The sequence below is a fragment of the Hydra viridissima genome, unplaced genomic scaffold, assembly GCF_058129835.1.
Source record: "Hydra viridissima isolate aposymbiotic clone 2 unplaced genomic scaffold, HvirCarnegie_v1 scaffold_1, whole genome shotgun sequence".
NCBI lineage: Eukaryota > Metazoa > Cnidaria > Hydrozoa > Anthoathecata > Hydridae > Hydra > Hydra viridissima.
Window position 1 is genome coordinate 23,705,164 of NW_028324300.1, and position 272,161 is coordinate 23,977,324.

The window sequence follows — 272,161 nt, forward strand, 5'->3', positions numbered from 1 at the left end:
TTTTTGGTATCAAAGTTTTAATGTTTCAATTGAAAGTTACTTTAAGAAATTCTTTTTTACATTTAATATATGAGGGGTGTAAGGGAAAACAGAATGTGATTTTTTAGAAATTTCAAAAAGTATATTTGGCGACTTTTTTAAAAAATATTTGGTGTATGGCTGTAAAGAGCTGAAATGATCTTTTGATAATTCTAGAACTTTTTGTAGCAGCAGCGAGACAAACCCTGTTTTTAAGTCTTAGAGAATATTTTTAATCACTTATTTCAATTCATCGTTTAGGATTTTACGCTTTGCAGTTAATACATAAGCTTGTGTCCAATGTATACTATATGCGGACAGCAATATTTAAAAATCTACGAAAATTGATGTTAATCTCTATTACCTTTAAAATAAAACAGAAATCTATTTTGTAATAAAGTTGCAAAATATAGTCGATTGCAAAATATAGTCGAAAGAGATATAATGGCTCCCTTGGGATTATAATATGCAATATATAGGAAATGTTTGAAATACCTTATGTTTAATGATACTATTACGATATTAACGATATTATTGTTTAACGATAATATTACGTTTAATGATGAAATGAAACAAATTATGTAGAGAGTTGAACAAATCAGACTTTAGCAAGTTTTTTTTTTTTGTTTTTTTTTGTTGTTGTTGTTTCTGGTTTTGGTTTCTGTACTTATTCAATATGTGGTCTTCTTTAGTCAGACTGACTACTTTTCTTATGATATTGATCTAAATTTAAAAATGAAAAGCCTCATTTTAAAATTTCACTTATAAATAACATTTTTTACCTGCATTCTGTATATTATGACTTTTTTGGTTAACAGAAGCAAACTCTTCTGTTAACCAAAAGTCTCTGATAACTTTAGATAGAAAGATAAGAATTGAGTTATAGATTTTTTTATTATAATGTAAAAATTTCTCTATTTTTACAAAATTGAAAGCAAGTATTTTTTGTTTGTTTAAAATACTAAAAAAAAGTATAAAAGCTTCAATCGCATTCTTACTTTTAAGAATTGTCATAAGATGCTCTAAATATTCTCAGGAAAAATGAGAATAAAAAGAATATAGAGATTTTCAGGAGAACTGAGAATATGTAAAGCGTAACAAGATAAACTGAGCCAAGAGAACGAATGCAAACTGTAGTTCCACATTCCACATTCGAGTTTTCAATTACAACTAAACCCTCACTCTGTTTGATGTTTTCGAACAACTCTGTGAGCGAACGGACGTTTTTCAAATGAAAACATCGCCGCAGGAGTTGAGTTGTTTCATTGATAAAAATCGCAAACTTCTGAACGGTGTGAAAGAAGTGTTTGGGTAAAAAATTTTCAAAAAACACAAAAAAACACAAATCTGCACCATACATCACCAAATTTTCTGAAATTTGGCACAAATGTTTAGAAACATAACTTAGGAAAGACTGTAAATTTTTTTTATAAAATTCTAATCCGTTTAGGATTTACAGCAACTTGAAGTTTGTTTTATTTTGACTGAAAAATGAGGGGGGAAAAGTGCCAAAAATGTTTCTGTTTATTATTACCCTTATATGGTGCTTTTAGTAATGCTGTGATTCTGAAACTTGGTACCAAAAGAGCTTAAAACCTGCTAAGTCCGAAAACTTTAGTTTTGTATCTCTCGAAGCAAGGCAATGTAGTTTATTCTAGGATTCATAAAATGTACCTAATAATGACAATAAAAAAGGGCATTGACAATTATAGCTATAAAAAAAATCTGACTAATAGAAAAAAAAATTTATCTTTATTTTTTTAAAGATAAGATGTATATCAACTTTACGAACCAATTTTTTTTTGGCCTTACGTTTACTTGAGGAGTTATTAAGGTTTGATATGAACACCAAATTTTTTGAAATTTTAGGCAATCTATCCCAACTTTCTGTAAATAAACCAAATTAGAAATTAATAGTTTAGTAACTTAATTGTTTTTATTAATTTTTTAGAACAAAATAATAAGGTATAAAAAACCTTTTGAAAAATGAATACTTAATTTAAGTGATTTAATATATGCTTTTCATTCACATTATTTATAAATTGTACAAAAATAAAAGATTAAAAAAAAGTATGGATAGGACATACCAGACTCAACAAACTTGAAAGTAGTTTAAATATAAAAAATCTCTATTTCCAAAGGAAAACAATTTTTTTCAAGTCGTCCTTGGCTAAATAGTAGCAAAGCCCTGTTTTTGTAGTTGGTACTTCAACTTTGCAAATGATGTGGACATCTGGAACCCAGCATTGGCTATCTACTGGTGGCCATTTAAACAACCGTGCAGGACCATTTGGACACATAAATTTGACAAGCACATCTTTTTCTTCTAGATTAATGTCTTCAATGACTCCTATCCACCACTTTTGCTCATAGGAAACACAGGCATAATCACCTGGTACTAAGTTTACAGTTGTTACAGGGATGTTTCCAAAATCATGAATGAAAGCAAAATCTTCATCAACACTGCATAGCTTTGCCCCTATCTAGAAAAAAAAAGCAACATATATTCGGTTTTACTTATTTTGTTAAACATGTTTTATTAAAAGCATTAAAAAAATTGAAAGTCCAAAATAAAACAAAAATACTTTTGACGATGATTCCACACAAATAAAAAATCTATTCGAGTTTATCAATAAAAATTATGCATGTTTTTTAAAGATTATAAAAGGTATATTAAATACATATATTTTAACCTTTTGATGGCCAAGTGGTACAAACTGATGGAAACTACGTGTTCCAGGTATGGTATTTGCAGTATCCATTCGTTCCTTAAGAGTGTTTCTCACCAAAGTTAAATCTTCTGATGATATATAAATGAAATGTACACCTTCAATGTTTTCATTGCAAAATTTGAACATTGCTTGTGGAGATAGAATATGATTACCCATATCTCTTTGCAAGCTTGTTAGTGTTGCTAAACGTTTGACTGTACCACCTATCCCATCACAAGGTTGCTTACCGTGACTAGTTGCAAAAAAGTTCCATTTAGCAGAAAGACCATAATCTTCAAGATGGAAACAAAGATTCAAAATATTTTTACAATTCTTATATTGACCTGCACACCCATCGGAAAAGTATTCAATATTTTTTATTTCAGGTAGATTGGTTTTAATATCATTGATGACAATATCAATAATTTTGTAAACCATGTTCACATCATGTGTCATATCATCTGAAACAATACAATAAGATTTGTGATTGAGAAAACCTTCTTTTTTGAAATAGATAATCACAGGATGTAGTGTACATTGTAAATTTGTCCAATGAAAGCTTTGTACTTCATCCTGAACTACAAATTTATAGTTTTCTGAAAAATCACCCAGAAATAATGCTGTTAACTCATTCATATCTTCCTTTCTTGATCTCAGGTATGATGCTTGACTCTTAGCTAAATATGAGTGTGGTGCAAGTTTAGTCAGTTTTTTACATACTAATTCAATGTATTCAGACACTGGCTCTTTATTAGGTGTTAAGTTTGACCTATCTGTTGTTGTCCACTGATCAAATTCTACTTCATCATCGTCTTCAAACTCTCCAATTAAATTATAAAGTTTTTCAACCAATGCATTTATAGTTGCTGGGCATCTTTTACATTTACGCATCATACAGTCTTTATTAGTCATGTCACATACAATATAAGGAAACAGATCTTTGTATGTCACACCAAGAGGATGTAAAAGCAGTTTTAAATTCTGATGAATAGCACAGACGCATACTGAATGTGTTCCTGAAGCACCAGCAGTAATACACCATTTTGGTCGCAATGTGCAAAACCTTGAAAACCCTATTTTTATTTCTGGGTTCATGGTTTTGAAAGCAACAAATAATTCCTTTAAATTACTTAACAGCAAACGTTTTTGCATGTGAACATTTTTCTTTATGCTTACATAATCCTTTTTACCAGGCATTATACGACTATATTCATCATCTTCATAAAAAGACTTGACCAGTTGAACTGTTACATTTGGAAGAACTTTCCCTAATTTAGGATTAGGCATGGCTAAAATACCTTTTTCTAATGCTAATTTACGTGCAGTTCGAGCTACATAGTTTGTTACATGTAATGTTTCAGAAACTTTTTTTATTGACCAGTCAGTTGAAGCAAGTGTTGTCAGTTGTATTTTTTTAGATGTTGGTGTGGACTCTGCAATTTTATTAGCTAACAATACCATCATGTTATCAAACAAGTTTGCTTTTTCCATATACTCATTACCGAAACTTGACTGTTCTTCAAAACTTTCTTCTGATATATTAAGGGAGGTGGCTACTTTTTTTTTAATGAAAAAATAAAAACTTCTTCAGAAAAATTGAAAAACCAAAACATCAATAACTCCTCAGCAAAACATAAGGCCAAAACAAAATTGGTTCGTAAAGTAGATATATGTCTAATCTAAAGAAAATTACAACCAAAAGTTTTTTCTATTAGTCAGATTTTTTCTAGAGTTATAGTTGTCAATGCTCTTTTTTATTATCATTAGTTGGTGCGTTTTGTAGATCTTGAAATAAACTATATTTTGTTGTTTTGAGAGATACAAATCTATAATTTTCAGATTAAACAAGATTCAAACTCCTTTGGTACCAAATTTTAGCTTTGCAAAATTACTACAAGCACCTTATAATGGTAATAGTAAACGGACACATTTCCGGTACTTTTCCCCCCTCATTTTTCAGTCAAAATCTAACGAACTTTAAGTTGCTGTAATTCTTCAAGGGATAAAAAATTTTTGAAAAAAATTCACAGTCTTTCCTAACTTACATCTTTACACTTTTGTGCCAAATTTCAGCGAATTTGGTGATGTAGGGTGCAACCCTTTGTTTTTTGAAAAATTTTTACCCGTTTACGATTTTGTTGTTATGTGTCATGTAGTTGTTAAAATTAGTTTTGAGCAGATTATATTTCTATTAGGTTGGATTTTAGAGAAAAAGCGATAAAAAGCTCAGTTAATTCAATTACTTAATGTCTCTTTGCCTTAAGTTATAAATTTGAAATGTTTTAGTTTCTTTTTAAAATCAAATAGCGCGCTTTTTGATTCTTTTAGCCAAGTTTCTGATTGGCTTATATGTTATTCGTATTTCTATTGGTAGAAGCGCAACCAAAGTTTGAAATTTGCGTACAACAAGTTTTAAAAAATATTTTGATTCTGTATTTCGCAAATTTTTTTATTTGTTTAACAAATATTTAATAAATAAAAAATAATTTTAAAAATAATTTGTGATCTTTTGGACTGTTTTAATCTCTTTGATATAAAAGATAATATCCGCTTCATATTTATTAATTACGATATTGTGTTTTCAAATTTTTCAAATTTTATCTTGATTAATTATTGTTGCAAACAAATAATATTAATATGTTATTCTTTTTCATATGAAGGTCTTTCTTCAGTTGATCGAAAGTTGTTCTTGGAATGCTTCTTTGAAGCGCAGGCGTCGATTACAGAGGACTTGAAAAAATCAATTAATGAACGTCGGTGGGGGATTGTTATAAAAGATGGAAAAACTGCTATTGAAGTTTCACATGAGAAATATTTCATGCAGAAATTTTTTGACGCAGGATGCAAGTTGAACCATTTATGGGTTGATAAAAATATTTTATCTGAGGATGAGAAAAAACTTATTATTTTATGTTCGACCAACGTTCGTGATGTCAATTTAAATCATCCAGTGAAGATCGATGGATGGACACCGACACATAAAATTGAATGGTTGCGGATAAGCACCCATTATACTTTCGTATCAAAGAACGAGTTCGAAGGTTTCTTCCTTCCGTGGATTCGACTCGCTGATGAATTAAATCTTTACCTTCACGACGACACGAACTTCATCGACGATATTTGCGAATGGCTTCGTGATACGAGTTTCAGGAGGTTGATGATTTCTACCGACAACTGTGGAGAATGTTTTAATAACATCGAAGAGTTTAAAGAAAGAAACACGAAAAAATTTTTAAAATCTTAAAAAATAAATACAACTGTAAATATGTAAAAAGTATATGTAATACAAGAAAGTTTTTATAACATCGAAGAGTTGAAAAAGTTGAAATGATACGAAATACTTTTTATTGTTTAAATAATTTTAATATGTTAAATAAAAATGTTAAATGTATAAGTAAATACAAGAATTATTTATATAATGAAATGTTAAGTAATTTTAAAAATAAAAAAAAACAATTTTCTTATAAAACATAAAAAGTGGGAAAAAAATGGAACGATTTTCATTTTTATTTGGAGTTTTTGTTGCAAATAATTGTTATTTATTAAAACTTAAAGAAGTTTTTTTAAATTCTTCAGAAAATCACAGAAATATAGTAGAATGATAATAATGTAATAATAAAAATGGAAATATAAAATGATTAGCTTAGTTTTATTGTTGTTGTTAATGGTGATAGTTAAGAAAAAAAATCGAGTTTTTAAGATGAGATTCGAAATTTTTTGAGAACGAATTGTTTTCTAATCAAGTTTTTTTCAACTCTAATCATTTATATTAACTAATTTCATTTTTCATACAACTTACACAACACTTGCCGTTTCCATAGCAATTAAAATAACCTTAAGTGAAAAAAGTCTGAAAAAAATGTTGTTCAAGATAGGTCTCAAAGAGGTATGGGGCATACTCTAATTTCTAGAATGTCGATAATGATCTTGAATGAGGATGATTTGCAAAAAGTTTCTAACAAAAAATCCCGCCCCTGACCCCTAACTGCCCTATTCCTAGAACTACGTCTTCTAAAAGTCTAAAAATTTTTTTGGTTCTTCCAAAAACTAGATCGATATTTGTCGGTCAACTATTTGTTTTTGCTGTCTATCCTTATTTTTTTTTAAATAATTCTAATGTTCATAATTTCATCCTTGACTGATATCCATTAAATGTCTGACGTTTTTAGGAGTTGGGCTAATTAGGTCACTATTTAATGTCATTATTTTGTTTTTATTTACAGATTTTAGAGAGAAACGAGCACGCTGCTCAAAACGTAAGGCAATTAACAGTAATGAGCCAGCTGTTGTTTTTACGAGCAAGAGCAAATTTAGGATGTATTCATTGTTCCTTTTTATTAAAAGAACTTCCATCGAGAGAAATAGAAAAAAAAAAAAAAAAATGACAGTTATTTTTAGCACTACAATATAACGCTAAATTAGTAAAAGCAAAAAAAAAAATAATAGTAAACAACTTTAAGGCAAAGTGTCGTCATTTTATTTATCATTCTATTTCGTTAAATGTTAATTATTATAACACATTTATTACATATTTTCGTCTGTTTAAAAGTTTAATAAATTTTCAATATTACTTTTTTGCATCTTGCAAAAAAACAAAAAAGTATATTTAATTCAAGAATTGCTTCTTGAATTTAATATATTTTATTGTTCTTTGCAGGTTTAACACTTTAAACTGGTGAACCTGGAAAGAACAATAAAATATATTTAATTCAAGAAGCAATTGATTTTAAATTTGTCTCAAAGAACAAGAATTTGGTATTGACATTCCCATTGTTGCTTATACAGAACATGGATTCTTTGATTTAAAAGTTGTATAATAAAAAGTAATAACTCCATTGGTGATTTTTTTTGTGTGTAAAAAGTCTTTTAAGAACGAATAGAGTTCCAACTGCGTTATTGGTACTTTTAAGAATCATTGAGCCCATGATTAGGATGAATTACTGACGCCCCTGCTCTTGAGATTTATAAAACATTTCCAAATCATAAAAAAACTCTTGTAAAACTAAAATCATTAAAAAATGATCACGGTGAAATCTTTTAGGTTGCCGTAAAAGCAACCAGTTAACATTTATATTTAGATTTATCATAGTTAAAGAATTCCAGTTAATTAAAATTTCTTGATTTAACTTGAAATTTAAACATGTTTAGGACGAAACAAACATCGTTGGGTAACTGGCAGTACCTTGTAACCATCCGATCTTTGGTAAAGTTTGTCTTTCTCCTCAAAATAAAATTTCTCCGCGTTTTTTTATCTCGTCAGCCATGCATGCAAAACCAATGATGCGCTGTTTTTTCGATGTCATCAAACTATGTATACCTAGTTCCGTTGTGTAAGTGAAAAGAGAAGTTGTAATAGTCACTAATTTAGCTTAACCCTTGATGAGTATACTTCATCCAGAAACAGAAGATATATGAACATAAATGTTCATATGAAAGGTGATTATTGGAACCTTGGAATGATCAGGGTACATGGGTCTATGCCAGCAGAGAAATTTTGTGTAATTGACAAGAAACTGAAAGAATTTGGGCTAAGTTTTGCCTGTGATATTATTGCAGTAACCACAGACGGAGCTGCTGTAATAAAAAACTTTGGTAGCTCAATTTTACCGGACCATCAGCTCTGCCTCGCACATGGAATCCACTTGGCTGTCTGTGATGTTCTATATAGGCAATCTAGGAAAGAAGATAATGACACACCTGAGCAAGTCACTATTCTAGAAGAGGACTAAGAAGATGATGACAGAGATGAGGAAGGAGGATTAGAAGTTTCAGCAGAAGCAGGTGCATCAGCTCTTCCAATGATCAGGGAGGATGTCACAGAACTCATCAACAAGGTCAGAAAATGTGTCAGATTGTTTTGAAAGTCTCCAGTTAAAAATGACATGATTCTGCAAAAGCATGTCCAGTTTGAGTTTGGAAAGGAGCTGCAGCTAATCTTAGAATCTAAGACACGTCGGAACAGCTAACTAGATATGATTTCAAGATTTATTACCCTTAAGAAATGTATTCAAATTTCATTGATTGAGTTATCAAGCGATATTATGATTTCTGAGTCTAAACTTACCACCTAACAAAATCTAGTAAATGCTTTAGAACCAATCAAGGTTGGTGCTGAAGCACTTTGCAGAAGAGATTCGAACTTGCTCTCATCTGATGGCATTCTAAAGTTCATTTTCAAGCAGCTTAAAAAGCCAGAAAAACACCTTTAGTCAAGAGCTAGTTGACTCGTTTACTAAAAGAGTCACTGAGAGGAGGAATGCTATGTTAGTAAACTTAGTGAAATATCTGAATAATCTTGATGTCATTAATAGAGCAACTCATGACATTTTCAAAAATTCCATGCCAAAGAGAAATGCAGTTGCAACTAATGCATCAAGTTTGTTTAATCGTTTGTTTGAGCAAAAGAGAAGTGAGTCTATAGATGAGGAAAATTTGTCAGATAATGAAACTAGTCAGGAGCAAGTACAACAATTTACTTCCTTGTCACAATAGCTCGAATTCTCCATCAGAGAGACAGTCAAAGGGGTTTCACCAAAGAAATAAAAAATAGAATCAACTTCCAAACTAATGCTCAAAGAAATGGCTGTATTTGAGCTAACAAAAAAACGAACAAGCAACTTAGATTTGTTGCACACGCCTTTGAAGTCAATCCAAGTAACAAGTGTGGAGGCTGAAAGGTCATTTTCTGCAAGTGGTCTATTTGTCACTAAACTAAGGTCAAGGTTGAATAATGAAACACTTAATGCTTTATGTTTTTTACGTGCTTATTGTCTTAAGAAACGTCAAATTAACCATTAAAAAGACTTATTTGTTTGTTGCTCAGTTGTATTCAATGTATGGAATTCCCTAATACAACCGGAATTCCCTAATACAAACTTAAATGACATTTTTACAACTGCACCATAAAGTCGGTGGGAAAAATTATCAGATAAAAAAATAATTGTCAGATTTTTTTTTTTTTTTTTACAAATTTTTAATTTTCTTATAGTTAATGAAATTCTATCATTTATTAAGTCCCTTCATCAATCCAAACCAAATCTGAAACCGGGATGAATAAAACCAGATGAGACGCAGTATTTCATCCTCATTTGGATTTTTTTCCTGGGCTAAAAGAAAAACCAACAGCAAGATTATGTTTTTCATCAACGACCTGAAGTAAACAATGCTTGTGAAAGAAAAGTACCAGAAAGCAAAAGATTAAAAAACAAAAAATAAAGAAGTGACAAGCACCCAAAACGCAAAAAGCTCATAATATTAAGGTAAAATCATTTAGGAGGAATATTTTTGAAAAATTTCTTAAAACCAATGAAAAAGATTTAGAATTCTTCACTAGTTGCTCTTCCGAAATAATTCATCGTGATGATGAATGTTTCGGAACAAACAAGTTTTTTAGAGAACAGAAAAAGTCTTACTATCAGCGACGCAGTCACCAAAAGTCAAACCTGAGACAACTGAAGGAAGGTTGATATAAGGAGACGATGTCGGAATCATTCGGAATAAAGCTCTTTATGAGCATCAAAGTTCACTCAAGGGCTAAATCAGAAGAAACTCTTTTATTTAATGTTTACGAAGAACGAACCGTACGGAAACAATGCACAGCGTATCATTCTAAGCACGAAATAAAATCAAAGACGAAAATTAAAAGACAAACATAAAAAATAAAAAGTTTATTGATTTAATCAAAAATTTCAGGTATCAGAATCATCATTTCATCATTTTCATCAGAATCATCAGAATCATCTTTTCTTGCATTAAAACTTTAATACAACGATTTAAATTAGAAAAACTTGCTAGAAGAGAAAAATTTAGAACAGAAAAATCCAGATACAAAATTACCAAGAAAAGAATAAAAACTTAACTAAAATCTTCCACTGATTTGTTGAAAACGACTCGATGACGTCAGTTTTCTGCTTAAAAATGATGGAAATGAAGTAAAAAAAAAATATTCTTTTTCAAAAAAGTTGGAGAAAAAAACTTCATAAACAATGCTATTAATGCTCGACAAGTCAGTTTCCACATGAGTTCGCTGAATCAAGTCAGCATACTTACGGCATGGGAAGAAGATGATGTTTCATTATATTCACCCCTGTCATCTCCCTTTTTGTGATTTTCTTAATGATTAATTCTTTGAGTTGCAACTCGATTAAACTAAATTTAAAAACATCTAAGCTTTGATTTTTCCGCTTTTAACGTAAACACTTTGCGAAAACTGTTTGTACTGTGAGTTATGGTTAAAGCAAAATACAAAAATGTTAGTGATTTTATGCAACTTTAAAAGTGCTGTTTTTATGAAAAATCCTTTTTCTAATACGAGTAGTAAATCACCCTTTTACGAATGATAAATAATAAATAAATGTATCTTGTTATTTTCTTTCTTTTACATTTTTTAAGTCTATAAATATGTTCAACTTTGCTTGCATTTTAACAGGAATAAAGTAATGTGCGCGAAGTTACAAATGAAAGCAAAGATTTTATTTTATCAAACAAGTAAAAATGAAATTTTTTTATAGGTCAAAATTGAAAATGGTCGCTGCGCAATCGTTTACAGTCCACACGATATAATTAGAATTTTAGTATTTCGAAATCTCGGGTTGAAAAATTAATTTCTTGCTTTTTAAGGCACAACAAGTCATTTATTAAAATTTTAAATAAAACATCTGAAATAAGTTTATTAATTTGCTCTTTATAAATAATCTCATACTTTTCTTGAAATATGAAATCATAAACGAGCAAAAAAGTTTATTTCTTGCTTTTTTTTAAAGGCGAAACAAATCAACTATTAAAATTTTTAATAAAACTTCTTTAGAAAGTTTATTAATTTGTTAATCATAAATAAACTCATACTTTTCTTAAAATATTAAATCATAAAAAAGCAAATAACATCACAAATAACGATAAAATCATAAACTGTCGTTTAAAGATGCTGTTCAAATGATTTATAGTTATATTAGAGTTCTCGATTTCTTAATCTATTGCTACGACAATATTCATAGCTTATTTTATAATATAGAAAAACAGGCCTCTTATTTATCCCTGTAAGCGCCAACAAACCCAGCCGTTCAATTAAAGCAAGTTATACATAAAACTTGTTTGAGAAACAAGTTGTATTTTTATTACCATTTAAAATATCGAGAACTGAGTTTGCAAATGAACGAAAAGAACTCAGTGTGACAGGCTTTGCTTTGAATAAACTTTCATCAAAATTTTGTTAAATTTTTTAAAAATAAGTTTCGATGTTTTCTTTTTATTTCTAAAACATAAAAAACGAAAAAAAAACTCAAACTTCTCCTGAATTTTTTTTCCTTTAAAAACAAATATGACGTATGTTCTTAACTGAAATATGACGTATGTTATTAACTAAAATATAAACCTGTAACAAGAAGTATTTCTAAAAAATAAAAGCCTTTGAAGGCCATCGGTCCGGTTTATTTAAAAGGGCAGGAGAACGGCTGGAATGAAAAAACAAGTCAAACAAATACAAATGAAAATAATAAATCCTCCCAAAATAAGATGATGGTACATTCTAAGGTCATTTTTTCTAATAAAATCTTTTCTTTACACCTCGTGTTAAGAAATCTCGTGTTAAGAAAAAAAAATTATACTCTGAGTTTTGAAGAAAACATAAAAAAATAAAAAATTATTTGCAATATATATAAATAAATATTCAAATTAAAAATCTTATTAAGTCAGTTACTTATTCCGTTTCGGTAATATGAGATGCTCTTTTTTGAAATATTTTCAAAAAAATTATTTGAGTTTACTGTAAATGTTTGAATAAACTTCAAACTTAAAATTTTACAAAAATTTTAGAAAAATTATGCTGCATTATTTTTTGCTGGTTTCACGAAAAAAGCTTTACAAAAGAGAGGTACAAAATTTCAACTTAAGACAAAATTAAGTTTTCCGTAATTCAATAAACAAAAGTCCAAATTAGTGTATTAGAAAGATGAGTTGTTTAGGTCCGTCTTTTTGGTCATGTTATTTTGTGAGTTTTTGTTTTCACCGTCAGCTTTATTAATGTTAATTTATAAGAAACATAATTATCATTGAATGTAAATAAAATGAAACATGACATGTTTCTTTTGAAAATACTTCTTTATTCTTACATAATGTCATAAAATAATTCATAATGATAAATTCTTACATAAGATAAATTCCCTCTAACATTCTATTTCTCTAACACATTTTTTCTTCATTTACGAGCGGAAAAAATAAATTTTGATGGCATTATTATAAAATTTCAAGTCAGTCATGCAACTATTCCTTGGTTGCACTTATCATAATGAATAAAAGTTTCAGGATTTGTTTAAATCAGGAACTAAGAACATTTAGAAGGGAATACTCAAATAAAGAGAACTTTTACAACAGACGACCGAGAGAGACTGTTCTTTTTTCTCTGAAGCACATGAACAATGAATTGAACGCAGATCAAACTCCTAATTTCGTTTGTCTTAATTAGCCTTACAAAAAAATTTTAACGAAATCAAGAAAAGGGATTTAAGATCTCTCACGAAAACTTAAGAATCTTCTTATCGAAAAAGTGAGAGAAACATTGTGTGGACCCTTTTATGATGTTTGTTTTTAGGGACTTTTAAACACCTTGTTAATTTATTTATCATCCATCATACATTTTAAAGAAATTTGAAAAAGTAATCACTTATGTTTAGGGTATCATTTTTGATGTCAATATACAATTTTTTTTATTTCTTTTGGAGTTCAATTAATATGTAAAAGTTGAATATATTTGATAAAAATTGTTGCTTTGAATTTTTGATTTTATGAAGCAAAATCTGTTTAACTTTTATTTATTTTCAATAAAAAATTGTTTTTTTTTATGAGTTAAAAATATCATTTTGTTTCATTTAATTTGTGTTTTTAGATTTATGATCAATATATTTGTTAAGTTGCTTATCGTGCTGATTTAAGTCGTTTGTCAACAAAACTTTGTCAACAACGTATGTTTTATTAGGTTTAAACTTTTACGCTGAGAGTTTTAACTGAAATATAACTGTTCTTAAAATGATTGTAGAAGACTAAAGATGACAAATTCGTTTGATAGCATATTCAAACTGACCGCAAAAACTTCAGAAAATGAAAAATGGGACGTAATAGTGTCGTATAATTGGATTTATATAAAGTATTGGCTAAATGCGAGAATTAAGTTTTGTTTAATGAAAAGAACATCGCTGATGATTTAGAAAATGAAATGGTAAAAGATGTTGCAAACTCTGAAATTATTTTTATCAATAAATTTAGAAGAATATGAGAAATCATTTGACTGTATCAGAGAATATATACATGCTTACTCGTGCCGGAAATTAATCATACTTATACAAGTTAAAAGTTACCTGCCTCTCTCTTCTCCCAAATAAACTACCATCATTTCAAGGAAGAAGAAGGAGACATCAACTCTATGAAAATAAGGAAGAAAATATGATGAGAATATTAAAAGGAAAAGTGAATAATGTCGGAAAAAGATACTCGATTAAAGGTACATAAAAATATTTTAAGAGGTCATTTAAATTTTTTTGTGAGTTTAATTTATAGTTGAATTTGTTACATTATTTTAAGCTCATGCCAATTTTTTTTCTTGTAGTTTGAAGGAAACTTAGTCAATTTCTAGGTGTTATATAAAGCACATCTTTCAATAAGTAGCCGTTAGTAGACGAGTTGTGTAAACGAGTGCGCTCTCCTTCGTGAATGTTTTGTTTTTCGTTTTCTTCTTCACCTCTCACCATCTCGAACAGTTTAGTTTTGAAACTAAAGAATTTTGAGTGGTAGTAAGAGGAGGATAACGTTCTTTTGGTTTTTATATTAATACGTATATTATGAGAAGGTCTTACGCAGATTAGGAGTTTTTTCCAATATTCGAACTACAGCATAGATAGTCAGATGCATCTGCATAAGATGACTTTATTATACGATAAACGAGTTAAATGACTTTATCCTCCTTTCTCTTTCTTTCATTTAACAGTTGTATTTTTCTTTTTAAATATGGCGAGAAACAATTCTTTATTCATGTATAAAAATTTTTGTATAAACAAGAGGCCAAGAAGTTCAAATATAATGCTAAAACGTAAACAGGTCAAAGTCTGAGGTTTTCGGTAAAAATTTTAGTGATTCTAAACCAATTTCCAAAAAAATCAAATACCGCTAAATGCAACAGTATTTGAAGACTCTTAACAAATAATAATGAGCTAGTATCTTTGATGTGCATCACATAACTGCACTGTTCAGAATGTCCTTACAATGGATTTAATGCAAGCTCCAACAGCTTCGAAAATCTCTGCTAGTAATTCATGTCGTTTTCAAAATTATTTATACTTGTGCAGGTCAAAATAATAACCGAAAAAACTAGGAGAGTGGTCATAATCTTTTTAGCAAGAATACAAACACATTGACATACCGGATACTCACACAAGAAGCGTGATTCCATTTAATCAAGAAGAGGTTTACAACTTATGATAAAATCTTTAAGAAACATCGTAATTATGCTTTTAATAGAAATTTTCAGTTTCGATTGAGAATAAACTTTAATTTGAATTCAGTAAGAGTTTTCTATTTAATTCGAATTCAGTAAGAGTTTCCGTAACTTGATGTTTTAGCAAGTGCATTATTACACATGACATAAGAAATAGCTTGAATGAAAAGATAGAAGCGAGAAAAAGTATGACTATAGTTGTTTAAATTAAATCTTGTCCACTGGCAATTCCTAAATGATGTACTTTTTTTTTTAAGCATAAAATTAAAATCGAACAATCCTTTTGAGTTCCAGTTCAGTTTGATTTTAATCAATGAAAATGTCAGAAACTTTTTTAGGTGAATTTACATTATAGAAGTTGTATGATAAATTATTTGAAATTTTAATAAAAACAATTTTTACAAAAATCTTTAAATATTTTAGTTTTGTGTTCACATTTATGTAATTTCAATGTAAAAACTTTAGTTTATCAAAAAAATCAAAAAGTTTATCTTTTTGTAGAGGTTTTGGTTTGGTCTCCTACTTATCTTATTTCCTTTTTTTATTTCAAATATAAAAATTACTATTTTGATTCTAAATAGTAAAGCAAAATTTCCAGGAGTTCAATTCCATTTCTTTCAGCTGTTGAATGAAGATTCTGATGCTAAAATAGGTTTTTTTTAACATTTGGTGGATATGAAAATTTTTTAACATTTGGTGGATATGAAAATTTAACATTTGGTGGCTATGAAAATAACCTTTTTTTTAAGAGTTGCACATCAATTCCAGTTGTTAAGCATGGTTTAGTGATATTTTCTTAATTTCATTTTTTTAGTATGAAGCATTAGTCTTTGACTTTTTAAAATATAATAACAATAATCAAAAAGAGTAAAAAAGTAAAAATGTTTCATTATTATAATAAAGAGTTGAGTTTAATGCATTATTTATTATTGAGTTGATTGATTTTCAAATTCTCATTCAAATTTTTATATATTGAAAAAAAAACTCTATTCACATCAAATACAAATAATTGAGAATGAAAATTAACTTTCTAAACATGTCTCAGCAATCCATTTGTCTTAGCCATCCATTTGTCTCAGCAATCCTTTTGAGAAGCGACACTTGATATTTACTCCGAATCTTCAAGGTACGCTGAGCAGATTTTAGATTTTAAAGATATTTTTAGTTCAAAGAAAATCCTGAGTCAAAATTGAGGCTGATTGACACAAATTCTTTCTCAATAATAAAATTATAGGATTCTTATGTTTCCATTTCTTTGACATTTTGTTAAAAAAAAAAAGAGAGTAGATTTTAAGCTTTCAGCAATAATTGACAAACAGACCGATCGCCCCTATTACAATACAGAAAACAAAGTTGGTAAATTCAAAGATGAATGAAACAATCAACTTATTGCTGAGTTTGTTTGTTTGCGACCGAAAATGTACTCCATTCACGAGGCCAGTGGTACCAATAAATTTATTTATAAGATATTTATAAGTTTTGTGACCTACGTTATAATGTCACCAGCGCTCACTTAGAGTCAACTTGAGAGTCAACCTTTCTTTTCACACATTTATGACGGCGCACAGTGGGCTAATTTTCAAAAAAGCTGGCCAAAAGTCAAAAAAAAAAAAATCTTTATTGTGATTTTATTATTTTGAAACTGCATAAACAAAGCCCTATTTATAACTTAAACATGCTAAAGAAACATGGTGTTATATTGTCAAACATATTTCTTAAAAATTATTGTTTGTTTATTTCACCTAAATCCTCTAAAGAACCTGCATTAAAGGTTTTAAAATTATCTGTAAAACATTAAAAAGTATTGCTATGTACATTTTTCATAACAATTTCTAATATTTGATGATTATTTTAATAGCTTTTTTTGCATTATTTTAAAGGTTGTTTATTTTTCTTTTGTGATTTCGTTTTTAAATAAAACTCATTCATTATTCTGAAAAATGTTGTTTTTCATTACTTCTTGTTTTATTAAAATTTTATGACATTTAATAAAACTGCATTAGACACTTTGTGCATTGGAACAGTTCCTTTTAAATTTAATAAATTAACTGAAAATAATGTAGCTCGCATATTTTTTCAGCCATTTTTTATATTTTCCGTAAGATTGTCCGCCCCCAGTTAAAAATACGGATTCGCGACGGGAAGGCCTGTAATAAGTATCGCCATGGTTTCATGTAATTTTACAGGTATTATCTAGTGGCTTTCCAATAGACGCAGACAAACTCGATAACTATTCTACCGAAACTGCACTACTTTTTGTTGAAAAGTATCCTTGGTACAACATGCCTACAACAGTACACAAAGTACTTATTCATGGAGCCTTAATAACAAAAACAGCAATACTACCCATAGGACAACTATCTGAGGATGCACAGGAATCGAGAAACAAAGACTTAAAAAAATATCGCGAAGATTTCTCCAGGAAAAATTCCAGAAAAAATACAATGCATGACGTTTTTTGCAGACTTCTGGTTTCGTCAGATCCTGCAATATCTTCACTTTTAAAATCTCATGCAAAAGTTAGCAGATCTTTGTCTTCTCAAGCTTTACAAATGTTATTACCTCCGGAGATTAACGAAAACTCTGAAACTCATTCGTCTGTGATTGAGTTTATCAACAATATTTCAACAATAAATGATTCAGATGACAGTGGTGATTTATTTTAAAGTAATATAAATGAAACAATTATGATAAATGATGCAAATAAAAGTTTTCCTTGTTTTCCTTGAACAAATAAATAAGTAGAATAAATAATGAATATTTCAATTTATTTTTTTTAACATTGCGGCATAATAATACAGTCATAATACATTATATATCGGTATTATATATAATGTTTATATATGTAATGTAAATAATACATTAGTCTATTGAACTTAAATGTCGAATTAGAACTAATTGGTTAAATACGAAAGCCCAAAGGCATTTCTAATGATTAATGCTTTTAAAACACCGCCATTTTGGATCTACCATTATTGAATTTTGGTACACTTATGTCAAATTCAAAGTTGGGGATTCAAAAAAATGCTTTACAGAAATTTTCCATTAATTATAATCATTTTTTGACTTTTGGCCAGGTTTTTTGAAATTCCGCCCACTGTGCGGCGCCCACTGCTTATCTGAATGTAAAACTTATGAAAACCACACCACTGAAACTATAGTGATCGATATATATATATACAGGGGCGGATACAGGTTGTAAAGATAGGGGGGGGCACAAATGGGGTGGGGTTTAAGGGGAGGGGGTATCCCCCTCCCCTTCTGGGGTCTATAATCAGCCGCCAATGATTTTTAATGAAATGACAACCCAAAATGGACAGTTTCCAGTACCCTTTTCTAACTAGTTTTGTTAATATAACATTTGCAAAATCATTGTTTTTTTTCCAAGAATGAATAGCAAAAACACTTTCAATTCTCAACATTTATATATTGAATACACTTTTACATGTATTGTTGCAATTTCCAAGTACAAAGCAAGAGTATGTTTTTTGATATTACAGAAAGTCAAGACGCAATATTCTACTTCCAACAACTTCTTAACTTACTGTAATAGACTACATACTGTGATAGACAACGCAAGAGTACATATTACATATTATTACATATTTTTTTTTATTACAGAAAGTCAAAACGCTGGAATATTCGTCTTAATCTACTTTCATCACGTTCTTAAATTTAACTTAAGGGATTGATGAACAGCATTCTTCTTGGATATTGGCCAGCATACATATCTATAACTGCATCTATAGGGAGTGGTATATCTTTGTGTACGTAAAGGAGTATCAGAGCATTAAATCTGTCTTCACCCATGGTACTTCTCATATTATTTTTTATGAATCTTAATGTGGAGTTAGCTCTTTCAACACCAGATGAAGTAACAGATGAGAGGAGTAAAATAAACATTATCTTGGTGATGTTGGGATATAAACATAATAAACATTATCTTGGTGATGTTGATCTTATTATTCATTGTTTCAACCCTCTCACAGTTTGACCTGCAGCGTCTCCAACTGCTACCATTTTTATTTTTTTCCCTACAAACCACGTTATATGAATTTGGCTAATGGCCGTAAGTCATAACGCCAACGTATATATTCTATTATAGAACGATAAGTAGCCTGAACCCTGAATACGCTGTTAGTTTTATAGAGTGAATGTCGTTATCTGACCTGAGAATGGATCGACATAATTATAAATTAAAAAATTGATCAAATTTTAGGGGGGGGGGGGGGCACGAGCCGGCTGTGCCCCCCTCTAAATCCGCGCCTGATATATATATATATATATATATATATATATATATATATATATATATATATATATATATATATATATATATATATATATATATATATATATATATATATATATATATATATATATATAACTGTTGAAAACTACCGTCTTACCAAAATGGTTGATGTTAGTGAGAAGTTTGAATTTTGTATTTATAATTTTTTCCTAGCCTTTATACTTTCACATGTATGGACACTGTGGTCAACATGTACTAACTAAATTAGCAATTGATGTTAATAGATGTAAAATAGAGGCTCAAAGCTATTGGACCTTTTCCGTCACTGGCGCCTAACCCCCATTTAAATCTACTATTTCAAAGTTTTTTTTATGAAATATGAATCTTGCTTATAACAGAAAATATTCCCAACTTACAATTTTTCGGAAGAGGTCTAGTTGTGAAATTATTTGAGAAAATCTAAGGAGGGAAAAGGCTTTCGATTTCACACTTTTAGAGGCAGACATAATTAAATCGCAGTTTAGCTGAAAGTTATTGAGTGTGCGCCATACAGTCTGTCACTTTAATATCACATGACCACATTTAGGGAGTATTCAAAATATGAATAGATGATTTTGTTTGAGCTGTATCAGACTTCACGCTCTTTTCGTTCCTTCACTTGAGAAAGATAAATTGTCGATTAGGTAGGGATCTAGTTTTAACAAATTTCGTTTTTTGCTGACTAGATGTTGACTGAATTGAAAAAGGTTTTTCCAAATCGGCTTCACTTTATTAAACTTGTTTTTTTTTAATTAATTTTTTTCTGATTATCTAACGAATATTATTACTCGCTGCACATTTAACCTTTTTAAAAATTTGAACATTTAGAAGGAAAAAGATTCACCAAACCAATTTGTCATTTAAACTTGAATAACTTAAAACTGATTTACTGATATACAAACCAGAAAACATCACAACTTTAAGTTCATTCAGAAGGCAGTTCCTGACAACAATTTAAAAAAGTATTTATAAAAGTCATCATAAAGTACTTATGAAAGTCATAAAATTTTAAAAAACTCATAAAATATTCATAAAATTTATAAAATATTAAAGGCTCATAAAATATTTATAAAACTCAACATTAAATATTTATATAAGTTTATAATATTTACAGAAAATTTCATAAAGTTGCTTTATGCTTTTAAAACAAAAACTAAGTTCATGCTTAAAAAGCTTTTTCAAATGAAATAAAAACTTTGTTATGTTAAGGATAGAAATAAGCATACTCATTAATTCTTCAGAACAAATTAGTAGAGAAATCTAAAAATGCAATTAAACTGATGCTTTTTTTAAAAAAGATTTGTAATATTTCCTGTTAGAAATTTTTTTCAGTTTAAAGATCAACAAAGTTTTCAAATTCAAACCTTCTTCACTGTCATCCTTTTTCACTCTGTCATTGCTGGATAATGGCTGGCTGAATAGTAATGAATAAAGTGCAAACTTCTGTATCTTTTTTTTTTTTTTTTTGATTGAATAAATATGGATTTCAAAGTTTGTTCAATCAAAATATTATTTTGATTGAAAAAATTGAAACTATTATACATGTTTAGGCATAAAGAATTGCAAGATTCCTGAAATAAATTTGTGATTCTTCACATACTTTATATTATTTTGTTTCAACACACAAGTGCTATTTGATAAAATCCATTAAAAATATTTTTTTGAAAAAAAAAAAGATTTATGAATGTAAACTTGCCACACCACATTATTTTACTGTTTTAAACTATTAATGAGTTCTGCTTTAACAAACTTGAAAAATTTCAATTGTATTAAAAAACTTAAAGAAACTTGTGTTTTATTGTTAATGGAAAAATCAAAAGCATATGCTTAGCAGTTTTTATTTTAGGGATGAGTTATTTTTAGGAATTGAAAAGGGATTTATGTAATAAAGATAGAGTTTGTTAGGGATTTTAATGTAATTGTAATAACACATTTAGAAGCGATCACTTTCACAAGTGATTCACTTGCCTAAATTAAAGTGAATCACTAATTGCTAAAAATCATTAAAGTGTTAGTCTCCTTAGGTATTTTGATTTGCTACTGAATTTCTTCTCTTTAATTTAGAGGAAAGTCTTGATTTGTCTATTCCACATGACAAATTACAAGAAACAAAACTATTGTATATTCAAATTTTTCAAATCATAGATCATAAATGTATGCAGGTAATTTAATGATAAAAATATTTGAGTAGAAACAGCATTTGAATTGAGAGAGTTTTTCATGAAAACCATTTTTTGTGTACATGTCATTTCTAAATTACATGATTGATGATTTTTAATGCTGTGTTAAAAAGAAAATTTGTTTTTTATTCATTGAATTTTCCTCAAAGAAACACTCTCTGCTTGTTTTATTACATTAAGTAGCAAATAGCTGTCAGTATAGTATAGTAGCTATCTAATACAAATACTTGTTTACATAACATTCATTTATAGAAAGTTATAACAAAATTTTTGTTTTAATATCACCAAAAGATATTATCTGTTACATTTAACTTCATTCCCCCTTCTACTTGCCACCTTTTTATTACAAGTTTATTGCAGACTTTGTTGTGTTAGTCAATCTTTCATATAAATATAATTTAAACAACTTAAGTTGAACATTATTTATGTAATTGTTAAGGAGCTTCTGCTTTGAAGACTTGTGACTTAGTAATATCTCTTTTCAGTCAAACCTCTTTTTTATAGCCTGTACAATTTGTTTTTTCAAACAGGAATCTTATAAAATTTGAGTGCCTCAAATAATTATAAAATCATTCATTTTGTTTACTAAAGTAATACCTATTATAGCTGTTTAAAAAAATATATACTAAAGTATAATATTTTGTAAAACATTTTTGATTTTGGCACACTAGATTCCATGGGTAACACATGTTGTCCTAAAGGAAATGGCGAGAACAAAGCAGATGATGAGAAGAAAGCATTGTTGACATCCAAGAAAGCAACAACATGCTACATGTCACCAGCATGTTCTTTGAATCATGAAGGTAAGAGAAATTCTTAAGAATTTTTTTTATTGTTAAAAAAAGTTTTAGTTTTTATGACAAAATAATTCTAACACTTTGTTTAGGTTTTCAGTTTTAACCATCTTTTATTTTTAACAAATATTAATAATTTTTCTTACATTAGTATTTACTTTTTTTACGATACTTACGTATAAAATGAACAGATGTATTTTAATAAGAGAGCACAGTCAATATTCAGAACCATCTATAAATGATAGACCAAGTCACATTGTTGAAAATACAAGCAACATGAGATGTCCAATTTTATTAAATGTTTTTACACTAAATACTTTGTTTGTTTTTATGAGTGTGTTTGTCTCTCTCTCTCCATATATATGTATATATATATATATATATATATATATATATATATATATATATATATATATATATATATATATATATATATATATATATATATACATATATACATATATATATATATGTATATATATATATATATGTATATATATACATGTATTTTGTATATATATATATATATACATATATATATATATATGTATATATATATATATGTATATATATACATGTATTTTTATATATGCATACACATGTGTAATATGTATATATATACTTGTTTATTTTATGCATGTATCTGCATTTATGTGAAAGTTGGACATTGTGTATTCATAAATGTAGTATAGTTTCATTTAATGTAAATAGTAGAGAGGTTGTATTAAATTACAGAATATTCAATAAACTTTCTGATTTTTACAATTTTTATGATTAAACATTATAACGATTCAGTTATAATTTGTTATGCTTTTAAAAAGAAAGAAAAGTGTTAAGGACAAGAAAACCTTCCATTGAAACTTACTCCTCCTAAACTGTCCATGGTCAAATTATTATTATTTACAATAATTTTTTATCACAATTTTCAGTAATTGATTTCTTAAACGTTGTTTTCCTAAGGTTTTTACTTAACTTTAAATGATGAAATGCATTTAATAAAAGTTTATCAAAATTGTTTAATTTATTTACAAGTTTAACTCATGAAGTTTTCTCTGTGTTCTGACTGAAATGTTAGTTATTGGAGTGTAATTTTCTCTAAAAAGTGGATTTGAATGGTTTTTTTTTGACATAACACTACAAACGAAGAGGGTGCATAAATTTTTCTTCAGGTGAAGAGAAACTTAACTTACAGAGCGCTTTCAATGTTTAGCAAATGCAAATATTTCTGAAATTATTTTTCTGTTTTTATGAATGTTGCACTATCTTTATGTAATGGAACACTTAAAGTTTTTTTCATATGTAAAGTGCATTAATTATTAACTGATTACACAAAACAAATATTATAAACTGGTTATTTTAACATATTGACAATTTTTTAAATAAAGCATACAAACTGCTGTGCATTTAATGTGCTAAATTTAGTTAATATACTAAAACTGCTAGTTTCACATCAGCTGTGCCTATTTTTTTTAAAATCTTTTTCTTGTTTGAACTAATACCTATTTGTTATTAATCAAGCAACCAAGACAAAGTGATATAATGAGGATAACAAGTGGGATAGTATTAAAGATTAGTAAAGTAAGAAAGATGTGGGGATGCGAGAGTGGTAGTAAATGGGAAAATAAAAGGGAGCTTTAAAAATGCTAATTTTTTTTCTCCTGCAACCTTTGATTTTTTTTTTCTTCTGCTTTTGTTTTAAATACATATCTTCTGAAGTATAAAAAAATATATAAACATGAAACAATCATGAAAAATTTTTTTTTGAAATTTTATTAGAAAGTTAATTTAAAGAAAGTAAATATTGTAAATAGTTTATCATGCAAAAAAGCAGTGATATTACGGCTGAGAAACCAGGACAAAATGTTTGAGCTAATATATAACCATAGTAAGGTTAGTTCTTTTCAAAAAAAAGTTCTGCATGTTGAATTGAGAAAATTCTGTTTTATATATTAAATTGCTGTTACATTTTAACTTTTGCGGGAATTTTTTAAAATTTTTAAAATTTTTACAAGTTTAAACACTAACTTTGTAAATTAGCATTTTAATTACATGTATATGGTAAATAAACATAAATCAAAGAGTTCACATAAAACACAAATGAAGTTCAGGAACTTTCTTTGCACACATTGTTGAGTATTCTCAAATTTGTATTTAAATCTGAGCTTTTCTTTTCATTAAAGTGTTGTATTTATAATGTGCATTGTTGAACAACAGTATCAGTTACTTTGAATTTAAATTTTCTGTTCATCATGAAATTTCTATTATTGCTAGTATTCTTTTTTTAGGACAGTGGTTCTTAACCATTTTAAAGTCTAGGAGCACTTTTGATCTTGACAAAAATTTGAAGAGCACTGACATCAAGGAGTAAAAAAAAAAAAAACAAGTACACATATATACGACTTTTATTGAAAATAAAAGATTATAACATAACAGTTTAAAATGATAGCATGAAAAACAAGTTGTTAATAAACATAAATTTAATTAGTAAAAAAGAATTATAGAGCAAAATTTAATTCAGAAAATAAAAAGATTTAATGTGAAACCTGAGCTTGACGGTTTTTACAAATTTCAGTAATATTAGACCTAATTTTAGAAATAGCTACCCTCAATTGTAATTATTACAGTGTAATGTAATGGGTGAACATTAAATTTTGAGTTTCATAATTTTGCGGAGCACTTGAAACTACCTTGCAGAGCACCATTGCTCTGCGGAGCACCGGTTAAGAACCACTCTTTTAGGATAAACTGTTAAAACACCAATCTGCAATTGATGACATTTTAAAAGCAACATTTTTAAGTAAAATATTTCTTAAACTGACTGTGAAGAAATTATTCTCAGCTCTTTTATATAATTTACAACTTTTACATTTACAGTACTTGTAAATGGATTGAACTTTATAGAAGTTGATAAACCAATGAAGTAGTTCATCTCATGATACCAACTGAGACACTCTACTTTTAAATTTTTTTTGAAATGGTGATCTTATTTTTTTCTTAAAGAATGGGCGTTGTCAGTCAAAAACCTTACTCTCACTGTTACTGCTGACAAAAAAAATTTGCATGAATTGCAAAACTTTTGTTAATCATCATGAGAATGCTTAAATTTAATCTGAACATTGAAACCATGTAGAATGTGGTTGTAATTAGCAATGTAAACCTTTAGCTGACATGAAGACTTCTGATTATTATGATTGTTATGATAATTAAATTGTAATTTGTTATTCTTTTAAAAAAACAAAAAAAAAACATAAGGCTTAAGGATAAGGAAACTTATGGTAAAGATTAAATCCTTCAAAACTGTTCATGGTATTTTTAAACATTATTTTTACATTATTTTTGATCATAAAGTTATTCACTTCTTAAATATTTCTTTCCTAAAGTTAGTGAACTTAAAATGATGAAATCTATTAAAAGGACTTCTATATTTAGTGAAAATTTATCAAGATTGTTTAATTAATTTACAAGTTTCAGTTTTCAAACAATTTTAACTATTACTTAAGTTTAACACATGAATGAAGTTTTCTCTGTGTTCTGACTAAAATATTAAGACTAGAATTTAATGCTATTGGACTGTAATCTTCCCTTAAAAATTATTTTGAACAAATTTACAATATTAATGTATTTCCTTTTATAACAAAACAAAAAAAAAAAAAAAAAGAGGCTGCATAAGTTAAAGTTTTCTTCACTTTAAGAGAAATTTTACTTATAGAGTGTTTTAATGTTTACCAACTGCAAATTTTTCTTTTTTTTTTCTGTATTTATGAGTGTTTTACTGTCTCTATGTCACCAAGCACTAAAAATTAACTCCATGTGTAAAGAATGCACTTTTAACATTAACAGCTTTTGCACTACCTTTTTTGTTTTAAGCCTGAGTTTTTTTTTTTGGGAAGTTAAAATATAAAATTTAAAATGTAAAATTTTGCTTTTTTTTTGCTACAAAATCTTCTGCTTTAAATACATATCTTTTCAAGTGTTAAGTAATATATAAACATGAAACATTCATGACAAAGTTTTTATTGAACATTGTTAAAAACTTTGAAGAATGTTACTATTGAGTTTGATGAAAAAAAGCAGTGGTTATTAAGATTTCTATGCCAGAACAAAGTCTTTGAGCTGATATATCACCATAATAATGTTAGTGTTTGCCAAAAAGAAGCTCTGCATGTTGAATTGGGAAAATTTGGTTTTGTATATTAAATTGTTGTTATTTTTATTTACGTTTTTCTAGAATTTTTTAAATTTTATAAAATTTTTACAGATTTAAACTCTAACTTCTTTAATTAATGATTTAAATATTTGTATATGGTAAATAAAAGTAAATCAAAGAATTTGATTTCCTTATTTATTACTTATTTGAACTCAAATGAAATTATGCAAAATTTTTTGCATGCAGTTTTAAGTATACTTAACATGCCTTTAAATCTGAACTTTTTACTTTCATTAAGGTGCTACATTTATAAAGTTAGAACAAGTTAATTAATAGCTTTGAGTTTTATGTTTTTGTTCTTAAGGTACTTTCTTTTACTGTTTCTCTTTTAGGAAAAGCCACGTCAAAACACGAACCTGCAAATTATGACATTTTAAATTCAGTATTTATATCATTATGTGAAGAGATTGGAAAAGACTGGATGATGTTGGGACGTATATTATTTATTAAAGATGCTGAGCTGGATGAAATTGACAATAAAAAAGTCTCTTTGATAGAGAAAGCATACAGAATGTTATGCTTGTGGAAAAAACATCATAAGTCTCCAACACTTGATGTTTTATTGAAAGAATTGGAAAAAGCAGGAAGGCATGATTTGATAAACATAGTAAAAGAAAGTAAGACTTCAACTGTTTATTCACCAAAATCTTTTAGCAATTATTTATATATAGAAGCTGCATTAAAAATGTTTCATAAATTATTGGCTTGTTTTCCTTTAGCAGGAAAAATTGCTATTTGTGCATCCAAAAAAGTATTAACTTTTTTGAAATTTAATAAAAGGTTTTTAGTTAAAATTGAAATTGAATTAAAAGGTTGCTATCATAGTAAATTATGTTAAAATATCAATTTAAAAGTGTTTTTTGCTTAAAAAAAGTTTAACTAAGATTTATTAGTGTTTGTAAAATAAATTTTAGATAAAACGTTTGGTTATAAGTAGAAACTATTAGTTACAGTAGTGATCATAGAAATAGCAAACCACGTAATATTTACTTTTAATTGCATTTTATAGCATTTTTCTGTTTTTTATTTTGATGGCATTTCTTATGATAACTTACAAGTTGGAGCTTACATTATTGTAAGGATGTACATACAACAATTTGACAAAAACTTTAAAAATTTTTTGTCAAATTTTGTAATGTGAATGTGCTCGATGAAATAGCAAATGCTAGTAGATAGGATATCTAAAAAAATCTTCTTTTAACTTCTCATAAAATAAAAACTAAAATTGAAGGAGACCTATGAAGCAAAAAAATAACCGATTGTTTGTTCTGGCATGGCATTGGTCTGGTGGTCAAAATTGATGGTACCTCACTTCTAAAAGAAAAGTATGTATTGGTTTTAAATTGTTTTAAAAGTAGAAAAGATGTCTGTCATTTGAGCAACACATCTGTTTGCAATTCAGTGTTCCAAACAAAATTTAAGTTGTGATCAATGTGTTGCAATTGTTACTTTGTCCAATGAAGGATTAACAAATTGTGAACTTGTTAGAAGATTTGGAGTGTCTCATATAACAGTTGGTTGGGTTATAGAAAGGTTTGTAGAAACCAATGATCATGCTAGTTAACTTGGCCAAAGCAGTCCATGAGCTACCAATGCTGTGGAGGACTGATTTTTAATGCTTCGAACACTGAGAGAACCATTCACTACTGCACATAGTCTTCAAATACAACTTACTAATGTTCATGGAACTACTGTTAGTCAAGATACCAAAGAAGAAGACTTTGTGCTTTAAATTTTTAACCCTAAGCAGCAGCTACTGGTCCCAGATTATCTGTAGACCACTGAAGAAACAGACTGACTTTTGCAAGAAGGCATATGAATTGGGAAATCCATGATTGGGCACAGGTCTTATTTACAGTTGAGTCAAGGTTTTGCTTTGTAAGTTCTGATTGCCACCCAAGAGTGTACAGAAGACCAAATGAAAGATATTTTGCTTGTAACATTTGAGAAACCACTGTATGTGGAGGCAGCTAATTGATGGTATGGGGTGGAGTATCTTTAACAGTTCGCACAGGGTTTTTTATTGTTGATGGTGGATGTCTGACTTCTCAACAATACATAGCAGACTTTTTAGAACCTTTTTTGGTACCTTTTGCACGGTACATTTGAGATGGATTCCTTCTTATGCAGGATAATGGTAGACCACATACAGCATATATTGTTACTGAATACTTATTGTTAATATTTAAGTTTTGGAGTGTCCAGCTTGCAGTCCAGATATGAACCATATGGAGCATTTTTGGGACATAATGGGACACTGTGTTAGAAGCCAACATCCACTACCTAACAGCCTAGATGAGCTGCGACAAAGTCTTATCTGCGTGTGGGAAGATATCCCTCAAGAAATGATTAGATCTCTAATTGAAAGTATGCCACAGCGCTGTCAGGTTATAATAACATCAAGAGGTGGTAACACTAGTTATTGATAAGTCAAAAATGTTCAATTTAAGTTGTATTAGTGTGCATAACAATAATAATCATTTTTCTTTATTTTTTTAAACGAACCATATTTTTAGTTTTAGTTTTTTTCTTTCACCCTCAAGTCATTAAAATGAATTGAAATGTATAAGTGGTGCATTAATTTTATGGTTAAGTGTAGTTTGGAGGAAAATTCAAAAAGTCTGAAACACTGCTGTCAAACAATGTCAAAGGCTTTTTGTTAAGTACACTTTATTCTTTATAAATGCAGCATTTCATTTTGAGAAGTGCTGCATTTATAAAGAATAAAGTGTACTTAACAAAATATTTGTTAGTTTTAATATTTCGATATAGACTTTTAAACAGCGCTATTTTTTGTTTGATGTGTTATTTCTATGATCACAACTTTTCATGGTATTTTGTAAACCTTTCAGTAATTGTAGTTATACTTCAGTTAAAAATAATTTTTTTTCTTATGATTTACAGCTAATAAATAGAAATTAACATTTTTTTATTTCTCTAACAAAAGAAGAAGCTATTTTAACTCTTATGAAGAAAATGTTATATACAGTGATTACAGAAATGCTTTTTCTGTGATCACTGTATATAAGATAAATTCTATTTGCCAAATTTAGTAAAATCAGAAGCCAAGTATGCTAGCTAATGTAAATGGACATAAAAGGGAGTAGCAGTGCTTTTTTTGCTGCAAATATTTTATGCACAAATTGGTTTTAAGCTTTTATTGTTAAAATCAAATTCTGTTCATTAAACCTTTTAAAAAAGGTTTTAATTTCATTTTTAACAAAAACAAGTTTTATATCTTTGCAATCTTTTCAGAGACATTCTGTCAAAATTTGATTTGTTAACTTACTGTTGCTGATATTTTTACTATAACTAACAAAACAGTTGAATACAGTCAGCAAAAAAGTTGTTTATATAGTAACAATAAGTGCTTTATTTCTTTATTTTTGCCATGAGATAAGCAATTGAACTTTGCAATTTGTAAGTTAGTGTTTGTCAAACAAAGTTTATTGCTAGGATAAAAAACAAATCATTTGAAATAACACATATTGATTTCACAATTTCAATAGGGTTGAAACAATTAACCACAGAATGGTAATATTATATGCTAATCAAGTTATATCATTTTACAACTGCAAAATTAGCAACCTTTAGTACTTCATTGGGTGCAGGGTATTTGTAAATGTACTGCTATGTCATTGAGGTTTTTGCAAATCATTAAATTGAACTGTTGGTGTTTATCAGGTTACTTTGATCTGTTGTAACTAATTGCTTGAAATGATGTAGTTTTTCTTATTTGAGGATTCGAGGCTCAAAATCATGTTATTGTTACTTAATCAGTTCAATTCTTCTTTTTCTATCAATTTTTTTTTCTGAAAATAAACAAAAAGTCTTCTTAAATTTAGCACCTTTAAATTATTTTGAGAATTTGCATATACAAATATTCATTTACATATACAAATTTTGAAAATAATTTAAAGGTGCTAAATTTGAAAGCCTTCATAATCTGTAAAAAATTTTTTTTTACATAAGTACTTTAGGGTTTTTAAAAATCAGAAAATACCTTCAAATTAGTTTCAACCTCATTAAAAATAATGCAACATCTTTCTCTTTAAATAGACACTTTTATCCTCACTGAGCCATTCTAACCCACCTTTTTTATTAGAGCAACCTATTAAAGTCAAAGTATTACAACATAACTTTCCATTATTACTCATCTTATTTATTGGAATGTAAACCATTAGTCAGCAAGGATTCTAGCACAGTTTGAAAATTATTTCTTGTATTCAAAATAATCTTGTTTTCAATTCCAGAGGTAATCTGCCTTCATTTCACAATCCAATCATCCATAATATCATACTTCCTTAACAAAACTGAAAAACTTCTTCTTGCTCTATACTTGTTATAAGAACAGCTGCTCTTTTTACAAAGACTATATATCCTTACTGACGTTTTATTACAATGACTAGTTAAGTCACATTTATGATTTTTAGGGAGATTTTGTGAAAATCTAAAATGTTACATAGTGTCACAATTTTTAAAATAACAAAGCAAAAACATACAAGTTTAGCTGTCAAAGAAGCAGTATTGCATGCAATTGAACAAAACAGAACTACAGGTGACAGCGGATCATTTTGATATAGGAAAATCAATTGTAGTGGATATATATAAAAGATATAAGGAAAGAAATAACAATAGAATCTCCCTAAAGTTAGGAAGGCCTCGAATTACATCTGAAAGACAAAATTTTAATTTGTGCTGTAAAAAATGATCCACGCAAAAATGGTGTCTTGTTAAATGCTGAAATGAAAGAGTTTTATAATGTAAAATCTAGTGTTGACATAACCAAGTGTCATTTGAGGTCTGCAAATCTATTTAGAAGACATCCGGCAAAGAAACCTTTTATTTCTATAAAGAATCAAAAAGTACACTTGAGATTTGCAAATGAACATTTGAATTGGTCAAGATGGTCGAAAGTACTTTTTAGTGATGAATCTAAGTTTATATTATTTGGATCTGATGGTATTAGATATATTTATTGACCAAAAGGCCATAGAAACAATCCTAAATACCAGCTACCAACAGTAAAGCACGCAGGTGGAAATGTTATGGTCTGGGGTTGCTTCAATAGAGATTGTGTCAGTCCTATCCATTTGATTAATGGCATAATGGACAAAAATCTGTACAAAGATATCATTAAGGATGTTATGCAACCACATGCTAATGACAAAATGTCTCGAGGATGGATATTTCAGAAATACAATGACCCAAAGCACATTTCAACCCTTGTGAAAGACCTTTTCAAAACCAAAAAAAATGTTTAAAAAAAAATCTACTTCAAATATTTTTTCTGCCCGGATACTTTTGGATGTGCATATTTCTATAAAATGAACTTTAAAGATTAGATTGTTTAGATATAGTAAAAATTCATTTGTTTTTAGAATTGTAATCAATTTTTTGACATTCCAGTGAAATTTTGAATGAAGTTTGACTTTTCATTCAAAAGTTTTCTCAAGTTATGTGCTTTTCCAGTTACTTTTTCACTCTTTTGTACATACATACATACATACATACATACATACATACATACATACATACATACATACATACATACATACATACATACATACATACATACATACATACATACATACATACATACATGCATGCATGTATGCATACATACATCCGTGTATGTATATTTATAGAAATATTTATATTTATGTATGTATGAAACTTATAAGAGTTAAATATTTAAGAGTTTTAAAATCAGCTCAACATTTTCTTTCTTTTATCATTTATTGAAAAAATAAGAAGGGTTTCTAATAAAATTGAAATTTCCACACAAAGATATTATAATAAGAATAATATGAGATCCAAAGTAGATTATACATTTTTATGGTATTTTACTATTAAGTATTGGCCACGGGTACTTGATGGGGCTTAGATTTGGCAATAGTAAAAGCTAAGCCATTATTAACTGAATTTGTCTCAAAGTTCTGAGACGTTATAGGTGATATGTTTTGGGTCATTATCTTTGTTGAAAAATATAACTCCAAAATGTTTTAAGTAGCACTGCCATTAAGATTTTCACCAGAAATGTTAATGTAACTAGCAATAGACATCTTAGAATCTATTTTGACTAAATTTTTTATGTTTTAGCACCAGACATATGAGAATCTATTTTGATTAAGTTTCCTACATTGGAGGAACTATCCTGAATAGAAAAAATTTTTCTTGATTTCTTCTAAGGTCCTTTTCATCTTCTCTATTTGTAATAATCAATTTTTGTACTTTGACTTGTTTACGCATATTAATATATTTCTGGCTAATATTTATTTAGAAAAACAACATTTATAGTTTCACATGAATACTAACTACTTTACTTGTATGAACACTATATGATAAAAATACCATTATTTACAACAGAGAAGCCTCCATTGGTAGTTTTCATTTTGCACATGTTGCACAATGACTACACAAAAAGACAATATACTTTTAGCATAGATGTGCAATAACCACAGATAAACAAAAGAAACTAAAAGATACCATTTTCTTGACCATCTTTTAGTTTGTGACCTAAATATCCACTTTTTTGAATGAGAAAATGATTGAGGGCATCCAGTATGCTCAGTGCAAATTTCATAATTGCTGTGAAATGACCACCATACTGTGAAATTCTACCTAGGAAGATAATTAGTAGTTCCAAAAGTTCTTAGTAATTATGGTAGAGCTGATATGTTTTGATATTTCCTCTAGTTTTTAGATATTATGAGGGTTAGTATATAACAGAAGAAAGCTAAAAACTTTTTTTTTAAAAAAAAATCATGTCTCATACTAAATATCTTTCATTCATGTAAATTCTTTCAAAAAATATTTACTAAAATAACACTTATTGAAGCAGCAATTTCTTCTTCCCCTAACATCTAGCCTCTCCCTCCTACTTCTCCTTCTCTTTGTTATCTTTGTGCTGATATTTGGTTTTTAATTCATTCACCTGACAAGAATACTTTAATGATTTTTTATACTAATTTCTTTTATAATATTGAATACTGAAGATTTTAAGCAAAAGTAATTCATTCAAATAAACTTAAAAAAATGTTACATTTTATTTGCCAATTTTCTAAATAAGTTGGCTTAACACCAAAGTCAGTTCAAATGTTTTTTAATGAAATTTTAAAATTTTTAGAATCACCAAAGAGTCCAGACATAAACAGTAATCTGTAAGACATATTTTTTCATCAACTTTTTTGGTGCTGTGAATCCTAACTCTTAGATGCTGTGCCTAATCTACTACATAGCTCTTCCCTTTTCTTTCATTTTTTGAAATAAAAGAGAATTTAAAAAAAACATTACAAATGATTTAAAGTTACTGTTAAAAATTTGTTTCATTAAGAATTGTAGGAATATTTCCAAATGGCTGTGCATTCAAGTTGGATTTACTGACAGAGAATGAGCAACTCACAAAAGTTGAGTATAAACTTAAAGAAACCAAATTCCAATGGGAAGTTAAACTCAAAGAGAAAAATAAACCCAAACCAGATTCTTATTATATTACCAAACAGAAAGAGAAAGGCTTGTTTGTCAAAGTTGAAAACTTTAAAGATTATGGTACAGTTGAATTTCAATTTTCATTTGAAGACTCAAAAGCAAAAAGCCAGCGATCAAATTGTTTTGAGGTTTTGATTAATGGTATATATTTAACTTCAAAATGTGAATCTTAGAACATTTTAATTACCTGTTTACCTTAAAAAATTCTTTCAATCTTATATATATAGTTTTTATATTTATATTCTTTTTAAGAAGTTTTTGAATAATTTGTTTTTTTTTTCTCCAATATTTAAAACTTTTTAATTTTTTTTTAAAAGAATGGTGCAGCTATGAAATTTCATGTAATCAATTGAGCATCATAATACCTGATCCGTGTTTCAGCAATCAGTTCCCTTGGATTGTTCAAACTTCTCCTATGCCAGAGTATTTGGACTGGAGAAAGAAAACAAGTTCTCATTCTAAATTATCAATAGAAAAACCCATTCAAGAGTTTGCAATGGAATATTTTGAAAGGAATTTTATTGATCTTACCCAAGTAATTTCTTTTCCCTTGACAGTTGACGAACGAATGGACACTATGAGCATTTCGCAGTTGTTTACTGAACTGTTTAAAGAAAAGCTTACAGGAGGTATTCGTGCTGTATTATCTGATTATGACCTATATCACCATGCAAACTTATTAAATTTTAAGCCTCAAAAACAAATTGAGCAATCTTCAGCCAATAGAGTTGTAATATTTTACTCAGAAATAAATTTGATTTTTATTGTTCGTGCTGCTTCTTCATCAGATTGCATCAATCAAGAGTCTAAAAACTGCTCTGCTGATGTCAAATACTTTGTAAGTATCAACAAACCTTTAATTGAAGAAAAAGCCTTAACTATATTAGGAGTAGTAGCTTGTTGTTCAGTTGAAAGAAAGGATTTAGAACAAGAACTAACTTTCCAATTTTCTTCCAAGTTTCCTTTGTGCAATGTTTTATTTATATGCCGAGATGAACTTGAAACACATCAGACTTTAGAACGTTGGTGGCGCGGAAAATTTTATGAATACTGTTCAAATGAAAATTCCAATAGAAATAATGAAGTGCATAATGAAGAAATTTTTAAGCAAATTATAGGGTTAACCATGTTAATTATTGCTAAATGTGATGAGAGCTTGCCCACACTCAAATCAAATACCTCAGAGCAGATTAACTCATTGATTCTTAACCCTGGACAAATGAATGCAATAAATGATAAAGAGCTTAAAAAAATCATCTCTGGTGGATTTGGCTTTGGAAAATCTGTGGTAGGGAAACAGATTGTAAAAAGATTTTATGAAAAATCCGTAAAAAAGTCCACTTTGTATTACATTTGCTGTGACCATTTTTCTTTATTTGAATGTGAAATGAAAGAGTTTACTGATAGATTAAAGAATGACTCAAATACCAATGTTGAAATTGTGTGTGATAACTTGTTAGAGTTATGGCAGCGTATGTGTAAAAACGAAGAAATGCCTGAAAACAAAGATATTTTTCTCCCAAAATTACTACAATACTATAGTGAAAATAGCAGTACTGAAGTAAGCTTTGTACTTGATGAACTTCCTGGTGAGTATGTTAGAGAAGAAGATGCAAATCAGTTAAAGGAGCTGTTTTCTTCACTTTTAAAAGAATCTTTAGTGGTCTTTATACCTAAAAGTATTGCGAAGAAACGGTATTTAAATAAAGATAGTGAAAAGCAGATATTAGAAAGTACTTGTTTTAATGGAGAAAAGATAGGGATGAAAAGTATAACTCTTGATAAGTCAATGAGAGTTACAAAATCTATTAAATCATTAATTGATTCTGCTCAAGACACTTTAAAAAAATCAAATACTATTTTGTTTCAGAATTCAAATATAGAATCAAGTCAAGAAAAAAATAATGACTCACATAGTAATATGGAAACTCATCATGATTCAACACAACATATGGAAATTCCTTATAACAAAAGCAGCTCAGCACAACAAAAAACAGAGGATAGTAATCTTAGCACTGCACAAAGCATGACACAGCAAGAATATCCATCTAGAGTTCAACAGGAAGAAGATGCGGTCACTGTTAAAGGTAATCATGATTATGATTTAAATCAAGAAGCAAAGATAGTATCAAACAAGAAAGATAGTATCAAACAGGAAGATGATGCCACAAATGTAAAAGGTTATCATGACTATGATTTAGATCAAGGGGCAAAGATAGTATCAAACCCTCAAAATGTTGCTGGATCAAATAATTTTATTGAAACTCAGTTTCTTTTTTCTAAATCTGGGAGTAGTGGGCATTCAATTGAAGGCGAAAAACCTAAAATAATATTTCTTCCTTCCCTAATCTGGACGGAAGAAAGCTCTGCAAAGGTTTTATCAGTTGTATTGGAGAAGATTTGTTTTTCCCAAGTTAGGGGCACTACTGTTATATGTAACAACATGGATGAAGTTAAATTGATTGCATATGCAATAAAGATTACTAAAAAATATAAAGTAGTAGTTTATACACCACATTTACAAAAATACACCCCAAGAATGGAACGCAAGATCTCTGTGACCAATGAAATTAAAGAAAGTAAACTAAATGTGCTTGTAGCTGACAGCAGGGTAATGTGTGGAGCAGAATCAGAAGTTGTTATTGTCTTAGTGAAACCAGAGGAGTATTATCTTAGACATGTCATTGCAGACGTTTGTTCAAGATGTAATTCGTATCTAATAGTTTTTGTTTTACCTTCAGAAAATGCAGATTTCCAAACGGTTGGGACCATTCAAGAAGTGTTAGATAATTGGTCTGAAGACATTGTTGAAAAGATCCAAGTTAAAATCAGTAATGATGAAAATCAACTATGGAGTTGTAAAGATTGCTTTCGGTACATAAATGATGAATGCAAAGATTTTAAAGATCGTAGGGCCGAAGAAACGAGTTTTAATGAATATATTGAAAATGATTGCTTCAAAATTTATCATGAAAATAACATAATGTAAGTATTTTATTTGGTTTTAAGTATTCTAAATTTTCTGTAAACACAAATATACTGGAAATTTCACTGATAACATGTAATATAAAAAAGTGTAATTTTATTATAATTATCATTATTATCATTACTATTGGTCTTGGTTAAGACATTTAGGTTCTTTTTTTTTTTGCTCTTTGAGCAAAGAACTAGTTATAAAAATTTAAAAGTTAGTAGTTAAAAAAACAACTTTAATAATATTTATGATAGTAATAACAATGATAATAATAATAGTAACAACAACAACAACAAATCATAAGCTTACACAAATCTTCTTTGAGCTATTGATGAATTTCATTTCAAATATAAAATTTTAAAACCATATAATTGTATACTTCCATACTGTGTTATACCAAAGTGATTTTTAATTTTGCACACAGCTTCACTAAAAATAAAAATGCTAACTTTTTTTTGGTTAACATTTTAATGATTTATTAGCTTTGTTATGCCATGCCAACCTCAATGGACTTTGCTGTATACATAGCTATGCATCTTAAGAATTTGTTGTTTGTTTTTTTCCTTTTTTTTTTATTTCTAGTAGTTTTGTCTCATATATTACTTATGTTTATCTTGTTTTATTGTGTGTATATTTTTAGTAATACTTAAAAAATAAGTTAAATATGGAAGTGAATGTGACGAGCCTTCACAGAAAAAGGAATCTGAAATTTAGAAACATGTTTTAATTACAAGGGATTGAAATATTGTTAAGTGAAAATATTGTCCTTCAACTTTTAAGGCAAAACAAGCAACAGCAGCATTACTACATTATTTACAAAAAGTAGAAAAGATAAAAAAAAAAAAAATTGATCTGAGTTTCTCACCATACTTCTTTGACAAGATCAATATTAAGTTTGAATTCAAGCCCTAAACCGAGACTTAATGATGAAATCAACTTTGAACTGTTACCACTTTTTCCAAGAAAAGATCTTCATGAACTTGTTTTTGCTGGAATTGTTGCTGTTGATCTTATTCTCATATAAAAGGTGTTATAAAGTATTGATATTCAAAAGGATGGGCTGTTCAAAATATAGTAATTCAGAGTTCAAGCTAAACTATGACTTCAATCTTTTTGGAATACAAAAAAAAAAAAGAAAAGAAATTGGAATGATTTATGATTTTTCAAAGGTAATGGATTATGATGATAGATTTTGATTGCTCTAGTTGAATGGATTTTTAAAAGAAATCAAAGATATTAGTGCCTAAACTTTCACTTTTCAGACAGTTCAGCTCAATGACTTGAAATGATGAGGATTGTTTGTTCAATTAAGGCTAAAGATGGTCTTAAATTAATTTGAACAGAGCTTGAAGAGTTAAATCCATATCTTTGGAATTGTAAATGATGGAGCCAGTGTAAAGAAAAAAAGCGGAAGATTCTCAAAAAACTCATCAACCATCTTTCTTATAAAACTTTCTTGGCATTAGTTAATAAACCTTATAAAAAAGCAAACAATCTAGTAGAAAATAAAGACTTGCAGCAACAACATAGAAGAGGATGCTAAAGTAGTAGATGATGATCATGAAATGATCAAACCTCTGTCAATTGAGAAAAGTTACCTAATGAAGATACTTTTGAATTATATGAGCTTGATGGAATTAAAAACACCAAAAATTCACATTGTTAAAAAAATTTTTAAAAGGTCACCTGATAATTAATGATTTTTGGTGCTGTTTTCTTGAAGATGGTTTGTTAAACATAATTTCAAGATTTCTTTGTCTAATATTATTAGAGAACCTCCAAACTATCTGCTAGATAAGTTGGAGGCGGTTTAGAAATTATTAAAGCTGATGCTGATGTACTTTGTAAAAGAGTTATTAGTCTTTTTGAAACTAAAAAATATTGTAAGTTTTTTTTTTAACAGAAATAAAAGATTAAGATGAAATTTATCTGATATTTTTTGGATTCAATGATGAAAAGAGTTGAATTCAATTTTTGGATTTAACAATGAAAAAAGAAATATTGGAATTGCAGGCCTTTTAAAATATTTAGAGGTCAAACTCAGCATGATCAATCTCAAAAAGAGTCTATTCTAAAACTATCCAAAGAAAAAAAAACTTACAATAAAATGAATTATAGCAAAAGGTATTTATTTACATCTGAACAAATTTTTTTATAGTTGCTTTCTTATGCGCTTAATTTTTGAGTTTTTTATATTTTAATTCCTCACAACAAATTTCTATTAATCTTAAATTTGAAGGGATGGTAATAAAATAATTTAATTTCTTTAAAAGGTTAAGAGTCTTTTGATATATTTTGATATATGTTGAAAAACAAAGTAATTGTAAGGAATTCTTCATAAACAAATAACATAAAAAGTTTTTTTGGAGCCTATTATAAATCTGAATAAAATTTCAATGAGGTTGATATGATGTTATTTCATTTAACACTTTAATGATATTTTAAACATAAAACAGTTCTACACTCCTCCATTTATTAAGTGCTTAAGGATCTACATAATTATATTATCACACTAAACACACCTGTCCGGAGAGCCTCAAAACATAAAAGTCATGCTCAAAACCAATTGGGTTTGCTAGCCCATACATCCATGTTTCAAAAAATAAAAAAATTGAAATCATCTGCCTATGTCCAAGGAAAAAAAATGACTTTGAATTTTCTCATGTTATTGGCTCTTTTCCTAAAGACATAAGGAAGAAAAGATGATACTTATTTATGAATACTTATAAAATTTGATAGATGATTACAAGAAAAAAAAAAAAATTGATAAAAAAAAAACAAATTAAAATAAACAAAATGAAACTAGATTGCTTTTATTGTAAATCCATTTTTAATTGCATAACCCTAGAGGTATCTTTTCCTACTAATTCGCTTTCTCTTAAAAGTCAAGTGTTTTAAACGTTTTTTAAGCCTATATTTTTTGAATAGCTAGGTCCATTTTATTGCTTAGTACTTAATGTTACAGTGTTACATATTCATGTCATTTAATAGTGAAATAAAGAAGCAGTAAAAACATAAATTTTTTTATTAGTTGCTGACAATAAAATATCAAATGAAAGCAAAAAAAAGTGCTTTTTGCAATTTTAACTTTATTTGGACTCTTTCAAAATGCCCAATAGTACCAAATCTCACAAAGTGTAGAAAAACAGTGTGTGTTTTATGTATGAAAAAGTGCAATTCACCAATTTCTGGTGTAGTTTTTTCAAAAACATTTTTGCAACATACATTGACTTTTTGAACTCTAGAGTTCCAACTGGAATGTGTGGAACGTGTAGAAATCAACCTAGAAGGGTTGAAAGAGGAGTATCTGTCAAGCTGCCTACTCTAGACAATTATCAAACTATCAATGTCAAGACTGTGACAAGAGGTTCCAACTGCAATTCTATAAATTCAAATCCCAAAAATCCCCTGAAAAGATTTTCAGATTGTTTGTCACCACAAGGAAAAGGCTTACCTCACAAATGCAACTCTACTTCTTTGAATTTAAACCTTAGAGAAATTTCAACAGAAAACTTGTTTCCCTCAGTAACTTAAATTTTGTATCTTTCCTGTTTTTAATAGTCCCATTTTGTCTGTTCTAAGATTACATTTGATAATAAGGCTTTTTAAAATTTGTCTTTAGGAGCATCATGTTCAAAATCAACAACTACAGATAAGTATAAGTTAAGTGCCCAAGACCTTGTGCAAATTTAGCAAGCTACAGGCATGTTTAATATTGGAGTCAAAAAACATGCAACAACACTAAATTTGGTTTACAAATCGCCTCTTTTTGAGCCAAACTATCGAGCAAATTTTCATGATGCAGGGTTGCAACTTGCAAATTTTTTTACAAAAACTACATTTGCATCATCAGGCGAAAAAAAGCCACACAGAGTACACAGTTGTTCACTGCAAAAACGCCTCTGACTTTCTAGCAGAAATTTCACTTAAGAGACAACTTCAAGCAGGTCATCTCATGAAACTTGGGATTGAAGGTGTCGAGGCTTCCTAAAGCTTACAGTAAATCTTCAAAGAATGAATGATGAAGATGATTCAAGCAGCCCACCTTCAAAAGAAATTGTCACCTCTCGAGTTCTAAAAGACAGTGAAGTTAAAAAGCATTTTCTAATTGCAGTTGCAAAGGATCTACATGAGAATTACAGCAACATCAAAAACTTTATTGAGCTTGTTCAACCAGGAAATTTATACTTTGTGGTCTCTTGCGACTTGAAAGTTGCTAACATTTTATGTGGTTTGAAATGTCACTCTAGCTCACATTCATGTCTATACTGTGATATTGAAGCAAAAAACTTAGCTGAAAAAGTTGCGCTCAGGACACTGTCTGACCTTCAAAATTGTTACACAGACTTTCTTTCAAAAGGTGGTGACATTAGAAGGGCAAAGTCTTTCAACAATGTTGTCCATAAACCGCTTCTAAAAGTTGATCCAAGCCAATTCATTTTCGAACTAATTCCCCCAATGGAACTTCATCTGCTTGTTGGGATAGTAAATCACTTGTTCAAAGCACTAAAAGAAGCATTGCCAGAAGCAGATGAGTGCCAAAAAAGACTCAACATCAAAATCCAACCATATCATGGCAGACAATTTGCTGGCAATGATTCCCAAAAACTCCTAAAAAATATTGAAGTGATAGATCAGCTATTTGAGAACCTAGATTCATCATGGCCATCATTGATAGATTCAAAAAACTCAGTACTGTTGTTAGAGCCTGCTTTGGAAAAGTCCTTGACAAGGAATATGAAAATAAAATTGAAGAATTTCAGACATCCTTTTTAAGTTAAGGATTTGTAAGTGTGACCCCAAATGTGCACATCGATTTTTTTCACATTGATGATTTTATAAGAATGAAGAAAAAATCCCTTGGTCCTTTCAGTGAACAATCTTGAGAAACTCTTCATCACAATTTTTCTGTTCAGTGGCAAATATAAAAACATTCAAAATTACATCAACAATATGGAAATTGGCTTGAAAGATGTGTGGTTGAATACAATACCAAGCACATTTAGGTGAAATATGTCTGTTGCATCTTTAATGAACATTGAAACCTTACTACTTTAAAATAAGTGTTTGTGACAAAAAAAAATCAACTGAGAAAATACCTATGGATTTATTTAAACTGATTCAAAAATTTATTCATGAGATTAAATCTTTTTAAATATTTATTTGTTTAACCTGTGTGTAATTGTAATTTGTAAAATAACCCACAGTAAATAAAACCTATTATATTTAGAACTTTGAAACAGCTTTTACCAAAGTTTAATTATAGACACTCTTTTAATTTTTTTTCCTTGGACATAGGCAGATGATTTCAATTTTTTTATATTTTGAAACATGGATGTAGGGGCTACCTAACCCAGTTAGTTTTATTTTTTGAGCATGACTTTTATGTTTTGATGTTCTCCGGACAGGTGTGTAAAGTGTATATGTTTCATTGTTTGGAAGTTAGTTAAAATTAATTAAGCTTCTTAATTTGAAACAAATTACTTAAAATCACTTAAATCATTTTTTCCCATTACTTGAACGCAACTAGTTGCGATAATTAAAAGGGTTTACTAAGCAGAAATCTTAAAGGTTTTTTGTATTTTGGGTTTCATTTGAAAATTGATTTATATGCAATAAAATATGAAGCATTTAGTTTGAATCTAACCTAAAAAAGTAAAAACCCCTGTTGTAAGTTCAAAGTTTTTCACCATAAAACAACCTTAGTTTTTCAAAGGAGCAATTTGAAAAGAAAGCAAAGAAATTGTATTTCCTTTTTAATGCTCTTGAATTTTGAGTGTTTCTTAATTCTTCACATCAAATTTTTATTATTCTTATTTTTTATGGATGGTAATAAAATATTTTTATTTCTTTAAAAGGTTAAATAGCAGTTGTAAAGAACTCTTAATAAATAAATAATGGAAAATGTTTTTTTGTAGCCTTTTATCAATCTGAATAAAATTTTAACGAAGTTGAAGGAATGTTAATCCATTTAACAATTTGATGATGCTTGAACAATTTTGTTCTCAATCTTATATTTTAAACATAAAACACTTCTCCACTCCTTATTACTTCATGTTAACTTGATCAGTTTTTGACTGATAAAGTATGTAGATCCTTTAGCACTTGATAACTATATAAATTTTGGTTAAAAGTTTTTGTGTAAATTTTGGTAATAAAATTTTTTTGTAAATTTAAATACTTTTTTTTTTTTAAGTTTCTTTTATGAATTTAGAAAGATCTCTCAGCAGTTAGTTTTCTTTTCCAATCATGTTGTATTACATTCAGATACGAAAGAATGGTTTCTGACACTTTTAACAAGTCAAAATCAATCGAAAAAGGATTTAAAGATGGTGAGTGATCTTTTTCTTTAATAAAAGAAGTTAAAATTTAATGCTTATTCCATCCTAAACTAATTAAAAATAAATTTATATTTGAAACAGGAGGGTAATTTAGACTTCCATTAAAGTTTCAAATGAATTATTGGAGAAATATTAAACCAGATTGAAAACTTTTCCACTTTACAAAATTACAAATAATATTAAAGTTTAAAATACTTTGTAAATTTTAAAGTTATCAAGGTTTTTGGTTTGTACTTATAAAATGAACTTATTTGTTTTAAAAGCTTCGTGTTATTCAAAAATCTTTTGTTTAGTTTGCTTTCTCTTTTTCAAATTTTGAAGGAAATCCTAAATCATAATTTTGTATCTAAACAACTGAACTATTCTTAGTAACTATTTCTTAGTAAGCTATATATCAAAACAATCTTAGGTTAAGAGATGTGAACTAAATATTCCAGGTTGTTTGACTTTTAATAGAAGTTTCATCTGCTGCTCCTACCCTAAAATGATGGAGCACTAAAAACAAAGCATTGTATAAAGTTCAATTAAAGGTGACTTTACAAATTGTTTAACGGTTTGGTTGAATCAATCTTACAGTAAATAAACCAGCAGTGTTTGAAATGATGTATAGAAGTCATTTTTTGTAAATGTGTTATTAAATTTAAGTTGACAATCTCCTAATATTCATGCTGTAACTAGTAATAGATGTCTACAGTGGTGGGATTCAAAAAATTTAAGAACCGGTCAATTTAAGACAGAATCTTAGTTTTATCCAAGTGAAAAAAAGACATTTTCCATCAAGAGAAATTTAATAATAATAATTGTCTATTGAACATTGTACATTAACAAAAATAAACAAGTTATATAAATATTTATGTATATCACTGTATTTAAATAAAGCGGATCATCATAAAGTAACCCATAGATGATGTAAACACTACACAACTGTATCATTTAATTGGTGCAATAAAAATCTAAATTACCCACATTTACGTAACAAATAGCAATAATATCAGATCAGACCTTTTCGTTACATTACTAATAATAGTTCAGTACATTAATTAATTTTAAAAAAATGCATAATTTTTGTTTACAATAAGTGAAGTTTGTTGGTTATATTTAAATCTTAACTTGTTAGTAACTGGAACCAGTGCAAACTGATTGAATCCCACCACTGGATGTCTACTGAAAAATGAGACTTGTGGAAGAAAAATTATTAGTCTTTTTTAAAAATAAACTGAGCATAATCTTTTGCACATCGTTTTATTATTAGTTATAGTATCACAATTATTGTTGTAATCTTTGAGTATATACAATGTTCAACTATATGTAGCATACATGCTATTTACAGGTGACCAATTGTCAGAACCTGCACCATCATTATCTTCTAATACAGAACCACTAATACATGGTGCACTTAATGAATACTCAGCTGCTCAAGACAATGAGGTATTTTTAATATGTTCATACTTACAATTTTCATAATATTCTTTATATTGCATATCATGCTTTAGAATATATATTATGCTTTATGCTTATTGTTACTTTTTTATACATAATGGGTAATAAGGGGAGTTACAGCTTTTATCAAATGTTTGAATGGTTTACATATGTGCAATCGTAGCTAACTTAAAAAACTCTTTTTGGCTGTGTACAAAAGACATTAATGGACCCCCTTGTCTACCTCTAATCTCTAACTTTTTTTTACACAAAACTAAAATTATTATATAAAATTAAAAATTTTAATTTTTTTTTTTTTCAAAATTATTTTTGCTTCATGTTTTGGTGTCTGTTAAAATGGAAAGGTTGTATTCACTTTGAGACTTTCTTATTATACTTTTTGTATTATTTTAGTTATAATTTTTACTTCAAAACTATAAAGTCCAACAATTGGTTTTAGAAAAGTTAAAAGAACATTTTTGAAGTTGTTTCTTGTTTAGGAAAATGTTGTTGTGTTAAAAGATCAAGAAAAAATGAGTGAAATTGTTGATCATTCAGAACTACTGTTACAATTAGAAATGATGGTTGGGAAAGACTGGTTGATTTTAGGACACTTTTTATCAGTCAAAGATCATGAACTTGATTTTATAGATCTTGATTATGATGATTTAAAAGAGAAAGCACACAGAATGTTTTGCGCATGGAAAAATCAACAAAAGTCTCCTACCTTATATGATTTAGCAAATGCAATAAACAAGATAAATAGATCAGATTTGATAAGAGTAATGGAAATGTTTTCAAGTACAAACTTGTTTTTTTTAATACATTTGAAATAAAATAATTTGAAGTAATAATTTTTTTCTTTTTCTTTTTCTTTCTGTAAATCTGAAAATTCTGTGCAGATTCTCCTAAAATAATGTCTTCTTGTTATTGTTTTTTTACATTAGTAGTAGAAGTTATTTTTTACACAACAAAGTTTTGAATGTTTAAGTGTTTTGCTCATTTTTGATAAAATACTTATTAGATAAATCATTTGAGACAGAAAACCTTCTGAAGCCATCCATTGAAGATAAAGCAGGTAAGTTGTTGTAAACTGTGTAGAAGCTAATTGTCAATATGCAACATCTTATTCTTTGAATATTGTTTAAAATACTTTTAAGCATCAGATGATACCAACATAGCATGATTCTTGTTTATGAGATTTTAGCTCATACAAAGGATTATTCCTATTCAATTATTTCTATTAAGTAATTTTTTTGATTGATGATTTCTTTTCAAACCAAAATCAATTTTAAAGAAACCCAAAGGGTAACTTTGACATGTGTAATTAATTCTAATTACTGTAAAATACTATCAAATGATTGATGATTCCCTAGTTCTATTGATCATGACTTTTGAAATCTAAATCTTTAAATCTAATCTTTAAATTACTTTTCATTTCAAAAATTACCAACTGAAAAACTCGAATAATTCAGAACGAAATCATTTTAAATTAATACGTTTTGTGATTGGTTAGTTTTCAACTTGCTGATAAAATATGACTTATTTAAATCTTTTACTTTTAGGTTACTCTTCATTTAAACAAAATGTCATAGAGTTAATGTAATTGTAGTAAATGTCATAATTACTAGTCAATTGTAGTAAATGTCATAGTTACTCCATACTGAAGAGTAATTCTTTTATATAACTAAATTTTAATTTTTCCACTAAACACCAGATATATTTGGTAGATATTAAAAAAAAAACCCAGGGAACTTTTTTCCATCATCTCAACAATATCATCCACTTTGCGATAAGCAGTCATTTATATCTTCTAGAACTTGTGATGACTGAATTTTCAGCACTGAGCAGCTGTACTTGAGGATGTTGTTGAACTTGTAACACGAGATCAGGAGAATTTAAGCATGCCTGAAGGGCTTTGCCACTTTTAGAAGTAATCATAGGCTGCGATTTTCTAGTTGCAAAAGTTTAGACACCCCCTGTCTCTAATGCTACAAGTGACATAACTTGAGTCTCAGTTAATGTGCTAAGCTCATAAGCCTAAATGGAATAGTGTAAAAGATTAAAATGAGCAAACTATTCTAATATTTCTAAAAGTATCATTAGATGCTTACAAAAAATTGGGAAAAAATATTGAAATACTTTTTTCTTATTTGAAAGTTATACTAATGTTTGTACTTTTAAGAGTATAGCGATAATAAAAGAAATACCCAAGTTGATCTCCTCAAATGTCAATGTTACCCCATTACTTGGGGTAACAGTATGACATGCATATAGCTACATATATTATTACATGTATTTATTATTATAAAAAAAAGTTTTCTTTCAATTAGAAAAATGATGCATGTTTAACAAAAATATGCACTTAATGTTGGAATAATATTTAGCTTGATAAAGGAAACATTGGCATAAGTTTACTGACAAATTTTTATCAATCTTCTTATAATATACTTACTTGTTAAATGGAAAAACTAAACGAATAATCATACAGATTTATAATCAAAGAAATTTAGGTGGATACTAAATCCTTTGGAGCCTCAGACATTTTTCTTCTGGGAAATTTGTTAAGACTGGTATAAAATAAAAATTTAATGAATTTATTTGTTATTTTGAGTAAAAAATATGCTAATAAAACATTTTGTACAGTAATAAGAGTTAGTGCCACTAACTCTTATTTTGTGCAGTAATAAGAGTTAGTGCCACTAACTCTTATTTTGTGCAGTAATAAGAGTGAGTGCCACTAACATATATTATAACAAAAATCTATGACTTTACTAAGAATTTGAAATGTTTTGAACACTCTTTTTATCAGGTTACATCTTGCAAAGGAGACCATATACTAACAAGACTGTTTATGGTCACTTTAGCAAGAATGTTTGTACAAAAATAATCGCTTGTATAAATGTTCTTAGCTACATTAGAAGTTCAATGCAACTCACTTAAATTTCAAAATCTTTTACTTTGTGTTTATAATGATATTACGCAGCACTCATTGTCAATAGCAGATAATTAATAAAATTAATGAAATTCGATTTAAGATGATTCACTGGATTTAATGATATTGTATTTTTCTATAATTATTTGCATTTAAAATTTATAAAATAAAATGTTTTAAAAGTGATGAAAGCATTAAAGAGTGTAATAAATAATAGAAAGAAATTATTTTCAAAAGAAATTATTTTCAAAAGAAATTATTTGTAGAAATAAAACTTAAAAAAATAAAAATAAAGTAATAAAATAATGGCAGATTTTCTTGATCTAATGTTGCATTTTCTAAGTGATTCGTAATAAATCAGGAATAATTTTTAGTTGTGCTTTAAGTAAAATCAATTTTTATGACAAAAGAACAAAAGTAAAGAATAAGTTAGTTTATGATTGGAAAAAAATATACAAAAAAATAATTATAAATAAGCTTTGTTTTATAAAATGTTATAAAAACAAATTACATTTATGTTGTTAAGTAAAGCATCAGAATTTTTTTTTCAGTTTTAATTTCAAATTCAATTAACACTTAATATTTTTTAAATCTGAAAAATTTAGAAACTAGAAGCGAAGTACTTTTAAAAAAATATATTTTATTTAAAATTTATATTAATTACAAAAAATAATAATGATAAATTGCAAACATAAGTACTGAAATGCAGTTTAAAAAAATAATAAATAATAAAAGTTAACTATCAAAACTTCAAATTTATATATCAACTTCAAAATTAAAAAAAATTAAAAAATTAAGAATAAAAACTAGGATCTAGTAAAACTTCCTTTTCTACCAATATCCATGCAATTTGGTATAATATCAAGTAAGTTATAACAATAAATTGAGAAACATTGTTGAGATGGTGAGTAACAGTTTTATTAACTGTTGAATAGTTGTTGCTTTAAAAACTGTTGGCTCAAAAAAGATCATAAGTTTCTAATGCAGTTGAGGTCTGAGCTGATGGAAGTCAAGTTGTTATATTTATTTTGTTTTAATCAGTCTTAGCCAACTATTGCTCAATGAAATGGGGCAGTATCTTGCTGAAAAACCAGGTCTTTCATTTGTTTATCAAGAATATGTAAGGATGGCTTCAGATAATCACCAAGAATTTTGATGTATCTTTCAGCATTCAATCTAACATCATGATAGTAAAAAAACCAGACACTTTCATATGACATGCAAGTTCAAATATTAATGGAATCACTACCTTGCTTTATCCATTTTTTGTCTTTGTTATTTTTCATTTTTTACCTAGTTCTTTTTTTTTTTTTAACTTTGTTCTACATTACTTTGTTCAGCACTAAACATTTGTTGCATTTTTCACTGTTTTTTGACAAAGTATAACTTGACCCTTACAATTACATCAAATACAATTTTGGAAAGGAGACCATTTGCTAACAAGACTTTTTATGGTCTCTTTAGTAAGCCAAAAAGAAATAGACTTTGATGTTAAATAAGTTCTATGCAAAATATAAATATATTTGTTGTAATTGTCAGAGCTCCACTAGCATGAATGGTAAAAGCTTCAATAATTATGTAAGCACTGCAAATAATTATATCTTCATAATTATTTGTGGCTATTAAATCTTTAAGTAAATAAATTTTTAAAAGTGTAACAATGGATTGAAATATTTATTATAGTAAGCTATATTGTTATTTTATTTAGTTGCAAATGCTAAGATGTTTCTTTTTAGGTACAGATGCAAAAATAAAGAATATTATAATAGAGAAAGTGACAGATTGGAAAAGATTTGCACATCTTACTAATTGTAGCAAAAAGGTGAATGCTATTGTTGAGCAAATAGATCTTGATGTGACAGGAGGAGAGAAGTCTAAAGTGGAAAGATTTCTAACAAAACTTGTTGAACTCCACCCAAATAACTATACAACTTATATACAGAAATCTCTGAAAGCTATGGGAAGGAATGATTTGCACCAAGATATAGCCTCTATATGTGCGTTTCTAACATTTTTTGCAAGTTTTTTTTTTTTTTCATGTGATCTCCACAAATAAGTATAGTAACGATCTTTATTTTCAGTTGCAAAAGATTGATAAGCTAATTTATTTTAGAATGTTTATTTTTGCTTTAATAGATTTTAAATTTTTGATAATTATAATTAGTGATTCTTCCCAGGAAAAATTTTATTCCAATTTCCTGGAATCCTGGGAAATTTTTTTCCGGGATCCCAGGATTTTGGTTTAAAGATTTATTAAAGTTAAAAAAGCAGTTTTTAAATCACTGGTGGATCTCAGTTTAGAAAACCTAATGTTGTCTGATGATGAACTTACAGTAATTGAAAATTTAGCAAAAAGTCTGGAACCTATTACCTTAGGTTCTGAAATGATTTGCAGAAGGGAAGAACTTTATAAACAGCTGATGACACATTAAAATTCATGGTTAAAGAACTTGATGTTCAAGATTGCTACCTAGCAAAAGATCTTAAAAATATTTTAATTGAAAGAATATGTCAAAGAAGAAAAAAAAGATCTTGTTGGTTTACTAAGATTTTTAGATAATCCACAATCTTTAAAAAGTGATATGGATGATGACTTATTTAGCATACCATCTAAAGCAGTTATGATAAATTTAGCAATTGAAATAGCTGGTCGACTTTTTCCCATAATCGGAAATATAGCAAAAGAAGAAGATAGAAAACTTAACAATAGTATTATTGATATAAATCAGTTATTTGAATCTATGGCTGCCAGATAAGAAAAATTTGTAAAAAAAAAAAGATGTTTTTGAAGTCAAGTTCAACTGGACTTTTTTTTACCAACTATAGAACTAGATTGACAGACAGCCATCTCTATGCACAGGTTTTTCTCAGAAGTCACTTTAAAATTGTAAACAGTTACAAAAAATAGATAGAAAAATAAAAAAGTGTAATTAGCTGTCTATGTTTTCCCTGATGAAGTTTTTCCCGGAATCCCGGGAACAATGTAAATAATTCCTGCTATCCTGGGAATGGAAAAAGTCCGGGAAATTGCAATCCCTAATTATAATACCAATTTTAATAACTCGGATTTTCACAAACATTTATTATAACTATTTTTATTTTATTTTCAGATGCAGAGCAGTATAAGATTGGTAAGCTTATTTATTTTAGAATGTTTTTTTTTACTTTCTAATTTTTGATTTTTGGTAATGGTAATACTGATGTTAATTATACTGCTGCTGCTGCTGCTACTAGTACTACTACTACTACTACTACTACTACTACTACTACTACTACTACTACTACTACTACTACTACTACTACTACTACTACTACTACAATAATGATAAAAATAAAAACAAAATTATTGTTAAAAAGAGTATCAATAGAAATAATATCAATAAAATGATAATAAAACAGTGAATTTATGAAACAGTGAAACAGTGACATTTATTTGCATTTAAAATATTTTATAGAGACAAAATCTTTTAAGAGAGATAAGTGCATAATAATAGAAATAACTTATTTTCAAATGAAATTATTTGCAGAAATGAAATTTAAAGAAATATAAATAAAGTCAAAATGCAATGAAAGATAATAAAGTTGATTTTCTTGATTTCATGTTATATTTTTTAATTAAATTGTTTTTTAAGTAAAATTAACTTTTTGAAAAGTGAAGATAAAGTTATTTTTTTCAAAAAGACTTCAAAAATTTTTATATAATATAAGGAAAAGGTTATTTAAGGACTCAAAGAATATATAAAAGATAATTATGAGTAAGCTTTATAAAATTTTAAAAACTAATTACAACTATGCATTAAAGTTAAGTATCAGATAAAATTTTTTTCTGTTTTTCATTTCAAATTCAAATAATTTAAATAAAGCTTACTATGTTTTAAGTCTGAAAAATAATTTAGAAAATAGAAAAGAAATACTTTAAAAGATTTAATTTATTTTAAAATTATATTAACTACAATAAAAAAGATAAATTCCAAACATAAGGACTGAAATATAATTTAAAAAATAAATAATAAAAGTTCACCATTAATATTTCAATTTTAACATCAACTTCAAAACCAAAAAAGATAAGAAAAATTAAAACTGGTATCTAGTAAAACTTCCTTTTCTTTTAATACATTTGTCCATGCAATTTGGTGTACTATCATTTAAGTTATGAACAGTAATTTGAGGAATATTGTTAAGATAATGATTTACAGTTTTAATTAAGTCATTGCTGCCAATTAATTGCTGCTTTGCAAGCTATTGGTTTAGCCAAGGCCACAAATTTTCAATGCAGTTGAGGTTTTAATTGTTGCAAGAAAAGTAATTGTGTTGACTTTAGTTTGTTTTAACCAATTTTGACAGACTATCGCTTAATAACATGGGGTGTAATCTTACTGAAAAACTAGTCTTTTCTTCGTTTAATAAGAATATTAAGGATGGCTAAAAGATTATCACCAAGAATTTCAACATATCTTTTAACATTCAATATATGCCATACTAGTCCAAATACCAATGGAACCACTACCTTTGTTCATTTTAGTGCACAATCTTTGTTGCCTTTTTCACTTGTTTTATGACAAAGTATAACTCAACCCTTATGATTATCAACTTCAAAATTCATCTCATCACTAAATGATACATTTTGCCATCAACTTAAAGGAATTTGAATTTGGTCTTACGTTTTGGTCTTTAGCCAATTGAAATGGATTTCTAAGTTGCTTTTTTGTATTGTAGCATGCCAGTTTTAACAATTATTGAACAATACTTTGTACAAATTAGAAACAGACCAAAGAGGAATTTCATCAGCTAAAATACTTGCTGCTAGCTTGTCTAATTACCTCTCATAGATCAATATTTGATTCATACAACTTGAAATCTTTATTGGTCTACCAGTTTTCTTTCTGCCTGCAAACTGACTCTGTCTTTTTATAACATTTTAAAAAACTTACCTGATATGTTTAACACTAAATACTTCACAAATATCTCTATCAGTTAGTCCTAGCTCAGATAAAGGTACTGATTTGATTGTTGACTCTTTTCTCAAGTGAACTTTTTTGTGACTCGCAATTGATTTGCTTTAATTATTACTGACCACTTTCCTTAACACTTAACTTGGTTGAATAAACAAATATATTGGGTAAATTGACCATTGTTTTGCAAACATAAAGAAATGTTAACAGACCCATTGAGAAATGGGGGCTGGCAGAGAATTTCCCCTGGGCTTCATGCCGGATGAGGGTCCATCAATTGGAGTGATGAAAAAAACTGTTTTTTTGCAAATACATAAATATGAAAAAAATATATAAATTTTTAACAGGAAAAAAATTTTTATAAATGTTTCATACTATGGCATCATAATGAGGGCTTTTTTTTGTAAACTTTTACAAAGCTAAAGACAAAATAAATTAAGCCCATTAAAAGTTCTGCAGGTGGGATGGTAACTGGAAATTAATATATTTTTAATGAAAAAATGTGTTTGTCTGTATTCTTTAAGTCGTCCCATTATTTAATTTATGTAAAGAATCAAAAACATGTTTTTATTAAGAGGTCTAATTAGCTTTTCAGAAAAACAAAATATCTCTAAATTGAGATGTTGCATTTGAAATTTTAATTTATAAAAATATTTCTCTGATGCTTAACTTAATAACAGCTGTAGTATTTTATTTCCTATCCTTAAATTGTAATAGCTACTTTTCTCATTAATATTATTTTTCCTCCTCCCCCCTCCTCCTCCTCCTTCTCCTCCTCCTCCTCCTCATCATCATCATCATCAATCATCATCAATCATCATCATCATCGTCATCATCATCATCATCGTCATCATCAATCATCAGTAGCAGTAGCAGTAGTAATAGCAGCAGCAGCAGTAGTAGTAGTAGCAGCAGCAGCAGCAGCAGTAGCAAGCAGCAGCAGTAGCGGTAGTAGTAGTATTAGTAGTGGTAGTAGTAGCAGTAGCAGTATAATTAAAATTGGTATTATCATTATCTAATCTAAAATCATTATCACTATCATTCAGGTTTGTTGCACCCTTACTACTGCACAAAATATGCTTTATCAGCATATTTTAGGCTCAAAGTAACAAATAATTTCATAAAACTTAGTTGCTGTTTTAGTAGTAGTAGTAGTAGTAGTAGTAGTAGTAGTAGTAGTAGTAGTAGTAGTAGTAGTAGTAGTAGTAGTAGTAGTAGTAGTAGTAGTAGTAGTTGTAGTAGTAGTAGTAGTTGTAGTAGTATTTAATATTATTATTATTGTTATTGTTATTATTATTAATGTTGTTGTTCTTGTTGTTATTGTTATTGCTGTTATTGTTACACAAAATTATTTTTCAAAAAAATATTTTTAAACTTAACACTGTTTTAAATGTACTTAACTATTTAATGCACAATACAAGAAAAAAATTAGAAATTTATCTGTTAAAAACAAAAACCAAAATTTTAATAAAAGAAGTTTTATATTTAAAATAATTATTGTAAAATTTAAATCTCTCATTGACTGCTATAAATTTGCTTTTATACTTTTCACTTAAAAGAATAACAATAAGATTACCATAAATTAAAGATAAATAATTGAATAAAAATAGGGGTAGTGCAAAATATGAAATGATAGCAGTTTATATAAAAATCACCTCAGGTAAATATTCTTAGTTATTTTCAAATATAGACATGTGTTAGGATTTCATTTGAAACTTTCTATAGATTTTCAACATAAATACAAAATCTTAAATTTATTGCTTTTTTTTTGAATCTTTTGAATTCTGCATTAACATCAAAATGAAAGTGTTTTTTTCTAGAAATGTAAAATAAAATTCTTTTTTTGTTCTTTCAGAAATGCGTGAAGCACTGAAAAAGTTTTATCTTAAAATTTATGGAAAAATGGATGAAATTGTGCACTTAGTAAAAACTCCAGCTAAAGTTGGACTTTTAAATAAGTTCACTGAATTGACTGTAGTTGATGCAGATAGAGTGGAAAAAGATATTGCATATATTGCTGAGCGAGAGTTATTTCTTCAGAGACAAATGACCTATAAGCCAGTTGAGTTTGATGAAGTGTTCTCAAAAGAACTATCTTTACTCTTGATATCTGGTATTGCTGGGATTGGAAAAACTTGTTTGCTCAGAAAGTGCTTACTTGACTGGGCCTGTGATATCTTATGGCAAACTGTGGATTTTGTTGTTTATCTAGAATGTATAAAGTTAAATCAGTTTCAAAACATTGGTAACATAAATGAACTGTTAAAAGTTTTCTACAAAGATATTTTTCAAGAGTGCAATGTTTGTGAGCATTTTTCCATTCTGTTTGTGATAGATGGGTTGGATGAGTTTGCTCACATTGATGAATTAATAATTCATAATCCACTAAATCCAAGCAAACAACCTATTGTTAATGCATTAGCAGAAGCATTGAATATTCAAAAACACAGATGTGTTGTAGCAGGAAGAGTCGGAGCTATATCACAATATAAACATAAAGTTAGAGAATATACAGACAAGTTAACCATTCAAATAATGGGTTTAAATGATGAGGGAATAGATGAGTATATTGAAAAATTTGGCAACAAAAAAGAAACTATTAAAAGTGTTCTGAAAGAGTCTTACAATGCTAAGGCAATGGCATCTGTTCCGTTTTACTTATCAGCAATGTGTGCAGTTATTGCTGCAAGTGGTTCTTATTCTTTCAACACTATGACTGAGTTGTATTGCTCTATTTTCTTATACTTTTTTCAAAATCACATTTGTAAAACCAATGAAACAGTTCATATTATGATGCAAAGTGAGAGTAACAAGCAATATGTTTTAAGAGTTTGTAAAGTTGCATGGGAGTTGTTTAATCAAGGTAAAATTCTTTTCTCCCAAGATGAAATGAAAAGTATTGTGAATGACTTTGATGAAGTTGAAAATGAACTTTTGGGTTTCATTGAAAGAGTTGAATCACAACTTGGTTATCAATATCAGTTCGCTCACCTCACTTTAATTGAGTTATGTGCTTCGGTTCATGCATACGTTTATTTAAGTCCTGAGGAGATTATAAGTAATAAAAAGTTGCGTAGCTGTTGGCCTATGATCTGCGGACTGGCTAATAAGAGCAAAGGATGTTTGGTCAAGCTTCTTGCTAACTTGAACAATTTAAAGGAAGAAAGGAATTCATTGCTTAATGCTGTACTTGGTAAGTTCCAATTAAAATTTCGAAGAAACATTACACTTTGTTTGAGTTGTCATCATAAGTTTATTATGGTTATAATGAGCTCTATATTTGTTTCCCTTAAGTTTTCTTTAACTATATAGAATTTTTGTTTTATTTTGTGCTGTTTTTCCTAATTAAAATTTTTTTTTTTTTGAGTAAGTAGTAGAATGATTAAGGAATCAAATCAAATTAAATTCGTAAGACCAAGATCTCTGATCAAGTAATAAGTATCTTCTTGGTCGGGGCAGTATGGATTTTCTTGCTAAGTTACGTCTCTGGAATCTGAGTCAGTGTCTTCATCTTCTTCTAAGCTACTTTTCCTTTGTAAACAATGCTGTTCTCTCAGGAGGAATCAGTTATTTCTATCAAAATGCACCTTACAGTTGGATATTAAAAAGCCATAAATGTTTTTTCTCAAAAAATGAGCTCGTTACTGGAGCTAATTTTTATAATCCTGTTAATATCCTTTTTAATTTTGATATAACAAGAAATATTACAAGTGTTTTGGAGGTTATCATATCCTTTTTGCTGTTGTTTTTTTTCAGTTGATTGATAGTTTTAACTTAACAAAGACAGTCAACATATTTCAGCCATGTTTAAAAATTTGTTAACTTAATAATACATGTTTCAAATATTTCTATATATGTGAGATTTCTTGTATATATTTCTTGTATTGATATAATAAGAAATCTCACATGTAAAAAAGTTCAGTGATAGATATTACTACAAATGATATTCAAATTAAGTTTATGCACCCTCACGGTCCTTCTCAAAACTTCATTTGGCCACAGAGAGATATCTATTGTGTACCATTGTCAAGTTTAATTGTAGTAATCAAAGTCCCAACTACAAAATCAGGGCGAACATATAACATTGATGTGAATGATTATAACACTATAACTAATAAATTTTAATTTTTTTGAGTTTTTAATTTTTAAATTTTGTAAATTACTTTTGTTTCTTGAGCTTCTTTCCAAGTGCTCTATTTGTTTTGAAGCCTTTTTTTTTTAAGTTTATTTGTCTTTATGCAATGTATAATATTATTCCTTTTTAATCTTTATTTGGAAAAGGTGGCGTTTTAAAGTTTTGTAGTTTCTTTGCAGTTTTATTGTTTTTGATCATAACAAAAACACCGACTTTGACTTTCTAACATGGTTACAAGACAATAACATAATTAAAAAACTGAGAAAAAAAATGATTCCTTATCACTAGGGAATGAGTATTGATTATTTATGCCCAAAAAATTCAATTTACAAGTTTCACTTTTTGAACTTTTGCTGAGCCACAGGATAAACGATTTAAATTTATTTCCCCTTCCTTTTTTTTGTTTTCATTTCTAATTAAATAAGTTTTTTCTAAAATAAAATTTCATACATCGTGCTTTTTTGTTTTTAGATCTGGTACCAAAAAAGGTTTATGGTTTTAGTGGTAAGAATTACTTATTATTTTAACTTTTTTAGGGAAGCTTTTACGTGATCAATTCTTTGAAAATGCGATCGCTTTATTTTCGAGAACATTTCTTCAGCTCGTTCCTGCCCCACAAATTTAAAATAATTGATGAGTTCGACTACGATGACTTTCTAGCTAAAAATGATCTCTTTTTTTTATAAAAACAAGGGAAGAATTTCTTTTAAATAAAGCTTCAAGAGCTGAAAGGAAAATTTTAAGGGCATGAGTCTTTTCGGTCTGTTTTACGAAGAAAACAACTCTCATGACTTTCAGTACCGTGGTGTGACCTAACAAAGTCTTATGCTTTAAGAAAGTCCTAATTTAAGAAATGACAAATTTCGTATATATAAAGAAAACATTTAGAGAAGAAAATTAAGTTATTTTAACTAACTAGATAAATAGTTTAAATAACTAAGTTATTTTTCCCAAATGTTTAATATATACAAAAATTTGTCATTTCTTAAATAAGGACTTTCTTAAAGCATAGGACTTTGTTTGGTCACACCACGGTATATTGTAAATATTCAGTATTTTACTAATTGTAGAGTAAATGATGTTATTATCAGTTGCGTTTGTTATCTAGTTCGATGGATTGTTTTGTCAGTTTTATTTGTTAGCCTCGTTTTTATGATAAACTTAAGTTTTAACATATTTTCTATTTTCTGAGCTTTTGTTTTCAGCGTCACTTTTATTACTGTTTTATGAAAACTCTTTTCTCTAAACAATTCTCTCTCTCACTTAAACACCCCTCCCCTACGGAAATGTCTCTTTTTAGCATTTTAGAAGTGGAGAACAAATTAGGGGCATTCCACGTCAAGTGGAACCACCCATCCGACATCACCGACTCAGATTTTGATGAAAATTGGCTCACATGTTGGGCATATGGACAGAAGAAAAACATGTAAATTTTTTTGACTTTGGTCAATTATTTCATGAGATATAACCTTTCAAATTTTGACCTTTTCATTTGACCTTGGTTATTTAAAACGTCATAACTTTTTTTCTGTTATACTTAGGAAGTTGATTTTGGTGGCAAACAAGCTCTTGCATAGACGAACAACTTTGTGTCTATACAAAAAAGTGATAAGTTCAATAAAAAAAAAGTTACTGGTCATTTGGTCATTTGACCTTTGACCCTGGTCAATGGCAAAGGTCAAAGGTCATAATTTTTTTTTTACACATTGCTTTTTCTATTGTGGATGTCAGCTTTGTGATTAACGTTAAAGTATAAGTATGTTCTAAAAGTTTATTATTTATCGGCCTTACAAATGCGATATTTTGAGGTCGTTTTCTGTAAATTGCCTATTGTAGATATATATTATTAATTATTTCCCTTTTTCCTTTTATTTTCTAGGTTGTAATTTAATTACTAGTACTATATATACATACTAAGTCAGTATTAAATGATATGAGACTTAAAGCTATATATATTTATATTAAAAAAATCAATTCATTTCCATTGAATTAGTCATCAAAAGACAACTCAGGAAGAAGTTTTTAGCAACTTTCAAATTAAATTTAGATTAAAAATGGCATTTCAAGCGCAAGTGAAAGAGTTAAAGAAGAGACAACACTAGTGTTATGATCCTTTGCAACACCATAAGAAAAAACAATATAAAACTTTAAGGGTAGTTACTAGTCAGCAAGTAGCTATGTATCCCTCAAAACTTATGGCTGGAGCAAAATTATGTGATACTTGCCAAAAGAGGATCACTGGCTTACCTTCCGAAATAGGATTATGTGATGATGAAAATTCTGCAAATTGTAATGCAGAGTTAGATTCTCAAGGCAGTTCCAGATCTCAAGATATTTGTAGTGACAAGGGAGATGAAAATTATCAGTGCCAGGAAGTAGAAATTTCAATTTTTAATAAATCCTTGTCGTTTTTGGGTGAGTCACCCTTGGATAAACGCAAAATACAAACTGCTAAAAGTTATATTTCGGAGAATAAGAAAAAGCTTAAACAACTTGTAAAAAAGGAAGTTAGACCTTTTATCTCCTAATTCAGATGCTATTGCCATTGATACTTCAGAGGATGATGAATACGTAGCAACTATAAAAAAGTTTCCAACATGTGCTGATGACATTGTTAAAGTGCTTCAGAATAAGTATAAATCAACAAAAAGTAAGAGTGAAAAGATCATGGTTTTGACAATATTTGTTGCTCAATGGAGTAATAGAAAAGTGATGAGAGAATTCAGTTGTTCGCATCGACTTGTATCTCAACTAAAAGACGTTTTAATAACCAAAGGTCTTTTTTCAACCCCTAACCCAAAAAAAGGGATATCACTACCTGTACATGTGAAAGATATGGTAAAAGAGTTTTATTACTCTGACACTGTTAGCCGTGTAATGCCTGGAAAAAAAGATTTTCTATCTGTTATGGAAAATGGGGAAAGAAAACATATTCAGAAAAGATTAGTTTTAAGTAATTAGAAGGAAGTTTATCAATTATTTTCAGAAAAGTATCCAATTATCAGAATTGGGTTTTCGAAGTTTGCAGAGCTACGTCCAAAAGAATGTGTCTTTGCAGGAGCAAGTGGTACTCACTGTGTATGTGTATGTACCATTCATCAAAATGTTAAGCTCATGATAGTCGGATCACATATGGATGATTTACAACTAGAAGATGAACTAGAAACCTCTATTAAGAACTACAAACATGCTTTGGCTAATATCCAATGCAATCCTTCCTTGCCAGCATGTCCTCTAGGTGAGTGTAAAAATTGTCCTGGAGTTGCTCTGCTAAAGGAATGGCTGTTGCAATGCTTTGAAATTAAAGGAGTTGAAGAAATTGAGTATAAACAGTGGACTACAACAGATAGGTCCCAGCTTCAAACCTTTATACAGTCCACTGATGAATTTATTGAAAGATTTTTAGGGAGCTTGAAAACAATTACTAGACATGATTTTATTGCTCAAGAGCAAGCAAAATACTTAGACTGGAAGAAAAACAATTAATCTGATGGAGAATTTCTGGTTATTGGTGATTTTTCAGAAAATTTCGCATTTATCATACAAGATGCAGCACAGGGACATCATTGGACAAATAGTCAAGCAACTTTACATCCTTTTGTTTTTTGTTATAAGTATGAAGGTAATTTATGTCATGGAAGTTATGTGCTGCTTTTGGAATAAAATACTCATGACACAATTGCAGTTCATCTTTTTCAGCGTAAACTAAATAATTTTTTAAAAGTGAAATTTAAGGTATTAAAAATAACATATTTTAGTGATGGCTGTGCAGCACAATACAAAAACTGCAAGAATTTAATAATTCTGTGCTATCACAAAGAGGACTTTGGTATTCCAGCCGAATGGCATTTCTTTGCCACAAGTCATGGTAAGGGCCCTTGTGATGGAGTTGGAGGAACGTGAAGCGGCAAAAGCAACCTTACAACGTCCATACCATGACCAAATAATGACCACTTATCAATTATATACATTTGCTAAAGAAAATATCCATGGAATTTCCTTTGAATACCTCACTGCAAATGATTGTCAAATCAAATTCACAATATTGAAGGAAAGATTTTCGAATGCTAAAACGATTCCTGGTACCCAAAAACTTCATTGCTTTAAACCATTATCCACGAATGAACTTCAAGTACAAGATTAGAGTTCCAGTTCTGTGTCTAGAATTGAAAAAATTACGTCACAGAAAGTTAGCCAGCTCCACTTCAGTTCAGTTACAGGTTACATGGTTGTAGAGTATGATGAACATCGGTGAATAGGTTGTGTGTTGGAGAGCAATCCAGAAAAAATAGAAGTAACCATGAATTTTCTTCACCCTCATGGTCCAGGTCAACTTTTCTCCTTCAGAGATCCTCCAAATATTTTTACTGTTGATTTGAATGATCTTTTGCTAACAGTCGAACCTAAAACTACAACTGGTCAGTCATACTTCATTACTTCTAAAGAGTTTGAAATAGCAACCAAAGCACTTAACTTGCATCATCGTTAACTATTATAGCTTTTTTAATTTATTATTAGCAAATATATATTGCAATGGTTATGGTGTAAATATACTGCATTCAGTACTCTACTGCCATGTAGTTAAAACTGCTAAATAAGGCATTTTTGTTACTTTTCAACAATATACATATATATATATATATATATATATATATATATATATATATATATATATATATATATATATATATATATATATATATATATATATATATATATATATATATACAGTAGCGTCCAAAAGTAATTGGACAAACACTTTATTGGTTATATTTTTTCATCGAGTTAAAATTTTTAAATGAAATTTTGCATAAGCATGTCAAGTTATACTACAATTATGAAAAAGAAAACAAAAATCCTAATTTGGAAGTAATTACTCAAAATTTTTAATAAAAGAATGGAAATGATTGGCTCAAAAGTAATTGGACAAACTAAATATGTCGTTTAAAAAAAAGCTCTTTCTCAACAAAGGATAAATTTTCAGCATTTTTTATGAAGATTTCTGTTAAATAATACACATAATGTTACATAGTGTTATATTCTGTTACATAATGTATATAATCTTTGCATAATCCTATTATTTCGTTGGAAAACCTTTTGCCACAACGACAGCATTACATCAACGTGGCATTGAATGAACCAAATTAAATAAAACATCAATTTGTATTTCCTCCCAAGTGCGCTTAATCAACTCAAACAAATCATGCTGATTAGATGGTTTCCGAACACTAATTTTTCTCTCAATATGTTCCCAAAGATGTTCGATTGGGTTCAGGTCCGGAGATTGTGACGGCCATTCCAAGATACGAACTCTCTTTTGAGCTAAAAATTCCGTGACTAGCTTGGAGGTGTGTTTTGGATCGTTGTCGTGTTGGAAAGTCCAACCACGCAACATTTTGTCTTTTGCATGTGGCAGCTTTATATCTTTGATTATTCCTTTATACATGTTTTGGTCCATAATGCCTTGAAATCGATAGATTGGACCTACTCCATCACGGCCAAAACATGACCAAACCATTATTGAACCACTACCATGCTTTACTGTAGGAACTTGGTACTTAACATCATTTCGAACACCTATTGGACGTCGAACATATTTAATTCCATCAGGAACAAACATATTAAACTTTGACTCATCACTCGATAGTATTTTCAACCATTGGTTTGCTGTTCAATTTAGATGTTCTTTAGCGAATTTTAACCGTTCTCTACGATTTTTTGCAGAAACAAAAGGTTTTTTAACAGGTTGATGGCCAAAAAGGTTGTTTTGTCTCAAGCGACGCCTTACTGTTGCATAAGAGCAAGAATTTTGATGTGACTGAGTAAATTCTCTATGAATTTCTTTAGCACTCTTGCGCGGATTTGCCTTTGACGATCTTACTACAACATTATCTTGGCGAAAAGTTGTTGATTTCGGGCGTCCAGACTTCATTGAAACTTGGAAGTGACTCCGTTGTTGAAAAACTTTTAATGTATAACCAACTATTGATCGCGGAATGTTCATATCTATTAACATTTGCCGCACAGTCTTAACGTTATTAGATGTATGTACAATCAACTTTTTCAGTGCCTCGCTTAAATATTTATTATGTCCCATTGCAAATTATTGATAATTGAATGTTTTTATAAAAATCTGCCTTCAGAAAAAGAAGTTAAAGTAGTCTAAATTATATCAACATTGTTAGAATTTAGTTTGTCCAAATACTTTTGAGCCAATCATTTACATTCTTTTAGCAAAATTTTGAGTAATTACTTTCAAAAAGGAATTTTTGTTTTGTTTTTCATAATTGTAGTGTAATTTGACAAACTTACGCGAAATTTCATTTAAAAATGTTAACTTAATGAGAAAATATAACAAAAAAGGTGTTTGTCCAATTACTTTTGGACGCTACTGTATATATATATATATATATATATATATATATATATATATATATATATATATATATATATATATATATATATATATATATATATATATATATATATATATATATATATATATATATATATATATATATATATATATATATATAGGCCAAGTATCACCAAATTATAGTATATTTGGTATATGGTAGCTATTATATAACTTAGGGCCTACGTACTTATACTTTAACGTTAATCCCAAAGCTGTTTATGGGAATCCCAAAAAGATTTTTTCATGGGACATCCACAATAGAAAAAGCAATGTGTAAAAAAAAAATTATGACCTTTGACCTTTGCCATCGACCAGGGTCAAAGGTCAAATGACCAGTAACTTTTTTTTTATTGAACTTATCACTTTTTTGTATAGACACAAAGTTGTTCGTCTATGCAAGAGCTTGTTTGCCACCAAAATCAACTTCCTAAGTATAATAGAAAAAAAGTTATGACGTTTTAAATAACCAAGGTCAAATGAAAAGGTCAAAATTTGAAAGGTTATATCTCATGAAATAATTGACCAAAGTCAAAAAAATTTACATGTTTTTCTTCTGTCCACATGCCCAACATGTGAGCCAATTTTCATCAAAATCCGAGTCGGTAATGTTGAATTTGACCAAAAAGTGGTTCCACTTGACGTGGAATGCCCTTTATGTAGTGTTTTGAATAAATTTTGATGAAAAAGCAACTCGATTCCAGAGCTAAGTTTATGTTTTAGTTTGCTATCTATTGATCACCTTTCAAATTGTTGCATCTTACTTTTCAATTTAATCGGAGGTAAAAAAAGATTCTTAACATTTTTAATGCGCATACACTGCGTCCTCTACTTTGTTACCTACAGTAGCGTGCAAAAGGTTATAAACAGCTAAATTTTTCAAGTTTTTTCGTCAAAACCTTTTTGACTTTTCACTGAAAATGTTCAAATTTATTTTCAGATCAAAATGTCCTCAAAGATGTTGTATTGGATTTAAATCTTGGTTTTGAGAAGCAGCCCATAATGGGAATTTTTTTTTAAATCTAAAAAATTTTTCATAGAACTTGAACGGTCTTCCTGGAGAATCCAACCACAAGGCATTTTGTCCTTTCTATGTGGAAACGTGACGTTTTTGATTAGATCTGTTTATTTTCTTGTAAGCAATTTCTTTCGATAAAAAAACTTTACCGCTTAAAGAAAGCTCATCGCTTTCATTCTTATTATTATCGGTTTATAGACGCTGTTTTTTAGAATGTTTGAGAGCATGGTTTTCAATATTTCTGCGAGTTTTTTTAAAACACATCTCATAAAAAGCCAGTAGGAAATAAACCATCAGGTAACAAAGAAATCTGGTAACCTACGAAAAATGACTGCACCCTACGAAAAATGGCTCGCGCAGTAACACCTTATTTGTATATCAAGAAACTCCATTCCATATGTACTTCCTTGATGTGTACTCTATCGTCAACACAATCCACCTCCCAAAACTTTCACAAAAATTTAGGCCTTCAAAACCTGACAGAAAAGCAAAGTATCCAGGGTCGAGAAAAATCGGAGTTTTGATAAAGCTTTGTTATAAATTAAAAAATTAAACTATCTAGTTGATAATTAAACATTGTTCTTATGTTGTTGTTTTTTTATAATTCATAATAAATTTTCAAAAAATTTGTATTTTTACATTTCTTAGTACTTAAATATTTTTCTTATCACAATCTTTTAACGAACAAATTTTATCTAATAAATGGCTTTCTAACCGGCATCGGTTAGGAAGAAGGCGTGAACTTTCAGTGAAATCCCCTTCCGCAGTGCTCTGTAATAAAGACTTCTTGGGGTACCTGTAGTAAAAACTAAAAAAAAATATTAAAAAAGTATTTATTCTGAAGGTCTTTTAAATAATATTTTAAAAAGATGAAAACATTTATCATTTCATCAGAAAGCGTCTGGAAGACGAGGAGAAAGCTCTGCTTCCGAGGAAGTTGTTTGAATTCTGTGGATGGCTAGTTCAAATTTCAAAACTGCTTCTGATTTCACACCAGTTACTTCGTATTCTTTTAACTGATCGGTGAAGGTCTTGACTTTTTTGGGCTTTTTAGCTGTTGGTTAATTTTGATATAAAACTTCTTGAATTTCGACAAAAAAAGATGTCGATTGTGATGGTTCTTCTTGTTTGCTTTTAGCGCGATCATCTGATTTTGTTTGGAGACAATTTTCTTTGTTGCAAATAGTTCATCAAATAATTTTGCAGCATAAACTTGAATATCTTTTTTGGAAGCGTAAAAAAATGTGTGGTTTATATTTTTAAAAAAATCGGGGTTGTGCAAATAACGACTCAATGATACCAACATAATATTTTTACGATTTTCGCATCTGGAGATTACCGCCTCTGCAAAATTAGAACTGATGTCAGTTTCTACAACCTTCAATTTCCTTACTAACGTCTCCATAATGATGTCACACTCCAAAATTGTTATATTTGGTTTTTCCAAGCAAACTGCAGCGTCAGCAATGACTTCCAATAAGTCAGACAGCGATTTTAAGAAATCCAGGTCAATTTCATCTAACATGTTTAAGCAGTTTAGTTCTTCGAGTGTTTTCTTTTTACAGCTTCTAAGAAATCCAAAAATCTTTTGATCATCTGAAAAACACTGTTCCATCTAGTGCGGTTGTCGAGCAACAGTCCTTTGTCATGCGAAGATCCGTAAATTTTGCGTATTTTTCTTTTAAGAACTTCTATCGAAACGATGAATATTTTAAAAACTTAATTTGTATTCGAAGTTTCTGTAGACTTTTTTCGATATTTTCTTGATATTCTCATTCTCCGAATAGTCAATAAGAAATTCTCCTTCAGTCTCTCCATCAGTTTCCATTTCAGTTTCAATATCCGATTCAGTTTCTTTGTTCACAATTTCGCGACAATCTTTTTTAGCGTATATCAAATCACAAACACTCAAATGAATTGAATGATTCTGGCAGATTTGATGCGGAAACTTAAATATGATACCCAATTTCACCATCCAGCTACAGTCATCCGTAGTTTTAACTGCAACTCCTTCATCATCTATACCGAATTCTTTTAATTTTTGCATAATCAAAATGTTTAATGTTTTGGCAGAACTAGGAGATGGCAATTTCACCGTTCCTAAACAATATGTTCGGTCGTGATGAACATTTAAATTGTAGTATCTTCTACCTCTATTGCTACACCATTCGTCACCTGGTAGTCCAAATTTTTCTGCTTTTGCTTTCAATGCAGCCAATTCAGCGATCATTAAACATTTGGCTTCAGCATGAAACATCTTAATTTTTTCTGAAATTGTGGACGCTGACTAGGGCAAACTATGCCCATAATTTTCAAAAAGCATTCTTAGTGTTTCAGATTGAGTTATGAACCTAATCGAATATCCATCAAGAGCTCTCAACTTGGCAAGAGGATAGTTTAACGATATCTTAGTCAAAACTGGTCTGAAACTGGATGGTTTTAAATCTATTTTCTCTCAACTTTTGACGTGATCAATTAGGCCGTTTGAGCTGCTTCCTGGACAAGCGATTCTTCTATGGCATTTTTTGCAATCTCCGTATTTCTTATCATTTACCACAACTTTATCAAAGTATTTCCACGCTTCCGAAACCATTTTTCTCTATAAAAAAAAATTATCAGTTTGACTGACACATATTTGTTTTTAATTTTATTTTAATTGTGATAAGTTATCACATTTTAAGTTACTAATTAAGTTATTTATTCTAATAGGTAAGTATCATTAAACATTAATTATTATTTGTTATCACTAATTTGTTATCATTTTATTACACAATTTCGCCACAATGCACAGTGGGCCGAATATTAGACTATGGTGGACAACGTTTTGATCATACGATGTACGACATTATTGTAAAAAAAAAAAGTGTTATATGTTTAAAACTTACCTCGTTTTTTTAAGACCAGTTTTTGTATATATTATAAATAGTGATCTTGACTAAAAATTTGTTTTTGTAAAGGTAAACTATTAAATAGTTAAAATATGTTAACTAATATCACACACGCATAATATTTTAAAAGTTACTGTTTACAATATGTTTGCTTAAAAATTTTAAAATTCTTGCTTTTTTGACAAAAAAAGATATTTTATTATGCATTACATTTTATTATACCGCAACTGATTTTTGTGGATTTAAAATCTTCTATTATTGAAAAGATACTATTATACTCAAAAGAGTTTTTGAAATAGTACAACGGGAGAGTACTAGTATATTTTATTATATGGTTTTGAATAGAATAAGCTTTTTTTTGAGGTTTTTTCCATCACCACCTGTCCCACTGTGGATTACTAATTACTTTGCGATGTAAATTTGTGTTGATATTGAACAAAGAGAACACTTATATTTTGAAAACAACATGAACTATTGTAAAAGCAGCGTAGAAATAAAATAAGAATTTAATTATTTTACGAGTAAAAATTGATGTTTTCTAAAATCAAGCTAATGTTTCTCGATTTTTACAAAATCGAAAACAAGCTTTTTTGGTTTGTTTGAAAGTTCCTATAAAAAAAAGTGTAAAAACTTCGATCACGTTTTTATTTTTAAAAACTGACATGAGATGCTCTAAATATTCTCAGGAGAACTGAGAATATATAGAATTCCTTGATAAATTGAGAGAAGAGAAGGTTGCAAACTGTCGTTCCACATTCCACGTTCTAGTTTTCAATTACAATTAAACCCTCACTCTGTTTGAGTTTTCAAATAACCCTGTGAGCGAACGGAGGTTTTTCAAATGAGAACATCGCCACAGGAGTTGAGTTATTTCTATGATGAAAATCGCTAACTTTTATTTCCATTTTCTTGTTTACAAAAATTTCTGAACGAACGATGCGAAAGATGTGTTTTTGATTTGTTATTATGCATCATGTAGTTGTTAGAATATATTTTGAGCAGATTATATTTCTATATGCTTGGATTTTAGAGAGAAAGCGACAAAAAGCTCAGCTAATACAATGAGTTTTTTGTTTCTTTGACTAAAGTTATAAATTTGAAAGGTTTTGATGATATAAAAATAATTTTATGACTTTTTCTCTTCAAATCTAGTTTGAAAGTTAAAAAAAAGATGACCACAAAAGAAATGGCTTTTTATACGGTACTTTTGGTGTTACAGTTTTAAATTGACATACTCTTAGTTTACTTTTTTATAATACTTTTTAACATTTTTCGTTCAAGTCAGTTTTGAGCAGTATAAATTTCTGCTAAGTATAATGTTAGGGAAAAAGCGATAACAAGTTCACTTAACACAATGACCTTACATTTCTTTGCCTAAAGTTATATATTTGAAAATTTTCAGTTTTTTTGGTGACATTAAAATGTTTATTTTATATTTTTTCTCTTCAAAACTAGTTATAAAAAAGGTCACCAAAAAGAAGAATGGGTTCTTATACTCTACCTTTCGTTTGAAATTTTTAATATTTGATTTCCAACTGTTTTAGCAATTTTATTCCACTGTTACTGCTTTAAGTTGTCATGCTTTTCGTTTACTTTTTAACATTTTTCGTTGCTACAACAAAGAAAAAGAAAGTGAATATGTTTTTATCTCAGTTTGAAAATAAATTATTTTTGCATCAAAAAATCTCACGCGACTTTTAAATAAAGTTGCGCGCTCTTTTATGGCTTTTGGCAGAGCTTCTGATTGGTTGAATTATTTATCGTATTTCTATTGGTTGGAGCGCAACCACGGCCTACTTAATAACAGGCCTGAAAGACGCGCAAAAAAAAAAAAAAACTGTAGGCGGATATTTTGTAAACAAATATGTCGATTTAAACAATTTTGTAAACAAATAAGTTGAGTTAAAATTTAAAATTCGCTACACTAGCTGCTTAATTGCTTGTTTTCAAATTTTGAGAGCTGTTTATTTTAAAAACCTTTTACAATAAGATAACATTTTTTAATCGATTACTAAAAAAAACAACACTTTTCTTTAATAATATCTTTTCAAATTTCACAAACCCTACAACTTCACAAAACATATTTTACATACATTTACATTTCTGCTCCGCAATGATCATTTTTGTGACAATTTAAGTACTTTTAAAGCTGGTTCTTTTGTCGATCGAGGTGAGTAAAGCTTGCTATAGTTGTTAAATAATATGTTAGATAGTATTTTTCCATGAAACTTATCTATGTTTTCAAATCCATAAAATTCTGCTACCATCATTGTTATATTTATAAAACTTGTCCTACAAACTGATGACATGATGTGATGAAAAAATACATAGCAATAAATCACCCATTGACACATATTGTCTCCAGGTATCTTCAAGCCTCCTCTGTTGATTTCTTTAGTAAATTCTCCAAATTCGTTGTAATAGAACTGCGTATCATATTCATCTACATCATTTCTACTGATGTATCCTGCAATATAAACTAAAGCCATTTTTACAGACTTAGACAAGGCTAACTCCATATTTGAAAGATTATGAAACACATTGAAGGTATTGTCATCATTTAGCAAAAATCCACATTTCAAACAAGCATGTTCACAACATGTTTGAATTCCATCAAAATCTGTGTTTAAATCAAGGAGCTTTGTTTTCTTAATGTTTACTTTTTGTAAAACTTGTTGAACATTAATAAAATATGTTCCACCAGAACCTTGACGTAGCTTACTGAACATTTTTTCAATGGGATCACTAGAAAAATTTCCTAGACATACATATTCGTGTGAAGTGCTGAGGAGATGCTTAGTTAACTCAACCAGTCCTCTACTCGTGTATGCAAGAGCAAGAGCAGTATCTTTGGTAAGTTGTTTTACTCTTTGTCCTTGTTTTTTAGGAACCATTTTTTCAAACATACTTGCTATATCAAGTAAAAAATCTAATCGTTGATCGTTAGGGTTATCAAAGACAGCCCTTTTTAAGTCTTTAGTTTTAACGTCTTCGAACTGACTTTTTACATTTAGGATTTTGAAAAAGTCTACAATTTTTTCTATAAAATCAACAGTTCCACCTGAATCCTGAATTTCTGGATGAATTTTTAATGCAGTTAACGTTTCAACACAAAAAATCTTAAGACATAAAGCAACATTCTGTCGTTCTATAGGTTTTGGACAGATAGAAATTTCATTAAGCTTTGATAGTTTCACAATAGAATTATTTTCTAACTCAACCAGCTTCTTCAAGTCAACCCACTTTGCAGTTTTTTCAAGGCCGCAGTCAGAATACTTTAACTCTTGCATTTTTTCAGTTAACCAATTGTTTCTGATAGATTTGATTAGATGTACATAATCATAGAGCAAAAAAATGTTTTCAGTTGTGCGCCATGGAGAAATCAAATTGAATTTTTTAAAGAATGATTGATTTACTTTATTATTATCACATAAAATTGCAACAGTAATGCCATTACATGAACGAATCAAATTTAACATATTTACAACTTGTTCATATTGAAAATCAGCACTTAAACGATACACTGGCAGTGCTTTGTACAAAAACCTCTTTCCTCCTAATAATGAGCAAATCATAAAACTCAAAACAGTGGTTGCAAAATGTTCTGGATTATTTACTGCTTTTCCAAATAAGTTACCTCCTTGATACGTTAGTTGTGGTTTTACATAAACTTCATCGATTATAATAATTACATTTTTTTGACGAGGATCTTCTAGTTGCATAAAATATTTGTTGAGGAAATCAAAATCCTCTAGCTTACTAACCTTAGATATAAGTTTACCAAGTGTTACAATACTTGGCATTTCATAGTCATCTCTAATACGACTGTAAAGAGATCTTGAAATTGAAAAATACTCAAAAGCCCTACTTAGAATTTCTGGAGAATATTTTTTATTACCAACAAATGTTAATGCATGCATGCTAACAACTTGTTGTAGGATAATGTTTTTTTTATGATCCATTTCAACGGAATGTAAATATCTAATAGCTTCTAAAATTTGTAAGAAAGATGTAATTTTATGTATTCGATTACTGCACAGTGGTATAATAGAGCATCTAGATCCAAAATGAAAACCTTCAAATTGCATATCAATTTTAACTTTTAAAAGAAACTGTGGAATAGCAGAGGTATCAATATAATCCTTACTTTGGATTATTAAACCATCATCCACTGTAAAAGATGTTACTGGAAATGGAATAACTTCTTTGCTTACTTTTAGGCAAAGATCATCAAAACAACTAATTTCATACAAATCCAAGTGAGCTGAAATTTCATCAGGTTTCATGTTACGCGTAGATGGTAGTGATTTTGTTGTTGTTCTTTTTGTTGGTGGAGGTGTAGGAATTTGACTTTGAAATACACAGATGAAAATAGTTGGTGGATTTAAGGGACGAATTTTACCATGAATTTGACAAGTTTCATAATTAACTGGCCAATGATTTTCACAAATGAATGTATTTGGACTATTTGGAATGTTTTCTCTTGGAATAGATCTAATCCATCTTTCTCTTTCTTGAGGATTACGGTTTTTGTTTGGTAATCGAAAAAGTTTAACTTTATGTTCTTTATCATAGTTTCCTCTACAACCAGTCACACAACATTTAAAAGGCATGATATAGTAATTTTTGTTTTGAAAGATTACTAAATACACAAAATACAAATAAAATAATATTGACTATCAAATAATTATAAGCAATTGATTTTAAATATATATTGTGTAGTATATCATATTATGTAAATACATTACTGCATTATATCTATATACATGACTGAATATATATATATATATATATATATATATATATATATATATATATATATATATATATATATATAAACACTAAAAATATAACTAAAAAAACCACAAAACTTTCTCCATTTTTGTTTTGACAAACATCCGCCTACAGTTTTTTTTTTTTTTTGCGCGTCTTTCAGGCCTGTTATTAAGTAGGCCGTGAGCGCAACCAAAGTTTGAAAACGGCGTAAGACAAGTTTCAATAAATACTTTAACTTTGTATTTCGTAAATATTTATTTGTTTAATAAAGATTTAATAAATGAAAAACATTTTTTGAACTGATTTGTGATCTTTTGGACTGTTTGAATCTCTTTGATAAAGAAAATAGTATCCGTTTTATATTTGTTAAACACGATAATGTCTTTTCAAATTTTTGAAAGTTGATTTTCTTGAATAATTGTTGTTGTAAATAAATAAATATTAATAACAATATTAATATGTTATTGTTATTATTATTCTTCAGATGAATACAAGAAATGATTCTTGAATAATTGCTGTTGCAATAATTATTGATAACTGCAAATAATTGTTGTTGAAAATAAATAAATATTAATATTGATATTAATATGTTGTTATTATTCTGCAGTTGAAGATGAATACAAGATGTTCATGGAATGCTTCTTCGAAGCGCAGGCGTCGATTACCGAGGACATGAACAGATCAATCGATGAACGAGAGTGGGTGATTAGAACACGCGATGGAAAAACTGCTCATGATGTTTTATATGAGAGATATTTCATGGAAAAATTTTTAAACGCAGGATGCAAGTTGAATGAGTTATTTGTTGAGAAAAAGATTTTATCTGAAGATGAGAAAAAACTTATCATTTTATGTTCGACCAACGTTCGTTACGTCAACTTATATCATCCAGTGAAGATCGATGAATGGACACCAAAGCATAAGATTGAATGGTTGTTGATAAAAATCAGTGATACTTTCGTATCAAAGAACGAGTTCAAAGGTTTCATCCTCCCGTGGATTCAACTCGCTGAAGCATTATATCTTAACCTTCACGACGACACGAACTTCATCGACAACTTTTGTGAATGGCTTCGTGGTTCGAACTTCAAGTATTTGGAGATCTGGTACCGTGGACTTACTTTTTATAACATCGAAGAGTTTAAAGAAATAAATATGAAAAAATATGTTAAATAAAAAATAAATGCACATGTAAATATTTAAAAAGTAAATGTAATACAAGAAAGTTTTTATAACCTCGAAGAGTTGAAAAAGTTGAAGTGATACGAAATACTTTTGATTGTTTAAATATTTTTAATATGTTAAATAAAAATGTAAAAGGTGTAAATAATGCAAGAACTATTTATGAAATGAAATATTAAGTAATTTAAACTGAAAAAAAACAACGATTTTCTTTTAAAACATAAAAAGTGGAGAAAAATTGAAAGATTTTCATTTTTATTTGCAGTTTTTGTTGCGAATATTTGTTGTTTATTAAAACTTAAAGAAGTATTTTAAATGCTGCAAAAAATCACAGAAATATAATAAAATGATAATAATATAATGTAATAATAATGGAAATATAAATTAATTAGGTTGTTTTTTTGTTGTTCTCAATGGTAACAGTTATGAAAGAAATATTCGAGTTTTTAAGATGAGATTCGATCATTTTTTAGAACGGAATGTTGTTTTTTTTTGATGTTGATAAATAAAAAAAATTGAAACTTGGAAAATCGAAAAACAAAATTCTAGCGGGAAAAAAAAAAAACCTTCGAACTTTGGACATTTTTTTTTCCCGAAGGAAGGCAGTTAAAAAAAAAATTTTTTTTTTTATAAAAAAACAGGTTAATTTTGTTAAAGATAATCAATTTGTTTCGTTTTGGAGAATTTTCGGTTGTTTTCAAATCAAGTTCAAATCCTAATCATTTATGTTGACTGATTTCATTTTTCATGTAACTTGGAACAATTTATCCTTGCCGTTTCCATAGCAATTAAAATGACCTTGTGAAAAAAAACTTTGAAAAAATTTTTTAAGATAGCTGCTGTCAAAGAGGCGTGGGCATAATCTAATTTTTAGAATGTTGAGAATGATATCGAAAATGAGGACGACTTGTAAAAAAATACGGCAGTCAGAACTAACCTAATTCCAACTCTAATTTTGAGGGGGGGTAATTCCGCATCAAATCACCCAAAATTTAGAACATTTTGAACCATGAATCCTCAAATTTTTTAAAAATTTCTTTGGCTGTTGCATCTTAAAAAGAAAAGTTAACACATAAAATTTCAGCTAAAAATGTTGAGCGGTTGACAAGATTCTGCAATTTTAATATTGACCTGGTTTCCCAAAATGACCCGGTTTTCATAACATTCTGAAAAAACATTTTTCTTAAAAAAATAAGAAATAAAAATGGCAAAAATATGAAAATAAACATATATAATGTTTTTTTGATGCTGAATTCAATAAAAGTACTTAAAATGCTCAAATATAAAAGGAACATGCTTAAAAGTTAATAAAACAACTAGTTTCTATAAACCAACTTTGGGGCCCAATATCTCAAAACACCCCTGTCAAATTTTTTTTTTTTTTGCTGTTAATATTTTCAACTGCTTATAATCTTACTAGGCACAAAAAATCTTACTGGAAAAACAACTGAAACTTATGGAACTTTAATTTCAATGATTTATTACTTTTTGAAGAAATTATTTTAAAAAACATGCAAATAGAATTCTGTAAAATATTATATTTAGTTTATAGACTCCTTAAAAAAAAAAAAAAAAGAATTTTGTTATATTTAAGGAAGTCTTAACTATATGATAACTTAGTTATTTGATCTTAACAACTGAAAAAAACATCCTGTTTTGTTTTTATATAAAAACTGAATAAGTGTGATATTGATTTGTTTTTAAAATTTTGACAACTATATTTTGTAAAAGTTTATAATAACTAGTTTATAAAAAGTTCAGTTATAAAACAATATTTATTGGTAAATTTCATTTAAATTTTAACAAATTAACTATTTCATATATATATATTTCATATATATATATGCAGATTGTATATATATATATATATATAAATATATCTATAAAGAAAATAACCAATATCTATCAGTGTAAAAAAATATACAACAGAGGGATTCTGAAAAGGTTTGAATTATTTCTTTATCAAAAAATTTTCCAATCTGTCTAAATTACATATATTCACTGATGGTTGCGCAGGACAGTACAAAAATTGTAAAAGCTTTTACAATCTATGTGAATTTGACCTTAGAAAGTGAATTTGACCTTAAAGTTGAATGGTACTTTTTTGCCACGTCCCATGAAAAGTCACCATGCAATGGGATTGGCGGTACTGTAAAAAGGTTAACAGCACAAAAAAGTTTAAAACGACCATACAGAAACCAAATTCTCACATCAGAAGCTATGTATGAATTTTGTATTGAGAAAATCAAGGTTGTTAACTTCATTTACATAAAGGGATTGGACTTACAATTGCAACATGAAGAGCAAAAAGAAAGGTACACTGGTGTAATAACTCTACCTGGTACTGGTAGCTTTCATCAATTTATGATCTTGGAGATAACAGGGTTGGGGCAAAGAGGTGTAGTATGGACATTAATTATTCAATAATCCACAATCTTAAAAAGAAACAAGATATATTTCAACTTGATACTGTTGCTTTAGGTTGTTATGTAACTGTAGTCTGTGTAGTAATGGATCAGCATTGTAACTAAATCCAACCTAGAAGAAGTTGATGCTAAAGTTAAATTTCTTCACCCAAATGGTCCATCAATCTGTTTTAACTGGCCTGAAAGAGACGACTACTGTTTTATTTCCAACACCAACATATTGAAAAAACTATCTGTTCCACAAGCTTGCTCTAGTTCTGGTAGAAACTATGTGTTTGAAAATGCTAAAATAGAGGAAGTACAAGTAAAATGGGAACAATATTGTAAACTATTACAAACACAGTCAAAATAACTTACATCTTCGATACCTTTAAAAATCTTGTATATTTAAGTGAATGTTTAAATTACGATTAACTTATTTTTATTTTATTTACAAATATTTTTTGGGAATTTCTTGAAAAAGTAATAGATCTTTGAAATTAAAGTTCCATATGTTTCAGTTGTTTTTTCAGTTAGATTTTTTGTGCCTAGTAAGATTATAAGCAGTTGAAAATATTAACAGCAAAAAAAAAAAAAATTTGACAGGGGTGTTTTGAGATATTGGGCCCCAAAGTTGGTTTATAGAAACTAGTTGTTTTATTAACTTTTAAGCATGTTCCTTTTATATTTGAGCATTTTAAGTACTTTTATTGAATTCAGCATCAAAAAAACATTATATATGTTTATTTTCATATTTTTGCCATTTTTATTTCTTATTTTTTTAAGAAAAATGTTTTTTCAGAATGTTATGAAAACCGGGTCATTTTGGGAAACCAGGTCAATATTAAAATTGCAGTATCTTGTCAACCGCTCAACATTTTTAGCTGAAATTTTGCATGTAATATTTTTTTATAATAAGGAATAATGTGTCAAAATATAACACAAAAGGAAGACACATGGTTCAATGGACTGGGTGATTTGATGTGGAATTACCCGGGGCTGAGCTAATTGCGTCATTTAATATCATTCTTTTGTTTTTATTTACAAGTTTTAGAGAGAAACGAGCACGCCGCTCAATACGTAAAGCAATTGACAGTAATGAGCCAGCATTTATTTTGATAAGCAAGGATAACTGTACAATGGATTCGTTAGCCCTTTTTGTTTAAAGAACTTCCATCAAGAGACGCAGAAAAGAAATAAAGATGTTCGACAGATTTATTTTTAGCACAACAGCGTAACGTTACATTAGTAAAAAAAAAAAAAAAAATGATAATAAACAACTTTAAAGCAAAATATTGTCATTCTATTTATCTTTCAATTTCGTTACATACAGTGAAGAAAATAGAATTTCCCTCACCATGTACTGATTCAATATTTTGTAAATCTGTAAGCAAGTTTGTGCGGTGCATCTTTTGTATCCACACATATATAATTATTGTTAAAAACAACAACTTTTTAGATTTCAATATAGCATAATTAAATTGCGGTACATTTGAAAAAACTATAAAATGTATAACACTTGATATTTGCGGTAACAAATAGAATTAGCCTCGTCAATAATTATTTTCAGTTTACTTGTATATTTTGATCTGGTGATACGCATTTGTGACTTAGTTTTTTATTATTTCTTGAAAGTTAAACAAAGACTGTGAAATCAGTGCTCAAAAAGTTTTCAACAATTGGTCTTTCATACCTTAATTTGAATGGGACGTTTAACGAATGAAGAATTAACTTTAACCGTGTGTATAACTTTAAACCAAACAATTCCTGTAAAAAATCATTTAAAAACACATCCAAACTTGATGGTTTACTTTCCCCTGTGTATAATTCCACAATAAAAATCTTTCCACCACTAATTTCACACAGAATTAACCACATTTTAGTATTGGATGATTTAAATAAAGGTAGCCTATCAATACTGAAACTAAGTGATATTTCTCTTTTAGACCCTGTAAAATTTGTTTTTAATACCTAATTCTTAATACCACATTTTTGAACACGCTAATTTCTTATGGTACTTTTAAAAGTGGTTTTGCATCTTTGGTTACCCACCCTACATATGCCTTCAATTATAGACGTGTTTAAGATGACTTTTTAACACGTCATTAAGACTTCTTCCGACAACCAGTTTAAGACAACTTTAAGATGTCTTAAGACAACTTTAAGACTTTTTAGTTAAGATGACTAACAGTGTTTCATTTTCGACCAGTTTAAGACATTTTGAATACCAATCTCAACACGTCTTAAATTCGACTTTAAAACGACTTGTTGTTGGGTGGGTAACGTGTTACCATGTCTTCGATGTATATCGAGTAAACTATTCATGGCTGCTTGGTAGCAGTTAAACTTTAGACACCAGGATGCCAGCTCTCCTGAGAGGTTTTCTTTACAGGTGGATGGATTAAAAGACTCGCTGTCGCTAGAACTGTCGGACCAATACTCATGGGAATCGTTCAACTCTACTTCCATATTTTCTTCCACAGGTAAACGACAACAACTCTGACTGCTAATATGAAAAGAATCTCTAACTGCTTCTTCTTGAGGTTGCGCACAGTTTTGTTTACGTTCATCTGCACTTTCGTCTCGACATTCTTCTTAAACTGATTTATTTAATTTTCTCCACTTCCATAAATAATCTTTTCTTGATGCAGACAAATTTTTACCCACAACATTTTAAAGAAAATTATAACTTTATTAAAAGATAAAAATTTCTTAAAGAAAAGAAAATGGTAAGTATTCATCTTCCGCAATTGGAATTAAAGACGGAATTAAGGAAGGAAAAGCATGGACGTATAAGAGATGGACGTGCAACTTATTATTATAGTTTAAAGTTTTATTATTAGTTTAAACCTTTATAGCATTTGTTAATGCTGTCTTTGTTATAATATTTATTGTATACAAGCTGATGCATCAACTGCGAAGTGTAAAATCCAAAAGTGCCGACACGGGTCGAACAATTGTTTTAATATGTACTGATTAGAGTTAAATAGAGTGTAGAATATCGAAGTATTTTTATTTTCACAGAACGGAAGGAGAAAATATTTCGAGAAGTTTTCAAAATAAAGTTACAAGAATTATTATGAGGAAAAATCAATTTGGGAATGGAACTTCAAAAGATATACAACTTTATAAAAAAGCGCAGATTATCTGTGTTAATAACATTTTGTAATAAAAGATACACTTTTAGAAGAAATACAGGAAAGGAAATCTACGTACTATAATATAGCCTCCAAATTTGGGCTGTTAATTAATTCAGAAAACGGCGAATGTGCGATAATTCGAGAAAATGCAAGAACATTATCTACAAATATAACTTTGGTTTAGATCCAAGTTTAATTAAATAATGTCTCTAATTAAGGCAAACTAATCATGTGGGAATTTACTTTAAAAGATCATTATAGGGACACTATCAAGTTCCTCTTTGAAATGGTTTGTTTAAACCTCTTACATTTTCAAAGAGGATTTCGTGACAGGGCAAAGTTGCTTAGAGTCGAGATATGAGCATGATTTGCACAAATGTAAGTTGAATAAATAGTTTAATGAACAGGGAAGATTCGGAATAAATTGTTGAATGGCTTTAAAAACAAAACGCATTTGTTGAAACGTTTTTTTTTTTTGTTGTTTTGTTTTGTTTTGTTTTAGTTGAAGCATCAAGTGATAAACGTTGTCGTTGTCGTTGTTGACCCATAAGCCGAATTTTTTTTTCTAACTTCAGCAAGCTTATCGAAAAATTGGCGGTTTTTCGGCTGGATAATTTTTTTTTTATTTTAATTTGCAGCTAAAATTTTTCTTGTACAGCTTGTACAGCTAAAATTAAGTCTGTTAGTTCTCATGCTTTTAAGCTTATTTATGGAAAGGTGCAATAATCGAGGCGTTGCAAGGCTAAGTGATTCATCTGCCAAAATTTTTTGAGAAATAAAAAAAAACTATCCCATTTTCATAATAAAAATTACAGTTTTATTCAATAAGTTTCTATCAGAAAAGAAACGTCAGATTAACCATATTCTAAAAAAAAATTTAATATGATATAAAAATATTTAATATAATATAAAAATATTTAATAAAATATAAAAAGTGAACGTTTTAAAAATAAAAAATGACCGAAATGATCTATGTCTATATTTAGTTAACACGAAATGATCTAAGTCCATCAGTTTAGACATCTAAAATATTTTCAAAAAACAACTTATTTTCCTTATCTAAATACTGCATCATTGAAACTATGATATCATCAAAGGCTAAAAGATTTGCGTATGTCCAAAGCAACCCAACACAAGACATAAGACGTCGAAAAAAAAAAAAAAATCAAAAAGATCTACATTTTTGTATTTTGCAACCGAAAACATGTTTTTACACAGTTAAATATATATATATATATATATATATATATATATATATATATATATATATATATATATATATATATATATATATATATATATATATATATATATATATATATATATTTAACTGTGTAAAAACATGTTTTAATTTTTTTTCAGGTTAACTATGGGTGGGCTCTAAAGGGTTAATTCAGTAATTCGCAAATTATTTATTTGTGTAATAAATATTTAAGAAGTAAGAAATAATTTTTGAATTGATTTGTTTTTATTTTTAAGCAAGATATTGTGTTTTAAAAATTTTTTAAGTCGGTTGTCTTTAACATTTGTTATAAGAAATAAATTACTATTAATAATAATATGAAAATATTATCATTCTTCTTCCTCAGATGAACACGATGACTGAAAGATGTTCATGGAATGCTTCTTTGAAGTGCAGGCGTCGATAACCAAGAATTTGAAAAGATTTGTCGATGAACGATGGTGGAAGATTTTAATAGGCGATGGAAAAACTGTTCATGACATTTCACATGAGAAATATTTCATGGAGAAATTTATTGAAGCAGGATGCAAGTTGAATAAACAAACTGTTCATAAAAACATTTTATCTGAGGATGAGAAAAAAACTTCTCATTTTATGCAAAACCAACGTTCATAATGTCGCCTTATTTCATCCAGTGATGATCGATGGATGGTTACCAAAAAATAAGATTGAAGTGGTGTATATTGGATATTGATATAAATGGTGTATACCCATTATACTTTTGTATTAAAAAATGAGTTCGAAGATCTCTTCCTCCTGTGGATTCGAATTGCTGAAGAATTAATTCTTTCCCTTCACAACGGCAAAAGCTTCATCAACAACATTTATGAATGGCTTCGTCGCTTGAACTTTAGGAAATTGAGGATCTTGTATCGTGAAAAATATTTTTATAAAATCGAAGTGTGGTAAAATTACTTTAAAATTAAAAAATTTGTGGTAAAAAACATGATTAATGTTTAATATTTAAAATAAAAAATAAATACAAATGTAAATATGTAAAAGATAAATGTAATACAAGAAAGTTTTTATAACATCGAAGAGTTGAAAAAGTTGAAGTGATACGAAATACTTTTGATTGTTTAAATATTTTTAACATGTCAAACAAATATGTAAAATGTATAAATAATGCAAGAATTAGCTGTGAAATAAAGTATTAAGTAATTATAAAAAGAAAAAACAATTTTATCTTAAAACATGAAACGCGGAAAAAAAATGGAAAGATTTTTATGTTTATTTTGAGTTTTTGTTTCGAATATTTGTTGTTTGTTTTTAGAAAATTATGTAAATGTATAATATGATAATAATTTAATGTTAAAATATAATAACATAATAGTAATAGTAATTTTCATTTTGGTCGATTTTTAATCAACTACATGAAATACATGAAGCTTAAACAAATAATGACGTCAAGCTGTGATGAATTATATTTGTAGAATAAATCTAATCTTTTTTTTTTTTCAAGAAAAGAGAAAATTGAAACCAAAGGACAGGCATCTATGACGTCACTTGTTTATTACTTGAAAGACTTTGAGCAATAATTTAGTTATAGGTTTTAAACTTCAGACACTGAAGCTTGTCTTAAAAAGTTTGAAATAAAAGATGTACTTACTCAATGATTCGTTTGGGTAAGATATAGAAACACTCATAATATTTTCATCGGAAATCAAAGCAGGTGAGTTGTTACAAACAATCTACGATTTTCTTTGATAGTTTGCAACTTCCACAGTTAAGAAATTTAAGCTTTAAGTTATACTCAGATTACCCAAAAAAGTTAATGAAAATAGTAAGAGGGGCGTCCGGACACTTTATTTTCATCTTTATAAAAATCTGGGATCACATTTACAGAAAATTGACATCAAAAATCTGCCGAAAAGTCATTTTTTTATTGAAAGTTATTGACAGAAAGGTGAAGTTTATCAAAAAATAACTGCTCATATTCCAAATTTATATTTTTGTATTTATACGTCAACATCATTTGGCTGCTCCAAGTTGATAAAAAAACTTTAGATACGCTTGAAACTAATACTTTTTTATTGCCTTGTTAAATGGATTTAAAAGTCTTTTTAAACTTAAGATTTCACCAATGTTTGTGTTTTCCACGTGATGTATGTTCAATGGCTTGTAAACTCGTTGGACTGAAGACTTCAGCAATTCTTTTGCTTCATTCCTGATGTTTGTTGCTGTATTGCGAGACTGCAAACCTGTTTATTACACTTTTCATTTTGGAATGGCAAGATTTGGATGTCTGCTCACTAAGCTGTCCAAAGGAGACATTTTGCATTTTCACTGTTAAATTTATTATGATTAAAATTCGCCGAGAAAAACAAACAATTAGATTTGAACTTCTATGAAAAAGCTTTATAAACCCTCGTGTCAAGAAAAAACAAAATATGATGAAGAAATAAACAAAAAAAAAAGTATTTATAATAAAGCTGAAATAGTAAAAAAAAGTTTTTTAAATTTCAAAATCATATTGATGACAACTACAAATTTTTTATTGTGTTTTTTGATAAGAGGCCGATCTGAGAGTTTACTTTTTCGTTACGTTAGTTCAAAGGATGAGAAATATTTAATTATGTTTTCTTTTTCAGTTAAAAGTTAAATAACTGTATTTTTCTTAAAATATTTACAGAAAATTTAGTAAAATATCGTAAATTTATATACAAAAGTCACAAATTTATATTCAAAACTAATAAAGTTTAATTGCTATTTGAACCTTGTAGTCTTGTTCGCAAGACACAAACGCAAAACTCAATCACCCTTGGGAAATACAACATCTACTTCTTCATCTTTTATTTTCAAAGTTCTACGGCGTGACTCGAGGAGACCTTGTGGCACACAGACATCACAAACATCCAAGTTTATTTGATAGATTTGACAAATTCCTGGAGAAAATGAAAAATTTCCTGGAGAAAATGAATTAAAAATAACTAAGATTGAATAGACTTAAGTGCGAGCTTTGGAAAAAAATTTAAAATCTCATCAATAAAATTTTAGTTCAGTTTTTATACATTTAAGTTTAAAGCTTGTTTTTATACTTATTCACTACTATTAAACAAACTAAATTTAAAATTTATACTTAACTTTACCGAGAATTGGTATTTTATTTTATTATATATATTCTAAAAACGAAAAACAGAAAAGTGAACATACAAGTTATTGTAAAAAAAAAATAATCCGTAAAGGAATTCACAAAATTAAATTTTCGAAAAATCCTTAAATAAATCGAATAATCTCAAATATGTAACAAAGGTTGTAAAATTTAGGGTGTAAGTTTATGATGTACATGTGCACAAAAATGTAAACTGTAATTTCAACATTGTTTTAATAGTTATTTTACATGTAATAAACAATAACCCCATTTTTTTAAACAGCCCCATTTTAACCTTTGATTTTCTGTTAAAACGGATCATTTTTCAAAAACTTAATTTTGATTTTAAGCCTAAAATTTTCAATAAAAAAAATATATATGTATATGTTATCGTATGTTATCGTATATACATGTATATGTTATCGTATGTTATTGTATATACATGTATATGTTATCGTATGTTATCGTATATACATGTATATGTTATCGTATGTTATTGTATATACATTTATATGTTATCGTATGTTTTTAAGTTTTCTTCATTAAAAAAAAATTCAAAGTTCTCAACAAGAAAAGTTATTGGTTTTTCTCTGAACTTCATCTCAAATATTTTATTTCAGTAAGAGATCAAGTATTAAACCAATAGAGTTACTTGCTGCGCACGTTACTCTATTGGCATAAAAACAACATTCCGCATGAAGTTTCTGCATTTTAAACCATTTTTACTTCAAAAAAAAAATTGCAAAGTTTTAAATGTAAAAATAAAAAGTAAAAACAATTTGCGGTGTTTTTTTTCTCTTTATAACACTTAAAATCTGTCACGAATGAAGAATGTCTAATGACACATTTTGTTCTGACAAATTCAGAGAGACTTTGACTGAAAAATTCTGACAGACTTTGACTGATATTTCAAAAAAGTGTTACATTAGTATCAGCCTAAGAATCTCATCCTCGAAAAAAACTTAAATTTACTGATAGTCTGCTTGACAATTATAGCAAACAGCTGTTAATTATTTAATTTGAAAGAGTTGAAAGAGACCAGTGCAGAAAATATATATGTTTAATCATGTGGTATTCAAAGTCAATTGGTTATATAACTTACATTAAACTAGGGAGTTTTGTCACGTGACATTTTATCGCGGAAAAAAATGTATCGTACGTTTTTGAAAAACTTCGTCCAAAAAACGCAATAAATGATTTTATGTAGGTGTCGAAGAATAAAAACCCACCCATGAAAATAAATAGTATATACGTATATACAGATGTCATTTTTTTTAGAAAAGGTTGCACTACAATAATTTTTTTGGGGACGTCGTTTTGCTTTAGAATTGATAAAGTTAATTAGTTTTAAATGTTTCAGTTTTGTTTATATACAAGTAAATTAAGCTAATTCTTTCGTCCCCACATAAAAATAGATTCTGCAACTATTTATTTCTTATGTCAAACAGTTTTTTTTTTTTTTTTTTGTTAGTCTAATAGGGTGGGTTTTTTGTTTTCTAAGTGGAGATTTTATAAATTTCCCCCGTCTCACAGTGGAGTATTTGTATGACAAAACCGCTCAAAAGTCAAAAAATCAAGTTCGCATAAAAGTCTTATTAACTTTATTATTTTCAAGCTAGATAATTGCTTCATTAGATTATGCAACAGAAAATTCTTCTCGATTTTTCCTTTTGTCGTATTTTTGTTCAGAACGTGGCGTTGTTATTTGAAATTTCGTGGGAAAAAAAAATTCAAAAATTTGTGACATTTGCTATTGCAGCTATTATTATAATATTGTTCAGTTTTGAAAAAATAAACGGCTAATTATGGCAGAGGAAGGTATGACCTATATTTTAAAATAAAATTACATTAAATTTCTGTAGTTATTGTGCATAATATAAAGCGTTTTTATGATGGACTATTTGAGTTTTAATTTTCATATAAAATTATAATGTAATAATGTTTTTGTTAACAAGTATGGTCTTGTCGAGTTATAATTTTTTTACGAGCAATAACTATAGGCTGTAAACAATCAGATACTTTTGTAAAATTATCCGCCAACGTCCGCCACTTTTTATATTAACGCTTCAAAAATAGTGTGTAGACCATTTCGTAATATACACAATCTCGTAAAACGTCTTGAAATAGCTATAAAATAAATTCTTGTTGTCTAATTTTTGAATATTTTTGTACAAACTTAACCAAACTACGTAAATCTTAAATTGTATCTAATATATTAAACTATCAAACTATAAAATCTCAAAAAATATATATATATCTTATTTGTCTTTCATTAAGGTCACACCACTATGTATTTACTGATTTTATTATTTATCATGTAGATTCGACAGAAGTCAAAAAGTTGTTCACTAGAAGAGAGTTATATGAAATAATGAAAGATTGTAAAGGTAAAAAATTTGATGAAAAGTTTTCGTTGTTAGAAGAACACCTTATAACAGTCATGAAATATCCAATAGATCAAAAAAGTACCATAACAAGAATTTTAAAATTCTTTAAGAGTGATTTCAAGAAAAGATGGATAGCTGCAAGTTATAAACAAGAAAGTTTTATAAAAAACAATAAACAATGGCTCAAATCAAACATCGAGCTACCTTATTGGTCAATAAACATTCGACAGAAACCTGGACGACCATCAAAATCATTTATAGAACTAAGTGATTGCAGCAAGCGTCGAAAAACTATGGATTTGCGCAAACAGGTCTCTGTTGATGAGTTGACGTATGCAGCCAGAATGAGCCAGCACACTTCAGGAAATACTGATGTTTCAAAATTTATTAAAGAAATTACGGCCACGCCTACCAGAGCAAAGAAATACCGAAAAGCATTTAACTCTGCTTTTAAAAAAGTAACTGTCAATAAATTAACACCTCAAGAGGCACTGGCACTGTTTGTAGAAGGCGATTTTACCAGAAAACAGTGGGAACTTATTCAAAGTAGAAACAAAAGTGTCTACCCCTGCTACTCAATAATACAACAAGCCAAAAAAGAATGTTACCCTAATAAGGAATCGATACAAGTAACCGAAACAACAGCTGAAATTCAACTACAAGCATTACTTGACCACACTACATTACGCTTATATAAATATGTCTCAGAGGTTGTAGAAAAGTGTTCAATTGAAGAAAAGAAAAATATGGTTTTAATATCAAAATGGGGCTGTGATGGATCGCAACAAGCAAAATTTAAGCAAAAATTTCAAAACAACACCGACAGTGATGCAAATATTTTTCAAAGTTCTTTAGTACCTCTGAGAATGATTGTTAAAATTGATGGCCAACAGGAAAAAATTATATGGCAAAACTCAGTCACCTCATCTCCAAGGTTCTGCAGGCCCATTCGAATACGTTTCATTAGTGAATCTAAAGACATAACAATGGACGAGATAGAGCACGTAAAAAACCAAATAAGGAATCTCAGGGAAACAAGGTTGCCCAATGAAATTGGAAAAATAAAGCATACCTTGCTTTTTACAATGGTAGATGGTAAAGTGTGCAACGCTGCAACTGATACTACATCAACTATGAGGTGCTACATTTGTGGACAAACATCGAAAGATTTTAATAAATTGATTAAAAAAGAGCCAATCAATACGGAAACCATCTCATTTGGACTCTCGATTCTTCATGCAAGGATCCGCTTTTTTGAATCGCTTCTTCATTTAGCTTATAAAATACCTTTACAAAAGTGGCAAGCTCGATCAGACGAGGAAAAAAAAATTGTCAAAGAAGCAAAGAAGAAAATATAAACATCCTTCAAAGAAGAATTAGGGCTTCAAGTAGATATACCTAAAGCAGGGTTTGGAAATACGAATGACGGCAATACGTCAAGAAGATTTTTTTCAAACCCGGAATTATCTTCACAAATAACTGGTGTTAACTTGGATTTGATAAAAGGTTTACACGTTATTCTTGAAGTCATTTCAAGTGGATATAAAATTGATGCTGTTAAATTCGACGCTTTTGCTCATGAAACTGCTAAACTGTATATCAATCTGTATGGTTGGTATCCCATGTCTCCAACCATGCATAAAGTTTTGATGCATGGTGCCGAAGTAATAACTCATGCAATCCTCCCTATCGGCCAGTTATCCGAGGAGGCAGCTGAAGCCCGAAACAAACACTTTCGGCAGTACAGACAAAATTTTAGTCGAAAGTTTTCTCGTATCGACTGCAATACAGACGTATTAAATAGGCTGCTATTGAGTTCAGACCCATACATAAGTAGTTCTAGATCAAAACGGCATAAAAAAACGTTGCCTTTTTCCAAAGAAGCAGTCAATATGATGATCTCAGCATGAAGCTTTGATAAGCGAATATGTCTTTTTGTTAATAATAAATTACTCTTTAAAAAATTTTATTTTTTTAATTAAACATTTAATTTTAATAAAACTCTGTGTTTTAAACTAATAAAGCGAAAAAAAATTCATAAAATATTTTTGAGCGGTTTTGTCATACAAATACTCCACTGTGCGTCTTTTGATATTTTATTGTTAACGCAACTTTTTACGCAAGAAAAAAAAAAAGACAAAAAAGTTTTTTTTTCGGCGCCAAAAGTTTAACGAGATACTTTAAGGAAATATTTCATAAAATGTATATGAATTGAAAATATTATAACACGAATATCTTTGGAACCAAATAAGCTACAGAAGTGGTTGAAACCATTTTTAAAATAAAATATATTAAGGAATCCAATGCATTTGAAATAAAAAAAAAATTTTCATTGGCTATAAAAATTGCCTAAACTCCCTAATTAAATTATATAACCAACCAAATATTTATTTTGAATCATTTTAATAGATTTATTAAACTGGAATCTTATAGGTATTGCCTGAATAGTTTTATAATATTTTATAAATAAATTTAAATGCTTAAAATAAAAAAAAAATAACTTGTTTAAATATAAGAGAAGTTAAACAAGTTACAACTTTGAAAAAAAACCTGCTGACTTATCATTTCTCCCATATATAATGTATATTGCTCCCAGAAATTTGATATAATGCTTTCAGATATATGATATATTGCTCCCAGATATTGAAACTTTTCATTATTTCAGGTGGGATCCAGGTGGGATCCTAAATTAAAAAATGCTCAATTGTTCAATGATGTTACAACATCACATGTTTCTCAGTGAGTTTAAACTTTTCTACATATTTGAAGTTGAAAATGTTTTCATGACGTCCTTAAGTTATTAATTCCGACTTTTCGATAAACCTCGAAAAGAAGAAAAAAATTTTCTCGTTTCTGAAATTTTCGAAATTTATCGCGAATTTCTTGAAATTAATCGCAAATTTGAATTTTCTTTGACAAAGTCCGGTCAAAATTTCAATTAAGTTTACTGAAGTGCTTGACTAGTTTTTAACATCTCTCAACTTTTTCATGTTTTTCTATGGTTAAATGGCTTAAATTTTTTATGGTTTGCAGAAAAAAAAGAGCATTTTGTTTATTTTTCCTGACTTTGTTTACTTTGATTCCACTCAGTAAAGCTTTTTTTTTATATATTTTTTTTAAGTGACATTTTTGTTGTTACGTTATTATCCGTTGCCCGAGTAATTAAACTTTGAAACTTGCATCTTTGGACTGGGAGTACTATCATCCTCATATAGATCTTAAACTCAATCACTCAACCACATAGATGGTTTTCTTGGATCAGTTAATTAAGCTTTTCGTTATTTTCGACAACAAACAGTTCGCACTAAAAATGATCAAAAATTTATTTTAAGGTTTTAAATTGGAAATCTCCTTTTTGACCAACTGTGGTGTCATTCACACTAGAAAAAAAAAAAGTCAACCAATCAATGCTTTCAAAAAATCGCAGGAACTTTACTGGAATTTTAAGATTTTCAGAGTTCAAATTTTAATTTTGTTTTTTTTACAAATTTCAACGACGTCAAAAGAAAAATTTAAAAGTACACAATTTTGTTCAAACTGTAACCATTGACGACTTGGAGAACTAGCATTATTTTTTATTTTCTAATTAAAATTTTGATATATTTTTAGTAACAACTTTTTAAAGGCTTCATGTTTTAGAAGAAAATTTTTCAAAAATCTTTTCTTTTTAAAATTACTAAATATTTCATGAACATTTTTTGTATTATTTCTATATTTTACATATTTATTTAACATTGTTCAGCGAGTAAAAACATAGAAAGGAAACCTTCGAACACATTCTTTGATACAAAAGTATTCCTGATGTTTATCCACATATCTTCAATCATATGATTAAGACTCCATCTATCGATCTGCAATAGGTTACTTAAGAATATACAACCAACGTAAGTCGAACATTTAACAAGAAAAATTTTTTTTCCTCCGACAAAATATGTTTATGAACAATCAGTTCATCCAACTTGAATCCCTTCGTCTATAAACTTTTCCGTGAAATATTTCTCACGTGAGGCTTCATGAGCAGTTTTTCCATCGCGTATCTCAATCGTCCGTCGATTACTTAGGACATGAAAAGATCAATCGTTCATCAATTGATCTTTTCAAGTCCTAAGTTATTGACGCCTGGATTTCAAAGAACCATTTTATGATCATGTTTTGATCTTCATCTAAAGAAGAAAGATGTTAACATAATATTAACTTTATTACTTTGCATTTAATTTGACGTTTTGTGTCAAAATAATGTATCAAATTTTATTATATTAAATATAAATTTTATTTATTAAATGAAAAGAAATATCTTAAGGAAGATATCAGAGGTCAGTTCATGAGACAAGAAGTCCTTTGGAGAGGAACAAGAAAAGCTGGCTTTACAAACTTATTACTTATTTTCAAACTTTATGTCAGGTGCATGCAACTGAGTCAAAATACTTTTTTTTAGTAATTAAAATTTAATTTATAAGAAAATTAGTTATACAATATAATGATAAGAAATCAAATAATAACTTAATATAAATTCGGTTTTACAACATTTTATAAAATAAAATTTGCCATGGAAATAATAATGGTTTTATTATTTAATCCTTTAACTGATTTTTTACTTTAATTTTTTTTTGGAAGGCAAGAGACCAAAAAAAATATTTATTTCATACAAAATGAATGAAATAAAACGTTTTCAACCTGTTTAGAGCTACTTAATTATGGCAACATACATTGAATTCCAACCAAATATCGAAAAATCAAAATCACAAAAAATCATTATAATCGAAAAACTTTGACACAGAAAGTGCTACCATTTTGTTTGAAAACCAACTCCTTTCAAATAAATAAGAATTTTAAACTCACGCAGACAATAAAACACCAAAAGAGATGTCTAAGAATTTTACTAATACAAGAAAAAAGAATTTAAAAGTTTATTCAAAAATATTACAGAGAAAACATACTTAAAAAAAATACAGATTAGCACATACTACGTCCCTTTCAATCCAAAGATTTTGTACTTAAGTGTAAAACAAAAAGTTTTTTATGTTCCAATTTTAAAACTTTTTGCAACCAAATTTCTTCAAGCTTTGAGTTTTTTCAATAAAATGTCCCCCCACCCTTTTAAAAGTACTATGTATTTTCTTATTAATAATATAATTTATAGGCTTACCAATAAACTATAATACAGCATTCCTAAGACATTTAATTCTACAATAAATTCTACTGCAACCAGCAAATCAATATAATGGAAATATAATTGTTAAAAAAACTTAATACATCATTAATAAAAATCTGCCACAGCATTAAGTGTTAAATATAAAATTCTAAAAGACCAACAAAAAGGTTGAGGACTGGGAAATAAGTAAAATGATAAGCTTTTACATCAATGTAAAATCAATTTTTAATAAAATTATAAGCTTGAATAATTAAATCTCTTATTTGTGTTATACTTTAATATAAACTAAGCACAAAAGAGTAAAATTATAAGCTTAATTAAATCTCTCATTATAATTCTAATTATAATTTGTATTATAATCATAGATACATTAATAAACATAGAAAACAAATTAAATAATGAAAAAGAAAAATATAACAGTTAAATATTCTTTGAAAAAAAAAAATTAATTATTTTTTCAAAAAACATTTTCTGTAGTAATTGTCTATCGTAAAGTTGCTGAAAAAATTCTTGTAGAAATTATCAAGTTGAACTTTAAAAGAATTATAAACTTATCATTACTGAATTTAAGTACGAACCAAGCAAAAGAGAAATACTTTTCTTAACCACTAAAAAAATGATCAGAATAGAAAACAATTAAAACTTTAAAGTAATATACAATAATTTCATTTGTTTATTACTTAATGAATTAAATAAGTTGTTTTGAAATTTTTATTGCTTAAAGAACACAATTATTCAAAAAATAATTATGAAATTTTACAGAGAATAAAACTATTGCAATAAAAAAAAAAGAAAAAAAAGAAAGGAAGACCATAATTAATAGTTAATTTATTATCATAATTTTTACTTTATTCAAAGTAAAGTTTTATGTCATTTGTAAAATGTAATTGATTTTGAGCTAACATTTCATTTTAAATTTGTTTTTCACCTCTTACATTATGTTTACATTAAATAACTGTTGCTTACTTTTTTTGAAAGAGAAAAAAATTACGTAAACTAATTCCATGAAAATCTTTTCCAACACCAAAATTTATTTATTCTTCTTGCTCGCTAATTATTCATCGACCCATCATACAAAAGGTATATAGACATTATTTTTAAATCATTTAACTGTTTTGTTTACATTACTTATTTCACTAGCTAATGATTCCTTTAAGATTCTTTTACATAACATTAGTTAAGTTGTATCCCATATTAACTTGTTTTTTTTTAAATTTTCTAGGGTTTGCAGGAATGCCAAATTTAATCAGATTTTCTAGTCTTTATGTTGTCTTTCACCTCCCTATTTCTTAGATTTACTACTAATGAAAGAAGACAGATCAAGTTAATTTAGGAGAGCAATTATATTGCTACTGACTTGCATACTCACAAACTTAAGCAAGAATACCTGGTTTCTGATTCAATTAAATAAAAATTACGTTCTACAAATAGAATGTTGAACTTTAAAATTTCATTTAAACAAAATTTTTATAAAATTGTCAAGTTGTTTCAAAATAATTTGAAGAAAAACTTTAATGCTTTTAGTTCAAAAATTTTTTTATAGATGGTTCAAAAAAAAATTCTGAGATTAACTTGCTTTTCAGTTTCATATTGTTTTGCATTTGGGAAATGAAACTACCTGTAATAGTCATTCATAAGCATAAAAGATGCATGAACAGAAAACAAAGTAATTAAACGACAAGGAAATTGAAAGAATCTAAAAACAAATACAGCTCTGTATTTGTTTTTACAGCATTTATTTTTAATACAGCACATTAAGCTCTATGCTTAATGTGCTGTATTAAATTTAAATATTTTTTAAACAACTTTACAAATTACAAGCCAAATTTAAATATTTCATTGATACAAGTATCAATGAAATCTTTAAATTCTCTATAAAATTATTTAAATTCTCCATAATAGTATTTACAATGATTAATTATTCTAAGTAAACAGATACCTCAGACATTTTTGACAAAGGATTTAGGAAAGAAGTTGAAAATAAAGTTACAATAAAGATTTATTAGTATTTTCTTTCATTTTTGATATATATTTCATATTAATGTTGCAAAAAATATATAAATTCGACTTAAAAATGGCTTGTAAGCCATTTTTATTTAAGCTTCATTCAACCCTATATGCATTATACAAATTAGAACATACACATCTAAAAAATTATGACAATATAATTTGGTATTAGTGCTATATAAATATTAATATAATATTATATAAATTGTTTAGAATAGCCACATCAATTGCTGGTTACAAATTTATTAATTTCCTAAGCTGTTGGGTTTTTATACATCATGATTAACATTTTAAGATAACGTAATAGTAATGATAATAATAATAATAACAACAACAACAGCAATAATAATAATAATAATAAGAAGAAGAAGAAGAAGAATGATAACAAAACATAATTTCCCTTTTCTTTTTTGGTTTTTAAAAAAAAATGTTGAAAAAAACAAAATTAACAATTAGAAAAATAAGTAATTGAAATTCAATACATTTATTTATTTATTTGCATGGTTTTGTTCTGTTGGTAGCTGAAGTTATCTTCAATGCAATGAGTTTAAGATTTTAGTTTTATCTTCTGTACTTTCTCCAGCCCAGTCTTTACACGAGAACTTTTTTTTAAATATATACTTGATCAGTTCAGACTTAAGCATGAAGAGGATCTAAGTTAATTCAAAAGAACAGTTGCACTGCTACTCACTTGCACCTCAATGACAGGCCCAGAAGTTTAAGCTAGAAAACCTGGCTTCTTATTTGATTAATTTTAACAAAAAGACATTTCAAATATAAGGGAAAAGTGGGACAAAGGTGACGTAAGACAGCATTTTTTTTCTATCAATTTTGTTCCAAATTTATGAGTACAATAAAAAAACATCATATTTCTACCCGAGCATCATTTTTTACTTTATTTTAGTACATGTTAGTCATTAAATTTGCCTGTATTGAAAAGTTATCCGAAAACATCATTTTGCATAAAAAATGGCATGTTTAAAATATTGGAGTCTTAATTCTTCATAGGCAGATTGAAGCGAAAAAATGCAGTTTTTTTTTTTATATGCAAACCTCTTATCACTATCCCTTACAGAAAGTTTTGAAAAGCTATGCCAGCAAATTTTTTTTTAATTTGCTATTTGTAAAATTTCGAATCTTTTATTATATAAGTATCATATAAAAATATTGAGTGATTCAAAAAATAATTTGATGTTAACTAGCTTTTCAAGTTTATACTGTTTTGCGTCGGAACAAAATAACAATAAAAGTTCTACCTGAGCATTACAGATTGTAGCTTACTCGCAGAGAATACTAAGTTGCAATTGTAAGTCTTCTTTTCTCATTAGAATATCGCTTTTAATCAGAACTTTACGAAATTACCTCAAGTACATTTAAAAAAAGAATTCCGCAAACTACCGTATATACTCGCGTATAAGTCGAGAACTTTTGGACAAAATATTTACTCTAAAACAGCAATTCGACTTTTATGCGGGTCAGAAAAAAAACAAATTTATTTCTAGAAATTTTTTTTTTCGTATTTCTTATTTTTTGATTAAAAAATGTTTCATTTAATATTGATTTTGTATTGATTTTGGATCGACTTATACGCGAGTATATACGGTATATTAAAAATATTTCAAAGAAACTTCGTCAATTTCCACTTGACGTGGTTTCTTTCTCGTTGTGCAATTACATAGATGCAGGAATAGAAAAAAAATCAAACTTCTCAGATTTAAAAAGTTAAAGAAACACAACTTTTAAAACAAAAGCATTTTGAAATCTTCACCAATTAAAATGAAATTCAATTTAAAATAAACTTACAAATAGGATTAATAACGTTCATTTATGTGATTTGATATTAAAAAAGACTTCATACATAGCTGATAACATTGATTTCAGAAGAAGGGTTCTTGGCTTTTTTTGTCTCATATACAAATGATTTATCTAACAAATATATTTGTTTAAAATGAGGGGAAGCACTTATAAATCATCACAATAACTTTCTTTAGGTGTAAACCCTATTACCGTAAAGAGTAAATTCTGGCATTTGACATCAATTATAGTTAAACGCAAAGATACTTTATTTTTCTTCAAATAATTTTAAATTACTTTTAATACATAATCAGCAAATTTTTCTGCAAACAAAATGTATAAAGTTAAATTCACTAAACTTTCTGTAGATTTTCTTTTACTCAACGTTCTACAAAACTGACACAAGTGAGGTCCAACTTTTCCGCGCACTATCTTGACATCCTTTCTTTTTGCCTCGTGTATCAATTCACTTGCTAAAGCATGTAAAATCTTGCTGAGTTTGAATTACATAACAAAGTTTTTCTCAATTAAAACAGAAAATTTCAAGTTAAAGCATTATCAAAAACAATTTTTTTTTATTTCACCCAAAGCTTTAGACTTTTTCTTGATTAAAGACAAAAAAATTGCAGAATAAAAGCAAATAAAATTGAACAACTTTTGTAATTTTAGTTTTTATGAAATTATTTTTTAAAAAGGAAAAACATTTTGAATTTTTTATTTTTATCTTTGTATAGAATTTTTTTGCTCTATCATACCGTATAAAACTCTTTGTTTTTTAGTTAAAAATTTTAACACGAGTTAAAAGGAGTTACTCTAAATAAATTATTTTAAATTTTATTCACTCTCCGACTCCCCAGTTTCGTAAATAAGAACTTTTCGCGCTTAACATAAAAATGTGGTTTTGTAGTAAAATTTCTGCTGATGATGATCCTTTTTTCAGAATTGAATTTACAAGTTTCGTAAGAAAGTTATGAAGAAAAACTGAAATAAAAAGATTTTTTGTTTAATTGAAAATTTTAGATGTTTACATATTTGTTTTAAATGTTTACATAATTATTTCACACTTATTAATCAAGTTTACTTAAGCATCTAGTCCTTATTTAAACATGAGTCACCCACGTAAATTATTGATTTAAAAATGACTTACTCTGTCTCAATAAAGAATGATGCACACAACAAATAAAGCAAGAAAATACACTGACGAGCAACTTATTTCGCAATTTCAAAACACATGTTTAATTCCGCTAGAATAAACAAAGCTGACAAATCAGAAATATTTTAACCACTAAAACCCGCTAAATTTGTTTACAACTTCCACCAGCTGTAACTCCACTTCGTAAATCTACCGAGTCGATGATAATAACTTATACACTCCGACTCCGACTCCAGCCAAAATGAGCTCCGACTCCGACTCCACAGCCCTGGTCAACATTGCGAAGCGAAAAAATGCTAGAATTAGCATGACCTGAAAGAGAATGGCTAAATTTACCCCAAATTTCAAAAAAAAGAAGACTTGATTTTAACACTACGCAAAAAACCAGGAATTGGAGAGTCAATCCATGCAACAAACATTGGAGATTCAAACAAAACAAAGAAAATGCAAAAAGTGTCCAAAAAGTTGGAACGAAAGTGCAACAAATGAAAATGACCGATAGTATACATGAGAAAATTTTAGATGTAAAGCTGGGTGTGTTTTGCATGCTTGTCAAAAAAATATTCGCTTGAAGATGAGTTCTTTTGTACCAAAAAATGTAGAGGCTGATATTTTTTACTTTAATTCCTCATCTTTGTAGTTCAATGTAGTAATTAATCTATTTAATTTCAATTAACTGCGTAATTAAATTTATCTTACGTTTATTTGTTAATAACAGCTCCATTAAATTTAAAACTAAATATAAAATATAAATAAGAAAAATTCTCCTTATGTCATGTGACACATTTTATCAACATTCAAAAAAATGTTCAATTACCGTACAACGTATCTACAGTTTATTACGTCTTGAAAAATTGTATCAAATCAATTTTAATTTGATTGGTCAAGAAATGCTCTCATTTCTATTTTATGTTTTATGAAAATTTTATGAAAGCTAAAATTTTCTAAATAAAAAAACATAATCAAGATACTATAAAGGAAATAAATCTCGGATAAAGTAAATTAAAAGCCGTTTATAATTAGAAAATCAAAGACAAAAACATCAAGATGGTGGAATAAGCAGTAGCGAGCAGTTCCCCTGCTAGTGAGCAATCTCATGTAGATCAGTCAACAACAACTTCCAACAGCCGACAGCTTGCCAATTGTAAAAGATTGTGAAAAATGTGGAGTTGCTGTGATGAAGAAGAAAAACGATTAGTAAAAAAACACTGGCGGGTCAAAAACTAATAATAAACTGAAATAAGTTACTAGAATATCAAAAAACATTTAAAAAGTTATTCAAAATACTACAGAACACAGTGGACCTGGGGTGAACAAAAGATTTATTTTGAATGTACCCGGCTGCTAGAGGTAACGTTCTATTGCATCCTTAACACTCTAAAGCGTGATAATGTTATTATGTCCAAATGTTGTCAAAGTTTTTTTATAAAAATTTCATGCAGAAAGCTTCAAAAATGAAGGAATCATTGATTTTTGCATAAAAACTGCGCATCTCGGTTCACTGTACAGAGGCTTCATTTTCTTTTCTAACAAATTCATTCCTATTTAATCTTGATTTTTCATATGCTTATTTAAAAAGCTAAGTTCACTGTATTCACAAAAATGAATCTCAACAAGTTATTGGTTTGCAATTTTATTGTGATTTTATATTGTCGAATTACTGTTCGTTTTTAATTCAAGAGGATTTTAAAATTCAAAAAAGGAAAAAGAAATTTTTCGTTGTTTTCTTCTCTTCGATGCTAAAATCTGTGCAAGTTTTTTGTTGAAGTGTAAAATACAACTATATTTATATTTAAAATGGATTTTTAAAATGTGTAAACAGGGATTTAAAAAATGACTATATACGTATTTTTAGTGTTTTAATCGCAGTATGATATTTATATTCTTTTGAATTGCTAAAATATCATGTTTCATAACTGTTGTTGATAAAGAACTACACTTTTTAAAAATCATAAAAAAGTAGCATATAGATGATTAAACAAAATGCAGATGTTTATTTAGTTTCAGGGCAGTGTATGTGGCACTGGCTCAAATTCTGAGTTTGAATCAGTCTTTTAAATGATGAAGGATGAATACAAATTCAACTTTTATATTGTATGCTGTACCTTTATAATATATTTTATAATATATTTTGTATAAAAGATGATTCATTTTATTTACCCAAAGTACAACATGTTTAAGTATAAAAATTAAATATAAAAATTATCTTTTGTAATACTTTTGTGTTTTTTTTTTTTTTTTAATTGATCAATAAAATCTATGAATTAAGTTCATCGATTCATTGAAAAAATGAGAGGCTTCTTATTGTATTCAGTCGATGACCATTTTTATTTTACGAGAGTTAAATCAATGATGTTAAGAATGGTTTATCTTCCGTATCCCTACAACTACTCCTAGTTGAAGTTGATTTGATACCTTAGATTAATTGTCGTTGTTATGTTTTATATGCGTGCATAAACCATATAGATATTTGAAAATGTTTCTTTTAAGGATTGCAATGTAAAAAGTTAAATTAGGAAAAGAAAAAAAGTATTAATAATAATAAACAACTTTAAAGCAAAAAATTGTCATTTTGTTTATCTTTCAATTTAGCTACATATTAATATATCATTAAACATTTTTTAAAAATGGAAAAAAATCACTAAAAAAAGAATAACCTTAAATAAACAGCATGTAGTTTTCGTAAAAGAACCAGAAACATTTTTTTATGAAGTAAAATTCAGCCAAATATTGAAATTTGTGTTTCGTGTTTGTATTTTCAATGTTTTAATTAAGCGTTAAGCATTAAAAAAATTAGAAAAAAACTTTTTTTGGCTTTTTCAGATTTTGAATGGTCACATCCAACCAAGATTGATAAATACTTATTATTAAGTAGAGAATATTTTCCTATTTTTAGAGAGAATTTTCCTGATATTGATATTGAAATGATAAAAACATTGGTTTGTCATGTTAACGCTAGGCTAGATAAAGTTGAGACAGAAGAGCTACATAAGATATACTGTGGAATGAAAGTAGAGTTTATCGGAGATATCGAGGGTAGATAAAGTTGATAATGAACTAATTTCAAATAAAAGCGTGTTTTCGATAAAAACAGTGGCAATTCCGTTAAATATATATTTACGTTTTTTAAGTTTTAGTTTTGTATATAGTTCTATTTAATGAACGTTTCTGCTGATTTTTGAAGTTGAATTTGAACATATGGACAAAAAGGATACCCAACTAGGATTAAAGCTATTTAAAACAAAAGACGAGCATATTCGGAAGTAAAAGTAATAAGGTTCAACAATTTATAAATGCCCCAAGGCATAATCTTGATAACATAGAATATTATTTATCAGAAGTATTTAATGGGTGTTATTCTATAAGGAAAGTAAAAAAACCTCTATGTAAGAGAGTTATCGGTAAATCAGATCATGTCTAACAAGGCCGGACAGTCAGGACAAGTAGCGGGTTTTGAGGCTAATCTAGTCATGGATAAAAGACATAGCATGGCAATTGAGAACATTGAATACTGGCAAAAGCAACTTACGGTAATCCCCTCATTTATAGTTAAAAACGAGGGTTAATAGTAACTAATTTGCTTTATATTAATCCAATTCATAAAGGGAAGCTTGCATGCAAAGCAAGAGAGGAAATGACAGAAGCTGCTGCAAGTAGCATCCTTATTTCTAACATTGCAAATAGATTAAATCCTGATACTGAGTACGAATTGGAAAAGAATTTGGATTTTAGAAGTCTGGTAAGAATAGAAAATCAGACTCAAGCCTCAGTTATCTATGATACTGATAATAACATCAGAGAACTTAAGAAATTATATGAGGCACATTTTAAAAATTTATTATCTCGCGGCAAAGGTATTGACGGAATTGAAGATAAATTATCACTTTTACCGACTAATATTGCAGATGAACTTGTTGCTCTGGAGCAGATGCATATAAATGCTTATGAAGTGTATGAAAGAGTAAAACATGCTCCTTTTTCTACTATTAATTCTACTGCTATTATCAACATTATGAATGCTGGAACTTGCAAGATTCTATCAGTTTCATAAACATATGAGTATTAAAAAAGCAACCGATACGGCAATAAATAATCCATTTGAAGCAAGTTATATAGCTCCCAATAGGGATTGGAACTGTGACAAATTTCATATTCCAAGAACAATAATAAAAGACAAAGAATTTATAGAAATTGATGAAAGTAGGATTGAGTACGGCTTATGGAAACTACAAACTGATTTAATTAACAATAAAACTGAGTATGATAAATCTGTGACTATTTCCAAGGATTATGAACTTTTTGTAGATGATAACTTAGCAAAAGAATTACGGAATGGTACATTTAGACTTTCCAAAGGTAGGAGCAATATTTATTACATAAATTTTAGTAAAGAAAGAGAAAAGTCGTTAATGAAATCAACTGAAGAAATAATAACTTGAGATTTGCTGGATTTAAATGATGCTATAATACCGGATACATTACCATATCTTTACCCACACGGAGCAATATTTAGTGACGTATCACTACCGCGCCTTAAACCTGAATGACAAGCCGATAAGTGTTTTTAGGATAGTCTTCAGGTTAACAGTCGTAAAAGCAAAGTTGCATAGAGAGCTTTTGTAGGTCCTAATAAAATTGATGAATTACATTATAGCTGAATGGTAGAGACCATGAATTACATTATAACTGAATGGTAGAGACCATTAAAAAGTAAGTAAAAAAAGAAGTAGAAAGTTGAAACATTTTTTAAAAAAATCTGTTTAGTTAATAGTTTTAGTTTTAGACCCAACTCAGTGGAATTTTTATTGGATTTTTATTGGATGGTATGGAGGTAAGAATCAAGAAGATGCAATTAAAACACTTGGTATAGTTCCATCAGAAGTATCATGGTATAAGGGAAAAGTTACAGTATTCACGCAAGTTGATCCTTAAGCAACAGAAGAAGACAATTACTATTGCTTACCCTTTAATAATACACAAGAAGCTAAGGATATTATATAATTTTATATTATTATATTGGAATTAGAAAATAAAAAATAGAGTAATATTTATTTAGTTAATGAGTAGAAACCAGGTGAATTAAATACTTCTTTTAACGCAAGTATAAATTTAAGCAGTGAAAGTATAGATAAATCGGATAGGGGTCAGTTTATTTCCGTCACAGGAAGAGTTAAAAAAGAAACATATTAAAAAAGAAAATATTATTGCCGAACAGCAAATTAAATGTTCTTAATAATTATATAGAAAAAAGCAAGCTGAATTTAAACAAAATTTTGATGATTTAAAAAATCACTCATTAAAAGATAAAGAACAGGTAGTTGCTCACATTCAGCATAAAGTAGATAACGTCGAGAAGAGATTGATGTAGGTCAGGCTGATGTTAACCGATTAAACGTCTGTTTACAAAAGTGAAGTTAATAAACAGAAGCGAATTAAAAGCTGAACGACTAAAAGTTAGTAACTTACAAAATGAAGTCAACCAATACAAAGAATTGTCAACAGAAAGTCAAAGTAAAAATTCTACCTCAAAAAATCAGTTGAATAACAGAGACGATAGAAATTGACATTGAAAGAATTGGCAAAGTTAGTTTATGGGAGAACAAGTAAAAGTCAATAATTTGACTAACGAAAGCAATAATTTACAAAATCAAGTTGATAACCTAATGATTGCAAAGAATGGCTTTGAATATGAACCTAAACCAGTATCATTGTTATGGATCAGTGACCAACACCGATAATAAGAGTAAATTAGAAGCAGGTGTTACATAAACATGGTTAAAAAATTATTCTGGAAAGTTAACTATTAAGGTTCATACACAATCGGTAAGAAAACAGGATGGTTGGGAGTCTATTATATATTATTCTCTAGTTGACAAATCCGAACCAGAAGCTGATTGGTAAAAGACTAAAAAATAAAAAAATTATAGCATTATTCGATAGTTTAGCAGGATTTTTGGGAAGTCTTATCCCTGAAATCTTTGGTTTTATCAAGGATAAAAAGCTCATAAACTTGACTCGTTAAACTTCAAATTGAAGCCGGTAAAAACTCTACTTCTTCACGATTAAAGGAAGTAGTAATCCATTCCGATATTGTAGAAACAAGGCTTTTATATACTCATATAAAGCCTATAGATGTTTATTTGTTCTCTTCCTATTTATTTTTAGCTTTATATATTAAAATTAACAATATACTTCAATAATGAAATAGGTATATGTGTTAAGGCATCCTGTACGTTTCAACTTTCATTAGCAAGGTCGGCCCCAAGGAATTTTTTTTTTTTTTTTTTGGGGGGGGGGGGGGGGCATAGATAAATTTATCAAAATGAACAAAACATTTGCAAAAATTGACCTTAATTTTTGCAAATATTAACTCAAATGGGGAGGGGGGAGCGAAGTTTAAAATGTGTAAAACTAATATCTCTATTATATTTTATAATTAATTCCTCTAGTTTGTTCTGTTATAGGCACTAAAAATGATAAAAATGAATGCGAAAATGGATAGAGGTCCTTCTTGCTATTAAAAGGAGACATTGCTCTATTATCTGCTCTTGCTTGGATAAAACTATTTTTCTTCCAAAACTAAAGACTGTTTCAGAAGCTGCAATTACCTAAAAAAATCTGATTAATTAAAAACTATTTTATAGCAGTAAATATTTCTTAAACTTTTGTTAAAACATATTGTTACGCATAAGGAAAATCAATTTTACCTCCTTAGCTTCCCTCTCAACTCCTTGTGTGTGAACAGGGAAGTTCAGAAATAGCAAAGGACCCTCCAGAAATATTTCTAGATCACTATTATTCATTTGACAGGTTAAGATAGGTTTATAGGCTTCTTTCCATGTTATAAGGTCGCTCAATGTGGTTGCATGTAAGTTTAAGTTAGGAATCTTGTATGCTCTGGTAGTTATTATCTGGGAGGCTTCTCATTTCGATGTTTTAAAGTTTTCAGAATATCATTAACCGCAAATTCCCTTTCAATCGTTGTTTTGGCTGCAAAGTAATCTTTGTAATGAGATTTTGTAATGAGAATCCCAGAATGCCATGCTGAAGTACTGTCTGGTATTGTTGGTAGACATTTCTGATCTAAAGATAAATTATTTACTATTTCTTCAGTAATTATTTTTTATAAGAAAACATTAATATTTATATTATTAAAACATTACTTATAATAATAAAAAAATGCTAAGACATTTATTTTAAAGAATTATATAAATTATCAATTAATTCAAACAGATAGATGTGCTTACCTTTTTTCTTGTTTTCAAATCATTTGTTTTTCAAACTTATTAAATATCTCTTACTTTCACAATATAATATTTGTGGATTAAAATAAATAATTAAAAAAAAACGAAATATGACAAATATATAAATATAAAGATAATTAAAAACCTTATATTAAAAAATTTTTATTTAAGCACTCTTTTATTTAAAATTTCTTTCTAAAACTTTGTTTTGCGTTTGTTAAAAAAGTATTAATTTATCAAGAAGTGTAATGGTTTTTTTGTTGCGTTCACAAGAACTTTATTTTCACCAAAAGTTAAATTTTTAGTCTAGAAAATGAAACTATGAAGTCCCTTTTTGCAAATAAAAATTTTATACAATCAGTTTTATTAAAACAGATTCAACATTTATATACCTTCAGGTAAAAAAATTCTTGGGGCCTTAGGTTTATGGCAAAAAAACGGCGATTTTTGAAAAGTATGGGATGCGCAATTGTTCCGGTTAGCGAAAAAATTTGTGTTTTGTAGGGTGAAAGGTGTTTTATCAAAATCAAAATTGGCGGAAATGGTTTCCTCGCTTTCGTTCTGGTAACCTTTATGAGAAATATGTTTTCACGATCCGGTCGTCCAATCAGTGAAACTGATGGATTTCTTAAAGATTGATGAGCCGTCATAAGAATTCGTGAAGTGAGAATAGACTTTTAACAAGGTGAAGCTGTAGATGTGATGGGACTGGAAGGGTATTGTCCGCTATGAGCTACGGTAGTTGAACAGACAATGGATTCTTTAGTCTTTTATGGAGTAGAAAGAATACGCCAGGTTATTGAAAGAAAATAGTCTGAATCAAATAAAAAGAAAGGTGTTGTCTTTCATCATGAATCGTTAAAAATTACAAAAATTGAAATGGGAAATGTTATTGCATCCACCGTATAGTCCAGACGTAGCACCCTCTGAATATCACTTATTGAGATCTCGACAGAATTTTCTCAATGGAATTACCCTGGTTTCAGTAGAAGCCAGTGAAAATCACTTATGCTTAATGTATATATATTTATTTAGTTTCTCTTATGACCAATATGACATTTATCACATGTTATTTTAAGGTGAAATGAATTTTAAAAATTACAAAAGCAAAATAAATGATCTTCTTTCAAACTTGCATTATTTAAAAGGTGTTTCAAACTTTTTTGTATTAAAGTTTTAGAGTGCATAAGCTCGTAAGAAATTGCAATCTCATCCATTCCATGAAAATGAGAACGAGATCTGATTCATTTAAAAACCTAAAAATGAGAAAAAGAATGTTACACAATTTCAATTGAAAATGAGTTTTACGAAATTTGTTTACTCTTAAGTCGCATGCATCGCAATCGAAAACAATTTTGAAAGGAAGGGAATTTCGTTTTAACTATAGGTCTGTCTTTAGGATCAGGTTATTTTGTGATTTTTGATTTTACTGTCAGTTCTTTTTTATTATATTGATTTTTGAGAAAATTATCTATGAACTTACAGAAAATGAAACATGAAAAGTTTGTTTTGAAAATATTTTTCAACTCTAATAAATTATTTGTTGCGTTATTGATGAAAGATAAATCTTCTTAAAGATTCCATTTTTTTGTCCGACACATTTTTTTTTATTTACGAGTGGAAAAAATATCTTATAACCAGTTTTTTTTTTAAATCATAATGAACAAAAATTTCAGGATTCGATTAAATCTAGAACTAAGAATATTTAGAAGGGTATACTCAAATAAAGAGAACTTTTGAAATGGATGACCGAGACAGACGATTCTTCTTTCTCTGAAGCACATGAATATTAAACTGAATGCAGATCATACTCCGCATTTTGTGTAAATCTTAATAAACCACACAAATATACTAAATCAAGAAAATGAATATCAGACCTCGCACGAAAATTTAAAAATCTCCTTATTTTTGATTTATTCTTGAAAATTTTTATTATTTGTTAAGCAAAAATTTGTATAGGATTATTACTAAATCAATTTGAAAAGTTCGCAGTCCAACGAAATGTTCATGAAGGTCTAATGATAGAAACTGGTGGTCAACTTAATCAAATGCTGTGGAAAGATCGACAAATACTCCCAAAGTAAATTCTCCGTTTATAAAAGAGATTTTTATTTCATTAGTAAATAGCAGTTTCGATTGTTTAAATTTTTTTCTTGTTTTTGTGTTGATTTATATTTTTAGTTAAAAATATTTGAAAGGAGAAAAAAAAACACTTCAATTTTGCCGACTTATTTGTAGCAACAACTATTTGTACATAGTATTTAAATCTTTCGAGTTCGTTTAAATAATTTTTATCTAACCTAAAGATGACTTGTACTTAAATACTTCTTTGAATTTTATGTCACTTTAGTAGAAAGAAACAGAAGTGCTTATTAACCAATCAAATTAAAATTGAAATAACACAATGTTCAAAACAAATCAAAGCAAAATTAAATTTGATTCAATGACAATATTAAAACATTATTTCGTAGGCAAGTAAAATGTCACGTGCCATTAGAGGTTTGTTTTCTGATTTTTGTTTTATATTTAGTTGTAAACCTTCAAAATTGCATGGTGGGTTGTGTTTAACCAATCAAAGTCCACGGATTTTTTTATCAATAAACAAAAAGTTGTATTGTGACATTGCAGTTCTCGTTCAACCAACTTTAATCGTGTTTTTTCTTTTATCACGTTTGTTTTCAGGGACTTTTAAACACATTGTGTTCTTATTTATCACAAATCAAGTATTTTAGAGAAAGTTGATAAAATAATCAAATGTGGTAGGGTATAATTTTTGATGTCACTTTAAATTTTCGTTTTTGGCAAATTAATTTGTGTAATTTTATGCAAAAGTTTAATTTATTTGCTAAGAAAATTTGATTTTATAAAATAAAATCTGTTTAACTTTAACTTTTCAATTAAAACTCTTTTTTTTATGATTTCAAATATTATTTGATTTCATTTACTTTGTGCAAATGAAAGTTTTTAGATTTATGATCGTTATGTTTGTTTTGTTGCTTTTCGTGCTGATTTTAAGACGTTTTGTCAACAAAACTTCGTCATCAACGTGTTAAAACTTTTCGCATGTTTTCATAAGGTTTAATCGTCTGCAGTCAGAGTTTTAACTGAATTATAACTTCGACCACTTAAAATGATAACATAAGATAAGGAATTAACTTGACACCATGTTAAAACTGACAGCAGAAACTGAAGAAAACGAAAATTAGGGCATAATGATATCATATAAATGGAAAACGAGTGAAGAATTCGCAAATGGTTTATGTAAAGTTTTGACTAAAAAAGGCTATATATATGATAGATTACATATATAAACGGTTTGGATTAACCCTTTCACTCCCTGTGACCCGCACAGCGGGTCATTACAATTGTGATAAATAATTTTTTTTTAGTTATTTTGTTCGATCAATGTATTAGTAAAAAAGAGGCCAAGTTTCAGAGAGATTGGTTTATTATTTTAGTCACTACAAGGTCTCAAAGTGTTTGAGTCAGAATCAGGAATTTTGACTCTGGGAATATAGCGGGAAATATCCCGAGAGAGAAAGGGTTAATGACTATATATAAACAATTTGGATTGATGAAAAGAATATGGCTGTTGATTTTAGAAAGTGAAATGGTGTAGTAAACTCTGAAATTAATTTATTACTAATTTCTGAAGAAATGAAAAATTATTACTATTGTGCCTTTTTCTTCAAGAACTCTGTATTTAATATGGTTTCATAAACAAGGCTATTGGTTTCATAAGCAAAACTTATCTTAACTTTCTCGAGAAGATCATTTTTTATGGGGAACGCAAAAAACATTTTTCTAGTGTTTAACTGATAAAATTGTCAAACAGATGAAAGTCGGAGATTTTCGGTAAGAATTTCAATATTTGTTTTTTCTTTGCAAGTAACTCATGTTTTTTGCAAAATTGTAAATGCTGATTCTTGTGCAGGTCAAAACAATAACCGAAAAACTTAGAGAATCGTCATAATCGTCAAAATAAGAATTCAAACACGTGAGCAGATCGGATACTAACAAAAGAAACTTGATTCCATTTACAGTGCAAATGAAAGCAAGGTGATGGTAAGCGAGAGATATTTACTTGATCAACACGAACATTGAATTTATGAAGCAAAATAAAACTTCGATTGTTTTGTCTTTGAATCAAGAAAAATGTTTACAACTTACGATGAAATTTTCGTAAGAAAGAACGTGATAACGCTTTTAATTGAAATTTTTCTGTTTCGATTGGGAAAAATTTTTCGTAATTCGAGTTCAGGAAGAGTTTCCGAGACTAGATGCATTAGCAAGTGGATTATTACACCTGACAAAAGATTAAATGAAAAGATAGAACCACGGAAAAGTATGACTTGGGAAAAATTTTTCGTAATTCGAGTTCAGGAAGAGTTTCCGAGACTAGATGCATTAGCAAGTGGATTATTACACCTGACAAAAGATTAAATGAAAAGATAGAACTACGGAAAAGTATGACTTTAGTTGTTTATTAAATTCTTGCCTTTCGGCAATTACTGAATTAAGCGCTTTTTTTATAAAATTAAAATATAATAAAAAATTATTAAATTAATTGTATTTTTTATAAAATTTATAAGTAATTTCATTCATTTTCGATAAATATAGTTTTTAGATATGTCATTTGGATATAAAATAGAGAACTCCATGAAGCCTCCTTCTGAAGCTAAATCTAGTAAGTTGTAAGCTATGCATGAAGGTTTTTGTTAAAATACATGTTTCTTTGTTAGAATTTTTTAAAAATGATTTTAAGCACAAATCAGTGGATTAGTCCTGTGAGAATTCGATTTTGATAAGTTTAAAAACTTTTTGAGGTGAATTTGTGTTATGAAAGTTGATAATAAAAAGTTTAAAATTTTACTAAATATAAATTTTACAAAAATCTTGTTTAAACAAGATCACAAATACCGCTGATGCTCATCGTTAAACTAATATATTAATTTTGTGTTCACACTTGCGTAATTTCAATGTAAAAACTTATCATTAGCTTGTCTTTTTGGGGGTAAAGGCATTTTTGGGTCTCTTATGTTATTTCCTTTTTTTTTACTTAAAATTTAATTTTAATTTTTTTCCTTTTCCATTCCTTTCAACTACAGGCTATTAAAATAATTGTTTTTTTGAAGATGAGTATCAGCATGATATAATAAGAATAATTTCTAGATTTCGTATTTTCAACATTAACTATTACTCTGTGATTTTTAAAAATATTTAATTACATACCTATAGGGTAAAAAAAAACTCAAACTGAACAGGACAATATATGCTGGCCAAAGTGTTCTCAGCATATAACAACCTAGGCCCTTATTCCCTTTGAAGGCATCTTCCCGATCAGACAAGTTGGCTCATTCTTTGAGCGTACTCTCAATTACAGGCAAATCTCTCATCCACTCATAGCTACGTTGTGTGAGGAGGGAAAATGAGAGAATTATAAACCCGACTCAAGCATATTATAAATTATAAATTATAAACCCGACTCAAGCATATAACATTCAAACGAAGAAAAGAGCGAGTCAACCAAAACACCAGGTCGACACATTTTGAATTACATAAAAAATGAAAAAGTCCCACCATTAATGTTTAAAACTGTTTTCGCAAACATGACTAGAAATACAATGATATGAGTTTAATTAGTAAAGTTCTCGAAAGTTCTGTAGCCATTCTAAGACAAAGACTTATCAAAAGAGAACTAGTAAAACCTGTTTTAGAATACCATGACCCAGAAGTTGAAACAAAAGTACAAAGCCAACTTGAAGAAAAAGAAATGAAGGGTCCATTATTTTCAAAGTTCTACGGCGTGACTTAAGGAGACCTTGTGGCACACAAACATCACAAACATCCAAGTTTGTTTGATAGATTTGACAAATCCTATTTCCTGGAGAAAATGGATTTAAAATAACCAAGTTAGAAAAGACTTAAGTGCGAGCTTAGGAAATAAATGTAAAATTTCATCAATAAAATTTCAGTTCAGTTTTTATACATTTAAGTTTGAAGCTTGTTTTTATACTTATTGACTACTATTAAACAAACTAAATATAAAATTTATACTTAGCTGAAAATTGGTATTTTATTTTATTATGTTTATTCTAAAAACGAAAAACATAAAAGTTATTGTAAAAAAAAAATAATCCTTAAAAGGAATTCACAAAATTAAATTTTCAAAAAATCCTTAAATAAATCGAATAATCTCAAATATACAACAAGGGTTGTAAAATTTAGGGTGAAAATTTATGAGGTACAAAATATGTCATGTGCACAAAAATGTAAACTCTAATTTCAACATTGCTTTAATTGTTATTTTACATATAATAAACAATGAGCCCCCCCCCCCAATTTTTTTAAACACCCCCATTTTAATTTTATATTTTCTGTTAAAGCGGATCATTTTTGACTAATTTTTAATTTCTCAACTTTTTTCATGTAGACTAATTTTTAATATCTCTCAATTTTTTCATGTTTTTCTATGGTTAAATGGCTTAAATTTTTCATGGTTTTACAGAAAAAAAAAGCGCCTTTTGTTTTTTTATTCCTGACTTTGTTTACTTTGATTCCACTCAGTAAAGCTTTTTTTTTTTCTTTTGTATTTTTTAAGTGACATTTTTTGTTGTGACGTTATTTTCCGTTGCCTGTTTAATTAAATTTTAAAACTTGCGTCCTTGGACTGGGGACTACTTTCATCCTCATATAGGTCTTAAACTCAATCATTCAACCACATAGTTGGTTTTATTGGATCGGCTTAATTAAGCTTATCGTTATTTTTGACAACAAACAGTTCGCACTAAAAATTATTGAAAATATATTTTAAGATTTTAATTTGGAAATCTCTTTTTCGATCAACTGCGTTGTCATTCGCACTAGAAAATGACCTAAAGTATGTTTTAAGGTCTTGGGTTGGAAATGTCGTATTTGACCAACTGTATTATTACTTTTTAAATTAAAAACGAATAATTATTAATTAAAAAAGAAAAATTATTTGATGAGTTGTATGTCATAAAATATTTAACTACATATTTATAATTACACATATATTTATCTGGTATATTATTTATTCTACATTTGTAATTAAAATACTTTATTTAATATATATTATAAGTTTCTGTCGCCTTTTTTATATTGTTTCTAAGTCCCTTAGACTTTTCCACTTTTAAATACTTTTTATGCTTTTCTGTAATGTCCTTTGTTAATGAAAAGGAGCGCACTCTACAATATAATTGCATCATATTTTCTAATAAACTTTTTTTTAATTCTTTCTCCACAACTATTCCTGAAGCATTGCAATGACTATTATAATAGCATAATATTTCTTCACTCCTTAATAATTCATTTGTAATTTTTGGAATGTCAATTTTTTTAATGCTATAAAAACCAGTTTTTATTCGAAAACATTCCTTGACTTAAATAAATAAATGCTGCATGTTTTTGTTAACAGCTGATAATCCTCCTCTGTTTTGAACATCAATTAGCTTTTGTTTTATATCATTGGTTAGCATACTTTCTAGTAACAAGATAAGAGATTGATAGTTTTTAAAGTATTTGCTTTTTTTATATTTTTTAAAAAACTTTTTAACCACATAACCAGCTAAAAATTGTAAAGCATCCATTTCAGACTCTGTAATTGGGTTAACTTGAATGGGTTCTTTATTACCAAACTCTTTTACTTTTTTTGAATGTGATATTAGTTTATCCACATATTTGGTTGCAAAAAGAGTGCAATAAGGCTTTTGCAATCCAGAAAAGTAGGATTCTGCACCAAGAACAAAGTCTGCATATATTTTAGAAAAATATCTTTCTACATCACCAGACTTACAAAGTTCAATAAAATACTTTTTAGTTTCAGCATAAAAGTGATCAGTTACAACAAAATTATACTTTTTAATAAGTTCCGTTAAATCATTGGGATAATAGGATGTATTTATTATCTTTTTTTTGGCATGTGTAATTAATGAATCAATATCTTCAATCCTGATACAAGAAATTTCATCTTCATTAGTCATTTGTTTTGATTGTATGTTTCTTTTGAGACCTCCTTTAGTTTTATATGATTTTGAGCATTGAAGACAAAGCTGATTTAATTGGTCAGAAATCTAAAGAAAAGTAACATAATACTCATTACATAAGATAGTAATTTAACATAAGTAATTTTAACACACTTGATTAGTTCAAAACTGTAAAAAAACAACATTTAAATTTATTTTTGATATATGATTTTTACCTCTGAACCTGTGTCTTCAATTTCTACTTCAGTTTCTTCTTCAAAATTGTCGCTGTTAAAGAAATCAACTAAGATTTCTAGTGTATTTTGTTGAGAATAACTTAAGGCGTTGGCCATTTAAATATTTGTTTTGCAACTACATTGATCACGTGACTTTTTTTAAAAACTCGGAAAACAAAAGAATAAAACAATAGCTTCCAGACCAGGGTATATTTCTATAGACTATGCTTAGAAGATAATTGGTCCAATAAGAATACTTCATTATGCGCATTTGTTACAATTCCTTCATGTTGTTCCTCAATCGTTGTTCTTAAGTTTGCGTATGCAGAAGACACTCGCACTGAGTTCGTAAGCACAGAAGCGTAGATAAAAAAATCTTCCTGAACAAGAACTTGCAAACGTTTTAAGTTTACTTATAATTAATATGATCGCTGTTGTGGTCTCATCAGTATCAATATTATGTGCCAGCATGAATCGATCCGTTGGAAAGAGTAAAATCTCTTCTTAAAGTGTTTCAGTTTTTTCTTTTCCTGTTAGGAAATAATCACTTCTATAAACATGGACTTGAGCACATTAAGTAATACCAATAAAAAAAAAAAAACATTTTCTTGCAATTCTACTCTTGACATAGAATCCCCTCATGGCATGGAATCCTCTCAACAAGCTTAGAATCACATCATATGCAATCAAACTTAAAATCTTTTTTTTTTTAAGTTTAGGTTTTTTACAGATTTTTTTTAGGTTTTTTACAGATTTTTTTTACAGGTTTTTTACAGAAATTTGAAGCATTGCTTGATTTTAAATTCAGTCATTTTAGTTAACTTTGTATATTAAATTATCTATATAAATTAACTATGTATAGCTATAAAATGACTATGTCAAAATATGCAATAACTTCTAGAAACTTGCACTTGAGAACATTTAGTTTCGTACTAAAAAAATTGTACATCTTGTTCATCTTTGATACAATAATCTACTTTGATCATTTATAAACGCATCAGTATATAAGTTATATGCTTCAACTCACACATATACCGCACAATTATCGAATTTGTGTCCTTTTGCGTTGTGTACCACCAGTTGCTAACCTATTTTTTCTAATGAAAAATGAATAAGTATTTAATGTAACAAAATATTTACAAGAAACTCATGAAAAGGCACTATCGAGATTATTGAGATTGATGATTTTTTAACTGAAATCTTCAAATGCGAAATTCCAATTTTCTCAAATTTAGAATTTTTTTCTCAATATTAATCTTCTAATTTTTATATATATAATAAACTTTTTTGAATGCCTTATGCCTCTTTTCCTCTTTTTTATCCTGGTTAATGAACTGGTGTTAAAAATCACTTTTTTCCAAAGTGTTATCATTTTACTTTCAAGTCTTGTTTAAAGCAGTAACAAAGTAAACTCGTAAAAATTCGTAAAACAAAGTTTTTGGCAGAAACTTCATAAGTTACTGAATCAAGGGTTTTTTTTTTTAAAAAAAAAACTTTTTTTGCAGAAACTTCATAAGTTACTGAATCAAGGGTTTTTTTTTTTAAAAAAAAAACTTTTAGAAAATAGTTAAGGCAATTGCAAACTATATTTAACTTGTGCATTGTTAAAGCTATGCCTACCCCTTCAGAATCGATATGTACAAAAAAATTAATGGTTATTTATAATAATACAATAAAATGATATTATAATAATATAATAAAATTTTAATTTATAAAAATTGTATTTCAGTTGATAGTGAGAGTTGATTCCCTTTTTCCTTCAAAGTTTCAAAAAATAATCGGAATTACAAGTTGTTTTTAAAATTCTTCTTCAAAATCCTTTTCCTTTAGGAGCGTTAGGCTGCCGAAGTCGTTATTTTGCCGAAGCTATCGCACTAAAACTCATTTTTTAGCTCGACTTTTTTCATAATGTCTGTTAATGGTTTTAACCGCTTCTCAATTATAAATTTTGTTTCTAGATCAATAAATTTTATTTTAAGGGAAAACTTTGTTAAGACTTCAGCAAACACGCTTCAGCAAACGAATAGATTTTTCTATAATAACATCCACGAGGAGAAGAATAGATTTGCTATATGTCTCAAGAGATGCTGCAATTTGTACACCATCTAAAATTAAGGAATATATAAGTATATATATTATTTAATTGATATCCCAACTTAATGGAAAAAAGATAGATTTTAGGATTGACAGGTAAAAAAAATCTGAAGAAAACCTAATTGAAGATTTTACAAAAATACGAAAACTTTTGCAGATTCCATTAGTTCGCTTCTAAGTTAAATTCAAGTATAACCTGAGTTTTTGGAGATTTCGTAAAATATCGAACAAAAATACGTTTGTAATTTAATAGCAAATTTCGGAAATTTTCAGATTCTTTCTTCTTATGTTTGTTGGCGGGGCTTACTGGGTTTATCAAATGTTTACTAAAAAATTTCAAATGAACATATTATAAATATGTAACTTATGATCATTTATGCTGGTTTTAAGATCTTCACTGATATCTTTTCAGAAGATTGAGCCATAGTTAATGTTTCAAATCTCCAATTAAAAAGGAGTATCAGTGTTTTTTGGGAATGCTTGTACGCAATAAGATGAGTAGAGTTATGGAATATCATCTTTTGTTAGTAAACAAGTCTTTAAAGTAGCTATTAAGCTATAATTTTCAAAGAAGCTTTCTCTGAAAATTTTTTTCTGATGTTAAGTTTCTCGTAATGAAGTTCTTTCAGTTACAAAATATGTTCTCACTTATGAAAACTCGATTTACAGTGGCTTATTTATTCAATTTAAAAAAATCATTTTTCCCTCTCTTTTCGCCGGTTTTTCTAACTGTAAAACTAAAATTGTTGAAGAATTAGGTAACAAGTAATACAAGTGGATCAAAAATAGAAGACGTGCAACAAATAACGTACTGATTAATTTCGTGCTCAAGTATCTCTATTTTCTTACAACAAATTTTCTTTTCTGCGATATTTATGTGAACAGCTGGTTAATCGACAAAACCAGTGTTTGTTTTTTAAGTTTTTCTTGAACTCTAATAAACCGGCACATTAAAGAATCTAAAATTATACTTCAACCTCAACGCTAAATAGAAAAAGCAAATAACAACTCATTTATTACTTGACTTTAAATTGGAATCAGTTTTTTTATTTTACATAGCAACGACTGTCAATAAGTTAAAGTCTATATAAAACAATAGGACTTAATCAAATGAGAGGATTGAATTACATTATAAAAGCGTAAAACGTGTAAAACAAGGTATTCTGAACGAAACAGACAACTTGCCACAAAGGAGGTAAGCCAAGAAATCAATTTATAAACTTTATATTTAAACGTTTTTGTTAATTGAAGTTTAAACGTTTTTGCTAATAGAAAAGTGAAGTAGAATAAAGAATGAAGACTTTTACCGTTAAAAAGCATGATTCAAAATGCTTTTTAATAACAGGCATTTTGAATTTTACTTTTTAACGGTTTTCAAAAAAAACTTCGCCAAAAATCTGCGGAGAAACGTTTTTATATATTAAATGGCTTCATAATATTTTAGGTGTTTAAAAATAACTGCGTTGTTGGTTATAAAATATGGTGGCGTGATTGTTCATAGACTAAATGTTGAAATCTTTTGAAGAGAATTGGAGAACGTGTTGCATATATTTTTGCTTTTTCAGTTTTGGTGAATAAAACATAAAAAGAAAAAAACCTTTATGAAAAGAAGTTTAAAAGGAACATTTTCCGAACTTATATTCATATACTCAAACCTCTTCAAAAACCATTCAGAGTAGCTTCAAGTGATGTATTTTAAATCTCATTATACTCGCATTTAAGAGTATGATTTTTATTAAGCTAAGTTTACAGAGAAAATGAAAACAGCCAGAAATTAATGTTTTTGCCAAGATACATTACTTAACGGAACCAAACAAAAAATTTACCTGAGAAAATAAAATAATTGCTCTTGTTACTTACTCAGCTCGTGAACTTATTGTTTATTTACTAATTGCTAATTGGGTTGGTAAATTTTTTGAAATCAGTATTTTTAAATTGTTATTCTGTTTTGTAATAACTCACGATAAAAAAGACTACGCAAATACAAACTTGAAAAAAAGATTTGTAAAATACTTTTTTTAAAACTGTAGTTTTTAGGAATTTAAGTGTGATCTGACGAAGAAAATACGATGAAAATTACCGTTGAGTTTGTAATTTTTACTTGCAAAAAAATTTCGAATTATCGTATCTTCTCGCAACAACGAAGTTTCTAATTCTACGGAGATACCCATTCGTAATGCTAATTGTACAAATAATAATGGTAATAGTACGAGTATTTTTCCGTGCTACGAACATTTGTCCGTGCTACGAAAACTCTTTGTTATAAAGCATTTATAACTACGAAAAAACCATTGTATCTACTGACATTTCTTAGTGAACTGCTGTAATGAAAAAATCAAGGTTTTCATATTCCCGCTAAACTAAACGAAAGACTAAAAGATACTTAGTTTCCAAGTTAAATTATTTCCAATAAGTGGAAATTTGTTTTTTACCCTTAATGGCCTTAATTAACCTAAATTTAGAAAAATTTGAAAGATTACATTTTTTGCCTGGATATGAATAACTTATTATGTGCTGATAAATTTGTAAAAAAAAGATATTGAAAATTACCCTAATGATTGGGGAGTTCGGGTTTTGTTTCATTTAAAGCAATATTACGCAATTGGGGAAAACAAAGTTTTGAAATATAGCTTTTCTTTTTGCAATTGTTTGCAGTTACATGAGAAAATCATTAAAATAAAGAGAATTAGGTGTAATAAATAAATGTTGTTCGCATTTTTGACAATATATCTTAGGAATAACAACCAGGGTTTTTACATGGCCCTTTTCTAAACATACTGTCAGTTTGAGTTCAAAAGTCACAGTGTAACAAGGCCTTTTTTAAATTGCAACAATGAGACTTTAACTGTTTAAATAACCTTTTTTTTTTTTTGTTTTCTTGCCTCTTGCTTTTCACCATATTTCTTCTAGCTTTCATAAATCATCAGCTTTTTTTATTTGAAAGATAACTCTAAAGTTTTTATATTTAATTCATTAATTTTTTTTAATATCATGGTCGTATATGGATCCAAGCTTAGCCATTTGTAATACCTAAAAAATGCCAATTACGTTTATGGTACTATTTCTTTGACAGTATCCGATTTTTAGGTTGAATCCGATTTATTGGATTGTCTAGCTTAGCAGACAATCAATAAATTTCAAAATTGTGTACATAAACATTAACTTCTGATAAAGCATAAATCTTAAACCCCCATTTTATGAGTTTTGTTGTACAGTTTTATAGACAAGATACCTCTTTAAGGAACAATCTGTTCATCGATCCTTAACATTTTTCGTGTTTCAGTTTTAAAAAGGAGCCATATATGATATATGTTACTGCTCATAACAAAAGAATACCATCTTATACTACTGACATTTTTGTTCAATCATGCAATTGCAAACAAACCACTTCATCCTCACTAAATGAAAAATACCTTAGGAAAAACCTTATTTATATTTGCAACGTAAAAACTCATCAGCAAGAAAAGGGGCATTATTATACTGGGCTTACTGAGAAAATTTTCAAAGATAGTGCAAACATAAAAAGTCTTTTCTTTATGAAAGTAAGGCCAACTCTACTGAACTTTCGAAATTTATATGGGAGTGTAAAAGCAAAGATTTACGCGAAATCCTTACGTAGAATATCTTCGATCAAGCAGAGACATTTAAATATAAGTAATTCTAGTTCTATTATGATTGTCACACATCTTTTAAAAACATCTTTTAAAAATATAAGAGGAATAATTGCAATTTCCTTAATCCTATAGTTTTGATAAGTAATTAATCTAAAGTTATTTTATCAACAATGTTAAAGTATAAAGTTAAAAAAACTTTAAATAAAAATAAAATAAACTAATGATAACAAGATTAAATAATAAAAAAAGTCAATAAAAATAAATGATAAAATTAGTAAACAAAAACACATGTAAAAAAAACAAGCAAACTACTACGTTAAAATTTATCGTCAATTACGTGCGTAACTCGGTATATAACACAAGCCCCAAAAAGATTTTCTTTCCAGCGTAGTTGTTCAGATCAGCTTTACAAGGAAAACGAAAGTCCCGAAAACGAGAAAATGAAAGTCTCGAAAACGAGAAAATGAAAGTCTCGAAAACGAGAAAATGAAAGTCTCGAAAACGAGAAAATGAAAGTCCTGTAAGCAAAAATGGAGAGTATTATCAAGACCTAACTCTTGTAAATTTACTCTTTTCAATATCTATTTAGAATAAAAAATATTTATTCAATCTTAGTTTAGTATTAAAGAAAAAAAGAACTTTTATAGTCATGAACTCTTTTAATGAGAAAACGTTGTAACGTAATAAAGATGTTCAAGGTATTAAGTTTTGCTTGTAAAAGAAGAATGGGCATTAATACTTAAACATGAAACCGCCGTAAAGTAACATTGGATTGCTCAATTCTAAAGTGTCACTGGTAGTTTCGTAAAGTCAAGGTAAATGTTAAAATACTGCTTATCCCTTTTTTGATGTAAATCTTACAAAACTTTACGGTGAAATGAATTCCTACAAACAACGCTACAATTTATTAGAGTTCTAAAAATTTAGCTAATATGTTTTTTTCTAATACTTTTTCTCTAAGAGGCTTGACGCCCGGACTCTCTCTAAGATGAAACCTAGAAAATGCTGCGGCGGATAACTTCATTTTTGAGGTGGCAGCCACAGATGTTGTTAGCCCTGCGAATGTTTTTGTCATGCGCAAGTTTCCGTAAAAATTTTCTGAGACAAGTCTTGCATCAATTACAAGCTCCATAAATAACGCCAATCTTGAAGTAATTATTAACCACTTTTGGAGATCTTTTAATTTTCTTTGCAATTTCCCGATTAGATAATCCTGTATCTTTGTATGCTTTGATTAATGCTAATTCTTCATTCGTTAAACGCTTACCACGTCCCATTTTAAATTAAGGTATCAAAAACCAAATTTTAAAAACTTTATGATTTTTCAGTCTTTGTTTAACTTACAAGTAATAATAAAAAACTAACTCACAAAAGCGTATCACCAGATCAAAATATACAAGTAAACTGAAAATAATTATTGATGAGGCTAATTCTATTTGTTACCGCAAATATCAAGTATTATACATTTTATGGTTTTATCAAATGTATCGCAATTTAATTATGCTATATTAAAATCTAAAAAGTTGTTGTTTGTAACAATAATTATATGTGTGTGGATACAAAAGATGTAACGCACAAACTTGTTTACAGATTTACAAAATATTGGATCAGTACATGGTGAGGCTAATTCTATTTTCTCCGCTGTATTAATGCTTATCTATTACATTCAATTTCATTCCCTCTAACATTTTCTTCTTCTTCAAAATACATCTACAGAAAAAAGAAAAGGTGCGATGCAGACCCTGCCCAGATTTATCATTCAAAGGCGCGTAATTTATTGAAATTCTGAAAAAGTGGCAAAAACTATTATCATGGCCTACTTTATACACGGCCGGATATGTTGCATAAATAGGCCGAAAATTATAAGGCTAGTTTTTTAGAGTTTTTTTCGCCAGCGACGTTGTGTTGATCAAGTTTCCAAATTAATTGTGAAAACTATGGTAAATAAATGCTCTGTGGTTAATTGTCGAACTAGCTATAAATTAAAAAAAAGTGAATCTAGTACTCTTTTTGCAAGTAAAGCTGTTTTTAGTTTTCCCAATGATACTAATTTAGAAGAAAAATGGATTAAATTTGTATACAGAAAAGACTGGAAACCAAGCAGACATTCAGTTATTTGGATGGATCATTTTGAAGAAAAGTATTCAAAATATGGAAAACGAGCTACTTTAAAACACGAGTTAAAACCTGTTCCATCTATTTATTCTGAAGAAACTTGTATTCCATCTTCTGTAATGCCTAAAGTTTCTAACTTTCGTAAACCACCAACTAAACGAGATTCTACTATCCCAGATGAAATTCATTCATTTCAAGAAATGGATAAAATAAAAAACATTAATATGCTTCATGAATCTAACTCTCCAAATGGATTTAGTTTTCAAAGATATGAAAGTTTTGTTTTATATTATCGTTTAGTTTTTGTTGACTCCACTTCTTTTATTGAATCAATAAGCGTTAATTACAATTTGCATGTAAAACTGCATCATAAAAGTTGTCCACTTCCACTTCCTCATTGGTTTAGAACTACCAACATTTGTAAACTCACAAGCTTATCTATTTTAAATAATTTGGTGTCTTATATGCACAATCTTGTTGAAAGAAACTCCTATTATATTTAGTTCATGAACTTTCAAAAGTAATCTTCTTTAAATCTAAAGGTCAACCTCCATATTCTTCAACAGTGTTACGTTTTGCACTAATGCAAAGATATTCATCATCTCAGGCTTATTCGCATCTTATGGAAAAACTTCCTTTACCGTCAAAGTCACTATTGAAGAAGTTAGTATCAGGTGGAATTGATTCAATAAAATCATTAAAGTTATTATTAAATGAGGACAAAATAAGCAATGATTGTGTTATTCTTTTTGATGAAATGTATCTGCAGTAATCTTGTGAATACCACAGTGGTAGATTAACTGGACAAGATAAAGAGGTTAATCTCTACAAAGAAGTAATTGTCTTTATGATTGTTGGCCTTAAGAAATCAATACCTTACGAAATTAAAGCCATCCCAGAGACAAATATCACTAGAGATTTCATTAAAGATGAAATAGAGGAAAGTTTAAATACATTAAGATCTGCAGGTTTTAACATTCCAGCATTGATTGCAGACAACCATCCAACAAATGTCTCAGCGTATTCAAAATTGCTTAGCATTTATGGGTCAGACAAACCAGAAGAAAATTTCTTTATCACTTATAATGATCATAAAGTTTATCTAATGTATGATAGTGTTCATTTGCTTAAAAACTTAAGAAATAATTTGATTAGTACTAAAAAGTTCATTTTCCCACCATTTCCCACCAGTTAGCGAAAATATTTTATATAAATATAATTTGAGCCAAAAATTTTTGTGTGACTTTTTTTTCATTTTGAGTGGGGACTTTCTCTTGTTAATCAAACAGTAATAAATATTTTTTATAAAAATGAACAAAAGATTGTAAGTGGGAGTAAACACAAAGATACTTTATTATCTTTCAAAAGGAGACAAAGAGAAAAAAGAAAATAAGAAATGTAGTGAATATATATATATATATATATATATATATATATATATATATATATATATATATATATATATATATATTAGGGATATGACTTTTTAATTTTTTTTCAAATAAAATGTTTCCTGTATCATAAATCGATGAACTTTTACCTAAAATCATGAAAAAAGGCCCAAATAGCTTTCTGCAACAAAAAAAGGTCACCCCCAAAATAAAAATTTGATTTACCATTTTTATACATTCATTTTTGACCGATGTTTTAATCTTAAGCTTAATTCTCAGCTTAATTCTCAGTGTTGCTAATGTGAGCTCAGTGTTGATAATGTGAATAGTTCTATGAAGTACTCTGCGTGTAACTGAGCTAATAAGGAACTACTGTAGCGAACTAAAGACGCTGTAAGTGTACGAAGTATAAGTAGTTGTAGCATTATCGTTAGGATACGGACTGGATTATCGAACTGTTATCAACATTGACTGGATTATCGAACTATAATTGGATTACTATACAGTTAAAGTATTTTATTAATTAAACGACTTTATTAAACGGATATTTACGCTCAGCTATCCGTAAAGTCGTAACAATATTATATGATGTCTCACAAGAAAAGTCATACCACAGTAACAAAGAACAAGAAGACTTGGACTAAAAATTTGGTGAGATTTCAAGAGTCACACAGAAGAAGAGGAAGCGTGGCTGTAGAAGAACATTCACTCGATGAAAAATCCAGAATACCACTTCAATTGCAGATCGTAGGAAGATACCAGTTTCTCGGAGCATATGTTAAAGGAAGAAAAGAACGAATAGACCAAATTTCTAAGGAAATTACAAAATTGTGGGACAATAAACTGAATTTTCCACATGTGTCTGATCAAGTGATAAGAGCAAAGCTTATGAAGGTGCTGAAGGTCTATGATGAATGTGTCAAGCGTGGAAAATATGATGTTCTCAATGCATTATTTGACATCACGAAAGTGAATGGCCAGTGGTTATCCTCGGAAGATAAACGTCTATACCACCTACAAAAAGAAAGTAAAGGACAGGTGGGGTACTCAACAGGACAAGTGGCAAGTAAAGAAACCATTCACCCTTCCAAGAGAAGGAAAGTCCAGTCTGGAACAGCAATACCTTCCACATCACAAGTCCTGTCTACCACAGACAGTGGTACTGAATCTGAAAACTGCAAAAGTAAGAGTGAAGATGATGAAGACGACGACGGTGATAAAGACGATGATGAGGACACTCAGAAAAAAACTAGAAAGCACTACAAAAGTAAATTTGCTGTAAGTATGGTTACATCAAGTGGAGTTTCCACAAAGAAAGCTGCTAAAATATGCAATGTATTATCACAACAAGGTATTGATATTCCAACTCCAAGTCAATCAGCAATTTACAAGTCCACATTCAAAGAGGCAGGTAAATTAAAAAAAGAAATGATACAACAACTTAAAATGGAACAGTGGTCCTTACGCTTTGGCGGCAAACGAATAGATGATAAGGAATATCAGGTAGTTGTACTTCAGAATGAAAGAACTGACGTGAAACTTGATGCACTGCGTTTAAAAGATGGCAAAGCTGAAACTGTTGCTGAAAAAATTGCCAAACTTATTGATGAATACAATTTGTGGAATTCAATTAAGATGATAATTACTGATACAACAAACGTCAATACTGGGAAGAGAAATGGAGTTGTTGTGAAGTTGCAACGTATGTTTAAATTAAAGGGTGTCACAATACCACAATTTATCGGTTGTCAGCATCACGTACTAGACAGGATTCTCCGTCTGGTGATGGACGAAGAACTTGGGGGTGATACCAAATCTCCAAACATTGAATACCCATTTGTGTCTGAACTGTTGAATAAGTATGATGAACTGAAGGATAAGTTTGTGAATGGAACTGTAGAAATTCTTGATAAATCAGGGTGGAGAGACGATATGAAGTTTTTGTACCATTTAACAAGAGTGTTTAGGTTCTATGAAGAACAAAGAAACTTCCCTCTGATTCACTTTCAGAACATTCCTAATATGAGCAATGCCAGATGGAACTCAAGAGCCATTCTCGCCATTCTGGCGTTCATTCTTATGCCTGAAGCGAGAAAGAATTTGGAGAAGGTTTGCAGGTTCATTTCATATGAGTGGGCAGAACATTGGTTTAGTAGTCAAAAGTACAATGACAATGACTTCAAGAATTTATCTGATGTATTGAAGCCTTACAAAAAGGCATTGCAGTCATTCAAAAATCACTGGAAGAAAGAGCCATCCGTCATCGACATACCACGAAGTAATCAGATAGCTGAACGTGCAATCAAGGTGATGCAAGACCTGTATGCTTCCTGCAGAAAGAAAGACAAACTGCAACTTCGATTCATTCTAAGTAATAAGCGCTAGACTCTTTATGAGACGTGAGCATCATGTGACCCCTGTACTAAACACAGTAGGCCTATTGACACAGACAGTTATGTATATTGTTGTACTAGACGCTTTGATACTGTTAATTTTGTAATACATGTATAATTATATATCACATAATGTTTTTTGTTATATCACAGTACATGTTGCATAAATAAATAAAATAACAACAGGAGTATGACTCTTACAACATCTTCAGCCTTTAATATTCATTTACTGTACAAAAGTGTACCTATTGAAAATTCGATTTTTTGGTTTTGGGGTGACCTTTTTTCAAAATATGTCAAAATGAAACATCTATTCGTTCTTTTTACATAAAAGTTCATTGAATTACGATACAGGCCTAGTAGGTTGCAAAAAAGTCATATCCCTAATATATATATATATATATATATATATATATAAATTGTTTATACAAATAAATTGTTTTCACTCTAAGTTTGTTTATAATTTCAATATCGTTAATATCTCAACTCCAAATGCTATTTTATAAATGCATCTGTTATTTTTAAAATGTTAAAAATTATATATTTGAAATGAACTATAAAATATAGTTTTACTTAATATTTGATGTTTTTATTACTAATTTAATATTTAACACAGTTGAATGAACCTAAAAAATATTAAATAAGGAATACTTAATAAACTTAAAACTTCGGAAACATTAAGCATTACTTTTAAAACTATTTTACATTTTAAAACACAAAAACTTAAAGTACTGAAAAACTGGCCTTCTAATTTTTGGTCTATTTATGCAACATATCCGGCCGTGTATAAAGTAGGCCATGCTATTATTCTAAGTTTGGACACTACGGAATGCTTTGATAATAATTGTAATTTAAATATGCATGTAATTTCAATAACACTTACATTTTCATAGGAGTGTGCATTCCGAATACCTTTTCATGTTTATTAAAAAAATGCTGGTTAAAAAAAATCATATTGTTGATTTTAAATCATGCAACTTGAAAACACCCGAAGAAATTAAAATTAAAAAAAACAACAAGACTATATTCGTCAATCATCAAACGAAAAGGAGGAAAACTTCCTAAAGTTCCTCCTTTTTTTTAAGATCAATTAAATCTTGTCAAGCTTGTTTAATCTTTTAACTGTAAAGAAGCTATGTATACTGTTAAGGCGTTGAACAGTGTATATACAGGAAAATATTTTTTATGAATTTCGTCTTTTCTTTGTCATCTTTTAAACAAACAACTGAACACTTTTAAAGTTCAGTACTTTAAGAGTTATAAAATGAATCTACCAGACGACAGCTACAAATAAAAACGTTAAATAAAAGATACTTAGAGGTAACATGGTTTTTCTGTGATAAGAGTAGAAATGATGAGTAAAATAGTTTATTTGATATTTTAATTGTTACCAATTTTTTTTTTTTTCTTCTTAAAAAATTTTGCTTTTTTTTAAAGAGGAAATCACAAACTTAAACGGATGGAAGTTTTTACGTAACATACAAAAACGCTAAAATATTTTTTTTGTTGAATCACAACAGCTGTGTAGTTGTATAATCATTTAATTCAAATTTAAAACTTGCATTTTTCTTTTGTCACTTTTAGACATTATATATTTATGTTTAGATTTATTTGTGATTTATTTAGAAATTATTAAGATTTTAAGATTCGAGAAAAGGGTTTTTTTTCTACTTTTAATGATATTTAAAAAAATGCTCAAAAATATTTTTGGTTTTCCTAATAAATTTTTTCTTCTTGTTTTACTTGTTTAATTTTATCTCATATTTTTTTTATCGCCCTCTGAAATGATTTTTGACGAATATGGCTGATAAAAAACGCTATCAACTCTACACAAGCTGTCAGATAATGGATTTTATATTGTAAATTCTTATGAACTCCATTTAGGTTTATAATTAGAAAATGCTTGAGAGGCGCGGAACAAAAAAGTTTAAATTCCAAAACTAAACCATATATGTAAAATCTCGGAAAAAAGGCTAAGGAATACCAATACCATTATCCTCTGATCTGAGAAGTTCAAATAACTTCATTTATCGTCTTAAACAAAATCAAACCATTGCCATAGATTGTGAAGTGGTGGGCGCACTGAGTGATGATCGAAAAAATTTCTTATTTATATTAACGGTGTTGAGTAAACTTAATTATTGAAAGTTGATTAAAAATCTCAGAAAAATTACATGCAATAGCTATCACTTTAAAATAAAAAATGTCCATTGAATCCAATCCTCAGAAAAATAGTTTTGGTCGTTTTTTAGTGTTCAACTAATTTTGGTGCGCCACATGTGAAAATTTCTATTTTCAAAGGTTATTCCCAAACCCTCTCTCAAATTTGAGCAGTTGGAATTTATATTACTGAAACTCAATTACGTAATAAAGTTTCGGGAGGAGTTTTAGGGCAGACTGAAGCAAATAATTTATAGTTTGACCGTTATCACGGGATTTCAAACTCCAAATGAAGAAGGTCCATTTTTGAGAAACAGCTTATTTTATTCTTTAATATTTTATACTTTAATATTTTAGTTCTTTGACAACCAAAACTTAAACCGTAAATAATAACAAAAATGACAAAAATATGAGTTTAATTTTGTTTATTATTTAATGCTTTAAAATTTGCAGCATTTAACGTTTTGTTTTGCTTACTGATTAAATCTCCAGATTTTATCAATTTTTTCTTTTAAATAGATCTGTCATATATATGATATCTTAATACTTAGCCTTAGATTACAGAGCATCTTCCTTAAAATCTCTTCTTTAAATGTTCTGATCGCATCTAAATTATCCATGAGAGCAATCTTGGCTTGACGAGAAGCTCATTCCGCATCCGTCTATGTTTTTGTATAATCACATTGGCTCGCTTCGATTTTTCAGGAGCATCTTTGGGCGCTTCCCGTAAATTGGTTGCTTCCTTCATGGTTAATATCTAATAGTCTTCTAGCGTCTTCAATTCATTCAGTTGTTTATTAAATTTCTGGGTAGACGTTCTGTGGAAAGAAAATCCGCTTTTTTGAGTTCTCCCCCCCATGTAATCTAAGTGTTGAATTCAGAAAGCTTTTTGTAAGGTCTTCATGATTGACATAGACTTTTTTTAAAGGCGACGTCATTTCTTGAATCAAAAAATCGAGGTTCAAATCCTGAAAAACATGTGATGGACATGTCTTTATAATTCCTTTAACAAAAAAATTATAACTTTTTTTCTAAAAATCAATAATTACTTGCAATATCTTTTTAGATCAATGTTAGAATTTATTTATATTCTAAAAAAATGTAATTTCATTGTTTGACATTTTGAATTTTGTAAGCTAAAATATATTTTAAACTTATAATTAAATAGAGAGGCTAGTCAATAAGCATTTTTTTTTTTAGCATCCTTGTAATCAATGTCTTATTCAGTATTGTCTACTGCATCTTTATCTAATGAGGCGGACGGTGTTGAAGAAATCGCATCTAGTGTAAAAAAAATGGCTGTCTCAAGCAATTCTAATTCTACGAAAGAAAATTGTGAAGAATCTAATCAAACTCCATCTCGAAAAAATGATCAACCGAGATTTTCGATTCCTAAAAGCGCTCCACCTAAATTACCTAGTGAAAAGGAGAAAAGGAGTGATATAACAACTACCCCTCTTCACTCTAAGACAAAACCTCGTGAACCGAACACAGATCTTCCACTCACAAAGAGGTCAAGCGCTTTTAAGAGAGATGTAGATGCAATATATCAAGACCAAGTAAAAGTTTCTAAGAAGTTTTTAAATTCTGAAAAACGTAAACATATTTCAAAAAAGGCTCATCTTCTTCTGATTGATTTTCTAAAGGATTATTCTCTTAAAAAAGAATCTAAACTCGATATTACAGGTCTTTCAGCACGTGCCAGAATTTATCTTTTGAATTCAGTGATTAATTTTAAAATTAAATTCCTTCCTCCACACAGTTGTGTAAATAATGAAGATTTTAAAAAACATGAAGTTTCAACTGAATTTTGGCAGAAAACCTCAAGCTCACCTAACTCTATCGCAGAAGTTATTGATAAACTACCTACAATATTCCAAATTGGAGAGTTTAGTTATAAATTAGAAATGGCTTCCACTCTTCATCAGAAAGGAAGCGGAAGAATATACGGATTAGTTTTAGATAATTCAGCTGAACCGTATTTTAAAATTCACGAGGTCATTAAGGAATATGAATGCCAAAAACTACTATCTGAGTATTCTAAGGCACTTTTGAAGCAAAAAAAAGATGGAGAGCCAATATGTATATATGATAAAATGACGAACAAATTTTTGAAAGAACCAAGCCGTTTTTTAAATGGATTTAATTTGTTATTAGATTATGAAGTTGCGAGGCGTCTAGTTGATGAAGACCCTTATCAAGATCTTCCTGTTGTTACTTACATATATTTTATAATTACTCATTTGAATAGTCATTTTAAAGACTTTGTTGTAGGAAAAACAACTTCCAAATGGGATTTCCCTGTATTCAATTATGACCACAATCACTTTCAGTCTTTATTTAGAGGAGGTAAAAGAGAATTTGTAGCAAAAAGAATGACTGATGCTATATTGGCTGATACCCAGAGCAGTGCTGCAATACGCCATAACCTTAGATACTTACATATGTCAGATGAGGATTCTGGGGATGAATATTCTGGAGATGAAAAAATTCCTCTCACTTCTGAAATAGGAAATCTACGTATAAAGAAAAAAGAAAGAGGAGAAAAGAAATAGAACGCAATTTTTAGAAACGATTTCTGAACGCTTTATACAAGACCTACGGAATGCTGATTCACATATTGGAGAAGTATTGTGGGCTGAAGATATTGATCTTATTGAAATAGCTAAAGAACTTGAGTTAAATGTCACTGTGCATCAATATTCTTTTAATTCTGAAAGAAATTTCATAAAAGATGAGTCAGGAAATCTAGTAATAAAAAGAAATTCACCTATTGGGCCTCTAAGTAGAAAATCAATTAGTTTCTGGTTAAATAATCTACATTATCAAAATTATGATCCAAGTAGTCAGAAAGAGAGAAATGTATCTTGTGATGGGAAATGTGATGGTAATTGCTTATATCATGCTGCATTAAGAGCTAAGAATGAATCACGTGAAGCACCATAGAAGAAGTCTCTGATCTACGTAATGCAGTTGCTGAGAGGTTTACTTCTTTGATAACTAGAACTATTCAAAAAGAGGAAGTAATCCAATCAGAACAGAAGAGAATAATTGGCAAACGATAATTGGTATACTTACTCATACAAACGATAATCCTATTTATTCTAGATTTGCAGCTATTTTTAAAGCAGAGAATGAGGTTCAACTTCAAGATGCTATTTCTTGCCTTCCACCAAGTCATTTACTAGAGGAGGCTAGAGATTAAAGAAATTAGAAAAAACTTTACTTTAAGTTAATTCAACTCTTTATTTGTTTTAAGTTTTTTCCTCTTAACCCCGCATGTGAAAAAGCTTTGAATTATTTTTAACATTTGACTATACATCCTGATCTATTTTAGAGTTCTTTCTCATATGTTTTTTTGATGAGGAATTTTAGCTGAGTATTTCTCTCAAGCAATTCCATCATAACGCTTTTTTCTGCTTGAGCAAGGCTTAAAGGCTTACGGTTTCCGTAACTGAGATGATAAAACTAATAGCGGATTTTAAAAATAGATGATTGAAAAACTTCTTTTTGAGTTGAGTAGTGCTTACCTTTTCTGAAAAAAAAAAAAAAAAAAAAAAAAAAAGTTTCTTATCCAAATAATTAAATGATTTAAGTGACTTAAGTCTCCACAAATATATGCTCTTCTTACTTTCTCATTCTATAATGAAGATCGGAGGACTGGAATACCATGTTTGAACCCTGGTTTTCAAACCAAATGTTTACTAAGAAGGTTTACTAAAGTTGCTTGATGCAAAAAAATTTTCTGAGACAAGTCTTACACCAATGCTACATTAAAACTTATAATTAAAAAATGAATGTGAACACAAGAAAATAATTTAATAAAAAAAGACGGCAAACCAAAATTGCGCATCAACATCAAAACTGGTTTTTAAAACAATCCTCCGTTTCTTTTTTTGAAAGCTGTTCATCTCTTTTGCATTGATTTAGCAAGATTATTGCTCTATATCCAATTATCGTTTTAGACTTTTTGGGCATTGACTAATTCTTTGTCCACACAAGCCCAAATAGAATTGATTGGATTAAAATCTGGTGATCGAGGTGGTAAAGGAATTAAATTTATTTCATCTTCTTTTATCTAAGCTTCGAATGTGCGAAGTGTGAAAGATAAGAAATATTATCTTGTTAAACTATCACCATTTGTTTTGATTAATCAACGTGTTTGCTGATAGAACCATGAAATTCACTTTTGTCTATATATAGGTGTTCTATTTGAATGCACCTGGGGTAGATATTACGCAAATCTACACCATTAAAGTCAATGCAGCCGCAAAATACAAACATTCCAGAGATGGTCACTTTAAATCAAACAATTTTTTAACTCCGATTGTTAAAATTTGACATTGATAAATTAAATAGAGGAGCTGTTGTTTTGTAATGTTTTAAAAAATAACAAAAAACAACAACAAAGTTTGTACACTTAAAAATAGTTTTTGAATTATATACATCTCTTTTTTAAAATACACTTATAAAATCTGATCATTTTGTATGATCGTTTTTCAAATTCATTTTGCACCTTGTAATGGCAATACAAAGGACAGTTGGATTTTTATTGTTTAAAAATATTTAAGAAACCTTTAACGAAAATTAAATAATAAAAAGTTTGAAACATCTTACTGATGAAAAAAAGTTGGTGTTTTCTTACAATAATCAGCTATCACTATTATGTGTTTGAAACTGTAACAGTGATAGCTGATTCTTGATAGGAACATGTTGTTGATTCATTTGACGACGATACAGAAGCCAACTATTGTTTACAGATATGCCAATACAGTAATAGAAAATATGCATATAATACTTTACGGTACGTTGTCTCACACTGTATGGCTTTAGCAGCATTTTGCATAAATCAACTCCTACCATATGAGTATTATAAACTTCAAAAATCTTAGGTCGATTAATAGTCATAAATCTTTTATCTTTTTTACTGTTAGCAGGAGTACCTGATTCACTTCCTACATAATTTGAGATGAGTTGCACAATATTATTATCATACCATCTAACAATACAAATTCCTAAATTAACATCAGCTATATAGTCCGAGAAGCCTTTTCCAGCTTTTTTGAGATCTTCATCATTAAGTAACTTTTACTTCCATCCTTTAAGCAATCTTTACGGATTGTTGCTACAGTCAAAAATCTTTTAGTAGTCGAAGAATATCAATAGATGAAAAAAAGTTATCAAAATAGAGTTTGTAGTTAACACCATTATCGGATAAAAGAATTATAATAATGAGTTGGATTTTATACCGTTGGAGTGCAATGTTGTTCTACAACAATAAATTAATTTTATTTATTTGATCAAAAAGGTATAAATAAACAAAAATATAAATGAGTAGTAAGAACAGTACCATGTTAAACTAACATAAAATATTTTTTTCACAACAAGATCAGAATTATAAATCCTTTAAATTAGTAGTATTTGTTGTCTGTTCCCAGTAACGACTTTACCTAAAAAAAATCATCTACAAAAGGTCAGTGGTACTCTGAAAAATTAAAGTAGACTTTTTCTACAGCCCTAATCAATTTCCCTTTATAAAATATTACTGTTTTCAATTGGTTAGGATGCACAATTTGCATTGGGAAAGCTTGTTTTAATTTGCTGTTATAAAACAATCCAGCGCATGAAAGGGTTAAGTCAGTTTAAACCAATTTTTTAATGAAAGGAAGATTTTTTAATAAAATTAAAAAATTCGGAATGTTGTGCATTCTTTCTCACTTGCATTATTTGATAAAAAGTTCTACAAAATTCTTTAAAGCCATCATTTATAAATACTAAAATAAATTTACCTTTTCCTTTGACCTATCCTTGAAGAAAATTATAAAAGGGTGAAAATAGTGCTTGAGTTTTTAAAATGTAAAAGTTACAGCAAGCTTTATTACAACCCAAGTACACACAAAACTAAGTTGGATCCTTTCTAATGGTTTCAAAAACATTCCTGAAAAATGTTTCTTTTTGAGAACAAATATAGTTATGGTTAATTCTTTTTAAGACTTATCACATATTTGGCCTTACTAAAGCCCCTGATTGTTATGTTTTGTCTAATGTAAAGCATATATCCAAAACCTTTTAATGCAATGTCTATTTCTCCAAACAAAACCTTAACATGAAAAAAAATATCCAAAACTGAATTAATAAAAAAAAAAAATCTTATTAAAAAAAAAATAATAAACAAGTTTTTGGTTGAACATTTTTTTAATTAGGGTCAAGAATGTTTTTTGATCTATAAGTTTTAAAGATTTTAGCTTAAGCTGCAACAACAAGTCATAAGAACTAATCCTGAAAACTTCAACAGTATACCATTTGCAGATGAAGAGATGTCATTTGCTAAAACTGGTTCATCGAGGAAATTGGTTCATAGAGAAAAACACTCATTTTGAGTAAAAGACCAGCAAAGTCCTTAGAGAATTTTTTTGTCATAAAAGTTTGATCAACAAAACTTTCATTTTAAAAGAAAAAAAACTAGAAATAGGATTTTTAACTGTCCATATTCAGAATCAGGTTATTTTTTAAACTAAAAACAGCCTTACTCTTTTTTAAATAAAGTAAATTCAAAAGATTTTTAAAGTTATTAGGGGTCGGAGGGGGTTAATATCGCTCAATGCTATTTGAAGGTTGCTGTGAATCATGATGATGGTCATATTATTTGAAACTTTTTTTTTAATAATTAAAAAAAAATCCTGATAGATTTAAAATCTCTCTTAAACTTAGATCATTCATTTTTACTATGAGTAATATCTATAAATTTTTGAACAATATTGAGTACTTCATGAGCTTTCTTTAAAAGTGTATTGTGTTATGTCCAAAAATATTTTTTGTAACTATGATTTTTTTTAATTTGCGGAAGCTTTTTATTTTAAAGATTTATATGTAAATTTTTATATTTTTAGAAAAAAATATTTTTATTTTTCCAATGTTTTAGTTTCATTACTGTTTATGATTTTTCATTAAACATGTTTCTATGCAATGCATATTATACCTGTTTATTACTGATATTCTTATACATGCATACAATTCTTATTTTTTTTTAAATGACTTGTAATGTTATATTTTTTGCAGTCAATTCGTACAGTTTGTTGTGCATTGTAGTTCTTGGTTTTTCAAAGATTTGTAGGATTTGACAATATTATTGCTGGATTTCATTAATTGATGCCGTTCCACGATAGCACTCTGCTGATTAAGAAAACTCAATGATATTTTGTAATTATTTCCATAATGTTTATACGCGTCATGGGTTCGCATAATATTTATATGCCAAGTTAAATACCAAAGGATTTTAAACCAAAGGGTTCCATGAAGAAATCGTGAAAACAACACACGGTATTTCCATTTGATATTAAGCCGCATGGAAATCCATGAACCTTGGCTTATTTATAGGAAAACATTCCATGGGTTTTCCATCGAAAATGGTTTTCCCATGTTCTAAATACAAATTTAAGTAACATTGCTTTTATCATGGTTTTTCAATGCATATTATCCATAAGGAGAATTAAATATATTGAAAAAGGTGCTTCTTTCCGACCAGAATAAACAGAGTGCAACTTTCATGCAAAAATTTAGCCAATATTTGAAGCAAAATCAATAAATGGAAATGAAACCTTACTTATGGATAAAAAAAATTACTCATATGATTTAATAAAAGGTTAAAAAGGATGGAGCAAGCCAATAGTGAAAAGAAAGCAGATTTATGTTATTCTACATAAATCTGCTTTCTTTTCACTATTGGTTTGCTCCATCCTGGATTTCTTCTGGGAACTTTTAGCCGAATTCTTTTTTTTCTTTTTTTTTTTTTATCATCAACAAAAAAAAAAAAAAAATTTCAATTATTAAAAAAGTTGTTTGTTGTGCGCATCATACCAGGCCAGGGGTAAGGAATGGTAAACTCTAAGTACAAAATGTAGAAAATCATCTGACAAATTGTAAACATAAAATATGATTTTGTAACATATTATGTTTATTTACTTATATTTTACTTGCCCAATGTTTTCAAAAATAAATTTTATGTCCGAGAGTTCGAAAGCATATCTTAAATGGTGAAAAATAATAAGCGCTTTGAAACATGCCGTTAGAAAGCAAATCATTTACTCATGAACTTGACCTCTGAGTATTTTGAACTTTAGGTTTTCATAGCAAAATGTTTTTCCCCTTAAAATATTCTTCTATGTTTCTATAGATCTTCTTCAGTAAAGTTGCTAGCTGCGTGAAGTAAGCTATGATAAATATCAGCCCAGTTTATATCAAGAAGCAGAATGGCATTCTATGATACAACATTTAATGAGTTTTTCTTGATTCGATAGCTGAAAATAATACTTGAATAAATGATATAATTATGATAAAATTAAATTAAATAACAGTAAGAATTTTATTCTTTTCTCGCAGCAATATGCAGGTGATTTCAAATAATCTGAATTAATTTATTTCAATTTCATGCTTGTAAATAATATTAATCATGAATTAAAAGTAGAAACAGCATTTATCTAGGTGCTTGTTAATTTCTGTCATGTCTGTGTACATACCTTCATATAAATTCCTTTTTTTTTTAGTATTTTTTTAACAAACAAAAAAACTTTAAATTTCAGTACTTTAAGGGTTAAAAATGGTCCACCAGACAGCAACTAATAAAACTGCTATTAAAAAAAAGAAACGAGATATGATAAAAGATATCAGAAAATGATATACTTAAAGCTACCATGGATTCTTTAGTATAAGAGTACAATTTATGTATGAAATTTTTTTTGATTTTTTAATTTCTTTCTATAATTGTTTTCTTTTCCACTTTAAAAATTTTTCTTTTTTTTAAAGAGGGAATTACAAAATTGTTGTCACATCCTCTGTGACATCATCACAAATTTGTATGAATGCAAGTTTTTACGTAGCCCTAAAAACATAACAGCTGGGTAGTTATATGGTCTTATATTTTAAATTTAAGGTTTGCATGTTTTTTTTTTTCACTTTTAGTTACATATTTTAGATATTATTAAGATTTCGGAGAATTTTTTTTCCTTCTCTTTTAGTTAATGATATCAAATGTTTTAAAAGATTCAAAATTAAACTACTTTTTAAAATTTTTAGAGAAAATTACAATTAAAGAATATTTTTCTTGTTCTTTTTCTTTTTTATCTAAATTAGAAATTAATTGTTTCAGAGAAAAAAAATATTACTCGAAGCAATCAATTACAAAACTCATCAGTGGAATATCTGTTGTGATTTAAAAGTCATTGGAATGTTAATGAGCATACAATCAGGGCTCACAAAATTCTGTTGTTTCCTGTATCTGTGGGACAGCCGTGCTAATACAGATCATTATGTCAAACGTGATTGGCATAAAAGGGATGAGCATAATCCAGTATCTGGTAAATAAATTTTCAAAAATAAGCGTAGTAAAACTGAGGGGGGGGGGGGGGGAATCTTTGTTGGGTCGCAAATTCGTGAAGTATTGCAGGATGCAAACTTCATAGATTCTTTAAATGTTGAAGAAAAAGAAACTTGGCAGACTTTCACATGGATTTGTCAGAACTTTCTGGGTAATTACAAATCTCCAACCTATAAAACTGGCATTCAGAATTTCCTCGATGCCTTTCAAAAAATGGGATATCGCATGTCTTTGAAATTGTATTTTTTTCATTCACATTTTGATTTTATCCCTGAAAATCTTAGAGCTGTAAGTAATGAGCATGGTTAAGGATTTCACCAAGACAATCAACTAAAGGAAAAAAGCTGCCAAGGTTTTTGGAATGAAAGCATGATGGCTGACTACTGTTGGATGTTATATCACGATGAACCAGATAAATAGTAAAAAAGAAAATTGCATTCACAGCAACTTTAATGAAACATTTTTGTTAATTTTTGTTCAATATACTCGTGCTTATTAAACTGATATTAAATATTCATGGTCTTTGAGCTAAACAACAATGAGATTAACTCATGAACGAGATGAAATCAGTACAATATTACTATCTCATTAACGAGACGTGCTAAGAGGAAACTAATGACATAGTTGGAATCAACTTAAAAAGCTGATTTAGAAAAATGTGTTTTAGTCTATGATGAGATGAAAAAGTTCTCTTTTGTTGACTAGTGTTTTCGGCAAATATGGCTAATAAACAATGCCACTAACTCTACACAAGATATTAAATCATGGAATTCAAATTGTAAATAAACTATGAACACCCAGTAGATGCTTAATAAAAAAAACTGAAGTATCCCAGAAAAAAAAAGTTCAAATCTTAAAACTGATTCATGCACCCAAATTCTCAAAAGAAAATTTAAAAATAAACTAATAGCATTATCCACTGATCTGAACAGATCTAGTAAATTTATAGATCGTCTTAAAAAAAGAATAAATCTTTCGGTGCCGTTACCTTAAATTCTGAAGTGATGAACGTTTTGAGTGATGAGCAGCAAAAAGTATTATTTTACATAATTATCTTAATGTTATTGAGCGAACCAAATTATTGAACTTCGAATAAAAATCTGCATAAATACTTAAAACTTACATATCGTGAAACTATCAGTTTACAGCAAAAAAAAAAAAAAACAAAAAAAAAACACAAAATTCAAACTTCAGAAAAATAGTTTCAGCCGCGTTTCCAGTGTCTCAACTGATTTTAGACCACAAGTATTAATCTCTAATTTAAAAAGGTGATTCCCCAACCCTCTCCCCAGTTGAAATTTTGAAACAAATGGCCATTAATCAAAGTAGAACTTATTCGAGCAGTTAGAATTTATATTATTTATACTCAAACACTTACCTAAGGTTGGGAGAGGAGTTTTAGGGTGCACTAATGTAAACATTTTACGTTTTGTTTATGTGTGCAAGATAAACTACGCTGACGAAGTATTAAAGATGCATCCGGTCTTGACGAAAGCGTTTTATTATCTCTAAGCAATGTATTGCGAGATGGTAAGCCGTTGTCAGAAACGACACTTAAAGTTTTTTTCGATGAAAATGTATTTTGTCTTATAGAAGATAAATTTGATGGTTCATTAGAAGAGTTATAACTTTTGAATTACACCTCAAAATATTTTTTCTGAAAAACCCAACATCGAGTAACAATGTGTTTTACAAAATTATTACAAAAAGTTGTCAAATATTTTTTTTGAAATATTTAAGAAAAGACATTCTATTTTCCCTTACACCCCTCATATATTAAATATAAAAAAGAAATTCTTAAAGTAACTTTTAAAGAAAACTGAAAGATTAAAACTCTTATATCAAAAGCCCATCTTTTTGAAACTCTTATGAAGATTGTTTGGATTGTTTCAAGCAAAATAAGATGGGTATTTTAGCGTCGTTTACAACTGCTGAGAAAACAATAATTGAAACAAAGCATAAAGGTAGTGGCAGTGTATCAAAGAAAACAAACATTGTTCCGTCAGCAGTTCAGGTTATGGCAACAGTTTTACAGAGATTACAAAGGAGTTTTGTTGATAAACTATTCAGAGGTAAAAAACTTATTCTGAATACAAAGCTTTTGGATAAACTTCTGAGTGACGATTTAAATAACATTCAAATACAAATTTTAATTTTCCTGTAAGAAACATTTAAGCATTTCATAGCATGAAAATCACTATCAGTAAACAGATTTGTATTTTGACTTTTACATTTAAATGTTACATTTAAATGTAAAAAACTGTTGCAATTTTTTCTTAAGTTTTTTATTATGATACTTGTAAGATAAACATTGAGCATAAAAATTTCATGATTAAATTCTCACTTGATAAACCTAACAGATAAATTTAACTGATAAATCAATTCATAAATTAAAGACGTTGAAAAAAAGAATTAGTGCCCATTTTGAAGTCATTTTGATTTTTACCATACAAGTTCACTATAACTAAACTGAACTTGCATATCGCAAACTTTATTTTTTATTTCAATTGATTATGTTTATAAATACAAAGAGAATAAAAATCTTGAAACTATAAAGAGCAAACAAAGTTTACGTTTTTGTAAATTTGTTTACTTTTAATGTAACTCATTAATCATATATGTATATTGATACTCATTATACTCATTATAAATATATGTATATTGATAAGTAAGCAGCAAAAACGTTTGGCTAATGTCAAGAAAATGTTTGATATTTTTTAGAAAATAATTAACTAGTAAAAAAGTTGAAAGGAAATTTTGGCACAAATCCTAAATGTATAGCAATTGATTATATACATTATAGATGATAGAATCGGACCAGAATCACACTGAACGGAAACTTATTTCAACTAGAATTGTCAACTTTAAAACGTAGATTGACACTAGGCTAGAACTTTGAGAGTTAGGCTAGAATTACACCGAGCAGGAACCTATTCCAATTAGGAATGACAACTTTAAAATGAATAGAAATACTGGGCAAGAAATTTGAAAACTAGGCTAGAATTAGATTGAGGAATTATCTAATCCACTTTAATACGATCATTAACACAAAGCAAGCTATTGGAATATTAGGCTAGAATTACACCGGGTTTCTGGGAAAAGAAATACACCGAGTTTCCGAGTTTCAGGGGAAAAATGCTGAATAGGGATAAAACAACAAAAATTATCTTACTAAATAACCATTTTTAAAAACAGTTTTTTATTTATTCCTGTCCTTCCTCGTCTATAAAAGATGGTACAACACCAAAGATTGGTAATGGTAAAGAATGACAAACTCTACTCTATTTTTCTGTAATAAACACTTTTTTAGAGTGTTTTTGTTGATATATTGACTAATTCTTCCGGTATATATACTGCTGAGACCTAGACCTTTGTAAGAACTGCATCCCCATATTCCAGCCAAGCTTACACCTCCTTGTTATCTTGATATAACATAGCATAATGAATACTTCTCATACTTGTATCTTTTAATATACACCTTTCCTTTGAGATTGTACTCAAAATTAGCCTCATCACTAAAACTTACACGAGACTATTCTTCAGCAAAAAAGTTGATTCTTTCTCGGCATAACTTCTAACATTTTAGGCGGTCTTTTACGGTTAAAAGTGGTTTTTTTTAATAGCGATATATGACCCATCAGACCTTAGAGAATCATTAACAATCTCAGTTATGTAAACTATTTCAAAAATTAATTGATACTTTATGTATATTTTTTGATGGGGTATTCTATGATTAATAAATAACATATATTATCGTTTTCATAGGAAACGGAAGTTGGATAGATTAAACAAATCGAAAATAACACATTTCGTTAAAACTTAATGCCCATTTATTCCCAGGTAAAAAATCGGTAATGAATTAATTAATTATCAAAAGAAGAGAGGGAAATGTCCCACATGTAAAAAAAGGTGTCAATAAATAGAGTAACTCTTACTTTAGTTAATTTCAAAGAAGATTTTTATAAAATAGATATTTTTTTAATAATTAGAGCTAGAGTTCCTCTATTTATTGATACACTGTATGATACTCAACGGATCAGGTGTTTTAAATCATTTTAAGTAATCTTTATTAAACTATTTTTATTGAATATTAATTATTTCATTGTTGATTTAGGATTTTTGAATCATTTTTCTTTTGTTTACTTATGAATCCAAAACCTTTCTGGTTTTTACAAAAAAAGTATTTATTATTACTTTTTTTAATTTTTAGTTATACGACGAAAATGAGCGATACGAGCAAGAGCAAGGAGAACATACACATAAAGTCTTGGATAGAGGCATTAAAAAGAGGAAATTGGTAGGACCATCAACACCTGAGAAAGCCAAAAACATTGATGCATGCATGAAGTATAAGCCGCAGGACAAAGAGCACCTACGAGGAGACAGAAATTGCCAAGTTCTTGGCCAGATGCAACCTTCCCTTCAATCTGGTAGAAAGAAAAAAGAACTGAAAAAAGAGTCGAATGTTTCACGATGAGGACTGCCAATGGCTGCTTAGGTGGCCATTGAAATAGTGTTTTGTTATTTTAATCAAAATTTAGGTACAAAAATGAACAAAAAACCTTTTGTTCCAATAATTTTCAATATATTTGAAAAATTAGAAAACTTGTCTCGTAATATCTCAAAAAACATCGAAAAAATAATTTAAATCTCCTTAATTTCTTGTTATTCTCGTAGTATTGTTATGTTTCGAGAAGGGAAATTTTGTAGCCAATTCTCAATCAAGAATCTCGTTACTTCTCGTTACCTCTCGAAAAAAACTCTCGAAACTTGTGAAAACCATGATCTTGATCGTGGTTTTCACAAGATTCGAGAATTTGTTTAGAGAAAAAACTATTCTCGAAACTCAGTGTCATTTCGAGATATCGTATCGTAATTTCTCGTAACAAAAATAGTTTCGAGACGCCCGAGCTTAAAAAAAACTCTTCAATTTATAGTGAAGAGTGATACTTTAAAAGGTATGTTTACTAAAAAACTTTTATTTAGTCAAAAACAAAACAAAAAAAGATTTGTGTTGATTTTCTTTTTTCTCAAATATTTTACATAAACTCTGCTTCACTCTCCATTTCTTTTCTTTCTTCTAAAAGCAACTTTTTTTAAAACTTATAGTGTTTTATGCACTAACACAATAAATTGGATATTGGTATATATGTGAGCCGGAACATTTCGGTTTCCAATTTTTTGTACTGGCGAATGTGCAAATGGCGCAAATGCGCCGCGCATTTTAAATGAGATTAAGTTACGTCATAAAATTTCATTCTTCTAAAAAAAAATCAAAATATATAAAACTAATGCATGATTTACACAACGACATTTCCACTGCTCTTAAAAATAATCATGATTTACACAATGACATTTCCATGTCATGATGTTAATCATGACATGGAAATGTCATGGTGTAAATCGAACGCATCTTTTTTTGAAATGAGGTGGTCACTAATTCTACTAGACAATTTGTCTCATGTAAAAAAAACAACACCGAGCCGCCACTTATGTTTTTTTGTATTTCGCTATACTTTTTTAAATCATTTTAAAATTATCCTTACAGGTCTATTTTATAATTGACAAGCTTTTACGGAACGTTCTTAGAACGTGCCCTAACGTTTCTAACGTTCGTCGAACGTGCTCGAGCGTTTTGTGTTAGCTGGGTAGGTTTTTACTACTTTAAATCTGCCTATCCCAGTCCTGGCAGTATATATGTTTTGCAATCACAAGTTTCTTTTAAGTTGCAGGTTAAAATTTGTTTGGAAACTTAAAAGCAAATTAAATGTAGCAAAAAACAAGTATGTTGAGTATTTTTTACTTACAAAAATGCTTTTAATTGGCTGAAGGTTTACTCATGTTTTTTAACCGTCAATTGGTAAAATGCGACACTTAGAAATAACTTTCTGACATATTTTTTACAAATTTTAAACAATAAAGTTTGACAGAATATATTGTTTTTATTTTTCAAGTTCAAACTTAAGGTAGCATTTATTTGAAGAATTTAGACTAAAACTGCAAATCATGTTTGTTGTTTCTTGATCAGGTCAAGTTCTTTTTTTTATGTTGAAATATCTACTTTTTAATATAAAAATAAGTAAATTACTTGATAAAATAGTAGTCAAAATGCTCTAGTAATTAGTTTTACACTCTTATTTAATATATTCTTATTAGTAACATATCACTCTCATAAGAGTAAAGTATTCTTTTAATCAACAAACAACAAATTTTTTTAAATTAACGGATGATGACAAAAAAAATGAGAATGCGTTTAAAAGGGCAAAACTCCTTTACTTTTAAGGATCAAGTAGAGAATTTTTCAAGCTTTAAAAGTATATATTTTTTTATCTTCTATAACTTGGGAGTTTTGTCATGTGACATTTTATTGCTGAAAAAAATATATTGTACGTTTTTGAAAAACTACGTCCAAAAAACGCAACAAATGATTTTATGTTGGTGTCGAAGAATAAAAACCCACCAATTAAAATAAATTGTATATACGTATATATAGATGTTATTTTTTTCAGAAAAGGTTACACTACAATAATTTTTTGGGGACGTCGTTTTGCTTTAGAATTGATAAAGTTATTTAATTTTAAATGTTTCAGTTTTGCTTATATACAAGTAAATTAATCTAATTCTTTCGTCCCCACATAAAAATAGATTCTGCAACTATTTATTTATAATGTCAATCAGTTTTTGTTTTTTTTTGGTAGTCTAATAGGGTGGGTTTTTTGTTTTCTAATTGGAGATTTTTTAAATTTCCCCCGTCTTTAAATATTTTTGAGTGCGATAAGGTAAATTTGCCGTTTCTCTCTAACTTGTCTAAAAATTTTTGCACACGTTGAATTATATTTGAATCTGCTTCTAATGTCCCTGTCACTAACAAAGCATCAGAAAGTGACTTTGCTATTTTGGATTTAATGGTTCGCACAAAACCCAATTCAAATGTTCAAACTATCCAGGCTTTGACAATGTGGTTTTAGAACCAAACATTAGAATGGCTAAATAATAAAACAGATGAAGAAAGAAAACAATTACTTAAATATTCAAGAACTAAAGTAACAATAATGAAAAAATTATAAAATTATACTAAAAATTATACTAAAAATTATACTAAAAATTATACTAAAAATTATACTAAAAATTATACTAAAAATTATACTAAAAATTATACTAAAAATTATACTAAAAATTATACTAAAAATTATACTAAAAATTATACTAAAAATTATACTAAAAATTATACTAAAAATTATACTAAAAATTATACTAAAAATTATACTAAAAATTATACTAAAAATTATACTAAAAATTATACTAAAAATTATACTAAAAATTATACTAAAAATTATACTAAAAACTATACTAAAAATCAAAGCTGCCCGCTATCCTCTATTTTTTTTTTTTAACGTTAAGGTTACTCTTATATTAACTTTAGGCTAAAATTAAAATTAGAAAAATATATAAAAAAATGTTTTTATTATCGAACTGCACTTCAAACATTAGAGTATACTCTGATGTTTGAATTGCAATTCGAAGTTTTGAATGAATTCTGAAAATTGAAATTTTTGAGTTCAAATTTTTCGCAACATATAGATAAATTCAACGAGTTTTTCATTCATGGTTTTCGAAAAGTTTTTATTATTAAGGTGCTGAAAATAATAAATTAGTCGAAACAGTAGACTATAAGCGGTTAAATCTCTTTTTCATCTATAATAATACTGAAATTATTAAAAAATCGTTGACTAAATTTTGTTTTATTTATGTAAATATAAATTTTAGATTTATATTTATATTTTACATGTTTTGAAGTTTTCGTCCTGTTTTATTTCCACGTTTTTCACTTGATAATTTAACAATAAAGGTTAATTTAAATTAATAATTATCCTCAAAGTTTTGTTACGCTTATTATTTTGTTACGCTTTACGTATTATAAATAAAAACATTTAAAAATTTAGTTTACGTTCAACAATTTTAACGCATATTCTATAGTTAGTTGACCATTTAAAAGTACGTGTTCGTTAACCTGAAAAAAGTTATATTTATGAATTGTTCAAATAATTTGGATTTACGATTTAATTTCTAATAAAATTTTATTGTAAACGCAACTTTTTACGCAAGAAAAAAAAAAAGATAAAAAAGTTTTTTTTTCGGTGCCAAAAGTTTAACGAGAAACTTTAAGGAAATATTTCATAAAATGTGTATGAATTGAAAATATTAAAACACGAATATCTTTGGAGCTACAGAAGTGGTTGAAACCATTTTGAAAATAAAATATAGCAAGGAATCCAATGCATCTTAAATAAAAAAGATTTACATTGGCTATAAAAGTTGCCTAAACTCCCTACTATAACTATTTCTACGAATATTATCGATTCCATCTTTTACCGATTCCATGAGACATTGTATAACAGTAAAACCGATCTTATTCAAACAATACTGTATTCTATTGCAAAGTTAATCAATAGTTTCTGCTTGCCAGTTGTTCTTGCATACTTCTCTTTTTAATTCAGATCAAAAGTCTTCAATAGGCCTGCATTTAGGTACGTTGGGAGGGTTGGGGGGGCGTTGTATTTCAAGTTGAAGTTTGAACTTCTAATATTTTTTTTTTAGGTTTTAGGTATTGTGGTTACGTCATAAAATTCTTTGTTCTTAGCAAGTCTTTTTTCACTCTTACGATTCTCCTTTTGAAAAAAATTGATAACTGTTAAACATTCGTCAAAACTATTAACAAAACTTCACGATGCTTTACAATTTAAAGCGTAACACTTCTAGAAAGTTCTCCATTTTTACATCGAAAATATTTTTTAGCTTTTGTTTAAATGTGTTAATCTGCTGATTTTTAAAAGATACATTAAATCAAAATTTTTATTATATTTGAGTTTTATCAAATTTGAAGCATTCTTAATTTGTTTTTGCAAATAACCCATTTTTAAGCAAAATTATAATAGCATTGCAAATACAGCTTGTAAAATTATAACAGTCACTTAACTGACCCCTTCAGATTTTCTTGAAATTTGCATTATTGATTTTAGGCGGTTAAGACTAAAAGTTTAAAACTCACCTAAATCTCCCGCATGTTCTAAAGTCAGGGCTTTTCAAACATCAGACTAAAATGGCCGTATGAATGTGTTGTTAAGACACTGAGATTCTTATATAGCTTGAAATAAATATTTAATGATTAAATCATAAAAAATGAAGATTAGGTCTTAATGAAACAAACTTAAAGAAAGTAGTTTTTGCGATGGTTTAAATTCTTCAATAAAGCTCCTTAATCATAAAAGTAGTCTGACGCTAAATTTTACAACTGCTAGCAAAATCTTTCTTGTCTGGAAATTGTTGAAAATATTTGTCATTCTGTGGGTTCAGAACTAATGTTAAAGTTTGCAATCTTTTTTTCTCTTTGGTATTCTCAGTATTGCCTTTAGTGGACCAGAACACACGTTGGGTTTTTTATTTTTTCCTTCAGTAATTCAAGATACATTATAAAAAAGTTTTTATTTTTAACTCATTTTTTCAGCATCATAATAACTTTATCATAAAAATTATTATTTATTATTTTTTACGGAAAGATTTTCCATGTTTAAGAAGTTTTCATTTGGAAATTTTTGTTTTTTGTTTTTCTGTCATTTGTAAAATACACAAGAAAAAATGCGGATTGTTTTGTCAGTTTGCTTTGTTTGAGTTTTTACCTCATAGTAGAAATTCATGGTAGAAATCTATAAAAATGAAGAACTTCACGAAAAAAAATATTGAAAACGCAGAAACAGTTTGTTTTTTTTTGAAGGCTTTTGGCGAATAAAAATAGGATAAACGTGGTAAATTATATACCCTTTTCTCTTCATTATTGCAATTTAATTTGACAAATATAAATTTCCGCATATCTTGTGTTTAATTTAAAGACCTGCACAAATTCAAATATTGAACTCGAATGCGTATGCTTGGTTACTTCAGGTAAGGTAACTATAATGTTCATGCAAGTCTTTATTTTCACATATCACTAAATATTAAACACAATGCCAAAAGTAACTTTTGAATCACAACATAAGATTTTATTTCTTGTTCATCTAGCTGGTGAATTTAGGTGGAGATTATGTTTAAATAATCAGTTAAAATGGTGGTAATACTTGATAATTTGATTTATAAGTTCAAATGTTTTTAGTCATTAGAACAGATCCTGAAAAGTTTAATACTGTCATTTATAGTTGAAGAGATAAAACTGGTTCATCGAGAAAAACACTCATTTTGAGTAAAAGACCTGCAAAGTTCTTAGAGAATTTTTTATTGTCATAAAAATATGATGAACAAAACTCTCATTTTGAAAAAAAAAAATTTAGAAATGAATTTTGAATTTTCCATATTCGGAACATAGATTTTATTTTGAATAAAAACCGACACACCTTTTTGAAAAAGAATAAGTTCTAAGTATTGTTAAAATTCTTCAGGAGGATACTGCTTAGTCCTATTTCAAACTTTGCTGTGGATGATGGTCATGGTACTTTTCGTTTGCTATTTTTTTAAATGACTCAAAAAAAACCTGAAGGATTGAAAATTTCTTTTGGAAACTTTTAATGTTTCCTGATATCGGCTTTATGTCTCTTTCATGACAAATGTTTGCGAAATGGTGTTCAACAGTCTTTTAGCCAAGCTCATCGGGTATAAAAAAGTTGATCGCCTTACATAATAGAAACAAAAAACGTCTTCATCAATATCATAGTTGATTTGATCAAGAACTAAATGCATTTAATATTCCTAAACTAAATAGCATTTTGTATTGATAAATTTCACAAACTGAAGTTACGTTGATTAAGAATAATGTGATCTCTTTTAGGAAGTTTATTATAATATTGTAAATATACTTATTATAATATTGTAAATATAATATTGTAAATATACTTTTTAAATGAATATTGCAACGTTGCACAGTGGGCCAAAATTGTCCAAAAATGGCAAAACTATTATAGCTTGAAATTACACATATGATACATGTTTTTAGGGGTTTTTGGGGCCAAGAAATTCATTTCTTGGCTCATTTTTAAGTTTGGAGTGGTCATGACCACACAGGTAGTCAATTTAGGAGTGGTCAAGGGTGGTCATGTTATGTCCCGATGGTTTTTCAATAAGATGGGACATGTTTTATGTCTAAGTATTGGTATTTGAAGTCGAGGAATTTAAATCTGCGCATACTTGGTTTCTAGGAGTGGTCATTACCGCACAGGTGGGTATTTCAGTGGGGAGGGGGGTCATGGGATGTCTTGACAGTTTTATAATAAAAAAGGGACACTTTGTATGTTTAAATAAAGGTAAATGAGGTCGGGGAATTAAAATCTGAGCTTATTTTGTTTCTAGGAGTGGTCAAGACCGCACATGTGGTAAGGGGTTGTCGAGACGGAATATTCTTTATTTTTACGTATTTTATAAATTTAGTTTGTTTGATATTGTGAATATAAACATAAAATTGAACTTTATTAACTTAAGAAAAAATACAGATGTATATATAAATAAGACTCTAGCTGATTATATACATAGACTAGTCCATCAAGAGCTTCTTGGCCTCCTTAGGTAGAATGGAGTCTTTGTCTTTTCCTTGACTCCTCTTCATTCTGGAGGCCATAGGATTGGAGCTGCAAATCATCTTCATCATGAGGTCATAGTTTGACTGGGGCCAGGAGAACTTCTGGTGTGATGCTCCCTGTTATGCTTAAACACCTTGCTAGAGGACTCCAGTGGCTCCTTTGATAGGGATTCAACAGGAATGACCTTTATGCTTACAACCTGATGACTGTGTGCCAACATCTTGTGTACAGCCTGGGGCATATGATGCCAGTTGTACAGGCTGGTGTACAGTTGTGCAATCTCCAGGTTATAGTGATACAGCTTGCTATGGTCCACTTCCTTATTGCTGGAGAGGATACAAAGGGTAATGCAACGCTTCTTCATCAGCTCTTCATCAACACCTAGAATCTCTGCTGACTTTTGGTATCCCCTAAAAAATCTCCTGACAGTATTGCTATTATTGGAGTTTCCAGATCCTCCTGACTTTGCAACATCAACATTTATACCAAGACCAACCCTCAGCGCAACCTGAATCTGTTTTTATTTAAGCTTTAGTAGTTCCTTATTTCCTCCCCAAGCTTGCCACTTCTTAAAATCTAGCCTGTTGTAGGGAGAGCCTGGAACTCCTTGAAAAAGTTACTCTCCTCCGGCACGACATCTTTGCTCTCTTTTACGTATTGAAACCTGATTGGCATGCATTAGAGTGTGCGGGAGGGTTTTGGGTTTGTCGAGACAACCAAGTGTTTTTCTGCATGTGTAAAGTTAAGAGTTAAAAAAAAATGTTGGACAAATTAAGGGAGTTTATCGAAAAACACTTTGAAAAATTGCAAGTATAAAAAATAAATTTTCATTTTTCTTCTTCTTATTTCAAAATATGGTGTCTATGGACTAATATATCCTTTTATAGTATTAAAATGTTCTAAAATCGTCTTTCTAGCCTCATTTTTCTTTATTATATGGTTTTTTTGATTTTGACCAATATTTGAAAATTAACATATTGACATTTCCGGTAAAATTCATATAGACTAAATAAATAGATAATAACATAGATATACTGAGCTTCAAAATCATCTTAGGGAAAAAATTAAATCAGTTTTAGAGTGCTGGGGGTCTCTAGATTTCATTTTAAAAAAAGAAATTACCCCAACATAGAAGATGGTTTAGGGGGATTTTGCTTACCCCTGGCCCACTGTGGATTGGTTTAATCAGGAACTAAGAATATTTAGAGGGGAATACTCAAATAAAGAGAACTTTTGCAATAAACAACCGAGAGAGACAATTCTTTTTTCTCTGAAGCACATTAACATTGAATTGAATGCAGATCATACTCCGTATTTTGTGTAAATTTTAATTAGCCACACAAAAAAGTTATGCTTAATCAAGAAAATGGATATTCAACCTCCTAAGAAAATTTTAAAAAGCTACTTATCGAAAAAGTGAAACAAACAATCTGTGTACCTTTTTTTAGTTTAAAAAATCTTCACGCCAACAGAAATCTTTTATGAGATGAAATAGGTTAAAGTGCTGCGCGATTTCAGCTGAATTTAAACGAAGTTGTAGACTGCAACTGTAGTAGAGGCAATCAAAAAAGTGCACAAAATTGTCTCGCATGGTCGGCGATTGAAGATGTCCAATATTATGGTTTTAGATTTTGTAAATGACCGCGTGTTTTAAATCCAAGCTAACAAACCCTAACTTTAATGATAGCTTTCTAAGTGAAAAAATTTTTACTGACCATTTTTTAAAAAGTTGTTTCATTCTGAATTTAGCTTATGGTAAAAAAGCCTATTTTCCGACAAAAGTGTTTTGGGGTCCTGGAAATGAGTATATATTTTAGGAGAAAACTAAGAACAAGTGTTTTGGAAAAAACCTGAAAATAATTATTCAGTAAAATTTTTTCATTCTGTTAATTCACTTTTCATTTTAAACTATTTTGTAATATTTTCGAGATTAAAGTTTTGTTTATTTTTTCAATTGTTCTTATTCATTTTTATTTTTGTTCATTTTTTGTTCATTTTTATTTAAATTTTTTGGTTTTGTTTTTTATTGTTGAAATTGTTTCGCAGCTTAAAATTCTTAAAAATCTTCAACAAAAATTTACATCTTTAGCAACAACATCAAACTTTGGTTGATTTTTTCGTTGAACGTTTTACTTTTTATTTTCATGATTGATTTAATGAATTCACTACTTCTAATATTATGGAGAATTTTCTAATAAAAGACGTCTTAACAGAGATCATAATAAAAAATACCTTAAAATCTTAGTTCATCTCTTTTCAGATTCAATGTTAAATAATTTTTTATCAGCTTAAATTCCAAAAAAAAGGTTTTTCTCAGCGCCCGTAGTTTTTTTTGTATTTGTTTTTTGTATCTTCCTCTTTAGTGAAACAGTTTTATGATTTCATAAAACAAAAAGTTGTGCACATCATCAAAAATGCACACTTTTTTAACAACTGTTAGGTATAAGAATGTAACAAAAATCAATACAATGCTCAACCCTAGCAAAAAAAAAGGATCCAACAAAAATGAGGGAAACTTGCACAAGAGCAATATATAACATATTAATAACACGTTCAAATCAACATCGTTGATATGAACTTCACGCAATCATAACTCAAATAACTTTGGATAAAAAAACTTGCAAATTTCTTTAGTTGTTACAATTTTAAAACTTTTATGTGTACACTTACACTATTGTACTTATTGTATGTGTACACTTACTATATGTTAAGTTAAAACATGTGGTAAAACACTTTTTTATGTTTTTTTAATTTAAGTAGGCAACATAATTAATTCAGTTCAAATTTTCATCTTCAAATAAACCAAGAAATTTGGTCACATGATTACGATGCGCATATACTTCATCGTCAGACTATACATCGTCAAATATTTCAATATTTTTGAATGACTAGTTTTAGTAGAAAATTTGCAATTTTTCTACTAAAATTAGTTGTTCAAAAATACTTCCTAAGTAAATTCTCCTTTTGTGAAAGAGATTTTTTTTTTCGTGAACCAAGTTGCGGTTTTGATTGTTTTGATTGTTTTCTTATTTTTGTGTTGTTTTTTATTTTTAACAAAAAGATTGTAGATTTTTAATTTTGAAAGAGTTCAATTTGCCGACTTATTTGTAGCAACAACTATTTGTACGTAGTATTTAAATCTTTCGAGTTCATTCAAATAATTTTTGTCCAACCTAAAGATTACTTTTGCTTGAATACTTTTCCTTATTTTGTATCACTTCAGGTGATAGAAACTGGGGCCCTTATTGACCTATCAAATTAAAATTGAATTAACACAAAGTTTCGAAGCAAAATTAAATTTGATACAATAATAATAACAAAACATATTTCGCAGACTGGTAAAATATGCCACGTGCCATAAGGGGGTTGTTTCTGATTTATATTTTATATTTAGCTTAGATATTTCACAAATATGCTTAGAAAATCATTTTTGGTATCACTTTAAATTTGTATTTTTTGTATTTCAATTTGAGTGCAAATAATGTGCAAAAGTTGAATATATTTGATGAAAATTCTTATTTTAAATATTTGGTTTTAAGTTAATACTAATATTTGAGTTAAAATATTATTTGATTTCATTTACTTTGTGTAAATGAAAGTTTATGATCGTTATATTTGTTTTATTGCTTATCGTGCTGATTTAAGTCGTTTTGTCAACAAATCGTCGTCAACAACGTGTTAAAATTTGTCGTATGTTTTATTAGGTTTAAACTTTTACGCTGAGAGTTTTAATTGAAATATAACTGTGTTCTAAAAAAATAATTGTAGAAAACTAAAGATTTGAAATTCGCTTGATAGCATATTCAAAATGACATTAGAAACTGCAGAAAATAAAAAAAATGGGACGAAATAGTGTCAAATAATTGGAAAATAAATAAAAAGCGATGATTTATATAAATTATTGACGAATATTAGGTTAGGATTAATGAAAAGAACATGGCTGATAATTTAGAGAATGAAATGGAAAAAAATAGAGGAAAAGATGTTGTAAACTCTGAAATTAATTTATTACTAAATTCAGAAGAAAAAATGAAAAATCAAACTGTGTTAAGAATATAGACATGCTTATTCGTGCCGGGAAATAATCATACTTATGCAAGTTGAAAATTAGCTGCTGTCTTCTTCTTCCAAATTAACTATCACAATTTCAGGAAAGAAGAGGGATGCATCAACTTTAAGAAAATAAAGATGAAAATAAGTGAGAATATTAAAAGTGAGTCATATCGGAGAAAAATGCTCCATCAAAGGAACATAAAAATTTTTTTAAATATTTTATGTACCTTTGATCGAGCATCTTTTTCATCTATTTCAAAAAGAAATTCTTTTGTGTGTTTTATTTATAGTTGAATATGTTCCATGATTTTAAGCTCATTCCTATTGGTTTTATATAGAACTTGTTATCTTTCAATAAGTTGTCGTTAGAAGATGAGTTGTGTAGGCGGTTTTTCGTTTTCACTTCCACTTCTTGTCATCTGGAACAGTTTATTTTGAGCGATAGTAAGAGGAGGATAATGTTCTTTTGGCTTTATATCAATATGTATATTTTGAGAAGGTTTTATACAGATTAGGAGTTTTTTCCAATATTCGAACTAAAGCTTACATAATCAAAAGCTTCTGTATAAGATGACTTTAACATTCGATAAATTAGTTAAATTACTTCATCATCCTTTCTTTTTCTTCCATTTAACAGCTTCATTTTTTTTTTAAACATGGCGAGAAATAACTTATTTTTTTAATATGTAACATATTTTGCTAAAACTAGGCGCTGAGAAGTTCAAATGGATTGCTAAAATGTAAACAGGTGATAGTCTGAGGTTTTCGGTAAAAATTTTTGTGTTTCTCAATCAATTTCCGATGAAATCAAATACCGCTGAATGCAGGAGTATTTGAAAACTCTTAACAATTACAAATGAAGTATCTTCGATGTTTCCCTTCATACAGCGCTGTGCAGTATGTCCTTACAATGGATTTACAGCAAGCTCTAACTGCTCCGAAAATCTTTGCGAGTTGTTCATGTCATTTGCAAAATTATTTATACTGATACTTGTGCAGGTCAAAATAATAAACAAAAAACTGTGGTTTTAGCAAGAATACAAACACGTGAGCAGACCGGATACTCACCAAAGAAACGCGATTCCATTCAATCAAGAAGAGGTTTACAACTTACAGTGAAATCTTTAAGAAACATCGTGATAATGCTTTTAATAGAAATTTTTTATTAAGATTGAGAGAAAACTTTATTTAATTCGAATTCAGCAAGAATTTCTGAAACTAGATGTTTTAGCAAGTGCATTATCACACCTGACATAAGAAGTTGGTTGAATGAAAAGATAGAAGCACGGAAAAGAATGACTTTAGTTGTTTTACTTAAATCTTGTCTTTTGGCAATTCCTAAATGATGTAATTTTTTATAAAATTTATCTTGTTAAGCTTTTCTTTTATTTAATTTATAAATTCTTTCTTTTTTAATAAACTTATTTTTTAGATAAATTATTTGGGTATGAAGCAGAAAGTGCCATGAATCTTCTTTCCGAAGCCAAATCAAGTAAGTTGTTAGTGATGTATATAGGTTTTTGTTGAAATATAAATTCCTATTGTTTGTTTTTTTGTAACACAACTTAAAAAATCTTTAATTTCAAAATCCTTTTTGAAATAATGAAAAAATATTGATTTTAAGCTTAAAATCAAAACTGAACAATCCTTTTGAGTTTGATTTTAATCAGTGAAAATGTCTGAAACTTTTTGAGATGAATTTATATTGTAAAAGTTGTATAATAAATCATTCAAATGTATGATAAATTATTCAAATGTATGATAAATTATTCAAAATTTTACTAAAAAAAATTTTTCAAAAATCTTATTTAAACATGCTTATCGTTGAACTAATATATTAGTTTTGTGTCTACATTTGTGTAATTTCAATGTAAAATCTTATCATTAGTTTATCTTTTTGGGGGGTTTGGTCTATAAAAATATAAAAATAAGTATTTTGATTATAAAAAGAAAAGTAAAGCTTCCAGGAGTTCGATTCAACGTTGGTTGCTTGCTAGGTCTCCATGGTTTAATGATATTTTCTTGATTTCGTTTTTTTAGCATGAACCATTAGTCTTTAACTTTTTAAAATACAATAACAATAATCAAAAAGAGTTAAAAAATAAAGTAAAAAGCCTTCATTATTACAATAAAGAGTAAAGTTTAAAACATAAACTGTTTATTATAGAGTTGATCGATTATCATATTCTCATTCAAATTTTTACAAATTGAAAAAAAAACTGAGTTCACTGTATCAGATACAAATAATTGAGAGAATCAAAATTAACTTTCTAAACATGTCTCAGCAATCCTTTTGTGGAGTGATACTTAATATTTACTGTAAATCTTCAAGGTATTATGAATTGCTGAGCATATTTTAGATTTTAAACACATTTTTAATTCAAACAAAATTCTCAGGCAAATTTGAGGATTTGATTGACACAATTCTTTCTCAAACATAAAAGTTTAGGATTCTTTAGTCTCAATTTCTTTGACAATTTGTTAAAAAAAGAGGGTAGATTTTAAGCTTTCAGCAATATTTACGTTATATACATTTATTAGCTGAATCATTATTTTGTTTTTATATTTCATGCATTTGGTTTTTTTTCATCCAGAAACCTTTTTTTTTATCAAAAACAGTTTGCTATTTTTCCACATTTGTTAAAGTTTTTTATCAACTTAAAAGCCTGGATGGCACAATATACTCAGTCGAATACTGATTTACGAGCGAGGGCCACCGCAAAGTTTGAACAGGAGTCATTCAAACTATTGACCAACTTGGTCTTTGGCAGGGCAATGGGAAATCTCCGCATGCGCATGGGTTGTTTTAGTCCGCAATTATGAAATAGATAGGATGCATCGCCTGGTTACAAGTTTCGCATTCATTCAGAGCTACATTGGAAGAAACCCTTGCGTTCAGCAGAAGCTCAGGTGCACATTGGTGCCAAGTATTCAAATATGCATTGGTCTCGGTGTGTCCCCGCCCTTTCACTACGCACCTGCACAGTGCTTGGCTAGCAACTGACTAAAGATGTCCCCTAACTTGCGACCTGGGTTTATCTGTGGCAGGTTTAGACAAGTAAGAGGTCCCCGTTTACAATTTTGAGTTCAAGTTGCTGCAACTCCAGCAGAGCTTTTGTCTGTCAGGCCTTCGCGGTATAAGGGAGCTCCCTTATATCGCAATGGAAAGTTGGCAATGATCAGCGCGTATTTATAAATTTTGTGGTAGAAGTTGACTTGAAGCGTCAATGTTAAAAAATGCGCATGTTTTTTAAACTGAAAACAATATGTGTGCTTCTATGTATGCAAATGAGCACGCTGTAAAATGTAGAAGCGCTCACCTAGAGTCAACTTGAGAGTCAAACTCTATCTTTACGCATTTATGCCGGAGCCCGCTGCTTGCCCAAATCTAAAACGTTTGAAAACCACACCACCAAAACCATAGTAATTGATATATATAACTGTTGAAAACTGCAGTCTACAGTTTGGGCCCACCCATTTTCTATTTTTATTTTCTTGTGGTCAACATGTGCTATCTAAAATACCAATGGTTGTTAGTAGGTGTAAAATGGAGGCATAGAGCTATTGAACCTTTTCGGTCACTGGCGCCTAAGCCCCCATTTTAAATCAACTACTCTAAGGTTTTTTTTATGACATGTGAAATTTGTTTGTAATAAAAAATATTCCCAACTTACAATATTTTGGAAGATATCTAGTTGTTAAACTATTTTTAAAAATGTTAAAGGAAAAAAGCTTTCGATTTCACACTTGAAACCTGGACATAAAAACATCGTTGTTTCTTAACTCTGTCACATGACCGCAGGAATTTCGGGAGAAGTCAAAATTTTGGGATTAGTCATAATTGAGCCGCTCAGAAGCCAATGCGGTTAAGTCCAAAACACAAAAATTTAGAAAATTAATGTTTTTTGATACATTAGTTTTTAAAAATCTTGGTTTATTAATTTAATTAGAAAAATGTATAAAGTAACCAACGAGTAAATCCTTTATTAACTAAGAAGATTATTATTTATTTCATCAAATTTTCCAAAAATCAGAAAATATCAAAAAATGGGCTTAACCGCATTGGCTTCTGAGCGGCTCAATTGTCAGTTCAGTGCAAAACTTCACACTCTTTTTATTCTTTTACTTGAGAAAGATAAATTGTCGATTAGGTAGGCATCTAATTTTAGTAGATATTGCTTTTTGCTGACTAGAAGGTTACTGATTTGAAAAAGGTTTCCCCAAACAGGGCTTAACTTTTTTTTTTTTTTTCAATTAATTTTTTTCTTACTATTAAATGGATATTTTTACTCGTTGCACATTTAACCTTTTTTAAACTTTGAACGTTTTGAAGGGAAAATGTTTACCAAACCAATTTGTCATTTAAAATTAAATAACCTAAAACTGATTTACTGATATACAAACCAGAAAACATCTCAATTTTAAGTTCATTCAGAAAACAGCTTTTGACAACAATCTAAAAAAGTACTTATTAAAGTCATCATAAAGTACTTACCAAAGTCATAAAATTTTAAAAACTCATAAAGTATTTATAAAAGTTATAAAATATTAAAATACTCATAAAATATTAATAAAAGTTAACATTAAATATTTATGTCTACATGTAATATTCACAGAAGTTTTTATAAAGTTGCTTTACCGTTTTAAAACAAAAAGTGAGTTCACATTTAAAAAATTTTTTCAAATGAAATAAAAACTTCGTTATGTTAAAAGCTAAAAAATAAAGCTAAAGGTTTTAAAACTAGGTTGCAGATTTATAAAATGGTTCAATATATTTTACTTAAGTCATATGTATAATGTTATTTAAAAATATATGTATAAAAATTCAATTATTTTACAAAAAATTACCACTTATAACACACATGGTTCAATGGGTTAACACTCCAGTAAAAATAATTGATAAAGAAAGCATTGTTGACACCCAAGGAAGTAATAATACATTACACAATGTTACTGACACAAACTAACATGTTATCAGCAAGTTCTCACTTAAAACATGGAGATTATTTCCAGAACCATAATTATATAAGATTATCTATTTAAAACTTTTACTTTATCTTTGCCTTTTTTATTTTATTGCATAGCTTTTTTAAAACATTGAAAAAACAAGTGGGCTGTTGAGTGCACATGACATTGTGGTTGTGTGAAATATCATCATGCCAAGGACAGAAATAAGCATTAATTTTTCAGAACGAGTTTGTAGAGAAATCTAATAATGCAATTAAACTGATGCTTTTTGTTTTTAAAACATTTGCAATATTCCCACTAAGAAATTTTTTTCAGTTTCAAGATTAATAGTTTTCAAATGCAAACCTGCACTCAAATAATTAAGTAAAATATTCTTCACTATGTCATCATTTCTCACTCTATCATTGCTGAATAATAATAAAGTGCAAACTTCTGTATTAAACTCTAGCATTAACAACAATATCAGTATCATTTCTATACTGGTCCAAAACAAGACTTGAACATACTAAAATTTCAGATTTTTTTTTATTGATTATTATTATTATTATTATACATTTAATATTTTAAAACTTAGAACTAAGGTTTAATGGGTACCACTTCAGTTAAAACAACTGTTACACAAAGCATACATTGACTCATTTTCAAAGAGACTGAGTTTATTGATTAAAGAGAAGGGTGGTTTGATTGAACACTTGCTACTTATTATGTTGTTCTTGTATTTTCAACAAAGGGTTGTTACTCCTTGTCATTCTCTTGTGGTTAGCATATTAGCTGTTGTTGTTGCCCACTTATTTCATTTTCAAGTAGTTTATGCTGATGAGAGCTGTGACTCAATGATTTATTGTGTCAGTTTAACCTCTGTATTTTGTAGTTTGTACTAAAAGTGATAATGAAACACATTAGAATGTATATGATTGTTGGTTGAAAGTTATTGAATTATATATAATATAGTAAGTGATAAATAATTTTTATTTAGGAATGGATGCAAAAGTAGTGAATATTTTAAAAGATAAGATGGCATCAGAATGGAAAATATTTGCATTTTGCACTAGTTTTAATGATGTGGCTGCTGTTGTTGACCAAATAGATCATGATGTGGATATTGATCAAAAGGGTCACGATGATTTGACAAGAGAAAAGTTTAAAATTGAATATTTTTTAAAGAAACTTTATCAACCAAATGATTACAGAACTTGCATTCAGAATTATTTGAAAGTTATGAGAAGGAATGATGTTTTATATGATATAGATTTCTTGGGTGAGTTACTTGTAGTTTGTTTGTCTTTCTTCAGATAATTACAAGTTGGAAAAAAATTTATAGAAAACCTTTTTTTTTGAAAAGTTGTTTTTCTTAAATTATTGAATTTTTAAAACAATTTTTGTTAATAATTAATTAAAAATCTCTTCTTTAAATTTTGTTAATTATTAACTTTATTTCAATTTAATATTACTGAAGTTGACTGAAAGTTACTGGAATATCACTGAAGTTGACTGAAAGTTACTGGAATATTACTGAAGTTGACTGAAAGTTACTGGAATTTTTATTCATTTATTCAATCTTTTGAAATGTCAGTGTTAGCCTATAACTGTTAGTAACATTGAGATATGCATAGTTGTAATTGTAACTAGTCACAATTAAGTGATAATTTCAAGCATGAAAAAAATATCACAGCAGAGATTGTCATGTTCTTTATAAAGTATCAATAGCACAAAGACTGCAATCATATGCATGGAAAAATTCTGAGCATAAAGTATATCAAAATAAATCAGTCTTTTTCTGTTACATATAGTTATTATTATGAGAAAAGGATTTCTTTTAATTAGTAAAATGATTCAAAATATACAGAAATATTCACTTAATGTTTGAATAATATTAAAGTTGCTACAGGAAACACTGGCATAAGTTAACTGACAAGTTTTTGTCATATTTCTAATAATGGCTTAATTATTAAATGGATAAACTAAATAAATGGATTGTACAGATTTATAATCAAAGAAAATTAAATTGGCACTACATCCTTTATAGCTTCAGATTTCTTTTCTTTTGAGTATTTTGTAAACACTGATATAAAATAAAAAAGTTTATAAAATTATTTGCTATTTTGAGTCTAAAATATGCTGATATAGCATATTTTTTCCAGTAGTTGGAGTGCTTCTAACCTATATCTTAATAAAAATCTATGACTTAATTTTGCTTGGGAATTTGGAATGTCAGTTTTTTAGTTTTAGTTCCGATAGTCAGTCCTTCATTTAAATAAAGATTGTTAACCACTTATTTCATTTTCAGTAGTTCATGCTAATGAGAGCTGTGGCTCAATCATTTATTGTATCAGTTAAATCTCTGTATTTTGTAGTTTGTACTAAAAATGATAATGAAACACATTAGAGTGTATGTTTGTGGATTGAAAATCATTTAAAACAAGGTCATATAATTTATTGAATTATTAATAATATAAAAGACAATAGTTACTTTTTATTTAGGAATGGGTGCAAAAGTAGTGAATATTTTAAAAGCGAAAGTGGCATTAGAATGGAAAATATTTGCACGTGGCACTGGTTTTGATGATGTCGATGCTGTTGTTGAGCAAATAGATCATGATGTCGATATTGATCAAAAAGGTCATGATAGTTTGACAAGAGAAAAGTCTAAAATTGAGTTTTTTTTAAAAAAACTTTATCAACAACATCCAAATGATTACAGAACTTGCATTCAGAATTCTTTGAAAGTTATGAGAAGGAATGATGTTTTACAAGATGTAACATTAATCGGTGAGTTTCATGTAATTTTCATTTGGGTTTCTTCAGATAAATACTTGTTGAATAAGAATTTTTAAAAATAATTGTTCTTCTCAAAGTTATTGAGTTTTTTAAATAAATGTTTTAAACAATTAAATGACTAATTTTTCCTTTCATTAAGTCCAGTTTTAGATCAAAATTATTAATTATAATAAAAAAAAAATCCAAAAAATTCAAAAGCTCAAAAACCCAGGTGGGGTTTTTGCTGACCTTGTCACTCTGCATTGTAAAATTCTTCATCTACTTTATTTTCACACAATACTACCCCAAGTTGAGTGAAATATACAGGATTTTTTTATTCATTTATTCAATCTCCCCCAATGTTAATGTTAACCCCAATGTTAATGTTAATGGTAACAGAATAACATGCATACAACTACATGTATCAGTATTGTGCTGGTGCATGTATTATTATAAAAAGAAGTTTTATTTTAATTAGCATAATGATGCAAGTTAAGCAAAAATATGCACTTAATGTCTGAATAATACTCATCTTGACACATTGATATAAGTTTGCTAACAAATTTTTGTCAGCCTTCTTATAATGGTTTACTTGTTAAATGGGTAAGCTAAATGAATAATTTTACAGGTTTATAATCAAAGAAATTTAAGTTTATACTAAATCCTTTGGAGCATCAGACTTTTTTTCTGGGAATTTTGTTAAGACTGGTATAAAAGAAAAAATTTTATGAAATTATTTGTTATTTTGAGAAGGAAAGGGAAGAATTTGTTATTTTGGAAAGGAATACAAATAATAATAGTAATAAAAATAAAAACAAAAATATTAATAAAAAGCTTTGGGAAGGAATGATTTGCACCAAGATATAGTCTGTATATGTATGTTTCAAACATTTCTTACGAGTTTTATTCTTTTTTATGTGATTTCTACAAATAACTATTATAACTATCTTTATTTTCAGATGCAGAGCAGCAGAAGATTGGTAAGCTAATTTATTTTAGGTTTTTTTTTTTTTTACTTAAATAAATTTTTGATTTTTGATAATGATAATACCAATATTAATTATAATTACTACTATTGCTGCTGCTGCTGCTGCTACTACTACTAGTACTACTACTACTACTACTACTACTACTACTACTACTACTACTACTACTACTACTACTACTACTACTACTGCTACTACTACTACTACTACTACTACTACTACTACTACTACTACTACTACTGCTACTACTACTACTACTACTACTTCTACTACTACTACTACTACTACTACTACCACTACTACTACTACTATATTACTATCACTGTTATCATTATTAATAGTATTACGCAAAATCTTTTATTAAGTAAACTAAAAACTATTTTACTGTTTAAAAAAAAACCAAAAGATGAGTAATTTGCTTAATAGAAATAGGCTTAAATTTCATAACAAAAATGGAGATTAAAATGAGATCATATCAGCGAAGAACAATTCACAAGTAATCTAATATAAACAGAAATACGTTGGTTACAAAAAAAATTCAACAATTTTTAAAACAAACTTTTAAGAAATGAAGAAATAAAAGTTCAAATTCCAAGTAATGATTACTTTTAAAATACATTTTATTTTTTAACTTTTTTTTCTAAATAATTTGTTTAAATATAAGTTATTTAAAACATAAGTTATTATTTCTTTAAAAAGTAAGCTAAAATTTTAAGTAATTTTTACTTTTAGAAAAAAGTTAAAAACTTTCCCCCAACTTTTAAAATGGGACATAAGTCGTCCACAGTTTATAGTATACTTATGATAAGTGTACTTATATTGGGAATCTATTTTAAACTTTCTTTTAAAATTCAAACATTATAACAAAATCATAAGTTTTTGTTCAGGTTGTTTAATTTGCATTATTTTGCATTTAGTTTTTATAAACCTAAGATAGATTTCTTTTTTTTTTTTTTTTTTTTTTTTTTTCTTCAGAAATGTGTGAGGCACTGAAAAATCACTATCTTAAAACTTATGGGGAAATGAATGAAATTGTGCACTAAGTAAAAACTCCAGCTAAAGTTCAACTCTTAGATAAGTTCATTGAATTGACTGTAGTTGATGCATATGAAGTGGAAAAAGACACTGTGAGTATTGCTGAGCGAGAGTTATTTCTTCAGAGACGATTGACCTATCAGTCAATTGAGTTTAAGGAAGTGTTTTCAGAGAAATTTTCTTTACTCTTGATATCTGGTATTGCAGGAATTGGAAAAACCTGTTTGCTCAGAAAGTGCTTACTGGACTGGGCCAATGGTATATTATGGCAAACTGTGGATTTTGTGGTTTATTTTGAATGTAGAAAGTTAAATCAACATCAAAATATCAGTAACATTGATGAGCTGTTAAAGGTTTTCTACAAAGATATTTTTCAAGAGTGCAATATTTGTGAGCATTTTTCCATTCTGTTTGTGATAGATGGGTTGGATGAGTTTGCTCACATTGATGAATTAATAAATTACAATCCCCAATATCCAAGCAAACAACCCATTCTTTATGCATTAGCAGAAGCATTGAATATTCAAAAATACAAATGTGTTGTTGCTGGAAGAGTTGGAGCTATATCACAGTATAAAGATAAAGTTAGAGAATGTACAGACAAGTTAACAATTCAAATAATGGGTTTAAATGACAAAGGAAAAGATGAGTATATTGAAAAATTTGGCAACAAAAAAGAAGTCATTAAAAGTGTTCTGAAAGGGTCTTACAATGCTAATGCAATGACATCTGTTCCCTTTTATTTATCAACAATGTGTACAATTATTGCTGCAAGTGGTTCTTATTCTTTCAACACTATGACTGAGTTGTATTGCTCTATTTTCTTATACTTTTTTCAAAATCACATTTGTAAAACCAATGAAACAGTTCATATTATGATGCAAAGTGAGAGTAACAAGCAACATGTTTTAAGAGTTTGTAAAGTTGCATGGGAGTTGTTCAATCAAGGTAAAATTCTTTTCTCCCAAGATGAAATAAAAGGGATTGTTAATGACTTTGATGAATTTGAAAATGAACTTTTGGGTTTCATTGAAAGAGTTGAATCACAACTTGGTTATCAATATCAGTTTGCTCATCTCACTTTAATGGAGTTTTGTGCTTCAGTTCATGCACACGTTTATTTGAGTACTGAAGAGATTATGCGTATCAAAAAGTTGCTTAGTTGTTTGCCTATGATTGGTGGACTTGCAAATGAAAATAAAAAACCTTTGGTGAGATTTCTTGCTAACTTAAAGAACTCAAATGAAGTAAAGAATTCATTGCTAAATGTTGTACTCAGTAAGTTTATGAAAAAATGTTTAATTAAAATAAATATTACAGTTTAACTTGAGTTTTCATTTTTAGTTTAGTATGGTTATAATGATATTTAGGTTTTCTTTTTCTTAGTTATTTGTGTAAGTTTAAATATAAAATAGATTTTTCATTACTTTTTTGAGAATAAGCTGAAGAACCACTTTTTAACATAATTAAAATATGGAAAAAAAAATTGGATTCCTTATCTCAAGGGAATGAGTATTGCATGTCAAAAAATGTCAAGTTACAAATTTCACTTTTTGAATTTTTTCTGAGCCACAGGATAAATAATCTAATTTTATCTCCCCTTCCTTTTTTTGTTTTCATTTCTAATTAAATAAGTTTTTTCTAAAATAAAATTTCATACATCGTGCTTTTTTGTTTTTAGATTCGGTACCAAAAAGTGCTCATGCGTTAAATGGTAAGAATTATTGTTTTAATTTGTTTAGGGAAATTTTCACGTGATCAAAGCTTTGAAAATGTGATTGCTTTATTTTCAAGAACATTTCTTCGGTTCGTTCCTGCGCCACAAATTTAAATTAATTGATGAATTCGACTACTTTTCTTCTCTCATTTGCAAAATACCATTGAGCATTTCTAGCTAAAAATGATCTTTTTTCTATAAAAACACGGGAAGAAATACTTTTGAAGAAAGTTTCAATAGCTGAAAGAAAATAGTGAAGAATTTTATGACATGAGTTTTTTCGGTCTGTTTTGCTAAGAAAATGGCTCTCATGACTTAAAGTATATTATAAAAATTCAGTATTTTACTGTAAATAATGTTATTATCAAACACATTTGTTATGTAGTTAGATGGATTATTTTGTCAGTTTTATTTGTTAGCCTCGTTTTATGATAAACTTTAGTTTTAACATATTTTCTATTTTGTGAGTTATTTTTTTCAGTGTAAGTTTTATTGCTTTGTTAAATTCCTAGAAAATAGTTAATAGTTATTAATTTGTTAGGTTAGCAATGTGTATAAGACAATTGTAAATTTTTATATTGAAAAATATTCATTTTCCTTTTAATTTTGAAACCGAAAACATCAATTGAAGTATTGCTCGTTTGGTTTGACTTAAAAAGAGTTGATTTTATACTTTCACTGATCCGTTGAAATTCTTTGTGAAAATTAGTTTTCAATGTGACAAAAGACCATCAGCAGGTTTTTGAGAAATAAAATCATTTACACTTGTGTTATACTTTAATAGCCTTTGAAAATCGACTTCTTTCGGCCTCATCAGTAGATCAATTCTAGAGGGCGATAAATCCAAATAACCTCTTATTCAAGATTTATGTAAACTCTTTTGTCTAAACAAATCTCTCTCCAAAAACACCCCTCCCTCACTAAAAACACCCCTCCCTCACCTATCCTCTCCACACCTTTAAATCTTTACGGATGTCTCTTTTTAGCATATTAGAAATAGAGAAAATGTTAGAAAATCAAACTAGATATACAGTTCTGTGAATAAGTTTTAGACCACTTGCACTTTTTCAAAAAATCCTGGAGAATTCTTCTCTAATATTTCAGTTTGTAGTTCTATATTGTAAGTTTATTAAAACACATGAAGGCTCCAGGGGAAAAACGATGAGATTTCAAGTTTGCCTGAAAAAATTGTGCTAGTGCCATCTAATAGTATTTCTTGTCGCCTTTTAGAATATCGTAATGCGAAAGGGGAAAAAACAATTGCAATCCTACGAAAAATGCGTTTTAAAGTTGCCCATCCCTTTACAGCGTGGCGTCATACATTGTCTCTTTTTAATTTGTTCACTGTAAGTTGTTGCTTAAATTAGTATTAATTGAACGTTAATAATCATTTTACTATAGATAATTTCGCAATGGATAGTGATTACCACCCAACCAGCTCTGGTGAAGAAAGTCTTGATGACGTACTTAATATACGCACACGTTTTTATCAGTTGTGAAAGTTTCTTTTGGTCATATCTCAAAATGAGATTTTTGGTTATTTCCCCTGGACCCTTTACATGTGTTTCACACAAAAATATGGAGCAATAACAAACTTTTTAATGTCGAACTTCTTAAAGTACTCTTAATATCTACTATGTCCTCCTTTTGCCTTAATCACAGCTGATATTCGCTGGGGACTAGAATCATACAAATTAGATATAAAATCCTGGGGTATATTGTGCCATTCTCTTTAAAGTACTTCAAAACATCCTTCAGCATTTTGGGGAGCATGTTCGACCTTCTTTCTGTCCAAGTAATCCCAAATATGCTCAATTATATTCAAATCTGGTCTCTGTGGAGGCCAGGTCATCAATTCCAGTACTCCTTCCTATGCCATTTCATTTAATAAATTTTTTGCCACTTAGGAACAATGTTTTGGGTCATTGTCCTGCTGCAGAATAAAGTTATGACCTATTAATCTCATTCCGGATGATACAGCATGATGCCTTAAGATATCCACATAACGTTCTCCGGTGAGTCGCCCCTCTATTTTGATCCAATAACCTACTCCAGATGAAGATAAACAACCCTAAACTTGTATAGAGCCTCCTCTGTGTTTAATAGTAGGGTCTAAACAATCGGGTTGATAGGCTTCTCCAATTTTTCTTCGAACATATTGGCGTCTCTTTGTTCCAAAAGTTTTGACTTTGGACTCATCGGTGTACAGAACCCGATTAAACATTTCCTGGGCCCAATCTTTGTGTTGTTTCGCATATTTAAGTCGTTTTTCTTTTTAATGATTTCTGTAACAGCAGTCTTTGAATATCCTGTTTTGGACGAAATTTGGCGCTGCGAATAACCTTCTTCGTGAAGCACAATAACTTTTTGTCTCTCTATTAAAGATATTTTACTCATTTAATTAATTTAAAAATGAAAACAAGCATTTAATTTATCTAAAAATGCAAACTAATAACTTTGTTTAACCATTTTTAACGATTTGTTTAACTGTGTTCATAAAAAAAAAATTTTTTTTTAAATGTACCAAAACCCATGATTATTGTACTAAATTTATTTCATGACTGCACTTTACAATGTTAAAAACAAAAAATGAAGGAGTATGAACCCGAATCAATTTAAACCAGTTTATTTTTATTATTTAGATGAATGCTTGGTCGGTAGTTATTATGACACATCGTTTTAATGAATAAACAAATCCCTCATGTTCCCTCATTAATTTTGTTTATTTTTCAAAATAATATACTCTTTCAACTTTTCTTATATATTATTAAACTTAAGTACGCTTTAAAAAAATTACATAGGAAAAAAAATTGTAAATACGCCTAATTATACAAGTTGTCTAAAAAATATTCATGGTACTGTATCCACTTTTTTAAAAATAAATCCTATTTATTTTGGGACATACTTTTGGGTAATTGAAAACTCACATAAAATAAGAAAACAAGAAAAACATTGCAGCCCTTTTTAATCAAAAGTTGAACCCTCCTAACCCTGCTCTTGATTAAACTGAAACAAGGCTCTGGACTAGAATTTTCTTACCCATCAGAATTTGTAGTTGCGTGCAAAAATTTAAAAACAGTTAATTTTTTTCGTCATAGCTATTTGAGTTGTCACTGAAAATGAATGAAATTTTTAACAATTGATCCTATATAGTGGTTACATAGTATAATTTACTCAAAAAAATGATAACTTGTAATAGAAGGAAGAAATTAAAATTTTATTGAAAACATAATCGTGCAAAACTTTATTAACAAATAAAAAAATTCAAAAAAGAGATGATTTCTTATTCCTCCACATTTTTTCATCATAGCACATCAGTATTTTGTTAGTCTAAATATTTTAAAATTGCTTGACAACAACAAGATATAGAATCAACTAAGTTGATAAGAATATCTATGGGGATACTTTCCCAACAATCCGAATGCAAATGGAATAAATCATTATTATCGGTCGGTTTTTCGCCTTCCAATTGACGATCAAAATGTTTCCAAAGATGTTCTATTGGATTTAAATCTGGGTTTTGAGAAGACCAGTCCAAAATTGGAATTTTTTTCAAATTGAAAAAAATTTGAAAAAAATTTACTTAGAATTTGCACGGTGCTTTAGACCGCTGTCTTGCTGAAGAATCCAACCACGAAGCATTCTGTCTTTTCCATGAGGCAGCATAACGTTCTTGATTATATCTAAATTATACATTCTGATCCACTATTTCTTCGATGCGATGAAGTGGACCAATAGAATCAGGACCGAAAGATCCCCAAACCATTATGCCACCACCATGTTTAACTGTTGGCATTTGATACTTAGGAGCAAATCTTTCACCTTTCAGTCGTCTCATGTACTTGATATCATTCTACCAAACATGCAAAACTTTCGTTACTGAATAAGACTTTTGATCATCTTTAGAAGTCCAATGCAAATGATCTTTTGCAATTTTCATTTGCGTTAAGCATTTATTCAATAATATTAATGGTTTCTTGGCAGGACAATGACCAAACAAACTATGTTGATGCAGGCGACGTTTTGTTGTATCTATGCTGCACTTAACAAAATAATTCTTGCTCAAAAATGCTATTTGATTCGATAGCACTTTTGCAGGGACCTTGTTTTGATTTTCTTAATAAAGTTCTGTAGTTATCTTTGCCTTGCCTAGACGATGCTTGTTTTCAAGTGTCTTTTTGTCTCTATATCTCTTAACTAGTACGCTAAATGTTGATTTAGCCACATCATAAAGCTCAGAAATGTGCTTTCAAGGAATCTTCTTCACTACAGCACGTATTATGAATCTTTTATTTTCTCTCGACGATTAGTTTGATTTACCCATTATATTTTTAATTCAATTTAAGTTAAATATTATCTCCAGCAAATTGACTTTAATATAAATACATTTTTCTTAATGAAATTTTGATTTTCTTAATTAGCATGGAACTGTTTATAAACTTTTGAATGATTTCGTTTTTAATCAAATTTGAATTTCTTCCTTCCATTACAAGTTATCACTTTTTTGAGTAAATTATAGTTAATATTAATTAATATATATGTAACCACATCATAGAAAAAATACTGTATTTTATATTAGTTCTATTGAGGTAAAGTACACCCAGTAGAGCTAGGTAGCTCAGTAGATACTGACTCGCATGTTTTACTTGTCATTTTACTCACTATTGGTTAGTCTTTTGAGGTCACGAATTTTTGCTAACAAAAAACACAACTCAATTCTGAGTCACCTTGTTTTTCATTTTATATGGAGTTTTGTTTCGACTCTATTAGATCTATTCTGTATTTTTATCGACTTGCTGAACTTAATTGTTCCCTTTAAAAACGACGCTTTGAATCTGAACTTAGACTCGTCTATATTTATCATGCAGTTTCCACCCCCTGAAAATGTAACAAGAGTTCAAAAAAATGGGTTTTTAACATAACAGTTTTAACACTAGAAGCCCCAAGGTGGATCAATTGATCCAAACACGACTTTGATACTTTGCTGCAGCTAAAGTTTTAATGTTGATAAAATGATATTTTATGACTTTTACTATTTAGATATTATTTACTGAAAAGCGGAAAAACACATTCAGAGATGCGGTTATAAATATTTATACCTAATCACCCTAAGCTGGATCAATTGATCTACCATATAGAAAACGTGCATATACATAAAAATTTTAGTCAAGTAGTTAAGGTTATTTGCAATGTTTGCATATATTTATATGACTTATATATGACAAGCACTTTCCACAAACAGGTTTCTTCCAATTTGCTCATACTGTTGATGTCAGATTACGTTTGCAGTTTGTTTTTATCTGACATCTCAAACGAGTTGATAATTGTGTATTACTGTTAGTAGCTATTGTGGTATTACTGTCGGCAGCAACTAGGGATTTTCGATGATTTATATTTGCTTCTGTTAACTGTTCAGATAAAGTGCAAAGAAACTTTAGTGATCCAAGCGTTTACACCAGACAAGTCCAAAATATTGAAGAAAACAGCTAGCGGCCAGCGTTGGCACCCAGATTTTGTTGACATTTGTCGACACATTGAATCTAACATATCAACTCCACATTTATTGGCATTGTAATAAAGTATTCCCTCTGGTTTCTTCTTCCCATCACTTTGCTTAATCGCCCCTCTATGAAGTGTTGATAATAAAATTACATTTTTCTTCTTCTTTGCCTGGTAGACAATCAAGTTCAATGGGCCATTTATATAGAAAGTTGAATCATAAAGTGGAAGTGGATCAAATGCTGGAATTTCTTTTCTACTATGTTTAACTGTTCCAACAATTGACGTTTTCTTTTGCAAAAGTTTTGTTGCAAGATCGACACTTGTAAAAAAGTTATCTGTAGTAACATTATACCCGCGGCCTAAATATGGTTCCATTAGTGACATGACCACATGAGTGCCCAAATTTTCTACACGGCTTTCATCTTTACCTAGATACAGTTTGATACTGAGACAATATTTAGTCTTAAGATCAGCTAAAATCCAGAATTTGACTCCAAACTTGTCTGGTTAATTAGGCATATACTGTGTAAAGCGACACCGAGCTTTAGTTGGGAACAACTGCTCATCAATTGTTAAAGATTCCTCAGGTATCATTTTTGGCTGTTTTCTACAAATCTTGTCAGCACCCATGACATAAGAGCAAATTTATCACTTTGGAGGAGCTCTCTACGTTCTGAACGTATATCAAATCTAATGTTTTTCATGATGTATTCAAATTGAGAACGCAGCATAGTTTCTATAAAAGCTTTGTTGCCATATTTTTCAGACCATAGGAATTTAACTGGAAAATTTCTTGCGTTCATGCATCCGCGAAGATATATTAGGCCATCAAGTTCAATGTTGCTTATATTCTATCCTTAATTTGATAAATTGGCAGATAAAACAGTACATTTTTTGATAAAGCGTGTAAACTCTTCATCCATAATTAGTCTAAATGTATCAATAGGTGTCAAAACATTACGACAATAAGAAGTTGTTCCGCTTTAGGAATTAAACACATTCTGAGTTTGAAATCTTCCAGTGACCTCAACCTTTGACACAATAGTCCATTTTACATCATCTCTACGAGTTTTAACAGTTAAATCATTACTCCCACCGCATGAATTTTCTCCTACGTCATCATCGCTACTACTTTCTGAATTGTAGACAAAAGTATTACTTTCATCGTCATCAGAAAGATTATCTTCAATAACATCTGCCTCGTCATTTTCTTTTGTTGAACCTGATTCATCACCACTTTCAATTTCCGAGAGTTCTTGTAATATGAACAAACACTGTTGCGCCGACACACTCTTTGGATGTTGATATGTAACTGACTGGTCAATTGAAAGAGGATGTGCTGCAGCAAAGGTTTTTGATGATGAAGCACCATCAGCGTTTGCTGAACTTAAGCGTTTCATCATAATATTAATAGCTTTTATGATAATTTTTTACAGGTCTATATAGTAGTAAGTTTCATACTGTAAAGCAGTAATATTAATGTACTTGTGGTGGCAGCATATTTATACCAATAATGCGGAAACAATATTTTATCTTATTCGCTAATATTTGCATTTTTTTAATTTTTTTTTCGGTTTAAATAATCTGCATAAATATGCTGGTAATTCAAATTTAGGCAAATCATGCTACTAAGCTTCCACTTTGAGTAAAACGCGCCATAATTTGGGCATAAAACCTATGTATATATATTTTTTTTTTTTTTTCAGTTTTACATTTAATTAGTCGTAATATAATAAAGTCTGTGATATATGCTCTCGTAATACAACAAAATCCATGACATATGTTCTCGTAATACATCAAAATCCGAGATATATTATTTCGTGATGCAATTAAATCCGTGATATATAGACTAATTTAGGTAAAAACTTGGTATCTGATAGAAGATCTAATGATCTTGTCGCCAGAACCATAAAAAGTTATAATAGAATATAACTTAAGCCATTAATAGATATAGACAAATAAAAATGACAAAAAACAAGAAACAAAAGAGCGTGTTTATACAAATTTCTTAATTTTAAAAGTATTTCAACATATTGTCATTAAAGAGAATGAATTTTTTTAATTTCTTTTTAAAGACTGGGAAGGTAATTGATAAATCAAAATTAGGTAAAACAATTTTGTTCCAGAGATTGGGTGCACAAAAGGGTTCAAGGAGTGAGTTATCATTTCGTAGTGTATACTTATTTTTTGTTTTTAAGGTAATAAAATCTTTAAAAACGTGTAAGGACGGATTGATTTTACATTGAAACATAAAGCATAATATTTTATATACATTCACATATATGTAGGGTGAAAGAAATTTGTATATTTTATAAAACTTACATCAAAATTAACAGTTTTAACAGCTAGTGTTTTACATTTAAACAAGAAAATAAGTCTAAATGCATATAAATATTAAGCTGGATCAATTGATCCTCTTTGGGGTTTCTAGGTATATAAAAAACCTGGGGTTTCTAGAGTTAATGTTTCAGTTTTCTTTGAAAGTTACTTTAAAAAATCTTTTTTTATATTTAACATATGAGGGGTGAAAGGGAAAATAGAATGTCATTTTTTTGAAATTTCAAAAAGAATAATTGGCGACTTTTTGTTATTGCCTTGTTAAACAGATTGTTACTTGATGTCGGGATTTTTAGAAGATATATTAAGGGTGTGGCTGTAAAGAGCTAATAGTATCTTTTGATATTTCTTGATCTTTTGTAGCAGTAGCGTGACGATCCCTGTTTTTTATGTCTCAGAGAATATTTTCTAATCAATTATTTCTACGCATTGTATTGGATTTTACACTTCGCAGTTAATATATAAGCTTGTATCCAATGTGTACCGCACGCTGACAGCAATATCGTAAAAATATTTTAAAATCTACAAAAAGTTCAATGTTAATCTCTATTACCCTTAAAACGAAAGAAAAATCTATTTTTGTAATAAGGTTGCAAAATATTGTCGAAAGAGATGTATATGGTTCTCTTAGGGTTGTAATATGTAATATATAGGAAATGTTTATAGTATCATACATGTGATGATAAAATGAAATAAATTATGTAGAGATTCGCAATTTTTTGTTTGTTTCTGGTTTTAATTCCTTCACTTATTCAATATGTGGTCTCCTCTAGTCAGACTGACTACTTTATGAGATTGATCTAATTTTAAAAATGAAAATCCACACTTTAAAATTTCACTTGAAAATAAAAGGTTTTACCTGCATTCTGTACATTTTGAGTTTATAGTTAACAGAAGCAAACTCTTGTTAACAAAAAAGGTCGCTCTTATAACTTTAGAAAGAGAGGTAAGAATTGAGTTTTGAATTTTATTTTAAAGCAAATGTTTCTCAATTTTAAAGAAATTGAAAATAAGTGTTTTTAATTTGTTTGAAAGTTCCGATTAAAAAAAGTACAAATACTTCAATCACGTTCTTGGTTTAAAAAATTGTCATGAGATGCTCTAAATATTCTCAGGAGAACTGAGAATATATAAAGCGTACCGTGACAAATTGAGCGAAGAGAAAGATTGAAAACTGTCTTTCCACAATCCACGTTTGAGTTTTCAATTCCAAGTAAAGCCCTCACTCTGGTTGAGTTTTCAAACAACTCTGTGAACGAACGTACCTTTTTCAAATGAGAACATCGCCGCAGGAGTTGAGTTGTTTCTTTGATGAAAATCGCTAACTTCTAAGTTTTTTTTCTTGTTTAAAGTAATTTCCGAACGAACGAAGTGACGGAAGTAAGTTTTTATGATTTTGTTGTTATGTAGTTGTGAAAATCGGTTTTGAGCAGAATATATTTCTATTAGTTTGGTTTTTAGTGAAAAAGCGATAACAAGTTCAGTTAATACAATGCAGGAGCGGATCCAGGGTGTAGCAAGTGAAGCAAATGCTACATTCAACTCGGACTACATTTATTATTAATTTCTACACACATTTATAAAATATATATATATATATATATATATATATATATATATATATATATATATATATATATATATATATATATATATATATATATATTTATGTAAAATAACAGAAAAATTTTAGATCAAATTTTGGCCGCTGTCGTAGCTTAACTAATTTTACTAAATCGAAAAATAAAATTTTCGCTAAAAAAAACCCGAGTTTTTATAGGGTTTTGTCTCTCATGCTCATAAATTTTTGTAAGAATGTCAAACATTTCGCAGTGTAGTTACTTAATTTTGACTGGGAGTGAAATAAAATGGCAAATTATGTGTTGCAAAATCCTGTTTGTCAAGTTTTCAAACAACTCTAAGCTTACCCCCGTGCATTTATAATATTGAATACATAGTTAGTATCACCTTTTTATTAGCAAGGAGATCTTATATAAGAACTAAAAGTCATTAACCGAGAACCTGTGGCAAGTGTAGCAAAACACAAAAGTTGTACTTGGTTGAATTAATATTACTTTACATATGGTTTATAAACTTTTTTAATGAAAGAAATGGAGCTGTATCAGGCGTTAAAAGCAAGCAATCATTCTTTAATAGATCAGATTAAATTAACACCGCCAAATTAAACAATTTCTGCTAGCAAAACTTTTTAAATTTTTGAAGGGTATCTATATCTTAGGAAAAAAAAAAAAAAAAGGTCCTCCGTCACCTAGCTACTCCACTGTTGCTGTGGTTCTCTGGTTTTACTTTTGTTACAGTCAATATTTTTCCTGGTACAACTTTTCTAATGTATAACTTTAGGCAAAAAAACATAAACTCATTGCCACTGCAATGAGTTTATGTTTCTTTGCCTAAAGTTATACATTAGAAAAGTTGTTTATTATATCTTTTTTTTGTGACATTAAAATGGTTTTTTGATATTTTTTCTCTTCAAAACCATAAAAGAAATGGCTTCTTTTACGGTGCTTTTCGTGTGGAACTTTTAAAATATAATTTCCAACCGTTTTGACAATTTTATTTGACTGTTACCGCTTTAAATTGACATACATTCGTTTACTTTGTAATATTTTTCGTTGCCACAGCAAAGAAATAGAAAGCGAAAATGTTTTTATTTCAGTTTAAAAATAAATTATTGTATCAAAAATATCACGCGATATTTAAATCATCTGCGAGTATTTAGCCGGGACAGTGCTATACTTTTACAAAATGTCCCGTGTCCTTTATTTTACCACATTTGTCCCGTATTTTGAACTATTTAGTACAAATTTCACTTTTTAATTTTAATAAAACTTTTAACGTTTTTTTAAAAACAAATTTGCAATTTATGATGCCGTCGAATTTCTTTCGAATTTCGTCGTATTATCTTAACCTGTGTTGAAAGTTTTTTAAAGTGACATAAACTTATTTTAATATTTAAATTTATATTTGTGATTCCTAAATAAGATTAATATATTAAACTAGTTATATTAAATAAGATAGTAAATAAAAAATATACATTAAGATTGTTTTAATTAGTAATTTGACTTTCTTATAGCATCATGTTGGAGAAAAACGCAACAAAAACTCCAAATGAAAATCTTTCCATTTTTTTCCGCGTTTCAAGTTTTAAAAGAAAATCGTTTTTTTTTCTTTTTACATTACTTAAAATTTCATTTCATAAATAATTTTTGAATTATTTATACATTTTACATATTTATATAACATATTAATATGTGATATAAATATATAGTGTTACATGTATATTGTGTAGAAATTTGTATATAAAAATTTATAAATAATATAGATAAGAGATACATTTATATATAAATAATATGTAATACATAAATATATATACATATATATGTATATGCTTCATATATATTAAATACATATACAACTTATATAAACTTATCTTCATCATAAAATTTTTGTTTTCATTTATTGCTACGCTGTTATATTAAAAAAGTGTTGATTATTTTAGAAAAAACTCGAAAAGTGCGCAAAATCAACAAAACCCGCAGCTAATTTATGATTTATTTAATAATAATATATAATAATAATATAAAATTTGCTGCACAAACAATTTAAGTTTGGTGAGTCAAAACTACGTAGAGTTTTGACAGTAACAGCCGTTAAATATATTATTTCGTAATTAAAATAAAAGTTCGTAAATAGAGTTTGGTATCAAAAGTTCAAAATTTTGTCTATTTTATTTTAATTTACCTATTTTATTTTAATTTATCTATTTTATTTTAATTTACCCCAAGCAATTTGATGCAACTTACCCCATAGGCATCATAATTACTCTAAACATGGTATATATTTATTTATATTGAAAAAATCAATTTTTTTTAGCTTTTCGTGTTTGAAAAAGGTTTTTTTAACTTACCGTTACATTATTATGGTCATATACCTCTATGTTTAAAGTAAAACCGAAAAAAACTTAAAAAACGAAATTTAGAATTTTATATCGAAAGACAAAAAATATCAATAACTTTTCAAGTTTTTATTTAATAACTGTAAGTTTTTTACAGCTGACGTGTTAAAGTTATAGTTATATTATTTAAGAAAAATTTAGGAAAAATATATAAAACCATTCTTTAAACTGAATTGTTGCAACTTACTTTGTTGCAACTAGCCCCGGTCTTCCTTACTTTACAACGAAAAATTCGTAAAGTTGCTCAAGTAGTTTCACCAGCTCAAACTAGGAAATGTCCGGGTCTTGATAGGAACCGAACGAGACCCAACCCGATCGGGTATCGGACACCGATAATTGCTAAAAAGAATTTTATGGGACTCCGATTACCCGAAAGGGTATTACCCGATAACGCCAATAAATCGGGTATTTGAAATTTTTCATGCCTGACTCAATCTTTCGGGTCATTTAAGTAATCGGTACCCAAAAGTTACTGATATTATTGGTACCCGAACCCGATTACCCATTAAAATGATAATTCTCGAACGGATCTGTTGTGTATTCTGTGAAAAACGTCCATTTTGGTCCAGTGGGGTTGTCATATTATGTGTGAAAAAGGTCCATTTTGTTCAAAAATACTTGATATTTCTAAAAATATTACCGAAAATAGAATTTAACCATAAAATCGTAATAATCACGTTTTCACTCGGCCTTTTGGCAGCTAAACAAAATTTAATATATTTCCTCATGCAATTCACGTCATCCGTTTGGCAAAATTACTCTCACCATTTAGTTGAAATGCTCGATTCTGATTGATTGTTACAAAAAATCCAAGGTAGGCCAAAACCAGCAAAAGCGATCGTAAAGCATCATTGTGTATTTTCAGAATTGTTTCCTTTTCCGTTTCTTGAAATGATGTTTGATAGGTTTTAATTTTAAAATTTTGAAACTAAAATCGGTTAGACACGTCCGATTTTTAGAGAAAAGCATTTCAAAAATGTTAGCAAGCCAGTCAAGTGCTCTGCCATCACAAAGTCTAGGCGATGTTGATATTGAAAACAAAGAAGGATGTGAATGTAAAAAAGAAAATCCAACACCATCTTCAGATCCAGATGACCTGCCTCTCCATGAAAAAACAGGTTATACATTGGTTATACATTGTTTCATATACATAATGGAGCTCATTAGCTGTTCATGATGCGAATGATTAAAGGAGAGGGAAGAGTTGCGAATAATTCTAAAAATGAAAATAGATGTAATTATTAGGACGTAAACTCAGTAAAAATTGGTTTAAGTATGAAAAACTTTCTACCCTTAAAGTGTTTTTTCCCATAAAAGTTTTATTTTTTATATCTTTTATATTTTTCAGACCAAAACACGGAAAACTTTTGAAAGCCAAGTTCAAAGAAGCTATGTTCAGTCTCCAGAAGTTGGCCAAGGATCCTGAAGAAGCTGTCAAAGAGTTCTTGTCAAGTTTGTTCGGCAAAAGTGAGGAAGATGACTCCAAGGTTGAACCATTCCTCGTCGATGACAGGTTTCGGCATTCAAAACTTAGATGCTTCTCTTTGAGCTTCATCCATCCAAAGAAGAAGAAGAAGAGCGCGACTTGATTGAAAGGAGAGCTTTTTGTCTATGAAAATGATGTTAAGGCAGTTTCTGCATGGATGGGAATGCCAATGCAGTTCTGAGTGACAAAACGGAACGTAAATCCAATTCTTTCCAAGGCTGCCTTCACTATCCTAAGAGTTCCCGCAAGTTCTGCCTCCTTAGAGCGCTTATTCAGGGCTTCCGGCCAGACAGTCACGAAGGGAAGAAATTGCATGGATCCTCTAAAGGCTGAAAAACTGCTCTTCATCAAGAGCAACTACTCTCAGTTTGAGAGAAAAATGTTGCTCAAATACTGCTCAGAAAAAAAAAGCTCTTTATCAATTTCAAATGAGGAACCAGATGATGACATCGAGGAAGCCCTGTTGTTTCATTTAACGTTATGGATGACATGTATGGCATTTAAGAATACAAAGAATTGGTCGAAAATGATTTTTTAAAACTAGGTTTAGATTTTTTTCAATTTATTTCTGTTAAAAAACTCATGAAAATAGTCTCCGAATCAGTAAGCTTTAATCCGAACCTCCAAACTTTAAATGTTTGTTTTGTAATCAGTGTTTGGTAAAAATTCTAAGGTGAAAATGCTATACTTATTCTATGATGATAAAGCAACTCATGTGTTTAGAAAGTTAACTTTTCGTATCAAAACTGCATTTAATTTCACATTATTTTACCTCTTTCATTTACTCATGTTGTTTAATTAATTGTGGACTTTAATTAAATACCCATGTTGTTTAATTTACTCTCAGCTTAAATAATTGTTATTTAGTACCGTTTTTAATTTAGTGGCTTTTAGCGATTTTCGCAAATTTTAAAATCTTTAAATAAGTTTCGGGACCTGAACGGTGAGTAAGTCAAAAACGCTAAACAGGAAATTTCAAAAATGTTTTTGAAATTTCCTGTTTAGCGGCCGAACGGGACCCGATGACATTCCCTTGCCTGATTCTAACGCTTGTCTGTAAAAAATTAGGAGTTTGAACATGCACGTGACCGTTTCAAATTCCTAAAAAAACAAAGAATCATTGTTGACTCTTCTAAAAAAAAACGTTATTTTAGCTGCTGCGCTATAAGTTTTTTTAGCATCACGATGCTGCTTTCAACTCCTCATTCAAACCAATAATCCCTCTTATCAAGACTATGCCCTCCTCCTCATCCTCATGCTCCCTCCATGCCAAAAATGTAGTCCGAATATGACGTTTATTTAAATCCTATAGACGCTAGATCCACAATATTCCAATGAGTGAGTTTCCATGACGAGCTCTACTTTCAATCGCCCGAAGGTTTTTTAAGCTACGATTATGATGCACACAAATTGCTATTGATTTTGCTCTTTTTTGATATTCAAAACCAATTTACTGTTGCCTTTTTGGTTTTTGATTAAATATAGCTTTGCTTAACGTGCTTACCTTTGTCATTGGCATTGACACTATTAAAATCACGAACAAAAAAAAATACAACTTTGGTGAGAAAGAAAATAATCGCAAAATAAGACTTAAAAAAAATTTTTTTTTACAACAGTTCGATTAAAAGTCATCATTAAAATAAATTATTAAAGTAACTTGTGTTTTGTATAACAATTTGTTAGTGATCTAAAATTTAAAATGAAAATTCCACTCTTTTTTTTAATATACAATTGTATTTTATTACAAATGTAAGTTCGTTAAAGTTTGAACTGTCCATTTATCTTTAACGTCGCGTACGTCTGGTTTTGCCGTTCAATTCACTTTTTTTTTTTTAAACTCCTGAATGCCCAAATCAGCATAAAATGCTTAAAAAAGTCTATTGGCGTTAGCAAAAATCAGCAACAACAACACCTACAATAGAAACCTGCGGGGGGGCGTTATAGTTTATAAAATTTTAAATTCAAAATTGATGTTGATGCACTTTTAAAATCACAAACAAACAAAGTACAACTTTGATGAGAAAGCCCTAAAACAAAGCTTAGAAAAATTAAGAATAAATAAAAAAACAACAATCGATTAAAATTTACCATTAAAATTATTAATGTAACTTGTGTTTTGTAGAACAATTTGTTAGTGATCTGTTTTATAATGAAAATTCCACTCTTTTTTTGAATATATTAGTGTATTTTATTACAAATGTGAATTCATTAAAACTCAAATTGTCATTTTATTTGAACGTTTTTTGAAACACTTATAAACCCTAACGTATTTTATTTTACGTTTTTTTAAACCCAAATCAGTGTAAAATGCTTAAAAAAAGTCTATTGGCGTTAAAAAAAATTTGTCTAAACACTTTAAAAAAGATAGACAAAATGTTAATGAAATGGTGCACAGATTCTGTAGCAATTCATAGGGCGATTGTAAAGTGTTTATGAAGCGAAGAGTTTTTGATTAGATTTAAAAAAATCACATCCAAACTGCATGTGGATAATCCTCCGTGGTGATGTAAAAAAATTCCTTTTAGATGAAATTTTTTTCTGCAAATAAACTTTGTAAATTGTTTTTTTAAACTTTAATGCATGCATATATAACCGTTTATAACCAAAAATTGATAACCATTAATAAACATGCAGAGTGTTAAATACAGTGTGTCCAGAAAGTTTACACGAGTACAAGTTTTTTATATCGATTTAGTTTTTTAATAATGAAATTGTCAAAGCAAACAGATTTTTTTAAATCTTTTTTTTTATTAATTAGAGTAAGAGTTCCTCTATTTATTGGCGCCTTTTTTTGTGCATTTGAAACACTTCCCTCTCTTCTATTGGTAATTGACCAGTTTTTAGCTGGAAATAAACGTTCGATCAAAATCTAAGATAAGTATTTGTAGTTTAACCAGAGAATTCAATGCGTCTTTAAAGAATGGTACAGTTGACAAAGAAACAGTGAGAAAGATGATACTCAACAAAGACATAGGCTCATATATCGCCATTAAAAAATCTTTTGACTGTAAAAGACCGGTTCAAAGTCACATTAATGTATATTTACCGGAAGAATCACAAAAACCTACAAAGATGCTCTAGGAAAGTGTTTAAAACAGTCGACACCATTGTTTTCTGGAAGAAGCAAAAATTGAAGTTTCAGCAGGGTAGTGCCATACTTCATACTGCGCTTCTTTTTTTTTCAAGACTTTTTATTTTTTGAGTTCTAACTTCAGCAGGGCCATAGTTTTATGTTGTTGAACGAACGTATTCTAAGCGGTTAACAATTTTAACAAATTTTACTTTTTGATGATTTCTTTTTTAAAACTGTTGATGCCGTTCCAAGAGTTCAATGAGAAAGGTACATTATTATTCCTTGGTGAGTTCAATCGCCTGATTTAAATCCTATTGATCATGTATGGAGTTGGATTGATGGAAAATATGAGAAATATAATTTCAGTCGAAAATCTTAAACAACAGTTATTAAAGATTCGGACAGAATCGCCAAAGGATTGTTGCATGAGGTTGTTGAATCCACGCCTTATGGCATTCAATTATGAATGAAAGCAAAAGTGAACTACTTCAAATGTTAATTTATCATTTTTTTATAAAGTTCTTTCGAATAAATTAAATTTGTTTAAATAAAATGGCCAATTTTTGTAAAACCAATTTTATAGTTTGTCTTGTTCTTGTTTTTTTATATATATAAATTTATAAAACTCCATAGCAAAATATTTTTATTAGATTTATTAGATAAATTTATTAGCTTTATTAGATAAATCTTACTAAGGATTACTTGATAAAAATTTTTAAAAAAGCTTTTGTTTTGAAAATTTTATCATCAAAAAGATACATCTGTATCATAAAATATTTTCCCTCGTGTAAACTTTCTGTACACTCTGTGTATGTAGCATTTGACCAGGATTTCATATAAATTTTATGCCATTAGCTTCAAATTTTTCAAAAATATTTTTTAAATTCTACTTTGATATCCCAAACTTTTTCCTAACATAGAAAAACAATTTTGTTTATTGCTAAGATAATTCATGTTCTTGGAAAATGTATAGTTGTACAAAATGAAATTTGACTAAGTATGAACTAGTCACTTTTGTTGTCTGAAATCCAAGCTCTGTTCAATTACTTTCTATGATTTGCAAGCTTGATTGTTTCAAATTTGATGACATCAGTGTTATCAAGGTCCATTTTAATTTTTGAAAATTCTTGAAACTATAGTTATATAATTTCTGCATTTCTCGTGCCAATGTGTGTGTGTGTGTGTATATATATATATATATATATATATATATATATATATATATATATATATATATATATATATATATATATATATATATATATATATATATATATATATATATATATATATATATATATTGTGAGGGCGGTGGATTTTATTTATTTTTTCTTTTTTATTTATTATTTTTATGTTGTGTTCAGTGTATATTGAGTGATGCAAAAGTGTGGGACAGCGATAATGAAAACAGCGATGTGAGTGTGAGGGTAGTGGATTTTTATTTTAAATTTGTATTTTATTAATTATGTTAAATGTGATTATTAAATGTGACTGTGGTGGTTGGTTCTATGTAAGTGTAATGGTAGCGCAAATATAGAGAGTGATAGAATGTGAGGTAGGACTGTCAGTGTGTAACGCAGATGTGGTAAAAGCGCGATAGACTTTTTAATCATCAGACTTTTTAATAACAATTCTTAACTCAAATAAAGCAATAATAAAAATATTAATAATAATAATATTGCCTTACTTAAAATGAAAACAAAAATAAAAATACTTACTACTGATTTTCCTTCTCTTACTTATTTTTCTTAATAATTATTCTCAATTATTTCTCATCAATTTATATATTCTCTTAATATTAACTCATACAAATAACAATACATTAATACTTATAATAACACAAATTGAAAGTTACTCAAATACTTTACAATACAAATTCCTTAGCAAATCCTTCTCATAAGTTCCTCTTTAAATTGTTCATAAATTCTTTTCATTAAATTCTCTTTAAATCTTCAAAAATCCTTTTCTCATAAAATCCTCTTTTAAAATCTCTTGCAATTCTTTTCTCATAAAATCCTCTTTTAAAATCTCTTAAAATTCTTTTAAATTCTTTTCTCATATAATCTCTTAAAATCTCTTAAAACTTTTTCTTTCTCTTAAAATTCTCTTTAAAAATCTTTCATAACTCTTTCTCAATACTTCTTCAAAAACTCTCTTTAAAACACTTCATCAAAATTTTCCCGAAAACATCTCAAAAAGAGACGCCTCAAGAAAATCTACTAAAACCTCCCCAAAAATAATCTCAAAAAAATCACAAAAAAAATCTAAAAGATTTTCTCAACCGTTCCTTTTCTATCTGTCCGAAAGTGTTATTTTGAATTCTTGTCTAGACAATAGATTTCTTTTTCTTCAAGTTCGTTCAGTACTTTAGTTTCAACTGCTTAGTCATGGTATTCTTTAAAACAAGTTTTACTAGTTTTCTTTTTATTAGTCTTTATATCAGAGTGGCTATAGAACTTTCTAGAACTTTACTAATTAAAATCATATCATTGTGTTTCAAGTCGTGTTTGCGAAACAGTTTTAATCATTTATGGTGTGACTTATTCATTTTTCATGTTATAAGATATGTGTGTCCACCTGATGTTTTTTTGGTTGACTCACTCTTTTCCTCGTTCGAATGTAGCGTGTTTGAGTAGGGTAAAACTTAAAGATAATGTTTACAGTTTTCTTCATCTTCCCTCCTCACATATATATATATATATATATATATATATATATATATATATATATATATATATATATATATATATATATATATATATATATGTATATATATATATATATATATATGTATATATATATATATATATATATATATATATATATATATATATATATATATATATATATATATATATGTATATATATATATATATATATATATATGTATATATATATATATATATATATATATGTATATATATATACAGTAGCGTAACTAGGGTAGGGCAGGCAGGACACGTGCCATGGGCGCAAACCTGAAAGGGGCGCAAAAGAGGCTTGGTTGTTGGAAAAAAACAGTATATGTAAAAGAATCTTTCCTTGTCTTTATCCAACTCAGCAATAAGAATGCAGCTAGTTTAGCTCAAACAATATTGGAGCAATTAGAAAAAGACGATATTAAAAGTAGAAAATTGCAGGTCGCAATGCTATGACAATGCTGCTGTTATGGCTGGCCACAAGAGTTGTGTGCATCAAGTAATAAAGGAAAAAAACAACCTTGCGATATTTGTCAATTGTGACAATCAGTCTTAATTTGGTAGGCGTACATGCGGCTAAAGAAGAAGTAATGATGGTTAATTTTTTTGGAACCATCGCTGCGCTTTACGTTTTTTTCTCAAGATAAACTCAACAATGTCAAAAACTTAAAGGTGCTGTACCTATTACTTTGAAGTCCGATTCCGATGCCAGGTGGAGCGCCAAAACAGAATCAGTAAAACCTGTAAACACCTACATTGATGAAATAGTGGAAGTTCTTCAGAACTTAATGGTAGACGAAAGCACGTCAAATGAAACGAAAAGCGATGCAAAGCAGCTTTATAATAGAATTTTAACGTATGACTTTCTCACATTGCTAGGGTTTTTGAACAAGATTCTTGGCCGAATTGACCGTGTTCAAAAGAAGTTGCAGGACCCTAAAATGAATTTTCATAATGCAGCTTTAGATTTGAAATCGCTCCAAGATTATTTCCAAAGTGAGAGAGAAGTCTTAGTTAATGACTCAATAAAAAAAGGAGTTCAAATTTGCAACAAATGGGGTGTTGAATTTAAAAGACGTCAAAGAAGAAAAAAAAGAATGGATGGCGAAATGTATAGAGATGTTGAGTTAACAGCAAAAGAAGAAATGAAAAGGGTAATAAAAGGGACTGTCGACCGTCTTTTCAATGAATTGAAAGCAAGAAGCGTTCGATTAATGGAAATTGATGAAAAATTTGGATTTCTTCTTGATGTGTAAGGGTTGTGTTTCAATACGGAAATCAGTCACTTAAAAGATCGATGTAAAAAATTTGGCGAAGTCTACAGTTCTGATGTGGACGGACGAGAACTGTACGAAGAAATTTCGGACTGTAGAGTGCTGCTTACTAGCCGTAAGGAAAAAATATCAAGTCCCGAGCAACTACTTATGTTTATAGTTGAATATGGAGACGAAAACGTTTTCCCTAATATGCGTATAGCATTGCAATTATTGCTAACAATAGCTTTGTCTGTAGCTAGTTGTGAAAAATCATTCAGTAAACTTAAACTGATTAACTCTTACTTGAGAGCTTCGATGGGCCAAAGCCGTCTCTGTGATCTCGCTTTACTAAGCATAGAGCGAGAAATTACCGAAGAAATTGATTTTGACAATGTCATTAAGAAATTTGCAGCAATTAAAGCTAGAAAAATAAGTTTGTAATATATGTTACATCAACAAATTGCTTATTTATAATGAATAATAAAGTTTTATTAAAAGTTTGTGTTATCATTTGTTAAAAAATTGTAATTAAGCACTTTATGTGGGGGAGGAGGGGCGCGAGATCGGTGTTTGCCCCAGGCGCTATTTACCCTAAGTAAGCCACTGTGTACACAGATTTTCCCCTGTTGTTGTTTAATCATGAAAAGATTGCAAGTTAAAAAAAAATCAAAGAGTTGGTTTTAATCATGCTCACTCTAAAACCATTTTAGAAGCTGAAATCAATATTACAAAACTCACCGATTTTTCAACAAGAAAAAGAGAAACATGTCCAAAAGTTCCCACTTTTTTTTAAATTCAATCTTGTCAAATCCTCTGCACTAAAAACGTTGACAACTTCTGTTATTATAACACATATATATGGGAAAATTTTTATCATGAATTTCTTTTTCTTTTTTATTAACTTTTTTTAAAAAAACCTAAACAGCTTAAAAATTTAGCACTTTAAAGGTTAGAAAGTTAATCTACCAGACAGCAACTACAAATAAAAAAGCAATATAAGAATTTCTTCCTTTGAGGTAACTTTATTACAAAACTCTACTTTTGTACTAAAGAAGCATTTCGAGGTTTCTTTAGTATAAGAGTACTAACTAATGTAAGTTTTCCACCATGACATTTCCATCGCTAGAAAAAAATGAACGAAATCATTTTAATTGTGGAGAAGAAGTTGCTGAGAAAAATATTTGATATTTTTCAATATACATAACGTATATACACACTCTATTTTGTTTTATATGTAAAACGAAAATACTTTTAGATGCGCCATTGACGATTTTTCTTTTTGAGCCGAGGAAATAATACTCATGGCCCACACAATACTTTTTAAAGTGAGGGAGCTACGTTTAACTAATGCTACCAGAAAAAGTCAAGAAAATCTGCGTATTTTAAAGGCCTTAATTACGCAACCTACTTTTCTCCATTGGAGAATTGAAGAACATTAGCCAAAATTTTGATTTACAATTTTTACTAGTTCCTTAGATGATCAAAGTTTTTAAGTTTTGAAAAACATAGATGAAGAAGTTCTGAGAAATTTATTTAAATTTATAAATAATTTTTGAAAACGACGATTGAATAAATGATGGATTTAGGCTGAGGTTATTTTATTTACCTAAAAGAGTTATCATATATTTGTAAGTTATTTCAATCAATTTACAAATATTCACTTTCAAAAAAACTCTATCGAAAGAAGTTAAAAGTTAACAAAAATTATCGAACCCTCTTCCCCCTTTTTTTAAAAGTTAATAAAAATTTTATTCTCCAAAAGAACAATAAAACTTTTTTTTGAATTTTAAAAAAAAGTTTAAGATTTTAAAGTTGAAATAAGAGTTTTGTGTTAAAAACTCAAAAACTCATTTCAAGCTCATCTCAACTTTGCTAAAAATGACTTGATATTTACACTTCTATTGTTTAGGGCCGTTTTACATCTACAAAAACAACATAAGAAGCGATGTTGACTCTGTCAAAATATTATCATTCAATGGCGCAAAATTTGTTGAAGTTCTGAAAAAAGTGGCTTAAACTTTTATTCTGATTTCGGATTCTATGGAATGCTTTGATTTTATTAGTAAATATAATTTTGCATGTAAATTCAACCAAACTTGCAGTTTCATTGCAGTGTGCACTCCGAATACCATAGTTGTACGCAGATTTTCTCTTGTTGCTGTTTAAACAAGAAAAGATTGCAGGTTAAAAGAAATCAAAGAGTTGGTTTTTAAATCATGTTAATTTGAAAACTTCTCAAAAGTTGAAATCAATAAAAGAATTTTTGTCAATTATCAAAAGAAAACGAGGAACATTTCCAAAAGTTCCCACTTTATTTAAAAACCTCATCAAGTCCTGGGCACTAATAACTTTGATATAACATAGCAACTTTTTTAAAAAACAGATGAACAGCTTTAAAATTTAGCGCTCCAAGCATTAAAAAATGAATCTTCCAGACAGCAGCTACAAATAAAAAATGTTAGAATTTCTTCCTCAGAGACAATATGGTTTCTTTAGTATGAGAGTAGAAATCATGAGTAAAATATTTAAATTAAATTGAAAAAATTAAAAGAACATTTAAATTAAATGATGAGTAAAAAATTTAAATTAAACATGAAATATTTAATTTTTTATTTGTTTTCTGTAATTATTTTCTTTTTTCTTTCTAAAAGCTTAGATATAAAATTTGCTTTTTAGCAGTTGAAAGATAAAACTTTTTGATTGTATCATTTTTGAAAATTGTTTTTACATTCTTTTGGCTTTTTGCGTACATTTCATAAAACTTAATTAAAAAAATGTGGCGGCTGAAGAGAAAATTTTTTCCTGTGAAAAAAAAGTTATTTTTCAAATATTTTTCGTTGTAATATATCTTAATTCCAGCCTTTTTAAAAGAGACTATTGAAAAGCTTTTCTTTTATCTTTCTTAGCATCAAGTTACTCAATTATAACATTTTTTTTTCTCTTCGTTATGTGTTAATATAAGTTATGTTATTATATTTATAAAACATGTTATATGTATAATATTATTAGTAGCATCTGCATAAGTATGGAAAAGATTGTCAAAGATGACGACCCAACATATCAAATGTATGCAGTCATGTTATTAAATGTATGCAGTCATGTTCTTAAATGTATGCAGTCATGTTATTAAATGTATGCAATCATAATATTAAATGTATGCGGTCATGTTAAATACCTTATGTTATAATTTGCAAAACATAAAAAAACTTTATAAAATTTATAGAAAAATGTGTAATAATATTAAAACAATGTATTTTTGAATCACAGTGAATTCCAGTGAAGCAGCTTCAAATTGTTAAATATAATGCCTTATATATGTTAAATATAAAGAAAAATACTTCCATGAATTTTGGTCCAATATTTAATTTTTTCTACAAAATATTTATTGAAAGTCGTAAAATGCATCACACGTTTCTCGTCTGACCGTTTCATATACAAAATGTTGGGAAATGGGTTTTAAATTGAGGAAGCACGCAATGAGATTTTAAAAAATGGTAAGAACTCAGTGAAATAATTGATTTTCAATTTTTCTCTCAAAGCATTCACCATTTTATCCATGTCTGCACACATTTGACATATTGGGTCATCATCTGAGACAATCTCAATGTGGTGGCTGCTCTTTCTCTTCAGTGTAAACTCTAGTTATAATAACAATATTAGTATCGTTTCTTTCCTGGTCCAGAGTTAAGACTTGAACTTATTAAATTTTCAGATTTATTTTATTGAATATTATTGTACATTAAACATTATAAATCTTAGAATATTCTTTTGACACACTAGGTTTAATGGGTAACACATCAGTTAAAACAACTAATAAACAAAGCATGTGTTGAGTTTATTGATTAAAGAGATGGGTGGTTTGATTGAATATTTGCAACTTATTATGTTCTTGTATTTTAAACAAAGGGTTGTTACTCCTTGTCATTTCTTGTGGTTAGCATATTAACTGGTGTAAATCTAATTTACATTTATATATGCAGGTATTTTACTGAAAAAAACATTTAAGTAGAAACTGTTGACTTTTTCATGAAAACTTCATTCATATAAGTCTTCTTCAATTAACATTATTCTGCTTGTTTTTTACATTTGTAAGAAATTATCAAGAATTTTACATTTTTATGTCACCAAATGTAAGTGCTGTTGCATTCAGTTTCATTCATCCTCATATTTGCATCTTATTCACAATTTGGTTGGTACAGGAGAAAGTATTTGTATCAGTTTTTTTGTTTCAATTCATTTAAATAAAGTTTAAAGAGCATAAGTTGTTGGGCACTTATTTTATTTTCAAGTAGTTCATGCTGATGAGAGCTGTGACTCAATGATTTTTAGTATCAGTTAAACCTCTGTATTTTGTAGTCTGTACTAAAAGTGATAATGAAACACATTTGAATGAATATGTTTTTTAATTGAATTATTTATAACATAGTAGACAATAAATAATTTTTATTTAGAAATGGATGCAAAATTAGTGAATATTTTAAAAGATAAGGTGGCATCAGAATGGAAAATATTTGCATTTTGCACTGGTTTTAATGATGTGGCTGCTGTTGTTGATCAAATAGATTATGATGTGGATATTGATCAAAAAGGTCACAATGATTTGATGAAAGATAAGTCTAAAATTGAATATTGCTTAAAGAAACTTTATCAACAACATCCAAATGATTACAGAACTTGCATTCAGAATTCTTTGAAAGTTATGAGAAGGAATGATGTTTTACATGATATAGATTTCTTGGGTGAGTTACTTGTAGTTTTTGTTTGTCTTTCTTCAAATAATTACAAGTTAGAAAAAATTAATAGAAAACCTTGTTTTGAAAAGTTGTTTTTTTTAAATTATTGAATTTTTAAAATAATTTTTGTTAATAATTAATTTAAAATCTCTTATCTTTGGAGAAGTATTTTCAACCTCTGCTTTCCTTTAAATTTGCTAGTAAAAAATTGTTAATTATAATAAAAGTCCATAAAATGTCAAATCTACAAGCATGGCAAAAGTATTGCAGCAAGATCATCATGTTCTTTACAAATTATCAATAGCACAAACACTACAATCATATGCCTAGAAAAATTCTGAACATAAAAGATATCAAAATAAATCAGTCTTGTGCTGGTACATGTAGTTATTATTATGAGAAAAGTTTTATTTTAATTAGCAAAATGATTCAAAATATACAGAAATATGCACTTGATGTTTGAATAATATTTGAATTGCTACAGGAAACACTGACATAAGTTTACTGACAAATTTTCGTCATATTTCTTATCATAGCTTAGTTATTATATGGATAAACTGAATAAACAACCATAGAGATTTATAACCAAAGAAAGTTAAATTGACACCATATCCTTTGTAGCTTCAGATTTTTTCTTTTAAGTATTTTGTTAACACTGTTATAAAATTTAAAAATTTTATAAAATTATTTGCTATTTTGAGTCAAAAATATGCTGATATAGCTTTTTTTTTTGCAGTAGTTGGAGTGTCACTAACCTATATCTTAATAAAAATCTATGACTTAATTTTGCTTGGGAATTTGGAATGTCAGTTTTTTAGTTTCAGTTTTGATAGTCAGTCCTTCATTTAAATAAAATTTATAGAGCATAAGTTGTTGGGCACTTATTTCATTTTCAGGTAGTTCATGCTGATGAGAGCTGTGACTCAATGATTTACTGTGTCAGTTAAACCTCTGTACTTTGTAGTTTGTACTAAAAGTGATAATGAAACACATTAGAATGTATGTTTGTTGATTGAAAATCATTAAAAACAAGGTCATACAAATGGTAGAATCATAACATACTAGACAATGAACAATTTTTATTTAGGAATGGATGCTAGAGTAGTGAGTATTTTAAAAGATAAAGTGGCATCAGAATGGAAAATATTTGCACGTGGCACTGGTTTTAATGATGTGGATGTTGTTGTTGATCAAATAGATCATGATGTGGATACTGATCAAAAAGGTTATGATCATTTGACAAGAGAAAAGTCTAAAATTGAATATTTCTTAAAGAAACTTTATCAACAGCATCCAAAGGATTACAGAATTTGCATTCAGAATTCTCTAAAAGTTATGAAAAGAAATGATGCTTTAAAAGATATATCCTTCTTAGGTGAGTTTCTTGTTGTTTTTGCTTATCTTTCTTCAGAAAATTACAAGTTAAAATTCACTTTAAAAAACCTCATTTTGAAAAGTTATTTTCTTAAAATATTAGGCTTTTTAAATAATTTTTTTAACAAAATAATTTTTTTTAACAAAATAATTTTTTTAATAAAAAGATTTATAAATGTCATTTTTAATAAATATTTCTATTAGATATGTCATTTGGATGTAAGAAAGTAATACTAATGAAGCCTTCTTCCGAAGAAAAAAATGGTAGTTTTTTAGATTTTTTGTTATTATGCAATTTCTTGACGTTCTCGCATTTCCTCAGTTCTCAGAACTGAGGAAATCTTAACTTTATAATTTGTTTTATTATGTTGATTTCAAAAATATGTATTTAGTTGGAATTCTTTAAATGTTTTAATCTGCTAAATGTTAAATGTTGAGTTAGAGTTTTCAAGCTTAATAAAAATGATTTTTTTTAAGTTTAAATGATTTTTTATTTAAAATTTTGATTTTTGTTTTTTTAATAAAAATACTCTTAATAGGCAGGATGGTTTTTCATATTTTTAAACCATTATATGGTATGGATTTTTTTTTTTTACATGAATGCAAGAAGGTTTAGAAAATGATATTTCTAGGTAAGCATATGTGTATGTTATTGAGTAACAGTTATGTTAATGTTAAAATAATTATAATAAATTATAATACTTAAATTCACTTGTGAATTATTTTGAGTTTTAATATTTTTCATCCACAAACCATAATGTTTTTAAAAGTGGTTTATTCAACAAACACCTTTGAAGCAATCTACATTATCTTTAACACAAAATCCAAAATTTGTTAATTCTTTATTTTCTTTACTAAATTTATATAATAAACAAATGTCAGCAAACTTATGATGATATACAGTTTAAAAGCAATTGAGTTGATTTCAGCGCATTTCTTGTCTACATCTTTATCTAGTTCAAGATAATCTATAATTCAACTGAATCGACAATAAAATATACTTCTTCTAAATCATTCTTTTAATTTATAGTGGTAATAGTAAAAGCTCATTTGATTTCATATTAGTTGTTTGTGAAAATTCACAAACAAACTTTCAACTCTATCTTGAAGTTTTCTTGTTTTTTAATATTTAAGCAAATGAAGCTAAACTAATCAGTGGGTCTGAAGTATTCATAGATTGAATGAAAATGTCAAACAAGTTTCTCCTTGTATGTTTTCCCTGGGTGGTTTTCACAATTAGGGTTACAAATTTTGTGTCTAAACTTCTGGTAATCATAATCACAATTTAAGTCAATCTTCACAACATATGTATTGGTTCTCTTTTTGTACTTCCTCCCTAATTTTTAGTTCTTAGTTTTTCTTAAAATACTCTAATATAAGTGGTATAGAGAACTAATACTCTAAGAGATGTCATCCCATAAACTTTTGGTTCTATTCTTGATTCTGAATTTTTAAAAAGACTAAAAGTCTGGTAATTCTTTAAGCTGTAATGAGTAAAATCCTAATATTGGGAAGTCTTGTTAGGGGTGTTAGCAACAAAGCTCACTGTCAGACATTTGCTTAAATTTATGATTTAAAAAAGTCTTTTTATTGAGAAGTAGTTTGATGATCACATTTATGTTGGTGGATATATATGTTTTAAAAAGTTGAAAAAACTCTTTTTACCACATTTTAAGCCTTTTTTTATTTCCCTGAAGAGATTGGAACACAGTATCATAAAGCTGGTTGCACATCATAAAGCTGGTTATATACATTGTTAATTTTTTTAGTGAAGCTGCACTAAAAGTCCTTTTGATATATATTAACTTTTTTAAATGCTGGAATAATCTTTTACGCCTTTTGAGAATCCAAACTCTTCAGTTGACTTTCCTACTTTCTGATTTTGCTATCATGTTCTAATACTTTGTAAATTGAAGAATTTTTGTAAGTTTCTTTGCAGTATTTGTCAAATTCTTCCTAAGTTAAGTATGTAGTAGTGAATTGCCATAGCACATGACATGACAAATAGGACAACATTGTATTAAATTAGTGTCTAATCTAATATTTTGATAATCTAAGCTTTCCTTATCAGTCATTATGAAGTTAAATTTAGTCCATCAAAATATGCTTACATCCAAGAAGGTTCATCTTCCCAGGATAAAAATCAGTTCTCTTTTTCAATATCCTCTTTAATTATTAATATCATTTCTTGGTCTTCTTTCAAAACTCCAACACATTTGGTTTGGTTTACAGAATCTAACACTCTACGACCATGCGTTATTCCATAAAACACGTTATTCCATAAAATTTTGGTTCTTTTAATGATTTTCAATTCTTCAAGGACCAGAAAGTCCAGTACTTCTTGAAACATTAATGAGTGAAATCTCAAAGATTGATCAAATTGCGTGTGTTAACAATAAAATCCACTATCAGCTACTTAATAATGATAACTTTCTCAAACTTAAACCATGCTATTTCCCATTGTATAATGGTGGGATATTTATGAATGCACTGCCGTGCCATTAAATTTTGCACATAAAATGAACTGTTGGTTACTTTGATGTGTTGTAACTAGCTGCATAAAAATAATGTCATTAACTTGTTTATCATTTAAGTTCATTCTTTAGTTGGTTTTTAAAACAACTAAAGATCTTTCCTATTACCTGGACACTCATAACACCTGTGAATCATATACTCTTAGGGTAATCTGCTACATGAAATCATGTCCAAAATATGTTATTTTGCAAAAAATAAGATGAGTCCAGTTAATTTATCCTTGTGTCAGAAACATTTCTTTTAAGCAAATATCTTTGTGCTAATTGTGCTCAAGTTTGGTCAACTTTCTCTTTTTTAAAAAAATTAAAACAGATTCCATTTATTTTGTCTTTAAAAAAGGAGTTTATTATATTTAAATCTATAATCTGTTTAAAGGTTAATAATGTTTTTAAAGTTTTTAAATTGTGATGCATAGTCATCCAAGTAGTACTTAAAACCAAATGCATCATTTTGATTTCCTTTGATATATCTAATTGTATCATCCTGATATTTGTAGACAAAAATATTTTTGTCTGAGAAATGTATCCTCTTTAAATTAAAGCACACTTGGGTAAAGTGAGCATTAACTTTTGCTCCAGTGATTCTCTTGAACCTCATTATGGTTCTTCTGAATGCTTACAAAGTCTTTTTGCCCTAGCATCATTTGTGAAAACTTATAACTTAGAAGTCAATTACTAGTTTAACTGTTTTGGTGAAACAGGATTTCCAAGTTTTCTTCCTGATAGAATCCTTGTTCATCTTTAACTTTTGGTGTAGCTCTAACAAGATACTCAGACCCTCCAAAGAAATCTTCTTATGTGTCCATGATTCTAGTTAGATTTTGGTTTTTATTACACTTTATGATGGTCAGAGTCTGTAACTGATTTTTTTTTTTGATTTCATACATTAACCTGTCTAGATCTGTCTAAATCATTATCTTTGTTGGCCTGGGATTACTTATGTTTTTCTTTTATTAGTTTTGCCATATTAAAATCTTTATTTTGCCTGAAAAAAAATAAATATAGTTATTAACTAAAAATTATTCTAAAGGTATAATGATGTCATAGTCTGGATGATTTGACATGGATTTGATCTGGTTTTCATGAAGTAAACATTTAGAATTGAAATTTTTGAACGGTTGTTCATCTTAAATACAGAGCACTTTATTGTTGCATAAAAAAAGTTTTGCGGACATATTTCAACTTTGGCATACACTTTCTTGTCTTGTGTGTTTCTTGTTTGTAAAGATGCTTATAAAATCTTAATTAGTAAAATTACTTTACTGTTATAGAATCTTTGCTTAGCTATAATAGAATAAAATTAAAATTTAAACTGGATTTTTTTTTTTCATTTATTTTTCAGGCAGTAAAATTTTTATTTCTTTATCAATCTTTTTTTTGAAAATCAATTAAAACATATAGAATAAAAAAAAAAGAGTGCATTATTTTTTTTTTAAAAAACAAACAGTAAACAATAATGATATGTTTAAAAAAAAATTGGAGATAATAGCATCTACAGTGACAAGGAAAAATGCTAAGTGCTTCACAAAAGAGGAACTTAATATGGCTCTTGTAAAACATGTATCAAAACAGGATATAAATAGAAGGTTAATTAAACCAAAAGTTTTGCTAAGAAATCTCAAGAATGACTAATTATGATTAAATTAAATAGCATTTAGTAATAAAGCTAGTGAGTGTTAGGTGTTATTTTTGCTCTTTTTTAAATCTGCTCTTGCATGCTTTAAAAATGTAGGAATTCAAAAGTTTTTTTCAATAGTCTTTTTATGAACTTTTTAAACTCAGAAAGTTTAAAACTTGAGCTTAGGTATCAACTCAGTAGCTTAAAACATAGTTGCAACTTTAAAAAAAAAACAATTTACATCCAGGATTTTGCTAAGCATCCAGTTTCTTGTCTTTTTATATTTGCTGTTAAGAAATTTGAAAAAATTAACGTCTACTGACTGAAGTTTATGATTATAGTGTGAACGCAATGTGATATCCACTTGATAACAGCAGCAAATCTGTGTAGATTCTATCTCAGTGATCTATCTCAGTGGATGCAATTTTTATTACATAGTTATGAATGTAAAATAATGTAAATATAGAGAATATAAAAATAAATTTTAAAAAAGTATTATTAGGCTTTGAAAAATACTGTCAAATTTAGAAGCAATTGATTGTTTAAACATGTAATTTTTATTTTTATTTTTTTAATTGTTTTACTTTCACTAAATTTCTAATTGTCTTTCTTGTTTTATATGTTTGTGAAACTAACTTCTTCAAGATTGTCACTTAAATAAATCTATGTGTTAATTGAGTCAATCAAATATGTTGATTTTGTTGATTTTTTAATATCGCATTTTTGCAATTAAACTGATTTTAATGACAAAATAATAAAAATAAAGTACAAGATATAGAAGAATTGAAGTACATAAAAATTGATTGTTATTGCCATAGCAAGTTTTCCTTTAAATAAGTTTTCCTTTATTATTATTTTTAGTTTTTATTTCCTTTATTATTATTTTTAGTTGTTGTTGTTGTTGTTGTTGTTGTTGTTGTTATTGTTATTGTTGTTGTTGATAATACCATCACACAAAATATTTTACAAAGAAAAGTAAAAAATATTTTTTAAAACTAACAAATAGTTTTTCAATGTAACAAACAAATTGTAACAAAGAAATAATTGTATGCACAATACAAGAGAAAACTCAGTAAAAATGCTACAAAAAATAAATCAAAGTTAAATAATTTGCATAATAAAAAAAGACTTAAAATTCACATCATAAAAATAGACATTAAAATGAAATCATAAGAGCAATGCACAAATAATCTACTATAAATAAAATCACATTATTTACAAAATAAATGCAAGAATGTATAAACCAAACTTTTAAAAAAGAAGAAATAAAAATTATAACTTTAGGTAAACATTCTCAGTTATTTTTTAAAATAAACATAAGTTGGAAATCTATTTTAAACTTTCTATTGAATTTCATCATGATAACAAAATCACAAGTTTTTGTTCAGATTGTTTGATTTACAATATTTTGCATTAAATTTCTTAGAAACCTAAGATAAAGTTTTTTTATGCTCTTTCAGAAATGCGTGAAGCACTGAAAAAGTTCTATCGTGACACATATGGAAAAATGGATGAAGTTGGGCGTTTAGTAAAGACTCCAGCTAAAGTTGAACTCTTAAATAAGTTTGTTGAATTGACTGTAGTTGATGCAGATGAAGTGGAAAAGGATACTGTAAATATTGTTGAACGAGAGTTTTTTCTTAAGAAACAAATGACATATAAACCAATCAAGTTTAATGAAGTGTTCTCAAAAAATTTACCCTTACTTTTGATATCTGGTATTGCTGGAATTGGAAAAACTTGTTTGCTCAGAAAGTGCTTACTGGACTGGGCCAATGGTATCTTATGGCAAACTGTGGATTTTGTGGTTTATTTTGAATGTAGAAAGTTAAATCAACATCAAAATATCAGTAACATTGATGAGCTGTTAAAGGTTTTCTACAAAGATATTTTTCAAGAGTGCAATATTTGTGAGCATTTTTCCATTCTGTTTGTGATAGATGGGTTGGATGAGTTTGCTCACATTGATGAATTAATAAATTACAATCCCCAATATCCAAGCAAACAACCCATTCTTTATGCATTAGCAGAAGCATTGAATATTCAAAAATACAAATGTGTTGTTGCTGGAAGAGTTGGAGCTATATCACAGTATAAAGATAAAGTTAGAGAATGTACAGACAAGTTAACAATTCAAATAATGGGTTTAAATGACAAAGGAAAAGATGAGTATATTGAAAAATTTGGCAACAAAAAAGAAGTCATTAAAAGTGTTCTGAAAGGGTCTTACAATGCTAATGCAATGACATCTGTTCCCTTTTATTTATCAACAATGTGTACAATTATTGCTGCAAGTGGTTCTTATTCTTTCAACACCATGACTGAGTTGTATTGCTCTATTTTCTTATACTTTTTTCAAAATCACATTTGTAAAACCAATGAAACAGTTCATATTATGATGGAAAGTGAGAGTAATAAGCAACATGTTTTAAGAGTTTGTAAAGTTGCATGGGAGTTGTTCAATCAAGGTAAAATTCTTTTCTCCCAAGATGAAATGAAAGGTATTGTCAATAACTTTAAAAAAGTTGAAAACGAACTTTTGGGTTTCATTGAAAGAGTAGAATCACAACTTGGTTATCAATATCAGTTTGCTCACCTCACTTTAATGGAGTTTTGTGCTTCAGTTTATGCTTACATTTATTTGAGTACTGAGGTGATTATAAGTAATAAAAAGTTGCGTAGCTGTTGGTCTATGATCTGCGGTCTAGCAAATGAAAACAAAAGTGGTTTAGTGAGATTTTTTGCAAACTTAAAAAATTTAAATGAAGAAAGGAATTCATTACTTAGTTCTGTACTTGGTAAGTTCAATTAAAATGTTAAAGAATTATTTATAAACTACAACTTTGTTTGAGCTTTCATTATCTGTTTATTATGGTTATAATGAGTTCTAGTTTTTGTTCCCCTTAATTTTTCTTTAATTATTTTTGTTATGTTTTTCCCAATTTTTTTTTTTTTTTTTTTGTTCTTTTTTTTTTTTTGTAAGAATAAATTGACTAAGTAGTCAATTATTTGATTTGATTGGACAGTTGGACATTAAAAAAACAATTTGTGTGTTTACTCAAAAAATTTATTTGAATCTACAAATTAAGCTAATTCTTTATTACCTGTGAAATTTCTTGTTATATTTTATCTTTAATATCTGTGTTTTTCAAGTTAATAATTTTTTTAATATTACTTTTAAATATGTTGACTGACTTTGTTAAGTTAAAAATATTAATCAACTGAAAAAAAGAAAGAATGATAACCATCAAAAACTTGTAATATTTAACATATACAATGTAATGTAATTAGGCAAAGCAACATTTTAAAGGAGGATAAATTATTCAATATTTAAAAGATGTTCCTCAAACAATATTAAATAAGTGTAAAAGAAAAAATGTTTAAAAACTTTTGAAATTTCTTGTATTTTTTTTATATATATTTTTGTTTAAATGCAAACAGAGTCAATCAACAGTTTGAGATTCGAAAAAATTGAGTGGTGAAACTTTGTACTACAAAAGTTTGATTTACCTTTTGCTTTTTAATACCTTTTTTTAAAAATTTTATTCTTTAATTTATGTTTCGTCTTGAAATACTTTTTTCTCTCTACAGCTCAATATTTCTGGAAGAACATCCCAAACAATTTTTATGTGGCTTTAAAAAGTATGAAGTAGCTCTACAGGGCTAACTTTATGCTTTTACAGATTTGATTGAACAAGTGAATATATCTTATTGCAACCTTAAGTTAAGAATTAAGTTACATTAATTTCGTTATTAAACATTCAAAATGTGTATTAAAAGAACTTTTAATATACATTTTGAATGTTTAATAAAGTATTTTAAATGGCAATCGCAGATTTGAAAAAGATTTTTTATACAACTTTGTTATTTAATGTCTAACTAATCTTTCTTCAAACTAATTAAATAGTTTTTTTAATCTAAAGATTGCAGCTTTTTTTAAAATAGCACCTGTTGTTTGTTTCATTTTTACAAAATAATTGAACAAAATTGAAATAAAATTGAACAAAAAAGCAAAGACAAAAAATGGAAATTTTATGAGAACTTTTTAGATAATTGCATATTACCTTTTTTCTTCTCTCTTCTACTTAAATTAGTGAATAAAGGTATGTAATACCCATAATCAGGTTTATATTACAGATATTACACAAGTATTACACACCAAATTAATTGTTTATGTTTTTCCCTTTAAATTAACAAGATTATTATTTTTGATTTCATATACAAAAAAAAATTATGATTTGAGCTGTAACAAATGTAAAAACATTTGTAAATGCTTAAAGATAATTTTTCTTCAATATGTGTTGAGTTCTACAAAACAGATGACAAGGTTGTTAAAGTATTTTCAAATACAGTATTCAATAAAATTTCTTTATTACATGTTAAAAAATAGTTTCATATATGTAAAAGCTTATTCAAGGTAATTAAAGTTAACTTATAAATAATACAACGGATATCATCTCAACTTATTCATTTGAAGTTACTAAAAATACTTTTGTGTCTTTTTATTATGAAGCTTCAAATTGTAGCCTGCTTTTAAAAAATGATTATAAGTAAGGTTTTTAGAAGAACAACTTTTGAAATAATTTAACAGTTTAAAACATGATAGAAATAAGAATTTTTTAAAAAATCTTTTAATTTAGCAGTGTAAAATAAGTTGAATATGTAACATGCAATCTTTAAAATCTTGATGTACTTATGCTGTTAATATCTTTTTGATGTTTTTTTATTTTGCTTTAAATGTTATATTTTTATTGTTTCAAATTTTTTATGTATACGTTTACTTTACATGTTGTATTGTTTCCAGTAAAGTACTGCTACATAATGTTAACTTCGCTAAGAAGTCTGCTCATCACCTTTGAATAAATTAAGATCAAGTAAAATTTATAAAAGTAAATTTAAGTTTAAATTTGAGTAATTAAATTTTAAATAATTTAACCTCCTCATATAAAGTTGTATAAAGTGAGAGTGTAAATTTATTTTACTCTCACTTTATATAACTAAAATATTAAAAAAATAAAATAATGTATATTTTGATTTTCTTATATTGTAATCATCTTTTTTTTATGACAATGTTATTTTAACTAAGAAGTCTACTCATCACCTTTGAATAAATTAAGTTCAAGTGAATTTTATAAAAGTTAATTTTCTAAAGTTAAATTTTAGGTAAATCAAATAATTTAACCTCCTTACATAAAGTTGTATAAAGTGGGAGTATAAATTTATTTTACTCTTAAGTGAAAAATTTTATAAGTGTTAGTTTACAAAATTTAAGTTGTTTATCCTCCTTTAAAATAAAAATTCTCTAGATATTTAAGATAAATTAAATCATTTGGTAATAAGACATTTTTAAAAAAATATATTTACCAGCATTTGCAACAAGTGCTCCTTTAAAAAAAATTTTAGGCATGAACTTAACATATATATCTGTTAATTGTATTTATATGCATATCATTTTAAAAATGAAAGGTTTTTTTTTTTACTTCTAGTTTTATAAATATATGTCAAAAAGAGTAAAATAATACAAAAGTCAATTTTTAAAAATAGATTAATGTAAGCGTTAAACAGTATGCAGAGTGTAAGGGTAGTTTTATTGTTTTTGACCATAAAAAGTTTAACATAAATAGTTGACTTTTATTACACTACGAGAACTTTTTTTTTTTTTTTTTTTTAATCATAAAAAAACACCAATTTTGACTTTTCCAGATTACAAGACCATAAAATTATTAAAAGATGGAAAAAAAAAAAAAAGTTGACCCCTTATAATGAGTATTGATATGTATATAATGTATAGTATTATTCCTTACTGATCTTTATTTGGAAAAAGACTTATATAAGCATTTCAGAGGCAGAAGGCGTTTTAAAGTTTTGTAGTTTCTTTGCAATTATTTTTGTTTTTTACCATAACAAAAACACGAACTTTGACTTTTCAACATGGATTACAAGACAATAACATAATTAAAACATGAGGAAAAATGTTGATTCCTTATCACTTGGGAATATTGATTGCTTATGCCAAAAAATATCGTTTTAGAAATTTCACTTTTTGAATTTTTGCTGAGCCACAGGATAAAGGATTTGAATTTATTTCCCCTTCCTTTTTTTGTTTTCATTTCTAATTAAATAAGTTTTTTTCGAAAATAAATTTTCATACATCGTGCTTTTTTGTTTTTAGATTTGATACCAAAACGTTATGATTTGTTTAATTCAATTTTAAAAGAGATTGGTAAGAATAATTTAGTAAGAATAATTTATTATTTTAATTTGTTTAGGGAAGCTTTTACGTGATCAACGCTTTGAAAATGCGATTGCTTTATTTTTGGAGAATATTTCATCGGTTCGTTCTCGCGCCACAAATTTAAAATAATTGATGAATTTGACTAATTTTCTTTTTTCATTTACAAAATACCATTGAGCATTTCTATCATTCTAGCTAAAAATGCTCTTTTTTCTATAAAAACACGGGAAGAAATCCTTTTGAAGAAAGTTTCAATAGCTGAAAGGAAATAGTGAAGATTTTTATGGCATGAGTTTTTTCGGTCTGTTTTGCTGTAAAAAAAGACTCTCATGACTTTCAGTATATTATAGAGATTCAGTATTTTAGTAATAGCAGTGTAAATGATGTTTCTATCAGTTGCGTTTGTTACCTAGTTGATTGTTTTATCAGTCTTATTTGTTAGCCTCGTTTTTATGATAAACTTTAGTTTTAACATATTTTCTATTTTGTGAGTTTTTGTTTTCAGTGTCAGTTTTATTACTTTGTTAAATTTGTAGAAAATAGTTATTAATTATCAATTTGTTAGGTATGAATAGGTTAGCAATGTGTATAAGACAATTGTAAATGTTTATATTGAAATTCATTCATTTTCCTTGTAAATTTGAAACCGTAAACATTAATTGAAGTATTGTTCGTGTGGTTTGAATTGAAATAATTTGATTTTATGCTTTCACTGATCCATTGAAATTCTTTGTGAAAATGAGTTTCCAATATGATAAAAGCCCATCAACAGAATTTTGAAAAATAGATTCATTTACACATGTGTTTTACTTTAAGAGCCTTCGAAAATCCACTTTGTTCGGCCACATAATTAGATCAGCTCTAGAGGGTGATACACCCAAATAACCTCTTATTCAAGTTTTCTGTAAACTCTTGTGTCTAAACAATTCTCACTCAATCTAAAACAGCCCTCCTCCACCCACCCCCTACTCACCTTTAAAGCTTTACGGAGATTTGTCTTTTTAGCATATTAAAGAGGAAAAAAAAAAATAAAAAAATAATCTTAGAAATATATATTCTTTAAGAATAAATCCTTCGAATTATTTAGGTACTTACTTTTGGATAATTAAAAACCCACATAAAACTAAAAATCAAGAGAACCATTGCAGCCCCTTTTAATCAAAGTTGCACCCTCCTAACCCTGTTCTTGATTAAACTGACACATTCTATCCTCCCCTAAGACATGAAGCTTCGGGCCAGCATTTGCCTACCCATCAAGAGTGCAAAAGTTTATAATTTTTCAAGTTTTTTTGTCATAACTTTTTGACTTTTCACTGAAAATGAATGAAGTTTTCAACAATTGCTCCTATAATGTGATCGTATAATTTACTCAAAAGAATGATAACTTGTAATGGAATGCAGAAATTCAAATTTTATTGAAAACATAACCGTGCAAATATTAATAACAGTTCCATGCCCATTCAGAAAATCAAAATATCATTAGGAGATATGTATTTATATTAAAATTAATTTACTGAAGATAATATTTAACTTAAGTTGAATTTGAAAAATAAATGGGAAAATCTAAGGAATTTTCACGAAAAAAGAAAAATTTAACAATACGCGCTGTAGAGAAAAAGATTCTTATAAGCAAACTTTTGAGCTTTGTGATGTGGCTAAATCAACAAATAGTGTGCTAGTTAAAGAGATATAGAGAACAAAAGACACTTGAAAAAAATGATAGCTACAGAACTTTTGTTTGTAGTTTTAATTTCCTTATTCAATATGTGGTCTCCTTTAGTCAGACTGACTACTTTATTACTATGATATTGATCTAAATTTAAAAATGAAAAGCTTCACTTTAAAATTTCACTTGAAAATAAAATCTTTTATCTGCATTCTGTACATTTTGAGTTTTTGGTTAACAGAAGCAAACTCTTGTTAACCAAAAAGGTCGCTCTTATAACTTTAGATAGAGACCCAGCAAACATGTCAGCGTTGAATCAGCGTTGAAAACCGGTCGCAAAAGATGTTGCGGAAACGTTGACAAAGTAATCGATATTGCAAAGATATGTAACGTATCTAAAAGACGTTACAAAAATGTCGCAACTAAACGTTGAAAAAATGTTACTAAAAAAGCTTTGCATAAACGTCGCAACTTAACGTTGAAAAAACGTTACTAAAAAAGCGTTGCATAAACGTTGTTAAAGCAGTCGATTTTGCAAGGATTTGTAACGTTGATAGTAAAACGTCGATTTAACGTTACTCAAAGACGTCGAATAAAGGTTGAAATATAACGTTGAATCAACGCTTAAATGCGCTGTAGAAAATATCGCAAAATATAATTAAACGTTACTAATCATGGCTATAATATATGTATATTGAATTGGCAAATAAAACAAAATTGTATGTTGAACTCTACACTTGCAACATTTCCAAAATCGATTTTTAATACAACAGTAATATAGAATGATAAATATAAAAAAGCCTAAAATATACAATTCATAGATATATATAAAAATATAAATATTTTTTTAAAGATTTATGTGTGTGAGTGTTTGTATATACATTTATACAATATATAAAAATAATATTTACAGGATATCGTATCGATAGGCCAGGCTATTATTGAGATACTGAATCTAAACCAAAAAATAAAACTTTTATCATTAGTGGTCTGAGAGCAAATGTAAAAAAAAAACATTAATGAATTAGTATGATTATAAATAAATTTATAAAGTAAAAATAAGTATATACATATATATATATATATATATATATATATATATATATATATATATATATATATATATATATATATGTATAAGCATTGTTTCAAGGTTATGTTTCAACCTTTATTCGACGTCTTTTAGTAACGTTAAGTCGACGTTTTACTATCAACGTTGCAAATCCTTGCAAAATCGACTGCTTTAACAACGTTTATGCAACGCTTTTTTAGTAACATTTTTTCAACGTTTAGTTGCGACATTTTTGTAACGTCTTTTAGTAACGTTTTTTCAACGTTACGCAACAACGTTTAATCAACGTGTCTTTAACAACGTTACATATCTTTGCAAAATCGATTACTTTGTCAACGTTTCCGCAACATCTTTTGCGACCGGTTTTCAACGTTGATTCAACGCTGACATGTTTGCTGGGTATATAACTTTTATTATCATCAGTTTCTCTGAAGCAATCTAATTAGCCAACTGTAGTTGCTTAAATTTGAAAAGCTTGAATAAAACAATTTATAATACAATCAAAGATTAAATAAATAAACGTACATTTTAGAAAAAGCTTTTTACACAAATCACAAGCAAAATCATATCATATGTCCAAAAATATCAATAAAAAACTCTAAACTTCCGATTACTGCTTTCTACAAAAATTTATTGGCAAATATTTCAGAATTGATTTTACAGCTTCATAAATCCCTGCTTCATCTGGGTATCTTTTTGAGACACTCTTTAAAATACAAAATTCAAACTTCTTGCTTAAATACTATTAGTAAAAATCTGCATACTTAAAAAAGTTTAAACAAAACATATTGCCAACAAAAACATGATACAATTTTGTCTTTGAAAAAGCAAACTTTTGTTTGGTTTTGTTCGTGGATTTGGTTTGCCCCTTCCCAGCAAGCACACAACGTTGAAACAACGTTGAAATAACGTTGATCAACGTCGATCAACGTTATTTCAACGTTGTTTCAACGTTGTGTGCTTGCTGGGTTCATGTTTAACAAACAGCGCAACTCGATTGTTAACAGCCTAAAAAGTTAGTAATTATTTGAATCAATATTTACAATATTGCACAATACAACGTTCATGCTACAGGAAAGAAAGCATATAATGATATGCTTAAAAAAGCGTATAATTATATTTAATATAATAAATATATTTCGCTAACACTTTAAATTATCCATTAAAATCCATTGCCATCTCGGCTTGGAAAGGTGTAGAAAAATGACCTACCGCTCAGTAACACGTTTTACATTATCTTTTAAGTTAACTCCACCAATTTTTGCTATTTGCGAAACCTGCTTTCAAAAAAATCTTTAATCAATGTTTAAATAATTATATAATTAAAGGCAATCTTTTATAAAATCCCTTACATTTTTAAACAAATTAAAAAACATTGAAAGATGAAAAAACAAAAGGTAATTATGTATAGAATGACAAATTATAATAAATAAAATAAAATTATATTCTTTAATCAACTTTTCAGTTAATAATATAAATGAATTTACCATGACAATATAAAGAAAAAATTCAAACTAGCAATAGCAACAGGGCAACTTACCCATTTAGAAAAACTGACACTGTCATTTAACGCAGTATCTAGCTCAATTTGTTCTATTGAACTCAATATATTTATTTGCAGATCTTTAGATACAAATGAAGAAACATTTTGAAGATCCTTTACCATACTTTTAATTTCTAAAAGTTGTTTAAAAACCTTTTTCTGAAATTCTAAAAAAAAAAAATGCAATTTATTGAGCATGTATATACATTTTTTTTTAAATTCATACAATTCTTTTTTTTTTATTCTTTACCATATAAAAAACAAAGAAAACATTTTGAAGATCCTTTACCATACTTTTAATTTCTAAAAGTTGTTTAAAAACCTTTTTCTGAAATTTTTTAAAAAAAAAAAGCAATTTATTGAGCATGTATATACATTTTTTTTAAATACATACAATTCTTTTTTTTTTATTCTTTACCATATAAAAAACAAAGAAAAGATAAATCCAAAAAGAAGCACAATTATTCACAAACATAATTACTCACATTCCTCTTCAGATTCCTCTGTAGTCGTGAAATTAAATCCTTGCTGAAACTGCCTCTGTTTCAATCTTATTTTCAAAATAAACAACTAAAGCCCAAGATAGTGAAGCCATTATAATAGATTATCTTAATAGATACCATTTTTTTTATTTACATATATATATACAGCTGCGGACAAAACTACGTGAACGATTGCAAATAGTTTTTTTAAATGAAATTTTCAATGTCTTAAAATAAGTTTATAGTTTAATACTATATATGGTTGGATAGAGCGTTTTTTGCTCTATAAGACTGTGTAAAGTGTATTCTCTAATAATTTGTTTAAAATTAAACATATCTAAATGTTCAAAAAGCATCAAATATTTTGCGCGACAAAACCACGTGAACGATTATACAAACGTAAAAGAATAATTTTACTAACATCAACAAATAATAGATTCTAAAAAAAAACAAACATTAATATTTAGTTGCATAGCCTTTAGAATCGATAACGGCCTTGCACCGTCTTGGCATAGATTCTACAAGAGTTTCTAGTAACTGTTTTGGTAATGCCTCCCATTCATACAGTACGGCTCGAAAAAGTTCATCCGGTTTTTGAAATTTGCGACCTCCCAAGCGTCGCTCAACTTCAATCCATAAATTTTCGATTGGATTTAAGTCGGGAGATTGGGCAGGCCACTTCAAAACCGTTATGCTATTATTTATGAGCCAATTTTTTACAGTCAAAGCTGTATGTTTAGGGTCATTATCATGTTGATAAACCCAATTGTGAGGCATTTTTTCTAAAGCGTGTGGCAACATTTGATTAGATAATATTTCCCTGTACTGTAGTTGGTCCATTATACCGTTTACACGGTACAACGGACCAATTCCAGCCCAGGAGAAACACCCCCAAACCATTATATTGCCACCCCCAAATTTTACAGTTCCTATTGTATACTCTTTTGCAAATCTTTTACCTACTGGACGCCTAATATAACCTCGACCGTCGCTGCAAACCATGTTAAATTTACTTTCATCCGACCACAAAACTGTTTTCCAATTTTCAACCGTCCAGTTTAAGTGATCTTTAGCGAACTGTAGGCGATCTTTGACGTGCCTGGGCTTAAGGAATGGTTTCTTTGCAGGTCTGCGCCCATAAAGACCTCCTTCGTTTAAACGCCTTTGAATCGTTCGTGTGCTTACGTTTTCCATGCCTGTTTGCAGACGAATTTCAGGGGCTGTCAAATGTGGATTCTCAAGAGATTTTCGCACAATTTTTCGATCAGTGCTAAAAAATAAAAAGTTAAACATTAAAATTAACATCAACATTGATATTATTAAGATTAAATATTAAAAAAAATAAAATTAAAGGAATATTACCGCTTATCCGTAATACGTGGACGACCACCTTTCTTAACGATCTTTTTGCTCTTTTCTCGGTGTATAATTTTATGTATTCCACCTTTTGACATCTTCACATGAGCTGCAATTTGCCCAATGGACCATCTTTCTTCTTTGCGCAAACGCAAAACCAAGCTTTCAATTTTTGAATCAGTTTGACGAGCCATTATAGTTTAATTTTTTTAATTTTTTGATGTTAAACAGAATAATCTTGAGAAATTTAAATGATTGTAAGTTCTTAGAATACCAAAACCACATGAACGATTTTTAAAAGCACTGATTTCGATGTTAATATAATATAATTTGCATCAAAAATGACGCTTTTATAAATCGTTCACGTGGTTTTGTCGCGCAAAATATTTGATGCTTTTTGAGCATTTAGATATGTTTAATTTTAAACAAATTATTAGAGAATACACTTTACACAGTCTTATAGAGCAAAAAACGCTCTATCCAACCATATATAGTATTAAACTATAAACTTATTTTAAGACATTGAAAATTTCATTTAAAAAAACTATTTGCAATCGTTCACGTAGTTTTGTTCGCAGCTGTATATATATATATATAGTTTATGTGTATATATACAAATAGCTGTCATGTTTTGAAAATGTTTGAGGCAGAATTTGAAAAACTTTTCTACCACAGGATGTTTGCCCACTAAAATACCTCCTCCAACCAAAAGTTTTTTAATGGTTTATTACTCCAACAACAAATTAAAAAATGTCCAAAGTTTGCTATTGACTGAGCTGAAATTCGTTTTGTATAGATATTTATATACATTTATGTGAAATTTTAAAAAAAGCATGAATATATAATACAGACAAACAAACACACAATATGTCTTTAAAATTTAGCCTGTTAACAGACTAAATTTAGTCTGACTTATATTTTATTAGCTTTGATATTACTTTGTACATCTGAACATTATTAAAATAAAGTACTATTTCTTACTAAGAAATAACTTTTTTAAAAAAGTTGAGCATTTTATTAAAATGGTCAACTTAAAATAAAATAAAAATATAGACAAAAATAACCTGAATAAATAGAATTTACCCTGAGATTTATGTATATTATATACACTTTGATATAAAATCTAAAAGTTTTAAATTAGTCGCAATAAAAATAGGTTATAAAATATAACTTTAAAATATTTTTTTATACCATCTGCATGCATTCTATTTAGTTTTCCTTGCCTTTCCATTACGGCAAATTATTTTTGTAATGGCTACATCAATGAGACAAAAATTGTCAATGTGCTACTTCCTCAACGTTGCAAAAGCAACGTTTTATTAACTTTGGCAAAAAAACACTTTTTCAACGTTTTTTAATTACCACATTTTCAACGTTGGTATATGTAAAGTTGAATAAACGTGGTTTTATAAATAGCTTAAATACGTTGAAAAAGCAGCTAATGTGTAACGTTGATAAACCTTAAACTTTGCGACGTTTTTACTGTGATTATTTGCGTACTTTTATTCAACGTTGAATAAACGCGATTTTTTTAGAAGATAATATACGTTGAAATTTATACGCTTTTTCAACGTTGAAAATGTAACGTTTAAAAAGCGGTTTATTTTTAACGTTGATAAAGCATAAATTTTGAAACGTTTTTAAAGTGGCTTTTTGCGTAAAGTGATTCCACGTTGAATAAACGTTTTATTTTGAGAAGCTAAATTACGTTACAATTTCAACGCTTATTCAACGTTTCAATTTACCGCGATTTAGTATACAAAAACGGATATTGATTCAACGTTGAAAAGACGTTTTTGTCACTGTAACGCTTTTTCTACGCTGCGACCGGTTTTCAAGGTTGATTCAACGCTGACATGTTTGCTGGGGAGGTAAGAATTGAGTTTTTTTTATTATAAAGCAAATGTTTCTCGGTTTTAACAAAATTGAAAACAAGTATTTTTTATTTGTTTGAAAATTCCTGTTAAAAAAAGTACAAATACTTCAATCACTTTCTTGCTTTCAAAAATTGTCATGAGATGCTCTAAATATTCTCAGGAGAACTGAGAATATATAAAGCGTACCATGACAAATAAAGCGAAGAGAAAGATTGCAAACTTTCGTTCCACAATCTACGTTCGAGTTTTCAATTATAACTAAACCCTCACTCTGGATGAGTTTTCAAACAACTCTGTAAGCATTTTTTAAGCTGGAACAAAGCGAATATATGAAGTTACAAACTTATTCATGAGTATCATTAAATTGACTGCAGCACTTCAAGACTCTGATCATCCTCAGCACTTTTGAGTTGATCTTGCTTTGTTGAACGAAAACAAATGCTAAGTATGAATTTTTACTCTGAGGAGATGTTTGGCTGATGTTGTCCTGCTGACAATGACTTTATAAAGTTATAAAAATAAATTGTGTTAGTAAAATTGTAGCTATAAACAAGCAATAAGAGCTTTTACAACCGTAACAACACTTTAATTTAAACATCAGTTGTTGACATTTAATCGCTGCATTCAGCTCGGCTTTCAGTTTATAAAGTATTAGATACGAGAAATGTTTGAACTTTGCTAACCGAAAGCACCATTTTGAAAAAGGATATCAGGTTAAAATAGAAAGATAAGATAAGGTATTAACTCCTTTTCTTCTAAGTCTTGTCTCTTGTTGTTTATTCTCTTTTAAGCGATTTCTTTCGATAAAAAAAACTTTACCGCTTAAAGAAAGCTCATCGCTGTTATTCTTGCACTTTTAGTTTGTAGGCACTGTTTTTTGGAATTATTGACAGCATGGTTTTCAACATTTTTGTGAGATGTTTATAACAAAACTTCTAAAAAGTCAGAAGGAAATGAAAGATCAGGTAACGAAGCAACCTGGTGACAGCGCAATAAATAAATCCGACTAAAACAGTTTGCACCCTACGATAAATGACTCGTTCGATTACACCTTATTTGTATATCAAGAAACTCAATTTTATATGTACTTAAGAGCCACTTTCTGATAAAATCAGGCAAAAGTACTGTCGGCTCAAAAGTGATATCCTTTAATCGCGCTCAATTTTATATACAGTAATGCTGATAGGGTAAAAAAGAAGCCTATTAATTTTTTTTTTAAATATTACAAGTTCCTGAGTTATGGTCGGTCAAACTTTTGACCTTTTAATTCTTGGAAAGTCACTTTTGGGGTTTTATAATTTTTAAACTAAGATTAAAAGCAATGAGACCACTGCACCCTAAGTTTCTTTTCATATTATGGAAGTATAGGTAGAACTTTAAAAAAAAAAATCAAAAAACCTGAGGACAACCCTTCCTTTGTCTAAAAATCATAAGCTGAAATCACACATTTTTGAATTTGGGGCCTACTTTAAATACATTTATCTCGGAGCGTAAAAAGTGCCCGTGACTTATCTTATTTTTTTTTGAAAGAGTATCAGATTGTTATTTGAATGGTCTAAAGAAACTGAGAGGATATTGTTTACAAAAAAACTTATGAGTCATCAAAGTGTCAAAAAATGTTTCAACTAGCGTTCAAATATCAGCCGTAATGGGAAATGGAAAATGGGAAAGATCCCAAGATTGAATGTGTAGATATTCTATTACTCCTTATTACCATTTTTTTAATGCAAAAAAAAAACTTAGGGGGTAATATTGCATTGTTGAAATAACTCCACCACAAAATGCTGAATTTTTTATATATTTTAAAAAAAAAAACAAACGAATGTAGCAGCGGAATTAATCAATATATTATATCAGGTCCTTATCTTATTATGTCATTGTTTGCGTAGTAAATCAGTTTTACATATCCTTATCCTTATGTCTTTGATCTTAATGCATTGTTGCTTGAATTGCCTTTTGGGCTTTTTGAAATTGATCGTTCATAAGCTTATAGTCTCCAGACTGTTTTAACGGTAATGGTGGTAGAATTCCACAAATGATTTCACTGTCTTTGTACTTTATAACATCAGGAAAAGCTGGCCACTTAAAATGGCTCTTTACTGCAGAAGCATACTTCATACAGCTCACCATGTAACCATCACTGAGAACCTAATATGAGTAATGATTTTTCTAATTTGAAAAATAGTTTGAAAAATCTGATTCTCACTTGACAAAAGTAAAACTTCGTTTAAATTTAGTGACACAATTAATGTTTAAAGAAAAATGTTTTTATTTAAATGAAAAACATTTTTTTTTAAACATTGAATGAAAATGAAGTACCTCATTTATAATCCCAGGATACAAATTGCCCATATAGATAAATCAATGGCAACGCTCTTAAAGTCCTTTTCAAATTCTTCATTTGCTAATTCTTCTTGATCTACAGAAAGAAAAATATAAATATTTATACAAACACTTGTACAAATATTTATAATTACAAAATAGTATTAAGATATATATTAATGAGAGTAGATATAAAAATTATAACCTTGATCTGCTATCTCTTCTTTTTCTTCGTTATCCGCATTCGTACTACCAACATCAATTGGTTCATTTAATCTTTTGTCTTTTTTTAGCCTGCTCCTACGTGAAAATAGTGATCTTATTTGCTGAGTTGTTACGTATTCTGAGACTTGAAGCTCTTTTCTTATCAAAAGGTGCACCTGCTCTGGGCTAAGCTTTTTTCCAGATACTTCACCTTCCATAAAGAATTTATATAATATGTCTTTTTGTCTCATACTATACCGGAAGGTACTGTAGGTAGGTAAAGCCCAACCTTTAACATGTTTGCTAATGTCAGAACATACTTCTTCAAATACCTCCAGTTGTGAGTTTGGTTTATAACTATGTAAGTTTGATTGAACTTGCATCTTCATTATGATTTTAAAGTGCTGATAATGTGTCTTCCCGACATCATGTGTTCTTCTAGTTCTTCTGATGTATGGAATGATCCATTGCAAATTGGCTCAGAGCAAAAGTGAAACAAATGTGATCTATCTTCGCGAAACTTTTCCTTCATATTGCTTTTAAAAACTCTTGTTTTCTTGTCAGTATCACTATATGGGTGTGTTAAAAACATTTGCAGATCAAAATTGACATTAGAATATTCTTGTTTAACTCCATCGCCAACTGCAAAGTATCGTCACATTGTCATATAGTTATGAAAAAACTCAAACGAATGATACTGACTTATTTTAGCTATTTTTGTTCCACTCAACTTGCTTTTGCCCTTTATAGCGGCAACACCAACAGCAGAATTTTTCAGCCCATATCCGTAGTGTAAAGCAGTATAAATGTCCTTTGCACACATTTAATCGTTCCCAGCATCAACAAAGCTACGAATCAATGACTTTGCTCCGGCAGCTTCTCTGTCGCACTGATCCTTGCCACGACAAGGTTCGTTATAATCATAGCGCTTAAGCTGTATTTGGTTATTTTTGCACAACATAAAAAGAGCTTCCATTATAAAGTTGCCATGGTACGATGAAGCATTGTCAGATTTTGCAAAGAGTTTATTAACACCAGCATGGTCATGCTTAAACTTCGGAAGAACTAATTGGGCATTAAATGTTTTTTATAATCAATGATATCTTTTTCAGCAATTTCAATATCATAAATAGTATCCTCGTCGGCTGAATTGTTTGATGCTAATCTTTTTATCTCAACTAAGGATTTGTTTAAATTTTCACATTGATAACAAATCTTATCATTACGTGCTATTGAAATCTATTGCAATTGCTCATCGGTTAAATCACTCAAAGCAAATATTGGGCAGTGGGAGATAGAATTAAGGTAGGTCGCACTGCAGTTAAACTGGAAATTAGTTTTGTAATATCTTTTGCTGCGTTCAAATAAATTACTCAGCTCTCTATTCTTGTACTTCAAAGATAAATCTTGCAACATAGAGAAACCATTCATAGCTGCAGCAGTAATATCATACAGTCCCGCTAAACATTTTTGTTGAGATAGTTTAACAGCATGAAGTATTCGCCACAAACTGCTTTCCGATAAAGGAGAGTCGTTCTCACTTCTGCAAACTTCATTATAAAATGCAATTGTATGACTCATTTTAGCTGTCAAAACCGCACGAGATATTTTATATACATCATTTGAGTCATATTTAATTTTTGTGACTCCATATGCAACATCTTGAAGAAGGCTGCTGTTAAATATCAAATCGAGAAAATGTTCAGCTTTTTTCTGGTCTAGTCGATTTCGCGTAATTTCTTTTTCGACAGGAATAGTTATACCTATGTTAGCATTCTTCATTTTTCGTGCATGGTCTATCTCGTATTTGGAGCACCCAAAAACTCTCATAAGTAACTTCTTAGTAAATTTTTCATGTTCAATTAAACACAGAACAATACGTTTACCCATAGAGTCACTTTCTTCATAAATTTTAACAAATTTTTTTAGATCATTAGGTACTGCATCATTGTCTGAAGTTTCCAAAGATCTATTTAAAACAATTGAGATAAAGTCTTCACTCTGGTTTGGGGCACCGGCTTCAGCGAACCTCTTTGCAAGCTGTACCTTGGCTCTTTCAAATTTTCTTCGTAAATTATTTTTGGTTTCATTGCTGAGATCAGCTATCTTTTTATTCTTTATCTGAAACTGAAAAGGGCTGATGTGGAGTGCTTTTGATAGGTTGTTACCAGTAGATGTAGCACCTTCAACCTTTTCTCCAGAAAGTAAAATTTCTTTAGGCTCAAAATCAAAATCAGTTGTGTCCTCAACCAACTCTTCGTTAGTGGCAGTACTTGTTTTAGTTTGAATAAGAATGCGCTCTGACTTAAGGTGATTGTGACAAAATACGGAACCTACAGGAACATTTTTGTTGTAATGTTTTGAAACATTTGTTGACATATTTATTGAAACACTTCTTACAGCTGGTGATTTTTTACCAACACTTAGTTCATGCATTGGATGACAGCATCTTCTCGGAGGAACCCAGCGAATACCTTGAATTTTAACAAAAATCAAAATTTGAAATATTTATTTTAAAGGTTTAGTAATTAAATTTTGTTGTTGTTGAAATACGGTTGTAAACAAATTCTTACCAAAGTTAAATCTATGGTAAGGACATATGTAGTCGTTATCAGAAAGTGATATGCACCCTCGGTTTTCTATAAAAGACTTTTCTGTCCATTCTGTCTCTTGGTGCGCCTTTAAAACCTAAAAACATTAAACTTAGATATTATACAATGTAAACTGAGGAAATTAAACAACAATCGTTTTACACTGCTAACGGGTTTTTTTTTTTTTTACAACTGCTAAGAGCAGTTCTTACTTTAATTTTTACCCCCTAAGTTTTTTTTTTTGCATTAAAAAAATTGTAATAAGGAGTATTAGAAAATCTATACATTCAATCTTGGCACCTTTCCTATTTCCCATTAGCTGATATTTGAACAATATTTGAAACATTTTTTGACACTTTGATGACTCATAAGTTTCTTTAGACCATTCAAATAACAATGAGATACTCTTTCAAAAATGTATAAGATAAGTCGCGGGCACTTTTTATGCTCCGAGATAAATGTATTTAAAGTAGGCCCCAAATTCAAAAATGTGTGATTTCAGCTTATGATTTTTAGACAAAGGAAGGGTTGTCCTCAGGTTTTTTGATTTTTTTTTTAAAGTTCTACCTATACTTTCATAATATGAAAAGAAACTTAGGGTGCAGTGGTCTCATTGCTTTTAATCTTAGTTTAAAAATCATAAAACCCTAAAGTGACTTTCCAAGTATTAAAAGGGTAAAAGTTTGATCGACCATAACTCAGAAACTTGGAATATCTAAAAAAAAAAAAAATTAACAGGAAGCTTTTTAATATTACAAACAACGCAATATGTAAAATTGAGAATGATTGAAAGATATCACTTTTGAGGATTGCCTGGTTTTCTCAGATTGTTACTCGATGTTGGGTCTTTCAGCTAAAAGTATCTTTTGATAGTTCTTTATCTTTTGTAGCAGCAACAGCATGAAAATCCCTGTTTTTTATGTCTCAGAAAATATTTTTAATCCCTCATTTCAACGCAGTGTTTTGGACTTTACACTGTTAAAAATAGTATAAAAACTTCAATCACGTTCTTACTTTTAAGAATTGTCATGAGATGCTCTAAATATTCTCAGGAGAACTGAGAATATTTAAAGCGTATTGTGACAAATAGAGCTAAGAGAACAATTGCAAACTATTGTTCCGCATTCGACGTTCGAGTTCTCAATTATAACTAAACCCTCACTCTGGTTGAGTTTTCAAACAACTCAGTGAGCGAACGGACGTTTTTTAAGTGAGAACATCGCCGCGGGAGTTGAGCTATATCGTTGATGAAAATCGCAAACATCTTCGTTCATTTTCTTGTTTATAGTAATTTCTGAACGAACGGTGTGAAAGAAGTAAGTGTTTAAGAATTTGTTGTTACGTAGTTGTTAAAATCAGTTTTGAGCAGAATATATTTCTATTACTTAGGTTTTTAGGGAAAAAGCGATAACAAGTTCAATTTATACAACGATTTTAGTTATAAATTTAAAAAGTTTTAGTTTTTCTGTGACATTAAAATGGTTTTTTGATCATTTTTTCATTTCAAAACAAGTTTGAAAGTTTAAAAAAAGATGTCTCTAAAAGAAATGGCTCCTTATACGGTACTTTTCGTGTGAATTTTTTAAAATATAATATCCAACCGTTTTGAGAATTTTATTTCATTGTTACCGCTTTAAATTGACATACTTTTAGTTTACTTTTTTATAATACTTTAAAATATTTTTTGTTGCTTTAGCAAAGAAATAAAAAGCGAAAATATTTATTATTTCAGTTTGAAAATAAATTATTTTTGTATCAAAAATCTCACGCGACTTTTAAATAAAGTTGAGCGCTGTTTTAATGCTTTTGGTCAAGCTTCTGATAGGCTGAATTGTTTATAGTATTTCTATTGGTTGGAGCGCAACCAAAGTTTGAAAACGGCGTATGACAAGTTTCAATAAATATTTTACTTTTGTTTTTCGTAAATTATTTATTCGTTTTGTAAATATTTAGTAAATAAAAAAAATTTTTTGAACTAATTTGTGATCATTTGAACTGTTTTGATGTTTTTTATAAAGAAAATAATATCCGTTTTATATCTATTTAACACGATATTATGTTTTCAAATTTTTGCAATTTGGTTTTCTTGAACAATTGTTGTTGCAAATAAATAAATATTAATAATAATATTAATATGTTATTATTATTCTTCAGATTACTTATATTATGAAGATAAACTTACAAAATACAAGATGTTCATGGAATGCTTCTTTGAAGCGCAGGCGTCAATTACCGAGGGCATGAAAAGATCAATCGATGAACGAGAGTGGGAGATTGATATACGCAATCGAAGAACTGCTCATGAAGTTTCACATGAGAAATATTTCATGGAGAAATTTTTAGACGCAGGATGCAAGTTGGATGAATTAAATGTTCGTAAAAAGATTTTTTCATCTTTATCTGAAGATGAGAAAAAACTTGTCATTTTATGTTCGACCAACGTTCGTTGTGTCTGGTTATATGATCTAGTGAAGATCGATGGATGGACACCGATGCATAAGATTGAAAAATTGCGGATATGCATCAGTGATACTTTCGTATCAAAGTACAAGTTCGAAGGTTTCGTCCTCCCGTGGATTCAACTCGCTAAAGAATTACATCTTTCCCTTCACAAAGACACGAACTTCATCGACGACATTTGTGAATGGCTTCGTGGTTCGAACTTCAAGCGGTTGAGGATCCGTGGAAAATATTTTGATAACATCGAAGGGTTTAAAGTAAGAAACACGAAAAATGTTTAATATGCTAAATAAAAAAAAAATACAAATGTAAATATGTAAAAAGTAAATGTTATACAAGAAAGTTTTTATAACATCGAAGAGTTGAAAAAGTTGAAGTGATACGAAATACTTTTGATTGTTTAAATATTTTTAATATTTTAAATAAAAATGCAAAAGGTGTAAATAATGCAAGAATTATTTATGAAATGAAATACTAAGTAATTTAAAATGAAAAAAAAAAACGATTTTCTTTTAAAACATAAAAAGTGGAAAAAGATGGAAAGATTTTCATTTTTATTTTGAGTTTTTGTTGCGAATATTTGTTGTTTATTAAAACTTAAGGAAGTTTTTTAAATACTGCAAAAAATCACGGAAATATAATAAAATGATAGTTATTTAATGTAATAATAATGGAAATATATAAAAATTTGGTTATTTTTCTGTTGTTGTCAATGGTAACAGTAATGAAAAAAATATTCGAGTTTTTAAGTTGAGATTCGATAAATTTTAGAACGGAAAGTTTTTTTTGATGTTAATAAAAAAAAAAAAAAGAAAAAAAATTGGAACTCGGAAAATCGAAAAACAAAATCTTAGCGAATTTTTTAAAAGCTTCGAACGGTGGACATAATTTTTATTCCCAAAGGAGGAAGGCAGTTAAAAAAAAATTTTTTTTGTAAATAAAGTAGTTAAATTTTTGTGAAGGTATTAGGTTTGTGTTTTGTTTCGAAAAACTTTCAGTTGTTTTTAACCCCCAATCATTTATGTTGACTGATTTCATTTTTCATGTAACTTTGATCAATTTATACTTGCCGTTTCCATAGCAATTAAAAGTAACCTTGAGAAAAAAACTTTGAAAAAAATTTTTTTAAGATAGCTCTGTACCTCTGATGGTTTTGTACCAATAGAGTGTAACCATCAATTCACTCAACAATAATGATAAGGTAAAATTAACGTTACGCAATGCTGAGTTCATAAGCTTTACTACTGATATATGGACCAGTAGTTCAAATAAAAGCTTCATGAGCCTGACAGGTCATGGTTTAGACAATACATTTAATCAGAAAACTGTTATACTTAGATAGCTCCATTTCCTGAGAGGCATACAGCAGCAAATATTGCTGAATTAACTGATGATATTATGGCTGAATTAAAATATCACCTTTAAAAAGGTCATTTAATAGCTAGAGATAATGGTGCAAATATTGTTAAGGCTGTTAAAGATGGCCCATATTATAGTGTGCCTTGTTTTTTACACACATTGCAACTAGTAATTAATGAGTGTAATTAATTTCCACAAAACAACAATTCGCTTGAGCGAAAGAAATTATATTGTCTCAGATATTATACCTTAGATACAGTTTTTGAAACATTTCATTAATAAAGCTTCAATTGATGACAAGTTCATTGGCCTTGAGAGTACACTGATTTAACTAATTCAATGGAGAATAGATTCAAACATTATACTGATAATTATAACATCATCTTCTCAACATTTCTTGATCCCAGATTCAAATTAAAAATATTCAAAAATGAAAGCACCTTCTCAGCTGCTAAAACAAGTATTGAGAACACAACCATTCAACTTATTAAAACCCATGAAAATATAAAACACATCAAAGTTACTGAAAATGATCAGTCTGCAGACATTGAAATTATTGACTCAGAATATTCAAATAATGGTTCAGTCCTAAATGAATACAAAGATATAGTAGAAATGGATTTTGACAATTGCTTTGAAGAACTTGTAAGATTTAATTCTAAGCAAATCAGTCAACCACAAACTTCAATTTCAAATGAAACTTTATTAAACGAAATTAAACTCCACTCAAATGAATACCTAATTGACAAAGAAAGCAATCCTTTGTTGTGGTGGAAATCACAGAAAACCAAACTGCCACAATTAGCAAAGCTTGCTTTAGAGTATTTAAGTTGCCCACCGTCTTCTATGGAGAATGAAAGACTTTTTAGTGTTGGTGGAAATGTATATACTGCAAGGAGAAATAGGGTAAGGTTGCCAATATTGTACCCCCTAAGACAAAACTAAAAAATGTAGGTAATCTACTGAGTGAAAACATGGATTTTCAATTGGATTTCATAATTTAGGGATTGTTTGTTGTAAAGACGTTAAAAAAGCTCAAAATTTAAAAAGCGTTAAGTCTCGAAGAATCAAATTAAGAAAATAGCGCTAAGAGTACAATTAAGGAAACTAGATCCTTAATTGTACCATTGTAATCCAATATTGTACTACTTTCTTGATTTCAATTACTTTACAGCTTTGCAAATATTTTATGATTTTAGATTTAAGGGGCTTAAAGAACTGATTAAAAGGAATGGTTTTTATAAAATCAGCCATTGGAAATATTCTGATATAACATAACATAACACTAACTCCCCATAACATAATCAAATGAAGTTTTTTATTTAATAAACTCTATGCAACTTGAACTTTTTTCTTCTGGAAAATGCCGAAAACAGGTATCACCACATATGGCACAATTTTTATTTAAATTGTATGTTTACCAATAGGTTAGCTAAGATTAGAATAGAGGAGGAAGGTAGGTATTAAAGATACTTATACTAAATAATGTAAAACAATATATACTATATCTGTTTTAAAAACAACCACACTAAATATTGTAAAATAAAATACATAAAAACATTATTTTTGACAAAAGTTTCAGATATATTGTGACTGTTTTTGATTAACACCTGCACAGCCAACATGACACCAGCCTTGACATATTGGTAAAACTGAACTAGAGAGTGCATCTTTTTAAGGACTGCTTGTCAATACAAGAGTAATACTGAAATTTTTCTTTTTTTGTTTAAGTGGTGAAGTTCGTATTGTAAGTATGAATATTTTTCTAATTGGAATCTCAAAAGGAATTTGTTAAACTTTACACGCGTTTTTTAGCGGTCAGAATGGTTGCGTCGGTACAATTTAGGATATGCCTTGAGGTACAATTTACGCAACTAATCTGAGATACAGTTAAGTAAAAAATTTGACAACTAAAAATAAAATATTTTAAATTCTAGGTATTTATTTTGAATTTAGATAAATTATGCTTTAACATAAATACACTGAACAAATCATATCTTCTGCTTCTTTTAGTGAAATACGCTTAGCCATAAAAACCTAAAATAAGAAATCTCCAATAAAAAACCAACAAGAGCTTACTCTGGCCTTAATGCAGTTGGATGACAAAAAAAAACAGTTGACTACTTAATTTCATTCAGCAAAGATAAAAAATAAATTAAAAAAATTCTTGTGGGTTGTAAAAATAACGAGTTATGTTAAAAGTACAATATACCCAGCAAACATGTCAGCGTTGAATCAACGTTGAAAACCGGTCGCAGCGTAGAAAAAGCGTTACAGTGACAAAAACAAGGTCTTTTCAACGTTGAATCAATGTCCGTTTTTGTATACTAAATCGCGGTAAATTGAAACGTTGAATAAGCGTTGAAATTGTAACGTTATTTAGCTTCTCAAAATGAAACGTTTATTCAACGTGGAATCACTTTACGCAAAAAGCCACTTTAAAAACGTTTCAAAATTTATGCTTTATCAACGTTAAAAATAAACCGCTTTTTAAACGTTACATTTTCAACGTTGAAAAAGCGTATAAATTTCAACGTATATTATCTTCTAAAAAAATCGCGTTTATTCAACGTTGAATAAAAGTACGCAAATAATCACAGTAAAAACGTCGCAAAGTTTAAGGTTTATCAACGTTACACATTAGCTGCTTTTTCAACGTATTTAAGCTATTTATAAAACAACGTTTATTCAACGTTACATATGCCAACGTTGAAAATGTGGTAATTAAAAAACATTGAAAAAGTTGTTTTTTTGCCAACGTTAATAAAACGTTGCTTTTGCAACGTTGAGGAAGTAGCACATTGACAATTTTTGTCTCATTGATGTAGCCATTACAAAAAAAATTTGCCGTAATGGAAAGGCAAGGAAAACTTAATAGAATGCATGCAGATGGTATAAAAAATAATTTAAAGTTATATTTTATAACCTATTTTTATTGCGACTAATTTAAAACTTTTAGATTTTATATCAAAGTGTATATAATATACATAAATCTCAGGGTAAATTCTATTTATTCAGGTTATTTTTGTCTATATTTTTATTTTATTTTAAGTTGACCATTTTAATAAAATACTCAACTTTTTAAAAAAATGTTATTTCTTAGTTAGAAATAGTACTTTATTTTAATAATGTTCAGATGTACAAAGTAATATCAAAACTAATAATATATAGTAAGTCAGACTAAATTTGGTAATTTAACAGACTAAATTTTAGAGACATATTGTGTGTTTGTTTGTCTGTATAATATATACATGCTTTTTTTTAAATTTCACATAAATGTATATAAATATATCTACACAAAATGAATTTCAGCTCAGTCAGTAGCAAACTTTGGACATTTTTAAATTAGTTGTTGCAGTAATAAATCATTAAAAAACTTTTGGTCGGAGGAGGTATTTTAGTGGGCAAACATCCTGTGGTAGAAAAGTTTTTCAAACATTTTCAAAACATGACAGCTATTTGTATATATACATGTAAATTATATGTGTGTGTGTGTGTGTGTGTGTGTGTGTGTGTGTGTGTGTGTGTGTGTGTGTGTGTGTGTGTGTGTGTGTGTGTGTGTGTGTGTGTGTGTGTGTGTGTGTGTGTGTGTGTGTGTGTAAATAAAAAAATATATATCTATTTAGATAATCTATTATAATGGCTTCACAATCTTGGGCTTTAGTTGTTTATTTTGAAAATAAGATTGAAACAGAGGCAGTTGTTCCATCTTGTTGGGTAAAAGATGGTTATTTTGGCCAACTGGTGTTCATGCAATGAAAGCTGCCTATAATGAGTTTCCAATTGATGATTCCTGGAACAAGCTCAGAGTTAAAAGAATTAAAGTAACTGGAGGTCATTAAATTTTACTGTATTCATTGCTATTTTAATTGTTTATTATGAATAAAAAAAACTATTATTAATGTTTTATATTAATAGTGAAGTACAATAACAAATAAACTTTTTTCTTTCTAATTTGGGATAAGTAATATTTTGAATCTGTTTATTTTATTATTATTGCCTCTGTTTACACTTATTCTACATTTTAGTTTTTATATTCATTGTTTATATTTATTTTACTAAATAATTACTAATAGATAAAGAAGTATGTGAAGGAGTTAACTTCACAATTACAGAGGAATCTGAAGAAGAATGTGAGTAATTATGTTTGTGAATAATTGGTTTCTTTTTGAATTTGTCTTTTCTTTTTTTTTTATATGATAAAGAATAAAAATAAAAAAAAGAACTGTATGTATTTAAAAAAAAAATGTATATAGATGCTTAATAAATTGCTTTTTTTTAAAAAAAATTTCAGAAAAAGGTTTTTAAACAACTTTTAGAAATTAAAAATATGGTAAAGGATCTTCAAAATGTTTCTTCATTGGTATCCAAAAATCTGCAAATAAATGCATTGAGTTCAATAGAACAACTTATTGAGCTAGATACTACGTTAAATGACAGTGTCATTTTTTCTAAATGGGTAAGTTGCCCTGTTGCTATTGCTAGTTTGAATTTTTTGAATTTTTCTTTATGTTGTCATGGTAAATTTATTTATATTATTAACTGAAAAGTTGATTAAACAATATAATTTTATTTTATTTATTATAATTTGTCATTCTTTACATAATTACTTTTTGTTTTTTCAACTTTCAATGTTTTTTAATTTGTTTAAAAATGTAAGGGATTTTATAAAAGATTGCCTCTAATTATATAATTATTTAAACATTGATTAAAGATTTTTTTGAAAGCAGGTATCGCAAATAGCGAAAATTGGTGGAGTTAACTTAAAAGATAGTGTAAAACGTGTTATTGAGTGGTAGGTCAATTTTCTACACCTTTCCAAGCCGAAATGACAATGGTTTTTAATGGATTATTTAAAAAGTGTTTGCGAAATATATTTATTATAATAAATATAATTATACGTTTTTTTAAGCATATCATTATATGCTTTCTTTCCTATAGCATGAATGTTGTATTGTACAATATTGTAAATATTGATTCAAATAATTACTAACTTTTTAGGCTGTTAACAATTGAGTTGCGCTGTTTGTTAAACATGAAGGGGCAAACCAATTCCACGAACAAAACCAAACAAAAGTTTGTTTCTTCAAAGACAAAATTGTATCGTGTTTTAGTTGGTAATATGTTTTGTTTAAACTTTTTAAGTATGCAGATTTTTACTAATAGTATTTAAGCAAGAAGTTTGAATTTTATATTTTAAAGAGTGTCTCAAAAAGATACCCAGATGAAGCAGGGATTTATGAAGCTGTAAAATCAGTTCTGAAATATTCGCCAATAAATTTTTGTAGAAAGCAGAAATCGGAAGATTAGAGTTTTTTAATGACATTTTAGGATATGTGATATGATTTTGTTTGTGTCTTGTGTAAAGCGCTTTTTCTAAAATACACGTTTATTTATTTAATCTTTCATTGTACTATAAATTGTATTATAAAAGTTTTATTTTTTGGTTTAGATTCTGTATCTCAATGATATCCTGGCCTATCGATTTGATATCCTGTAAATTGTATTTTTATATATTGTATAAATATATATACAGACACTCACACACATAAATCTTTAAAAAAAATCTTTATATTTTTATATATATCTATGAATTGTATATTTTAGGCTTTTTTATATTTATCATTCTATACTACTGTTGTATTAAAAATCGATTTTGGAAATATTGCAAGTGTAGAGTTCAACAAACAATTTTGTTTTATTTGCCAATTCAAGATATATATATATATATATATATATATATATATATATATATACACACACATATATAAGCATTGTTTCAACGTTATATTTCAACCTTGATTCGACGTCTTTTAGTAACGTTAAATCGACGTTTTACTATCAACGTTACAAATCCTTGCAAAATCGACTGCTTTAACAACGCTTAAGCAACGCTTTTTTAGTAACGTTTTTTCAACGTTATGTTGCGACGTTTATGCAACGCTTTTTTAGTAACATTTTTTCAACGTTTAGTTGCGACATTTTTGTAACGTCTTTTAGTAACGTTTTTTCAACGTTACGCAACAACGTTTAATCAACGTGTCTTTAACAACGTTACATATCTTTGCAAAATCGATTACTTTGTCAACGTTTCCGCAACATCTTTTGCGACCGGTTTTCAACGTTGATTCAACGCTGACATGTTTGCTGGGTAGGCATCGATACAATATTAGCAACCTTACCCTAGCAGGAGCTCATGGTGAAATGTTAATGTTTCTGAATTATAATATGAGAAATTCAAAATATTTGATTTTGTCTCTTCAACCTATTTTTTAAATATACAAATTTTAAAATAAAAAAAAATTTATGTTTTTGTCTTTGAGAGAACCGGTTTAAATATCGTTGTCAGTATCGGTATTGGTGTTGGTCAAAATTTTGGTTTTTTCACAGCTCTAATTTAAATGCCCAAATCATCATAAATCAGCTCATTTAAAAAATATAGACAAAATATTAATGAAATGGTGCACAGATTCTGTAGTAGTGTTTAGAGTTGGGTGATTATAAAGTGTTTATCAAGCGAAGAGTTTTTGATTAGATTTAGCAAAATCACATCCAAACTGCATGTAGATTATATTCTGTGATGATGTAAAAAAGCTTCTTTTAGAGGAGATTTTTTTCTGCTGATAAATTTTTATAAGTTCACGCGAAGCAGTTTTTGTCCAGAGAATAAGTGTGATTTTTCTTTCTTTGTGTACAACGTTAAGAGAGTTTTTTTAAACACAAAACTTTACTTGGTTGATAAAATGTTTGCAGACGTTTATGGCAATCATAATTACATACCTTTTTTTTTGTCGTTTTTTAGCTAGATAATATATGTTAACAATATTAACAATGTAATAAATTAATAACAATGGTTTTACGAGGAAAATAAATGAATTATTCAGTTATAAGAAACTTGTATAAATTATGCAGTTATATGAAACTCACTGAACTAGTCTTTTCGTTCGAGAACTTATATATTTGTCATAAAATAGCATCAATATTTTTATCATAAGATAAATATAAAATGCGTTCAGTCTGGTTATTCGGACGTTCGGATTATTTCTAAGCTTTGTTTTCTAAGAAGTTTTTAAACTTCGGAAGTTGTTTTTTTTTTAAACAATGTTTTAAAAACTTTTATTCTCAAAAGATATTCAATTAATCTTAGTTTGTACTTAAATATGAAAAATTGTTGCTGTAATCTTACTTGCTGATGGAGCTTATTTGGCTTCTTTAGTTGCTGATGGAGCTTATTTGGCTTCTTCTTCACTTCCGCTGGCTTCAATCCATTGTTTACTGTTGAAAATTTTTGATATTAGTATCAACAAAAACACCCGAAAAATCCTTTTAAGTGGTGATAGTCACCGTCAGCGAGACTTTTTTGAATTTCAATTATTTAAAATTTTTGCTACTCTTTAGTTTAGAAATTTCACAGTTTTCTTGCATAAAACAGTTTTAATCAGAAAAACCATAAAGTATAAGATCTAAAATAAAAAAAATAAATAAATAAAATCATAAAATATAAAATATTCCTCTTAATTTGGGCTATAAATGTTTTTTTATTCATTTTTTTTCTGAGAATCTTTCCAAATTTGACTAAACGGAAAAAGATTTCTATATTCTGTGTTGAAACTTTTTTTTTTTTGCATTCTTATTTTTCTTTCCGTAAAAAATATTTATTACTCTTTTTGAAGAACATAACACAATTCTAAATCATAAATGCACTTAAAAATTCAAATATTCCAATTCTCTTCTTCAAAGTGATATTTATTTTTCAACAGGAACTCGAAAATTTTAGAGAACTTTTTTACTGTTGTAGTCTCAATGGTACAGGAGCTGCATAGAGTGGTCTGGATGCTCTGGATTTCTTTTTTATTGATTCCAATGTGTCTTAAAATATCATTGAAATCCAATGTGTCTTAAATATCATTCACTAAAGAGTCTAAAACCAATTTTTTTGGCTTCGAGAACTTCTGGAGCATGAAGAAACACAGTCAGTGCTAATGTAGTTGTGATTGGAAGAGTTATGCAACTTTTTTTAAACTTAGCAAATTTCGTCTCATAATTAGGCTTCAAAGCATTTCCAAAGCAAGTTGTAATAAAATCTACAAAAAAAGCTGAAGGTTGGCTCCAAACGATCTAATCCTCTCAGCAGTTTCAGGCAATCATTCTCAATAAACTGGCCTTCATAAAAGGGCTAAATTAGGATGTGCAAAGAAGCTGGCCACTCTTTTGCAATTGGCCAAATGTCACAGAGGTTTTTGAAAAGATGGTTTATTACGCCAAGAAATAAATGAAACTCCATTGGGGATAAAGCATCTAGCACAAATTTGTCATTTGGAAAATCCAAGAAAGGAGGATGAATGGCATTTTAAAAATCCTCTGACCTATGAATGTCACCCCTGAAACATATGAGATCTGCGTACTGTTTCCGGATTTGAAAAATTATTCTAGGATTCCACCTCATACCAACAGCATGGATGGTTGCTGAAGCTAGCTGTTCTGCTTCATTCTGCTTCAATATATTTATTATGAAATAACATTAATATCATAAAATTAAGTCAGTTAATTTACTTAAGCTATAGTTTTATCATATCCATAAAATCATTTACATTTGAAGCAGTTTTAAGCTTTGTTTTCTAAGAAGTTTGTAAACCTGTAGTCGGAAATGACACAAACTGTTTTTCTGCACTTATCATATGTTTTTCATAATTTTGTTAAATATAATATACAGTAATGGACAAAATAATAGTTGTGTGATTAAAGTTAACGAATTAATATTATTATCTTTAAACAGTTACTAAAAATGAAATTGTAATACTGGATTATTAATTAAATAGGAGTGAGATGATAAACTAATTAGTAGAAAGTTTTAAATTTTTGCTTTTATTTATAATAAGTAGGCCTATATAAGTATAAAAAAACTGGTTGGACATAATAATAGTAGTATTAATTTATTTAATGTTAAATTGCAAATAATTTATTTTATTAACAAAAAAATGATATAAATTTGATTAAACAATAGTAAAAAATTAATATTTAATCGCATGCCCTCGGTTTTTTATCACGGCTCTGCATCTATTCGGCATTGAGTTAATCAAACTTTGACAACGTTCTAAAGGAATGTTGTTCCAAGCATTCTGGACAACTTGCCATAACACCTGCTGATTATTTGGTTTTTGACTATAAACTGCCTCTTTTACATCCGTCCAAAGGTTTTCGATTGGATTGAGATCCGGTGACTGTGCAGGCCAATCCATAACTGCAACCCTATTCTCGATCAATCAACTTTTTACCCTGCGACTGGTATGATTTGGATTGTTGTCCTGCATATAAACCCATCTTAGGGGCATATCTTCTTCTGCATAGGGCAACATGGTATTTTGTAATATTTGAAGGTATATGTCTTGGTCCATAATACCATCAATCTTATAGATGTTTTACAGTTTTTATGGTGTATTGCGGTTTGTATGCAGAGTTAGGTGGCCTCCTTACATACATCCTGCGTCCACTTGACCCAAATGAAACAATTTTGCTTTCATCAGACCACAAATTATTACGCCATTTTGAAACAGGCCAATCTGCATGCGTTTTTGCAAAATGTAATCTTGCTACCACATACCTTTTTTTCAAAAGGGGAACTTTTCTTGAGCTTCTGGCGACTAACTTACTTTGTACTAACCGCCTACGTACTGTTCTCGAAGAAACGCTTAAATCAGCATCTTCTTTAATATGTCGGGAAGTTACAAAAGGATCGGCAACAGCAGCACGTTTTATCAATCTATCTTCATGTTCAGTCGTTTTTTGTTTTCGGCCCCTTGTTTCGCCTGCATTTTTCCATTTTAGAGCATTTCTAATCATCATAGGAGAACAACTTAATGTCTCTTGAATAAATTTGTATGTTTTCCCTTCTTGTTTTAATTTTAATAATTAGTTGTCTCTTTTCTGAACTACAATGCTTTGCACGACCCATAATATCTATTTATAAAATAAATTTATACGATTATTTTATATATTTCATTAAATTAACACTAAAATTAATCTTACCTTTAATTAGCCTTACTAAAACCAAATAAACAAAAAGCTAATATAAATAAATTGATAGAAAACAACAGATATGTTATTTTAACCTACAAATCTAGATATTTGAACAGTGTTGCCAACATTTTTTACTCCCATTTCATTATGCCAGTGTTTGTATTACTGTTATGCCTAAATTTATTAATTTATATTTAAATTTACATAAAATTATTATCACAAATCATTGTTTTACTAGCCACTACTATTATTTTGTCCACAACTGTATAATAATGTCATGTAAAATGTTATAATGGATAAAATGATATATAATGATATAATTAATATGTAATGATATAATATTATATAATGACATCATGTAAAATGTTACAATGATATAATTTAATATATTGGAAAAAAATATGAGATGTAAGATGATATAATGTAATTTATGATTGTATATCATATAGTAATATAATACAATGAGTACATGAAAATACTTTAAGCTTAACATATTCAATTCACCATTTAAACTTTTTCTTAAAACAATGAATCCTTAAAAGTGAATTTTTGTAGAGATACTTAAAAACCACTTTTTCTATTCAAATCCTTTGATATTGGACAGTTGCCTTTATAACCTCTTTCACAGAACTACAATTTCTGCATTTCCTGTGCCCAAAGAATATGCTGCATCCATTAAGTTCTTCAAAGCTTTAATATTCTCTCACAGCACCTGTAATAACAACTCCATAAGTTTTTGTTGTAGTCTACCATTTTGTTCTTGATTTAGTTTAGACGTAGTTATATAATATATTTGGATACTTTTGAAACATCTGAGGTCTTTCTAATTATTTCATTCTTAATCAAATAATTTGATGTCAAAGTTTGAAATTTCTAAGGATTGGATAAATTTAAGAAAATTTGTGGGAATCAGATAAAGCTTTCATTAACCTTTTATGAGCTTTGGCGGCCCGTAGAAATTTTCATTTAAAAATACGTTCGGAAGTTTTTTACTGAATAATTATCTTTATACATTGTTTAGGGACCTAATTTTGGAGAATTGAAAACCCGCACCAAAGTAAAAAACGAGGAAAACATTGCAGCCCCTTTTAATCAAAAAATAAATAGGTAATCACTTTCTATTTATTTTTCAAAACACCCTCTCGTTACCCTTTCCTTCATTAAACAGAAACGTATTGTTCTATCCTAAGACAAAAACCTTTGGGTCAGCATTTTCCAATCTACCAAGATTTAGGTAAAAAAGGAGAGGACGCCGCGCATGAGCATAAAAAATATTCATTTAAAATCATAATTACGCCTTCTGTTGAATTTAAATAAAATGTAATACTTACTCGCATAAAGGATAAAAACAAAAACAGAATCACAATTTTTAAACAGAAATAAACCGAATACTGGAAGTTACTTACGTCTTCATGAGTATCACCAAAATGACTGCAGCAATGAGACTCAGATCATCCTCAGCACATTGAAGTTCATTCTTCTTTGCTGAACGAAAGTAGAAACTAAAACTTACGCTAAGTATAAACTTTTACTTTTAAAGGTCGTTCGCTGATATTAACATCCGATCAAAAAACAATATCCATCAGTGTGCAAGAAAATAGCATCTGATGTCACTGAATTCATAAAATTATTGAAGCAAAGTGTCTTAGTCAAATCGCAGCTAAAAGCAAGCACTCAGAGCTGTTACACCGTAACAAAGTTTTAAGTTTAGCATCATTTGTTGACAATTAATCGCTGCATTCACCTTGGTTTAAGGTTCATGAAGTTTTAGATGCTAAAAAATGATCTTTGTTGAACATTGCTTAGAGTAAGCTGGGAACTAACAAGGAAATCCACTTGAAAAAGGATAGTTAAACTAAAAACTCGTTTCTCGATAAATTATTGTTTTCAAGAATGCTGTTACATATAGGTGATGAAAAACGTTTTTTTAAAGCACACCCAATAGAGCAAAGGAGCTCAATAGGTATTGGCTTAAATATCTTACAAGTCATCTATTTCAATATTGGCTTGTTTTTTGAGATGACGTATTTCCGATTTTCGTTAACAAAAAACGTAAGAATTCAAAAGTAATGGAATTTTAGAAATATAGTTTCTGATGTTTCAGTTTTCTATTAAAGTTACTTCAAGAAATCTTTTATTATACTTAATATGTGAAGGATGCAAGGGAAAAGAGAATGTCATTTTTTTAGGAAATTTCAAAAAGCTCATTTTACGACTTTTTGTTACTCTTTTGTTAATCAGATTGTCTCTCGATATCGGTTTTTTAGAAAAAATATTCAGGGTGAGGCTGTAAAGAGTTGAAAAGATTTTTTGATATTTCGTGACTTTATCGTTGCACCAGCGTGACGATCCTTACTTTTAAGTAGCAGAAAATATTTTTAATCACTCATTTCAACGGATTGTTTTGGATTTTACACTTAACAGTTATTAATTAATTAAGCTTAGATACAATGTGTGCCCTACGTAGACAGCAATATCTACAAAAATTGAAACTCTGTGTTAATCTCTTGTACCCTTCATAAAAAAAATAAATCTACTATTGTAATATGACTGAAAAATATAATTGAAAGAGATGCAATGGTTCTCTTGCGAATATAACTTGCAATACATAAGAAATGTTTAGAATATCTTACGTTTAACGAACTTTTTTAACCAATCAGCAGATAGAAAGAAACAATTTATTTAAAGTGCTAAACAAATCATTTTCACAATCTGTACTGATACACTACGCAGGGTCGTTTTTTTTTTTTAACAATCTTTTAAGTCCTTCTTGTCTCAATTTTACTTGTTGAGGTTGAGTTGACGAAAATCACGGTAAAAACAAAAAAAAAAAGAAAACCAGAGAAAAAGCACAGCACAACAGAATTCTTTACTTTTATAATATAATAATAATAATAATAATAATAATAATAATAATAATAATAATAATAATAATAATAATAATAATAATAAACAAAAATAATAATAATAAAAATAATAATAATAATAATAATAATAATAATAATAATAACAACAATAATAATAATAATAAAAATAATAATAATAATAATAATAATAATAACAACAATAATAATAATAATAACAATAATTATAATAATAATAATAATAATAATAAAAAAATAATAAAAATAATAATAATAATAATAAAAATAATAATAATAATAATAATAATAATAAAAAAATAATAAAAATAATAATAATAATAATAAAAATAATAATAATAAAAATAATAATAATAATAATAATAATAATAATAATAATAATAATAATAATAATAATAATAATAATAATAACAACAATAATAATAATAATAATAATAATAATAATAATAATAATAAATAAAAATAATAATAATAATAATAATAATAATAAAAATAATAATAATAATAATAATAATAATAATAATAATAATAATATGTATATATGTGTACACACATGTATACATTATACATATTATTATTATTATTATTACTATTATTATTATTGTGTGTGTGTGTGTGTGTGTGTGTGTGTGTGTGTGTGTGTGTGTGTGTGTGTGTGTGTGTGTGTGTGTGTGTGTGTGTGTGTGTGTGTGTGTGTGTGTGTGTGTGTGTGTGTGTAACTATATTATCTAAACAAAAATGTCACTTTTTTTGGAAGTAAAGATAAAGTATGTGGTCTCTTTTAGTCAGACTGACTACTTTTCTTATGATACTAATCTAAATTTAAAATGAAAAGCCTCATTTAATGATTTCACTTGTAAATGAAAATTTACTTACACTCGATAACTTTTTGGTTAACAGAAACAAACTCTTCTTTTAACCAATGTTCATTCTTGTAACTTTAGAGAGATATAAAGTCAGTTTTATATTTTAACTTTTTTAATCATAATTTCAAACGTTTCTGAATTTTAACAAAATTGAAAACAAAGTTTTTGTTGAAAGTTTCTATTAAAAAAAAGTGCAAAAGGTCGTGTAATGGTTCACTAATAAATTTTAAAATGGAACTTTTTAGAAATTATTACGGTGCTGTCACTGTCGAGGGACGGAGTGAAAGGAAAGCATTGTGTTGACCCCAATGATTTTCAGCAAAAAAGAAATTTCTTATTAATATTTGACACAACACTTAACATAACTGATTTTTAAAGTAATTGAAGCGCCGAATTCCTAAACTTCATTTGGTCATTTGTTTTTTAAATTTCAATAATCCATTTGCTATTTAATGATATTGAACATCATTTGCTTTCTATTGATTTTGAACACACCATTAATTCATCTTCGTAGAAAGATAAGAAAATGAAGTTGAACACATCAAATTCGAATGTGGGGCGTAGGACAAAACTCGAACATATACATTCTAAAAAACTTCTCATTAATTTAAAGAAGAGAGAAAACATAAACGGTTTAATTTAACATTTTTAACATCAGTTTTTCTTGATTTTTATAAAGACATTAAACGAATGAAACCGTCGTTGTTTTTGCACCATTTTAATACTAAATATTTAAGTTCAAAAACAAAAGTTCCGATGATTGAACGTCAAATTTAATTACAGAACTGTTTTTCTTGAAATTATTGAATATTGCAATTATTGCAGCAAATTTGGTTATGGTTGATGAAAAATTTAGTCTGCGCTCAATGATCGAAATTTCCAATTGAGCATTGGCAGTCTATTCAAATGCTCCTATGACTTAGTTGAACGGTGAACATTCTTTACCTTCTTCGGCACGATAATGGTTATCGCATGTATGATGACGATGATTGTAAGAAGTTTCAGCGAAAAGATTTACAACGGAGCAACATTCAAACTTTGACAAATACTTTTGGATTGATTAGAGCTGATTTCGAACATCTGCCGTAAAATTGAGATCTTAAAGGCGTTCTTCATTGCATTAAAATGCTGACCAACTGGTTTGACACCGTCATAACGAACAGATATTCTAGTTCTTGACATGCTGTGCAAAGAAACAGTCGCATGTGTCTTAAAAATATTTTCAACAAAAGTATTTTAAAGTTTGTCTATGATCTGCAGACTACAAAATAAAAACAAAAGATATTTTGTTAGATTTCTTTCTGACTGAAAGAATTCAAATGAAGAAAGGAGTTCTTTACTTTGGTAAGTTCATGAAAAGTTTTCAACAAATTAAAGTTTTGAATTTTCAAAATTTCCAAAATTCTTGAATTTTCATCATTATTCTATTTTTATTATTTCTCTATTATGGTTAAAGAGGTTTATAGTTTTTGTTTCTTTAAATTTTTAGAAGAAATATGAAACATATTTCTCATTCATTTTTTGAGAACAATCAGAAGAACCATAAAATGGTCAATAATTTTTAATAAAAGCACACTGAGCTGCCAGTTGGACATTGAATAATTTGTTCACTCAAAGTTATGGCTAAATATATTTGAACGTGCAAATAAAGCGAAAACTTTTTTACCTGCAAGAAGATTTTCTCGTTGCAAGCTTCACAAGAGTTGGAAAGAATCGAATGTAAAGTTTAATTTGTTCTTATTTCTTTATTAAATTCAAAAAATTATATTTTCAAGATTTAAAAAAAAAAAGAGTTTTGAAATAAATTAATAGCATTATATGATAATATAATTATCTAGAAGTTCATACTTTTCTAAATTTTTCTGTCTACTTTCATGATCCGTTGAAGATCAATGGAAGGAGTACATATTATAAGAACTCAACTTATGCTTTGGGCTTCATCTATCGATGGACATTTACTTTTTCGTTTGAACGGATAGTTTCGAAGATTTCGTCATATCGTGAAAACTCGCTATTTGTGAATGGCTTCGTAGTTCGAACTACCAGATGTTGGAGGTCTGGTAACGTGCATTATATTTTTGTAACATCTAAGAGACTAGAAAAAAAAGTCGTAAAGTTTGAAATAAGTTATAATATGTTAAATAGCTATAAAACGGATAATAAATAAGATATGTACCTGAAAAAGTCTGCGCGTGTTCTGATGTGGTGTTTACGGTAACCGTGCGTTATTTTAAATAGCTGATTGTTTTAAAATGTCTTTGCATTAGTGTTATTCAAAATTTAATCAACTTTTTTATCAAAACAATTAGCTTTAATTGAAATGTCATCAAATCGAGATAAGAAGCGAGAAAAGTTTTTGCATTTTCTTGTTGAAAATCCTGGTATATCAAACAAAACAATTTCTAAAGAGTTGCAGATTGCTTTGAGAACAGTGCAGAGCGTTGTGTGAAACGGTTTGAGGACATCAGTACAATCAAAAGGAAATCAGGAAGTGGATGAGAAAACGGATTTGTTCGACGAGATCTTGTTAAAAAAGTGAAAGAAGCCTTTGACAGAAATCCGGAGATTTTCGTTCGAGATTTAGCGAATAAGTTTAAGATAAGTGCTTCCACTATACAAAGAGTGAAGAGAAATTGTGACTATAAATCTTATAAAAAAAAAAGAAGTTCCACGTCGTGAAGAAAAGCAAGAAAATGTTGCAACTTGTCGTTCAAAGTTGCTCTATAAAAAATCATGTTCTAAAAAATCTTGTTTGATTATTGATGATGAAACTTATTGTGCTGCATATTTCCAATCTCTTCCAGGACACCAATATTATTCAGCAATTAATCAAGAGAAACTGAATTCCAAATATAAACTGATTGGAACGCAAAAGCTTGCTAAAATATATTTAGTTTGGCAAGCAATTTGCAAATGTGGTGAAAGAAGCTCTTGTTTTGTGACTAGGGGAACATTTAACACCGAAATGTTGATCATAGAATGCCTCGAGAAGCGTCTTTTGCCGTTTTTAATATCTCATAAGGGTAATCCGTTACTGTGGAAAACTGAAGTTCAATGTAAAATAAGCTAAAAACATCCAACACTTCAAAAGTAAATAGATCAGAGCTACCAAGAAAGTTCAAATAATATTCGACAAAGACAAAGAAGTCGATGAAAAGTTAAGAAATACACCAAAAAAGCAATTTAAACTTTTAAAGACTAGTAGCCTCAGTACCTTTGAAGGAAGGTTTTGGGCTTTTGGTAACGATAGAAATATTCAAGTAATTTAGGTTTAAGTTGTCTCGGGCCAAAGAATGAATTTAATCTAGCTTATAGTTCGCTGCTTGAGACAAGAAAACCTTCATCTGCGTTTAGCGTCACTTTTATATCTTCTACGTTTGATCTTATTTTTGTCAATATCTTTTGCAAAATTAACTAATAATTACTCCGTACATTATACTCTATTAAGTTGTTTTTTATTCGTCAGCAGCTAAAAACTTTAAAAGAACAATAGTAATATCGGAGGAACACTAACAAACTTTTTACACCTTTTTCAAAATCTGAAAAAAAATTAACATGACTCGGGTCAGTTTAATGAATCATATCTTTTAAAACAAAGCTTGTTTCTTATGTAACTTGAAATAAACATTTAATGCATCAGAGTTTGTGTTATTTCTTTGTGGCTTTGTTTCTATTTAAGTGAGAAATAATGAAGATTGGGTTTCAATGAAATAAATTTGAAGAAAGTAATTTTTTTAAAATGCTTACAAAAGTAGAGTGACGTGTTTTACAATTGCAAAAAAAATCTTTCATTCATGGAAGTTATGGAGAATATTTGTCATTTCGTGGGTTCATAATTAATGTTAAAATTTGAAATCTTTTTTTCTTTTTGTTACTCTCATTATTTTCTTTTGTGCACCAGAACACTCGTAGGGCCTTTTCATACCATCCTTTTTATTAAAGTTTACATAAAATTTTTTTTTTTTTTAACTCATTTTTTTAAAATGATAATAGATTTATCATAGAAATTATTTTTTAGCAATATTTTTTATGGAAAGATTTTTCTTGTTTAAGAAGTTTTCATTTGAAAATTTTTCTTTTCTTTTCATCTGTCATTTGCAAAAAAATAAAAGAAAAAATAAGGTTTGTTTACGGGTTTTCTTTTTTAAATTTTTTTTTACGTTACATTTTTTTTAATGAAAAAAATGCGGATTGTTTTGTCAGTTCGCTTTGTTAGCCTCGTTTTAATTTTCAAATTTACAATAATTTCTATTTTGTGAGTTTTTGTTTTCAGTGCCAGTTTTATTTTATTTTGTTAAATTGTTATAAATTGTTTATTAGTTATATGTTTATATTTGACGAAGGAAAAAAATTTATTTTTCATATAAACTTGATATTGCAAACTTAAACTGAAATGTTCCCCGTGTGGTTTGAGATGAATTGTGTTTATGAAGTCACTCATCTATTATTTTCATTAAAAATTCTTTATTTTTTTGATTTTGATTTGATTTGGATTCCTTTTTTAAAAATAGTTTTTCATGTGACAAAAGCTCATCAGCCCTTTTTTTAAAATTGATTCAAAAACGTTTTGAGTTTTTACCTGATGGTAGAAATCGAAAAAAATACACAAAAGATTCAATCAAAAACTGAAAAAATAATGAAAACAAAATATTGAAAATGAAAAGAAATTTATTAATTTTCATTATTTTTTTTTTTCTACTAACAACCATGAGCCTTTTTTTAAAAACGCCACCCAGCAGAGTTCAGAGGCTCGATATAAATACTGAGTTGTATTTACATTTGATTAGTAATTTAGCTCTATAAGTTGGTTTTCTTCGGCCACCTTTTTTTTGTCCAATTCTATTTACTTGACACTTTTTTATTATTTTTTTTTTTTTACTTCGCAAAAGATCAAAAGTTTTTTCATTTTTTGAACCGAAAATAAATAAAAATGAAATGGTTTTTAATTACATTAAAATCTTTTTTTTTTATGAAGTCATTTTTTATACTTCTACCCAAATTATGTCTCGGCACCAAACCATGTGATTTCTCGGCAAGAACCCAAGTGTAAGGGTAGTTCTTTGAAAACACTGTGCTAAACTCAATTGGCTTATGGGTCATTTGAATCTAAAGAAATAGTTTTCAATCAGCAACAGTTACAGAACTCTTTACAACTTCATTTGAATCTAACGCCTCGATTCTACAAACTTGTTAAAAAGCGCAACCTTAAGTGTGACTTGTTAAATTATGCTCAAGTTGATCCATTTTTTTAGAAATTGTAGGATAACATTTCTGAACGTTTTTTATGTTCATTTGATAAAACTGAATAAAAATGTAATCAGTGACAGTTGGAGAGAAATATTTTTCTGTCAGAAAAAAGTTTTTTTTCAAATGTTTTTTTTTTGTTCTAAATGTAAAACGTTATTTCCAGCTTTTTGAAAAAAAGTCTCAAAATTAAACTCTAAAGAAATTGTTTTTTTTAACTCTCTTCGCATCAAGAAAAACAGAATGTTTCAGTTACTCAACTATCCCCTTTCTTTTCTTTTCATTATGTGAAAAATTTATAACATTTATAAAAAAAATGTGTAATAAAACTAAAACCACGTGTTCTTGTTTTAGTTCATGTGAATCACAGTGAATTCCAGTAAAATGCAACGCTCTAATAATAAAAAATAATACCAAAAGCAAAATACTTCCATGAAAGATGCTCCAATATTTAATTCATTCTGCAACCGAACAAAAACTTAATCCAATTAGAAATGTTAATTTTAAAGAAAAAAACGAATATTGACACTAGGCTAGAACTTGGACAATAAGGCTAGAAATACGTCAAACAGAAATTTCTTCCAATAAGAAATGTCAATTTTAAAGCGTATAGTGACACTGGGCAAGGAATTTGAAAACTTGACTAGAATTAGACCTAGGAATGATCTAATCAACTTTAAAACGATCACTAATACAAAGCAAGCTGTTGAAACATTAAGCTAGAAGTACACAGACCAGAAACTTAGTCTAATTTTATTACAATATTATTATTAGTATTGTTAGTGGTATTATAACATATAAATTTGTTGAACCTGGGATATAAGAAAATAAAGGTTTTTAGGGATAACATTTGTAACTTAGATGTATTAGGTAATATTAGGTAAAATTATGTATGGATGGGATGTGTAACGATCTGGTAAATATGCATCAATTCAACGTAAAAAACTTTTTCATCTTCTTGAGTCTTTAATTTGCTGTGTTCGAAAATATTTTTACTACTCCTAATCTTAGGGCTGTTTCTTCGCTCGGTTTTATTATTATTATTAAATTAAATAATAGCCATTATTGTTGTTTAAAGTGGGCATCATCACAGCCCAGGGTTGCTTAAGTTCAGAGAGTATGCGGACTCAATAGGGGAAAAACGCTGGATAGGGATAAAACGACAAAAATTATCTCACTAAAAAACCATTTTTAAAAACATTTTTTTATTTTTTCCTGTCCTTCCTCGTCTACAAAAACTAATACAACACCAAAGATTGGTAATGGTAGAGAATGACAAACTCTACACTATTTTTCTGTTATAAACACTTATTTAGAGTATTTTTGTAGCTATATTGATTAATTCTTCCGGTATATATACTGCTTAGACCTAGACATTTGTAAGAATTGCATCCCCATATTCCAGCCAAGCTTTCATCTCCTTGCAATCTTGATATAACTTAGCATGATAAATACTTCTCATGCTTGTATCTTTTAACATACACCTTTCCTTTGAGATTGTACTCAAAACTAGCCTCATTACTAAAACTTACAAGAGACCATTCTTCAGCAAATCAGTTGATCCTTTCTCGGCATAACTTCTAATATTTTAGGCGGTCTTTTGCTGTCAATAGTGGTTTTTTATTAGCGATGTATGACCAATCAGACCTTGGAGAATCTTTAATAATCTCAGTTAGTTTCGTTAATTATTTCAAAAATTAGTTGATACTTCATGCATATTTTTTGGCGGGATATTATATAATTAATAAATAACAAATATTGCCATTTTCAGAGGAAACGAAAGTTGGACAGGTTCAACAAAACACAAATCAAACACAATTTGTTTAAATTTAATGCTCATTTATTCCCAGGTAAAAAAAATCGGTAATGGATCGATTATCAAAAGACGAGAGGGAAGTGTCCCACACGCTCAAAAAAGGTGTCAATAAATAGAGAAACTCTTTCTTTAGTTAATCTCAAAAACAAGATTTTAAAAAAATCTATATTTTTTTAATAACTAGAGTTAGAGTTCCTCTATTTATTGATACACTGCATGATACTTAACGGATCAGGATATGTTAATCCGTTAACTACTATTTAATTAAATTATTTTTTGTGTTTTCTTAATTCGATAACTTAAGATAATAATTTTATTTTTTGATATTGGGCGTTACCTCTGAATATACTCATGAGTGTTTCGATGTCTCGCTTACTAAAACATGCAATTGATCTAATCATTTGTTTTCCTTCCCGCTTCATACGCATGCAAAAACAAGATTTGTGTTGATTTTCTTTTTTCTCAAATATTGTACATAAACTCTGCTCCACTCTCCATTTCTTTTCTTTCTTCTAAAAGCAACTTTTTCTAAAACATTTAGTGCTTTATGCATTAACACAATTAAGTGGGTATTGGTATAAATGTGAACTGGTACATTTAGGTTTCCAATTTTTTGTACTGGCGCATGTGCAAATGGCTCAAATGCGCCACTAATTTTAAATGAGATTAAGTTACGTTATAAAATTTCATTCTTCCAAAATAAATCAAAATATATAAAACTAATGGATGATTACCACCATGACATTTCCACTGCTCTTAAAAAAATAAATATTAACATCTAAACTTTGGTGAAACAAAAAAAAGTAGCTCTTTTTGGAGAAGCAAAATAGTAGAAAAATGTCTGGTATTTTTTCAATATACATACACTCTATATTTAATTTTTCTGTATACACTCTATATTTTGATTTAAATGTAAACCAAAAACAGTTTAAAATGCCCCATTGACAGTTTGTTCTTTTCAGTTGAGGAAGTTATACATGCGGCGAACGCAACACTTTTTGAAGTGAGGTGGTGACTAATTTTACTAGACAAAGACAAGAAAAGTTTGTGGATGCTAAAGGCCTAAATTAGCAAGTAACGTTTTCCGTTAGAGGTAGGAAGAGCATTAGAAAGTCAAAACTTTGATTTACAATTACCCTATACAAAATACTAGCTGGAATACCTGGCGCTGTTTTGTCTCATGTAAAAAAGACAACACCGAGCCGCCACTCAAGCAGTCACTTAAATATCACACGACCACAGGATTTTTCGGAGTAATCACTTCTCAAAATATAAATGGACACTTGCTTAATACAGTGAAAGTTCTCTTGGGACTTTTTGCATTCTTTCTTTGACAAAAATTAACTGTCAAAGAGTACGCATCTAGTTTTAACAAATATCTCTTTAAAAATATATTGCGCATTTCTTAGAATCAAGTTTAGAATCAGTTAGCTAATAATATATTCAAATTTTTTAGTTACAATATTTTTTGCAATGCATTTAATGCATGCAGGTATTTTGCTAAAAACACATACATTAACTTAAAAACTGTTTCAGAGAATTTTTCATCAATTCTTCCAAAGTTACTTTTAATTTGGCGTCAGAAAAAAAGCTTTTTTTTTTCATTGAAATCTTTTTTTCTAAGCAATTAATATCTTGTATTTGTTTTAATCATTTAGGTAATTATTCTGTTATTTAAAATTCATGTACAAGAAACTATAAATAATTTTTGATTTTATGTCAGCAAATATTAATGCTTTTTTGTTACATTCAATTTCATTTTCTCTTACATTTGCTTCTTGTTCACAATTTGTTTGTTACAGGAGAAAGTAACCGCGTCAATTTTTTAGTTTCAGTTCTGATCGTCAGTTCTAATGATCGTCAGTTCTAATAATCGTCAGTTCTAATGATCGTCAGTTCTAATGATCGTCAGTTCTAATGATCGTCAGTTCTAATGATCGTCAGTTCTAATGATCGTCAGTTCTAATGATCGTCAGTTCTAATGATCGTCAGTTCTAATGATCGTCAGTTCTAATGATCGTCAGTTCTAATGATCGTCAGTTCTAATGATCGTCAGTTCTAATGATCGTCAGTTCTAATGATCGTCAGTTCTTCATGTAAAAAGAGTTAAAAGAACTTAAGTTGTGTGCCGCTTGTTTTGTTTTCTAGTTGTTCATGATGATGAGAGTTGTGGCGCAATAACTTCCTGTTTCAGTCTGAACTCAATAAAATATAACAAAAAGGAGAAACCCCTTTGATTACTTCAGTTTTTATTACTTTAAAACCGCCTATCCCAGTCCTGGCAGTATATATTTTGCAACCACAAGTTTTTTTTTAGTTTGCAGGTTAAAATTTGTTTGGAAACTTAAAAGCAAATTAAATGCAGCAGAAAAGAAATATGTTGAGTATTATTATTTACAAAAATGCTTTTAATATGCTGAAGGTTTATTCATGTTTTATAACCGTCAATTGGTATGTGAATCAGTAAAATGTGATACTTAGAAATAACTTTCTGACATAATTTATATAAATTTTAAACAATAAAGTTTGACAGAATATTTTGTTTTCATTTTTCAAGTTCAAACTTAAGGAAGCATTTATTTGAAGAATTTAGACTGAAATTGCAAATCATGATTGTAACAAAATAGTCGCTAAAATGCACTAGTAATTAGTTTTACACTCTTATTTAAAATATTCTTGTTAGTAACATATCATTCTCATAAGAGTAAAGTATTCTTTTAATTGCTAAACAAGCTTTTTAAAATTAACGTGTGATGACAATAAAATGAAAATGCGATTAAAAGATCAAAACTCCTTTCTATTAAAAGATTTTTTTGAATTAATGGCTGCTTTCGACGGGGCTGAGGTTTATGAACTTGTTAGTATTTTCCTCCTTTCCAACTATTGCTACATTAAAACCAGACTGATTTTGGAATATATCGAAATGAAGGTTTAGCTGTATTTAAAAACACCAGTGGTCCGCAAATTAAAAAGCACTTTGTTCAAATCTTCAAAAACAATGGCCTTCTTATTTCCATCCAATGTAATATTAAATATGTCAATTATCTTAATGTTACTTTAAACCTCGATGACAACTCTTTCCGGTTGGATTCAGTATGAATATAGCTTTGAATATAGAATTTTCAAAGCTATATTCATACTGAATCCAACCATCCACCAAATATCTTAAAACAGATTCCGCATTCTATTGAGCTACAATTGTCGGCCAATTCATCTAGCGAACACTTCTTCAGAAATTCTTCCTATATGTACGAGGAATCTTTACAAATAACCGGTTACAACCAAAAGCTTAAATACATTCCCAACTTACAAACCGTTAACAACAAAAGTCGTGAGCGAAAAATTATTTGGTTTAAACCACCTTCCAGTAAAAATGTTTGTACAAATATTGGTGAGCGGTTCTTAAATCTGGTTGACAAACATTTTCCAGTAAACAACAAACTCCGTAAAATACTCAATGGAAATTCCATCAAAGTTAGTTACAGTTGCATGCCAAGCTTAAAAGACATCATATATTCACACAACCAACACATTCTCCAAAATAAACACAATATTAGAGAAAAAACTTGTAATTGCATGGATAAAACAAAGTGTTCTTTACATCAAAATTGCCTTACAAGAAACATAGTTTACCAAGCCATCGTCTCCTCCTGAAAACCAGAAACAAAAGAAAAAACATATTACGGCATCAGTGAAACACCATTCAAATTAAGGTATGCAAACCACCTAAAATCATTTAGTATTGAAAAGTACAAGAACAACACAGAACTATCTAAAGAAATATGGAGAATTAAAGAGAAAAATTCCACATAAGCTCAGGCGTCTCGAAACGTTTCGGGAATTTTCAATTGAGATTTTTATTTCGAAATGATACGAGAAGTTACGAGATTGGGTTTAAAAATTCACCAAAAAATCTCCAAAATATCGAGATTAGTTACGAGAATCTCGTTTTTACTTCATTTCGAGATAGAGCGAGAATTTCGATATATTACGAGTTTCTCGTAATGACTCATCAAAAAAAAAAGGAATAAACTAGTTAATCCGTGCAAAGTAAGCATTTTTGGGAAAATTGACGCGCGCGACAGCTGAATTGTTATTGTTCTTTTTTGCAATGTAAACAGAGCAAAAAGTTAATAAACTTTAAAAATTTAATGAAATTACTTCAAATTATATTAAATATATAATATTTTTTTGTTATTCAACAATATTATCATCTTTTTTACAAAAAATCAGGTAAGAAAACACTTTATTACCATGTATTTTTATAATTTATTGTTTATTTTGTTGTGTCTTTTTACTTTAGTTCATCATTTAAAAATTTTTTTTAGTTTTTTAACAAGATGACAAAGTTTAAAGTTAAAAGTGAATGATGCCAGTGAAATAAACAGTTATATTTACACTTACAAGTTTGAATTGTCATGTAGATGAAATGTTGTATTGAAGTAACTGGCTTATTGCAGTACAAATTTTGGTAATCATTTTCCAGGAAAATGCAAGTTATCTTTTGTAGTTCCTGGAACATTTTAACGACCGGACGTATTTAATTATTTTCCTGGAAAATTTTTTTTGAAATTTTTTTTTTTGATTTTGATACTGATATTTATATTCATACTTTTACTCTGACAACATGGTTCGTCCAAGGACAGAAATATGGAAGCACTTTACTGAGGAAAGAGTCATCGAGAATGGTATTGAGAAAGTTTTTGCGAAGTGCAACATTGACAACTGTGGCCATGTCTCCAAGCTTACAGATAGAAACACCAGTAGTATGAGGCGTCACATAATTAGTTCTCACTCAGTGATCTGGCTGGCTTTGGAAAAAGAAAAGGCAGAGAAAAAGCGCCAAGGAGATATTGCCTTTCAGAATCTAGAGCAGGTGAATTGGTGTTTTAAATAATTTTAATTAATCTTTATTAAACTATTTTTATTGAATATTAATTATTTTATTGTTGATTTAGGATTTTTAAATCATTTTTCTTTTGTTACTTATGAATCCAAGATCTTTTTAGTTTTTACAAAAAAAGGTACTAATTATTACTTTTTTTAATTTTTAGTTATACGACGAAGATGAGCGATACGAGCAAATGCAAGGAGGACATACACCTAAAGTCTTGGATAGAGGCATTAAAAAGAGGAAGTTGGTAGGACCATCAACACCTGAGAAAGCCAAAAACATTGATGCATGCATGAAGTATAAGCCGCAGGACAAAGAACAGCTACGAGGAGACATAGAAATTGCCAAGTTCTTGGCCAGATGCAACCTTCCCTTCAATCTGGTAGAAACTGAAAAAAGAGTCGAATGTTTCACGATAAGGCCTGCCAACGGCGGCTTAGCTGGCCATTGAAATAGTGTTTTGTTATTTTAATCAAAATTTAGGTACAAAAATGAACAAAAAACCTTTTGTTCCAATAATTTTTTACATATTTGAAAAATTAGAGAACTTGTCTCGTAATATCTCGAAAAATACCAAAAAATATTTAAAATCTCGTTAATTTCTCGTTATTCTCGTAATATTGTCATGTTTCGAGAAGAGAAATTTTGAGGTCAACTTTCAATCGAGAATTCGTTACTTTTCGTAACCTTTCGAAACAAATTCTCGAAACTTGCGAAAAACATGATTTTGATCGAAACTATTCTCGAAAGTGTCATTTCGAAATCTATTCTCGAATTCGTCAGATCGAAACTATTCTCGAAAGTGTCATTTCGAAATCTCGTATCGTAATGTCTCGTAACAAAAATAGTTTCGAGATGCCTGAGCTTATATTCCACACCTTTTATTAAGTGGAAAATTGATTAAGCACTGTAAAGAATTGTTTTTATTTGCTTCAATTCTATGATTAAATACTATGACGAGATTCTTTACATATATTTCTTCAAATTCGATTGCTAAATCATCATTAACTTGCAGTTTATCTGCATCTTCAATCAACACTGAAATTTCATCATCTAGAATTTTGATTCTCTCGAATCTTTTATTTGCAGTCTCTCTCAAATTAATAAGTTCTGATAAATTATCATTTTGATTTACATCTTCCATTAAATCATTCGCCTGATCGAATATTTTTTAAATAGAATTAACATTCATGTTACTTTTCTTTTAGTTGTAAGGACATATATTTCACAAATCTGATTTCAAGTTTAAACGGGATTTTCTAACTCAACGTATTTATCTTACGAACGGCAATTAATTTTCGAACGTTTTGTTGAATTTTTAAACGTTTTAAACTTTTCTAATGAACTTTTAATAAGATATTTTTGTTGCTTGTAATAATTTTTTTTTAAAAAAAACTTACCAGTTATTGACGAGCGCAATGCAACAAAATAAAATCCAAAAACGTTAGCAATTAACTTTAGCGACTAAATTTATAACTTATGAAGTTTTGCTAAAGAGTATCCCTTATGTTGTCGAATTTTACCTCAGTATTTTTTAACGTAACTCTACTTAACATACTTAACTCACTTAACTTATTTATTTTAACCTTATATCAAATAACTTATTTTAATTCAACATAAAGCCTTAATATATATATCTCGAATAATAAAATTACTTAGTTGGTATCCTGCTCTTTGAGATAAACAAACTCTTCACGAAGAATGTTTCAATCGCTAATCTTTAAATATCTTCTTAATCTTCGGCTTAACAAGGAGTTTTGTTAAATTTCCGTGGGCTACATAAAGAATTGCGTTTCTTTACTTCAATTCTAGATTAAATACTATGGCGAGATTCTTTATGTATATTTCTTAGGATAACCGTTTACAAAAGACTTGAGACGCACCAAGTGTATCAAAGAGAGAGAGAGAGTCTGCGTGTGCCGCTAAGCTTTATATAAAACAATTTCGCGGTCCTGTGTTTTGGGAAGTAATTATATATGCTTCTCGTTGTAAAAACTCTTTAGCTACACTTGCTTAAAACATTTCAATCTCAATCTTTTAAAAAAATAACTTTTTAAAAGTTTCACAGCAACATTAATAGCAAAATCTTCTGTGTTGTTTAAGTAAAGCAACTCCATCTTTATCTTTCGCATATTTTGTCTTTGCAATAATCCATGCGTTAATTTTTGCAATAAAAGCAGTACTGAAAGCTCCTTTGCCAATTTTCTTATCTAAAGCAAACTTCTCATTCGTCTGCTGATTTTTTATGAAGTGAGCCACTCAAGCAATTTTAAATTGATTTACAATAACATTGATTCAGATAATCAGAAATAATAATTCAATAATTTTCTACACTATAATTTTACTATTTTTAAGTTTCAGGATAAAACTGAGCAACCTTTGTTAACGTTATTAAATTTAATTTTTATAACACGATTTATTAACTTAAATTTGTAAGTGGTAAGAAAAAATTTGTAAGTGGTAAGAAAAAAAAAAGCTGTACTCACTCGACTGTGTAAAGGTCTGGGCTCTATTTTAAGATTACAACCTTATTTGGCGAACCGCAACCTCGAAGTGGCAAAAGTAACAAGAAAATTTAAAGCAATAGGAACTAATATTTCAGCAAGGATAATGAAGAGATCATCTAAAAAAAAAACAAAGTTTCGCGAAATTAATATTAACAAATGATCAAAATAGTTGTAACCACGGCACAAAAATGAAATTTCTAAAATATTCATTCATAACAATTAACTAAACTGAAATATTTAAATGCAGGTTTTTGAAGTATCGTGGTCGAGGAATAGGCAGCCCGAATCGCATTTTGCTTTCTTGAAACGAGAGCCAATCGAAGCTTCGATTGCAAACTTATTTAAAAAAATTTATATTTTATTGTTTACTAGAAAAACTTTTAGTGCATATTTCATCAATTTTTATGTTGTTTAGGTTCACTTTAACGCAAGTTAACTTCGAAGTTAACTTAAAATTATTTTGAAAAATGTAAAATTTTAAATATGTTTAGTTGTTTACATTTTAGTGTTGATTTTTACTTTTACAAAGTCTGATGTGATAAAGCCATACATTTTTCTTACTTGTCCTGAAATAGAGAATAATATTTTTTAAAGGTAAATTGAAGTGTTAAAATTACTAAAACTGAAGATGCAAAGTAATTCTTTTTTAAGATAGCGTATGAGAAATCAGAATTAAAAAGAAAACACAAAAGTAATTAGACATAAAGTTCGGAAAAAAATAAGCTTCAAAATGTTTTTGAAGAATGAAGACAGTTTCATTTGAACAGTTTACAGTGATCAAAAGATTCAGAACAATTGTGTGTTCTCAAAAGTCAAAGTTCAATCGTTTCAAAATTATTTGCTTACAACTGATAGTACTGCGGCTCAAGTTTTCATTTCCAACTTTGTCAAAGACGTCTGTTAATGTAAGGTAGAAAGTCTTAAAACGGGTTTTGAGAAATATCTTCAAAAACAGATCAAAAGTCAATTAACAAAACTTGCTAAAGTCAATTAACACAACAAGTTCAGAAGACTCGACTCAAGTTGAACACCTAAAAATCTCAAATCATATCTTGATATTCTAACCCCATATCCTCCTTTATTAAACTTTCATTATCATCAATCTCCAAACGTTCGGGATGTCGCTCAAAGTATGTTTTAAATTCTGATAGTTTATCTTTGGTTTTATTTAATTTTTTGAGAATTCTATAATATTCCCATTTAGCTTCAATACCCATTTTAATTTTTCCGATTTCTCCTATGATTTCTCCTTCTAATTTTCTTTCGTTAAAAGCTAAGGATTTTTCTTCTTCTCGAGCTTTTGCGATTAATTCTCTGCCTCTTTTTCTTTCCAACAAAGTATTTTTGTGTCTTCGTTATTTAGGACTGATTTCATTATCTCATAAGCTTTATTTATTGTTTCATTTAAGTTCCTCGGTATATCTCGCTTTTTATAACCATTAATTAAAAAATCCAACCAAAGCTCTTTCAAAGAGTTCTCTCCTGTTATTACTTGGTTTTGTTGTTGTTTTTTGAATTTTGATAGTTCGCAAAACACCCAGTGCATTTTGTTATCTGGTATTTCTATATTATATTTCTTAGTCATTGGGACCACCTTTTTTAAGTAATAAAATTCATCTTTTTTATGTTTTTTGTCTAAATCGTAAATCTTCTGAAATTTTTCCTTTTTTTTTGGCATCTTTTGCTACTCTTTCTGGAAAGATATTGTTTTTTGTTACAATAATAATGTACGTATCAAGCATAACTTCGTGGTACTTGCCAGATTGTCCGCTACTGACTTGTTGGCTTATTATTTTGGACATGTATTCCTGTTCATTTCAAAAAATAGTCCTCATAATTTCGCTGCATCTCGATCGCGATTTTTTGCTTACTTTTAACAGTGCATAAAATTACAACTTTACTTTGGACACTATACTTGCTATCTCCTAAAAGTCTCAAGAATAACTACATTAAAAGCTGTTGCAAGAAGTGCATTTCTTGATACACCTGAATCAGATTCTGATTTGGCAAACTAACGAGGATTTGATCCTGATATGTTACATTTACAGGAAATGTAAAATGCAGATCTTAAAGATAAAAAAATATACAAATGAAGAGTTCTCAACTCATCATGGAGATTCAGGTTTTGAGTCCTAATTCTTCTCTAGAAACAGTTGTGAGAATTATTGAAAAAAAAAAAGAAGGTTGTTATTGACAACTGCGGCAAAGGTGATTTACTTGATAAAACAGGATAACTAGCAGGTAGCATATTAGGAAGTATTGCTGCTTCCGTTAATCTAGCAATTAACGCTGCAACCGGTTTCATACCTGCAGGTAGCACATTTTAAAGAGCATAGTGGGCGACTAATCCCGCAAAGACTAACATGAAAAAATATGCCATAGGTGACGACATAGGACAAGCAGCATTAGAGCCGTTAATTACGAGGCAAATGGATTTAGAACAAAGAGTATACGGTATCAGCAACTCTTTAAAAAACATTGTAGAAACGAGTATATTTTCCGCTGGCTTGCCTCTAATCAGTCACGGCACAAGAACTGCTCATATTGGTAGCAGAAAGTTTGTTTAAGGTAAATTCAAGAATTCCATAATCAATCTTTTACAACTCCGGAAGAATTAAAGGAAGAATATGCTACGGGTAATTCTGTACTTGTTTTTAACAGTTTAAGCATCTAGTCGATGAGCTAACACATGAAACTGCCCCCTGCTACTTTAGAAGCCGTTATAGAGTTGTTTGATATATTGAACTTTATACGTGAAAGTATCAGGAATGAAGGCATTCCTTTTCTGAAGTTTTTTGGGTTGAGGATAAGATAGGTTCTTTGGAAGATGTGTTCCATAAAGGATTTGCGACCGGCGGAGATGTAACTGTTTTGTCCAAAGCGATTTAATGGTATTAGATAATCACAAGGATACATTGAGGGGAATTTAAAAAAATTAGAAGATATTACAGAATTCAAAGAAATAAAAGTTAAACAGGGCAAATGAAGACAGTAATAAACTAAAATATGAACATCAAGAAATAAACGGTTACGCCTTTGAGCAAACCAACCACGCTATTGCTAGAAATCAATTGGAAAGCCTTAGATAAATTGATTTGGACAATCTAAAGGTGCTAAATCAATGTATGACCAAGGATGCATAGAACAGCAATCTATATAAATTTTGATGTTACTTTAAATTTGCATTTTTCGCATATTAATTTTGTAACTATGTAAAAACTGAACTTATTTGATGAAAATTGTTCTTTTAAGTTTTTGATTTTATGAAATAAATTCTCTATAACTTTGATTAATTTTCAATAAACATTTTCTTTTTTATGAGTTAATATATTATTTGATTATATTTACTTTGTGCGAATGAAAGTTTTTAGATTTATGATAGTTATGTTTGTTATGTTATCTAGCGTGCTGATTTTAAGTCGTTTTGTCAATAAAACTTCGTCATCAACGCGTTAAAACTTTTTGCATATTTTCATTTGGTTTAAACTTTTAAAGTTTTAACTGAAATAAAACTTCGACCACTTAAAATGATTGCAGAAGACTAAAGAGTCGAAATTCGCTTGAAAACATGTTAAAACTGACAGCAGGAACTGCAGAAAACAAGAAGTGGGGCATAATAGTATCATATAATTGGAAAACGAGTGAAGAACTTGCAAATGATATGTGTAAAGTTTTGACCGAAAAAGGCTATATACATATAATAGATTACATATATAAATAGTTTGGGTAGATGACTACTTGTAAATAATTTGGATTGAAGAAATGAATGGCTGGTGTGTTAGAAAGTGAAATGGCAAAAGGTGTAGCAAACTCTGAAATTCATTTATTACTAATTTAGGAAGCAGAAAACGAGAATACACTATCAGCATACACGCATGCTAATTCGTGCCGGAAAATAATCATACCTAAACAAGTTGAAAACTATCTGGCTTTATCTTCTTACAAATTAGCACTCTTCACTTTAGTGAAGAAGAGGGAGGCATCAACTATATGCAAAAAGGAAGAAAATATGATGAGGGTATTAAAAGTAATAGAGAATCATATCGGAAGAAGACGCACTATCAGAAGGATAAAAATATTATGAGAGAATATTAAAAAAATTCTTTTGTAAGTTTAATTTATATTTGAATTCATTCTGTTACAACAATGTTATTCCAATTTTCTTTTTCTCATAATTTGAAGGAAACTAAATCAATTTTTTAGTTTTGTATAAAAAAAAAGCTTCTTTCAATAAATTGTCATTTGTTGACGAGTTGTGTGAGTGCTCTCTCCTCAGTAATTTTTTAATTTTTTGTTTTGACTTTCACCTCTCGTCATCTCGAACAGTTTAGTTTAGAAGCGAAAGAATTTAGAGCAATTTGTAATAGGAGAACGTTCTTTTTGATTTTATATCAATACATAATTGTGAGAAAACTTTAGCAGATCGGGAGTTTTCTCCAAAATTCAAGCTAAAGCTATATTCAGCTTCTTGTTTCTGTAAACAAGGACTTCATTCGATGCAATGGTATATTATATATACTAGATGTCTAACTTCGATCCGAAAAGTGAAGCCGTGTAAGCCATTTCTAATTCGGGCAAAAACATGCATTTTTAACTTTTATTTCGCACGTCGTATATAGCTTTTGCCCTTATTACATATGGCGGATTCAATTTCTAAACAAAAAAAGCGACTTCACTTTTCGTCCAATAAAATCCCGCTAGTTAAACATCTAGTATATATAATATATTATTGATTTGATGTTTCGCGACAAAATTTTGACCTATAGACGAATTCGTGTTATATAACGTCTTCTTTTTTAAACAAGGCGAGAAATAATTTTTTTTTTAATGCTTCAAAAAATTTTGTTGATGCACGAAGCTGAGAAGTTCAAATAAAATGCTTTATGCAAATGATGCAACACTGCACCTTCCATTTTATGGATGCATGTGCAAAGGAAACGTATATTTCATTTACACAAATACTTTTTAAAGAGTTGTGACTTTCAGTCCTAGAACTCTCACAAATATTTTAATTATTGGTCGTTTTATCTTTAGATATGCAACTACGATAAGCAAACTTCTCGAAGTGAGTCGCGTATACTTGTTCCATCTTTGCCAAAAACATTCCAGGATTGTCTGTATTTAAAATGTGCACCATGATTTTCTAATTTGCATCATGCTTTTTGTGCATTTTTTTCTTCAAAATCTCTATATTCAATGTGCTTTAATAAACAAGGTTCTTGGTTTCATAAGCAAAGCTTCAAGAAGATCATATATATATAGGGAAAAGCCGGTTCTGGCGCATGAGCACAAAATGCATGCACAGCGCATCAATTTTTTTAATGAAAGTAGTGTCTAAAATGCATATTTTGATGTGTTTGAAGGTGATTTTGATGAATTTTCAGTTTTAATAAGCGTGCATCCTTTTAAAAATGGTTTCTTCAAAAATTTAAAGCCTTGTTTTGTAGTGACCGATGGCCATGGTGGTGTGAGTGCCATCATTCAATAGGATCCTTTTGTCATCGTTAGCGCTGAGTGCGACTTTGTTGATTTCTTCGGTGTATACGTCATGATCATGGGATCGGAAAACGTTCATGGTTGTAAGCTTTTCTTCCTTATTTATTAGGCAGTCATAGTAGTCTTGATGAGTGAGGTGATTTTTGACCACGTTCTTTTTAACCCCTTTGCATTTTTTTTGTTCTTGATCTTCTTTGTAGTGTCCAATGGCTAAGATGCCTGCCTGCCTGCTTTCATGTTTATCCATTTTTGCCTGAGCGCGGGTGGTTTTTGTTGTTAGTTTGTTGGTTTGTTTGTTGGTTTGTTAGTTTGTTATTCTTAAAAACAGTGGAAATCACCACAAGGAATTAATGACGTCCTGAAAGTCAAGACCTTTATTCAATTTTTTCAGGACGTAAAGACACAAGTGACCGCAATAAGAGGTATGACCAAACTGTACTCTTTCGCTGTTGTAATAAACGGGGCTTTTTAAGTAGTCAACCAGTTCGACAAGAGGAGGTTGAGCATAAGAATCAAAGCTGTATTTCTTATCGCCGTCTTTGTACCAGCACACCCAATGAAATCCTCCAGTGCTTGAATCACCTGTGTTTGCAATGCCGCATTCTTTTCTTCTTGTTTTTTTCGGTAACTCGTAAGTAAGTTTTTTAATTTTAACTGTTTAGCAGCCTTTATCAGTTGAAAGTTGGTTAAGGCTTCGTTGGGTAAAACAATTCCTTCAACGTTAATCATTTTTTAAATTTGTTAAAAAGTTTAAATTAGAGAATGGAGCCTAAAATGGGTATGCTATTGAAGGGTGAATTTGGACCGAGAAGTAAACCAGAACCAGAAATAAGAGTGGTTGCAAGCGTACCGAGCAAGGGGAGTAGAGCACCAATGAAACCTCCTGTTATTTCATGTCCTTTTCCAGTTTTAACAAAGAGTCCTTTTCCAGTTTTAACAAAGAGTCCATCGCCTTAAGTATTTCCAATCCAAGGTTTTAAGAATAAGCCAGAGCCAAATTTGGTTATTTTTATACCTTTTCCATCTTTGCTCAAGTAAAATGTTTTGGGCTTATTATGATTAACGCCTTGTCCAGCGATAGAATCAACCATAGCTGAGCCGGCAGATGAAGCAAGTCCGCCCAATAAACCTTTTGCAAGTACTGGAGCTGCACGAGAGGCAAGAGTTCCTAGTAAAGGTAAAAGGGCACCGATGAATCCACCTTCTACTTTTGCGTTGTGCATGAGTTGTTTTTTGCTGAGTTTGAGCGTGACACCTTTTCCAGCTTCGTAGGCTTTTCTAATTTGGTTGAGTTGCGCGTTAGTGAAAGAACATGTTCGCCGTTCAAGTCTTGATGAGTGAGTTTTATGCTAGCAACAGTTTTGTCTTGAACGGCTTTTCTAATTTTATCAGCTTGTCCTTGCGAGATGTTGAATTTAATGTTTTGATACATTTTATAGAGTTAAGAAATTTATTTATTTCACTTCTCGAATGTGATAACGAATCGTGATGTCCTCACCGCGAAAATCGATTAAATCTCCATTTTGATCAATGATGCGAGTAACCATGGTTGAAATTTCAAGAAGCTTAACAGGAAGATAAATTAAATACATTGGTCTTTCAATGATTTTGTAACCAGGGTTAACATTAGGATAAAAGGAGTAGATGCAATTGAGTTGAGTTCCATTAATGTAACAATTGTTACATTAATGGAACTCAACTCAATTGTTAACAATTCTGATGGTGTTACAGCTTAAAATTTTTGCAATATGATCAGACTCGTGTTCTGAATTGGAATTTAATTTTCTTTTAGTAAACCCTAAAACTGAGGCGATGCTGTTCTCCACGTCAAAGTCAATCAGATAATTCATACCAAGTTTAATGCTTGATTTTAAAGTATTAATGTTGATTCCAATTTGAAGGTTGTTTGAAGAGTAGTTAATTTTATTTGCGATGATATAGCTTCCACGTTGAGCTGTTTTTATCGTGTTTAAAATGGACTTTTGCAGATAGTCGTTGATGTCTTTAATTTCATAGCTTCCATCAGGAACGATAATGGTTTCCCAATGAGCACCATTGTTCATGCTGTATTTGAACGAATTGTTTTTACTGTTTACATTTGGAATGCTATTGTATGTTTCCAAGCCGAGAAAAGCCATTTTATAACTGTTTCCTTTCTCGAAAACGATTTTGTCTAAAAATTCAGTCGTGATAACACTTGATTTACCATCCACGTCAATGATTATACCAGGCATTTTTTATGTCGTGAAAATTTTTTAGATCCTTTTTATTAGTCGAGAAAATAAAAACCGTCAAACCCGCTTCGGCATTTTCCATTATCTATTTCAGAGGAGAGATCAATGACGACAAATCCTCTAGGTTTAGACCAGCAATCTCTACAAAACTTTCTAAATTCTTTTATGTCCATATCACATGAGGCGTGTATTTTATAAATTTCACCAACAGTTCTATCGTCCTGAGGGAATAGACAAATAAAATTGGCATTGGTTCTAATAGCATGTCCATCAAGATCGAAAAAATTTTGAGCAAGGTAAAACATGTCGACGTTGTAGTGCCTTCCGTGCGTGTAATATTTTTCACACATGCTTTGCTTTTCTCCTTTTAAATCGTCAAAGATCATCAAGTTGTTTTTGGTTTTATCAAGTTCGGAAAGGTCAGGCACGTCTTCTTCACTTTCGAAAAAATGACACTTTATGTTTTCAGAACCTCCTTGGAAAGAATTTTTTGAAAGTTCATTAATCGAATCTTTAGGGTTTAAATTCAATTTTTTCATCTTGTTTTTATTAAGCAATTGGCAAATGAGTTCTTTTGAAAGGTTATTTTCAAAACCTTTTTTGAGTATTTGATATTCAGGTTGGAAAAGGGATTTACCAAAGACTTGCAAGTGGTTATAATCCAGCCATCCAGGTCTTAATAACAGGTTTAACATCAATGGTGTTTTTCCACAGCCAGATTTTCCAACGATGAGTCCTCGAATGTCTCTTGGAAAGAATTTGTTATGATTTCTTGTGCTTTCTTTATCATATGACAAATCAACAATGTCCATTTTTATGTTAAAAAACTTATTTATATATGTTAAAATGTACTGCGTTAAATGCAAAAGAGAAACTGAAACCATTCACTTGAAAAAGGAGATGACAAAAAACAATAGACCTATGTTGAAAGGGACTTGCGACTCTTGCGGAACGTCCAAATAACAATTTGTTTCTTCGCATGCGCTCGATGGATCATCTTCTTCGAGATCATCTGCTACAAAAGGAGGTGATTTGGTCGAATCGATCAATAAGCTGTCGAGCAAAGTGAAGCTTCCATGGGCAAAATTTCCAGGAGAAATGCATATTCCAGGAATGAACTTTGCAGGACCTGGAACCAATTTGGATAAGAGATTGACTTCTACGGACATGTATCAAGAGTGGAGCAAGCCGGTAGACAGAGTGGACAATGCAGCATACCATCACGATTTAGCATATAAATATTTAAACGACGTTCAAAGCAGAAATTTAGCAGATCAGATGATGCTTGAGGAGATGAACTCCATTCCCAATCCTACTCAAAGAAAAATCAACGAGAGAAAGCTTATCGCTCCCATCATCAAAGCCAAAGCTAAATTTGGATTGGGTGTAAGTGATTTGAAATGGACTGACCAGCTTGCAGAGGAGCTTCATAAACCGGTGATTCATCATTTTAAAAGAAGAAGGGTGATTGTGAACAACATGGATGAGATATGGGCTGCAGATTTGGTTGATATGCAGTCTTTTTCAAAACTCAACAACGGTGTAAAATATTTGCTCATGGTGATTGACGTGTTTTCAAAGTATGGATGGATCGTTCCGTTAAAAAGCAAAACAGGCTTTGAAGTGGCTGAAGCGTTGAAAAAGATATTCCAAGAAAGAAAATGCATCAAATTGTGGGTAGATAAAGGAAAAGAATTTTACAACAAGCATGTGAAAGCGTTGGGTGTTCAATTGTACTCAACTGAAAACGAGGAAAAAAGCTGTGTCGTTGAGCGATGGAACAGAACGATGAAAGAGAGGATGTTTAAATATTTTTCAGCCAACAATACCAATAAATACGTTGACGTTTTGGATGAGATGGTAAAAAATTACAACAACACAAAGCACTCTTCCATCAAGATGACTCCAGTGGAAGCCAGCGATGAAAAGAAAAAAGGTAGGGTATGGTGGAATCTGTATGGAAAGGATCAAACATTACCAGCAAAACCGAAATTTTCCATGGGTGATCAAGTGAGGATTGTAAAAAAGAAGTCTCATTTTGAAAAGGGGTATACGCCAAGATGGACTGAAGAGGTTTTTACCGTATCAAATGTTCAGCATACGGATCCTCCCACGTATAAAATCGCTGATGCTAACGGTGAAGAAATTCAAGGTACTTTTTACGAGCAGGAGATGCAAAAGACGCATCAAAACATATTCAGGATTGAAAAAATCGTTCGCAAAACCAAGACCAGATCGTTAGTCAAATGGTTGGGATATCCAGACTCGTTTAATTCGTGGGTGAACAATAAAGAGTTGGTTAGTCTGCAAGACACCCAAAAATGATCTAAAAATTAGAAGAATTTTCCAAAAATGCATGCTCCTCACAAGTTTTTTAGAAATGTTGCCTCAGCAGAAGTTCACAGTTTGGAATTGCAATTAAGGTTTTTAGAAGAGAGGATCAGAGAGTTGGAGGAAAGAAGACCGAGTAACATTATTGTTTCTACGAAACCGTTGGATCATCCACCCTATTATAACGACAAAGGACAGTATGAGATTTTTGCTCAGAAAGATATTAAATTTGCTGCTCTCTCACATACAACGATAGCTTTATCCATTGGGTTGAAGTTTGAGAAAGGTGTTGCAGTGCTGACATTAATGAATAAAATCACTGAGCAGTTGAATTATAGAAAGAACGAAGTCATTATTTCAGAGTCTTTAGATGAAGTCATTATGGACGTGAATAGCAACAGCAAAGAGAACGTGATTGTTAAAAAGGGTGAAAAGCTCTGCACGATTACGCACATTGATTTAAAATAATCTTTCTTAATGAAAAAAATGGAGATATTGAATGAAAAAATTTATCCAGTTCTTCCATCAGCTCCTGTAGATGAAGGACATCGTCTTCAAAAGATCGGTGAGATTCAGAAAGAAATAGAAACTGAAAAAGTGAAAAGAATGGCTTTGAGCAAAAAGTACCATCGCGTTTTCAGGATCATTTCGAATGTGGACAATACGATGCAAGGATTATGCATAGCATTGGGTGTAACTGGAATAGGACTTTTGTCAACGATTATTGCCAGTCCAGTAGCGATTGCGTGTGAAGGTGTGGCTATTGGAATGGGTTTTTTTATCGATTGTTGGCAGTCAAGTGAACAAAAGAATGGCTTTGAAAGCAGAAAAGCACGAAAAGATAAAAGTGCTGGCAGAGTCAAAATTGAACACGATCAGCGAGCACATTTACAAAGCGTTGGTGGATGGAAGAATAAGCGATTCAGAGTTTCAGTTGATTCTTGGTGAGCTTCAAAAGTTTAAGACCTTGATGGAGGAAATACGAACCAAAACCAAAAATGGTATTGATGAAGTGATGAAAGAAAACTTGATCCAAAAAGGTCGAGAAGATGCCATTCAAGCGTTCAACAATATGTTCAAGAAAAATTAATTTTTTCCAGTATTCGAAAAAATTTAAATAACATTAATGAAGAAACCAACTTATGATTTTTTATTAACGTATTTTAAAAAGATGCCTTTTTTAAAATATATGATGCTAATAAAAGGGACGAAATTGTGAAAGAGATTAATGAGAGAAGAAAGGGGATTTATCAGAACAGCATCAACGACAACATTTTAGATGCTGATTTTCAAGCTAATGCGAGCAAGCTGTTCAAGCCGCTCATTGAAAGCAACGAGAAGATTTTCCATGGAACTAAAAATTCGAAGAATTTCCATGGTTTCAAAGAAACTAAAAAATTTGTATCCAAAATGCCTTTTGAAGTGAATAAAGTTGATGATAAAATGTTCATCGGTAAAATGGAGGTTGAAATGGATGGAGATGATATTATTGTTGGTGATGAAAGGTATGAAAGAACAAAAGGTCTTTGGGAGCTCATGACAAAGTTTGAAATACCAAGCGAGTATACAGATGAAGATTTGGAGAATTATGAAAAAATTTTAATGAACAGCGATGCTATAAGATCTGATACGCAACCTCACAAACCGAAAGCTTCAAGAAGATCAAAGTATCAGAAACTTATTGCTCCTATTTGGGAAAAAATGGTGCGTATTGAAAAAGGGAAAAAAGGTCGTGGAGTGATTATTCTTCCAAGCGATCCAAATGCGTTAGTTGAAAAGCTTGAATTGAGTATTGCTTCCTGGCATGCTGGAAATACGGGATCGAGAAATGTAGCTGTGAGCATTTACGATGAGCTGCTGAGGCAAAAGGAAATTAATAAAAGTGAATACAAGTCGATCATGAAGACGATTGATAAAATTTAAAAATTCGAAGAATTTCCATAGATCCAAAGGATTTAGTCGTCAAGGGATTTAAAAAGAAATCGTTTATTTAAAAAAATGCTCATTGTGAACAAAAGAAGATATGTGAAAAAGAACGTTGTTGGAGGAGGTGGCATTGTAGACTTGATTAAAAATTTCATCAAAAGAGCAGCTTCTTCAAGTATTTCAAAAGCAACAATGACTATGCTTAAAAATGCTGCATCAAGCAAAATTGGTCAAGAAGCGATTACAGCTGCAAAATCTGCCGGTACAGAGTTGGCTCTTTCTGCCATTTCTGCTGCTAAAGATACGGCTGTTGATAAAGGTAAAAATACCATTGAGAAATTAAAAACTGGTTCATCCATTAGTAAAATGTCGAAACAGAATGCGATTCAAATCCAAGACCTGGTCAAGATGGGAAGAGGCATGAAGATCGCTTGAAGGATGAGTGTGAATTGATATAAAAAAACTTTTCTTTCTATAAAATGGTAAATACTGATCGATTAAGACTGACTGATAAACCAGAGTATGACACTGGCATTGAAAAATTGGATTTTTTTGAATACCTTCCAACCAATCTTGATTTAAATTCTTCAGGAACGATCACTTTTGAAATTGACTGTCAATCTATTAAAACATTACCATCAGAGGCTTACATTCTTATTGAAGGAGTGTTGAAAAAGAGTGATGGAACCTTTTATGAAGCCACAGACAAGATCGCCTTGGTGAATAATGCTTTAATGTATTTGTTCAACGACGTGACTTATGACTTGTCTGGAGAGCAAGTGAAAAGAGTTATTTATCCAGGTCATGCCACCACCATTCTTGGAATAGTGAAATACCCTCACGGATTTCAGATGACAGATGGTATGAAGCAAATCTGGATGATGGACACATCAAATCTTGTTGAAAATGAAGGATTTAAAGTTAGACGAGACCATTTGTTTGCAGACACTACATCTGTTGGCGCTTTTTCGTTCAGAATACCTTTGAAGCACATTTTTGGTTTTTGTGAAACCTATGATAAAGTTGTTTATGGGTTTAGACACACCATCACCTTTACAAAGAAAGAATGCGATGATGCGATTTATAGAGCGGAGAGCGCTAGTATAGGAATGATCGATCTTAAAAAATTCAGGCTTTATATGCCACGCGCTGAATTGAGTGTTTCAAGAAATGCTGAATTCATGAGTTTAATATCTCAAAAGATTCCCATTCAAGTGGCTTACAAAGCAAACAAATGCGAAAGACAGCTTATTCCTGCTGGTCAAACAGAATTTACCAGGTCGCTTGGAAGAATCACCGACAAAAGCGTTCCGTCGTATATTTTGTTTGGACTTCAGACGAACAGACCATCCAGTCAAACTGTTAATCCGTCACTATTTGACCATTTCGATATTAGCAATTTTTACGTGACCGTCAATGGAATAAAGTATCCCAATTATAATTACGACTTGAATTTTAGCGAAAAGAAAGTGACCATGGCTTATGCAGATACGATTTCTTTTGATGAAAAATATTACGGCACAAACGAACTTGTTTGCCAATCTGGGTTGTCCTTGTTTCATTATATAAAATTGTATCCCTTGTTCTTTGTTGATATCAGCAAGCAAAAAGAAAGAGTGACTTCAGAAACAGCTGAATTGGTGATCAACCTTAAATTTCGAACTTCAACTGTTGCAAATACCGTTATCTTTGCCGTGGTGATCTCTGATAAAATGCTTAATTTTGTTTCAGACGGAACAAACATGAACGTTGTTTATTAGTTTTTTTATCTTAAAAATGGATAACAAAACGTTAAAGGGCAAATGAAAACTTATCAAAGCAGTGTCATTGGTAAAAAAAAATTGAATTGGCTTAAAAAAAATAACGGCGTAAATAAAATGTATTACACAAAAAAGTTTTTAAAAGAGTTGCTGAATAAAAACGGAAAACGGTGTTACTAAAACATCTAAAAATATGCTAACGTTGTTGATGCTTGCGATTGAAAATAACTTGATCAGTAAAGAGGATATTTTGGAGAGAGCCACAGAAAAGAGAAAACGTCGACCGAGAATACATGAACCGAAAGAAAAGAAACCTGTTAAGAAAATCACTGTGAGATTGACCAACGTTGAAACGGGTGAGGTGACTGAATACAAGTCTATTTACAAATCGGAGAAAGAAACTGGTCATGGATGGAGATATTTTAAGCTTCGAGATGGAAAGGTTGAAAATGGAATCAAGTTTGAATATTTACACCCTTCAGAAAGGATCTAAAATTTTTTTTCTTCCGTAAATAAAATGAGATATACAACGTCGTATTTGAAAAATTTGCTTAGGGAAAACGGAGTCACCAAAACCTCAAACAAATTATTAGGTCTGATGATGCTTGCAGTTGAAAAAAACTTGATTAGTAAAGATGATATTTTGGAAAGTGTGAAAGAGTGCAGGCCAGTTGGCAGTCAAAAATGGGACTGGCTTCGTTCAGCAAGAAAAAATCCAATCACTGTGAGATTAACCAACGTTGAAACGGGTGAGGTGACTGAATACAAGTCTATTTACAAGGCAGTGAAAGGAACTGGACATAAATGTGAATATTTTGCTAATCGAAATGGAAAGGTTGAAAATGGAATCAAGTTTGAAATTCTTTACCCTCGTTGATTTTTTCAATTCTTCAAAAAAAGAGTTGAAAAATAGATTTACAGCGATGGCTTTTCATGAACATGAAGAAAAAAAAGTTTGCTGAAAAAGTTTGCTGAGATTGAAAAAAATTGAATTCGAATAATGGCATTTACGCAGCAAGAAAAAAATGGATGCAATAAATAGGCAATACGTGAGAGGTCCCTCTGGTGAGCAACTTTGGGAGAGTCGATATGGATTCAGCCTCCCTTATGAGCTTGACTCTTTCGGAAAAAGGGTTTTGATTCAAACGGATGAGGCTGGACATCAATATGTCGTTCGCGTTGACGACTTGGGACATCAGTATGTGGAAATGCTCCATGGTTATGTCAGCGAAATAACTGTTTTTGAAGATCCTGAAGATGATGTTGAGTTTGATGAAAATGGTAAAAAATATATCTGCTTCAACGATGACATTATTGAGTATTTGATGGATGAGTATGGTCATCGCCATCATGTATTTTTACGTTCTGATTTTGATGCTAGACTTGTCATTGAATACAGAGATGGTATTCCATATGCAGTCGTCTTGAACGAATCAGGGGACCAGGTTCTTGTTAATGTTTACAGTTTATATGGAGACACAGAGTTCGGTGAAGAGAGTATTGTCATTGAGTACAGAGATGGCAATCACCATCTTGTCAGTTTCACAGCTGAAGACATTAATTTGCAAGGTGATGATGATGAAGAAATGGGAAGAATGTTGGAAAGAGAGTTGGATGACTTGTCGAAATCTGAAAATGATATTATTGCAGAAGAATGGGAAAAATTCTCTTCGTCTTCTTGGAGAGTGGGTCGATTTTGCGCTCCTGCTGCTTGAAACATCTGGATGCAAGTTTACTGCACATGGGGAAGAAAGTACACGATTAGATTTGATGAAACGGGCCAAGCGCATGTATACGACTCCATAAGCGAAATTTTTGCTAATTATCTTGTTTCATAAGATCCTTTTTAATTCTTTTTTAAGAATTGAAAACGGTTGTCATGGTTACCATCGTAATTTTTTGCGGAAGACTTTTCGAAGAAGCCGACAGTTTGCCGAGATTATAAAAAAATTGAATTGACTTAAGGAAAGTAACGGCGAAAATAAAATGAGCCGCCAATCTTCAGAAAAATTTATCGCGAAAGATAAAAACACCGAAAAATTTTTTCTTCCGTTAATAAAAATGGAAAATAAATCGAAAGTCTCAATGGCATCATTGCGAAGAGATGCTAAAGAAAGGCACATCAAAGGCTATACCAAAATGACAGGGGAAAAGCTCGTTGAAGCAATAAGAACAACAAAACCTGTCATTGGTGCTAAAAAGCCTGTTAATGATCGAAAAGATCGAAATAAAATGACTGTAAAAGAATTAAGAGATATGGCTAAAGGTCGTGATGATATCAAAGGTGTCTCAAGAATGAGAAAGGCTGATCTCATTGCAGCTTTAAATATTACCATCATTGGAAGTGGTTCACGTAGACGAACGATGGAGGCGAGACCTTTGCCTGCACCAAGACCTGTTGTTGTAAAGCCGCCAATTGCTCCAAAGCCGTCGATCATTCCACCTGTTGTTGTAAAGCCGCCAATTGCTCCGAAACCTGCTCATTTGCAAAAACCGGCGCCTGCTACTGCAGCAAAAGATGGCTGGTTTTCAAGGTTTAAGGCAACTGCTATTAATGCGCTTACTGATGGCATAAACAAAATAAATGCTCTCGTTGATCCTTTCATTCCAACCACGGTGAAAAATGCAGTGAACAGCGTAAAAAGCGGAGTGGAAAAAACGATCAAGTCAATCAAAGACGTTGCATTTGCTGCTCCAACTCCTGTTGTAAAACCTCCTATTGCTCCTAAACCGCGTGAAAAATCTTACACCATAAAGTTTGATATGACTAAGCATTCGGCAGAGCGTTCCACCAGAGTATTTTCATATGAGCCGTCTTCTCAGCAACAAGATATTGTTTCTTTCTTAAACTTGGTGAGAGAGTCTGTTATTCAGACCATGCAAGGAGAAATCAACACAAAGGTGAGAATGACTCTTGTCTGTGAAATGACTCGCGTAAGCATCTTAACAGGCGAAGAGACTACTCAGCCGGCAAACTTTTCATCCTTCATGGAAAGATTACTCAAGGGTACAGATGTGAGAGCGCTCATGAGTCAAATGGAAGAAAAAATCTTGGAAAGCAGTGCCAATTACAACAAGATGGGATCCAATTGCGTCTTGTCTAAGATTTTAAGAATGGACATTAGCTTTACTGATTATGAGCCTTTTAATGGATCTTCTTACATGGAGCTACCTGTCAAGTTGAAAAACAAAAAAAGCCATCATCAACATGGAAAACAACGACAATAAATGTTTCAAGTGGTGTGTCACCAGAGCTCTTAACATGAAAAATAGAGACAACGAAAGAATTGATAATGAATTGATTAAACAATCGAAAGAGCTTCATTGGGAAGGAATGGATTTTCCTGTAAAGGTGAGTGATGTTAAAAAGTTTGAGAAAAATAATACTGACATTAGCGTGAACGTCTTTGAGTATGAAAAGAATAAACCGCAACCTTTGCAAATATCGAAATTTCATGATCGAAATTTCAAGATCGATTTGCTTCTTATCTCAAACGAAAAAAACAGCCATTACTGTCTCATTAACAATTTCAGTCGGTTTGCTTGTTCTTCAGCATCAAAACATCAACATAAACAATACTTTTGCAGAAATTGCATGCATGGTTATGACCTTGAAGAAAAGCTTCAAATCCATCGAAAATACTGCTACGATAACGCTTCAATGAGAATCGGTCTTCCAAAAGAAGGGTCGACTGTTCAGTTTAAAAACTTCATCAACACCATGAGAGTTCCGTACTGTGTCTATGCCGACTTTGAAAGTTTCATCAAGCCCGTCGATAACAACACTGAATATGATGGTAAAGAGTCATACACCAAAAAATATCAAAAGCATGTTCCATGCTCGTTCTACTATTACATCGTAGGACCTGATGGCTTTAAAAGTAAACTTGCCAAGTACACAGCCGAAAGCGAAGACGATGACGTAGGTGAAATGTTTGTTACTATGATTGAAGATGACTTTTTTAAAATTTATGACGACATCAAATCACGGAAAGAACAATGGGAAAAAAAGAAACCTGGTACTGATGAGGATGAAAAGAAGTTTGAAGATGCAACTGAATGTCACATTTGCAAAAAGGATCTTAACGGTGATAAAGTATGGGATCACTGTCATTTGACTGGAAAGTACCGTGGTGCTGCTCATAAAAAATGCAACATTGATTATCAAATTCCAAAATTCATACCCGTTGCCTTTCATAACTTGTCTGGCTACGACAGTCATTTGTTCATCAAGAAATTAGGTGGAAAAAAGGCAAAGCTAACTTGCATACCCAACAGCGAAGAAAAGTACATAAGCTTCTCGAAAAGCATCAAAGTAAAAGATTCGATTAATAAGAAAGGAAAGCCAACAAAAGTGTATAGAGATTTGAGGTTCATTGACAGCTGCAGGTTCATGCAAAGCCCTTTAGAAGATTTAACTGACAACCTTGTTAAAGATTTGTGTGAGGAGTGCTCTAAATTAGACCCTAAAAAATGCAAAAAGGACTGTCTTGATAAGAAAGGCAAAAAATGTAAGTGCAAAGCCAATTGCAAAGATTGCGCTCATAGAAGATATAAAAAAGGAGACGTTATGTGCAAACATCTCAATTCATTCTACAGCGGAGAACAAAGAAATTTGCTGCTAAGAATAGGCGTTTACCCTTACGAATGGGTGGACTCGATTGAAAAGTTTTCCGAAACGCAATTGCCTCCTATCAAAGCCTTTTATTCTAGACTAAACGATAAACACATCAGCGAAGAAGACTATGCGCATGCGCAAAACGTTTGGAAAGTATTTGGATGTGAAACCTTTAAAGATTATCACGAGCTGTACAACAAGTCCGACGTTCTTAATCTTGCCGATGTCTTTGAAAATTTTAGAGACACTTGCATGGAATATTACGGTCTCGACCCTCTTTGGTATTACACCTCTCCTGGTTTGGCTTAGGACGCTATGTTAAAAGAAACTAAAAATGAGATGGACTTGATCACCGATATCGATATGCTCCACATGATCCAAAGAGGAATACGCGGTGGAATATGCATGATCTCGAATCGACTTGGAAATGCTAACAACAAATACAAGCCAGACTATGATCCTTCAAAACCATCCACATTTATTCAGTACTTAGACGCCAACAATCTTTATGGATGGGCTATGAGCAAAGCTCTTCCCGTTAGAAAGTTCAGATGGATGACTGAACTCAACAATTGGAAATCGGTGCCTTGCTTTCTCGAAGTTAATTTGAGCTATCCTAAAGAGCTTCACGATTTACACAACGATTACCCTTTGGCTCCTGAAAGATTAAAAATTGGAAAAGTCAACAAGCTCGTTCCAAATTTAAACAACAAAGAAAAATACGTCATTCATCACGAAAACTTAAAACTCTATGAACGACACTACTATAAAAGGCCGATTCTGGCGCATTGATACCCCTTAAGTATGGGAGGGTATGTATAGCGTTGCATATGGTGATATTAAGGAAATGAATAAAACTTCTTGCTGTGTTTTTAATTCAAAAAAATGTTCTGGCGCATTGATAGCGTAATATATTGGGGGGTTCAATGTTTTTTCCAAGATGTGTAAAGAAGTATAAAAATAATCATGTTATTTGTGTACCCTTCAAATAAACTAAATTTTTTAAGAAGTTAATTCAATTTCTTAAGATGTGATTTAAAAATTTCTTTTCTTCTTAAAAAATGTTTATAGCGCGAACAAAGAATGCAGGTGAAGTGAAAGCGTTGTTTGATCTTTTGTTCAAAAATATGAGGATGGTGTGTTTGCGAATAAGTAAAGAAGTTATAAGTGTGCGAACAAAAACAACGATAAATTTAATGTTTGAGGTGAATCTTTTTTCAGATCGTTTTGATGAGTACGTGTTTGAATTTGAGGAACCGTTGCATGTAGGTGTTGAGAGTTATGTGAGCAAGGTGTTTAAAACGGTGAAAAATGGAAGTGAGTTGACTTTGTCGATTTTGAGTGCGGGAAGTTTAGAAATTGCCGTGAGAACTTTAGACCAGTTTGCGTGTAATATTAAGGTGGCGACGGAAAGCGTTCAAAACGTGAGTTTGAGTGAGCGCTATTCTTTTTGGTTAAAGAGAAGAGTTTCGGCTAGTAGGTTTAGTGAAATGTGTAAGATGGTTAAGCCGACATCGGAATTTAGAGTGTGTTTAGAGAAAGGGATGTTGATATTTTCAATGGAGACAAGCGGTGTTATTAGTGAGAGTTTTAAGTTTGGAGAAGAGAGCGACGATAAGAAATTGGATTTGGTGCGTAAGTCTGATCAGTTGTATTGGGTTTCAAAAATCGTTTCTTTTTCGAGCGTGTTGGATGTGTATGTGGGAGAGACGTTAATTATTTCGTCTGAAGGAGAAATAGGAATGATAAAGGTGTATTTTCTTTAAAAACATTCGAAAACGTTTTCAAAGAATTTCCATGATTCTACAAAATGGAGCTTAAAATGGGTATGCTATTGAAGGGTGAATTGGGACCGAGCAGTAAGCCAAGACCGGAGAATTGTTCTTCTTCTCCAGAGCCAATACGATCGTATGCTTTTTTATTTTTAATGTAGAGCCCATTGCCTTGAGTGTTTCCATTCCAATGGTTTAGGTATATACCTGATCCTAATCTGGATATTTTTAGTCCTTTTCCGTCTTTTCTTAAGTAAACGATACCGCGTCCAGCGATTTTGTCGACCATGGCAGAACCGGCAGAGGCTCCAACACCAGAGAGTAGTCCAGTGGCAAGAGCAGGGACGACTTTTGTAGCGATGGTGCTTCCGATCATACCTAGTAAAGGTAAAAGGGCACCGATGAATCCACCTTCTACTTTTGCGTTGTGCATGAGTTGTTTTTTGCTGAGTTTGAGCGTGACGCCTTTTCCAGCTTTATAGGCTTTTGCAATTTGGTTGAGTTGGGTTTGCGTGACAGCAAGAACATGTTCGCCGTTCAAGTCTTGATGAGTGAGTTTTATACTGGTTGCAGTTTTATCATGCAACGCTTTTTTAATCTTGTCGGTTTGTCCTTTCGAAATGTTGACACTGATCTTTTGATACATTTTTAATAGAAAAGGAAAAATTTTTTTCAGTTTCTTTGAAACAATGGAAATTCTTCGAATTTTCAGATTCTTTGAGATTTATCGACTGAAAGCGCTTCCGGAGAAAAGATCGTGTAGAGTAGATGAGATTTTTTCTCTGATGTGGTATCTGACAATGATGTCTTCTCCTCTAAAATCGATCAAATGATCATCTTGATCAACGATTTGTGTTTCCATTCTTGAAATTTTGCTAACAACGATGGGAATGTAAATGAGGTGAAAAGGTTTTTCAACAATTTTGGTTCCGGGTTCAACTTGTGGGTAAAAGGAGTATATATCGTTTGTTGTTCTTCCGTCTAAATAAGACGAGCCGATAATGTCGTTGGTGACTCGAATGACTGCAGTTTCTTCAATTCTCACGATGTTTTCAGACTCGTAAGTGTCGATGACGCTTGTGACTTTATTAGGGTCGACAGGGTCTTCTTTTTTTTCGACGTAGGTGTATTCGTTTCTATCGAATCCGAGGAGCGAACCTATGCTGTTATTGACGTTGAAATCAACCCAGTATTTTGTCGTTGCTGTAGGTTTTCCAAATTTTAATACGGCTTTTAACGAAGACTCGTTTGCTGTAATGGTGACTCCGTCTACTCTGTACAAGTTTCCTGTTTGCTTTTGCATTTCATTTTGAAGGTACTCGTTGAGCTGGTTGATTTCGTAGGATCCTTCTTGAATGTAGATGGTGTAACTGTTCGATCCAGCGTTTGGGCTGTATCTGAAAACGTTATTTTTAGAGGTGATGTTGGGATAGCTTCGATAGGTTTCGAGTCCTACAAGAGCCATTTCGTACTGTTTGTTTAAATCCAGCTCGATAGGTCTTTCAAAGTATGTTTTGATGGAGCTGTTTGATACGGTGGGAAGATCTTTTTTAGATTTAGCAAGCAAATAAAATCCAGACATGTTTTTTATACGTTTGGAAAATAAAAATCGTCCAACCCGCTTCGGTATTTTCCATTATCTTTTTTGGAGGACAAATCAATGACAGCAAATCCGTGAGGTTGAGACCAGCAATACTTGCAAAACTTTTTAAATTCTTCTTTTTTCATGTCGCTGGAAACGTGATCTTGTTAAATGTGGTTGATGTTTTTATCGTCCTGAGGAAAGAGGCAAATAAAGTTGGCATTTTCTCTGATGGTTTTTCTTGGGAGTAAGAAATAGTTTTGAGAGAGGTAAAAGCAGTCCACGTTGGAGTGTCTTCCTCGGATGTAATATTTTTCACATTTGTTTTGTTTGGTGAGTTGCAAATCGTCAAAGATCATCAAGTTGTTTTTGGTCGAGTTTAAGGATTCAGGTTCAGGCACGTCTTCTTCACTTTCGAAAAATTGGCATTCCATGTCTGTTTCTCCGTCCCATTCTTTCGATATTTCATCAATGACGTCTTCAGGACTGGAGTTTAGCTTTTCAATTTGGCTTTGAATGTTGAATAATTGTAGAATGAGTTCTTTTGGTAGTTTCTTCTCAAAGGCTTTTTTGAGTATTTTGTATTCGGGTTGGAAAAGGGATTTACCAAAGACTTGCAAGTGGTTATAATCCAGCCATCCAGGCCTAAGCAATAAATTGAGCAGTAAGGTTGTTTTTCCGCAACCAGACTTTCCGACGTTGATTCCTCGAATGCTTCTTGGCAAAAGCTTGTTGTTGTATCTTTTGGTTTTTCCGATATTCCATGACAAATCAATGACTTCCATTTTGTATTGAGATATAAAATATTTTTCTTGTATTTAAAATGTACTGCGTTAAATGCAAAAGAGAAACTGAAACCATTCACTTGAAAAAGGAGATGACAAAAAACAATAGACCTATGTTGAAAGGGACTTGCGACTCTTGCGGAACGACCAAATGCCAATTTATTGCTAAAGAAACAAAAGGAGGTGATTTGGTCGAATCGATCAATAAGCTGTCGAGCAAAGTGAAGCTTCCGTGGGCAAAATTTCCAGGAGAAATGCATATTTTTGGGATGAACTTTGCAGGACCCGGCACAAACCTGGACAAGCGACTGACTTCTACGGACATGTATCAAGAGTGGAGCAAGCCGGTAGACAGAGCGGACAATGCAGCGTATCACCATGATTTGGCTTATAAATATTTTAATGACCAACAAAACAGGAATGTAGCTGATCAAATGATGCTTGAAGAAATGAACTCCATTCCCAATCCTACTCAAAGAGAGATTAATGAGAGAAAGCTCATTACGCCGGTGATCAAAGCCAAAGCAAAATTTGGATTGGGTGTAGGATCTAAAAATTCGAAGCGGTTAAAAGAATCTAAAAAAAAAATGCCTCTGAAATGGACTGACCAGCTTGCAGATGAGCTTCATAAACCTGTCATTCACCATTTTAAAAGAAGAAGGGTGATTGTGCACGACATGGATGAGATATGGGCTGCAGATTTGGTCGATATGAAATCGTTTTCAAAATTCAACAACGGTGTAAAATATTTGCTCATGGTGATTGACGTGTTTTCAAAGTATGGATGGATTTTTCCGTTAAAAAGTAAAACAGGTCTTGAAGTGGCTGAAGCGTTGAAAAAGATATTCCAAGAAAGAAAATGCATGAAAATTGTGGGTAGATAAAGGAAAAGAATTTTACAACAAGCACGTGAAAGCGTTGGGTGTTCAATTGTACTCTACTGAAAACGAGGAAAAAAGTTGCGTCGTCGAGCGATGGAACAGAACAATGAAAGAGAGAATGTTTAAATATTTTTCAGCCAACAATACCAATAAATACGTTGACGTTTTGGATGAGATGGTGGAAAATTACAACAACACAAAGCACTCTTCCATCAAGATGACACCAGTGGAAGCCAGCGATGAAAAGAATAAAAATAAGGTCTGGATGAACCTGATTGGTAAACAGAGGAAAAGAACGTCTCCAAAATTTTCTATGGGTGATCAAGTGCGAATCGCAAAAAAGAAGTCTCATTTTGAAAAGGGGCATACGCCAAGATGGACTGAAGAAATTTTTACCGTATCAAAAGTTCAGTATACGGATCCACCCACGTATAAAATTGCTGATGCTAACGGTGAAGAAATTCAAGGTACTTTTTATGAGCAGGAAATGCAAAAGACGCACCAGGATATATTCAGGATTGAAAAAATCGTTCGCAAGACGAATAAAAAATCATTGGCCAAATGGTTGGGATATCCAGACTCGTTTAATTCGTGGGTAGACAATAGAGAATTGATCAGTTTGCTTTCGAGTGACATTGGTCATTTTCTCAACAAAATAAATTTTCAGGTCCATTAAAAAATGAACAAGATAATGGTTTTGTTTGAGCCCTTTATAAATGAGTACCTTAAGACGGATGATTACGAGGAGTCGTATTATTATTCGCCTTATGAAGAAAAGTACCATTACAAGATTTACAGCTTCGAAAATGATTTAGATTTTACCATTATTCGTCGAATGGATGAATGGGAGTTGAAAATAAAGTGTGGAGGGATTCGTTTTGAAAAAAGTGGCATGCAACGGGAGGATGTATTTGAGTATGCTAGAAGAAAAATAAATAAAGTCAAAGAGCAATCAAAAGCGTCGGATCCAAAAATGATCTAAAAATTCGAAGAATTTCCACGAATCCAAAAAGGATTTAAAAAAATTTCTTTCGCATTAAAAAAGATGAATTTTGTGACGATTGAGAATTTTGACGAGAGTAAATTAATAGCTGGTGAGATTTACGCAGGCACAAGACCCATTCAGTATCAAAAGATTCCTTTGTATTACGAGTATGACAATGGAAAAGGTCCTTTTATTCTAAGAACCCCCATTTTGTATTCTTTGGGTGTGTTTGAGTGTTTTGATCCAAAGACAAAAGAGCTGACTGGATATTCCATGTCTTTTGTTGCTCATGACGATAAAAAGGGATCAGAAGAAGAAAAGTTTATGGAGGTGATTGAAAAAATAACAAAATTTCTTCGACAGCAAGTCATTCTTAAGACGCCCTTGTTGAAGAAAGGAGGAAGAACTAAAAAGTTAATGGTTGAGGATTTATCCATTTTAAAGAAAAAGTCAGAAAGCTCATCTTCCATATTTTTCGGAAAGCTGTATAGAAAAGAAAAGAACATTACTTCCTTGTTTAGTAAAAGGGAGAATAAAAAGCTTGTAAAGGCAGATCCATTGGAGTATGTTCGTCAAAGGTGCTTTGTCATTGCGTCTTTAAAAATTGAAGGCGTTTTTATTGGATCGCAGATCGAGTCCATTCAAGTCAAACTTCCAGAAGTGGTCATCACTAAAAATGCTCCTGTTTTGGTTCAAAGCATTATGGGTGATTTGGATTTAGGTGAAATGGAATCTGATGAAGAGATGTAAAAAAAGGATTTAAAGAAATTCTTTTTTTATATAAAATGGAATATAAAATGGAAGTCATTGCAATAAATAAAAAAAAAAATGTCGCTGTTGCACGAAGCTTCTCTAAAAGGTCGTCTTGAAGTGGTTAAATTTTTGTTGAAAAACAGAGTCAATGTAAACGCGCAAAATTTACGCGATAAAACACCGTTACACTTTGCATCTGAAAAAGGTCATCTTGAAGTGGTTAAATTGTTGGTGGAGAACGGAGCCGACGTCAACGCTCGAGATGATTTACAATTAACACCGTTGAACGATGCTGTTTATAATGTTCATCTTGACGTAGCCGAATTTTTGGTGTAAAACGGAGCCGATGTCAGCAGCCTCATGTAGATTTTTAAGATCCGTGGAAATCATTTTTTAAATTTTGCACGAATTTAAAAATGATCAACGTCGAAGGAATAACATTGCCAAATGAGGCCTTGACCAACTTTCAATTGGAAAAAGCTGCGAAACAACTAAAATTAAAAAACTTTCGAGGCGTTTTTGAAAGAGACACATTGCCGAAAAAACCGAGAAGAAAAGAATTTGGAATTGTCAACACTGGGGATTCGATAAAGACGAATTGATGACAAAAGTGAAAGAAAGAAAACCTGTGGGTAGGCCAAGAACGCGTAAGCCAAAAGAGAAAAAGCCTGTCGATCCAAAATGGGCAAAACTTGTTGAAATTAGAAAAAATCCTTTCGCTTACAAAATCACCCATGTGGAGACAGGTGAGGTGACTGAATACAAGTCTCATTACCAATTAAGAAAAAAAACGGGTCACTACTGGAAATACTTCGACAATAAACACGGCTATCAAATAATTAAGTCGGAACGTGATTTTAATTTTGCTGAAAATTAAAATTCTTTTTTTATCACGGCAAAAATTGAAATGGGTTAAATAATTTTTTCTCTCTATATAAAATGAACAAACTTAATATGAAAGCGTTAAAAGAGATGGCTGATGACCGAGGTGTCAAAGGCATCTCAAGAATGAGAAAAGCTGAGCTCATTGCAGCTATACAAAATACAAAGCCCATCATTGGGTATGGACCTGCTCGTAGACGCACGACTGAGGCGAGACCTTTGCCTGCACCGAGACCTGTGCCTGCTACGAAACCCGTTTCCAATGACTTGATTTCGTTCGGTCCTGCTCGTTTGCAAAATCGAGTGACAAGAACTGAACCATCCATCCTTGACACACCTGTTGTTGATTCAACAAACGTCATTGCTCCAAAACCTGTTCCTGCTCCTAGACCTGGTTGGCTTTCAAGAATTGCAACAACTGTCTCCAACGGTTTTAACCAAGTGCTCACTGCTATTGATCCCTACGTTCCAACTACGGTGAAGAAAACAGTAAGCAGCGTAAAAAGCGGAGTGGAAAAAACGATCAAGTCTCTCAAAGGTGTTGCATTTGATGCTCCAAGACCTTTTACAGTAAAGTTTAATATGACTGAGCATTCAGCAGAGCGCTCTGTGAGACAATTTTCTTACTCTCCGTCTTCTCAATACCAAGACCTTGAATCCTTTTTTAACAGGGTGAGAGAGTCCGCCATTCAAACCATGGAAGGAGAAAGAAACACAAAGGTAAGGATTATTTTAACGTGCGAAATGAAATCTGTAAGCATCTTGACTGGTGAAGAAGTCACTCGAATGGCAAACTTTTCATCCAACTCGGAAATTATTCTAGCAGCTACGGATTTAAGAACGTTAATAAGACAAATGGAAGAAAAAATCTTGGAAAATAGTGTCAAATACAACAAGTTGGGATCCAATGGCGTCTTGTCCAAGATTTTAAAAATGGATATGAATTTTATCGACTATAGACCTCTCAGCGGTTCTTCCTACATGGAGCTACCTCCCAAGTTGAAAAACAAAAAGGCCATTGTCAACATGGAAAACAACGACAATGAATGCTTCAAGTGGTGCGTCACCAGAGCTCTGAACCTTAAAAATAGAGACAACGAAAGAATTGATGATGACTTGATTCTAAAATCAGAAGAGCTCGATTGGGATGGAATAAAATTTCCTGTTGATTACCATAAAATCGACAAGTTTGAAGTGAATAATACTGAAATTAGCGTAAACGTCTATGAGTATGAAGAAAAAGCACCTCAACCTTTACGAGTATCTGATTTTATGGACCGAAAGCACTGTGTTGATTTGTTGTATATTTCAAACGAAGAAAACAGCCATTATTGTCTCATTAAAAATTTCAGACGGTTTGCCGGTTCTTCAGCATCGAAAAAGCAACATAAAAGATATTTTTGCAGAAGGTGCATGCAAGGTTTTGGCCAAGAAGAAAAGCTTCAAATCCATCGAGAAGACTGCTATGGTAATGCTCCAATGAGAGTCGATCTTCCTAAAGAAGGGTCGACCCTTGAGTTTAAAAACTTTCAAAAGGGTATGAGACATCCGTTTGTGATCTATGCTGACTTTGAAAGTTTCATCAAGACCATCAACACTTGCACCCCTGACTCAAAACAGTCATACACCAAACAATATCAAAAGCATGTTCCAAGTTCCATCGTCTATTATATCAAATGCTACGACGAAACTATTTACAAGGGAAAGCTTGAAACGTACACAGCTGAAAGCGATGACGATGACGTGGCTAAAAAATTTATCACCAGGCTTGAAGCAGACCTTAAAAAGATTTGGAACGACAGCGATTTACTACAAAAACAATGGGAAAAAAATAGAATAGAAACTGATGAGGACAAGAAGAAGTTTGAAGCTGCAACTGAATGTCACATTTGCAATAAAGATCTTAACGGTGATAAAGTATGGGACCACTGTCATTTGACTGGAAAATACCGTGGTGCTGCTCATAATAAATGCAACTTGGATTATAAAATTCCAAAATTTATTCCAGTTGCCTTTCATAACTTGTCTGGCTACGACTGTCATTTATTCATCAAGAAATTAGGTGGGAAGCTCAATTGCATACCAAACAATGAAGAAAATTACATCAGCTTCTCGAAAAAAATTAAAGTAAGAGACTTTATCAATAAGAAAGGTAAACTTCAAGGAGTTTGGAAAGAAATTAGGTTTATTGACACCACCAGATTCATGCCTGACAAATTAGAAAAACTGGCTAAAAATCTAACCGACGATCAATGCAAAAACGTTAAAAAATATTTTTCTGAAGATAAACAGTTCAACTTGATAAGAAAAAAAGGCATTTACCCTTATGAATGGGTAGACTCCATTGAAAAGTTTTCCGAAACGCAATTGCCTCCTATCAAAGCCTTTGATTCCAAACTGGAAGATGAACCAGCAAAAGAGGAAGACTACTCGCATGCACAAAACGTTTGGAAAGTATTTGGATGCGAAACCTTTAAAGATTACCACGAGCTATACAACAAGTCTGACGTGCTGATTCTTGCAGATGCCTTTGAAAATTTTAGAGACGTATGCATAAAATGTTACGGCCTTGATCCCGCCTGGTATTACACCTCTCCTGGATTAGCCTGGGACGCCATGTTAAAGGAAACTAAAATTAAATTGGAATTGATAACCGATATTGACATGCTCAACATGATCCGAAAAGGAATACGCGGTGGAATCAGCATGATCTCCAACCGACTTGGAAATGCTAACAACAAATACATGGAAAAATATGATACTTCACAACCATCGAAATTCCTTCAGTATTTAGACGCCAACAATTTATACGGATGGGCCATGAGCAAACCTCTTCCCGTTGGAGGATTCAGATGGATAAATGATCTTCAAAATTGGCGCAGCATGCCATGCATTCTTGAAGTCGATTTGAGC

General features: G+C 29.3%; 12 protein-coding genes, 4 long non-coding RNA genes and 6 pseudogenes across 46 annotated transcripts in view; 14 read left to right on the plus strand and 8 right to left on the minus strand.

Annotated features, from left to right (window-relative positions):
• Window positions 1–4,356, minus strand: part of LOC149893994 (uncharacterized) — a 5,482-nt gene extending 1,126 nt beyond the window's left edge. The window contains exons 1-2 of the mRNA XM_090076568.1: window positions 2,712–4,356; window positions 1–2,501 (exon numbers count right to left, since the gene is read on the minus strand). The exon at window positions 1–2,501 is cut by the window's left edge and continues 1,126 nt beyond it. Coding sequence (XP_089932694.1) covers window positions 2,148–2,501; window positions 2,712–4,220 — 1,863 coding nt within the window. The 5' untranslated portion in view covers window positions 4,221–4,356 and the 3' untranslated portion in view covers window positions 1–2,147. The remainder of the gene's footprint in view (window positions 2,502–2,711) is intronic.
• LOC149893993 (NACHT, LRR and PYD domains-containing protein 3-like) overlaps window positions 1–6,060 on the plus strand; it is a 32,693-nt gene extending 26,633 nt beyond the window's left edge. For all 7 annotated transcript variants that reach the window (XR_016449128.1, XM_090076547.1, XM_090076544.1 and 4 more), the window contains one exon: window positions 5,390–6,060. Coding sequence is in view for 6 of the 7 variants with exons in the window: in XM_090076547.1 (XP_089932673.1) it covers window positions 5,390–5,973 (584 nt within the window). In the remaining variant the exon portion in view is untranslated. The remainder of the gene's footprint in view (window positions 1–5,389) is intronic.
• Window positions 6,061–13,597: 7,537 nt separating this feature from the next.
• On the plus strand, window positions 13,598–73,296 carry LOC149893995 (uncharacterized). Of its 6 annotated transcripts, XM_090076534.1 has the most exons (16): window positions 13,598–14,220; window positions 22,353–22,484; window positions 27,015–27,299; window positions 33,812–33,845; window positions 34,019–34,314; window positions 34,491–37,158; window positions 43,415–43,479; window positions 44,819–44,916; window positions 45,408–45,708; window positions 45,932–45,985; window positions 49,579–49,839; window positions 50,953–50,973; window positions 54,650–55,987; window positions 57,401–57,433; window positions 68,403–68,451; window positions 72,634–73,296. In XM_090076534.1, exons 1-15 carry the CDS (start codon window positions 14,163–14,165, stop codon window positions 68,405–68,407), a joined length of 5,649 nt encoding a protein of 1,882 aa, XP_089932660.1. In that variant the 5' UTR covers window positions 13,598–14,162; the 3' UTR covers window positions 68,408–68,451; window positions 72,634–73,296. The 6 variants fall into 6 exon arrangements, 4 of the variants coding, with proteins under 4 accessions (XP_089932660.1, XP_089932657.1, XP_089932659.1 ...); XM_090076531.1 differs by lacking the exon at window positions 68,403–68,451; XM_090076533.1 differs by lacking the exons at window positions 68,403–68,451; window positions 72,634–73,296 and adding an exon at window positions 67,154–68,384.
• Window positions 57,920–61,537, plus strand: LOC149893996 (uncharacterized; annotated as a pseudogene). The gene is made up of 2 exons (XR_016449133.1): window positions 57,920–58,374; window positions 58,471–61,537. The product of XR_016449133.1 is annotated as an uncharacterized LOC149893996 (transcript).
• LOC149893997 (uncharacterized) lies at window positions 65,179–67,452 on the minus strand (annotated as a pseudogene). The gene is made up of 2 exons (XR_016449134.1): window positions 67,248–67,452; window positions 65,179–66,961 (listed from the first exon to the last, which is right to left on the minus strand). The product of XR_016449134.1 is annotated as an uncharacterized LOC149893997 (transcript).
• An 808-nt stretch (window positions 73,297–74,104) lies between the features above and the next one.
• LOC149893998 (uncharacterized) lies at window positions 74,105–75,986 on the plus strand (annotated as a pseudogene).
• Window positions 75,987–77,248: 1,262 nt separating this feature from the next.
• On the minus strand, window positions 77,249–78,286 carry LOC149893999 (uncharacterized; annotated as a pseudogene).
• Window positions 78,287–80,103: 1,817 nt separating this feature from the next.
• LOC149894000 (uncharacterized) lies at window positions 80,104–80,897 on the plus strand. The gene is made up of 2 exons (XR_016446137.1): window positions 80,104–80,191; window positions 80,343–80,897. It is a non-coding gene; the product is annotated as an uncharacterized LOC149894000 (long non-coding RNA).
• A 564-nt stretch (window positions 80,898–81,461) lies between these two features.
• LOC149894001 (uncharacterized) lies at window positions 81,462–87,800 on the plus strand. 5 transcript variants are annotated; one of them, XM_090070090.1, is made up of 3 exons: window positions 81,462–81,668; window positions 85,409–85,474; window positions 85,585–87,618. In XM_090070090.1, exon 3 carries the CDS (start codon window positions 85,768–85,770, stop codon window positions 86,830–86,832), a length of 1,065 nt encoding a protein of 354 aa, XP_089926216.1. In that variant the 5' UTR covers window positions 81,462–81,668; window positions 85,409–85,474; window positions 85,585–85,767; the 3' UTR covers window positions 86,833–87,618. The 5 variants fall into 5 exon arrangements, 4 of the variants coding, with proteins under 4 accessions (XP_089926216.1, XP_089926198.1, XP_089926192.1 ...); XM_090070082.1 differs by lacking the exon at window positions 81,462–81,668 and adding an exon at window positions 84,593–84,905 and having other exon boundaries at window positions 85,585–87,438; XR_016446134.1 differs by lacking the exons at window positions 85,409–85,474; window positions 85,585–87,618 and adding an exon at window positions 82,720–82,877.
• A 1,357-nt stretch (window positions 87,801–89,157) lies between these two features.
• On the minus strand, window positions 89,158–94,045 carry LOC149894002 (uncharacterized). The gene is made up of 2 exons (XR_016449232.1): window positions 93,890–94,045; window positions 89,158–89,637 (listed from the first exon to the last, which is right to left on the minus strand). It is a non-coding gene; the product is annotated as an uncharacterized LOC149894002 (long non-coding RNA).
• Window positions 94,046–105,818: 11,773 nt separating this feature from the next.
• On the plus strand, window positions 105,819–108,827 carry LOC149894003 (uncharacterized). 2 transcript variants are annotated; one of them, XR_016449407.1, is made up of 3 exons: window positions 105,907–106,679; window positions 106,759–107,291; window positions 107,445–108,827. It is a non-coding gene; the product is annotated as an uncharacterized LOC149894003 (long non-coding RNA). The 2 variants fall into 2 exon arrangements; XR_016449406.1 differs by lacking the exon at window positions 107,445–108,827 and having other exon boundaries at window positions 105,819–106,679; window positions 106,759–107,387.
• Window positions 108,828–108,837: 10 nt separating this feature from the next.
• Window positions 108,838–111,300, minus strand: LOC149894004 (uncharacterized; annotated as a pseudogene).
• Window positions 111,301–113,031: 1,731 nt separating this feature from the next.
• Window positions 113,032–114,186, minus strand: LOC149894005 (uncharacterized). The gene is made up of 2 exons (XR_016456227.1): window positions 113,952–114,186; window positions 113,032–113,150 (listed from the first exon to the last, which is right to left on the minus strand). It is a non-coding gene; the product is annotated as an uncharacterized LOC149894005 (long non-coding RNA).
• Window positions 114,072–128,143, plus strand: LOC149894006 (uncharacterized). 2 transcript variants are annotated; one of them, XM_090099810.1, is made up of 2 exons: window positions 114,072–114,334; window positions 114,584–120,259. In XM_090099810.1, the coding sequence occupies exon 2, from the start codon at window positions 118,691–118,693 to the stop codon at window positions 119,369–119,371; it is 681 nt and encodes a 226-aa protein (XP_089955936.1). In that variant the 5' UTR covers window positions 114,072–114,334; window positions 114,584–118,690; the 3' UTR covers window positions 119,372–120,259. The 2 variants fall into 2 exon arrangements, with proteins under 2 accessions (XP_089955936.1, XP_089955926.1); XM_090099800.1 differs by lacking the exon at window positions 114,584–120,259 and adding an exon at window positions 126,013–128,143 and having other exon boundaries at window positions 114,084–114,334.
• Window positions 128,144–149,451: 21,308 nt separating this feature from the next.
• Window positions 149,452–160,698, plus strand: LOC149894007 (uncharacterized). Of its 2 annotated transcripts, XM_090076592.1 has the most exons (6): window positions 149,452–149,959; window positions 151,232–151,291; window positions 155,744–156,025; window positions 157,249–157,536; window positions 158,484–158,504; window positions 159,486–160,698. In XM_090076592.1, the coding sequence occupies exons 1-6, from the start codon at window positions 149,935–149,937 to the stop codon at window positions 159,551–159,553; spliced, it is 744 nt and encodes a 247-aa protein (XP_089932718.1). In that variant the 5' UTR covers window positions 149,452–149,934; the 3' UTR covers window positions 159,554–160,698. The 2 variants fall into 2 exon arrangements, with proteins under 2 accessions (XP_089932718.1, XP_089932720.1); XM_090076594.1 differs by lacking the exons at window positions 149,452–149,959; window positions 151,232–151,291 and adding an exon at window positions 153,833–153,950 and having other exon boundaries at window positions 159,486–159,603.
• Window positions 159,554–172,425, plus strand: LOC149894008 (uncharacterized). Its single transcript, XM_090076751.1, has 4 exons — window positions 159,554–160,823; window positions 161,227–161,259; window positions 172,196–172,279; window positions 172,391–172,425. The coding sequence occupies exons 1-4, from the start codon at window positions 160,166–160,168 to the stop codon at window positions 172,423–172,425; spliced, it is 810 nt and encodes a 269-aa protein (XP_089932877.1). The 5' UTR covers window positions 159,554–160,165.
• Window positions 172,426–184,418: 11,993 nt separating this feature from the next.
• Window positions 184,419–214,106, plus strand: LOC145198885 (NACHT, LRR and PYD domains-containing protein 14-like). 8 transcript variants are annotated; one of them, XM_090076603.1, is made up of 7 exons: window positions 184,419–184,679; window positions 186,043–186,330; window positions 187,412–187,699; window positions 187,903–187,962; window positions 193,311–194,648; window positions 198,023–198,073; window positions 213,353–214,106. In XM_090076603.1, exons 2-7 carry the CDS (start codon window positions 186,045–186,047, stop codon window positions 213,937–213,939), a joined length of 2,610 nt encoding a protein of 869 aa, XP_089932729.1. In that variant the 5' UTR covers window positions 184,419–184,679; window positions 186,043–186,044; the 3' UTR covers window positions 213,940–214,106. The 8 variants fall into 8 exon arrangements, with proteins under 8 accessions (XP_089932729.1, XP_089932731.1, XP_089932732.1 ...); XM_090076605.1 differs by having other exon boundaries at window positions 184,419–184,657; XM_090076606.1 differs by lacking the exon at window positions 184,419–184,679 and adding an exon at window positions 184,715–185,085 and having other exon boundaries at window positions 186,043–187,323.
• LOC149894009 (uncharacterized) lies at window positions 200,931–203,012 on the minus strand. The gene is made up of 5 exons (XM_090076635.1): window positions 202,852–203,012; window positions 202,364–202,533; window positions 202,036–202,100; window positions 201,793–201,831; window positions 200,931–201,692 (listed from the first exon to the last, which is right to left on the minus strand). The coding sequence occupies exons 2-5, from the start codon at window positions 202,487–202,489 to the stop codon at window positions 201,569–201,571; spliced, it is 354 nt and encodes a 117-aa protein (XP_089932761.1). The 5' UTR covers window positions 202,490–202,533; window positions 202,852–203,012; the 3' UTR covers window positions 200,931–201,568.
• On the minus strand, window positions 207,946–211,567 carry LOC149894010 (uncharacterized; annotated as a pseudogene). The gene is made up of 5 exons (XR_016445638.1): window positions 211,553–211,567; window positions 211,181–211,295; window positions 208,609–211,081; window positions 208,401–208,500; window positions 207,946–208,229 (listed from the first exon to the last, which is right to left on the minus strand). The product of XR_016445638.1 is annotated as an uncharacterized LOC149894010 (transcript).
• Window positions 214,107–215,356: 1,250 nt separating the features above from the next.
• LOC149894011 (uncharacterized) lies at window positions 215,357–219,158 on the plus strand. The gene is made up of 3 exons (XM_090076763.1): window positions 215,357–215,928; window positions 216,445–216,473; window positions 219,094–219,158. Exons 1-3 carry the CDS (start codon window positions 215,357–215,359, stop codon window positions 219,156–219,158), a joined length of 666 nt encoding a protein of 221 aa, XP_089932889.1.
• Window positions 217,383–220,681, plus strand: LOC149894012 (uncharacterized). 3 transcript variants are annotated; one of them, XM_090076832.1, is made up of 6 exons: window positions 217,383–218,851; window positions 219,094–219,150; window positions 219,337–219,476; window positions 219,748–219,812; window positions 220,019–220,134; window positions 220,220–220,437. In XM_090076832.1, exons 3-6 carry the CDS (start codon window positions 219,348–219,350, stop codon window positions 220,243–220,245), a joined length of 336 nt encoding a protein of 111 aa, XP_089932958.1. In that variant the 5' UTR covers window positions 217,383–218,851; window positions 219,094–219,150; window positions 219,337–219,347; the 3' UTR covers window positions 220,246–220,437. The 3 variants fall into 3 exon arrangements, with proteins under 3 accessions (XP_089932958.1, XP_089932957.1, XP_089932959.1); XM_090076833.1 differs by lacking the exon at window positions 220,220–220,437 and adding an exon at window positions 220,470–220,681 and having other exon boundaries at window positions 217,398–218,851; XM_090076831.1 differs by having other exon boundaries at window positions 217,386–218,851; window positions 220,019–220,435.
• A 39,571-nt stretch (window positions 220,682–260,252) lies between these two features.
• LOC149894013 (uncharacterized) lies at window positions 260,253–261,917 on the plus strand. Its single transcript, XM_090076769.1, has 2 exons — window positions 260,253–261,009; window positions 261,232–261,917. Exons 1-2 carry the CDS (start codon window positions 260,253–260,255, stop codon window positions 261,915–261,917), a joined length of 1,443 nt encoding a protein of 480 aa, XP_089932895.1.
• The last annotated feature ends 10,244 nt before the right edge of the window (window positions 261,918–272,161 follow it).

Excerpts from the sequence above, each read along its gene's own strand:
- LOC149893995 (XM_090076531.1), top strand. The coding sequence starts at position 14,163 with ATGATGAGAATATTAAAAGGAAAAGTGAATAATGTCGGAAAAAGATAC. Across the intron at positions 33,846-34,018 it reads CCAGACATAAACAGTAATCT|AATTGTAGGAATATTTCCAA; the intron begins GTAAGACATATT and ends TGTTTCATTAAG. Across the intron at positions 45,986-49,578 it reads ATCCATTGAAGATAAAGCAG|GTACAGATGCAAAAATAAAG; the intron begins GTAAGTTGTTGT and ends GTTTCTTTTTAG.
- LOC149894006 (XM_090099800.1), top strand. The coding sequence starts at position 126,027 with ATGTCTTATTCAGTATTGTCTACTGCATCTTTATCTAATGAGGCGGAC.
- LOC149894007 (XM_090076592.1), top strand. The coding sequence starts at position 149,935 with ATGAAAATAAGTGAGAATATTAAAA. Across the intron at positions 156,026-157,248 it reads ATATGATATAGATTTCTTGG|GAATGGGTGCAAAAGTAGTG; the intron begins GTGAGTTACTTG and ends CTTTTTATTTAG. Across the intron at positions 157,537-158,483 it reads ACAAGATGTAACATTAATCG|ATGCAGAGCAGCAGAAGATT; the intron begins GTGAGTTTCATG and ends CTTTATTTTCAG.
- LOC149894008 (XM_090076751.1), top strand. The coding sequence starts at position 160,166 with ATGGGTTTAAATGACAAAGGAAAAGATGAGTATATTGAAAAATTTGGC. Across the intron at positions 160,824-161,226 it reads ATTGCTAAATGTTGTACTCA|ATTCGGTACCAAAAAGTGCT; the intron begins GTAAGTTTATGA and ends TTTTGTTTTTAG. Across the intron at positions 172,280-172,390 it reads TCAAGTTTTAAAAGAAAATC|TGTTACATGTATATTGTGTA; the intron begins GTTTTTTTTTCT and ends ATAAATATATAG.
- LOC145198885 (XM_090076603.1), top strand. The coding sequence starts at position 186,045 with ATGGATGCAAAATTAGTGAATATTTTAAAAGATAAGGTGGCATCAGAA. Across the intron at positions 186,331-187,411 it reads ACATGATATAGATTTCTTGG|GAATGGATGCTAGAGTAGTG; the intron begins GTGAGTTACTTG and ends ATTTTTATTTAG. Across the intron at positions 187,700-187,902 it reads AAAAGATATATCCTTCTTAG|ATATGTCATTTGGATGTAAG; the intron begins GTGAGTTTCTTG and ends TATTTCTATTAG.
- LOC149894009 (XM_090076635.1), bottom strand. The coding sequence starts at position 202,489 with ATGGTAAAGGATCTTCAAAATGTTTCTTCATTTGTATCTAAAGATCTG. Across the intron at positions 201,832-202,035 it reads GTAAAACGTGTTACTGAGCG|GCTGTTAACAATCGAGTTGC; the intron begins GTAGGTCATTTT and ends CTAACTTTTTAG. Across the intron at positions 201,693-201,792 it reads CGCTGTTTGTTAAACATGAA|GGGGCAAACCAAATCCACGA; the intron begins CCCAGCAAGCAC and ends GCTTGCTGGGAA.
- LOC149894011 (XM_090076763.1), top strand. The coding sequence starts at position 215,357 with ATGGAGAATAGATTCAAACATTATACTGATAATTATAACATCATCTTC. Across the intron at positions 215,929-216,444 it reads GCAAGGAGAAATAGGGTAAG|GTTAGCTAAGATTAGAATAG; the intron begins GTTGCCAATATT and ends GTTTACCAATAG. Across the intron at positions 216,474-219,093 it reads GATTAGAATAGAGGAGGAAG|ATAAAGAAGTATGTGAAGGA; the intron begins GTAGGTATTAAA and ends AATTACTAATAG.
- LOC149894012 (XM_090076831.1), top strand. The coding sequence starts at position 219,348 with ATGGTAAAGGATCTTCAAAATGTTTCTTCATTGGTATCCAAAAATCTG. Across the intron at positions 219,477-219,747 it reads GTGTCATTTTTTCTAAATGG|GTATCGCAAATAGCGAAAAT; the intron begins GTAAGTTGCCCT and ends TTTTGAAAGCAG. Across the intron at positions 219,813-220,018 it reads GTAAAACGTGTTATTGAGTG|GCTGTTAACAATTGAGTTGC; the intron begins GTAGGTCAATTT and ends CTAACTTTTTAG.
- LOC149894013 (XM_090076769.1), top strand. The coding sequence starts at position 260,253 with ATGAAAAATAGAGACAACGAAAGAATTGATAATGAATTGATTAAACAA. Across the intron at positions 261,010-261,231 it reads ATGGGAAAAAAAGAAACCTG|GTGGAAAAAAGGCAAAGCTA; the intron begins GTACTGATGAGG and ends TCAAGAAATTAG.